This window comes from Capra hircus, chromosome 7 (genome assembly GCF_001704415.2).
Source record: "Capra hircus breed San Clemente chromosome 7, ASM170441v1, whole genome shotgun sequence".
In the NCBI taxonomy this organism is placed as follows: domain Eukaryota; kingdom Metazoa; phylum Chordata; class Mammalia; order Artiodactyla; family Bovidae; genus Capra; species Capra hircus.
This window is the reverse complement of record NC_030814.1, coordinates 95909356-96143453: the sequence shown is the minus strand read 5'-3', so window position 1 is coordinate 96143453 and position 234098 is coordinate 95909356. Positions and strand designations below refer to the sequence as shown.

The 234098-nt window shown below is 46.3% G+C and overlaps 2 protein-coding genes and 1 long non-coding RNA gene across 6 annotated transcripts; 2 read left to right on the top strand and 1 right to left on the bottom strand.

Moving 5' to 3' along the window:
- On the bottom strand, positions 7822-26359 carry LOC108636401. Its single transcript, XR_001918354.1, has 3 exons — positions 26214-26359; positions 20895-20980; positions 7822-7980 (listed from the first exon to the last, which is right to left on the bottom strand). It is a non-coding gene; the product is annotated as an uncharacterized LOC108636401 (long non-coding RNA).
- Positions 72699-221388, top strand: INSR (insulin receptor). Of its 4 annotated transcripts, none has more exons than XM_018051135.1 (22): positions 72699-73239; positions 93864-94415; positions 163790-164111; positions 169675-169823; positions 170868-171012; positions 172513-172727; positions 173727-173853; positions 174842-175092; positions 176878-177045; positions 182617-182818; positions 184762-184797; positions 191029-191303; positions 192219-192358; positions 199539-199698; positions 205361-205460; positions 206816-206883; positions 209468-209712; positions 211410-211520; positions 211615-211774; positions 212975-213104; positions 213421-213555; positions 216375-221388. In XM_018051135.1, the coding sequence occupies exons 1-22, from the start codon at positions 73140-73142 to the stop codon at positions 216727-216729; spliced, it is 4146 nt and encodes a 1381-aa protein (XP_017906624.1). In that variant the 5' UTR covers positions 72699-73139; the 3' UTR covers positions 216730-221388. The 4 variants fall into 4 exon arrangements, with proteins under 4 accessions (XP_017906624.1, XP_017906626.1, XP_017906625.1 ...); XM_018051134.1 differs by having other exon boundaries at positions 73035-73239; positions 205358-205460; XM_018051137.1 differs by lacking the exon at positions 184762-184797 and having other exon boundaries at positions 216375-216729.
- LOC102170138 (methyl-CpG-binding domain protein 3-like 2) lies at positions 229888-233192 on the top strand. The gene is made up of 2 exons (XM_005682471.3): positions 229888-229932; positions 232497-233192. The coding sequence occupies exons 1-2, from the start codon at positions 229888-229890 to the stop codon at positions 233082-233084; spliced, it is 633 nt and encodes a 210-aa protein (XP_005682528.2). The 3' UTR covers positions 233085-233192.

The following is a 234098-nucleotide window of genomic DNA, read 5'->3' as shown; positions in this document are numbered from 1 at the left end:
ATTTTTTTAAAAGGCGGGGCTTCCATGGTGGCTCAGAGGTAAAGAATCCACGTGCCAATGCAGGAGACACAGGTTCAATCCCTGATCCGGGAGGATTCCCACATGCCTCGGAGCAACTAAGCCAGTGCTCCACAACTACCGAGGCTGTGCTCTAGAGCCCTTGAGCTGCAACTAGTGAGCCAACGTGCTGCGATTACTGAAGCCTGTGCGCCCTAGAGCCCGTGCTCTGCAATGACAGGCTGCCGCCATGAGAAGCCTGTCTGCAGCTAGAGAGTAGCCCCTGTCGCCACAACTAGAGAAAACCCGTGGGCAGCAACCAAGACCCAGCATAGCTAAAAATAAATACATAACTAAATGATTCAAAACTTTAAGACATGACAGTATTGGACCCTGCACTTCGCTCACCTCACCCTATTTCCAGCCCCACACTCCATTGTACCAGAGAGTAGCTTGGAACCTGTGAGCTCCTAAATCCCTTCCAATCCCTTCCTCTGCCTCCTCAGCACGGTATTTACAAAGGGCTCCAGGGTCTGCCGCCTCCTGCTTCCAGCCTCTCTGCAGCCTCACGTTCCCACCCACCCAGGAGGCAGCTGTTAATCTCCAAGAATACATAGAGGCGGATGATGACGCCACATCCACTAAAGCACCAACCAGTTGCCTCCCCAACAGTTATTCAAGGGCCTTGTTCTTAATCCCATTGCAGCCCTACCAGGGGGTGGTGTTGTCCCACTTTCCAGATCAGGAGACTGAGGCTCAGGGAGGAGAAAGGACTGTGCAGCCTTGGGTCACACAGTTGGTAAATGGCAGAGCCAGACTCAAACTCTGTGGGTTCTGTCTGGGCCCAGGCTCTAGGCTCTTTCTTGCTCTACTTCCTCCTCTATTTCTTTTCCTGGTCTTATCTTTGCCCTCTCCTCTCGCTGTCATTCATCCTTTGTTTTTTTCTTCCCAGCCAGGGCACCTGTTTTTCCTTTCCCTGGAGAATCTCTTCTCCTAGGCCATCCAGAGGCAGTCTAGTGAACTCCTATTCATCCTTCAAAACCCACCTTGGGCATGCCCTCCAGGCTGCCTTCCTGACTCCTCCAGTCTAAATAAGGTGTCCCTCCTCTGGGCTGTCAGGGTCTGCAGGATAAGGACTATTCTTTTCCAGGCCGTTGTTGACGCTGTGGTCAGACAAGGTTTGGTGGGTGGGTGGGTGGTCCACCCCCCATGCTACAGGCAAAACCAACCCTGAGATGTGGCCTTAGGCATCTATGTGAGTTCAGGCAGTCCCTGATGGGCTGTCCTGATTGGTGGCCTAAAGGGCCCACTGAGCAGACCTGCCACCCTTGATGGTTTCTACAGGAGGCTCCCAGGATAGAATTGCCAGATAAAATACTGGATGCCCAGTGAAATTCAAATTTCAGATAAACAACTATTTTTTTTTCTAGTGTAAATAGATTACAAACATTGCAATATTTGGCATTCAATTCTAACTGGGCATCCTGTAATTTTATTTGCTCAATTTTGCAAGTCTACCTATCCATGGGCCATTTGCTGGTCGTGGCCAGTCTTTACTAGGAAAGAGGGAACAGCGAGGTCCCTACTAATGTTTGGTGAGGGGAATTTTCAGAGAAGCAGCCAACTGAAAGTGGAAAATACCTGGACTTCCCTGGTGGTCCATTGGATAAGAATCTACCTACCAATGCAGGGGACACGGGTTCAACCCCTGGTCTGAGAAGACCCCACATGGTGTGGGCCACCAAAGCCTGAGTGTCACCACTACTGAGCCCACGCACTCTAGAGCCCACACTCTGCAACAAGAGAAGCCACCGTAATGAGAAGCCCGTGCATGCAACTAGTGAATAGCCCCTGCTCGCTGCAACTAGAGAAAGCCCATGTGCAGCAATGAAGACTCAGCATAGCCCAAAACAAGCAATAAATATATAAACAGCATGTTTAAAAGAGAAAGAGGAAAATGCTTGCCAGCCGGGAGCCAGGCACTTGGTTGGCTGGGGGTCTTGGCTGGTGGGTGGCAGGTGGCAGTGTCCATACCTGTCTTGAATGAGGTTGGAAGAACTCTACAGGGTCTGGCTTTTTCTCTGACCTTCCCCACTTGGAACTCTATGGTTTTGATGCCTTATAGTAAAATATATATGGGGCTTCCCTGGCAGCTCAGTGGTAAAGAATCCACCTGCCATTGCAGGAGACTGGGGTTTGATCTCTGGGTCAGGAAGATCCCCTGGAGGAAGAAAGGCAACCCAGTCCAGCATTCTTGTCTGGGAAATCCCATGGCCAGGGAAGCCTGGCAGGTTACAGTCCATGGGGTCGCAAAGAGTCAAACACAACTTAATGACTGAACAACAGCAACAAAAATATAACAGAATTCACCACTGTAACAATTTTGTGTACAACTCTGTGGCATTAAGTACATTTACTCAATATGTAATCGTCATCACTGTCCATCTCCAGAACTTTCTTTCATCTCCCCCTAAGGAGGGTTTGTCGGAGAAGGCAATGGCACCCCACTCCAGTACTCTTGCCTGGAGAATCCCATGGATGGAGGAGCCTGGTGGGCTTCAGTCCATGGGGTCGCTAAGAGTCGGACATGACTGAGTGACTTCACTTTCCCTTTTCACTTTCATGCACTGGAGAAGGAAATGGAAACCCACTCCAGCGTTCTTGTCTGGAGAATCCCAGGGACGGGGGAGCCTGGTGGGCTGCCGTATATGGGGTTGCAGAGTCGGACATGACTGAAGCGACTTAGCAGCAGCAGCAGCAGCAAGGAGGGTTTGTACCCAGTAAACAGTAACTGCTTGCTCTTATCTCCTCCAGCTTCTAGTCACCTCGACTCTACCGTGTCTCGTTGAATTTGCCTATTCTTTGTTGTTGCTTAGTCGCTAAGTTGTGTCTGACTCTCTGTGACCCTATGGACTGCAGCATGCCAGGCTTCCCTGTCCTTCACTATCTCCCTGGGTTTGCTCAGACTCATGTCCTTTGAGTCAATGATGCCATCCAATCATCTCACCCTCTGTCGTCCCCTCCTCTTCCTGCCCTCAATCTTTCCCAGCATCAGGATTTTTCCCAATGAGTTGGCTCTTTGCATAAGGCTTTGGCCGCCTGCCTATTCTAGGCACCTTGTTTAAGTGGAACCGTACAATGTTTGTCCTCTTGTGTCTAGTTTATTTCACTTAGCTTAATGTTTTCCAGTTCATCTGTGTTCTAGCACAGGTCACAGTTTCCTTTCTTTTTAAGGAAGGATAACATTTCATTGTATGGATGGACCACACTGTATGGATATAAGCAAAACTGCATTTTGTTTATCTGTTAGGTCTTTGATGGACAATTGAGTGGCTTCCACCTGTTAGCTCTTGTGGATTCTGCTGCTGTGAATCAGTTCAGTTCAGTCGCTCAGTCGTGTCCGAGGTGTATAAATGTCTGAGTCTCCATTTTCACCTCTTTTGGGTAGATCTGTAGAAGCGGGTTGCTAGATCATACAACAATTCCCTGATGGCTTTTGGAGCCCTGGCCATATTTTCCACGGTCTCCCCTCTTGAATCTCTCCTTTGCACCCACTAATCTGTTTTCTTTCTTTTTCTTTTTGGCTGCTCTGTGTGAGATGTGGGATCTTAGCTCCCTGACCAGGGATCGAACCCACGCCCCCTGCAGTGGGAGCGTGGCATCTCAACCACTGGACCTCCAGGGAAGTTCCTGCACCCACTGCTCTGGTTCCCCCCACCTGCCTGGCTGCTCCTTCTCTGTCTGCCGCTTCCTCCCCGTGTCTTTCACACACCAGGGTACCTCTCCTCCAGTCTCTATCCAAAAAACCCACCCCTCTGGCCCAGCTGGTCCAGGTTCCCCTGATTCTCCCCTGACTTCCCCAGCCGCCTTCCTGAAGTCACTCCCATCCCATCCCTTCCCGGGTGTCTGGACAACCTCTACCAACTCCCGTCTTCCTCTGCCACAGCCCCTAAAGTTTCCTTGCATCTCTGGTTTTCATCCTCCTGTGAATATAAACACATCAGGACAGCCTCTTGGCCTGGACTGGGTCCCCCCTCCTCTGTCTCCTGCATCTGGCCTCCCTCAAAGGAGGCAGAAGTGGGAAGCTGGCCAGGTCTCTGGGTGGAAGGGGAGGGTGGACGGCTGTGGCAGGTACAGTGAGGGAGGGGAAGGGAGGGGGAGGGAGGGGGAGGGAGGGGGAGGGAGGGGGAGGGAGGGGGGAGGGAGGGGGAGGGAGGGGGAGGGAGGGGGCTTCGTCCTTTGCTGGGGAACTTGTATCTTCCCTCCAACATTTCCTGGGTGAGATAGGGAGCCAGCCCACTAGGAGCCTCCCCGGGCATCTGCCCAAACATAGGTATGCTGGCCCTGACACCCCAGAGAGCGTGCCATCAACTCAGACTCCTGCTCCCTGGACCCTGGGGAGCCCTGGGGGATGGGTGCCTCCCCGCCCCCGCAGACCCAGAAGCGAGATGCCCCAGGAATTTCCACTCTATAAAAATGGCTAGCTGCGTGCAGATTTAAATAGTACACAGATCAACGCTTTTTTTTAAATGTAAATGGCTATTTATCTCCTTGTAGTTTAGGGAAAAAATAGCACACCCGAGCAAGTTTGCGTCTCTGGTTCTGTGTCATCAATGTAAAACCGGGAACGAGTTTCAAACAAGAGAGGAAAACAGAGACAGAGGGTTTTCTGATGGCTGGAAGGGTAGAAAGGCCTCCGTCAGGGTTCGCATCCTTGATGTAGCTTTTGTTAGCTCAGTGTGACCTAAGGCAAGTTTCTAACCCTCTCTGGGCCTCAGTCTTGTCGTCTCTAAAATGGGTGCCATTTTGCCTTCTTTTGAATGTATTTTCATCTGCTCATGTAGTTATTTTTGCCTATGCTCATGCAGTTATTATTGCTGTGTGGGCTTTTCCTTAGTTGCAGCTCTGGGGCCTCTCACTGCAGTGGCTTCTCTTGCTGCAGAGCACAGGCTCTCGGGGGCTTGGACTTCAGCAGTCGCGGCTTGTGGGCTCTACAGCACAGGCTCAGTGGTTGTAGCGCACAGGCCAAGTTGCTCCGCAGCCTGTGGGATCCTCCCGGACCAGGGATCAAACCCTTGTCTCCTGCACTGGTGGGTGGATTCTTCACCATTGAGCCACCCAGGGAAGCCCTATGTTGCCTTTTTGTGGGATTGCTGGGCAGGTGAAATGAGATGATGTTTACATCTTGTAAGCCCTTGATCAGTGGAAGCAGAAATGGGGTTGGCCAAAAAGTTCATTTGGGTTTTCCTATAGCATCTTACGGAAAAACCTGAGCAAACTTTTTGGCCAAGCCCATATTATAGTGATTGTTTTTAATACTTCAGGAATCAGGGATCTTCCTCTGGGGCCCTGCCAGATGGGGCTAATTGGAGTAGACCGATGATTAAGCTCTGCAATGACAGTCAAGTATGAGTGAATGTTCTAGAAAGTAGAAAGTGGGCCAGAAAGAACAGGAAGGGACAGTTGACTCTGGAGGGACAAGAATTCTGGACTGGAGTTCTACTTAGGAAATCCCTTTTTTGTTATTATTTTTTAAAACTTTATTGTTTTAAGTTTGAAAAATTTGATTTATTCTAAGCCAGATCATACAGAAAATCCCTCGTTTAAGATGGACAAACCCCTGGGGTAATCACTGGTGTACAAAATCTACTAAGGATAACTCAATTAGGACAGGTTAGACCGTCTTTAGACAGCTTCCATAACCAAAATTAAAGCCCCCAAACTGTATTTCCAATCACATAGTGTCTATGTGACAAGCAAGTGATTTCTTGAACTGGCTATATAGGTCGATGTATATAGCCAATTGCATATACTTTAAAATAACCTATATCTTACCTGCATATATATATATACACACACATACTTTCATTAAAATGCATGTATATTTCAATGAAAAGTCCTACTAAATGTAAAAAAAGATAGGAAGGAAGGAAGAAATCAGGGAGGGCTTCCTGCAGGAAGTGACAGTGAGGGATACCCTGAGCAATGAGCAGGAGTTAACTAGGCGGAGGATCTGGGTGAGGTCATTCCAGGCATTAAGAGAACAGGATGTTCAGAAGCCTGCAGGCTTCAGAGTTCAGGATGCCTTCCTTCAAATTGGCAATATTTCCTTTTGGCTGGAGGTGTGTGTGTGTGTGTGTGTTTGTGTGTGTGTGTTGGGGTGGGGGGGATGGGGCTGGATCAGCAGGCCTGGGAGCCCAAGGAAGGATTTAATCTCTAAGTCCCCAACAGTAGTGGTAGGGAGGCTGGGGGAGAGGAGGTGGTGATTCCCCTTCAGAAATATGACGCAAGATGAAAGAGCCCAGATGGGCCTGGAGCAGCGAAGACGCCTGTGCAGATCACCTGGGTGAGCAACTATGGTGGCCTCCACCAGGGCAGTGGAAAGGCAGGGACAGACGGGGACAGAACTGAGAGCTGTACAGGTCTGATGCTCACAGGGCTTTTGGACAGAAGGGGCAGGGACATCGCCATCTGCTGCCTCCAGCTCTGGTGGCCAACGAGATGAGGACGAGGATGTGGGTGGCAGGGCTTCTTTGGAGGTGGTAGGTGCTCACCAAGCACACCCAGGGCACCCTGCTTCCCCAGATGCGTGGTCTCTCCATCACCACGCTAGCTGCCCAACTGCCTGCTGCCCACGGTCCCTATTCCAATATATGCAGAGCCCTGGAAGGCTCTAGGGCTAAGCCTGAGTCACAGTTCTCTTCATTTACTCTAGATTCTTCCAACACCGAGGCAAATTCTCTCCCTGCTTGGACCCCAGTATGCTTTTCTACAGAATAAGGGGTGGACTTCCCTGGTGGTCCAGTGGTTAAGATCTGCCTGCCAAAGCAGGGGACACAGGTTCCACTCCTGGTCCAGGGAAGATTCCACCTGCTGTGGGGAAACTAAGGCTGTGAGTCACAACTACTGAAGCCGGAGCACTCTAGGGCTCGTGTTCTGCAACAGGGAAGCAATGAGAAGTCTGTGCATCACAACTCGAGGGCAGCCCCCAGTCGCCACAACTAGAGAGAGCCCACACGCAACAATGAAAATTTAGCACCGTCTTGATCAATCAATAAATAAAATTTAAAAAACGACAAGGGCAGATACACAGAATTCCCTGTATATGGTTTGACTATAATGAAACCTCTTTCCTTAGTGTGGTGGGTGGTCCAAAATGCCGCCCAGATTCCCCCTTCGGTGAGGATGTGTTGCCCCAGATGCTGAGGGGTGGGTGGCTATCAGCAGATGGCTGTCAGCTGTCAGCCTCCTCCCAGGAAGTCATATCCCTTCCTGGGCAGTCCACAGGCCATGACTTATTGGTGTGGGGATGCAATGGCTTGGTCATCTCAGCCTAATTTGGGATGACTCTGCAGGGATGTTCTAGCTCAGAGCTCCTCGTGGGAGCTTTTCCTTCCTTCTTCATTGATCCATCTACCCACCCATGCACCCATTTAGCCACCCTTCCCCCTCCCTCTCTTCCTTTCTCCCCTCAATTCTTTCTTCTATCCACCCATTCATCTCTTCTGTCAGTCCTTCCATCCATCCCTATCCACCCATCTATCCATCTGTCCATCCATCCATCTCTTCTGTCAAAATGTCCTTCCATCCATCCATCCATCATCCACGTCTTCTGTCAATCCTTCCTTCCTTTCCTCCTTCCAGCCACCATCCCTCCACTCTACTCATCCCATGCTCCCTTTTCTTGTTCCATAAAGGATTTATTTCCTCACCTGTGGAATGGCATAATAACTACTCTGCTATGTTTTAATAATTCCCTGAAATATTGCACACAAAGTGCCTGGTAAAACGCAGGTGCTAAACAAAGTGTACTTGCTCCGCTGGAGTCAACTCCTGCCCATCTCGGCAGTCGGACACCTGCCTGCTCATCCTCCATGGCGGAGAAGTCTGGGTCCTCAGGCCTCCAGGGTCCACCGCTGCTCTTGGTGGCTGAATCTGCAACTCCAGAGTCAAAGGGCTGGACACATGGCTTGGGCTCAGAGCCTGTGGGAAAGGAGGGACAAGGTGTTAGAGCTGAGCTGTGAGGCCTGAAGAGTTGGGCCCCAATTTCTGCATCTGGGCCTGTTTTCTCATCTTTAAAATGGGGTGGCAGGGGAGGATGGTACCGATGATCTGTAAGCCAACATATATGCCACCACTCCCCATCACTCATCCTGAGCCTGGGGCAGACATTTCTGTTCAGGCACAGGGCTCTTTCCTCCTGAGCCACGCCCCCCTCAGAATTCTTCCCAGTGCATTATTTAAAATTTTTTATTTATTATTATTTTTGGTTGCACTGAGTCTTTGTTGCCGCATGTAGGCTTTCTCTAGTTGCAGTGAGCAGGGGCTTCTCTTTGTTGCAGTGCTTAGGAAGCCTAAGAGAAGCAGTAGCTTCTCTTGTTGCGGGCAACAGGCTTTAGGCATGTGGGCTTCAGCAGTTGCAGCCTGAGGGCTCACTAGTTGCGGTGTGAGGCTCTAGGGCTTATGGGCTTCAGTAGTTGCAGGACACAAGCTCAGCAGCTGTGGCTCGAGGGCCTTACAGCTCGGGCTTTAGTAGTTGTGGCACATGGGCTTAGCTACCCCACAGCGTGTGGGGTCTTCCCACACCAGGGATTGAACCCACGTCCCCTGCATTGGCAGATAGATTCTTAACCATTGGACCACCAGGGAAGTCCTGGACTGAGCCTTTCGCTGAGGGAGACACGGGCGTCCTGTCTCTCTCCCTCTGCCTCTTGCACGCTTCTAGAGCGTATCGTGCCTCCCTATTCGAATCCCCATGGAGGTGCCCCACCACCTGGAGGAAGAAGGTCGAATGTCTCAGCTCAGCCACTGATGTCCACCAGGATCCTCCTCTGTGCCTTGTCCCTGCCCCTTAGGCAGGACCCACTGCCTAAGAGCACCCTGTTCCTGTTCCAGGGACACCTGCCTGAAGACCTTATCCTACTCACTCCAGAAATGTCCATCCACCCTCCTCCCACGGTGCCTCTGTCCTGGGCATTGCCCTGCACTTCATTGCATTGTGTTATCTTGACCCCTGGACTCCTTTCACCCCTCCACGCCCCCTGCCATGACATCCCAGGTCCTGTTGAAGCTGGGGAGCTGGAAGAAGTGTGCGTGGAGGTGACAGCGGAGGAGCTGGGTGAAGGTGGAGGCAAGGAGAGACCAGTGGAGGTGGTACCTGGAGAGATGGACCAGCACGTTTGCGGTAAGAGCCAGTCAGAGCCCCGAGGGGCTGGGCTGGGGGTGGGGAGTGGGATGGCAGGGCCCTTGGGCAGTGCCAGCTAGGGCCTCCTTCACGCCTTAGCTCAGGTCCTCTGTGGCTGGGTGAGCCCATCTCCTGGCGTGCTGGGGACAGTCCTGGTTTATGCTGCTGAGTCAAGTAATGATGAACTTTCCTGGTGGTCCAGCGGCTAAGACTCCATGCTCTCAGGGCAGGGAACCTGGGTTTGATCCCTCTCTGGTCGGGAACTAGATCCCACATGCCACAATTAAAAGATTCTGTGTGCCACAACTGAGACCCGGCACAGCCAAAGAAATAAACAAACAAATAAATAAAACAAAACCTCCCACAGTACCATGGTTCTGCCCTCCAAAGGGTACCAGTGGGGTGTCCACTTTATGGCCACTCCGCCTATAACCCTGTGGCCAGCAGACGGGCAGAGATGATGCTGTCTTTTTCTATCCCAAAGTAGGATGAGCTGTCTGTATCCACTTACCTTTCTTCTCCTCCCAGCCGTGTATGTACAAACACTGCCCTACATTTTGGGGGGCATGACACTTGTATACTTTGGAGGGCTTTTTTTTTTTTTTAAGAAAAAGAGTGTGAGATTATGAATGCAAAATTACTGGGAAGTAGCAAGAACAGCAGAAAGCAGCCAAGACAAGAATAAATGCATTCCATAAATAGATGAATGAAAAGCTATTACATGGGTGTGAAAAACTTCAGGAGTTTGGAAAACATTTCGGAAGTTCTTCAAAAACTTAAGCATGGTATGACTCAGGAAGCTCAAACAGGGGCTCTGTATCAACCTAGAGGGGTGGGATGGGGAGGGAGATGGGAGGGAGGTTCAAAAGGGAGGGGATCCATGTATACCTGTGGCTGACTCATGTTGAGGTTTGATGGAAAACAGCAAAATTCTGTAAAGCAATTATCCTTCAAAAACAAAAAAAAATAAAAAATAAAAACTTAAGGACCTCCTAGGTGGTCCAGTGGTTAAGAATCTGCCTGCCAATGCAGGGGACACAGGCTTGATCCCTGGTCTGGGAAGATCCCACATGCTGCAGAGAAACTAAGCCCATGAGATGCAGAACCACTGAAGCCCTCACACCCTACAGCCTGTGATCCACAGCAACAGAGGCCACTGCAATGAGAAACCCGTGCACCTCAGCTAGAGAGAAGCCCCCACTTGCTGCAACTGGAGAAAGCCTTGGAGCAGCAACAAAAATCCAGGGTGACCAAAAAAAAATTGGTGAAAACAATCCAAATGTTCATAAACAGATGAATAGATACACAAAATGTGGTCCATCCATACAACGGAATGTTTTTCAGTCATAATAAGGAATGGGGGTAGTTCTGGGAATTCCCTGGAGGTCCAATGGTTAGAACTCAGTGCTTTAACTGCCAAGGAACTGGGTTCAGTCCCTGGTCAAGGAACTGCTGCTTCTGCTGCTGCTGCTAAGTCGCTTCAGTCGTGTCCGACTCTGTGCGACCCCGCAGACGGCAGCCCACCAGGCTCCTCTGTCCCTGGGATTCTCCAGGCAAGAATACTGGAGTGGGTTGCCAGTGGTCAGGGAACTAAGATCCCACAAACAAACAAATAAATAAAAGAAGAATAAAAAAGGGAGTGGAGTTTTGAAACCTATTATACCATGAATGAACCTTGTGACGTCGCAGAAGTCAGTTTACAAAATATCCCGTGTTAGTGGATTTCATTTATATGAAATGTCCAGAACAGGTGAATCTATAGGGGCAGAAAGTAGATTAGTGGTTGTCTAAGGCTGGGGAGAGGCTTCCCAGGTGGTGCTAGTGGTAAAGAACCCTCCTGCCAATGCAGGAGACACGGGTTTGATCCCTGGGTCAGGAAGATGCCCTGGAGAAGGGGATGGCAACCCACGCCAGCATTCTTGCCTGGGAAATCCCATGCACAGAGGAGCCTGGCGGGCTACAGTCCATGAGATTGCAGAGTCAGACACGACTGCAGCGACTTAGCATGCAAGGCTGGGGAGAAACGGGGAAATTTGGGGTGATGAATACAGGATTCAGATTTCTTTTGGGGGTGATGAAAACCTTCTAAAATTGACTGTGGTAATCGTTCACAACACTCCTATTTTTTTTTTTTTTTTGACCACACCACATGGCTTGTGGAATTGTGATTTGCCAACCAGGGAATGAACCTGGGCCCCAGCAGTGAAAGTGAAAGCAAGGTGTCCTAACCACTGGGCCGCTGGGGATTCCCATCACGGTATCTTCTAGAAACCACCACTGCTCCCCCAGCTACTCTCCCAGGTTGGTTTAGGGCCTCTGTTCAGCTGCCCTCATTCAGCCCTGCATCTCCCATGAGGCAGCTTCTATGACTCAGGGAGATGTTGGAACAAAACAAGCAGGCTGTGAAGGACGAGAAAAGCCAGATGTGGGGTGAGTCCTGGAGGCTGATGGCAGCTTGGAAAAGGAGGGAAAGACTCCCCGAGAGGCAGTTCCATCCCTTGGCCAAGATCCCAGGGGGCCTCAGGACAGGCTGCTGGGTGCCTGCTTTCCTGGATGGGGGCTTCACGGAGGCTTGAACCTCCTCCTTGCATCTGCGACCCTGCAGGGCTGGGACCCAAAGGCTGAAGGTAACAGTTGATTCTTTGGATGGATGCTTCTGACCCTGGAGGGTGTGGCTTCCCTGGTGGCTCAGATGGTAAAGAATCTGCCTGCCAGTGCAGAAGATGTAAGCGAGGTGGGTTCGATCCCTGGGGGAGGGCGCAGCAGCCCACCACAGTAACTGTTCTTGCCTGGAGAATCCCACGGACAGAGGAGCCTGGCGGGCTGTAGTTCATGGGGCCACAAAGAGTTGGACACGACTGAAGCAACGGTCACTTCACATCATTTCTGATCCAGGAACAGGCTGAGCCCGACCCTGATGACAGAGTCCATTCTGATCTCCGCGTCACATGCTGAGCCTCAGTCTTTGGGTCCCAGACTGAATCCCTGTCCCAGCGTCATCGACTGAACCTCAGTCCTGGTGTCATACGCCAAGCCCTGATTGTGGCGTCATAGACTGAGTCCCAGTACTGGACTCATGGACTGAGCTCCCATCCAAGAGCTTCGAGCTGTTCCCCAGTCCTCATCACACACTAAACATTGACCCCAGGCACACTGAGCCCGGACTCTGAAGTCACACTCTGAGCCTTGGTTCTGGTGACAGATTCTCTCAAGCTCCAGAATCTGTCTTCAGTGGCCTCCGGTCACCACTGCCTGATATTCCCACCTGCAATCCAACCTCAAGCTGTCAAGACCAAACTCCTTGTCTTCCTTTCTCCTTCGGGGTCTTTGTATCAGTGTGACTGTAGTGTCTCCCCAGTGACCCCCACCAGAAACCCGAACTCGAGCCTTGCCTCCTCCCAACCCCTCAGGACACCAAGCCTTGTCAATTCCCCCCCCCCCCAACAATGTTTCTCCACTCAGTCCTCTTTTTAAAAAAAATTTCCACTTATTTAGCTTTATTTATTCATTTGGCTGTGCCAGGTCTTAGTTGTGGCATGCAAACTCTCAGGTGCAGCGAGTAGGATCTAGTTTCCTGACCAGGGATCGAACCCAGAGCCCCTTCACTGGGAGCACAGTCCTAACCTCTAGGCCACCAGGCAGTCCCTCCATCCTTCTTTTGTTTCGCCTCTGACATGCTCTTAATATCAGCTTCCATTATGCTCTATCTGGGTTTCCCAGATGGCTCAGCATTAGAGAATCTACCTGCCAATTCAGGAGACCTGGGTTCAATCCCTGGGTCAGGAAGATCCCCTGGAGGAGGGCATGGCAACCCACTCCAGTATTCTTGCCCAGAGAATCCCATGGACAGAGGAGCCTGGTGGGCTACAGTTCACGAAGTTGCAAAGAGTCAGACACCACTGAACGACCGAGCACGCACGCACACACACACCCCTTTTCTACTTCTGGATGTACTTTAACTGGACCACTTGTTCACTTCTAGACCAGGAGTTTCACAGGCCAAGTCTGGCTCAACACCTGATTTTGTAATTAAGATTTTAGTAGCACACAGCCACACCTATTCATGCACCTTGCTGTCTATGGGTGCCATCGTGCTACGATGCCAGTGTCCAGCAGGTGCCTCAGAGGCCACATGGCCTGCAAAGCTGAAGGCATTTACTCCCTGGCCCTGTACAGAAAGGGTTTTCTGACTCCCACTCTGCAGTCCATGGGGGCAAGTTCTGTATCCAACCCACTTTTACATCCCCCAAGTCTCTTGATCAGTTCGAATATGTCTTGCTTCATGCTGAGCCTGTCACATTCTTTCCATTCTTCTATCTTAACAACAACCCTCTGAGTCCCCACATTATGGAAGGAGAAACTGAGGCTCAGAGAGGTGTACTGACTTGTCCAAGGTCATACCAGGCTGTCAAGAGGCAGAGCTGACGGGAAGCCAGGTATTTCTTACTCCAAAGCAAGGGCTCCTAGTTAGTCGCTCAGTTGTGCCCAGCTCTTTGCAACCCCATGGACTGCAGCCCACCAGGCTCCTCTGTCCATGGGATTTTCCAGGCAAGAATGCTGGAGTGGGTTGCCATTTCCTTCTCCAGGGGATCTTCCCGACCCAGGGATTGAACCCAGGTCTCCTGCACTGCAGGCAGATTCTTTACTGACTGAGCTAAATGGATAGATGGGTGGATAAATGATTAGATGGAAGGGTGGATGGATGAATTGGATGAATTGTTGGATAGATGGTTGTTGGCTAGTTGGCTAGTTGCTTGGCTGTCTGGCTGAAGGGAAAGTTGTCTGGCTATATGGTTGGATGAATGGATGTTTAGATGGGTGGATGGTTACCCACATGGATGAATGGCTGGTTAGAGGGAGGGAGGGATGTGTAGACGCATGGGTGGATGGTGACTGGATGGCTGGTTGGATGGATTAATGAGTAGATGTTTAGATGGATAACTAGTTGGATGGTTCTTTGGATGGACAGGTGGATGGATGCCTAGATACAAGGATGCATGGATAGATAGTTGGCTGTCTCTCTGGTTGAGTAGATGAATGGGTAGATGGTTAGATGGATGGATGGATGAAAACATGGATACATGGAGGCATGAATGGATAGTTGGTTACCTGACTGGTTGGATGGATAAAAAAGTGGATGGTTAGATGGATGCATGGATGGATGAATGGATGGATAGTTGGGATAAGTCGTGTGGCAGTGTCCAGCAGCAGTGATTGCTCTGCATTCTGGAGATGGTATTCCTAGGGGATGAGGGTGGGGAGAGCTCTAGATGGAAGGAGGCAGGACTGTGGCAGAGAAGCCAGGCAAGAAGGAAACCAAGTTGAGATACAGAATGTACGCATGATAAACATGCTTATCATATACTAGGGGAAGAGTGGGAAAAGTGTGGCCAAAATGAGTAACTGAGCAACCGAGGGAAAGGGCCAGCGGGACTCTGCCCTGCTGCAAATCCCAACCCCCCTTTCCTAGCCTTGTCTGGCTCCCCACATCTACTCCATTATTTTCCCAGGAGGCCCCATCTGGTGCCCAGACAGCCAGTTATAGAGCATAAGAGGAGGGCGCAGAAAGGCTAGAGATGGGAATGACATGGTTAGGGAGCCCCTTTCTGCGCCGCACCCCCAAACTTCTCTCTAAGGAGCCGCCTAGCAGCTTGGATTCAGGTTCTAGGCAGCCTCTTACACCAGCAGCCCCTGCAGCCCTGGCCATAAAAGGGTTTAAGAGTTGCCACTGGTTCCCACAGCTCACTCCCCAACCTGCCAGCCTATAAATCATAGCTTCAACCTGCCCAGGGTGGGCTGGGAGGCCAGGAGTGGCTAGACCTTCATAAGGATATGGGCATCTTTGTGATCTGTGGCTGATACCCTAATTCTTTAGCATAGCCATCCACTAGTGGATTTTAAAACTCTCTGCAAGCCCCCCCACACACTCACACTGGTAGCTTCCTTCACTGCCCAGAACACACCCCAGAGGTGGCCTTGGAACAGAACGGGTTTCAAAGCGTGGCTCTTTCAGCATATACTTGCTGTGTGACCTTGAGTTCATTACGCCTTTCTGAGTGCAGCTTCACAAGGGCTCAACAATCGGCAGCAATTTCTACCACTATGACTGTTCTCCTATTGCCTCCCAGTCCCCAGGCCACCCTCTCCCTCCCCAGCCCCAGCCTCCAGGTCCCCTGCTAGTCCTATCTCCTCCAGCAGAGTGCCTGACACACTACAGGTCCTCAACCAGAGTGTATGTCATGAAGAAGCAAATAGGTCTTATCCATGGCTCGTCTCCTGCACGGAAACTCACTCACCAACAAGTACCCGGCTTAGGCAAGGGGTAGGGGGAGTTCCTATCACACAATCCCCCTGTGCCCCGTGGCCTCGGACACTATCTGGCTATCTTCCAGGACTAAACTCCTGCTGAGATTTAAGAAGTGCCTTTTTGCAAAAGCAATTCACCCAGACCTTGGGGGGATATGACACAAGAGTCTCTCCAGCTCCCAGAGGTAAACTGAGGTCCTGGGACCCAGTGGGGGGTGCTACCAGCCAATGTGTATGTGTGTGTGTATTCCAGGGCGTGTCTGCTCGAATCTCTGGATGTCTCAGACCTTCCTCTTGCTGCCTCCCTGAGCCTCTGTCCTGCACCCACCCGGGGAACAAGTCGCATCAGGAACCCCCAGGAAGCCACCAGGCTGCCCCAGGTCTAGAGTGAATTGTCTGTCCACAAATTTACCTTCCAAGACACCCTCCTGGCAGAGCTTGGGGAGACGTCTCCTCTGAGACAAGAGGCACCCCACAAGTCTGGGATGTTCCATGGGGGCCCTGGGGAAGCAGAGATCATCTGGGGCTGGCTCAGGCAGTGTCTATACCCTAGGCTGAGAAAAGGCTTGGAGTGGGATGGTGGGCAGCAGGCTGTCCAGGGAGCCTGGGTGGCCAGTGCCCACTACTCACTGCATGCCCCCTTACCTCTCTTAAAGGCCCACCGCTTCAGCCAGAACTTGGAGAGAGCCGGCCAGGAGTGGTTGAGCGCTGAGCTGGCCATGGGGGCCGTGCGTGCGAGCGTGTGAGTGAACGGCAGGATGAAGAAGGCGCTCGGCCGGGAAGCCCTGCCAGGACAGGGCTGCCAGCAAGAGGGGCGGAGACTGTCTGCAGGGGCTGCCAGACACATCAGCTGATGGCAGCTTGGGGCTGGGGCAGGGGGCAGGGGAGGCAGGACTGCAGCCCTGGGGGAGGCCGAGTACTTAGCACTACCCCACACCTCCCTTGCCCTCTAGGCCTCTCAGCCTGGCTGTATTAATACGAGACATTCCCAGGAGGAGCAGAAGAGAGCAGCGAGGGAGTCCTCAGGACACAAGCATAGCCTGGGTCCTGAGGTGGGTGGGCCTGGGCATGCGTGGATGTCTGAGTGTTTGTGTATGAGTGTTTGTCATTGTCTCTGCTTTTGAGGGCTTCCCTCGCGGCTCAGATGTTAAAGACTCTGCCTGCCATGCAGGAGACCTGGGTTTGATCCTTGGGTCAGGAGGATCCCCTGGAGAATGGGATACCACTCCAGTATTCTTGCCTGGAGAATTCCATAGACAGAGGAGCCTGGTCGGCTACAGTCCAGGGGGTCACAAAGAGCTGGACACGACTGAATTGACTTAGCAGCCACACACTGTGCTTTCGACAGTGCATTTGTGTGTCAGCTTCCCAGGTGATGCAGTGGTGAAGAATCTGCCTGCAACGCAGGGGGTGCAGCGATCTGGGTTTGATCCCTGGGTCCAGAAGATTCCCCCGGAGGAGGATATAGCAACCCAATCTGGTATTCCTGCCTGGGAAATCCCATGAACAGAGGAGCCTAGTGTGCTGCAGTCCGTGGGATTACCAAGAGTTGGACACAACTGAGTGAGTGTGAACATAAAGTCCTTTTGTGTGTCAGCACATAGTGTGTTTTTAAATCTTGAGTGTCAACTTGTCTATGGGGGTGTGTGTATTTAGGGGAGTTTATATAAATGTTTCCCCCTAGTTTCATTGAGGTGTAATTGACTGACATCACTGTGTAAGTTTAAGGTTTGCATCATAATGACTTAATATATTGTGAAATGATTAGTGCAGTAAATTTAGTTAGCATCCACCAACTCATAAAAAGTGAAGTCGCTCAGTCGTGTCATCAACCCATATAGATACTAAGAGAAGTCATCAACCCATATAGATACCAAGAAAAGAAAAAATATGTTTTTGTTGTTGTTGTTGTTGTTCTGATGAGAACTTGTAGGATTTACTCTCCTGGTTGGTGGTTAGTTTAGTTGCTAAGTTGTGTCCATCACTTGGAACCCTGTGGACTGTAGCCCGCCAGGCTCCTCTGTCCATGGGATTTCCCAGGCAAGAATGCAGGAGTGGATAGCCATTTCCTTTTCCAGGGGGTCCTGCCAACCCAGGGATCAAAGCCACATCTCTTGCCTCTCCCGCATTGCGGGTGGATTCTTAACTGACTTAGCCACCAGGGGAGCATATACGCCATGTAGCAGTGTTAACTGTAGCCATCATGTTGTGCGTTACATCAAAGATCTACTTATCTTACAGCTGGAAGTTGGAACCTTTTGACCAACTTCATCCAGTTTCCCCACCCCACCCCCTGTCTCTGGTAACCACAAATCTGATCTTTTTTTCTATGAGATTGGCTATCACCGTTTTTTTTTTTTTTTTAAGTTCCACATATGAATGAGATCACATAGCATTTGCGTTGAGAACTTATGTATTTCATTAGCATAATGCCTTTAAAGTCTATCCATGTTGTTGTAACAGGCAAAATATCCTTTTCTTAAAATATGGCTGAATAATATTATCTATGTGGTTTTTAAAATCTCTGTGATCCTCTGTATGTGTTTGTGTGGGATGGGTTCTACATGGCTCACCTGGGACTTGGGGAGATCTGCTTCCAGTATTTGGGGGAGAGCTTGGTATTGGCCTGGGGTTTCCTTGTGTCTACAAGTCTGTGACTTTATCTGGAAGTGCATCTGTGCGGATGACAGCCAGCGCCTGTTCATACAAGTGCTGCCCCCTGGTGGTGGAATCTTCCTCACTTCAGTTCATTTCAGTTCAGACACTCAGTCGTGTCCGACTCTTTGCAACCCCATGAATAGCAGCATGCCAGGCCTCCCTGTCCATCATCAACTCCCGGAGTTCACTCAGACTCACCTCCATTGAGTTGATGATGCCATCCAGCCATCTCATCCACTGTCGTCCCCTTCTCCTCCTGCCCCCAATCCCTCCCAGCATCAGGGTCTTTTCCAATGAGTCAACTCTTCCCATCAGGTGGCCAAAGTACTAGAGTTTCAGCTTTAGCATTAGTCCTTCCAAAGAACACCCAGGACTGATCTCCTTTAGAATGGACTGGTTGGATCTCCTCGCGGTCCAAGGGACTCGCAAGAGTCTTCTCCAACACCACAGTCCAAAAGCATCAATTCTTCGGCACTCAGCTTCCTTCACAGTCCAACTCTCACATCCATACATGACCACAGGAAAAACCATAGCCTTGACTAGACAGACCTTTGTTGGCAAAGTAATGTCTCTGCTTTTGAATATGCTATCTAGGTTGGTCATAACTTTCCTTTCAAGGAGTAAGCGTCTTTTAATTTCATGGCTGCAGTCACCATCTGCAGTGATTTTGGAGCCAAAAAAAATAAAGTCTGACACTGTTCCCACTGTTTCCCCATCTATTTCCCATGAAGTGATGGGACCAGATGCCATGATCTTTGTTTTCTGAATGTTGAGCTTTAAGCCAACTTTTTCACTCTCCTCTTTCACTTTCATCAAGAGACTTTTTAGTTCCTTTTCACTTTCTGCCATAAGGGTGGTGTCATCTGCATATCTGAGGTTATTGATATTTCTCCCGGCAATCTTGATTCCAGCTCGTGCTTCATCCACCCCAGTGTTTCTCATGATGTACTCTGCATAAAAGTTAAAGAAGCAGGGTGACAATATACAGCCTTGACGTATTCCTTTTCCTATTTGGAACAAGTCTGTTGTTCCATGCCCAGTTTGAACTGTTGCTTCCTGACCTGCATATAGGTTTCTCAAGAGGCAGGTCAGGTGGTCTGGTATTCCCATCTCTTTCAGAATTTTCCCAGTGTCTTGTTATCCACACAGTCAAAGGCTTTGGCATAGTCAATAAAGCAGAAATAGATGTTTTTCTGGAACTCTCTTGCTTTTTCGATGATCCAGAGGATGTTGGCAATTTGATCTCTGGTTCCTCTGCCTTTTCTAAAACCAGCTTGAACATCTGGAAGTTCATGGTTCATGTACTGCTGAAGCCTGGATTGGAGAATTTTGAGCATTACTTTACTAGCGTGTGAGATGTGAGCAATTGTGCAGTAGTTTGAGCATTCTTTGGCATTGCCTTTCTTTGGGATTGGAACGAAAACTGACCTTTTCCAGTCCTGTGGCCACTGCTGAGTTTTCCAAATTTGCTGGCATATTGAGTGCAGCACTTTCACAGCATTGTCTTTCGGGATTTGAAATAGGTCAACTGGAATTCCATCACCTCCACTAGCTTTGTTCATAGTGATGCTTTCTAAGGCCCACTTGACTTCACATTCCAGGATGTCTGGCTCTAGGTGAGTGATCACACCATCGTGATTATCTGGGTCATGAAGCTCTTTTTTGTATAGTTCTTCTGTGTATTCTTGCCACCTCTTCTGAAAAATTCCTGGCTGTCCCTTCTCTCTTCAGTGGCCTCTCAGCCTCCACCCTCCCTTCTCAAAGGGTCATCCACACTTCTGTCTTTACCGACACACACCTACTTGACTGCACCACCCCCTGAAGTCTTGTTTCCATCCCTTTCAGTCTTCCAGCTCTCTCTGGGGCTAAATCTGTAACAGGCACTTTTCAGTCTCACACTCATGGGGCAGGTCTGACCACTGTCTTCCTGAAATCCACCCCTCACAGGCCTCTTGTTTCTCTGTCTGTTCCTTCTCAGTCTCCCTTCTTGACTTGGCTCCTCTTCCTGTTTCTGCCTGACCTTTGAACTCTGTATATGCAGGGCTCTGTCCTTGGCCTCTTCTTGCTCTGCCCTCTGGCCTTGGTGACCCTCATCTGCACCTCCCTCATCACTTCCACTATCCTATTGGGTAGGTGTCACCTGAATCTTCAACCACAAAAATACATAAACACACACTCTACAGACGTCTCACACTGGCAGCCCAGTGGTTAAGACTTTGCTTTCCAGCGTAGGGGGTGAGAGTTCGATTCCTGGCTGGGGAACTAAGATCCCACATGCCTTATAGCTAAAAAACCAAAACATACAGCAGGCAGTATCATATTGACAGCAAACTCAATAAAACCTGTATAAATCCACATTAAAAAAAAGTGAAAGATACGCCACCATACTCGATACACCACTTCCCAACACACTCTCCAGCGCTTGCAGACAATGGCAAACACACACACACAAGCAGTCAGACAGATGCTAACAGATGGCTCAGTGGTAAAGAATCCACCTGCTACTGTGGGAGGTGCAAGAGACATGAGTTTGATCCCGGGGTCGGAAAGATCATCCCCTGGAGGAGGGCATGGCAACCCACTCCAGTATTCTTGCCTGGAGAATCCCATGGACAGGGAAGCCTGGCAGGCTACAGTCCATGAGGTCGCAGAGTCAAACACAACTGAGTGACTGAGGACAGTTATACACAAGCATCGAGATGCATACACAGAAATCCAGAGGAAAGCCCAAGGAGATTTTAAAAATTACCTCTTCTGCTGTGCTCCAGGTTTTAATTCCTCATCTCCCATCACTTTCCCTGGACAGACTGCAGATGCCTCTTGGATCTTTCAGACCTTTGGGTAGAGAGCAGATATGAGAACTTCAGGGAAATCAAAGGCAGTAAGAAGTTAGGAGGGGCCTTCATCAAACTGGTGGCAACAAAGGCAGGAGCTCAGAAACAGAGAAACATGGTGAGTCGAGCAGAATTAGAAATGGAGGATTGATAAAAATCTTATGTTAAAAATAAAACAGGAAGGACTTCCTTGGTGGGTTAGTGGTTAAGAATCCGCCTGCCAATGCAAGAGACACAGGTTCGATCCCTGGTCTACGAAGATCCCACCTGTCATGGAGCAGCTAAGCCTGTGAACCACAACCACTGAACCTGTGCTCTGGAGCCCAGGAGCCACAAGTACTGAGGCCTGCATGCTCTGCAGTGAGAGAAGCTGCTGCGGTGAGAAGCCCGTGTACCACAACAAAGAGTAGCCCCCGCTAGCTGCAACTAGAGAAAAGCTTGCATGCAGCAGCAAAGACCCAGCACAGCCAAAAACAAATGAATACATAATTTAAAATACTTAGAAAAAATACAACAGGGATAACCATTTCTAGTGATGGCAGGCTACCTTATTGCAGATTTACCCTTCCACCAGAAACAGCTTAAAAAAAAAAAAAAAGCTGGATAAAATCAGAAGGAAAAAAACACCCTCGGTTTGAAGGTGTTGTCAAACCAGGATTTGAGAGGTCAGAATCCTAGAAAGGTGAGGAGACATGATGCGGTGTTGTTGTTTTTTTTCCCCCCTCGCAAGCAAGTTGTTGATTTGAATGCAATTCTTCAGTGCAAAGCAGACCAGAGAGAGGGTCTGAATGTAGCTCCTGGCAATCTTCTGGGGCTGGAGAAATAGACCCTGGAAGTCAAGGATCACAAAGATGGAGTCATCAAAAACTTCATTCTAGGAGCAGGGAGCGACGAGAAACAGATCAACCTTCACCCAGAATAAAATCCAGCTTCAACTCAGCTTAATTTCTGATTAGACTGATGTCACCTGCCTTTGGGGGCTTCTCAGGTGGCATAGTAGTAAAGAATCCACCTGCCAGTGAAGGAGACGCAAGAGACAGAGGTTCGATCCCTGGGTCAGGAAGACACCCTGGAGGAGGAAATGGCAACCCACTCCAGTATTCTTACCTGGGAAATCCCACGGACAGAGGAGCCTGGCGGGCTACAGTCCATTGGTTGCAAAGAGTCGGATACGACTGAGCAACTGAACATGCACACAACACCCGCCTTTACTTTCACTATCTGCCAGAAGCAAAAGCAAAACCTCTCTGGAAGGAAATAGCACCATGAAGAACTCACCAATCAAAAGTTGAGGCATGTCAGAGAATAGGATCTCATGAACTACAAGTAGAAGAAAGACAATAGCAACAAACCCACAGAAGATACAGACACTGCAAAGGAAAGCAAGGTGGAATACGGCACAGGGATGGCTTGGTCTGGTGTCAAATGTCACAGGAAAGGGATATTTTCAGCAATCCCCTCCACAGACAGGATCAGGTATACCTACTTAGTAGAAAGTTATGATGTACGGCCATCCCTCTATATCTGCATGGGGTTGGTTCCAAGACAAAGGCATGAATACCGAAATCCTCCAGCGTTCAAGCCCCACAGTTGGCTCTCTGCATCTGTGGATTCAACCAACCCCAGCTCATAAACATAGCAGTCCACAGTTAAATATCACCTGTTGGGCTGATTGTGATGCTGTCAGGGAGGAGGAAAGCTGGGTTGATTTGCGTGGTGGGGGCTAGTCATTGGAGGCAGAGGTCCAATGACCTTGAATGTCTCAAGTTAAAGTTGTAAATAGCCCTTTGGCCTGCCAAAGGGTGGTCTTCTGGTTCCAGGTGTTAAAAAGATAATAGAAAGATCTGGAGGAGAGTCTGGATGGGGGTGAAGGGTATGGAGTGTGTTCCATCTTGATGGACGTAGCCGCCATATTGGTGGGGATGGCCTCCATGTTGGTGAGGGCATCTACTGTCTTGGTGAGGATCTCTGCCATCTTAGTGAGGTCTTTTACCACGTTATTGATGGTGACTGCCATCTTGTTGATGATACCCTCTCTTGACACAATGGTGCCCTGACTCCTAGAAAGGGCAGATTCCAGAGATACCTCCATAGCAGTGTATCCCATGAATCCATTAGTGAGCCCAGCAGAGATTGGCTGAAGCTGGAAGAACCAGCCAGCTGGTGTATGGTTAGGTAGGCTGATGGGCCTTGAGAGGGAGTGCCAACTAGAAGGCCATGTGTGTGGGTCATGCCAGCCCAAAGGCCAGGGATGAAGTAATAGCAACACAAGCTAACATTCAACAAGCGCTTATGTCATGCCAGCCACCACTCCAAAGGTTTTACATCAATAATTCTTTTACTGTTCACAATCATCCTATGGTGGCATGATGCTACTGATGCTTCCAGCATTCCCATTGTTCAGATGAGGAAACAAGACGCAAAGAGGGTAAGGAACAAACATCTTAAACACAGCTTCTTCCCAAGTCATATCCAACCCCTCATTAAAGCTGAAATCAGCATGTTGTCCCGGATTCCCCAGGGGCTTGAGCCACGTCTAGAGTCACCAAATGGTCCCCAAGTCCTGACCCCAGTCCTCTTCCATATGCACATGAGGGGATGCATATATCCCCTCACTCCTGAGCCTCCCTCCAGCCCCTCATCCCACCCCTCTAGGACATCACAGAGCACTGAGCTGAGCTCCCTGAGCTCTACAGCAGCTTCCCACTAGCTAGCTACTTTACGCCTGGTTCTGTATATTTGCTGGGCTTCCCTGGTGGCTCAGTGGTAAAGAATCTGCCCGCCAATGTCGATCCCTGGGTCAGGAAGATCCCGTGGAGAAGGAAATGGCAACCCACTCCACTATTCTTGCCTGGGAAATCCCATGGACAGAGGAGCCTTGGAGGCTACAGTCCATGGAGGCACAAAAGAGTTGGACACAACTTAGCAACTTAACAACAACAACTGTGTGCATGTCAATGGCACTCTCTAAATTTGTCCCAACTTTTCCTTCTCCCCCTGTGTCCACAAGTCTGCTGTCTATGTCTGTGTCTCTATTACTGTCCTACAAATGGGTTCATCAGTACCATTTTCTAGAATCCATATATATATATATATACATGCATTAATATGTTGCTGTTCAGTCAATAAGTCGTGTCTACTCTCTGAGACCCCATGGACTGCAGCACACCAGGTTCCCTGTCCTTCACCAACTCCCGGAGCTTACTCAAACCCATGTCCATTGAGTCGGTGATGCCATCCAGCCATCTCATCCTCTGTCGCCCCCTTCTCCTCCTGCCCTCAATCTTTCCCAGCATCAGGGTCTTTTCCAATGAGTCGGCTCTTTGCATCAAGTGGCTAAAGTATTGGAGCTTTAGCTTCATAATCAGTCCTTCTAGTGAATATTCAGGGTTGATTTCCTTTAGGATTGACTGGTCTGATTGCCTTAATTGGCTGCCTTAATATGTGATATTTGTTTTCCTCTTTCTGACTTACTTCACTCTGTATAACAGACTACTCCCTGCATTCTTGATGGAGATTGACACTCATGACTAGTCCCTCTTTCTAGATGTGACTCACAGAGTCTCTACAGATGCACACGTGTGGCATGGGTGGAGAGTGCTCAGGATAGCCAGGCTGTGGGACAGGGACAAAATACGAGATAATGGGCAAGGTGGACAGTGTTTCAGAGTGCGTACTGTATGCTGGGCACTGAGTCATGCCCTCACATGTAAGATCCACAGCAACCCTTCTATGGAGGAGCACAGACAAAGCCAGAGCAGTGAGGACACATGCCTACAGCCATGCAGACACAGGGGGAGTGCGGCTCTGAACCCACAACTGGCCGACATAGCCCATCCTTCCATCCACAGCAGTACTGAGCGCTGGCAGGTGTCTGGCCCTGTGTCGGGGCTTGGGAGGTGGGGTGGGGGCACTGTCCCAGACAGATATACTGATGGGTTTGTGGTTGATATTCCACTGGTGCTTCAAGGTCCAGTGAAAAGCCTACCTCTGCCAGGAAGTCCTCCCAGATGGGCTCACTCACACCAGTGGCCAGGGGGCTCAAGGTGCTTGGCAGTGGGGGAAGCGCTCCCTTGGCTACCAGTGGTTGTTAAGCTTTTCCTTAGGACCACGGGTGACCTGGCCAGTGGAACTCTCTGAGGAGCCTCCGCTCTCTGAGTACAGCATTCGAGGCCTTTTCCAATGTGCCCCTAGCCTAACCTCCTCCCTGGCTCCAGGCTTCCACTCTAAATCCACCCCACTCCTGGTTGCTTCTGGGCCACCTTCCCAGACCCTGATGGCCGTGTTGGCCCTGGGGCCGGGAGGAAGCAGCAGGCCTGGGTGTGCCCTTTCAGAAACCACATCCTTTCTACCCAACCTCACCCCACCCCAGGCAGCTGGGCGTGAAGGCTCCTGGTGGAGGCCAAGGTGGGACTCGGGGCGCCTCTCCAAGTGGAGGGCTCCAACCAGGAGGACTGCCTGGGTGGTGGGACCTCCTTTGATGACCTTGGAAGACTAGGATAAGGATGTCCTCAGCACTGGCGCTCGGACATCAGTCATCAGTGGGAGTTTGTTCTGAAAGTCAGACACCCCCAATGCCAGTCTCTGGATTATGTTTCAGGGAGGTCTGAGACCTCTCGGGGGCTTCCAGGGTGGCTCAGTGGTAAAGCAATCCATCTGTCAATGCAGGAGGTATGGATTTGATCCCTGGGTCAGGAAGATCTTCTGGAGGAGGAAACGGCAACCCACTCCACTATTCTTGACTGGAGAATCCTATGGACAGAGGAGCCTGGCGGGCTGCAGTCCGTGGGGTTGCAAAGAGTCGGATATGACTGAGAGACTAAGCAGAGCACACACGTACCTCTCTTCTCACCCCGCATCCCTAGTTTAAGAACAGAAGCATCTCTGACTGACTTTGCCTCAGGGAGCCTAATCCCATCTCCCAATTTATCCCCTGTTCCTTGTCCCCTGAGCAGACTTTGGCTACAAGGGGGCCATCCTTCTGTCTTGCTCTATTACTGCTCATGGGCCCCAGCTCACTGAGTTGACTTCTTAAAATCACAGACATTTGCAGAGCAAAGACTCAAGTCAAACAGCCTCCTCAACCCACTCAGGAAGCAGGCTGACTAGAAGGTGGAGAGAAACTGTAGATGGGCTGTCTGCTGCCCCTGAGGCCCCCCTCCCACCACTGGCCACATGGCTGCTCTGTCCCTGTTCATCCATCTGTCCCGCACTCCCCAGGGATGGTCACTCACCAGGTGGAGCCTCGTCCTTGCTGCTGTGGGTGCCCCAGCTCTGCGTACTAGCTCCCGCAGCCCCCACGACCCTTGGCTAGGGCTCTGAGCTGGCCCCGGGGGAGCATCTGCGGGCCAGAGCCCGGGGTAAGCCACAGGGTGACCCAACTTTGCCCTAACTTCCTCTTCCTCAATCGCCTGCCTGCCTGGCTGGCGCCTCCACCACCCCCCGTCACGGGCTGAGGCACCGATGTGAGTGCAGCGCGGGACAGGGGTTTAGAAGAGGGGGCTCTCCCCCCTCTGCTCAGCAACACCCCGCCCCGTGCATGCAGCCATCCTGAGAGGGGGGGAGTAGACTAGCGATGTGGAGGGGGGCCTCAGCGCTCTCCCCACCCCTCACTTCCTGTGGAACCCGCTGCCAGAGATATAGAGGGCTGGGGCCTCACCCCAGCACGTGGGACACGCCAGTCATGTGCATCCACAGAGACACAGGCACTCACGCACACGCACGGCAACATGAGCATGCACACGGTTACCTGGGGCATACGGAGGCGCCTGCGCCCCCAGGGTGCACTGGTAGAGGGTTAGCAACCGTCTCTTTTGACCACACACACACACAGACACACACACTCAAAGCTGTGATGCACAGCGTTTGTTGATTTTGTAGGGGCTTCCCTGGTAGCTCAGTGGAAAAGAATCCGCCTGTCAACTCAGGAGACAAGGGTTCAATCCCTGGGTTGGAAAGATACTCTGAAGGAGGGCATGACAACCCACTCCAGTATTCTTGCTTGGGAAATCCCATGGACAGAGGAGCCTAGTGGGCTACAGTCCATGGGATCACAGAGTCGGACATGACTGAGCGACGGGCATGCATGCATGCGTGTGGTGTAAATACTCCCATCATGACTGATTTCAACTGCCAACCTGATGTCATTCCGTGTGGGGTGAGGAAGAGATGCTCAGGCTTGCCTCCAGCGTGCCACTAGAGTGGATACCCGGGCACTTGGATTCTTACAGAGAGACACGTGCCCCCAGGTTTGCAGGTGTGTAGGTATCTGCGGGTCCCCAAGATGTGGGAGTGTGTGGACAGAGCAGTCTGCCCACAGACACACCTGGGTGCACGCGAGGTACACGTGGGCTCCTTGGTGCTCAGAGACAGGTGCTGTGTAGACACAGACAACGTACTCGTGGAGACTCAGGAAAACTCAAGCGTGGGACCGGCACCTGGAGGCCAAGGTTAGCAGGAGCCCATAGCAGCACAGAGACAGGCAGAGCCAGCTGCCCTGGCTCACAGAAGCCCATTCTTCTTAAAACACATTAAAAAGTCATTATTTATTTATTTATATTTGGCTATACTGGGTCTTTCGGAGAAGGCAATGGCACCCCACTCCAGTACTCTTGCCTGGAAAATCTCATGGACGGAGGAGCCTGGTAGGCTGTAGTCCATGGGGTCGCAAAGAGTCGGACACGACTGAGCGACTTCACTTTCACATTTCACTTTCATGCACTGGAGAAGGAAATGGCAACCCACTCCGGTGTTCTTGCCTGGAGAATCCCAGGGACAGGGGAGCCTGGTGGGCAGCTGTCTCTGGGGTCGCACAGAGTCAGACACGACTGAAGCGACTTAGCAGCATACTGGGTCTTTGCTGCGGCGCTTGGACTTTCTCTAGCTGATGCTTGGGCTTCTCACTGTGGGGGCTTTTCTTATTGCGGAGCACAGGCTCTAGGGCGGGCTTCAGTAGTTGCAACACATGGGCTCAGTGGTCGTGGCACGCAGACTTAGTTGCCCAGTGGCATGTGGGATATTTCCAGACCAGGGATGGAACGCATGTCCCCTCCGTTGGCAGGCAGATTCTTAACCACGGGACCACCAGGGGAGCCTCATATTCTAAAACGTGTAGGAATTTCGTGAGCCGGTTGTTAAATGCAGCTATCATAAAAATTTGATGATATGAATTGACGAAAGTAATAACCACTTAAATCTGTCATCATGTACTTAATGCTCCTCAACTGCATGCTTAAAAATGGTTTAAGTGGTACACTTTGTGTCACGATGTTTTACCGTAATAAAACAGAAAAGAAACTCATCACTTCCTAATTATTTTGCTTCATTTTTCTCTTACTCATGCTTTTGAGGTTATTTATGGCTACTGAAACTGCTCGATGGGAACAGTGTATAAAGGCATCATATACTAGTCCCTATCTATGTATCTGCATGGAGCTATCTCTCTATTAAGGTATATATTTGTATACTGGACTACCTATTTGTAATTCTGTGTTTGGTGACATCACATTGGTACTTTGAAACTGAGGGTATTTATACCATGCAAATGGGCAAATCAACACTTTCCACCCAAGAGCTGGCTGTTAACTATTTGCCAGCGCACCACTGCACAGGGTGTGCACATCTGCCCGTGTGACATGGCATACATGAGTGCAGGAGCCTACAGGGGCACACGCAGCACAGCAGAGACACACACAGGCATGACAGGCTCCTGGACGCCTGGAAACAGGAGCCTGCAGAGACGCACTCAGAGAGGGGCGTGCAAGGAGACACTAATACAGACCCCGGCGTTCATGCACACAGGGCCACACTTGAGCAAGTGCCATTATGATGGGATACGATGGACACACACACAGTGAACACCCCGGACATACAGGGGGCCATGCTGCACTTAGCTGCTCAGTGGTGTCCGATTCTCTGTAACCCCATGGATTGTAGCCCTCCAGGCTCCTCTGTCCATGGGGATTCTCCAGGCAGGAATACTGGAGTGGGTTGCCATGCCCTCCTCCAGGGGCTCTTCCGAACCCAGGGATTGAACCCAGGTTTCCCACGTTACAGGCAGATTCTTCACCATCTGAGCCACCAGGGAAGCCCGAGAAGTGGGTAGCCTATCCCTTCTCCATGGGGATCTTCCCGACCCAGGAATTGAACTGGGGTCTCCTGCAGTGCAGGCCGACTCTTTACCAGCTGCACACACACGTGCACGCACACACACAAGAGGTAGGTGCTGGGCACCCATGAGAACACACAGGGAGACACAGACACTCCGGTTATCCTGTGACATCTTCCCCAAAGCCACAAACACACAGGCCCAGGGGCCCCTCAACACAAACCCTCACTGACTCAGAACTTCACTCCTGTCCTCAGGGACACACGTGGGGCCGTCCACAGAAGACTACAACCACAAGAAATGCCCGGGACACGAGCAGACAGGGAAGCACACAGATCCACGTGCACCACCCATTCATTCTGTAACCGGTCGATTATTCGTTTAATGCAACACACATTGATCGAGCGCCTACTGTATGCCGGGCACTTTTGTGGGTGTGCGGTTACCGTAAATAATGCAGACACAGTTCCCTGTTGGGGTGGGGGGAGGCCCACGGTTCAGTGGGGAAGGCAAACTGTGAATCAGGAAACAGACCCGCGAGGTAACTTCAGATGGTGTTCATTGCTGTGACAGGAAGTAAACCTTGTTATGTGACAGAGACTGGGTGGGGTGATGGCCGCTTCAGTTGAGAGTGGGATGGGGGAGGGGAGGTCAGGGAAGGCTCTCGGAGCTGAGACCTGATTGCCCAGTGCCCAGGCATGGAAATGAAGAGCTGTGGGGAAAGGGCATTCCCGGTGGCGGGAACTGCAGGGACAAAGGCTCGGAGGCAGGTCTGAGCTTTGGCTTCTTTGAGCAGTAGGAGGAGGCCCATGTGACTGGGGGGAGGCTGGCGGTGACAGAGGCTGTGAGGCTGCTGGAGTTTGGGAGAGCCTTGGGGTGCCAGGTTGTAGGTGCGATTACTAGGCACCATGATGGGAGTTCAAGCAGGGGATAAATTGGAAGGGGTGGGGACAAGGTGACTCAGGATGAAGAAGCCCAGAGAGTCCCAGAGACGGTTACAGTGTGGCACTGGGAGGGAAAGTGGGTTCAGGATCCTACAGCAGGGAGGGAGCGCTGCTCTCTGCCTCTGTCCTTCTTTCTCTCATTTCATCTTTATCACAGTCTTTCCTCCTCTCTTCCTCTCCGTGCTTCTCTGTTCTTGGGCTTCCCAGGTGGCGCTAGTGGTAAAGAACCTGCCTGCCAATGCAGGAGATGTAAGAGATACAGGTTCGATCCCTGGGTTGGGAAGATCCCCTGGAGGAGGGCATGGCAACCCACTCCAGTATTCTTGCCTGGAGAATCCAATGGACAGAGAAGCCTGGCAGGCTACGGTACATGGGGTCACAAAGAATCAGACCAAAGCAACTTAGCACACCACAGATTCTTTCTTTTTAGTCTTCCCTTTCCGGGCTCTCCCTCCCCTAGAATTTAAACTCTCTCAAGCTTCTCCGCTGACTCCACTGCCACCCCCCACCCGCCACTGCCAGGTCCTGCTCTTCCCTCTTATGGCCAAAATGTGTGAGAGTGCTATTGAGACTCTTAATCTGGGCTTCCTCACCAGATGCACCCTGGTCTCCACCCCCACAGACCCATCGCCTCCCTGCCGAAGTCCCCACCTACTCCTGGAGGCTCAGCCAGGTGCGCCTGGCTCCTCTCTCCACACCTGAAACGCTGGCTCACCTCCACAAGGCTCCCCCCGGCCCCTGCCTGCACTACCCTTTCCCACTTTCCTTGTTGGTGAAATATACATGATGTAAAATTCACCATTCTAACCACTTTTAAGTGCACAGCTCAGTGGTATCAAGTTCCTTCCCACTGTTGCTTAACCATCCCCACCATCCATCATCAGAACTTTGTCATCTCCCCAAACTGAAACTCTGTCTCCAGGAAACACTGACTCCCCATCCCCTCCTCCTGCCCTTGGCCCCACCGTCTACTTCCTGTCTCTGTGGATCTGACTCCTCCAGGGACCTCCTGAGGGTGGGCTCACACAGGATTTTGTGGCTTATACTTTTGTGCCGTGTTTATTTTGCTGAGCGTCACGTCCTCAAGTTTCATCTTGTTGCGGCACATGCTGGCATTTCCTTCCTTTTAAGTCTGAATAATATTCCACCACGTGGATGGATCACGTTTTGTTTGTCCATTTATCTGCCGATGGACACTTGAATTGTTTCTACCTTCTGGTTATTGTGATGATGCTTCTGTGAACACAGGTGTACAAATATCAGTTTGACTTCTAATTTTCAATCCTTTATCTTCTGCTGGTGAGTTTTAAACCCAGACATGGGAAAGGATCCTGCTTTTAGCTTTGCTGTTTTTGTTTAGTTGCAAAGTTGTGTCCTACTCCTTTGCGACCCCTGGACGCATCAGGCTCATCAGGCTCCTTCAGTCCATGGGATTTCCCCAGGCAAGAATGCTGGAGTGGGTTTCCATTTCCTTCTCCAGGGGAATCTTCCCGACCCAGGGATCGAACCTGCATCTCCTGCATTGGTAGGCCTGTTCTTTACCACTAAGCCACCTGGGAAGCTTTTATCAATGGCTTTCTGTTCAGTTCGGTTGCTCAGTCATGTCCCATTCTTAGTGACCCCATGGACTGCAGCACGCCAGGCCCCTCTGTCCACCACCAACTTCCGGAACCTGCTCAAACTCACGTCCATTGAGTTGATGATGCCATCCAACTGTCTCATCCTCTGTTGTCCCCTTCTTCTCCCTCCTTCAATCTTTTCCAGCATCAGGGTCTTTTCCAATGAGTCAGCCCTTTGTATCAGGTGGCCAAAGTATTGGAGTTTCAGCTTTAGCATCAGTCCTTCCAGTGAATATTCAGGACTGATTTCCTTTAGGATTGACTGGTTGGATCTCTTTGCAGTCCACGGGACTCTCAAGAGTCTTCTCCAACACCACAGTTCAAAAGCATCAGTTCTTCAGCGCTCAGCCTTCTTCACAGTCCAACTCTCACATCCATACATGACTACTGGAAAAACCATAGCCGTGACTAGACGGACCTTTGTTGGTAATGTCTCTGCTTTTTAATATGCTATCTAGGGTTGGTCATAGCTTTTCTTCCAAGGAGTGTCTTTGAATTTCATGGCTGCAGTCATCATCTGCAGTGATTTTGGAGCCCCCCAAAATAAAGCCTCTTGCTGTTTCCACTGTTTCCTCATCTATTTGCCATGAAGTGATGGGACCAGATGCCATGATCTTATTTTTCTGAATTATGAGTTTTAAGCAAACTTTTTCACATTCCTCTTTCACCTTCATCAAGAGCTTCTTTAGTTTTTCTTCACTTTCTGCCATACGGGTAGTGTCATCTGTGTATCTGAGGTTATTGATATTTCTCCCAGCAATCTTGATTCCAGCTTGTGCTTCATCCAGCCAGGTATTTTGCATGATATATTCTGCATATAAGTTAAATAAGCAGAGTGACAATATACAGCCTTGATGTACTCCTTTCCCAATTTGGAACCAGTCTGTTGTTTCATGCCCAGTTCTAACTGTTGCTTCCTGACCTGCATACAGATTTCTCAGGAGGCAGGTCAGGTGGTCTGGTATTCCCATCTCTATTAGAATTTTCCACAGTGTGTTGTGATCCACACAGTCAAAGGCTTCGGGGTGGCCGAAGTAGACATTTTTCTGGAACTCTCTTGATTTTATGATGATCCAGCAGATGTTGGCAATTTGATCTCTGGTTCCTCCGCCTTTTCTAAATCCAGCTTGAACATCTGGAAGTTCACAGTTCACGTATTGCTGAAGCCTGGCTTGGAGAATTTTGAGCATTACTTTACTAGCGTGTGAGATGAGTGCAATTGTGCGGTAGTTTGAACATTCTTTGGCATTGCCCTTCTTTGGGATTGGAATGAAAACTGACCTTTTCCAGTCCTGTGGCCACTGCTGAGTTTTCCAAATTTGTAAGCATATTGAATGCAGCACTTTCAGAGCATCATCTTTTAGGATTTGAAATAGCTCCACTGGAATTCCATCACCTCCACTAGCTTTGTTTGTAGTGATGCACATCAGACGTGGCTTTTCCAGGATGTGGCCTCTCCTGAGATGAAATGGGAGCAGCTCAGCAGTCCTCCAAAGAGACAGCAGCTCTTGTTCCTAGCCTTGACGTGGGGCAGGCACAGAGGAGCCAAGCCTTAGCACCTTCTTGTTTGGAGGATGCCCTTGTGAGCCCCACCAAATACCCCAGTCCCAGGTCATCCTGAGAGGAGCCTGCTAGCCCCCTTGCTCTTTGCTGCCTGTCCCCAGATCCCTGGCACTCCCTCCACGTGGGCCCACTGGCTATCCCTGATCATACCCTCTGCATGTGGGGGGGATCCTCAGCCATCAGCACCCAGCCCAGATGCCTGCCTCTTCTTCCCAAAGCTGTTCTGGCCCCCACCCTGACCCGGACTTACCAGGTCAGCCGAGCTGGCACCCATGGTCGAGACTCCGGCTCTGCCTCCTGGGGCCTGGGGCCCTGGGCGGGCCTGTGGGTCAGGCACTGGTGGAAGTGCGTGCACACGCATACTCGTCCTCGTGGAGCTGAGCATGGTGCAGGCGCAGCTGTCTGCTGAGGTGGATGCTGCCCCAGGCCAAGGGACGGGGTCCTTGTGCGGAGCCCTCTGTTTCCCTGGGCAGGTCCCCGTTCCCACCTGTGTCCTCACTCACGGGTCAAACAGGCAAAGCAGCTTCATTCAGTGATGCCAGTGACCCTTTGCAGCTGCAGAGCACAGTCCAAGCTGCTTCCGGGTGCCAGAGGCTCTAGTGGGAACAAGGTGAGGCGGCGGCTGGGATCTGGTACCCAAGGTGGAAGGCAAGTGCCTTTCCTGGCCATTGGAGAAAGGAGAGGGATCTGGCAGGTATGGGCTGTGAGGCTGGCTTGCTCCCAGCAAAGAGGTTGCCCGGGCACGGGACACAAGGAGCCAGCAAACAGCTTTATCTCCAGGCTGTAGGTGCTATTACTGAATTAGCCACTAGAGGGCAGTCCTTTCCTGGGGCTTCTCTGGCTAAATTAAGACCACAGTGAGATTAAAAAAAGGGAAAGCCAGGTCAGGGATAGGACGCCCAAGGCGGAAGGGTTAAGGCCCTGGCTTGAGTTAGAGAGGAAGGTAGGTATGTAGGGCTTCCCAGGTGGCGCTAGTGGTAAAGAACTTCCCGCCGGTGCAGGAGACAACAGAGAGACGAGTCTGATCCCTGGGTCGGGAAGATGCTCTGGTGGAGGGCATGGCAACCCACTCCAGTGTTCTTGCCTGGAGAATCCCATGGACAGAGAAGCCTGGCGGGCTGCAGTCCATAGGGTCTCAAAGAGTCGGACACGACTGAAGTGACTTAGCATGTACGGGTGTGGAACACAGGTGGACATTATGTTCACCTTTCTTTCTCCCACTGTTCATAGAGATGAGAGGGGGCGAAATATTTCTGTGTTACAGGAAAACAAAAAATCCAGAAGAGTGAAAGATAAAATGTAAAAACAAAACAAGAGCTCCCACCCCCAACTCAACATATGTGGTAGAATGAATTTCAAGGCTACTTTTACAACTTAGGCTTAAAAACCTGTTTTTGTTCTTGTTGCTGCTGTTTTGGTTTTTAAAACTAAGACAGTAAACTTGGAAGGCATAAATGACAGAAATATAAGATTATATATAAACCTACAAAATCTTAGGGAAGTAATATTATAAATAAAAGCAACAAGTTAAAAATCAATGAGTAGGTACTTCGCCGGTGGTCCCGTGCTTAACAATCGTCCCGACAACGGTGTGATCCCTGGTGGTGGTCCGGAGAAGTTCCCACATGCCTTGGGACAACCAAACCTGTGAGCCACAACTACTGCAGCCTGAGTGCCTTCAAGCCTGCGTGCTGCACCAAGAGCAGCCCCCGCCTGCCACAACTAGAGAAAGCTGGTGCACAGCAACGGAAACCCTTGTGGCCAAAAATAAATACATTTAAAAATCAATTAGTCTGACAAGTTAGTACCTTCATACATAAAGAGTTTCTACATGTTGATAAGAAAAAGACAAAGAACATAAACAGGAAATTTAGAAAGGATATGAGCAGACACTTCTCAGACCCTAAAGCCAAAGAACATGTTAAAATACAGCCCCCAGGAGCCCAGAGAGTGCAAATTTCAGGAATAATGAGCTATCACTTCACACCCAAGCAAGTGGCAAAAACAACAGTCAAAAAGAGGGAAAGCATGTATTTAATGTTCCCCTGGAGAAGGGAAAGGCTACACACTCCAGCCTTCTGGCCTGGAGAATTCCATGGACTATATAGTCCACGGGGTCGAAAAGAGTTGGGCACGACCAAGTGACTTTCATTTTCACTTTCATTTATTGTAGTTAAATTGTAGCAGAAATCATAAAGGTTGTGAAATCCTACATGTTTAACTTGTCCATCATATTGGAAATCTGATATTTTCTAAAACTGAGCAAGGATCTTTCAAGCAATTATCATAAATTTAAAAATTTATTTTTAAATGGAGGGCAATTGCTTTACAATGTTGTTCCGGCTTCCGCTGCACAACAATGTGAATTAACCGTACGTATACACATATGCCCTCCCTCTTGAGTCTGCCTCTCAACCCTCTGTATCCCACCACTCTAGGTCATCCCAGAGCACTGAGCTGAAATAAAATATTTTAAAAAGTTAGGAAAAAACATTAAAAATTGGCAACACCTGGTGCTGACAGGGATGATGAGAAAGTGGCACTGGCTCAGCTTATCATATATCAATATTTAGTTATTCTTCCTCTAACGTGTGTAGACCAGAAACAGTCACAGGTGAGGCTATCTGTGTGAAAATTAATAAACAGAAGGCTCATTAAAAATGGAGTAAGATAGAGAACAGACATATGGTTGCCAAGGGGATGGTTGCCAAGGGGGTAGAGAGGTGGGGGAGGAATGGATTGGGAGTTTGGCAGGCATCTTTTTTCCCTAACCCTGAAAATCACTGATATCTTCTCTGTCTTTACGGTTTTGTCTTTTCCAGAATATTATATAAATGGAATTATTCAGCTTTTTTTTGTTGTTGTTAAAAAAAAGGCAAAACAAAACGCGTTTATTTATTTAGTTTGTTTCTTTGGCTGCGCCAGGGTCTCAGCTGCAGCGTGCAGGATCTTTAGTGGCAGCATGTGGGATCTAGTTCCCTGACCAGGGACTGAACCCGGGCCCCCTGCACTGGGAGCACAGAGTCTCAGCCACTGGACCACCAGGGAAGTCTCGGAATCATTCAGTGTTTTAGCCTCGAGTCTGACCTTTTCTGCTTGTGCATTCAAGATTCATCTCTGTGGCTGTGTGTATTGATGATCCCTTTCTGTCTCTCAGTAGTACTCCATTGTATGATATCTACGGCTGCTCGCTTACCCATTCACCCATTGAAGGTCATTTAAAGTGTATCTCGGGACTTTCCTGGTGGTCCAGTGGTTAAGAATCTGCCTGCCAATGCAGGGGACACTAGTTTGATCCCTGGTCTGTGAAGATTCCACGTGCCATGGGGCAGCTAAGCCCATGCGCTGCGACTGCTGAGGCCTCACACCTGGAGCCCATGATACGCAATGAAAGAAGGCGCTGCAGTGAGCCCCACGCTGCCACTGGAGAGTGGTCCCTGCTCGCCGTTTGCAGCAATGAAGACCTAGCACAGTCAGTAATAAGTAAATAAATATTTTAAACAACTGTATCCAGTGGTTGGTGATTATGAATAATGCCACTATAAACATTTGTGCTGAAGGTTCTGTGTGACACAAGCTTTCATTTCTCTTGGGACAGTATCTAGGGATGGCATTGCTGGCTCATATCTGTAAATGTGTATTTACCTTGATAAGAAAAATGTAAACTGTTTTACAAAGTAGTGTTGCTGCTGCTAAGTCGCGTCAGTCGTGTCCGACTCAATGCGATCCCTTAGACGACAGCCCACCAGGCTCCCCCGTCTCTGGGATTCTCCAGGTAAGAACACTGGAGTGGGTTGCCATTTCCTTCTCCAATGCATCAAAGTGAAAAGTGAAAGTGAAGTCGCTCAGTTGTGTCCGACTCTTAGCGACCCCATGGACTGCAGCCCACCAGGCTCCTCCATCCATGGGATTTTCCAGGCAAGAGTACTGGAGTGGGGTGCCATCACCTTCTCTGACAAAGTAGTGTTAATAACGCACAATTTTGCACCCCCGTCAGCAACATTTGAGAGTTCTAGCTGCTCCAAACCCTTGGCAACACTTAGTGTTATTGTTTACTAATTTTAGCCGTTCCAAACAGTGTGTCGTGGTCTCTCATTGTGTTAGCGTCCCTTTATAACATCAGAAAAAAATTTTTTTAAGTAGTTACATTATTATCAAAGCCGATTTCCTTCTTTTTAAATTGAAGTATAGTTGATTCACAGTATGATATTAGTTTCAGGTGTACAACATAATGATTCGCTATTTTTGTAAATTATATTCCGCTTAAAGTTACTATTAAATATTGGCTATATTTCCTGTGCTGTACAATATACCCCTGTAGATTACTTGTTTTAAATTTTATTTTATCTATTAAAATGCTTTTATTTTAAATTTAAAAATATTTAATCCATTAACTTAAAATTTTTAAAGACTTTTTAAGAAGTCTTTATTAAATTTGTTAGAATACTCTTTCTATGTTTTGGGTTTTTGGCCCAGAGGAATGTGTGATCTTAGCTTCCTGACCAAGGATGGAGCCCACATCCCCTGCATTGGAAGGCGAAGTCTTAACCACTGGGCCACCAGAGAAGTCCCGATTATTTATTTTATACATAGTAGCCTGGCAACCCACTCCAGTGTTCTTGCCTGGAGAATCCCAGGGACGGCGGAGCCTGGTGGGCTGCCGTCTATGGGGTCGCACAGAGTCAGACACGACTGAAGCGACCTAGCAGCAGCAGCAGCTTTGTGCCTCTAAATCCCTTACCCCTCTCTTACCCCTCCTCTCATTCCTTCCCTCCCTCTGACTAGTAACCACTAGTTTGTTCTCTATATTTGTAACATCAGACAATTTGAATGATTACTCTTGGGTCTTTTAATATCCCTGGATGGAGAGTGAAGGTAATAGAGTCTGCAGGGGCTGAGTGTGGAACCTGGGTTCAACTTCCGACCCTGCCAATGACTTGCTGAGTGGGCAAGTGCCTATATCTGTCTGTCCCACAGTACCTGCCCCCCCCACACACACACCATAACAGAGGTTTTGATGAGGTGATGCAGGTAAAGCGCTCAGAACAGGATATGGTTCACCGTAGGTATCAGGTGGGTTTCCTCTCCATTGCTGCCAACAGCCTTCTAACCTCAGGGTCTCTGCACCTGCAGATCCCTCTGTTGGACTAGTTCTCCTCTGGTGTCCTTTCAACTACATAGTTCTGTGTGTGTGTGTGTGTGTGTGTGTGTGTGCACGTGCACACGCACATGCAGGCACATGTGCTCACAGGCAAAGAGCTCAGATGATTTCATCAACATCTTTAATCCATTTGTATTTTTAAAACAAGGCAGCACCTGCCCTCATTATAAAAATAGACCTGCCTATATGCAGGACATATTATTTATTCATACAGGAGAGGAGGGTCCTTTGCACAACTGTAGACTCAGGGCTTCCCTGGTGGCTCAGATGGTATAGAATCCCCCTGAAATGCAGAAGACCTGGGTTCAATCCCTGGGTTGGGAAGATCCTCTGGAGAAGGGAATGGCTACCCACTCCAGTATTCTGGCCTGGGAAATCCCATGGACAGAGGGACCTGGCGGGCTACAGTCCATGGGAACACAAAGAGTTGGACATGACTGAGCGACTAACATTTTCACTTTGCACTTCTAGACTCAGGCTTGCTAGATAAAATAGAAGTTGCTAGATTCTGTCTCTCTCTTTCTCCACATATATGCTAAGTTGCATGCTAAGTTGCTAAGTCGTGTCTGACTCTTTATGACCCTATGGACTGTAGCCTGCCAGGTTCCTATGTCCATGCCATTTTCCAGGCAAGAATACTGTAGTGGGTTGCTGTGCCCTCCTCCAGGGGATCTTCCCGACACTGGGGTTGAACCTGCATCTTTTACACCTCCTGCATTGGCAGGCAGGTTCTTTACCACTACTGCCACCTGTGTCTATACATATATAGGCTGTATCGCATGGCATGTGGGATCTTAGCTCCCCAACCAGGGATCACACCTGCGCCCCCTACATTGGAAGCATGGAGTCTTTTTTTTTTTTTTTTTTACATTTCCCTGACTTTATTTACATTTTCTATTAAACACAATTCATTTTTTTCTAGATCATGCAGAACTGTTGTATCAGTGATTACAGGCACCCCCAGTAATCACCCCTGCTTATTTGGAGAAGCAAGGAGTCCTAAGCGCTGGAACAGCAGGGAAGTCCCCAGACATCTGATAGTTTTATATGCCAGCCCTGCTCTGGGAACATTTTGGGGTGACTCCCCACTCCCCGGGGGGCTGGATTCCAAGTTCAGACAGCAACACAAGGTGGGAGGCTGGCTGGGCCCCTTCTGTGCCTGCTCCTTACCGAGAACCCATTCCTTCCCTTGTTGTTGAACCCCCAGAGAAACCACAGAGGACGCGAGAGGCTCCAACAGGAAAACCACATCTTAATATAACCCAAGAACCCAATGTTCTCATAATGAGATGCCCACAGAAGCACAGCATGGTTTCTTTACATACTTCCAGTTGTAAGATGAGCCCTGAAGTAGCTGGCCCTGCCTGTCTCTGCTAGTAACCTGGACTCAAGAGTCCTGCAGCTTCTTTCAGCCCGAGCTCCCTCTCGAGGCGTGTGTACCGTCATGACGGGGGCAGGGTCATCCTCCACTGCTGAGGGGGCACACAGAGGCTGGAGAAAGATGGTTCCAAAACCTGCCTTCACACAACCGAGGTTGTCCATGGTGAGAGGCAGTGAGCCTCCCAACTCCAGGGCTAATCAAGGTCATCCATGGTGAGAGGCAGTGAGCACCTCCCACACCAGGATTAATCAAGTCCCCTTCTAGGCAAAGTTAGGCTTTGAACTTTCAGATGCTGATTCTTCCCTTAAAAACTTCCTTTTTAAGAACGTTTTTCTTTTTTGGCCCATGAAGCTCATCTTGGCTAAGAGAGCAGAGCAAGGGATCACCTACGTCCACCCTCTGTGTGAACCATGAAGAATAACTTGTAAGTGCCTGGTAACCACCTAGCCCCATCAATCACGGAACAGTGGTTAGAACAGCAGCCAACTGTCCCCTGCCAGGCACAGTCAGCTTGAAACCCACCTCCCCGTACAGTATATCTTGTGTTATCTATTAAGCACCTATTTTGAAGCAGACACCATGCCAGGTGTGGGAGACCCCCGCAGAACTCAAGTCTGCTAAGGACACAGAGATACAGGTAAGAACGGAGCAATACGGACTGAGCGCTAGCGGGAGCCGGGTGAACTTGGACTTGGGAGTCCAGGAAGGTGTCTTCAAGGAGCCATGCTCAGCAGACTCGTAAAGAATGGGGGAGACTGGGGGCTGCTGGGACAAGCTGCAGAGGAATCCAAAGTGAATTCACCTGCCTGCCGCCAGCAGAACCACGACGGGGAGAGACCGTGATGCTGGATGCTAGAGACAGAGGCCACAGTGGGCTGGGCTGGAGGAGGTGGGGTTTTAAAAGTTTAGGTTTGGCACTAAGGGCAATGGGGAGCCATAGAAAACTTTATCCAGGGGGCAGGGGGCAAGGTCTGGGGCTTGTTTTAGGTAGAAATCCCTCTAGCTGGGTGGGGGCAGGATGGTTAGAGGCTGCCACCAGCAAAGTGGAAAACAGGTTGGGGGAGGGCTATTATCCAGGGGAGAGAGGGTGTTTACTTAGCAGGGATGCAGGAGGGAGAGAAGTGGGTGGTTTTGAGGGGCATTCAGGTGGCAGAATGAGCTGGTTTTGGTGTAGGTATGGAGCCGGGTAGGGAAAGAGGGTGCTTCCTGGCTCTCAGCCTGGTTCCCTAGCAGACAGGCCCTGAGAGAGGCTCAGGCAGGGAGCGGGGTCGGGGTCAGAGTGCACTACCTCCGCGCTTGGATGCAGGGCTTCAGTTCCCGCCAGTCTACGGGTGTAACGTCCCTGCCTGCTTCCCCCATCTGCCCGTTTGTATTTCCCGTGCTTGGAATTTTCCAGCAACCCCTCTGGTCACCCTGGAAGGGAGGGGGCTGGGAAGAAGTTCCCCCACCCCAGCGGCTGGCCCACTCCACAAGGCAGAGGCTGCCCTGGGCTGACGTTCTTCCTTTTCCTTCCAGGGGGGAGCCCGTGGCAGGGTGTCTGGGAACCCTGGAGGAAGGGCAGGGCGTCTCAGCCATGGGGCCCTCTCTTCCCATGCACTCATGGACTCAGGGGTCAAGGCAGCCGGGTCCGCGGTGGGGGCTGGGAGCTGGTCATCTGGCCACGTGCGCGCCAGTGCATATTACCCTGGGGGAGGGGTTCTTACCTGCCCATCACAGCTGGAACTGCAATATAGCACCAACCTGAGTTTTCTTTTCTTTATTTTTTTTTTTTGGTGAGAAATTGAGCTTTATTTTGTCTTAAATGAAATCTTTTTTTTTTTTTTTAAACAATGAAGACAGCAGATATTTGGCCTTAAAATCTAACCTTTGTCATTATTGTGAAAGTAGCACAGGGACAATTTTTTTCCAAATTTTTGCAACGTTCTGTTGGTTTCTGCCATACAGCAATGTGAATCAGCCGTAATTATACATATATCCCCTCCCTTCTGAGGCCCCCTTCTCTCCTCCATCCCACCCCTCTAGGTCGCCATAGAGTGCCAGGCCGGGCTCTGTGTGCTATACGGCAGCTTCTCACCAGCTATCCATTTTATACGTGATAGTGTATATGTTGATGTTACTTTCTCCACTAGTCCCACTTTCTCCCTCCTCCCCTGTGTCCAAAGTCTCTTCCCTACATCTGTATCTCAATTCCCTTCCTGCAAATAGGTTCATCGAAACCATTTTTCTAGATTCCATATGTACGCGTTAATATATGATACTTGTTTTCCTCTTTCTGACTTACTTCTGTCTGTGTAGCAGGCTCCAGTTCATTCACCTCGCCAGAACGGACTCAAATACGTTCTTGTTATGGCTGAGTAATATTCCACCATATGTATGTACCATGTCTTCTTTGACCATTCTTATATCGATGGCCATCTAGGTTTCTTCCATGTCCTGGCTACTGTACATTGTACCAGCCTGACTTAAGGATGGATTCCCAGCTTTCAGCTACTCTGTCTCTTCCCAGCTCCCTCTCCAAACTCTCTTCCTGTTTTATTTTCTCTGCTGTCTGCATTTTCTTGCCACTGTCTGAAATCATGTATTTCTCTCTTTACATCTGATTGACATTTATTTTTTTAATTTTAAAATTAAAAATTTTTAATTGAATTATAGTTGATTTACAGTGTCCTGTTAGTTTCAGTACAGCAAAGTGAATCAGTTATACTTATACAGATATCCATTCTTTTTTTCTTAAGATGTTTTTCTCATACAGCTCATTACAGAGTATTGCACAAAAGTCCCTGTGCTATACAGCAGGTTCTTATTAGTTATCCATTATATATATAAATACATACATTTAAAATGTTTTATTAGAGTGCAGTTGGTTTACAATGTTCTGTTAGTTTCTGCTGTATCTGAAATCATCCCTTGCTCTGCACACGTTAACCTGCCTTCTGCATTTATGTGCAAGCTTTTTTGGGGAGCAGGGGCTTTATGCCTATTTCCTTTGCCTGCTAGGCATGCCGGAGAAGGCAATGGCACCCCACTCCAGTACTCTTGCCTGGAAAATCCCATGGACGGAGGAGCTTGGTAGGCTGCAGTCCATGGGGTCGCGAAGAATCGGACACGACTGAGCGACTTCACTTCCGCTTTTCACTTTCCTGCATTGGAGAAGGAAATGGCAACCCACTCCAGTGCTCTTGCCTGGAGAATCCCAGGGACGGGGGAGCCTGGTGGGCTGCTGTCTGTGGGGTCGCACAGAGTCGGACACGAGTGACGCAACTCAGCAGCAGCAGCAGCTAGGCATGCATTATGTGCTCAGTAAACATTTGGTAAAAGAAAGGAGGGCTTCCCTTGTGGCCCAGCGGTTAGCACACCTGCCTGCCAAGGATGAGGGTTTGAGCCCTGGTCAGCGAAAATCCCACATGCCATGGGGCAACTAAGGCCACTCACCACAACTACTGAAGCCCATGTGCCCTACAGCCCCTGCTCTGCAATGAGAGATGCCACCACAACGAGAAGCTCAAGCACCAGAGAAAGACCCAGAGCAGCAACTAAGACCCAGTGCAGAAAAAAATAAAAGAAAAAGATAAACAAATAAAAAGAAAAGAGAAACCTTTTGTCCCCAAGGGAGTAAGAGATAGGTAATAGATAGGTTAACAACAGAAACAATATTGTTTAATATGTACTCAGCTTGAACATCAACAAAAGATCATTATGGAACATCTACTGTAGGCTGGCACCATTTAGAACTGAGACACCATCAGAGCACGAAGCCCACAGATATGGTAAGGTCTGGAGTGACCTTTCAGGTAGTAGGGGAGAGAGAACAGAAATGAAAACTGAAGGAAGTTAAGGGAATGAGTCAAAATATCTGAGAGAAGAGCGGTCTGGACAGAGCACAGCCTGTGCAAATGTCCTGGGCAAGGACCTGGCCTGCTGTGCTGGCAGAACAGCCAGAAGCCCCATGCAGCTGGAGCAGAGTAAGCAAGGGGAGAGAGGGAGGAGGAAAGGGAGGGAGGGGATCGACCAGGTTGTGCAAGGCTTTGTGGGCTGCGGGAGCATTTGGGTTTTTGCTCTCCGTTAGATGCGAGCCCTGGAGGGCTGTGGGCAGAGGAGGAGGCGGGGCCTGACTCAGGTGCTCACGGGCGCCCTCCGGTGGTTGCTTCAGGGAGGACAGACTGTGAGAGCTAGGGCGGGAGCCGGGGACCAGTACTGCGAAGAGGACTGCCTTGGTCCAGATGAGCGATGCTGGGGCCTGACCAGGTGAGGGAGCGTGGGAAAAGGAAGTGGTTGGATTCTGGGTATATTTTGAAGTCTGAGCAGGTGTTAAGATTTGAAATCGGGTACAATTCAAGATTGAGGACAGACTGTTGGGGGGTGGGGTGTGCAAAAGTTTGTGCAAAAGTTTTTCCTGTCTGTGTTGGCAGGTGGCTGGCTGGATCTGATCTTTGGGTTCGTCTCTGGTCTCTACACTCCTGCAGGGCAAGGCCCCCTTGTTTTTTGTTTTTCTGTTTTTTTTTTTTTAAATTGAAGTATATATAGTTGATTTACAGTGTTGTGTGAGTTTCAGGTGCATAACAAAGTGATTCATATATACTGCACCCCACTCCAGTATTCTTGCCAGGGTAATCCCGTGGACAGAGGAGACCCTACAGTTTGCATGGGTGTATTGGAGTGTATTCTTTTTAAAAAACTTTTTATTTACTTTTGCCTGTGCTGGGTCTTCTTTGCTTTGCTCAGGGTTTCTCTAGTTGCAGCAAGCAGGAGATAGACTCTTCATTGCGGTTCTTGGGCTTCTCGATGAGGTGACTTCCCTTGTTGCGGAGCATGGGCTCTAGAGCGAGGGCTCAGTAGCGTGGCGCATGCGCTTAGTGGTCCCTCGGTGCGCGGGATCTCCTCGGACCAGGGGTCGAACCCAGGTCTCCTCTATTGGCAGGCGGATTCTTGTTTACTGTGCCACCAGGGACATCCTTGGAGCATCTTCTTGCCTGTGTGCTTATTAACACACAGATGTGAGCTTAAGCATGTCTGCACATGTGCCCACATGAACACACACGTGTCCCCAGAATATCTGCTTGTGTACCCAGGTCTAAGGATGTCCATGTGTGATGCCCATGAGCCTTCAAAGTTGGCCTATCCTGAGCCAAGGGATCTCCTGAACCTCCCCCGACCCCAGTACTGACTCATTTCAGACCCAGAGAAGAGCTTGACTTCCTCTCTCCCCCAGCCTTGACCCTGAGACACGCTGGCCATCCCCCAAGACAAATTCGCCTTCAAAGAACCAGGACGCAGTGGAAGAAATTCCTCCAGCAGCTGCCAGGCCTTCCAGTGGTTCCCACGGAAGGATCCAGAGCTGTCGGGAGTGGGAACCATCTTCCTGGACGGGGCCCCTGGCTCCCTGGGGGCAGGAGCTGGGACCACAAATTCTGGGATGTTCCAGATCTGATTTCCCTGGCAGGATCCAGTTCCATGCATGTGTGGGTGCGTCCACATGTGGAACTGAGTGATAGTCAACAAGACAGAGGTGACGTGTTGTACCTGGATGCTGCACCTGGGGGGCTGTGGTGCCAAATCCTCAGCATCCCCTGAGAGGCGTCATCAGTGGTGTCCAAAGTTCAGAGCTAGGGAGACCCAGAGGGACTGAAGCCAAGCTTGGGCCACTCTGGGGCTTTTCAGGTGGTTCAGCGGTAAAGAATCCACCCAGCAAGACAGGGGATGCAGGAAATCTTCCTTCCCTCCTTTCTCCTTCTCCTTCCTCTCCCTCCTCCTCCCCTTCCCATATCTCTTCCTTCTCTTTCCCTTCCTCCTCTTCTCCGTATTCCTGCAACTCATTCTCTCCTCCCGCCTCCGTTTCTTCTTCTTCTTTCTCCATTTTCTTGAATTTGTTATTTTCCTGAATTTTGTTGTTGTGTAGTTGCTAAGTCATGTCCGACTCTTCTTGACCCCGTGGAGTGCAGCACCCCAGGCTCCCCTGTCCTTCACCATCTCCCTGAATTTGCTCAAACTCATGTTCATTGGGTTGATGATGCTATCCAACCATCTCATCCTCTGTCGTCCCCTTCTCCTCCTGCCCTCAACCTTTCCCAGCATCAGGGTTTTTTCCAATGAGTCGGTTGTTCAGTGGCCTAACTATCGGAGCTTCAGCTTCAGCATTAGCGCTTCCAGTGAATATTCAGGACTGATTTCCTTTAGGATTGACTGGTTTGGTTTCCTTGCTGTCCAAGGGACTCTTAAGAGTTCTCCAACACCGCAATTCAAAAGCATCAATTCTTCAGCACTCAGCCTTCTTACGGTCCAGCTCTCACATCCGTACATGACTACTGGGAAAACTGTAGCTTTGACTAGACGGACCTTTGCCAGCAAAGAGCTGTCTCCTCTTTTTAACATGTTGTCTAAGTTTGTCGTAGCTTTTCTTCCAAGGAGCAAACGTCTTTTAATTTCCTGGCTGCAGTCACAGTCCGCAGTGATTTTGGAGCCCAAGAAAATAAAGTCTGTCACTGTTTCCATTTTTTCCCCATCTATTTGCCATGAAGTGATGGGGCCAGACGCCATGATCTGCGTTTTACTATTATGTAAAAAAAAAAAAAAAAAAAGTCACCGACCTCTGAAAAAAGTGTCTTGGGCGAGTGGGAAGGTGGTGCTGACTCCACCCCTGTTCCCGGCAGGAGGGTGTGGGCAGTGTTTGAGGACTTGCGGAAGGATGGATGATGCACCAGCTGGTCAGCCTTTCCCAGGCAGGGTCTTCCTGAGCCAGATCCTGGAGAGGTTCCCACGGCCCACTCCTGCACCTTGGCCACACCTAAAGGCCGGGAACTTCCTGACGTTCAGCCCCTGGGGGCAGCAAATGCAGCTCTCAGCCCTTTGAAGCAGTTATAACAATCGTATTTATTGAGTGAGGGCTGTGTGCCAGGCCCAGGGCTGGGATCTTATGCGCTCAGTCACTCTAGTGTCCGACTCTTTGTGACCTGTGGACTGTAGCCCGCCCAGCTCCTCTGTCCATGGAATTTTCCAGGCAAGAATACTGGAGTGGGTTGCCATTACCTTGGGGATCTTCCCAACCGAGGGATCCAACTCATGTCTCTTTCATCTCCTGCCTTGCAGGCAGATTCTGCTGCGAAGCCATCAGGAAAGCTCTGAGATGCTATAAACTCTGTTTTATATTTTCCTCCCAACAAATTGGACCCCTCTCCTGCTCACAGTCCTCCAGCCACACCGGCTGCCTTTTTGCCCTTCGGACAGACCTCTCTCCAGCCTCAGAGCCTTTGCAGTCACTGTTGTTTTTTTTTCTCCTCCTTGGTATCCTTTTCCTTCCCAGACCTTCATGGCTGGTCTCTTCTCATTCTCTGGGTCTTAGGTCAAGTGTTACACGCCCCCCTTCCTAAGTGGAAACACTTCTACGCCATCACTCACTATCACATCACTTGACTTTATTTCCTTTATTACATTTATGACACTTTGAGATTCTTTATTGTTTCTGATCTTTTTTTTTTTTTTCTCTCTGCAGTTAGAATGAAAGCTTGGTATGATCAGGGTCCTGCCTGGTCTATTTCCAACTGAGTCTCAAACTTATCATCCATGCAGGTAATCACTTTAACATCTCTGCGCCCTCCTTTTTCTGGTCTGTAAAATGCCTATGATAGTATTTCTTTTTTAAAAACAATTTTTTTTTAGTGTTTAGCCCTGCTGTGTGTGGCATGCAGGATCTTAATTCCCCCATCAAGGGTGGAAACTTCACCCCTGCCGTGGAATCTCAGAGTCTTCACCACTGGACCACCAGGGAAGTCCCTTGACAATATTTCTTACTTCAGAGTAAACCCATGGGAAATGCTTAGAATATGGTGTCTTGGTGCAAATGAGCTCAAAAGTTATCCGTTATTTTATCAAGTCCTCAAAAAAAAAAAAAAAAAAACCTTACTAGAAGGAAGATTCCCTGGTTATATAGCTCCATTAATGCAAAGATTCATTCATCAACAAATGTTACTTGCAAACCTGCTATGATCAACTGCAAAAGAGGCATGGACCAGTAAGTTCACACTGTAGAGGCTAAAGTTAAAAACAGTAGTAATCATGATACTGGGGTTCCTGGTGGCTCAAATGGTAGAGAATCTGCCTGCAATGCAGGAGACCTGGCTTCGATCCCTGGTTTGGGAAGATCCTCTAGAGAAGGGAATGGCTAGCCACTCCAGTATTCTTGCCTGGAGAATTCCATGGACAGAGGAGCCTGGCGGGCTACAGTCCATGGGGTCGCCAAGAATTAGATACGACTGAGCAACTTTCACTTTGCAATCACAATACCAGTGAGAATTTGTTGGGCATGTACTATATGCCAGTCTCGTCCAGTTTTCATTCCCTCCTTGGGAGGTATGTTCATTTTCCCAGTGAGGCCACCAAGTCTCAGAGAAGGTAGTTATCTCTCCCCATCTTACATCTGTTTAGTCGCTAAGTTGTGTCCGACTCCTTTGCAACCCCATGGACTATACCCTGCCAGGCTTCTCTGTCCATGGGATTTCCCAGGCAAGATTACTCGAGAGGGTTGCCATTTCCTTCATCAGGGGATCTTCTGGACCCAGGGATGGAACCCTTGTCTCCCACACTGGCAGGCATATTCTTTGCCACTGAGCCACCGGGGAAGCCCTCCCTCCCATGTGTATTGCAGCACTATCCACAGTAGCCAAGATACGGAAACAACTTAAACGCCCATCAGTGGACGAGTGGATAAAAAAGATGTGACCTGCATAACCTCACTGGACTTCTCTGGCTTCTTAGCACAAAAAAAATAGCCTAGACTCACCTGTTTGTTTCTAGGTCTTTTCAAGTCGTAGACCAGACGATTGATGTTTTAAAGAGAAATATGTATGTAGTCTACTGTTTCAAATTCATCTTTAGTATTTCATACTGCATTTGAATATTCTTTACGCTTGATAAAAATATGCTTCTTTTTTTCTTGAAATAGTTGATTTACAGTGTTGTGCTAGTTTCAAGCATATAGCAAAGTGATTCAATTATACACACATGTGAGTGAAATGAAAGTCACTCAGTCGTGTCCGACTACGTGACCCCATCCATGGAATTCTCCAGGCCACCATACTGGAGTGAGTAACCTTCCCCTTCTCCAGGGGATCTTCCCAACCCAGGGATCGAATCCAAGTCTCCCCACTTTGCAGGCGAATTCTTTACCAGCTGAGCCACCAGGGAAACCCCTATACACACATATGCATGTATTAATGAATCTTGGTTCTTAACAACAAAAAAGGTGTGACATAAAAACACATTATTTATCCATGAGGAAAAAAAGCCATCTTGTCATTTACCACAGCATGGATGGACCTTGAACACATTATGCTAAGGCAGACAAATCAGGGAAAGCCAAGTACTATATGGTATCGCTTATATGTGGAATATAAAAAAGGCAAACCTGTAAAAACAGGGAGTAAAATGTCAGTTACCAGGTGAGGGGAGTGGAGTGGGAACATAGGACACTGTTGTTAAAGGGTAAAATCATGCAACAAGCAATAAGCAAAAGTCCTAGGGAGCGTGGGGCTTTCTTCCCAGGTGGCTCAGTGGTAAAGAATCTGCCTACCAATGCAGGAGATGTGGGTTTGATCCCTGGGCTGGGAAGATCCCCTGGAGAAGGAAATGGCAACCCACTCCAGTATTCTTGCTTGGGAAACACCATGGACAGAGGAGCCTGGCGGGCTGCAGTCCATGAGTTTGCAAAGAGTTGGAAACATCTGCAGCTTAACAATGACAAGAACAACCTAGGAACCTAATGCATGGTGTAGTGAATATAGACAACCCTATTATAGCCTTGCAGGAAAGAGCCAGTTCTGACTCCCTGTTTAGATCTGTTTCTTTTACTTTAATCTTTGCTTCTCGTTGCTTTTGTTCACTGAAAGGATATTGTTTGTACATAATGGCCCGCCTCGGGGATCCCTGCCCCCTTTCTAAATATTAAACCAGAGTGCCTCTGTGCAGGACCCTGTCCACCTGTGGATGGCTACAGGAAGGAAGCTACACATCCTCTCTCTGAGACTTCCCATTCTAAGAGATGTTTGCAAGATTAATGGGTTTTTTACTTCTCTTCCCCACCTCCCATCTCTCTTCTATAAAAGAACCTGGCATTCAGACCATGATAAGATGGTTACTTGGAGACAATAGTCTGACATCTCCGTAAGCCGCCAAATAAAGTCGTGTTCCTGGCTTCCATACCTCTCTCCTGGATTTATTGACCTGTTGTGCGGCAAGCAAAGCAAGCTTGGACTTGGTGACAATGGTGTTAGTCGCTCAGTTGAGTCCGACTCTTTGCGACCCCATGGCTTGTAGCCCTCCAGCCTCCTCTGTCTGTGGGATTCTCCAGGCAAGAATACTGGAGTGGGTTGCCATTTCTTCTCCAGGGGATCTTCCCAACCCAGGTATTAAGCCCAAGTCTCCTGCATTAGCTGGTCGGTTCTTCACCACTGAGCCACCGGGGATGCTCGGAATGTTTGTGATTACGTGCGAAAGATTATGTGATGTTAAGATGGCACTGTCCTCTGCTAGAAGCCTCCCTCTCTCTCTCCCTTGATGATTCTGAAGAAGCAAGCTGCCAAATTGTGAGCTGCCTTTGGACTATATAGTATAAAACTGAAAGTGTGCCCTGCCCAACAATCAGCAAGAAATGGAGTCAATTATTCAAAAAATCTGAACAGACTTTAGGGGCTTGGAGCTGACAGTCCATGGAGATGGTGAAGGCAGAGGAGAAGAAAGACTATTGAAAAACTGTGCTGCCTTGATCTTTAAGGAAATTACTGTTTATTCACAGCTTAAGAATACAATTCTGACACCATGGGCTTTGATTCACTTGTCTCACAAAATTGATGGCTTGGTACAGAAAACATACCATCCATCACTTTGGGGTTTTTTTTTTGTGTGTGTGTGTGTGTGTGTGTGTGAAGACAACATCTCTCCAAAGGTTGACTCTGTCTCTGACACATAGTAGATGCTTTATGACTAAAACACTCATAAGGTGAGCTTCCGAGACCAAGCCTTCATGCAAGGTCATACTGGCTTCTTGTTTGTTTTTTATAACCCTGTAAAGAACTTATAGTGCGTATTTATTGTGAAAAAATAAAAGTGCCAATGGAAGGGATAACATAAAAGCCAGCTGGGATTTTATGGGAGGATTGTGGCATTCGCATCCAAAGTTCTTATCTATGTCTGTACAGTAAATGTTAAAATGGTCTTTAAAAACTCATTTTGTAAATAATTTTGGATTTGCAGAAAAGTAGTAAAAAAGCAGTACAGAGAGTTTCCATACATCTTATGTCCAGCTGTCCCTAAAGTTACCGTCCTATGTACAACCAGGGGATTTTTGTCAAAACTAAGAAATTGGCATTGGCGCACTTGTTTAGTCACTCGGTTGTGTCTGACTCTGCGACCTCATGAACTGTATGTAGCCTGCTGAGCTCCTCTGTCCATGGGATTTCCTGGGTGAGCATACTGGAATGGGTTGCCACTTCCTTCTCCAAGGGATCTTCTCAACACAAGGATCGAACCTGCATCTGCTTCACTGGCAGGTGGATTCTTCACCTCTGAGCCACCAGGGAAGCCGTAGGTTATTCTAAATGATGCATTTTTTTATGTGTTATGTATTATGCTATGACAACCATCCCTATACTCAATTCTTTGCATATGTTCTTCCTTAAGATGATTTTTTAAAAATTAGGTTTATTGATGTGTCATTTACATACAGTAAGATTCTCCCAGTTCAGTCTACCATTTTATAGGTTTTAACAAACACCTGCAGAATATTCTGTTGTTTGCCTGCGTTCCTGCAGGTTTTTCGTGTGTTCAATTTCTTCCCTTCACTCTTGTCCTTGGAAACCACTGCTCTGATGTCCGTAATGACAGTTTTGCTTTCTGCAGAATGTCACGCAAATGGATGCAATATTCAGCCTTTGGAGCCTGGTGTCTTTCACTCAGAAGACATTTGAGATTCGTCCCTGTAGTTGTGTGCATTTGGCACTTGTTCTTTAAAAAAATTTTTTTATTTTATTTTATTTTTTTTGGCCACACGGTGTGACTTGTGAAATCTCAATTCCCTGACCAGGGATCAAACCTATACTCCCTGCATTGGAAGCTTGGAGTCTTAACCACTCGACCACCAGGGAAGTCCTGTCATTGGTTCCCTTTTGTTGTTGAGAAGAATTCTAGTGTGTGGATTATGCCACGGTCTTTTTATTCCCTGAAAGGACATTTGGGTTGTTTCTAGTTTCTGGGAACTATAAATAAAGCTACTATACACAAAGAGGTTTTTGGTGAATATTGTTTTCATTTCTTTTGAATGAATATCTACTGTTGGGTCACAGAGATGAGTGTTTGGAAGACTTCAGGGTTGAATGGTGTTTATATTTTTTACCTAAAGTGAAATTGATCTCAGAAAAACGGAGCAAACTTATTCTCTCATGTTCTGTATATGAGCTGGTTTCCCCACATCCTCACCAGCTGTGGGTATTATTATGTTTTACCAAATGGAAAGGCAAATACTGCATCTTATTTTAATCTATAAAAAACTTTGACATCTAATGAAGTTCAGCATTTTTTATATGTCTCTTGCCCATGATCTTTTCTTTTCCTTGTTGATCTCTTACATATAAAATAATCCACTGGCGAATACATTTCAAATAGCCTTTTCTAGTGTTCCCGTCCTTTTTTAACTTTTTGAAATTGGTTTTGGCCCCCAGAGTAAAAAAAAAATTATCTAGTCAATTTTCTCAGTCTTTTCTTTTATTATTGATACCTTTGGTAAATATTCATCTTGCATTTTCTTCTAATGTGTGTGTTACCACATTAAAAAAAAAAATCTTACTTTTCTATCCATCTGGAATTTATTTGGTTGTGAGGGTTGAAATGAAGGTCAAATGTAACTTTTTTTCCAAACATTTAGTCAGTTGTCCCAGATCCATTATATTGAATAAGTAGTTATTTGCCTTCTGATTTGGAGTTCCTTGTTTGGAAATACCAAATAGTTATCTGTATTTGGGTCTCTTTAAGGATCTTCTGGTTTCTCATTTTTTCCTATAAATCTTTTTTTTTTCCTGTATCTTAGTAGTTCATAATATTCTTCCCTTTCAGGAACATATTATTCTTCTGCTTTTTCCCGTATAAATCTGTCTCTTTTTGTTTTCTGTACCTCAGTAATTCATAATATTCTTCCCTTTCAGGAATATTTGTTTGTTTCATTTTTAAATATTCCTTACAATTTTAATGATTTCATTCACATTAACCCTATCCAATTATGATCAAATGTATCTCTAGGTTATATATGTTTTGGGTTGCTATTGTGAAGAGTCATTTCCCTTTTATATCTTTTGGCAAATGCTGGTCTTTAGGAAAGCGATTGGGCTTCCCCGTTGGCTCAGCAGGTAAAGAATCTGTCTGCCAGTGCAAGAGACACAGGAGACTCAGGTTTGATCCCTGGCTCAGAAAGATCCCGTGGAGAAGGAAATGACAACCTCTCTAGTATTTTTGCCTGGGAAATTCCATGGACAGAGGAGCCTGGTGGGCTACAGTCCGTGGGGTTGCTAAGAGTCCGACACGACGGAGCAATGGCAATAACAGCAATAACAAAGTGATTAGTGTTTGTGTATTTTCTGGGTATACTATTGCCTTCCTGACTTCCTGTTAACTTGAACAGTTTTTCAGCTAGATTTTCTAAGGCAAATATGGTTATTACCTGTAAATAAAGATTACTTGATCTCCTTTTCTCTTGATAATTCTTTTTTCTTATTTTACTAGGTGATTAGAACATCCAAGAATTAACGAATAATGGCAATGTATTCTTTCCTTAATTGTAACTAGAAAGCTTGTGTTTCTCTGTTAAACATAATAGACTGGTTGAGTTAAAATAATTAGTTTTTTAGGAAAGTGTTATCTTTTTTTCATATTTAACAATTAATTGAGAGTGAAGTAAGCCAGAAAGAAAACCACCAATACAGTATACTAATGCATATATATGGAATTTAGAAAGATGGTAACGATAACCCTGTATGCAAGACAGCAAAAGAGACACAGATGTATAGCACAATCTTTTGGACTCTGTGGGAGAAGGCGAGGGTGGGATGATCTGAGAGAATAGGATTGAAACATGTCTGTTACCATATGAGAAACCGTTCGCCAGTCCAGGTTCGATGCATGAGACAGGGTGCTCAGGGCTGAAGCACTGGGATGACCCAGAGGGATGGGATGGGGAGGGAGGTGGGAGGGGGGTTCAGGATGGGGAATACATGTACACCCATGGCTGATTCATGTCAATGTATGGCAAAAACCACTACAATATTGTACAGTAATTAGCCTCCAATTAAAATAAGTAAATTTAAAAAAACCCAATTAACTGTTTATGGTTCCCAAAGGGGAAAGGTGAAGGGGGGAGGATAAGTTAAGAGGTTAGGGTTAACATACACACATTACTATATATAAATTAGATAATCAACAAAGCCACAGGGAACAATACTCAATACTCCGTCATAACCTAAATGGGAAAAAAAATTTGAAAAAGAGTAGCTATATGTATATGCATCGCTGAATCACTCTGCTGTACACCTAAAGCTCACACAACATTGTAGATGAAAACTACACACATGTGTGTGTGTGCTCAGTCGCTTAGTTGTGTCCTGCTTTTTGGGACCCTGTGGACTGCAGCCCGCCAGGCTCCTCAGTTCATGGGATTCTCCAGGCAAGAGTACTGGAGTGGTTGCCATTTCCTCCTCCAGGGGGTCTTGCCAACTCAGGGATTGAACCTGCATCTCCTGCATTGGCAGGCAGATTCTTTACCAATGAGCCACCTGGGCAGCCCATACTCTAATATAAAATAAAAGTTAAAAAATTTTTTTTCACCAAAAAACACAGTAACAATAACTACCATTGACGAGGTTCTTACTATTGCCGATCACTTTTCTACATGTTTTGCAGGATTGTTTCATTTAATTCTTTTCAACAGTCCTCAGAGGTAGGTGCTATTGCTATTCCCATTTCACAGGAGGAAACTTAGGTTCAGAGAACCCAAGAAAAAAAACCAGTCAATGGAAGCATCAGGGTTTAAAAACAGGGAATAGGGACCTCCCTGGTGGTCCAGTGGCTACAATTTCACACTCCCAATACAGGGGTCCTGGGTTCCATCCCTGATCGGGAAACTAGATCCTGCATCCTACAACTAAGACCCAGACCAGTCAAATAGACAAATAAGTAAAATAATTTTTTTCTTTAAAAAAAAAAAACAGGGACTAGAATTTCTGAGCCCGTGTGTTTAACAATGCTATAATACCTTCCTGGATCATGAAAATGTCTTTGCATCACTAAATTTTTATATTGTAATGGATCAAGATTTTACCAAATGACTTTCTGACTTCTCTGGAGCCGAACAGCTACTGTTTTTTTCCTTTCACTTACTGATAGTGAATTTTATTTAAAACTTTTCAATGTTCAGTAGAGTGCTGGTAGACAGAGGGAGGGAGGGGAAGGTTCAGAAGAATTTGCCAATTGCTGTGGTGTAAATACTCTTCCTGAGGTGGTGCTAGTGGTAAAGAATCTGCCTGCCAATTCAGGAGATACAAGAGACTCGAGTTCGATCCCTGCGTCAGGAAGAGCCCCTGGAGAAGGGCATGGCAACCCACTCCAGTATTCTTGCCTGGAAACTTTCGTGGACAGAGGATCCTGGTGAGCTGTAGTCCATGAAGTCAAAGAGTTGGACACGACTGAGGACGCACACAGATACTCTCCCCATGGATGGTTTCAGGCGATATCACTGAGTAAAGAGATGGAGAAATGAACTCTGTTGCTTCCCATGACCCAACCACCAACATAGATTCGTCCTTGCATTCCTGGCATAGGTCTCTAAGGTCACAGCAAATTGCTATTTTTTGCACATGCGCACACAACACACACGCACACACAAAATATCTGTATTGTCACTGTGGGTTGCTGGAGAACTTGTAATCAAACATTAATATTTCAGCAGCAAAGGTGCATGAATTTATTCACATTCTGGGTCATAAATATTATAAGGAAGCTCATATCACTGTGGGTCACATTGGCTATCAAATTAGATTTTCTGTCTTTCTAAACATTTTTTAAATCATGAAAGTATGATAGCACTTTTACGGGAGGCTTGGAAAATACAGAACAAAGTTACATGTAGTTCCATATATTACAATTATTTTTTGAGTAGAAAAAGTAAGATTTTTAGTTGGAGTTTCAGTATCACGCTCTCAAAAATTAATAGAATGAATATACAGAAACGCAGAAAGATACAGCAGACCTGAAAAGCACCGTGAACGAATTCAGCATAATGAGGATTTACACAACTTTCACAAAACAGTAGGATATACGTTTTTTTCAAGTTCCCAGAGTCTATAAAAACTAGGAGACACTGGAACATATCCAGGGACATAAAACCAGGTGCAAAAATTTCGTGGTCTAAAGGTATAGGTATCAAAATCATAGAGTCCATTCTCTTACCACTGTGGGATTATGTGAGAAATCAACACCAAAAGGTATTTGGAAATAACCCACATATTTTCAAGCGCAATGTGACATTTGCCAAGAGAGTATCAACTTCGTTTTGATGCCAAACTTACCAAAAATAATTCCACTTTGCAGAACTTTTTGGTGTTTTTTTTTTTTTTTTCAGAATTACGGACAAGAGTCTGTGAACCTGGGCTTTGTTTAGTACTTCTGTTTTTTTTTTTTTGGATGAGCTTAGTCTTTGAACATTTTTTTTTCCCCAGGTTGCCAGGTTTTGTATCAGAGTTGGGCTGTTTACAGAATGATTAGGAAATTTTCCATCTAACTTAGAAAACTTTACCTCTTTCTTGACCTTTTGAAGACTGAGCTGAAGGTTGAATGGCGAAATCGTTTGAGATTGACTTTGTTGACAATGTCTTTAGGTTTGTTTTCCATCGTTATTTATTCATTCAGCTCTTCTGTGCCTTCTTGAGCTAATGTTGGTAATGTATATGTTTGTAGAAAGCTCAGTTTCGCTGAGATCTTCAAACTTTTCAGCTTAGAGTTGCATGTCATACTCTTCTATTGAAAGAGCCTCTCTATATCTGGTTTTAGATAATTGCATTTGTTTTTTTCTGTTTCTTGAATTAGCTGCCTAGAAATATGGCTCTTCTGGTCCAGAATTCCTTTTTTTTTTTTTTTTTAATTCTAACGTTTCTATGTGTTCTCCCTGATGAACTGCTACTCTCTCACTCATTACAAATTCCTTCATAAGCTTGCTTTTTCTTTCTGACTTATTGAATTAAATGCCGTGGCAGTTCCTTCATTTCCACACTAGCACGGTAGAGGGAGGTGTTAGCTCATAAGGCACAGGAGAGAGGAGAGACAGAGAAAGTAGACTTTAAGTTAGGCTCTGAAGGATGAACAGGAGTTTTTTAGATGGAGAAGAAGTTCTTTCCAGTTGAGACACGAGCCACAGAGGGAAGAAAGACCTACGGTGTTTTAGAATTGATCACTAGCATGGTGCAGTTGAATGGACAAATAAATGACATTTGCAGTAATTTACCATGTTTGTGATATAACATACCATAATTAATATGTTTATAATATACTATATTAACATAGCTGTGTAATTTTAAAAAATTTTAATTTTATATTGGAATAAAGCCAGTTAACAATGTTGTGATACTTCCAGGTGGACAGAAAAGGCACTTGGCCATATGGATACACATATCCATTCTCCCCCATACTCTTCTTCAACCCAGGCTGCCGCATAACATTGAGCAGATTTCCCTGCGCTATACAGTAGGACTCTGTTGGTTATCCATTCTATTTTTAATAGTTTGCCTCCACTAATGCCAAACTCCCAGCCTATCTCTCCCTGCCCCCTGCCTTGGTCACCAGAAGTCTGTACTCTACGTCTGGGAGTCAGTTTCTGTTTCATAGATAAGTTCACTTGTGCCATAGTTTAGATTCCACATATAAGTAATATATGGTGTCTGTCTTTCTCTTGCTGACTTGCTTCACTTCTTAGTATGATCACTTCTAGTTCCATCCACTTTGTGCAAATGACACCGGTTCTTTCTTTCCCGTGGCTGAGTAGTATTCCATTGTATGTACACGTCTGTTTTCTGTTGGAGAGGCTTGGGGTGACCCTTTGCACTGTGTACAATAATCATTTCGTTCTGATTCATCACTTGCAGCTATGTGTGTATATGTATATACTTATGTGTGTGTGTGTGTGTGTGTGTGTGTGTGTGTGTGCATGTACTCACTCATGTACGACTCTTTGCAACCCCATGGACTGTAGCCCATTAGGCTTTTCTGTCCATGGGAGTTTTCAGGCAAGAATACTGGTGTGGGTTGCCATTTTCTACTCCAGGGATCTTCCCAACCCAGGGATTGGGTCTGCATCTCTTATGTCTCCTGTGTTAGCAGGTGAGTTCTTTCCCACTGCCCCACCCGAGAGGCCTATATATATGGTTATATGATATGTGTATCATATAACCATATATATACATATACTTATGTAGTCTTCTTTATCTCCCCTGTGCTCCTGCCAAGACTCACACCTGCGGCTTTCAGCACCTCCTTGCTCTTTGGAGTGGTCTCGCAGAGGTGAGCCAGAGTGTCTGCAGCCTCCCTACCTCCTCATCTGTCATGCCCCATAGCAGATGTCTAGAGAGTCGAAGCCAAGCACCCTTCAGGAGACAGAACAAACTCCAAGACACCGTCACACTCAGGGCTCTCGCAGCATCAGGCTAAGGCCAGGCTGGGACTTAACAGGGGTTCATTCATTTACACAGCTTTCCCCTGCTCTATCCTGCTTCCCGCCCTCCCTTCCTGGTGACTTCTCTGTAATAAATCCTTGCATCCAAATCCTTGATTTGGATGGAGGAGAGCCCACTCTTCGGAACCCCTGACTGCCTGGAGTTCAGCTAAGGCTGGGTATGCAGCAGGTACTTCATGAATGCAGGTGTGTGCAGCGCTGCTATGTCAGGGGTCAGCTTCTCACTCCACACACCTTCCCAGGGTCTTCCCATCCTCTCCCACAGCGGAGGAATGACTCTGGCTCCATGTCTTGCTCTGAGCTCTAGCTGACTCCTGACGCACTGCCCCCAGACATCCCCACCTAGCACATCCCAAAACTGAACTCAGCATCTTTGTTCACTCAACATGCTGCAGACAGAAGGGTGACACGTGGAAAGAATCTGGGTTTTGATTCTGCTGTTGTTAGGAGTCCTGGAGCCACTCAACATCAGGACTTCTTGTTCTATGAGATAATACATTCCCTTAAATAGTCTCTTTAAATGAAACACAGTTGTGTAAGTTTAAGATGCGCTCTGCTGATCTGACACATTTATGTGTTGCAACACGAACACCACCATAGCCTTAGCTAACACCCTTATCTCATTACATAATTATAATGTGTGTGTGTGTGTCTGTGTGTGTGTGGTGGGACCGCTTAAGATCTGGTCTCTTAAAGACTCTGAAGTTTATAAGACAGTATCGTTGACTCATGATTATGCTGTGCATTGAATCTCTAGATTTATTTATCTACTATAAATAAGTTGCAAGTTTGAGGACTTCCCTGGTGATCCAGTGGCTAAGACTCCACCCTCCCAATGCAGGGGGCCTGATTTGATCCTTGATCAGGGAACTAGATCCTGCTTGTCGCAACTAAGAGTTAGCGTGTGTGTGTGTGTGTGTGTGTGTGCGCACACACACGTTCAGTTGTGTCTGACTGTTTGCAACCCCGTGGATTATATCCACCAGGCTCCTCTGTCCATAGAATTCTCCAGGTAAGAATACTGGAAAGAAAGAAAGAAAAGGAAGTCGCTCAGTCGTGTCTGACTCTTTGCGACCCCCTGGACTGTAGCCCACCAGGCTCCTCAGTCCAAGGGATTCTCCAGGCAAGACTACTGGAGTGGGTTGCCATTTCCTCCTCCAGGGGATCTTCCCGACCCAGGGATCGAACCTGCGTCTCTTGCGTGTCCTGCAATGGCAGGCGGATTCTTCTGCAAAGATGGTCTCCTGCGGTATGCCACAGGGCTCTTCCTTAACTCAGCAGCATGTGTGCTTTTATGATCTCTTGTCAGATTTCGCTGCTTTATTTTGTTCTCAGCTCTCATTGCTATTCTGCCATCTTTATTATCGCCTCCCCTTCTCCGTGTTGATGGCTTGTTTTCCACTTCTAGACTATCAGCTCTACAAACAAGGGCAGAGATCTTGTTTGTTCTTACTTAAGGCCACATCCACCACGTAGTGGGTAGAGTAATGGCCCCTCTAAAGATGTCCACTCCCTAAGTCAGCCTGTGAATATGTTAGATTATATGGCAAAGGGGAATGAAGGTTGTTAATCAGCTGACCTTGAGATGGGAGATGATTCTGCCTTATCTGGCGAAGCCCAGTGTAATTAATCATAAGGGTCCTTAAATATGGAAGAGAGAGGCTGGAGAGAGAGAACCACAGAGGGCAACGTGAGGAGGACTTGGCCTGGTGTTGCCGGCTTTCAAGACAGAGGAGTGATCTATGGACCGAAGAATGCAGGTGGCCTCCAAAAGCTGGAAAAGACAAAGAAATGGACTTTCTAGAACTTTTGAAAGAATACAACTCTGCGGACATCTTTAAAATAGGTTTTAAATGAAAACATAGCTTTCCAAGTGGCTCAGTTGTAAAGGATCTGCCTGACAATGTAGGAGACACAGGAGACATGGGGAAGATCCCCTGGAGGAGGGCATGGCAACCCACTCCAGTGTTCTTGCCTAGAGAACCCCATGGACAGAGGAGCCTGGCAGGCTGCGGTCCGTAGGGTCGCAAAGTCAGACACGACTGAGTGACTAAGCACGCGTGCATAGTCAGTTTACAATGATGGGTTAATTTCTGCCATACAGCAAAGTGACTCAGTTATGCACTATACGCATTCTTTTTTATATTCTTTTTCATTATGCCTGCTGACATCTTGATTTTTGCTTATTGAGACGATTTTGGACGTCTTAACTCCAGAACTGTGAGAAGATAAATGTGCTGTTTTAAGTTGTTGAGTTTGTGGCAGTTTGTTACAGGAGCCCTAGGAAATAGACACAGTCAACCTGGCACCTAGTAAATTCTCAGGAAATGTTTGTAAGATGGTTGATGGGAGGAGGAGTGGTCTCCAGACTCAGACAGGGAGGAGATACAGCAAAGCTTAAGCTCAAGTGTCTGAAAGGAAGCCAGGAGAGGGCTGGGGGTCCTGGATGCCTGGGTCAGTTCAGATCCTTTCTACTGGGTGTCAAGGGGTGTTCCCGCAGGGCCCCTCATGGAAGCAGTTCAGAAACAGAAAAGGCTTTAAGATTTTAAAATTCTTTTTAGATTCTTTTCTATTATAGTTTATAATAAGATACTATTCTGTTCAGTAGGTCCATTTTGGTTATCTATTTTATCCATAGTAGCGTGTATATGTTAATTCCCAGCTCCTAATTTATGCCCCCTTTTGGTAACTAGACATTTATTTTCTGTGTCTGTGAGTCTGTTTCTGTTTTGTATATATGTTCATTTGTATAATCTTTTTAGATTCCACGTAGGGTCAATATCATATATTTGTCTTTCTCTTTCTGAATTACTTCAATTAGTAAGGTAATTTCTAGGTCCATCCATATTGCTGAAGATGGCAGTATTCTGTTCTTTTTTCATCCTTTTATTATTTTTTTATCACTGATATTTACCTATTTTATTTTTATAAAATACATAATATTTTCTATATAGGTATCATGTCTTCTTCATCCCTTCCTCTGTTGATGGAAATTTAGTTTGTTTCTATGTCTTGGCTATTGTCAACAGTGCCTCTATGAACACCGGACATATGGACATGAGTTTGAGCAACTCTGGCAGATAGTGAAGGACAGGGAAGCCTGGCATGCTGCAGTCCATGGGGTTGCAAAGAGTCAGACATGACAGAGCAACTCAATAACAACAACAACAATGAATACCGGGGTGCACGTATCTTTTCAAATTAGAGTTTTTGTCTTTTTCTGGATATATGCCCAGGAATGGGATTGCTGGATGATATGGTCCCATCACTTCATGGCAAATAGATGTGGAAACAATGTCAAACTTTATGTTTTTGGACTCCAAAATCACTGCAGATGGTGACTGCAGCCATGAAATTAAAAGATGCTTACTCCTTGGAAGGAAAGTTATGACCAACCTATATAGCATATTAAAAAACAGAGATATTACTTTGCCAACAAAGGTCCGTCTAGTCAAGGCTATGGTTTTTCCAGTGGTCATGTATGGATGTGAGAGTTGGACTATAGGGAAAGCTGAGTGCCGAAGAATTGATGCTTTTGGACTGTGGTGTTGGAGAAGACTCTTGAGAGTCTCTTGGACTGCAAGGACATCCAACCAGTCCATTCTAAAGGAGATCAGTCCTGGGTGTTCTTTGGAAGGCCTGATGCTGAAGCTGAAACTCCACTACTTTGGACACCTCATGTGAAGAGTTGACTCATTGGAAAAGACCCTGATGCTGGGAGGGATTGGGGGCAGGAGGAGAAGGGGACGACAGAGGATGAGTTGGCTGTATGGTATCACCGACTCGATGGATGTGAGTTTGAGTGAACTCCGGGAGTTGGTGATGGACAGGGAGGCCTGGCGTGCTGCGATTCATGGAGTCGCAAAGAGTCGGACAGGACTGAGCAACTGAACTGAACTGAACTGACGGTAACTCTATTTTTAGTTTTTTAAAAAATTTCCATACCGTTTTCCCTAGTAGCTGTACCAACTTACATTCCCACCCACAAGGTAGGAGGATTCCAGGAGAGGGCTTCTTAATCCCCCACCCCCACCCTTACCCCAGCCGCTGTTTTCACTGCATCTCACTGATGCCTCACTGGGCGTCCAAGAGAGGTGTTCTTCTGTTTCCACTTTAAATATATTTTAAAAGTTTAAATACTTTTATTCTAAAAAATGTTTTCATAGAGTAGCTTTATAGAAAAATTGAGCAAAAAATAGTGTGCAGATACCTTCTTTCCCCCACCTGCCTCAGTTTCCCTTATTACTAGCATCTTGTACTAGTGGGTTCTGTTGGCTACAACAGATGAGCCAGCATTGAAGTCAAGGTGGTCGTTCGCCCAAGAGTTCACTCCTGGTGTCGCATCTTCTTTGGTTTTGACACAAATCCATCATTCTATTATATAGAATAGTTTCACAGCCCTAAGAAGCCCGCTGTGCTCCACCTCTTCATCCCTCCCTCCTTCTCGCTCAGCCCGACTCCTGAGCCCCTAGCAACCACTGATCTTCTCTTCTATCTTCATAATTTTGCCTTTTCCAAAATGAAGTTCACATAGTTGGAATCATACGTAGCCTTTTCAGACTGACTTCTTTTACTCAGGGCTATACTTTTTTTTTTATTGTTCTTTAAAAAAAAACATAGAAAAAAAAATATAGCGTGAAATTTACCATCTTGAATTTTTTGGAAGGTTTTTAAAATTCTTTTTTGTTTTTTAATATTAACAATGTTGTGTTGGTTTCTGCCATACACTAAATAGTGTTCTCAATATCATGCAACCGTCACCACCGTCCAGCTGCAGAGTATCTGTTTTCCAGCTTATTGAGGTGCAGAGGACGGATAAGATGGTATACATTTTAAGTGTGCAATGTGATGATTTGACAGCTCAGATGGTAAAGAATCTACCTGCCATGCAAGAGAACTGGGTTCAATCCCTGGGTTGGGAAGATTCCCCGGAGGAGGGAATGGCAACCCACTCTAGTATTCTTGCCTGGGGAAATCCCGTGGACATAGGAGGCTTGTGGGCTACAGTCCATGGGGTCACAAAGAGTCGGACACAGCTGAGCACACACACACACAGTAATCTCTGGGTCTTCTTTTGTTCTATTTTTTAGGCTGCTCAGAACAGCAAGGGGGATCTTAGTCCCCCAACCAGGGATTGAAGCAGTGCCTCCATGGACTCCCCAGAAGGTCCCTTGTGTCCTAATTTTAAACTGGTGAATTTCACAGGTGACTGATGGCACCCACCTAAGTTGTTTTCACTCACGCCGTTTCTCTGCTTAGGAGTAAACCTGAACCCTTGACTTCTTGGCAGTTTTATATTCTGAGAACTGTCCCTTCACACCATTTGCTTATTCTCTAATAGGATGTCTTTCTCTCTCCTTTATTAATTTGCAAACACCCTTTCTGTAAGGCAGATATGAACCTCTTTTGTGTCATGCTTGTTAAATATATTTTCTCTCTTGGTTACTTGTGTTTTCATTTTGCCATTTCTTTTTTTTAAATATGTCGACCTTTTCATTTTCGTGGAGTGAAATCCTGAACTTGTTATTGTCATGTTTTTGGTGACTTAGCAAGGGCTTAGCAAGGGCTCTCTCCAAAAAGATGGATACATACCCAATTCTACATTCTTCTAGTTTGTTCCAAAAGAATAGAACAATTCAAAATTCTCCATTTAGTAAATTACATTTAAACTTAAAAACACTTGTTAAGTTTTTAACTCCATTCATTAAAGACTATAGATTATCCTCCTCAAATTACTAAACAATTATCCTGGCCACTTTTACTGAATGACGATGTTGAAGATTTTTCTCTTTTCAGCTGACTGGGAGTGACCTTTAAAAATAAATGATTGTAAATCAACTATACTTCAATAAAAATTCTTTAAAGTGGTTAAAAACGGGAGCACCTTTCCTAGGTTACTCCTGATATAAAACTACACTTGGGTCTATTCAAACTTACTTTAACTTTGTTGTTGTTCAGTCAGTAACTCATGTCTGACTCTTTGGGACCCCATGGCGTGCTGGAGGCAAGCACGCCAGGCCTCCCTGTCCCTCACTATCTCCCAGAGTTTGCCCAAGTTCATTTCCTTTTTAGCTTTATAATATTTTAATATTTTGATGTGTGAGTGTTACTGCTTTCCTGATTACTCAGTAAAAGAGCTTTTCCAGATCTTTCTTCTCATTGCTAGTCCCCCCGCCCCAGCTGGGTCTTCACTGCAATGCACAGGCTTCTCTCTAGTTGTGGTGCTCAGGTTCAGTGGTTGCAGTGGGCGATGTGTGGGCTTCATTGCTCCGGGGCATGTGGAATCTGAATTCCCTGGTCCGGGATGGAACCTGCAACCTCTGCTTTGAAAGGTGGATTCTCAACCACTGGACCACCAGGGAAGTCCCCTGATGCTGATTTAATTATTCTTTCAGACCAGTGGTTCTCAGTCAGTATTTTGCACCCCAGAGAACACTTGGCCGTGTCTGGAGACAATTTTGGTTGTTACAGATGAGGCGATATAATGGCACAGAGACCAAGGATGCTGCTAAATATCCTATAATGCATAATACAGCCCTTGCAACAAAGAATGACCTGGCCCTAAATGTCCATAAATCCTGAGATTGAGAAACCCCTTTCTAGATGAACATCAGAATAATTTTCCTATATTCTTTTAGGTACAGATTTTGATTTAAATTGGATTTAGAAATTCTTTTTTTTTTTTGGGGGAGGGGGGAGGGATAGTCCTTAGACTAACCTTATTTTCTTATCCAGAAATAAGCCCCCCCTTTTTTTGGCCATGCCATGTGGCATGTGATATATATACATATATCTGAATCCCTGTGCTATACAGCAGAAATACACACACACATGTGCATGTATATACATACACATCCTTTTTTCATGTTCTTTTCCATTATGGTTTATCACAGGATATTGAATATAGCTCCTTGTGCTATACAGTAGGACCGAGCTATTTATCCATCCTATATGTAATAGTTTGCAGTTGCTAATCCCAAACTCCTACTCCACCCATCCTCCTTGGCAACTACTTATCTGTTTTCTACATCTGTGAGTCTGGAAAACAGTTGTTTTTTTTTTATATTATAATTTTTATGTAATTTTTTCCACCTAGATTCAGGTAACTGTCACTCTCAGCCAATAGGAAAGAGTCCTGGACCTTGCAACAGTGAAAGGAAATGTTTCTGAGAAAGAAAAATATTTTATATGTGTTCCCTCACGTCTTTCCTCTTTCTTGAAAATTATGCTGGGAGGAAGGAAGGAGGCGAGAGACACGAACATCACAGTGGTAAGACGTTCATATTAGCTGGCGGTACTCTCTTAATATTTTTTGTCTTATTCAGGACGAACAAACATCTCTTTAGCATTTTATTTGTTACGTTCAGCCACAATCTAAATTCTCTGACGCTGGTTAAGATGAATCCTCAATTTGGACAATGCATCAGAAACAAGGAGAAACCCATTACTCAAAGATTCCCAGGAGCTGGGACTTCCCTGGTGGTCTAGTGGCTAAGAGTCTGCATCCCCAGTGGAGGGGCTCTGATTCAATCCCTGGTCATGAAGCTAGATCCCACGTGAAACTAAGAGTTTGCTTGCCACAACTAAGACCCAGCACAGCCAAATAAATAAGTAAATATTTAAAATTCCCATGGGTTGCAGTTTTGGAAAATGTGGATTCAAGTGTGGGTGCAAAATGGGAATATGGAAGGGCCTGATGATTCAAAATCCATATCCACATCTATTGATAATGGAATGTCATTCAGCCATAAAAAAAATGAAGAACTGATCCTTTGGACTGTGAGATCAAACCAGTCGATCCTAAAGGAAATCAACCCTGAATATCCATTGGAAGGACTGATGATGAAGCTAAAACTCCAATACCTTGGCCACTTGATGTGAAGAGCCAACTCATTGGAAAAGACCCTGATGCTGGGAAAGATTGAGGGCAAAAGGAGAAGGGGGTAACAGAGGATGAGATGTTTAGATAGCATCGCCTACTCAACAGGCATGAATTTGAGCAAATTCCAGGGGAGAGTGAAGCACAGGGAAGCCTGGTGCCTGTGGTCCACGGGGTCGCAAAGGGTAGGACCCGACTTAGTGACTGAATGACTAATCTGTGCTACAATATGGATGAGCCTTGAAAACATCATGGTGAGTAGTGGAAGTCACAGAGTCACATAACGTATGATCCTATTTATAGGAAATGTGCAGGATAGACAAATCCATGGAGGCAGAAAGTAGATTAGCAGTTGCCAGGGGCAGAGGGGAGGGAGAACGGAGAGCGGTTGCTTAATGGGTACGGCACTTCCGTCTGGGAAGATGAACAAAAATTTGGAACAAGATAATGATAAAAGTTGCACAGCATCATACTGAATGTCACTGAATTGTACACTTTAAGATGGTTTCAATGGGGAATTCTATATTATATATATTTTACCACGATAAAAATGAAACAGAAACAATAGCCGAGTGTATTTGACTAAGGGTCAGACATGGAGATTTTACGAATAACAGTGCTTTGTGGAAGTGTTGAAATAACACCCCATCAGAACAGGATGGGCAGACATCAAGCTGTGTAAGTATAAGATGTCTGTTTTTATATCAATTTCACACCCTGCCTTTATAGTCTCAAAGGAAAAATAAAACCCAGGAAAAAGTAGGAAGATACTGGAAGTTACTATAACTTGTCAGTGTAAATCATGTGTGAGTGGAGTCAGAGAAGAAAGAAAAGAGAAAGGACAAGGAAATTTTGAAACATTTGAAGTGATGAGGCATTTTGAGGAGAATGTAAGTCTCCCTGTTTCTTGGGGGAAAAGTTAGATTGCTTTCAGGATTTGTTGCAATGACTATCTTTGAGAATACTTCTTTTTACACCCGTGGAGAATATTTGTGCAGTGTTTAATTTCCTAGAAGTGAGACCAGTGGGAAAAAAGCATCAATGCAATTTATATGCTGAAAGTCATTGCCAAATCTACCCCCCTCAGCTGAACTCATTCATACCAGTGTGTGGTTTTTTTTTAAAAAACAACACTTAATGTCATTTAAAAAATAATTATTTGGTTGCATCGGGTTTTAGTTGAGGCATAAGAATTTAGTTGCAGCATGTGGGATTGAGTTCCCTGACCAGGGATTGAACTTGGGCTTTCTGCATTGGAGGAATGGAGTCTTAGCCACTGGACAACCAGTGTTTACGTGCGCATTCTCCCAAATCTTCACACTGTGTTACCGTTTTCCTGACTATTGGCAAACTCATTTGAAAATGACATGGGCATATCTCTAACTATGAAGAAAGCTGAACATCCTTTTCTATATTTCAATATTTTTTGTGTTCCATCTTTTTTTTCTTTTCTTTTCAGGGGTCTGTCTTTGTGCCTATTCATGTCCTTTGCCATTTTTATTTTGGCAAATAAAAGTTTGGACTTTTTTTTCCTCGCTGAAAGTATTATGTATTACACATTATGTAACATGCCATAATGCATGCCTTTTATCTGTCACTTAAGTTGCATATGTTTTTCTCACTTTTAAAAATCTGACGTTCTGTTTTATGCAGGATTTTATTTCACTATTCATATAACTCAGTGTTTACATAGCCAGATTTGTTATTTTTAGATTTTCGATTTGCATCTTGCTTGAAGAGATGTTCCCTACTTTGCAATTATAAAACAAAATTTCCATATTGCAGAGTCTTATGCTTTCTTTTTTGAGCGGCTATGGAATTCATCAAATGCATCTCAAAGTACTTATTTATTGGTTTGACTGCAGCAGGCCTTCAGTGCAGCTCTCTGGATCTTGGATCTTTGTTGCAGCATGCAGGATCTTTAGCTGTGCCATGTGGCATCTAGTTCCCTGAACAGGGATTGAACCTGGGCTCCCTACATTGGGAGCGTGGAGTCTTAGCTACTGAACCACCAGCGAAGTTCCATAAAATACAGTTTTAGTAGCATAGAGATGCTCACGTACCCCGAATCAATGAAGACGGTGATCTTGATGACTAGACTTCCTAGTGCTGAGCCATCTTCACCCTTCTGGCCCAAGTTCCACTTGATCCTGGTGTGGGTGTCATGTTCGTGCAAGCTTCCGCCTAGTTCTGTTAGTAAATTCTCACTGCTGGGTTCTTGCACTGTTACCCGCAAGGCAGATCCATCTGTAGTTTCCCCCTCTACTCCTAAATGTACTCTATTAAAGCAGGTTTCCATGACAACACAGGAGTCAGGATTTACACTGGGCTTCCTGCTTTAACATAACGGAAAACTTTAACATAACATAACGCAAGACTGAGGGAGATTGTCCCAAAGAGACTTGCTAAAGGAAGACCCCAGCAAGGTGGTGGTGGTGTCTCTCCAAGCCCTCCTCGATGCATAACAAAAGTACAGTATTTGGTGTTTATACTCATGAACCGTGAAATGATCTCTCTCTTTCCATCATGTCTTCAAGTATGGTATGTGTTCAAATGTCAGACCAAAGCCAACCTAAGAAAAACAAAGCCAAACGAAAGTCCCAAGTGGTTTTTCAAAACTATTAAAGCTTTTATCAATAATTTTGACATGATGTCAGACTTCCTATGGGGTCGCACAGAGTCGGACACGACTGAAGTGACTTAGCAGCAGCAGCAGCAGACTTCCTCAGTGGTAAAGAATCTGCCTGACAATGCAGGAGACTTAGGAGACGTGGGTTAAATCCCTGGGTTGGGAAGATCCCCTGGAGGAGGGAATGGCAACCCACTCCAGTATTCTTGCCTGGAAAATCCAATGGACAGAGGAGCCTGGTGGGCTACAGTCCATGAGGTCACAAAGAGTCAGATACGACTGAGCAACTGAGTACACACCTGCACAGACGTCCAGAAAAGTTGCACAAATAGTGCAATTAATCCTTATATGCACAGTTTATCAGATTTACCAATTTCATCACACTTTTAAAAATCACACCTGCTTTGTTCTTTCTCTGTCTCTTTCTTTTTTTTTCTGAACCATTTGAGAATAAATTGCAGATATTATGTTCCTTAACCCCTACACACTTCATCTGATGTTTATTACCTAAAGCCAAGGACATTCTGTTACATCACTTCAGTAAAAGGATCAAAATTAATATTGATAGAATATCACTGTGGAACTGATAGACTCTTTTCAATCTTCCCCACTGTCCCAATAATTTATTTTATTGCAAAAGAAAATCCAGGAGTAACTTTGATCATTTTGTTAAGCCAGATTTTTCTTCCACGAAGCTACCATTTTTCTTTTTTTGGACAAACATGCTGCGAAGAGATACTTGCAGACCATGGAAATACCCCATTACTTTCCAAGCTTCCAACCATCACTTTTAACGTTCATTGATGGCTCTTGCCAGAATCAATTATTTTGGAGATTAGCAAATGGTGATTTTCTACTTTCATTCCAATGCTTTTAAGAAGAGGCAGAGGTTGACTTTCATTTTTTTATATCCTGGTATTTTTTTGAGGGGGTGGGGGGAGGTAGCTTACAGAAGAAATAATGAGTTTTTTTCTTCTGGAAGTGGAGGTGTCTTCATTTTCTCCCAGTAAGTCACAACTACAATGATTCTTCTGACTTTATACCCAACTTTATGTGGAGGTCTTGCCTCCTGAAGGATTTCCAGAGGGCAGTATGTCCCTTGGAATTTTAGCAAATGCCACCTGCCTGAAATTGTTGGTGGCTTTTCAGTCAGTTCAGTTCAGTCGCTCAGTTGTGTCTGACTCTTTGCAATCCCATGGACTGTAGCATGCCAGGCTCCTCTGTCCATGGGATTTTCCAGGCAAGAATACTGGAGTGGGTAGCCATTCCCTTCTGCAGGGGATCTTCCAGACCCAGGATCCAACCTGGGTCTCCTGCATTGCAGGCAGATTCTTTATTGTCTGAGCCACCAGGGAAGCCCAACCCTTTGGTATAAACCCTTTAATGCATCCTTGTTGCTTTTAGGATAAAGGGTGTGTTGAAGACAACCCATACATGGTATATCCCTTTTAGTCTCGCCTACCAGCCCAGCCTCCCTGTTTTCTTTCTTTGCTTTCTTTTCTCCAGCTACAGTGCCTGGCTCAGTTGTGAGAACACTGGCCTGTCCTCTGGGCCTTTGCACATGCCGTTCCCTCCACCTGGAACATTTTCTTGATGCTTCCCTGGGCTGGCTCTTCCTCCTCAGATTTCAGTTCGAAATCACCTCTTCGGAGAATCCTTCTGCCTCTCCCCACCTCACCTTATAAAACATCTGATGTGTAACTTAATGGCTTTCTCCTTACACTGGGTTGTGAGGTCTACAAGGAAATGAATGGTGTTTATTTGGCTCCCTGCGAATCCCCACTGCTTACTGCATGTTGATTTTTCCACTCAACAAATATTTATTAAGCAATGGATATGTCAGTCACTGGGTGTAAAATACTGAACATGATGGACAAGATTTCTGCCTTCCTGGGGAGGGATGAATACACACAATAAGTCAGAATTTCAGGTAGAGACACCAGTGTGCTGTCTGGAACAGGAACAAACGGAGGAGGGGACAGGGAGTGTTTGCAAAGTTGGTCAGGGAAGGCTCACTGGAACAGACAAGCGGAGCCAGACACCAGAAGGACAGGGAGGCAGGAACAGACTTGAGCTAGAAGAACAGTGGGCCCATCTACTGGCAAACTAATATTTGTTTAATAGATGAAAGGAAGAATGAATGCCCTCAGCCAACAGTTGTTCTGGGTGCTTTGTCATGCTTTATTTCCCCTGGGAGACTGTGTGTGTGCATGCGTGTGCGTGCTCCGTTGTGTGTGTGTGTGTGTGTGTGTGTGTGTGTGCACACGAGCTCAGTCATGTCGAACTCTTTGCAACTCCATGGACTGTAGCCTGCCTCTACCCATGGGATTTTCCAGGCAAGAATACTGGAGTGGCTTACCATTTCCTCCTCCAGGGGATCTTCCTGACCCAGGAATCTAACCTGCGTCTCCTGCATTGGTGGGCAAATTCTTTACCACTGAGTAACCTGGGAAGCCCTTGCTGCTGCTGCTGCTGCTGCTGCTAAGTCGCTTCAGTCGTGTCTGACTCTGTGCTACCCCATAGACGGCAGCCCACCAGGCTCCCCCGTCCCTGGGACTCTCCAGGCAAGAACACTGGAGTGGGTTGCCATTTCCTTCTCCAATCCATGAAAGTAAAAAGTGAAAGTGAAGTCACTCAGTCGTGTCCGAGTCTTAGGGACCCCATGGACTGCAGCCTACCAGGCTCCTCCGTCCAGGGGGTTTTTCAGGCAAGAGTACTGGAGTGGGGTGCCATCGCCTTCTCAGGGGAAGCCCTTACAACTCACCAAATCTGACCTGAAGGTGTCCTTACATGCATCATACAGATGAGGCCCATCGAGAGAGAGAAAAATTACTCATTCAAGCAGATTCTCACTCGGTTCTGGCTTTTCTGTGCTTAAGGCCCCTCTTCAGCAGGCGGGGTGGCCACTGTCACGTGACTGACGTTCAAACACACAAGGACTCTGGGTCTGCGCATTGAAACCTGGGTGTGTCCACCTGTGTTCTACCGAAGATCTCCAGCGCCTGGTTCGCACTTTTTTTTTTTTTTTTTTGCGAGTTTCTACACTTTCTCCTAAGGGTCATTTCTCCACCTTGAACCACACATCGTGCGGAGGGGCCAGGCTACCCAATACTTGAGCGCACGCGGCACGCTCGTGCACGTGGCTGTCCCCAGGGGCCTGGCTCTGGGCGGGGGCGCACTCTGGGGTAGGACATCCGGGGCGCTCGAGGGCCATACTCACTGGCCAGACTGTGACGAGGGGAAGGTGAACGCAACATTTAAGGGAGTACCAAAAAGCCGAGTAACCACGATAAACAATATTTTAATGCAATATTAAAAAAAAATGAATTTTCTAAAGTCCCACGAAGAACAAACTAGCAAAATGTTTTAAACACGCGATCCGACTTGCTGAGTTGGTCAATCTGGGGCGCTCCCGGGCTCTGAGACAGGAGTCCTGGGGCTGTACGGGGCGCTGGGGCTGGGCAGGCATCTAGAGCGCCCCCTCGGCTACGGCGCGACGGGGGCCTCCAGCGCGGGGCCCAGGATAGGGAGACCGGCGGGCGGGCGGGGCGGCGCCTCCCCCCTGCCCGTCCTCCTTCCACCCCTCTCGGGCCTCTGCCGGGCGCCGAGTCCCTTCCGAGCCCAGATCCGCGCCGCCTTTTCCCGCGGCCCGAACGGGGCCCAGCTGACGGGCCGCGTTGTTTACGGGCCGAGCAGCCCTGGCTCCCGCCGCCTGCCCGCCACCCGCCAGCCCAGGTGCCCGCCCGCCTGTCCGCACGTCCGTTTGTCCGCGCGTCCGAAGATCGGAGCTCCGGAGCGCTCGGGGCCAAGAGCCTAGAGTCAGGGGGGCGCAGCGCGGGGCTCCGGGCCCTAAGATCGTCGGGACGGGGGCGCGGGCCGCGGGGGCCCGGAGTCGGGACCGTCTCCACCCGGCCGCGCTGCCGGATTCGTAGCAGCGGAGGCCGCGCGCCCCTCCCGGGGCCGTATCTAGAGTCCTCCCGGGCGCAGGCTGCGGGACCTTGGGCTGCCCGCGTGGAAGAGAAGGACGCGCGACCCCCAGCGCCTCTGGGGCGGCCGCTTCGGAGTATGCACCCCGCCAGCCAGCGCCTCGCGCTCTGATCCTTCGGCACCCCGCACTCCCGCAGCCATGGGCGCCGGGGGCGGGAGGGGGGCGGCAGCCGTGCTGCTGATGGTGGTCGTCGCCGCGCTGCTGGTGGGCGCCGCGGGCCACCTGTACCCTGGAGAAGGTGAGTCTGGGGGGTCCCGGAGTGGGCGGGAAGCCGCGCGGGTGGGGAGGGGACCCTTTGCCAAAATGGAACCACCCCCCGTTGTGGACGGAGTGCCGTCCTCCGTCGGAGGGCTGGTGGCTTGGACGGTTTCTCCGGCCTCGCGGGGGGCGGGAAGCCGCTGACCTTGGCCTTTGCCCGCCTGGGCTAGCGGTTCCACGACCCGCATGCGGCCCGGGGCTGGAGGAACCTTGCCCTAGTGCCCGCCCCTCCGCGGGCGCCTCTCCCGAGGGCGCTCCTCGAACCCCCGTGTCTGGGCCTCTCTGAGCCCACCACCTGGCTCCAGAGATGGGACACACGTCCTCTCTGGGTCGCCTCCGAGAAGTAGGGTCATCGGACACTCTCACACAGCCAAATGCCCCGGGCACAGACGGTTTGGAGTGAGAATCGAGGGTGACTGACTGAAGGCAGGGTGGTCCCTTGAGATCCCAGCAGCTTGGTGACGCTCCCCCAGGGGCCGAAGAAGTGTAGAACCCGCCCCTTTCTTTCTGGTATCTAGACCCACGGCTACCCCTGACTTCAGGTCCATGTTTATACTCTGGAATTCTGTTTCCAGATGTCGGAGGCAAGCTCTAGCCCTTGGCAACAGCGCAGCTGTAGTAGCAGTAGTGTTGGCTTTTATGATTATTATAGCTGGTGTCACCAGATGCCTCGGGCTGGCCGGTCTTATCTGTCCGGATCTCTGCGGCAGCCCGTGGAGGCTGATACTGTTGTTGGTCCATTTCGTAGAGGAGTAAACTGAGGCTCAGGAAGGACACAGAATTCACTTACCCCAGAATCTAGCTAGAGAGAAGACAAACCTCTCTGGCTCTGCCCAGGGCTCTGCCCAGCTGCCCACGCCCCAGGAACCCCTGGTAACCTCCCTCCTCTACCTTTTTACCTGTCGGCTGGGCAGGTCTCTAACCTGTGGTCAGCCCAGCACCTTGCCCCCTCTCCCTTCCAATTCTCCCTCATGAGTGTCCCTGGGCTAGCAGCTCCCTGGTATGGGGAGAGGGGTAAGTCCCAGCATTTTCCTTGGGCTTGACAGCAGGTCTTTCTGGCTGCAGGTCAAGGATGGAAAATCCTTGAAGAGAATATAACTGGGGTTTCCCACCATGATGGCGGAGGCCCTGCTTTCAAAATATGTGTTGGGTTACTTCTTCAGATTTCTCCATAAAAGGAAATCAGTCCCGATGAGGAAGGGGTCAGGCAGGGAAGGAACAGAAGTTCCTGAGTTGCCTGTCGGTGAGTGGGGATGCACGAGAAAGCACGTGGGGGCTCTGGAGTTGACAAACCGGGTTTGTGGAGCACCTTTGTCGATTAGGCAACGTCTCCAAGCACCCGAGTGCCTGGTATACAGTGAGTGCTCCTCCAAGGAAGGGTAGCAGTGGATTTAGGCTCTTGTTAAAAAAAAAAAAAAAAAAACACAAAAACCCAGACCAGCTGTTAGATCTGTATCTGGCTTTGCGTGTCCATGCCCATGCGTGTCTGTGTGTGGGTGCACACCTGTATATGCACGCAGTTCCTTGCTCCTCTGTTCCTGGTAGCTTTAGTAATTAATGGTGGATTTGTGCCTGGGCCGGCTTTCCTGGTGGCTCAGATGGTAAAGAATCTGCCTGTAGGAACCTGGGTTTGATCCCTGGATCGGGAAGATCCCCTGGAGAGGGGAATGGCTATCCACTCCAGTATTCTTGCCCGGAGAATCTCATGGACAGAGGAGCCTGGTGGGCTACAGTCCATGGGGTCCCAAAGAGTCCGATACGACTGATCGACTTTCACTTTCAGGGGTCAGTGGATGGATTTACCACTTCTTGCATGTTTATATCTTCCACGAGGGAGAGGCTTATGTTTCTCTGTTCACTGCCACAGTTCCAGAGTCTAGAGCAGCCCCTGACACCTAGGAGATGCTTGATACATTTATTTATTTTGACTGTGCTGGGTCTTCATTGCTGTGCTGGGCTTTTCTCTAGGTGTGAGGATCGAGGCTACTCTCTAGTTGCTGTGCATGGGATGGGCTTCTCATTCCAGTGGCTTCTCTTGTTGTGGAGACCGGGCTCCAGGGCACGTGGCTTCAGTAGTTGTGGCTCGTGTGCTCAATAGTTGTGGCTCCCTGGCCCCAGAGCGCAGGCTCAGCAGCTGTGGCACTCGGGCTTAGCTGCTCTGCAGCACATGTGGTCTTCCCATACCAGAGGTCGAACCCCTGTCCTCAGCACTGGCAGGAGGATTTGTCGCCCTTGGACCACCAGGGAAGTCCTAAATATTTGTTCTAGATCCAACTCCTGTCCTCCTGTTCTTCCCAGGAGTCCAAGTCATGGCTCCTTTATTCTCCAGATAAAACCTAACTGACACAAATACAAGCAAATTCTACACTCGGCATTGATAATCTCGATTAATCCTCACCACAGCCCTCGGAGGTAAGGTTTATCATCCATTTCGAAGGTGAGGAACTTGGATGAGGTGGCAGTGCTGAGATGAGAACTCCGGTTTGTTCATAAAAGGTTTCTTAACAGAAGGTTCTTCTTGAGACTCTGAGCCTCCCCGCCCTAACCCCTGTGGTATAAAGGTTAACAAAATACTCTCGAATAAATGACATGTGATGCCCTTCGGAGATTTGGGGAGGGGCAAGGAACTTTCCGGATCGTTGGTTAATCTCCAGCAGCAAGCAGTGTGGCATTCTGTCTGGGGTGGGGGTGGGGTCGATGGAGATCAGTGGGATTTTGAAGGACTGAGGACTCTCTCCTCGATGTCACATGGGATGTGCCAGCCCATTTCATCCCCCCTGTGGAGTCTCTGTGGCTTGGCTGAACTGGGCAGTGGTTTTCCCTCCCATGTCTCCTTGGGTTGACCCACTCTGGCCCGAGATGACCCAGGAGCACTGCAAAGTCAGAGAATGAAGGCAAAGTGGGATTAATTATAGTGGAAACTGAATCTTGGCAGGGGCAGTGAATTGATGAGTTGAGGTGCTAGATGTTGCTTTTGGATCCCCTTACATCTCGAGGTGGAATCTAGTGTTTCTCTTGTGGGTTCTCTGGTGCACTCTGGGACCCTCAGATCAGAACTTCTGCTCTCTGGGTCAGTTCTCTGAGGTTCTTCCTAGTCTTTGCTTCCCTCCTGGTGACCTGCCTCTCGACCCTGCCCTGCTCATTCATAGAGGTCACTGGGGGTGAGCCTCACCCCATGGGCCCCCACCTCACTCCACTTCCTCATTGACATCCTTTATTTTTTGGCTAGAATAGACCTTCTCAATTTCCGTGCTCTCGATCTATGAGGTTGGATAGTTCTTGGTTGCAGGGGGCTGTCTTGTGTATCTTAAGATGTTGCTCACTGTCTGCGGTCTCTGACCAGTAGCAACGCCCCTCTCCAAGTCATGACCACTAAAAAGTGTCTGCAGACACCACCAACTGTCCTCTGATTGAGAACCACTGCTTTTGGTGCTAGTGGTAAAGAACCTACCTGCCAATGCAGGGGACACATGAGGTGTGGGTTCAATCCCTGGATCAGGAAGCTCCCCTGGAGGAAGGCATGGCAACCTGCTCCAGTATGCTTGCCTGGGAAATCTCATGGACAGAAGACCCTGCCAAGCTGCAGTCGATGGGGTCATAAAGAGTCAGACACAACTGAAGTGACTTAGTATGCAGGACACTTATCCACTTAGGTCCCCTCTTCTCTCCCCTCTGTTCAGGGATCTCCATCCACCCAGAAGCCTTTTTCTTTTCAGCCTATAAACACTCAATACTCCCCAGGACCCGGGTACCCATCACCCACCTTCTGCCTTCCTCTGTCAAGCCTCCCCCAACCGCTGATGGGCACTCATCACCCTTGCTCTCTCACCTTTCACGCACTGCTCTGCCCACAGCATCTGGCTTGCGTCTCCATTGCTTTGCCCATGGTGCTAACCAAAGTCGTTCCTCACCTACCAATGGCAGCCTCACCCCAGCTGACTTCTCTGGGTTTTGCTTCCCCTCTCCTGGTGAGTTTTCCCCTGTCCCTGGCTCCTCCCATTCTCTCTCTTCTTTTCCTCTGCTCCTTTTCCGGGCTTATTATCTTGGCCTTCATCGACGGCCATTCCCTACTCTGACTCTCTCTCTCACGCTCACTTGTTAATTTATATGTGGTCAAAGTCTTTAGAACAGGGGTCGAACCCTGCCCGCCCACGCCTGTTTTTGTAAATAAAGTTTTATTGGCACGCCGCCATGCCCGTTGGTTCACGCATCCTCTATCGCTGCTTTCGTGCTCTAAGGGCAGAGTTGAACGGTTGTGATCGCGTGGCTCCCAACAATATTTACACTTGGGCCGTTTCCAGAGAAAGTTTGCCGACTCTGGATTTAGAACAAACTCCTCGAGGATCGTTATGACATGCCTCATAGCTTGTGTGGTCCCTGGTTCGACTTTGAATGAATCAAGTTAAATGAAATGCCCAGGAAAAACACTGTGTTTTTCCCTTTACGGATCAAGCCTTATTAAAGAAACTGATACCATTTGCTGTGCTGAATGTATGGGTTCTGATGGTGAGAAAATAACAGTGATGTTCCTTCTTTGGGTGTGTGTGTCTGAGAGATCTTTGAGTTTATTTGTTTAAACCGTCTTCTTGGCATTGAATGAGGACTCTGTGCTATCAGCCCTGTCTCTAGTGCCAAGAGAAAGTGTTATCTGCCGGGAGATACCACTTGCGGGGCCTCTTGAGAACCCCTTATGTAAATTTCTATGAAGAACACAGTGGGAGTGACTTGCTTTATGTTTTGCAATTGGATCATATTTATGGTTTTCAAATTAAAATAATAACTGCATTCTCATTGCAAAAAAAAAAATTGCACAAGTTTACGGGGGGGAGGGGGGAGGAATAAAAGTTCCCTTTTGTCCCTAAAACCACTGTGTTTCTGTCTTGGGAGATGACTGTGCTATGTTTGGACTTCCCAGGTGGCCCAGTGGTAAAAAATTCACCTGCCAATGCAGGAGACACAGGTTTGATCCCTGGGTCGGGAAAATGCCCTGGAGAAGGACATGGCAACCTACTCCAGTATTCTAGCCTAGATAATCCCATGGACAGAGGAGCCTGGGAGGTTCAGTCCCCTGGGGTCCCAAAGAATCAGACATGACTCAGCTAATACATGTGCACACGCACACACACAGACACACACAGGTGCGTGTCCTAATCTGGTGTGTATCTTTTTGTTTTGTTTTAAGTATTTATTTATTTGGCTGCTTCAGGTCTTAGTTGTGGTGCATGGGCTTCTCTCTAGTGGTGGCATCTGGGCTCTAGAGCTGGGGGTTTCAGTAGTTGTAGCACACGGGCTTAGCTGCCCAGCAGCATGTGGGATCTTAGTTCTCCCAACCAGGGATCAAACCTGTATCCCCTGCATTGGAAGGCAGATTCTTAACCAGTGGACCTCCAGGGACACCCTGTTTGGTGTGGATCTTTAAATATTTTTATTATAAAAATGGTGGTACAGTAAATCTGACTTCGTTTTGGTGTGTACAGATTTTGCATTTTAATCCCTGCATAGAACTGTGTAGCTGTCCCCACAGTTAGGACACGGAAGTGTCCCATCTACCGCCACCCAATCTCCTTCTGCTGCTGCTGCTTCAGTCGTGTCCGACTCTGTGCGACCCCATAGATGGAGGCCCACTGTCCCTGGGATCCTCCAGGCAGGAACACGGGAGTGGGTTGCCATTTCCTTCTCCAATGCATGAAAGTGAAAAGCGAAAGTGAAGTCACTCAATCGTGCTCACTCTTAGCGACCCCATGGACTGCAGCCTACCAGGCTCCTCTGTCCATGGGATTTTCTAGCCACCCCTTGATCGTGATGCCATCCCTACCTCAAACCCCTGGCAGCATTTTGCATCCCTATAGTTTTCTCTAGATTTTTAAAAGTGTCTTAATTCCTGCGACTTCCCTGGTGGTCCAGTGGCTAAGACTCCATATTCCCAATGCAAGGGGCCTGGGTTTGATCCCTGGTCAGGGACTTAAGATCCCACATGCTGTAACCAAACATCCCACAAGCCACAGTTAAGACCCAGGGCAGCCAAATAAATGAATAAATATTTTTAATGAGTATCTTATAATTGGATCAATAGTCTTAAGCTTGAAAACTTCATTACTCATAAAGTGAAGTGAAAGTGAAGTCGCTCAGTCGTGTCCGACTCTTTGCGACCCCGTGGACTGTAGCCCACCAGGCTCCTCTGTCCATGGGATTCTCCAGGCAAGAATACTGGAGTGGGTTGCCATTTCCTTCTCCAGGGGATCTTCCCGACCAAGATTCTCATTTTTTCTGGATTCCATATTTGTGAATTCACCTATTTGTGAAATTTATTTGGCTTCTCTGGTGGCTCAGATGGTAAAGAATCCCCCCTGCAATGTGGGAGACCTGGGTTCGATCCCTGAATTGGGAACATCCCCTGGAGGAGGGAATGACAACCCACTCCAGAATTCTTGTCTGGAGAATCTCCATGGATAGAGGAGCCTGGCAGGCTGCAGTCCATGGGGTCGCAAAGAGTCAGACACGACTGAGTGACTAAGCACAGTAAAGCACATTTGTAATTCCAAAATAAATACTCAGAGCTTTAATGGTTATTCCTGGACATGCACCAGGAGGCACAAGTGCAAAAAATTGGGATCATCTGACAGGCATGTTCCAGCTCAGATCAAACAAGGTGACATCTTGCATCTCGTTCCATCTCTCCTGTTGTGGATTCATGAATCCCCAAGGATTAAGACAGACATCCTTAAAATTTTTTTTAATTGAAGTATACTTGGTTCACAATGTTGTGTTAGTTTCTGGCGTACAGCAAAGTAATTCAGTTCTATATATGTGCACATTTGTTGGTCAGTCACTCCATCGTGTCCAGCTCTTTACAACACCATGGACTGTAGCCCGCTAGGCTCCTCTGTCCATGGGATTTCCCATGCAAGAATACTGAAGTGGGTTGCCATTTCCTCCTCCAGGGGATCTTCCTGACCCAGGGATCAAACCCACATTTCCTGCATTGGCAGGTGGATTCCTTACCACTGAGCCACCTGGGAAGCCCTTGAGAGATGAGAGATGGCCAAGAGCCCCTAGCTGTGTTTCAAGGAGCAGGGAGGTCCTCCTGTGTTCTGCTGACCCTGGTGCTGAGCCATTCCCCAGTGGCTGTTGGAGCTTCTAGAAACCTATTTTGTTTCCAGCGGAGTAAGATTCGTTCTGTGTTGCCCAGTGCAGACTGGATATGAGTTCCAGGTGGAGTTCGAGGCAGACTGATGAGGATTAAAATTTGATGTCAAATCGGAGCCTTACTTTCGATTCGTTCAGGGGATGGTGTCCTATCAGGTTGAGAGGGTACCTTCTGTTTCGTGTTCAGGAAGAGCAGGCTATTACCAGGAAGTGCTCGCTTCTCTCCCATGCCTTTGTGAGAAGGTGGAAAACATAGGTACTTTCGAAAAACTGTGTTTATTCGGAGTGTGGGAAAAGGTAGTGGTTGGACACAAAGGGATAAAGAAAGCAGGGCTCTCCCTGTTTTCTGATGGCCTTTCTGTAACTTCTTGTTGCTAATCTGTTTTCAACCATGGATCTGGTTTCCTTGCAGGAGATTAGAAAAGGGATAAATTCTCACCGAGAGGTTTCTTCCTAATTATATCCAGTTACATGGTATTGAAGACATCTGCTACTTTTTGTTGTTGTTGTTGTTCTTACAAGACTTCTCTTGGTTTTCTTTTTTAAAACTTTGTTGTTTATTTTTGACTTCACTGGGTCTTCATTGTTGCAGGTGGGCTGCTCTCTAGTTGCGGTGCGCTGGCTTCTCATTGAAGCGGCTTCTCTAGTTGCGGAGCACAGACTCTAGGGTGTGCAAGTTTCTGCAGCTGCAACACCCAGGTTCAGTAGTTGCTCCACAGCACGTGGGATCATCCCCGGACCAGGGATCAAACCTGTGTCCCATGCATTGGCAGGCTGATTCCAAGAAAAGTCCCAAGACTTCTCTTGGTATTTTTTTCCGGTGTCTTTTGTGGCATGATCTGTATACATGAGGAGGTAGGACTCTTGAAATGGCATGGAAGGCCCTTTTAACCTCGTGATTTGATGGGTGATGTCCTTGGGGTGGTCTATACAGAAGTATGGAATTGACTGGAGGGATTAGCCTAGCTGTTCCAGAGCTTTCAGAGAAGCTCGTGGAAGATATAGGTGTCAGGGTGACTGTGGGTCTTTGGTCCTCTCTCTGGTTCCCTGGTCTTAAATACTGTGCTCTCCAGACCTCCCATACCCCTTCCATCCTTTTATCCTCTTGGTTTTAGCACATACTGTCATCCCTTCTGCCTGCAACCACCCCTCTCCCCAAGCTCCGGGTCTACATCTTCCCAGCACCCACTGGATCCACATTGCAGAGCATCCCAAAGGCCCCCACAGGCTCATTGTACCCCAGTCTGAGCCTGTTGTCTTGCCACTGGTTCTATCTGGCCCTTTCCATGTTCATCAACAACGGTGCCTCAGCCCCCGCCCCCACCCCACCTCCCTGGGGACCGAGTCCACATTGAGGCTGGTTTCTTAGATGACTCTGTGGTCTTGTCTGTTTCCTTTCGCACCCACCCCATGACAGGCCCCCTAGGCCAAGCCATAGAGGTGGTTCCAGAGTGCTCTGTCTAGTACCTTCTCTTCCCTACCACCAGAGAGATTTTTCTACTTGCTGCTTCGGTCCATCTACAGCTGCCAGCTCAATCAGCCCATCCTCCTGGCAATTGAGACTGGCCTTAGCTGGGCAGCGTGCGGTCTCAATTCCCTGACTTCATAACTGCACTTCCTTGGGGTTCTTTCTTCTTTATGTGCTTGCGTTTGCTTCCTGTGCCCCAAGGACCTTTCTTCCTTCTTTTCACCCATGGATTCCTACTTTTTCCTCAAGGAACTGGGTCAGAGGCCTCCTTCCTCCCTTCTCTGGCTTCATCACCCAGCCCATTCTCCTTCCCTTTCAGCACAGACTGGGTGTATCTGTCTGGGTCCCCATAGACATTGGTCTGCCCAGTGGAGGTGCATTCTAGTGAAACGCTGACTACACGGTAAATGAAACCGTACTCTAAGTGTGGGTTGGAGAAGGACTTGATACATGTTTGTCTAAAGTAGGAAGCAGTCTATCCTGGAGTGGGCAGGTCCTGGAAAGGAGGGGAAAAGAACTGTTGTGGTCTGAATTGCTACCTCCCTGCTCCCCATTCATTGGTTGAGACCTTAACTCCTCAACGTGGCTGTATTTGGAGAGGGAGCTTTTAGGAGGTAATTAAAGTTAAATGAGGTCACGAGAGGGCAGTCCTAAACCAATAGGACTGGTGGCCTCACAACAAGGAGGGACTTCCCTGGTGGTCCAGTAGTTAAGACTCTGACCTCCCAAAGCAGGGGTCCCATGTTCGATCCTTGGTCAGGGAACTAGATTCCACATGCCACAGCTAAAGATCACATGTGCTGCGACTAAGACCGGGTGGAGCCAAGCAAATTAAAAAACAAAACAACAATCAACAACCCCAAAGAAGGCAACTAATGGTATTGATCCTGGAACAGAATGCTCAGAGGAACAGGTGGGGCTGGAGAGGTGACGCAGGTTGGGTAGACTGTATGTTTGTCTTACGTGAGTCCCTGTCATATCCTTGGGGACCTCATTTAAAATGCAGATTCGAGGGCTGGGCTCCCAGTTCAGTTCAGTCGCTCAGTCGTGTCCGACTCTTTGCGACCCCATGAATCGCAGCACACTAGGCCTCCCTGTCCATCATCAACTCCCGGAGTTCACTCAGACTCACGTCCATCGAGACAGTGATGCCATCCAGCCATCTCATCCTCTGTCGTCCCCTTCTCCTCCTGCCCCCAATCCCTCCCAGCATCAGAGTCTTTTCCAATGAGTCAACTCCTTGCATGAGGTGGCCAAAGTACTGGAGTTTCAGCTTCAGCATCATTCCCTCCAAAGAAATCCCAGGACTGATCTCCTTCAGAATGGACTGGTTGGATCTCCTTGCAGCCCAAGGGACTCTCAAGAGTCTTCTCCAACACCACAGTTCAAAAGCATCAGTTCTTCGGCGCTCAGCTTTCTTCACAGTCCAACTCTCACATCCATACATGACCACAGGAAAAACCATAGCCTTGACTAGGTGGACCTTTGTTGGCCAAGTTATGTCTCTGCTTTTCAATATGCTATCTAGGTTGATCATAACTTTTCTTCCAAGGGGTAAGCGTCTTTTAATTTCATGGCTGCAGTCACCATTGGCAGTGCTTTTGGAGCCCCCCAAAATAAAGTCTGACACTATTTCCACTGTTTCCCCATCTATTTCCCATGAAGTGATGGGACCAGATGCCATGATCTTCGTTTTCTGAATGTTGAGCTTTAAGCCAACTTTTTCACTCTCCTCTTTCACTTTCATCAACAGACTTTTTAGTTCCTCTTCACTTTCTGCCATAACGGTGGTGTCATCTTCATATCTGAGGTTATTGATATTTCTCCCGGCAATCTTGATTCCAGCTTGTGCTTCTTCCAGCCCAGCGTTTCTCATGATGTACTCTGCATAGAAGTTAAATAAGCAGGGTGACAATATACAGCCTCGACGTACTCCTTTTCCTATTTGGAACCAGTCTGTTGTTCCATGTCCAGTTCTAACTGTTGCTTCCTGACCTGCTTATAGGTTTCTCAAGAGGCAGGTCAGGTAGTCTTGTATTCCCATCTCTTTCAGAATTTTCCACAGTTTCTTGTTATCCACACAGTCAAAGGCTTTGGCATAGTCAATAAAGCAGAAATAGATGTTTTTCTGGAACTCTATTGCTTTTTCGATGATTCAACGGATGTTGGCAATTTGATCTCTGGTTCCTCTGCCTTTTCTAAATCCAGCTTGAACATCTGGAAGTTCATGGTTCACGTATTGCTGAAGCCTGGCTTGGAGAATTTTGAGCATTACTTTACTAGCATGTGAGATGAGTGCAACTGTGCAGTAGTTTGAGCATTCTTTGGCATTGCTTTTCTTTGGGATTGGAATGAAAACTGACCTTTTCCAGTCCTCTGGCCACTGCTGAGTTTTCTGAATTTGCTGGCATATTGAGTATAGTACTTTCACAGCATCATCTTTCAGGATTTGAAATAGCTCAACTGGAATTCCATCACCTCCACTAGCTTTGTTCGTAGTGATGCTTTCTAAGGCCCACTTGACTTCACATTCCAGGATGTCTGGCTCTAGGTGAGTGATCACACCATTGTGCTTATCTTGGTTATGAAGATCTTTTTTGTATAGTTCTTCTGTGTATTCTTGCCACCTCCTCTTAATATCTTCTGCTTCTGTTAGGTCCATACCATTTCTGTCCTTTATCGAGCCCATCTTTGCATGAAATGTTCCCTTGGTGCCTCTAATTTTCTTGAAGAGATCTCTAGTCTTTCCCATTCTGTTCTTTTCCTCTATTTCTTTGCGTTGATCGCTGAGGAAGGCTTTCTTATCTCTTCTTGCTATTCTTTGGAACTCTGCATTCAGATGCTCCCAGAGACATTAATTCATTTGGTCCAGAGCTGGGCCTAAGAACCTGCATTTTAACATACACCGCTCCCCCCGCCAACACTCCAGGTGATTCTGATGGTCCACAGAAAATTTTTATTAAAGGAGGCGATACTCTATTTTTAAAAAAATATTTATCCATTTATTTATGGCTGTGCTGGGTCTCCGTTGCTGCGTAGGCTTTTTCCGCTCGTTTTGATAAACAGGCGTTACTCTCCAGGCGCGGTGCGCAGACTCCTGATTACAGTGGCTTCTCTTGTTGCAAAGCATGGACTCTAGGGTGCTTGGGCTTTCGCTGTTGTGGCTCGTGGGCTCCGTAGTTGTGACTTCCGGGATCTGGAGCACAGGGTCAGTAGTTGTGACACACGGGCTTAGTTGCTCTGAAGCATGTGGGATCTTCCCAGATCAGGGATCGAACCCGTGCCTTCTGCATTGACAGGCAGATTCTTTACCACTGAGTCACCAGGGAAGCCCTCCACTGAATATTTTGGGAAATGCTGTGTGATGACTAAGGACACAGGTGTGGGAATCCTAAGGACCTAAGTGTGATGGACTGAATTTTGTTCCTCCCTGCAAACTCCCATGCTGAAGTCCCAACCCTCTAACATCTCAGAATGTGACTGTCTTTGGGGATTGGGTCTTTAAAGAGGCAGTCAAGGTGAAATGAGATAACCAGCGTGGCCTCTAAGCTAATCAGTCATGTGCTCAGTCATGTCCTTCTCTTTGCGGCCCCATGGAGTGCAGCCAGCCAGGCTCCTCTGTCCATGGGATTTCCCAGGCAAGAACACTGGAGTGGGTTGCTGGTTCCTCCTGCAGGGGATCTTCCTGACCCAGGGACTGAATTCACATCTCCTGCACTGCAGGCAGGTTCTTTAGCGGTGAGCCACCTGGGAAGCCCATTTGCTGCTAAGACTGATGTCTTTATAAGAGATTAGGATGCAGACGCACCCAGAGGGAAGAGCATGTGGGCCGTCTACAAGCCAAGCAGAGAGGCTTCAGAAAGAATCAATTCTGCTGACGCCTTAATCTTGGACTTCTGGCCTCCAGAATTGGGAGAAAATAAATTCCTCTTGTTTAAGCCACCTGGTCTGTGGTTGTTTGTTAGGGATGGCGCAGTAGACTAATATACTGGGTTTAAATCCCAGCTCTGTCTCCTTCTGGCCTCGTGACCTTGAGGAGGACATGTTTCTTTCTGAGCCTCAGTTTCTTTCCTCTTTGAGGAAATCTGTCTTGGTGACAGTTTGCCTGTTGCCCAGACCCCAATCTTGTGCATCTCACACCTCAGGGTATTTACTACCCTTCTGTGTCCAGCCATTTCCAGCAGAATCCATCTCACACACTTTCGTTGCTATTGTTCAGTTGCCAAGTCATGTTCAATTCTTTGAGACCCCGCGGACTGTAGCACACCAGGCTTCCCTGTCCCTCACCATCTCCTGAAGTTCGCCCAAGTTCATGTCCATTGAATCGGTGATGACATCCAACCATCTCATCTCTGTCGTCCCCTTTTCCTCCTGCCCTCGATCTTTCCCGGCATCAGGGTCTTTTCCAATGAGTCACCTCTGTGCAAGAGGTGGACAAAGTATTGGAGCTTCAGCTTTAGCATCGGTGCTTCCAGTGTATATTCAGGGTGGACTTCCTTTAGGATTGACTGGTTGGATCTCCTTGCAGTCCAAGAGACTCTCAAGAGTCTTCTCCAGCACCACAATTCAAAAGCATCAATTCTTTGGCACTCAGCCTTCTTTATGGTCCAACTCTCATATCTGTACATGACTACTGGAAAAACCATAGCGTTGACAATATAGACCTTTGTCAGCAAAGGGATGTCTCTGCTTTTTAATATGCTATCTAGGTTCTGGCTGAAGTCAGTTTTAAAAGCCAGTCTTAAAAGCAGGCAGGTGGAGACTCATAAGGGTATCTGGCACCTCGGTGTGCCCAAGTTCTAATTTCTGAAGGGAATAAATCTGGGAATTGGTTCCAAGTAGCTTGGAGTAAAGAACTGATAACATGTACGTGGCTGGACGCTGGTTCTCCTCTATTCTTCCTACCCTTCATCACGTGGTTATCATCATTTATAGATGAGGGAACTGAGGCACACAGACATTAAATATATGACTCAGGATTATACTGTTGGCAGGTGCCCGTGCTGGAGTGGGAAGCCAGATCTGTTGGGTTTCTCTCTCTCTCTCTCTTTAAAAAAAATTATCTATTTATTTTTGGCTGCACCAGCTCTTAGCTGTGCCACACAGGATCTTCCATCTTTGTTGAGGCGCTCAGGATCTTTACTTGCGGCATGTGAACTCTCAGTTGCGTGTGTGGGATCTAGTTCCCTGATCGGGGATGGAACCCAGGCCCCCTGGATTGGGAGTGTGGAGTCTTGGCCACTGGACCGCTAGGGAAGTTCCCAGATCTGTTGGATTTCTAGTGTGCCCTGAAACTGTTGTGGGTGGTGGCCTGACACCTGAACCCAAGACTTGTTGGCCAGGACTCATGAATTTTGGAAGAAGCAGTGTTAAGACCGGAAAGAATGCAGACAGTAACACGTGGCCCCGGAAGAGGCCACCAGGGAGCATTTGAAGAATGTTTGAAGAATGTACAGGCTTGAAAGCAAAATGTATAACTCTTAGCGTTGCAAAGAAGTTTCAGAATCTTCTAGACCTCTCCCTCCCAGATCCTCAGTACTTATTTGCTGTTTTCATGGTGAAGAGAAAACCAGGGAAGAGGGGACACTTTCCAAGATGGCTCTCATATCCGTCTTCTCTCCAGCTGCAAAATTCATAGATTCTTCTGGCCAAGAGGGGAACTTCAAGACTAGCACTGTCTGCTTTGATGGAAATAGTCTATAGTTGCACTATCCAATATGGTGGCCCTTATCCACATGGTGCTCTTGAAATTGTGGCCAGGCCAAATAGACTTTTACTTTAATAGTCTGTATAGTCAAAGCTATGGTTTTTCCGGTAGTGATGTGTAGATGTGAGAGCTGGACCATGACGAGGGCTGAGTGCTGAAGAATGGATGCTTTTGAATTGTGGTGCTGGAGAAGACTCTTTAGAGTCCCTTAGACTGCAAGGAGATCAAACCAGTCAATCCTAAAGGAAATCAATCCTGAACATTCATTGGAAGGACTGATGCTGAAGCTCTAGTACTTTGGCCACCTGATGCGAAGAGCCAACTCATTGGAAAAGACCCTGATGCTAGAAAATATTGAAGGCAAAAGAAGGGGGCGACAGAGGAAGAGATGGTTGGATGGCATCACTGACTCAATAGACATGAGTCTGAGAAAATTCAGAGAGATAGTGGAGGACAGGGAAGCCTATTGTGCTGCAGTCCATGGGGTCAAAAAGAGTCGGATGTGACTTAGACTGAACCGCAACAAACTTTAATTCATTGAAACGTAAATGTGAAAAAAGGAAACATAAAGTCTTATTTAACTTTAGTTGATTGAAATGTCAGAAAATCAACACTTGATTCTGTTATTGAACAACTGTTTTGGGGAGGGATACAAAGAACCCTACATTTTCAATGATTCATTTTGTGGAATATGCATTTCCTGATTGAGTATTTCTGATCAAAATTTAGCATCCAAATTGAGATATGTTGGAAGTGTATAATACACATGGCATTTGGGAGGCATAATGCGAAAAAAAAATCTTGCAGTTCTTTTTTTTTTTAGTATTGCTTACATGCAAAAGTGAAATTTTTGGATACATTGGATTAAGTATGTTTAATTTCAGTGTTTCTTTTTTAGTTTTTTAGAGAAAATTTAAAATTCTATCGTGTTTCTATCAGATAAGGCTATTCTAGACCCTATACACCCTGGCGACCTACAGCGATGAGCTGTAGCTTGCTGTCACTCTTGACCTTCCAATGACATAGGCAGAACAGAATAATTCCTATTGCTGTTTGTATAGGTTTTAGTCCTGGTGTCACCTCCTCTGGGAAGCCCTCCTCGACTGTCCCAGGCTTAGTCAAGTAGCTTGTCTTTTTATGATTTCTTCTACCTTTGACACTGTCCTTCATGAACTGAGATGTCTTCCTCAGTTATCTCTTCAGTTGATTTGAATAGTTAATAGCAACTAGAGTCTCTGAGACCCAGGGCAGCCTGTATCCTATTCTTTTAAGCACTTCCAGTCCCTGGAACAGTGGAAACAGGTTTTCAGCAGACAGGTGCTGCAGGAGTGAATGAAGAAAACCGTCTTTAGCAAGCTTCCTCTCTGTTGTCCTTGCACAGACATTGTTTCATTGTTTCCTTATTTAAGTCACATTCACCTGCTTCTTCATTAGGTATGTTTTTGAAAAAAACAGAGGTGGAGAGACTGTAGCATAGTTACAACATAAACTTTGCCTTTAATTGCTGGATTGAAACCTCAGTTACCCCTTACAACTCATTCCGCCTGAATCTTGACTTGCTCATCACAAAAATGGGCATGGACCATTTTGTTTATCTACTTCCTCTGGGATTAGTTCTAGAATTCATCAAGAGAGGACTTCCCTGGTAGTATAGTAGATAAGAATCCGCCTGCCAGTGCAGGGAATACGGGTTCGATCCCTGGTTTGGGAAGATTCCACATGCCCCAGGGCAACGAAGCTCGAGTGCCACAGTTACAGAGCCCCAGCTTTAGAGCCTCAGAGCCTCAACTACTGAGCCCATGCGCCTAAGTCTGCGTCTGCAGCAACAGAAGCCGCCGCGATGAGGAACCTGAGCATTGCAACTAGAGAGGAGCCCCTGCTCACCACAACCAGAAAAAGCCCGTGCCTAGCAACGAAGACGGAACGCAACCAAAACTTGAATAAATAATTTAAAAAAGAGAGAGAGAACGTGTCTGCCAGAACGTGACCAAGTGCCTCACATAGTGATTGTGTTAGCTGTCACCAGGACTGCCCTCCTCCCCTGATCCCCCTGGTCCTTCCCTATCTGTGTGTAGAGTGATGGTTGACCAGGTGCCACTTACTGAGGACCTGAAGCATCCTTCAGTTTCCCACCCAGAGGTCTTAAAAACCAGTGCAAGGTCCTACATATATTACTGGCACCACTTCTAACATCCCCTCGGTATTTTCTGTCCCCGCAGTAAATTGCTCTATTGTCTTATACGAATAGGGACACATACGGCTTTAATGAGGAGAAGGAAATGGCAACCCTCTCCAGTATCCTTGCCTGGGAAATCTCATGGACAGAGGAGCCTGGTGGGCTGCAGTCCATGGGGTAGCAAAGAGCTGGACACGACTGAGCAGCAAACCACCACCACCACCGCTATGCCTTAATGACTTTGACTCAAGTCACTGGAGTCACTGGAGGTTAAAAAATAAAGCAATTCTTTGTTGTCCCGGGTGGTTATAGTCATTTAATTTTTAAACAACAACTTTATTGAGAGCTAATTAAATACCATACAATTCACCTGTTTAAAGTTTACTATTTAGAGGTTCTTCAAGGCAATGGCACCCCACTCCAGTACTCTTGCCTGGAAAATCCCATGGATGGAGGAGCCTGGTGGGCTGCAGTCCATGGGGTCGCTAAGAGTTGGATACAACTGAGCGACTTCACTTTCACTTTTTTACTTTCATGCATTGGAGAAGGAAATGGCAACCCACTCCAGTGTTCTTGCCCAGAAAATCTCATGGACGGAGGAGCCTGGTAGGCTGCGGTCCATGAGGTCACTAAGAGTTGGACACGACTGAGCGACTTCACTTTCACTTTTCTCTTTCATCCATTGGAGAAGGAAATGGCAACCCACTCCAGTGTTCTTGCCTGGAGAATCCCAGGGACAGGGGAGCCTGGTGGGCTGCCGTCTGTGGGGTCGCACAGAGTCGGGCACGACTGAAGTGACTTAGCAGCAGTAGCATACATTAGCACATTCACAGAATTGGGCAACCACCACTATGATCAATTTAGAACATTTTCATCAGTCCTCCCGAAGAAATCCCATACTCTTTATCTGTCGCTCCGCAGTTCCCTCTCTCGAACCCCTGGACACCACTACTCTACTTCCTATGGATCTGCCTCTTCTGGATATTTCGTGTAAAGGGAATCATTCCACGTGTGGTCTTTCGTGACTGGCTTCTTTCGCTGAGCATCCTGTTCTCAGGGTTCATCCCTTTTGTAGCTGGTGTCAGGGTTTCCTCCTCTGTTCTTGTTGAATAAGCTTCCTCTGTATGGACATGCTACATTTCAGGGACATGTAATGTTGGCTTGTTTCTCCCTTGTTGGTTATCATAAATAATGATGCTATGGACATTTGTATACACATTTCTGGTTGGACCTATGTTTTCATTTTACCTAGGAATGAAGTTTCTGGTTATATGGTAACTCTTTGCTTAATCTTTTGAGGGGCTACAAGACTATTTTCCACAACAGCAGCTGAGCCATTTTCCATTCCCACCAGTAATGTACAGGGTTTTAATTTCTCCACTTCTGTGTCAACTATTGTTATTGTCTGTCTTTTTGATTTTAGCCATCCTGGTGGGAGTGAAGTGGTATCTCACTGTGGTTTGGATTTACATTGCCCTCATCTTCAACAGCTGGTTAATCTTTGAATGCATGTTCATATCTGATTTTTCCCACATCTTGGGAAGGATGGTGTTCTTTTCTCTGCACCAATTTCACAAGTGTATGTGTATGTGTGTGCAGGTAACATAGAGTTATGAGGCTCAGGCTTGAGAAGCCCAGACCTGTGACCAAGTCTAAGCTGTACACTGCCAGATATAGTATAGGACACCAAGTTAAATTTGAATTTTATATAAACATTGAGTAAGTTTTAGGGATAAGTATGTCCCAAACATTGCATGAGACAGACTTACCTAAAAAAGTACTCCTTGCTTATCTGAAATTCAAATTTAACTGGGCGTTCTGTACTTTTTCCTAAATTTTTCATCAACTAACTTATGACTGTGCTGGGCCTTCATGACTGCTCGGGTTTTCCTCCAGCTGCGGTGAGTAGGGGCTGCTCGCTGGTTGCAGTTCAAGGGCTTCTCACTGCACTGGCTTCTCTTGTGGCGGAGCACAGGCCCTGGGGCGCTCAGGCTTCAGTAGTTGCAGTTCCTGGGCTCTAGAGCACAGGCTTAATAGTTGTGGCGCATGGGGGCTTCGCTGCCCCAAGGCGTGTGGGATCTTCCTGTACCAGGGATGGAACCCGTGTCTCCTGCATTAGATGGCGGACTCTTTCCCGCTGAGCCACCAGGGAAGCCCTGTCCTTCCTTTTTATTTGCTAAATCTGGCAACGTTGAATGTTACTGGTGGGTCGTATGTCCTTGGCTGACTGGCTTTGCCTCTCAGAGTTTTCTCATCTGTGGGGTGCAGATGGAGCCTGTTGGGAGGGATCAAGCTGCAGTACCTGTCTAGACAGACCTCTGTACGTAGATGCTGTTGATGTGACTGAAGCTGGGAGCCTTAGACGAGGCTTGGGTGGCATGAGTGTGTGGTGTTGGAACTGATATCCTAGTCCTCTCGAAGGTGTCTCCCAACCTCTGACTGAGTGAGTGTGTGTGTTTTGGCAAGGAGAGGCTGTCTAAGGGATTCACATCTGATGAATGTTAACTCCAGTATAAGGAACAGAGGAGGAGGGGAAGATCTAAATAAGTATATGGAGGAAAGGAAATCAGAGAAGCCTTCCTGGAGGAGGTGGCCTCTGAACTAGATCTTGAAGGATGATGAGCTGGATTTCACAGTAGGGAGCTAAGGTGTAAAGAACTTTGACAGCCAAGGGACTCAAGCTACTGTATTCAGAACAGTGGCCACTTGGTGCACATGTCTATTTCCGTGCATACTAACTAAAGTGAAATCAAATACTCAGCTCCTCAGTCTTACATAAACCACATTTCAAGTGCTTGACAACCACGAATGGCCGGTGGCTTCCATATGACCAGCACGTATGTAGAACCTCTCTATTGTTGCAGAAGTGCTGTTGGACTTTGTCAGAGTAAGGCAGGGGTCACCAGACTACCACCTCAAGGGAAAACACCAGCTCACAGCCTGCTTTTATAATAAAGGTTTATTGGAACACAGCCATAACCACTCCTGGTCTCTGGGCTGCTTTTGAGCTGTAACGACGGAGTGGAATAGTCTAAACAGAGACTGACCGCAAAGCAGAATGTATTTACTATTTGAGCCTTTACAGAAAATATTTGCCCACCCTGGTCTAGAGGGATGAAAGCGCAGAGCCTAGAGGTGACACCGTGATGCACTGGGGAGAAATAAACAACAACAAAATGGCTGACATTAATTGAGCACCTACTGTGTGCCAGCCACTGCTTGGGTGTCTGCATTATTTCATTCCCTTCTCTTAATAGGTCATGTTATGGGAGGGCGGAGGTTTGGAAGACCCTCTTGTAATTGGAGAGTAGTGGACAGGCCTGTTTTACATGGTGCCAGGGATGGAGGGGCAGAACCTTGAGAGCTGTGAGAGGGAAAGTACAGGGTGCTGGGGAGCCATAGCGGGTGTCAGAGCAAGGGAGAGACCGACTGCAAAATAGGTGTCAGGGTGTTTGTACTGGGGAGATCAGACTCTCTGGGAAGCCCTTGACACACCTGGGTAAAAGGTAATTAGACTGTGGCTGCCTGCCAGGAGGGCAGGTTGGGAAGGAGAGTCAGGAAAATGAGAGAATTGACAAAACACAGCCAGGTCTCCTTGCCTCATTTCTGATGTGGGCACCTTTATCCCCATAAATCCCTTTCCTGGAGATGTTTCACATTGACTCACTGGGGGAGGCTCCCCTTTCCCCTTCTGCACCTGCTGCATTACTCAACCCCCTGTAATCCCAGTGTTTCCTTTGCATCATATTTGATGTGACGGTTTTAAGGTTTCCAAACAGGTATCGCCAAAGGAATTATTATTATTCAGATTTTTTGTCTTTTGAGAGTAATTACTTAGGCATGGACACTTACGGAGAAAACCACTGATGGGGGTTGGCTATAGAAGTTGCGGGGTTTAGTGCAGAATGAAATCTTGGGACCCCCTCACTCAAGAATGATTAAGGATTTCAAGATGGGTGAAAGAACATTAAGCCCAGGGCAAGGCCCTTCTGAGCAGGCATGGGACCCAGGTCACATGGCCATGTGGCTGCCCTGACACTCATTCTTATAAACCATCCATGGGATGTTTGCTTACCTGTCCTGCTCTCTGCTTGTTTGCACTTCCAGTGTGCCCCGGTATGGATATCCGGAATAATCTCACCCGGCTGCATGAGCTGGCCAACTGCTCGGTCATTGAAGGACATTTGCAGATTCTGTTGATGTTCAAAACGAGACCTGAGGACTTCCGAGACCTCAGTTTCCCCAAACTCATCATGATCACTGATTACTTGCTGCTCTTCCGGGTCTATGGGCTGGAGAGCCTGAAGGACTTGTTCCCCAACCTCACGGTCATCCGAGGCTCGCGCCTCTTCTTTAATTATGCACTGGTCATCTTTGAGATGGTTCACCTGAAGGAGCTTGGCCTCTACAGCCTGATGAACATCACCCGGGGGTCTGTCCGCATCGAGAAGAACAATGAACTCTGCTACCTGGCCACCATCGACTGGTCTCGCATCCTGGATTCCGTGGAGGATAATTACATCGTGCTAAACAAAGACGACAATGAGGAGTGTGGGGACATTTGTCCAGGCACCGCCAAGGGCAAGACCAACTGCCCTGCCACTGTCATCAACGGGCAGTTTGTGGAGCGGTGCTGGACACACAGCCACTGCCAGAAAGGTATGTCAGAGCTCTCTGGATTCTATACCATTTCTTGTGACTTGATTCATTAAAAAGATGCTGGAAGTGTTCACTAGCTCAGGTGGTGACAAACCTTGTTTTGCAAAGGCTCAGACAATAAATAAACTTTAAACTTTGCAGCCTATACAGTCTCTATTGCAACTACTCAACCCTGCTATTGGACTGAGGAAGCAGCCACCTGACAACAATGGGCAATGAATATATGGGCATGGCTGCGTTTCAATAAAACTTTATTTACAAAACCAAGCGGTGGGCCGGATTTTGCCAACACCTGAGCTTGCTGGTTGAATGTTCCTCTTGCTTGAGAGAGCAGATGAGTATGGATTTTGCTGTCGAAGAAAGGAAATCTATTTCTTGTCTGATTTAAGATTGCTCATGGTAGGCACCTGGAGAAAGAAATGTGTAGAGGATAAAAACAAGGCAGCCATCCTTATTCCGCAATTACTGGGGCTATTTCCCGCTAGTGGCTCTGTTGTGTCTGGATTTACTTAACTTTCCCTGTCATTGGATATTTAAATTATTTCTAGTTTTCACAAAGAGGGTTGAACATTTTGGTGTGGAAGCTTTATTGAGCATTTTTCCCCCTTCAGGTTTTGGTTTTCCAGAAGTGAAATTTCTGGGTCAAAGTTTCTTGATATTGATTGCCAAATGGCTTTCCGGAAATGTACCAACAGGCACTCCTCCTAGCACTGGCTGAGAGGGAACACCTTGGCTAGCTTGGAGTGTTGTTTGAAAACTCTTTCATAATTTACTGGAGGGAGGAGCTGGTGTGTTGTCATTGTTTCTATTTGCATTTCTTTGATTGCTATCAGGGTTGAACCTTTTAAAACATGTTTATTTATCATTTAGGTTTTTTCTTCCTGTTCATATCCTTTGTCCATTTATCTTTCAGTGCCTTAGTGGTTTTTGAAATATTAATCTGCGTGTGGTTTTCATAGCAAAGACTGTTAACTTTTTGCCAATTACATTTTCAGATGTTTTTGTTCGGTGATGAAAATACTCTGGCTGTCCGTTGCCAGAGAAGCTTAAAATGTTTGCGGAGTTCAGACCTGCATTTTTGCATGCATCTCATGTTATTTTATGCTTAGAAAGTCCCTTTCTAAGCATAAAATGAAAGTTTTTCTTCCTTCAAGTTTTCTATCTTAACTTTAATTATTATCATTAAAAAATTTGTCAAGGGTATCCATTTCCCCATAAATAATTAGCTGGGGGCTCAAGGCCATTTATTGCAGAAATTTACCCCTTCATCATTGATTTGGGGGTCTGTTTCTGAGTTTCTGTAAATATGTCTGCCTTTCCACGTGCTGGAGTTATTGCCATTCTAACCCATGTAGTTTTATAATGTTTTGATATCCAAGCAGGCTAGTTCCCAACACAAACTTGTTGGTTGTTTATTGTTTTATTGACTCTTTCACATGCTGGGAAATTCCCTGGGAAGAATTAGCAAAGGTGAGATGGAGACAGGAGAAAGTGAGTGGGTGGCTTAACGGTTGTATCACAGAAGATAAGGGAAGGGAGAAAGGAGGGTTTTCTCACCTGAGCGCAAAGCTATGGAGAAGCCACACAGCTATGGAGAAGTCAGTCCTTAGTAGAATCCGTAGACTCGGCAGGGAGGGCTCCTTCAAGTTCCAGGAAGGAGTCATCATGCATGGAGATGTTGAATGGGACAAAACAGGAGGTGAGAGAGCGGATGCCTCTTTTTTGAGAGTTTGGCCAGTGAGGGGAGGGAGAATCTGGTGGTTTGTGGACGGAGGAGGGAACAATGGTTATTACATTGTGGAAGAATCTTGAGAACGTCGGTGGGTCAGGGACACAGAGAAGCCAAGCTGTGATCAAGAAGAAAGATCAAAACTGGGGCAAAGTCTTGGCAAAAGTAGAGGACCACCCATGGGTTTGGAATTTCACAAAACAGGGAGATTTCTGAGGTGGCAGTGGGGGTGAATATCCTGACGAATTTGGAGGTAAAGGGGTTACCTTCTTTGATGGTGAGGGGAGGAGAGGCTGTGTAGGCCCTACCACGTTACAAAGACACACAGCTGCAACGGGAATTCTGTTATCCTTGTTTTAGAGACCAGAGAGGTTTTTAACCTGCCTAAGGCCACACAGCTAATAAAAGATGGCTGGAGTTTGCACCACATCTGAGATACAAAAATAGCATCTCTGTGTGTGTTTTGTGGGGGCAGGGGTGCCTGCTCTGTTTAGAGGTGGGGAGCTTACTAGTAACTGGGACATTGGGGGGAAACAGTGAACACTTTTATCCCAATGCTCCGTTCTCCAAAATCAGTTTCTTATTTTTGCTCCATACTCACACATCTTGAGACATAATTTAAGACATTCCTCTGTGGATTTATTTCTGTACCCATTTTAGTCAAAATATCCGGGATGGTATTATCTGCAAAAATGTCCGTGATGTTTTGAGTTGGTTTTGTTTTTAATCTTGTGCTTTGGAGAACAAGGCTTGTTTTCCTACACTGGGGGTTTCATCACCAGAGAAGGCGTGGCTTTGCATATAAGGTTGCAGCTGAGAAGTTGAGACCTGTGTCAGGTACTGGTTCCTGGCATATGAAATCAGTATTTGGTCCCGGTTCGTAATCCTGTGGTGGGGTCCTCTGTTAGTCACTAAGTTGTGTCTGACTCTTTGCAGCCTCATGAGCTGCAGTATGCCAGCCATCCCCGTCCTCCACTATCTCCCAGAGTTTGCTCAAATTCAGTCAGTGATGCCATCCAGCCATCTCATCCTCTGTCACCCGCTTTTTCTTGCCCTCAATCTTTCCCAGCATCAGGGTCTTTTCCAATGAGTCGGCTCTTCACATAAGGTAGCCAAAGTATTGGAGCTTCGGCTTTAGCGTCAGTACTTCTAATGAATATTCAGGGTTGATTTCCATTAGGATTGACTGGTTTGATCTCCTTGCTGTCCAAGGGACTCTGAAGAGTCTTCTCCAGCACTACAGTCTGAAAGCATCAATTCTTTTGGCGCCAAGGAAGGCTTTGTCCTGTCCTGGTCACAGATGATAAGAAATGATTGGCTATTTGAAGCTACACTCTTGCCTATCCAGTACAACTCAGCTCTGGCTTTTTGCCCCTTCAGTTTCTTTGATTGTGGTAAGAATGGTAACGTTTACCATCTTAACTGTTTAAAATGCACAGCTTGGTGACACTAAGGACAGTCAATTGATGTGCAACCATCCCCACCATCCATCTCCAGAAGTTTTGCATCTTGCCAAACTGGAACTCTGTCCTCATTAAACACTCACTCCCCCTCCCCTTCCCCAGCGCCCTGCCCCTACCATCTACTCTCTGTCTCTGTGGATTTGACTTCTCTAGGGATCTCATATAAGTGGAATCATATAGTATTTGTCTTTTTTTTTTCCACTTTTATTTTTATGTCTGGCTTACTTCACTGAGTATAATGTTCTTGAGGTCATCCATGTTGTAGCAGGTGTCAGAATTTCTTTATTTTTAAGGGCTGAATAATATGCCGTTGTATGAATGGACCACATTTTGTTTATCCATTCATGAGTGGACATTTGGGTCATTTCCACCTTTTGGCTATTGTGAACAATGCTGCTATGAACATGGGCATACTTCTCTGGCTTTTAAAATGCTTATGTTACTTTGTTGCTGTGGCTTTAGAAGGCTTACCCAACACTGTGTGGGATTTCCCAAGGTAAAACAGACTGAAAGGAATCTGTAGAAGATACTCCTCCCACCCTGTCTTAGGCAACAGATACAAACCTGTGAAAAGTAACATCAAGTCCTCAATTTCTTCTCCAACACCTCCTTGAGCCTTTTTCTTGCATGATTGCCAGGTTCTGGAAATCTCCAAGGTCTGTCAGCAGACTAGAAATCTAGAGAAAAGGACAGATTGCATCTTTTTCAGAGAGTCCTCCATAAAGATCATTACTCCAGATCAGATGTGTAATTCAAAAACAAAGAGTTTAAGGTTTAGTTTTCTACTAAGGATCTGGAGTGTAGATATTCTGTGTTGCAATAATGACCCACCCATGTGCGTGGACAATCAATTAAGCAGAGTGAATCATTATTTGTTCTTCTTTTTAACATTAATTCACATCCATAATTATTAGAAAACAGAATATTAAGAGTGTTAGGATAATTGCATCTGTGAAAGCTAGAAAGAACCAGAAACTTTCAGGGATAGGAAAAAAAGTATACTTTTGGGTAGCAAATTAACCTATCTCAAAATAAGACGTAAAGAGGGGGAAATTTTTTAATAGAGTTTTGAAATATCATAGGTACCACACTGATAAAAAGAAAATCCCTGGAAAATCAGATTTGCACTTTATGAAGCATGGATAGCTAATTTCATAGTGATTTTATGTATATATTCAAGTAGAACTAGAAAAAAAAAAAAAACAAGAATTTGTAAAATACATTTTTAACCCTAAAGAAAAAAGACAGACCATCCCAGACACTGGGATGAAGGTGCTGGGTTGTCCTCTGGACCCAGTTTAAACTTTCTCTACAATAGCTCCTTTTCCACCTGATCCCCAAACAATGATGGTTTGGGCAAAGAGAGAAAAGAAGGTTCTCAATGGTTAAAGTAAATTAAAAGGATAATCACTCTGGCGTGTGTCTTGAGCTGCTTCCTCTCCATCACTCTGTCTACATATTTGGGGTGGAGATGCACACGGAGGTCAAATACAAGGAACTCTGAATGAGCGGAGTGGATAGGGGTCTATGTAAGCTGGGTCACAAGCTGTGTGTATTGAGAACCTACTGTGTGCCAGGTCGTGCGGTCCTTGGGGACACAGAAGTGACCAGCTCCTGTCTCCTTAGAGAGGACCTTCTGGTAGCAAATGCAGACACTGAACATGTGAGTGAATGCAGCTGTGGGATGAGTGACAAGAGGGAGGATCTGTGGGTGAAAGCATGGGGTGAAGCTCTAGTCTTCCAGGTCAGAAAATCACTCCCTGCCCCCTACATGGATGGGTCATTAAGATCCCGAAAGTCAGACTTCCCTGGTGATCTAGTGGTCAAGAATCTGCCTGCCAATGCAGGAGACCACGGGTTCGATCCCTGGTCTGGGAAGATCCCGCATGGCGAGGAGCAGCTAAGCCTGTGCGCCGCAACTGCTGAGTCCTCGCTCTATAGAGCCTGTGCTCTGCAAGGAAAGAAGCCGCTGCAGCAATAAGCCCGTGAGGCATAGCTAGGGAACAGCCCCCGCTTGCTTCAACTAGAGAAAGCCTGGACACAGCAGTGAAGACCCAGTGCAGCTAAAAATAAATAAATAAAATTATTTTAAAAAAGAAAATGGTTACCACCTAGAAGATGAATAAAAAGGGTTTTAAAATAAGACCTCAAAGATTGGCCTTGCTGGACCCATTTTCAAACAGTTACAGGAATTGTTCAGAGTCCTGTCCTGCTGTCCATGGTACATGGGGAAGCTGTGCTTCCCCATCTGAAGAGTTTGAATAATTGTGGTACCTGCTTGTCAGGGTTGCAGTTTGGGGGGTTAAATGAAATGATACCTAGGGGTACACTTATCCCAGCACCTGGCACTTAGTGAATGTTCTGGAAGCTTCTCCTAGGTGCCATGAGTTCACAGCCTCTCTGGGCAGACCAGCCCCTGGGTGAGTGTCTGCCAAGGCTTGGCTCCATTTCTGATTTTGGTCTTGAGGCAGGCAGATGAAAACCCACCGTGAGAACTGGGTGCTTGGACCTACAGCCCCAGAGGGAAAATAATCTACTTGGTGCCTCAGCTTTGGGCTTTTGGGGAGACTAGAAACCATAGGACTTGCTTGACCAGCTGCTCTAGCCAAACCCACTGGTATTTTTTTTCCCCCTTGGAGGCCACACCAGCTACCTGCTGCCAGTCAGAGGAGAGGATGAGTCTGGGGCATGCTGGGTACCAGGAAACTGGCTGGCAGCATAGAGACATCGGTAAGAAAGCAGGAAGGGGCAGGAGGCAGAGGGAGGTGAGTCTCTCAGAGTCTGCATTTCCATCTGTGTTTCAGAGGGCTTCCCAGGTGGCGCTCGTGGTAAAGAACCCGTGTGCTGATGCAGGAGGTGCAGGTTCCATCCCTGGGTCGGGAAGATCCCTTGGAGGAGGGCGTGGCAACCCACTCCAGTATTCTTGCCTGGAGAATCCCATGGACAGAGGAGCCTGGCGGGCTACAGTTCCAGGGGTCGCACAGAGCTGTACACCACTGAAGTGACATAGTTGATGCTGAAGCTGAAACTCCAGTACTTTGGCCACCTCATGCAAAGAGTTGACTCATTGGAAAAGACTTTGATGCTGGGAGGGATTGAGGGCAGGAGGAGAAGGGGACGACGGAGGATGAGATGGCGGGATGGCATCACGGACTCGATGGACGTGGGTTTGAGTGAACCCGGGAGTTGGTGATGGACAGGGAGGCCTGTTGTGCTGCGATTCATGGGGTCGCAAAGAGTCGGACACGACTGAGCGACTGAACTGAACTGAACTGAAGTGACATAGTGCGCATGCTGTGTTTCAGATTCTCTGAAGGTTAAGGTGCTCTGTTGATATTAAACCCTACGTTTTAAAATGCACACACTGTCACTCTTGAGGGGTTCGCTTTGAGGCAGGTGTCTGGACTTCAGGTTGAAACTTTCCCCACTTCTTCCATTGTTTAACTTTGCCTCTGGCACTGTAATAATCAGAGTCTTCTTAGTGAGTTACTTTCTGCCAGACACTAAGTTGCTTTGCTTACGATATGGCAGCAAGCTCTTCGAATGATTTCTCCTTGCAGATGAGGTCCTGGGAGCGCCAGCAGGTGAAGCCACTTGTCCAGGGTCACATCACTCGTAAGCAGTAGAGATGGGCTTTGATCCCCAAACCTAGGTATTCTGGCTCCAAATCTGAGCTCTTACCTGGGCTTACCTGTGCTCATTGTGGAAAGTTGGGGGAACTGCAGAGAACAAAGAAATCTGGGGTGGGGAGACACCCTAGAATTGGCCCTGCCAACATTCTGGCTGCCTTTTCCTATCACCCTTCCCATCTCATCATTTTTTCAAATTAATTTTTAATGGAGCATCGTTGATCGACAATGTTGTGTTGGTTTCTGCGGTATAACAGAGTGCATCAGTTATACATATATTCATTCTTCTGTAGGTTCGAGTCCCCTGTAGGTCATTACAGAGTATTGATTAGAGGTCCTTGTGCTATACAATAGGTCCTTTTTGGTTATCTATGTTTTATATAATAATGTGTACATGTGTACACGTTAATCCCAGTCTCCCAATTTATCCCTTCCCTGCTTTCCCCTTTGGTAATCATCAGTTTGTTTTCTCTATCTGTAACTGTCTGTTTTGCAAATAGATTCATTTGTACCATTTTTTTTTAAGATTTCACATATAAGCAATATCATATAATATTTGTCTGACCTTTCACTCAGCATGAAGATCTCTAGGTCCATCCATGTTGCTGGAAATGGTATTATTACATTCTTTTTTATGGCTGAGTAATATTCCATTGTAGATAAGTCGCCACATTATTTACCCACTTCTTGTTGATTAACATTTAGATTGCTTCCATGTCTTGGCTATTGTAAGCAGTGCTGCTATAAACATTTGGGGACATGCCTCTTTTTGAATTATGATTTTTTCTGAATATATGCCCAGGAGTGGAATTGCTAGATCATATGGTAGCTCTATTTTTAGTATTTAAAGAAATCTCCATACTATTCTCCATTGTGTGGGCTCATGCTCAGTTGCTTCAGTCATGTTCGACTCTTTGTGATCCTATGAACTGTAGCATGCCAGGCTCCTCTGTCTATGGCATTCTCCAAGCAATAATACTGGAAGGGGAAGCTATTCCCTTCTCCGGGGGATCTTCCCAACCCAGGGATTGAACCTGGGTCTCTAGCATTGCAGATTCTTTACCATCTGAGCCACACAGGGCCTGTAGTGGCTGCCAATTTACATTCCCACCAACCGTTTAGGAAGATTCCCTTTTCTCCATGCCCTCCTTGGCATTTACTGGTTTGTAGAGTTTTTGAAAGTGAAAGTGAAGTCGTGTCCGACTCTTTGCGAGCCCATGGACTGTGGCCCACCAGGCTCCTCCGTCTGTGGGATTCTCCAGGCAAGAGTACTGAAGTGGGTTGCCATTTCCTTCTCCAGAAGATCTTCCCAACCCAGGGATCGAACCCAGGTCTCCCGCATTGCAGGCAGATACTTTACCATCTGAGCCACCAGGGAAGCTCACGCTAGTAAAGTAATGCTCAAAATTCTCCAAGCCAGGCTTCAGCAATACGTGAACTGTGAACTTCCAGATGTTCAAGCTGGATTTAGAAAAGGCAGAGGAACCAGAGATCAAATTGCCAACATCTGCTGGATCATCGAAAAAGCAAGAGAGTTCCAGAAAAACATCTAATTATGCTTTATTGACTATGCCAAAGCCTTTGACTGTGTGGATAACAATAAACTGGAAAATTCTGAAAGAGATGGGAATACCAGACCACCTGACCTGCCTCTTGAGAAACCTATATGCAGGTCAGGAAGCAACAGTTAGAACTGGACATAGAACAACAGACTGGTTTCAAATAGGAAAAGGAGTACATCAAGGCTGTATATTGTCACCCTGCTTATTTAACTTCTATGCAGAGTACATCGTGAGAAATGCTGGGCTGGAAGAAACACAAGCTGGAATCAAGATTGCCGGGAGAAATGTCAATAGCCTCAGATATGCAGATGACACCACCGTTATGGCAGAAAGTGAAGAGGAACTAAAAAGTCTGTTGATGAAAGTGAAAGAGGAGAGTGAAAAAGTTGGCTTAAAGCTCAACATTCAGAAAACGAAGATCATGGCATCTGGTCCCATCACTTCATGGGAAATAGATGGGGAAACAGTGGAAACAGTGTCAGACTTTATTTTTGGGGGCTCCAAAAGCGCTGCAGATGGTGACTGCAGCCATGAAATTAAAAGACGCTTACCCCTTGGAAGAAAAGTTATGACCAACCTAGATAGCATATTCAAAAGCAGAGACGTTACTTTGCCAACAAAGGTCCGTCTAGTCAAGGCTATGGTTTTTCCTGTGGTCATGTATGGATGCGAGAGTTGAACTGTGAAGGAAGCTGAGCACCGAAGAATTGATGCTTTTGAACTGTGGTGTTGGAGAAGACTCTTGAGGGTCCCTTGGACTGCAAGGAGATCCAACCAGTCCATTCTGAAGGAGATCAGTCCTGGGTGTTCATTGGAAGGACTGATGCTAAAGCTGAAACTCAAGTAATTTGGCCACCTCATGCGAAGAGTTGACTCATTGGAAAAGACTCTGATGCTGGGAGGGATTGGGGGCAAGAGGAGAAGGGGACAACAGAGGATGAGATGGCTGGATGGCATCACTGACTCGATGGACGTGAGTTTGAGTGAACTCTGGGAGTTGATGATGGACAGGGAGGCCTGGTGTGCTGCGATTCATGGGGTCGCAAAGAGTCAGACATGACTGAGCGACTGAACTGAACTGACCTGAACAGAGGGTTTTTGATGATGGCCATTCTGACTGATGTGAGGCAGTACCTCATTGTAGTTTTGATTTACATTTCTGTTGAGCATCTTTTCATGTGCCTCTTGGCCATTTGTATGTCTCTTTTCATCCCAAATTAGCTGTCTCCTCCATCAGACTGAGTTCTCCTGAGTACAGGGACCGTGGCATTTATAGTTGTGTCCTCAGGACCAGTCATGTAGATAAACAATGACATCTTTGACCATTTATTACTAGCTAAGGCTTATTGAGCTCTTACAATGCACTAAGCTCTGTGCTAAGAATTTGACAGGCTGTGACTCATGGAATCTTTATGGTAGCCTATGAGAAGATGTTATTCCCATTTTGCAGAAAGGGACACCCAGGCTTGGATAGTAATTAAGAAACTTATTCTAGAAGACTTTGCTGGGAAATGGTTTGATCTCAGACTTGTCTGGTCTAAAACCATTGACCGGTCAGCAAACTATAACCCATGAGCCAAATTCAGTTCTCCAGCATTTTTGTGTGGCCCATGAGCTAAGAATGTTTTTTTCTACTTTAAAAACATTGAAGATACAGACATAGAAAACAGACTCATGGTTGCCAAGGCTGGGTGAGGGAGTGATCGATTGGGAGTTTGGGGTTAGCAGATGCAAACTCATATATAGGATGGATAAACAACAGGGTCCTATTGTACAGCACAGGGAACCATATTCAGTATCCTGTGATAAACCATAAAGGAAAAGAGTGTAAAAAAGAATGCATATGTAAACAGTCAGTTTACGGTATAGCAGAAAGTAACACAGCATTGTAAATCAACTCTACTTCAATAAAAATACAAAGATTGAGGGGGAAATCTAAAGAGCAGTAGTTTGTGAGAGGTGAAAATTATCTGCAATTAACATTTTAGTGTCCCTAAATCAAGTTTCACTGGAATACAGTCATGCTTGGTCATTTATTCATTTATGTCTTGCCTGTGGCTCCTGTATGGACCCAAACTGTATGACTCTTTAAAGAAAAAAAAAAAAAAAGTACCATCATCTGTTCTTGGCTGTGCCCCTTCTGCAAATGAGGAGGACCTTTGCAGGTAGATGCTGTTTTCAGTGGAAGTTGGGACATCTTAGCATTAGGCCAAAGCAGTCCCTCTGTTCCTTGCCAGCACTGATGCGAGGGGGCTGGAAAGAATGGAATATCATCCTTGCCCCTCAGGAGCTCTCGGTGTGGCTGGGGAGTTAAAAGGCAGGAGCCAGTTAACCATTAAAGGTAGCCCAGTGAGCAGGAGATGTCACAAGGCAAGAGAGACTCCCCCCTTCCCCCCACGGAGTGAGTCATCAGACCAGTGATTCTAGACATGTTTGGTGCTGGGGCACCTGAAATCGTGATGTTCTCTAGATAACACTTCAGAATGTTGATAAATTAAATTCCTTTGTGGCTATGCCATTCCAGTCCATGCAGAAAACAGAAAACTCTAATATGTCCAAGATCTTGATAATAGTAATTAGAAAAAAGGCAACAGATCACGTAGTACTGAGGCCCATTTGAGTGTTTCGTTTGTTTTTATTCTGTTTTAAAATCTAGGAGAGAATTCAAAGCCCTATACTGAAAGCACTATACTGAAAGAGTTTTGTGGTCTTTGTAATTCCTTTATCACTGAGATGATCAGAATTTTTTAAGTAAACTCTTAGTTTTGGAAATGATTGGGTTTTTGTATAACAGGAGAGAACAAGCGTCCTAGGGAATATGGACTTCCTTGGTGGTCCAGTGGTTAAGAATCCACCTGCCAATGCAGGGGGACATGGGTGTGATTCCTGGTCCAGGAAGATTCCACATGCAACTAAGCCCGAGTGCCACAACTACGGAAGCCCCCATACCCTAGAGGCCATGCTCTGCAACAAGAAAAGCCATTTCAGTGAGAGGTCTGCGCACCACAGTGAAGAGTAGCCCCCACTCACCGCAACTAGAGAAAGCCCATATGCAGCAACTAAGACCCAGTGAAGCCAAAGATAAAATACATAAGTAAATAACATTGCATTTATATATGTATATAAAGAGTTCTAGAGAGTTTGTTTTTGAGCCTCCCCTTCCTTCCCCAGTACTGATGATGATTTGCCACGGCATCCATAGAAGGAGAGAGATTATCCCAGGTTGGAATGGTTGAAAAGGTGTAATTTGGTTTGTGTGGCAAATGATGCTTGGAGGGTAAGAGGGAAGGGTGTTCTAGATGGATGGAAAGGCAATGACGAAAGCACAGAGGTCTTCAGGGCGAGAGTAAGGAGGCTGCTTATACTGCGAAGAGAGGCTTGTGCAATCGTGTGCTCTGAGTGCTAGAAGTTTTCCTGCAGGTATGGTGGAGAGATCACAGAGGTTACACTTGGGGCTATAATCAGGATGGGTTGTTTATCACTGATATTGAGTAGACAGCTGTGCTGAGCTAGGCTTGCTACTGGGCCCCCACCGTCCTTGCTGAGTCTGGGAGAAAGTCACAGAAATAACAAGAAGGAGATAAGATAGGTAGGCAGAAAGTGTTTCGGTAGGCTTGAAGCACTGGAGGAAGGTAGACCAGTTGACCGCATAGTCACCTGGCATCTTGGGGTCAGTCTGGTCTGACAATTTATTAATGAAGATATAGGCCCACAGTTCTCACAAGTTCTTGCCTTCCTGGACGGGGGGCTTAGGGATACTCATTCAACTACCTTTTCACTTAAGAAATAAATTGACCCAGTCCTTTAGAAAAAGGTAGGGAGCAGCAGCAGCAGCAGAGTTAAGTAAATAACTATGGAAAGATGGCTGACTGGTAACGTGGTAACTTGTCTGACGAGTTTTTCTTTTTCTCCCACCTCCTTGATGAAATTTGTTGACCAGTTATTTCCCATCCTGTCCCCATACCCTTCTTCAGAATTAAAATCTCTTCTTTGTAGCTGAACACCTGAAACGCCCCACGGCTGTCCTGGGGACCTCAGCTCTGGTCAGGCTGGGAGCCCAGGTACTCCCTGTGGTCGGTACTTCTCTCTCTACACACTTGTGCCTCATAGAATGTTCCCTTTCCCAGTAAAAGAGAGCTGATGTGGGTGGTGGGGTTTCAAAATTGTGTCCTTTATCTCCTCCTCCTTCTTCCTCTCTCTCCTCTGCCTCTCCTCCCCATTCTCCCTCTCAACCTCAGCTCTCCCGTCTCTTCATCTACCCCCGACCCAATCCCTCACCTCCCCTTCTCCCTCTTCCTCTCTTAGTCTTGGGCTTAGAGTCTTTGCTTGGAGTAGGAAATGGTAACCCACTCCAGTATTCTTGCCTGGATAATCTCATGGATAGAGGAGTCTGGCGGGCTACAGTCCACAGGGTCACAAAGGGTTGGACATGACTGAAGGACTGAGCATAGAGTCTTTTGCTAGCTCAGACTAAATGCCTGCCCACACTAGAGATTAAAGTCAAGAGTAGGAAACAAATGGGGCTTCCCAGCTGCCTCAGTGGTAAGGAATCTAGGAATCTGCCTACCAATGCAGGAGGAGATGCAGGTTTGACCCCTGGGCCAGGAAAATCCCTTGGAGAAGGAAATGGCAGCCCACTCCAGTGTTCTCGCCTGGGAAATCTCATGGACAGAGGAGCCTGGCGTGATGCAGTTCGTGGGGTTGCAAAGAGTCGGACATAACTCAGCAACTAAACAACAGCAAGGAAACAAATGAAAAAAGACTCGCTTTCCTTGGGCTCCTGTTGTCCATCATGGGTGGGATCATATGAGTAGCAGTAGACTGGGCTACTTTCCTTGGACTCCAGGTTTGGGAAATGGACTGAGATCTCCCAGCCCAAACTCAAGCCACAAGACACAGAAGCACAGGGTAAAGTGTGTTCATCGACTAGGCACTGTGGGGCACCTGGTAGATAAAGCCCGTATTTGTTAAGTGCCTGGAAGGTTTGGGGTAGAGGATCATTTGATCTTTGTATTATGGAAGCTTTTTTAAACTGTATGTATTTATTTATTTGGCTGTGCTGGGTCTTGGTTGCAGCATTCGGGATCTTCCATTTTCACTGTGGCCTGTGGAATATTTAGTGGCAGCATGTGAGATCTTTCAGTTGTGGTATGCAGGTGGCTCAGTGGTAAAGAATCCTTTTCCCAATGCAAGAGACTCAAGAGATGTAGGTTTGATTCCTGAGTTGGGAAGATCCCCTGGAGTAGGAAATGGCAACTTGTTCTAGTATTCTTGCCTGGAAAATCCCATGGACAGAGGAGCCTGGTGGGCCGCAGTCCATGGGGTCTCAAAGAGTCAGCCATGACTGAGTGGCAGAGCGTACACATAAGCAGCCTTATAATCCCCCCACCCTGGTTGAGCAGTAGTACTTTGCCAGCCACCCTGCCTCTGGAAGTCCTTCCGTGGTCCCCACTCTAGACACAGTCCCCCTTCTCCCTCCAGCCCCCAAATGGTCACTATCCTGTCTTTTCTACTAGCTTTTCTTTCTGTTTGATCACTTGAATGTGAATCTCTAGACAATATAGTTTAGTCTCAACCATTAAAAAAAAAAAAAAGGATCTGTCTATTTGGGTCCATAGCAGTGATTCTCAACTGTGGGTGATTTTGACCTCTAGAGGAATTCTTCAATGCCTAGAGACATTTTTGGGTGTTGAAAATTGTAGGGGGTGATAATACTGACATCGAGTAGGTGGAGGTCATGGATGCCATTCAGTACCCTATGACGCAGTTATTATTGTTGTTGTCTGGTTGCTCAGTCACGTCTGACTCTTTGAGACCCCATGGACTGCAGTATGCCAGGCTTTTTCATCCTTCACCATCTTCTGGAATTTGCTCAAACTCATGTCCATTGAGTCAATGATGCTATCTAACTATCCCATACTCTGCCACCCCGCTTCTTGACTGAACTTCATCTCCAGACCCCTCCCCTGTCTGGAGGCCAGGCTGGAAATCCCACCCCTCTAATTATGCACTTGGTCTTCCAGTGACCAGCCCCCATCTTGAATTGTCTTTGTTGTTGTTGTTCAGTTGCTAAGTCATGTCTGACTCTTTGCAACCCCATGGACTGAAGCATGCAAGGCTTGTCCTTTGCTGTCTCCTGGAGTTTGCTCAAACCCATGTCCATTGAGTCAGTGATGCCATCTGAACATCTCATCCTCTACTGCCCTCTTCTCCTCCTGCCCTCAATCTTTTCCAGCAAATGATCTTTTCCACTGAGTCAGTTCTTTGCATCAGGTGGCCAAAAGATTGGAGCTTCAGCTTCAGCAGCAGTCTTTCAAGTGAACATTCAGGGTTGATTTCCTTTAGGATTGACTGATTTGATCTCCTTGCAGTTCCAGGGACTCTCAAGAGTCTTCAGCACCACAATTTGAAAACAACAATTCTTCAGCACTCAGCCTTCTTTATGTTCCAACTCTCACATCTATGCATGACTACTGGAAAAACCATAGCTCTGACTACACAGACCTTTGTCAGCAAAGTGAGGTCTCTGCTTTTTAGTATGCTGTCTAGGATTGTCATAGTTTTTCTTCCAAGGAGCAAGCGTCTTTTAATTTCATAGCTGCAGTCACCATCTGCAGTGATTGCCGCCCTTCAATGCAGACAGAGCCCTTACCTTCTAGAATGATCGGGCGCCAAATGCGAGTAGCATTGAGTGTAAAAATCCTCATCTATAGCATTCCCCTCCATCCCTTTCTTTTCCTTCCACTCTCCCTGCTGCTCCACCTGGGGGCATGTCCCCCCATCTGAGTGTTGCTGACTGCTCTCTCACGGCACAGTTCAGCTTGGCTTTCTTTCCTCTGGACCCAGAGTCAGGGTCAGACTCAGATTCTAGTCCCTCAGTGGACTTTATTTAACATCTGCCCCACCCCCCAGCTCCACCCTAGGACTATTTGCAACAGACCATTTTGAGAGGCAATCATTCTGTCCGCTCCTTCTCTGGAGCACGGGTATGGGTGGTGGTGAGCTCTTCAAGAATTATTTTTTTTTCTTTTTAAAAAACCTGAAAATTTTGTTATGCAGTCAAAGAGTACTCAGTGGCCTCCCATTTTTAGTTTATGATAAACAAGGCACAGGCTGAACTTTGTAACAAAACTCTATGTTCTTTAACCAAGGCAAGTTTTGCTCAGAAAATTATTTTTATAAGCGAGGGAGGTATGAAGGTTATTTGCAAAGGAATTTTACAAGGGCAAGAGGAAAAAAAAAAAAGCAAGAAGTTGATCTTAGGATTTGTGGTTGTACAGAAGACAACTTAGTCAGAAGACCTTGAGACATGACGTGTCGGAAGTAAAACAGTAGATGAATCCAAGAAAGGAGAGATGTCCCATGTGGGCATGAGTTTGATGAAGAAAAAGCTGGAGAATTGTCTTAAAGAGGCCCATGTGGTTCAGATGAGGGCATAATTCTTCACGATTTTCACAGTTTTGAAAGGATGTCTTTGAGACCCACAAGCTTGGTGCACTGCCTGACTTTATTTGAGGAGTCCTGGCCATTGGGAGTGTAATATTTATTGGGGATTGCAGATAACAGCAATGGGCATTTGGTAGGATGAAAAATAGGACTGATGGGATAGAAAGTGAAGGACACCTTGGCATATTGACCCTGAGATCTTGGGAGGAGGGATGAAGGAAGCTAACAGACTCAGGGCATAAGAATTACAAATTCAGAATAAAAGAAGTCACAAGATGGCATTGATTCTTTCCCTACTTGATGTAAAGGGCAGCTATTGCCTACACAGAGTTTTTTTTCCTCTAAGTTTTCCCTAACTCTGTCGGAGCTCTAGAAAGGGGTCTAGCCAACAGGAGTGGGCAATGGGAATCCATTGTTCAGAATCTGTTCTTGCTAGCTGAATAAGCATAGCATGGCATCAGTTTATAAACACATAGCGTAGGGGGGTCCTAGAAAAAGAGAACCAAGGGTAGCTTACTGGACATAAAAGAACCTATTTTTGCCTAATCCATTTTGTGGTCTAAGCCTGGCTGCAATGCGTGCCCTTGTATAGGTCTCAGTAATTAAGCTTTTTTTTTTTTTTCCTGGCCACGCAGTTTGTAGGATCTCAGTTCCTCAACGAGAGATCGAACCTGGGCCACAGCAGTGAAAGCCTGGAGTCCTAACCACTAGGCAACCAGGGAGCTCCCAGTACTTAGTGATGTTCCAGGAGGGAATGAAGAAACAAGGGAGGCAGTCAAGAATCCACAGTGCAGCCTTGGGGCAGGGTCCTGGTTCTTCATAATATACATACCTATTATTACCTGGAGAATCCTATGGACAGAGGAGCCTGCTGGGCTACAGTACATGGGGTCACAAAGAATTGAACATGACTGAAGTGACTTAGCATGCACACATGAATTATATTGTATACATAATAATATACCTTTGAGTTCTGCAGGAACTAAAGCCCCCATCCAGGTGGAGGATAGAAGGATGATGTTGGATCCTGCTTAGCACCCCCACCACTTCAATCAACTAACGATCTGTCTACCTTTGTCCCAATATTGCACTGAATTCTCCTCTCTTCAAGCCCCCTCATGAATATGCATGTTGTTGTTTAGTTTCTAAGTCATGTCCAACTGTTTGCTACCCCATGGACTATAGCCCACCAGGCTTCTCTGTCCATGGAATTTCCCAGGCAAGAATACTGGAGGGGGTTGCCTTTTCCTTCTCCAGGGGATCTTCCCCACCCAGGGATCAAACCCATGTCTCCTGCGTTGGTGGGGGGATTCTTTACCACTGAGCCACCAGGGAAAACTGAAAACTTGCCCAATTTTGCTGTTAGGGGAGACAGTGCTTTGGGAGGGATCCCTGGTGTTCTCCTTACTTGGAGCAAGTAATAAATCCTTTCTTATGATCTTTGGCTTTGTTGGCTCAACACCCACCAAAATGTGAACTCAGTTTTTGGGTAACAGGTGGTCTGTTTGTTTTATTTTAGAGGACATTAACATATTTATAGAGTACTTTACTAGGTTTGGTTGTAACAGCCCTCATGCTCTTTTCCCCTTAAGGTCTTATCATCTTTCAATTGCCACTTCTCCTGGTTGTGTGGGTGGGATTCAGGGAGCATAAGGATGTTGAGGGTCCCCCCTTTGATAGTGGTGTGGAACCAACTTGATGGTATTCTAGAGCTGTGCTGTCTAGTATGTGGCTAAGTTAAAATGAATCACAGTGAAATAAAAATGAAGCATTTCTCCCTTGATTGCACTCACTATGTTTGGGCAGCACAAATGTAGGACTTTTCCATCACTGTCATAAGTTCTGTTGGGTAGCACTGTTCTGGAGCATTTCACTTCATAATTAAAGTTAGCCTGCCAGCCTCCTCTATCCATGGGATTCTCCAGGCAAGAATACTGGAGTGGGTTGCCATTCCCTTCTCCAGGGGATCTTCCTGACCCAGGGATGGAACCCGGGTCTCCTGCATTGCAGGCAGATTCTTTACCATCTGAGCCACCAGGGAAGCCCAAAGTTAGTTCTGAAGACAGGCAAATCTAGTCTTGAATTTTGAGTCTCTTGTATGACCTTGGACTAGCTCTTCTCAGCCTCTGTTTCCTCGTGTAGAATGAGGAAATGCTAAGGAGCCCAGACTTAAAGTTTTTTTCTTTAACTTTTAACTGATATCTCTTCTTTTGACAAAAATGAAAAAAAAAAATCCTATTCCTTTTCTTTGAGTTTGATTTTTTTCCCCTTTAAAGGTAAGATATAACAACGAATAGTTCCCTGCCGCCGCCCCCCACCGCCCCCACCCACCCAAGCTTTGTAAGCCCTGGAGCAGAGGAAGGAGTAGCTTGGGAAAGTTGAGCATAACAAAGAGGCCATTATAGGGACATCTAATCGAGAAGAGGAACAAGGAAGGGGCAGGTGTGTCGACCAGGGCTGAGAGTGTCATCATGTCCATGGGTGACTGAGAGTGAGGAATGCGTCAGCTCCTTCCTGACTTCTCCTCTTTCTCTGGGGAACAGAGTGCTTTCAAGGTAACAGGGTAGAGAGGACAAACTCAGCCTGAGTTTGTCTTCCTGGCTCAGCATTGAGTGTCAGAGTCAACTCATAATTGCTGGTGATGCGAATCTACTCAGACTAACTTAAACCACAAGGGGCAGTTTATTGGGATGCTGCTGCTGCTGCTAAGTCGCTTCAGTCATGTCCAACTCTGTGGGACCCCATAGACGGCAGCCCACCATGTTACCCCGTCCCTGGGATTCTCCAGGCAAGAACACTGGAGTGGGTTGCCATTCCCTTCTCCAATGAGTGAAAAGTGAAAGTGAAGTCGCTCAGTCATGTCGGACTCTTTGTGACCCCATGGACTGTAGCCTACCAGGCTCCTCCGTCTTTGGGATTTTCCAGGCAAAAGTACTGGAGTGGGGTGCCATTGCTTTCTCCATTATTGGGATGACATGGGATCTTCTCTTGGAACTTATATCAGCTAGCTTTTGCTGCATAACAGACCTTCTCTGAAACATACTGACTTTGCACAACTGTCATTTTTTTAAACCTTTTTATTTTGTATTGGAGCATAGTTGATATCACAACTGGAGGGCTACAGCTCATGGGGTTGCAAAGAGAAGGACATGCCTGAACATGCACACACTAAATTCAATCAAAAACAAGGATCTGCCTCAGAGATATCAGCTCTGTTTTATTCATCTGTGTCTCTTCAGTACCATGCTGGCTCAATTGTTATAGATCTAGAGTATGTTTTATTGATGGTAGACTCAGTTTTTTCCTATTACACTTTTTTAAAGTGTTTATTCTTCTCAAACTTAAGAATTCAGAACTTTACCTCCTCCCATACGCATGAAATCTGTTAGGTAGGTAGAACAGGGAAAAGGAGTCCGAAATGGTGGTGGCTAAAAAAACAAGGAAGGTCCGAGGACCAGAGTGAAGACTTCAGCTGGAACAATCAGCAGTGCTGGCTGAGCCCAGTTTGCACAGGGCAGGCCCAGGGGGAGGAAAAAACATAAAAGGAGGAGCCAGAGCGCCCGCTCTCTCTCTCCCTCTCCTGCATGCGTGCGCGCTCTCTCTCTCCCTCCCTCTCTTTCTCCCCTTCTCCCACGCGCTCCTCCACTCTCTTCCCTTCAAATCTTTGGGTTGGCATGCCCTCACGCTTCGAGGATAGATTCTCCTGCTATCTTCTAAACAAAACAGAACTATAACACTAATTTGCCTAAGAGGTATAACACGGTTCGTCCAAGACCTGAGAGCTGTGACGCGCCGAGGACTTTAATGTCTGTTGCTCCACATCTTTGTTGTGATGAGACAAAGAACCGAGGAGCGTACACTCACGTGACAAAATCCATTGAAATTTTGATGAAAAATTATATTGATCTGTAAATCTGTATATTAACTTGAGGAATCAATACCTTAATACTTTTCCTTTCCATGAGGGTATGTGATCAGGTTCTCCATTTTTACAAATCTTTTCATGTTATGCTTTTAAAAATATCCCGTATATTTTTTGCTGTGATGATTTTTAGTTCCTGTAGCACAGAGTTTTTGTTGGTGGTAGTACTGTAAATAAGTATATTTATCCTGAATTCAAATCATTTAGTGAAATTGATTAGTAAATTTTAAATATTTTTATTCATTGTGTGCAATTTTATGGTCTACAAATTAAAAAATCATGTCTAAATGTTGTACCTTTCATTTAAAATCTTATTCTATTGACCAAGACTCATATTAAATATTTAACAATGGTATTATCTGACAATCATGTTTAATAGATTTCCTAGCATAAAATCAGCCTTGCTTTCCTGTGTGGTAAACCCTACCTGGTTGTGATGAATTATCCTTTCAGTATAGTGTTGAAGTCGATTTACTTTGTTTTTATGGATCTTTGCCACCTGTGTTCAAGAGTGAAACTTTGTTATGTTTTTGGTCTGTTTTACTTTGAAATCTCTTCATCAGGTTTTGTTATCTGATATCCTAGTCACCTAAAATGAACTAGGCAAGTTCTCATTTTAAATGTTTTAGAATTATGGTATCAGAACTAACACTTCCTTGAAAATGATTATTTGTGGAGAAATCCCATGGCGCAATAATTGTTGAGGAAGCAATTCTTTAATATCTTAAAAAAATTTATACTAGTTTGTTATAGAATGCAGTCTAGAATTTTTTTTAACCTCTGATGAGATTTTTTGAGTCAACTTCTGTGATTTGTATTTTATTAGGGATCGTTTCTTTGAAACGATCAGATTTAATAGTGTGCCATTAAATAAATATCTTGGCATATTCTCCTTTCCTCCTATTTAGATTTGCCACTTTTTTTTTTAACAAAGTAAATCTTGGACTTATGTGTTAATTTTCTTCCCCCACGATTCATTAGTTACTGTTATAATATGAATCCTTTTCATTTTTAGATTATTCGAGGCATGGATTTTGCTTCTTTTTCTCCTTTTGGTGTGAAATGTTTAGATGACTCACCAGTGCCTAAGTCTTTGAATAAATTGGGGAATGAATGAGTGAATAATTTAATAATACACTTTCAATAAAATTAAAGCTTTTAAGGCCATGAATGCACCCCTGAGCAGGGCTTTGGCTGCCCTCACAGATTTTGACTATATAACATTCTTGTTTCCTAAAGGGTTTCTGAAGATACTTTTGACTTGTTATTTTAAAAATATTTATTTATTGATTTGGCTGCATCAGGTCTTCGGTGCATCATGTGGAATCTGTCGTTGTGGTGCGCAGGCTCTTTAGTTGTGGCCCATGGGCTCAGGAGTCACAGCAAATGGGCGTAGTTGCTACAAGGCATGTGGGATCTTAATTCCCCGACCAGGGATTGAACTTGTGTCCCCTGCATTGCAAAGCAAATTCTTAACCACTGGACCACCAGGGAAGTCCCTGATTTGTTATTTATGATAATTATTTTCCTGAGAGCTGTTTACTATCTTTTAATCACTTTATATAAATTATCTCATTCTGTCTTCATAGCCACCCTAATAATTATCCTTGTTTTACAGCCTGGCTTAACAACTCCAGAAACGGTAAAGTGACTTGCCCAAGGTCACACAGATAATGGGGTTGAGGTAGGGTAGGACTGGAATTTAGTTCATGGTCTTTTTTTTTTTTTTTTCTAAATCATGTGCCTTTTGGACTATGCTACACTGCCTCTCCAGTTGAGTGAGCTTTAATCACTAGTAGTTAGGGTTTAAAAAAAAAATTAACTGTTCATTTTAGTGAGTTGTTTCAATCTCTAGTTGGTGGGGTTTAAAAAAATTTTTTAACTTGTTGTGACCTGTAGAGTTTCTGTATTTTATATTTGCTTGTGGTTTCCCGGTAGCTGAGTGACTGTTTAATCCGGCATCTGTAAATATCATATGCAAGCTGGAAACACCAGTGAATTTAGAATCAGAGCTCAGAATCTACAGTTCTGCAGGGAAATGTTCTCCTGGGTCCACCTCCATGTGCAATGTGAAAGTAAAGGCTTAACTCCGCTGGGAAAATATCTGCACTGCGAGAGTTAGGGCTTGTTTCTGGGGAGTTCTTATTCCACTTGCCCTCTGTTATCCTAGCTGACTTACCTCTCATGACAGCTGGAACTAGTTTTTTTTTTTTTTTCCAAAAACGCTTTGTTTCTCCCTGCCTCCTCTTGCACTTATGGTTCTGTGATGCTGGCTTGAAAGAGTGAGGGCTGGGCCAGGCCTGAAGCTGACCTGTGGACTGACCTGCTGCTTGGCCCTTGTTTCTATTTCTGGGTCCTGCTCTCAGCGTGAGGATGTTGAAAGGCAGTGTGACTTAGTGTGACGTAATTCAGTCAAACCTTTCGTTTAAAATGGTCTTGTGATTCATATTTCTTTTTGTGGGACTGTATCACGTTCGAAGTATTACAGTAGGAGTTTTCATTTGAAATCTAATAGAGGCTTTAATCTGCCATCTGGAATCTGTATTCCTTACATGCTTTTATTGTTCACGACTAAGAGTGGTGTTGAGGAGGGTGGGATTGGCCATAGACTTAACATCCACCCAGAGGATCACGTCTGTTACTCAGAACCTCATTTTCTCTGTCTTGGCTGCAGCCAGAGACTCGGGGTGGGTTGCTGATCGTAAAGGAATCCTCCTTTGTATTTTCCTTTTTCTTTTTAGACTAAAACCTTTTTATTACCTATTTAACCTATTATTTAAAAAATGTTTTTTGAAGTATAGTTTATTTACAGTGTTGTGTTCATTTCTGCTGTATAGCAAAGTGATTCAGATAGATATACTGCTGCTGCTAAGTTGCTTCAGTCGTGTCCGACTCTGTGCGACCCATAGATGGCGGCCCACCAGGCTCCTCCGTCCCTGGGATTCTTCAGGCAAGAGCACCGGAGTGGGTTGCCATTTCCTTCTCCAGTGCATGAAAGTGAAAAGTGAAAGTGAAGTCGCTCAGTCGTGTCCAACTGTTTGCGACACCATGGACTGCAGCCCACCAGGCTCCTCCATCCATGGGATTTTCCAGGCAAGAGCACTAGAGTCGGGTGCCATTGCCTTCTCTGGATAGATACACACACACATATATATATATGTTCTTTTTCATATCCTTTTCCATCATGGCTTATCACAGGATATTGAATATGGTTCCCTCTGCTCTACAGTAGAACCTTGTTTTTTATCCCTCCTATATATACTAGTTTGCATCTGCTAACCCCAGACTCCTAATCCATCCTGTCCCACCCCCTTCTCCTTGGCAACCGCAAGTCTGTTTTCTATGTCTGCTGCTGCTGCTGCTGCTAAGTCGCTTCAGTCGTGTCCGACTCTGTGCGACCCCATAGACGGCAGCCCACCAGGGTCCCCCATCCCTGGGATTCTCCAGGCAAGAACACTGGAGTGGGTTGCCATTTCTTCTCTATGTCTAGAGGTCTGCAAAACCTTTTTTTTTTTTTTAAATAGCCCCTAAGGTGTACAACATAAAGAAGGCTCAACACCGAAGAATTGATGCTTTTGGTCTGTGGTGCTGAAGAAGACTCTTGAGAGTCCCTTGGACAGCAAGGAGATCAAACCAGTCCATCCTAAACAAAATCAATCCTGAATATTCACTGGAAGGACTGATGCTGCAGCTGAAGCTGCAGTCCTTTAGCCACCTGATTCAAAGAGCCGACTCACTGGAAAAGACCCTGATGCTGGGAAAGATTGAAGGTGGGAGGAGAAGGGGACTTCAGAGGATGAGATGGTTGGATGGCATCACTGCCTCGATGGACATGAATTTCAGCAAACTCTGGGAGATAGTGGATGACAGGGGAGCCTGGTGTGCTGAGTCCAGTGGAGTCACAGAGACCTGGACACGACAGAGCTACTGAACAACAGTAACAAAGACATGCAACATGCAGTGTTCAGTGTCGACTTTACATCATAAATCTTGTCTTATTTAATGTAGAATTATAGACAGGTTTAAACTTAAAAACTATTAAATATTGAACACAGATGTAGTAAATAAAAGTCACCATTTTGCCCCCACACCTTTCCCCCAGATCAACAAGGTCAGACTTTCTAGCTACGAACAAGGGTCATAGTGGAGGATGTGGGAAGCATATATCATGGCTTTGACACGCATTTTCTCTCTTTTTTTTAAAAATTAATTTTTAATGGTGTAGAGTTGATTTACAATGTTGTGTTAGTTTCAAGCGTACAGTAAAGTGAATCAGTTATGCATATACATGTATCTACTCTTTTCAAGATTCTTTTCTCATATAGGTCATTACAGAGTATTGGGCAGAGTTCCCTGTGCTATACAATAGGTTTTTATTAATTATCTATTTTATACATAGTAGTGTGTGTATGTTGGAGAAGGCAATGGCACCCCACTCCAGTACTCTTGCCTGGAAAATCCCATGGATGGAGGAGCCTGGTAGGCTGTAGTCCACGGGGTCGCTAAGAGTTGGACACGACTGAGTGACTTCCCCTTTACTTTTCACTTTCATGCATTGGAGAGGGAAATGGCAACCCACTCCAGAGTCCTTGCCTGGAGAATCCCAGGGACGGGGGAGCCTGGTGGGCTTCCGTCTATGGGGGCACACAGAGTCGGACACAACTGAAACAACTTAGCAGTAGCAGTGTGTAGGTCAGTCTCAGCCTCCCAATTGATTCCTCCTCCCAAAGGCTGTATTTTTAAAGCTGTTCAGAAGTTTCTATCAACATGGTTGTGTCCACAAACATCAAATTGTCAAATTTATAGATTATTTATGTCTGTCTCCCGTGCTACCCTGCACATGGGGTATAAAGAACAGATTTTTGGACTCAGTGGGAGGAATGAGGGGATGACTAGAGAGAGGGGTATTGAAACACATACATTGCCGTATGTAAAATAGATAGCCTGTGTGGGATTTGATGTATGAAGCAGGGCATCCTAAGCCAGTGCTAAGGGACAACTTGGAGGGATGGGGTGGGGAGGGGGGTGGTGGAGGGGATACGTGGATACAACGGCCGATTCAAATTGATGTATGGCAAAAACATCACAGTTTTGCAAAATGCATTTTTTTTTTAAAGATACTTTGTTTCAGATAAAACAACACAACAGTCTAGTTCAAGGAAACGCTCTGTTGTCAGGATGAAGTTGTTGTCCAGTCGCTCAGTCGTGTCTGACTCTCTGCAACCCCGTGGACTGCAGCATGCCAGGCTTCCTTTTCCTTCACTACCTCCCTGAGTTTGCTCAAACTCATGTCTGTTGAGTCGGTGATGCCATCCAACCATCTCATCCTTTGTCGTTCCCTTCTCCTCCAGCTCTCACTCTATCCCAGCATCAAGGTCTTTTCTAATAGGCTGGCTTCATGATGAAGGGGTGAGTTTAAATTTCAGCTCATTGTTAACGGAGCAACAGTGTTTATCCTTTTAGAGTCTCTGCTTTCCTAACTGTAAAAGATAACATACAGTCCAAGCTTCCTTGTGGAGTTGAGAATAATGCTCATAAAATATTTAGGATGTAGTAAGCAGTCATTTACAATGTTGAAGTTCAGATGAAGGCATGTGAAAGAGAAAGCAGTTGTATATCAACTGTACTTAAAAAAAATAGTTGTCTAGGGAATTTCCTGGTGATCCAGTGTTCTCCACTTCTCCTGCTGGGGGGCTTCCCTGGTAGCTCAGTTGGTAAAGAATCTGCCTGAAATGCAGGAGATCCTGGTTCGAATCCTGGGTTGGGAGGATCCTCTGGAGAAGGGATAGGCTACCCACTCCTGTATTCTTGGGCTTCCCTGGTGGCTCAGCTGGTAAAGAATCCACCTGCAACTTGGGAGACCTGGGTTCGATCCCTGGGTTGGGAAGATCCCCTAGAGAAGGGAAAAGCTACCCACTCCAGTATTCTGGCTTGGAGAAGTCCATGGACTATACAGTCCAAAGAGTCGCAAAGAGTCAGACACGACTGTAAATGTTGTGCATATCTCCTGCTGGGCCATGGGTTCAGTTCCTCACTGGAGAACTAGGATCCTGCATGCTGCATGGACAAAGAAAAATAGTAGTCTGTATTTGTTGTGTTAAAAGCAAAACATGACATACACACATATGGACATGTATGTTCTATGGTTTTGGATTACTTAAGAACTTTGTTAAGAGTCAGAATAAATAGATTTTTTAAATAGCTGCAAGAAAATCAATAAAAGATAGCTTTCCTGAGCTGCTCAAAGTACTAGACAGTCTTGGGATGAAGGTATTCAATATGCAAGATGGTAGGGAAGTTCAGTGGGCTGTGTATGTGTGTGTGTGTGTGTGAGTGTGTGTGTGTGTGAGTGTGATAGAGTTTCTGTCTTTGTTGGTTAGATTCTGTCATTGGAAGTGCTCAGAGCACCTGGCTTCAGGGCTTTAGTGAAGCCCTGGCTCCAGTGCGGACATTTCTTGAAACCTGTAGTCATGTTTTACTTTTTTAATCCTCCCACCTAGCACACAGCAGGGCACACAGGGAACTATTATGTCTTTTAACATGGTGCTGGTACCTACTAGTTGTGGGACCCCAGGCATGTTCCCAGAATTCTCTGGGACACCTCAGTTTCCTCATCTGTAAAATGGGAAAATACTAGTCTCATTATCTGCGGTTTCATGGTCAGTCCACTGTTTTAAAATATTATATATATATATGTATATATATATATATGTATGTATACTTATTTATTTATTTTTGGCTGTGGTGGGTTTTTGTTGTGGCACCTGGGCTCTCTAATTGTGGCCCAGGGTCTAGTTGCCCTGAGGGAAGTGGGATCTTAGTTCCCCAGCCAGGGACTGAATCTGCATCCCCTGCATCGCAAGGTGGATTCTTAACCATGGGACCAGCCGGGAAGTCCTCACAGTTTTGGTTATCTGCGGTCAACTGAGGTCCAAAAATATTAAATGGAAAATTCCAGAAATAAGCAAGTCACAGGTTTAAATTGCAGGCAGTGTCGAGTTTCGGGATGAAGTCTTGCCTTGTCCCACTCTGTCCCCGCCCAGGACGTAAATCATCCCTTTGTCCAGCACATCCATGCTGTACGTACCTCCTGCCCATGAGTCACCTAGTGGCCATCTCAGTTATTAGACTGACTGTTGTAGTACCACAATACTGTGTTTAGTAGCCCTTATTTTACTCAATGGGCTTCCATGGTGGCTCAGACGGTAAAAAATCTGTCTGTAATGCAGGAAACCCGGGTTCGATCCCTAGGTCAGGAAGATTACTTAATAATGGCTCCAACACAGGAGAGTAGTGATGCAGGTAATTCTCTTTGGAGCTTAACTGATGACTTAAACATTATATTGTTATGTATGTATAGGAAAAATATAGTATGTACAGGGTTTGGTACTCTCCTTGTATCCACTGGAGGCCTTGGAGAGTATCCTCTGTTAATATGTGGGGAGACTATTCTAGAAAAAATCACAAGTTGTGTCAAATGCAAGAATGGTAGACATTATAGCTACATTGTTGTTGTTGTAGTATATTGTAACTATAAATTATAGTTACATTGTTGCTATCATTGTATTTATATTGTAATTATCCATCATAGTCATATTATTGCTATTGTGTAATTCCTTGCAGTTAATTTTAACAACTGAGACATTTGACGTATAATAAAAGGCACAGAGCTTAAATTCAGTGAATTTTAACAGGTATAACCACCTTGGGGAAGCAAGATGCCACCACCCCAGGAGTTGATCTCTCGAACCCTTTCCAATGAATTCCTTGTCACTCAGACTTCTCATACCTTTCATGCAAAAAGTGCTCGGCCACGCCTGAGACCCAGCCTAAGAAAAGTTTCACTGGACCAATTTGAGAGACACTGGCAGGTTGTGGTCAATGAGATTCACTGCCATGAGCCATCAGGATTCGAAAACCAAGAATTTGTTGGAGGGGGAAAGGATTGCTGCGTGGTAGATATACACCCAGACTTTGAACTTTATCAAGACAACGGGAAATATTTGCATCAGAACAGTATTGGCAGAAGCAAGTTCAGGATCAGGAACTTTTTTCCTTTCTTTGCTGAACAGTCAGAATGTTCCTTGGAGATTTTTCAGTTTCCTCATCGCAGGCTGTGCAGATTAAGTGGGCAATTCTGAGTTTCTGCAATTCAGCAGGCTCATGCGGCTCGTGGCTCCTGGCTCTCGCTCCCGAGGCCGCCCAAGGTCTTGGACCAGCCAAGGGAGTGAGTGCCCCAAGCCAGGCGTGGAAGCTGGAGGCTTTTAAAGGCCATAGCTCCGGCTGTAGACACGTGTTCCTTTGGCGTTCGCTTTGTTGAAAACACATTCCCTAGATAGTTTCTCTTCTGCACAGACCTCTGGGGTTCTCGGGCATGCTGGAGTGTGGGCATGTGTGAAGATCAGCCTGATTTCATCTCTCCTAGGAGAGGCTATGAGCCAATGTGGATGGAAGGCAGTGTGCTGTAAGACGGACCCTTTGCTTGAATTGTCTGACCAGCTTTTTGGTGACCCAATAAGGTGGACACCATTAGCATTCCCATTTTATACAGGAAGAAACTGAGGCTTCGAGAAAAATCAGGACCGCACTTAAGGAGACCCAGCTGCTACCAAGCTGGGTAACTTGATGATTCTCTTTCCCCTCCCCCATTCACAGTCTGACCTGGGCCTGGAGCAGAAAATCCTTCTCTCCCTTATCCTTTGACCTGATCAATCGTCAAAGCCTGTCTCTCTCTCTTTTTAAAAAAGTTTTTATTTATTTATTGGGCTGCACCAGGTCTTAGTTGTGGCAGGCAAGATCTTTAACCTTCTTTGCAGCCTGAGGGATTTTCAGTTGCAGCACTCCCTCTGAATTGTAGCATGTGGGATCTAGTTCCCTGACATTGAACCCGGGCCCCCTGCTCTGGGAGCATGGCGTCTTAGCCACTGGACCACCAGGAACATGCCTGGGCCCTTTTCATCTTTTGTGTCTCTAGTATTCACTTGGTGGCTGCAACCTGGCAATCAACAGTGACATTCAGTGGATGAAGGAGTGAGGAATTTGGGTCTGTTGGGGGGAGAGAAGTAGGTACTGTTAAGTGTGTCAGGACAAGGGGGAACTGGAAAATGGAGGAAAGAGAGGAGGGTTCTTGTTCATTGCTGGTAGGCTTGCTGTGGTCTGCAGGTGGCGAGTGCCACATCGTGGGACCCCACCCACCACTGTGGCCCCAAAGGGCTCCCCTCTGGGTTGGATCATGTGTCTCCCAAAAAGATATGCCTCCAGGAGCTCAGAATGTGACCTTATTTGGAAATAGATTCTTTAGAGAGGCAATCAAATCAAAATGAAGTCATTAGGGTGGGTCTCAATCCAGGAACACTAGTGTCTTTATAAGAAAAGAAAACTTTGACACAGATAAACATGTCCAGGAAGATTATATGATGAGAGATAGAGAGAAGTCAGTTATCTCTAAACGAAGGACAGAAGCCTACAGAAGATCCTGTCTTCATGGCCCCTCAATAGAAACCAACTCTGCTGACACTTCGATTTTAGACTTCTGGTCTCTGGAGGTATGAGCAGGTCAGTGTCTAATGTTTTACTCTTTAGAGTCCTTCGGACTGCAAGGAGATCAAACCAGTCAATCCTAAAGGAAATCAGTCCTGAATATTCATTGGAAGGACTGATGCTGAAGCTGAAACTCTAATACTTTGGCCACCTGATGTGAAGAACTGACTCACTGGAAAGGACCCTGGTGCTGGGAAAGATTGAAGGCAGGAGGAGACGGGGACGACAGAGGATGAGATGGTTGGATGGTATCACTCACTCGATGGACGTGAGTTTGAGCTAGCTCTGGGAGTTGGTGATGGACAGGGGAGCCTGGCATGCTACAGTCCATGGGGTTGCAAACAGTCGGACACAACTGAGTGACTGAACTGAACTGAATGTGTTTTACCCATTTCATCTGTGGTACTTTGTTACAGCACCCTTAGAAAATGGATGCTGGCTCCATCTCTGAAAAGAAGTGGGTTGGAAACCTCAATAGGATTCATGTGATCAGAGTCTGGAGTTTATACTCCTATCTCTTTTTTGTGTGGTGTGTTTTTTTTTTTTTAATATTGAAGTATATTTGGTTTACAATTTTGTGTTAGTTTCTGCTGCGCATGCGTGCTAAGTCACTTTAGTTGTGTCCGACTGTTTGCAACTGAATGGACTGTAGCCCCGCTTTTCTGTCCAAGGGATTCTCCAGGCAAGAACGCTGGTGGGTTGCCATGTCCTCCTCCAGGAGATCCTCCTGACCCAGGGATTGAACTTGCGTCTCTTATGTCTCCTGTATGGGCAGTCGGGTTTCTCACCACTGGTGCCACCAGGGAAGGCCAAGTTCTGCTGTACAGCAAAATCAATCAACTCTGCATATACATGTATCCATGCTTTTTATTTTCAAATTCCTTTTTATGTGTTTATTTTTCTTTTTGGCCATGCAGCATGGCATGTGGGATCTTAGTTCCCCAACCAGGGATTGAACCCTTACCCTCTGCATTGGAGTCTTAACCACGGGACCACCAGAGAAGTCCCTATTCACTCTTTTTTAGGTTCTTTTCTTATATGGGTCATTACAGAGTATTGAGTAGAGTTCCCCGTGCTATACCGTAGGTCCTTGTTAGTTATCTATTTTATATATTAGTGTGTGTATGTCAATCCCAATTTCCTAATTTACCCTCCCCTCACCCTGTAGCCATACATTTGTTTTCTTCATCTGTGACTCTATTTCTGTTCTGTAAATAAGTTCATTTGTACCATTTTTTAAAAAAAATCCACATATAAGCAATATCATACTATATTTCTCTGACAACAGTATGCTCATCTCTAGGTCCATCCAAGCTGCTGCAAATGGTATTATTTTGTTCTTTGTTATGGCTGAGTAGTATTCCATTGTACTCTTATCTATTATCTATTTATCTATCTAATGTGAGAGTTTTTTTTTTTTAAAAAAGCATTCAATGAAACAATGCCATTTGCAGCAACATCGACGGACTGGCATGGCTTAGCATACTAAATAGAGTCAGACAGACGAAGGCAACCATCATTTGCCACTTATACGTGAAATCTAAAAAAATTATACAAATAAACTTATTTACAAAGCAGAAACAGACTCACAGACATAAAAACAATCTTACGGTTACCAAAGGGGATGGGAGTGGAGGGATAAATTTTAGGAGCTTGGAATCAACATATATACACTGCTCCATATAAAATAGTTAAACAACAAGATCCTACTGTATAGCATAGGGAACTATATTCAGTATCTTGGAATAACCTATAACAGAAAAGAATTTGAAAGCTAACAGTGCCTAACTGAATCACTTAGCTGTAGATTGAAACTAACACAATAGTATAAATCAACTTTGCTAAAAAAAAAAAAAAAAAATCAGTTTGCAATCCAAAAAAAAAAAAAATTCAAAGTGGTAATTTTTCAGAACATGGGTCAGAGATTGTGTTTTCTCATTTCACCACTACTTTATTAAGTGCTTACTAATTTTAAAAGCCGTGCGCTTGGTTCTCTTCAATTTTCCAACTCTACAATCATAGCACCTGAAGATAATGGTGATTTGCTGTCCTTTACCAGTAATTACATCGGTTATGGCTGTTCACCCCGTTAGGGCAGGGACTTCCAAAGCCATGTTAAATGACAGATGTGAGTGTGGTCAGCCTAGGCTGGCTTCTAATTGGAGTGGAATGCTTCAATTGTTTTACTGCAGAGGATAATTATATAATTGTTAAGACGCTTGACCTTCCTGTTTTGAGCCTCGCTCAGTAAATGGGAGGCAATCAGGAACTCTTGACCACCTCATATATCCGGGAGATTCAGATGGCATTTGTCCATTCATGAGGATGGTGGAGCCGATGTGCTAAGCTGTTAAAATAGCCTTTAAACCCCCACCCCGGTATTTCAAGCAGAATGGAGACTTGGTTTGTCGCCTCCTGCCAAGTGGCCACATCCATTCTAGGGCAGCTTTCCATGGAGGGTGGGGTCTCCTGGGCTCCAGACTCTTGAGACTCCCCTGAGTAGGTTTCAGAGCTGCCTTGCACAATGGTGCCTCAGAGGAAAACTGCCTTTGTGAGCAGCACCTATGGGGTTCCTTCATGGCTGTTCCTTGTGCCCAGAGAGAGGCTCCGGGTTTGGGACAGTCCGGTCAAGGTTGGCCAGCAGGTTTTCTAGGCGATGGCACTCTAATTCCCGTGTTGAAACAGGATCTTTGTGTGAAGGTACAAGTGTCAAGACTACCTTGTTCCTTCTGGGAGGAGGAAATGGCAACCCATTCCGGTATTCTTGCCTGGAAACTTCCATGGACAGCAGAGCCTGGCGGGCTAACAGTCCATGGGGTTGCGAACAAGTCAGACATGACTGAGTGACTAAATGGCAATAACGACAAGCATGTATCATGTTGTTGAATACTTAGCCATCTTTGGTTCAATGATTTTTTTCTGTTGTTTACCTTTCCATTTAATGTCATTGTTTTACATTTTAAATGTTTCACACTCAAAAAAAAACAAAAAACAAAAAAACAAAAAAAAAGACTACCTTGTCCCAGGCATATTAAGAAACAGAAAAGTACCTTTCGGAATCTTGTGTTAAATAGTTGACAATACAAGACAATTTTCAGGAAACACACACAACAAAACTGAAACTGCTGCTGTGGTTATCACAGAGATGGGCTGCCTTTCTAATCCTGAACCCTGTGTGTATCTCGATGGAGAAATTGTTGTGTAACTTACAAGACAGTGTGTAAGAACTGCCGTCCTCTGGGTGAAAGGGGAGACTGATGTCAGGAACCAAGCCATCTAGAAATGATATGAAAGTCAAAGAGCTTTGGGAAAACTCGAGCTATCCTTAGGCAGGAAAGCAAGTTTTCCCTAGATTTTGAAGTGGTTATTTAACACACTTCCTGGTGGCTCAGACGGTAAAGAATCCCCCTGCAATTCAGGAGATCCAGATTCGATCCCTGAGTCAGAAAGATTCGCCCTGGGAAGGGAACAGCTACCCACTCCAGTATTCTTGCCTGGAGAATCCCCATGGACAGAGGAACCTGGCAGGCTACAGTCCATGGGATCCCAAAGAGTTAGACATGACTGAGTGACTAACAATACATTCAACACAGAGCTCGCTTTGTCCCAGTTGGGCTGTCTAGCAGCCCATTCACTGTCAACAGTGAATGTGTTAATTTTCTAATCTTCTCCATTGCTTATTTCCTGGTCATCTAATCTTTCACACCAAAGCCTCCTATTTAAAAAAAATTTTTTTTTTCTTTTTTTCTTTATTTGACTGCCCTGGGTCTTAGTTGAATGTGGGATCTTTAGTTGCAGGGTGTGGGATCTAGTTCCCCAACCTGGGGATTGACCCCAGGCCCCCTGCATTGGAAACACAGATCCTTAGCCACTGGACCACCAGGGAAGTCCTATGGCCTCTTGAAAATTGTTCTTGAAACATACATATTTACCATCTCAAGGGCAAAAGTCACAGAAAGTCTGATGCTTAGCATTGCGAGGAAAGACTCCTGCAAGGGCCCCATGGTTGGCTTGCCTTGTTTCATGCATTTCCAAGGTAAGATTTGAACTGTTTACTAAAGGAAATTAGCGTAATAAGTCTCCTCTGGCATATATTTCCAGTGTCCAAGTGGAATTGCTGAGAAGTTGCTTAAGAGTAACAGAAGGGAGGGTGGGGTGTGTCCTGTCAGCTTAAGGGATTTTTTTTTTTTTTTCAAATCAATGTTTTTGCAATTTGAAAACCTGTTTGCAATGGGGGTCAAATTGGGCTAGTTTCAGGCATTAAAAAAAAAAAAAAAGTATTGCAGCCAACCATTTGAAAGACAAAGCTTTTCCCCCTAAGCTTGTTTCAGAATTGGAAACATTGAGATCTTAGCTTTGATGCCACTGAGAGGGGATCGGCTCTCTCTGGGATAGGATTTCTCTGTCTCGGCACTCACAACATTCAAGGCAGGCTAATTCTCTGTGGTGGAGACTCTCCTGTTAGGTAGCATCTCTGGTCTCTACTCTCTCGATACCAAGAACATCCCTCCCTCCAGTTGTGACAACCACAGATGTCTCCAGACATCACCAGTGTCCCTTTGTGGGGGGCAGACTCACTCCCATTTGAGGACCACTGGAGAAGGATGATGGAATTGGCAGGGGCGGGGGGCACCCTGCAGCTGTCTTCTGCTCCTTTTCACGGTAAAATGGAGACCGGGGGCCAGTTGTCCACGGTGTGTGTGTGGAATCAGTGCTCTGGCATCACAGTGATGCCAGCTGACAAAAACCACATCTCCACCCTTGAGGGACCATGAAATCTATGGAAATGTGATTATAATCCGACACGGGTAGGTTTATGGATTTCTCAGGTGCTGTGGCAGGAGGCAAGAAAGACACAGCAGTGGGGAGCAAGAAAAGCAGGTGCCCGCGCCCTTGGAAACCATCCGTTAAACACCTGGTCAGTGACACCGAAGACTAGCAAAGCCCTGGACGTGAGTCAGGTTGATTTGGTTCAGGGCGGGTGCTGGGAGCTGGAGAAGCCCTTAGCTGATCTGAAGGAAGAGACAGGCAGAGGGACTCCCAGCATTCTCCCGCGAGCGCACCACACACAGTAGGGCAGAATAAAAAGAAGTCATCTCATATTCGCGATGGCAGCTGGCTCTTGGCAGCACTGGATTGTCTGACTGTGGCTTCGCCACTCATTAGCTGTGTGAGCATGGGCAGTGGCTTAACCTCTCTGCCTCTCTTCTCATCTGTTAAATGGGGACTACGGTAGTGCCTATGGTTGTTGGGAGGAATGGATGGTTAACCATCAGAGCCGTGCTTGGCACGCAGGAAACACTGTCAGAGTGCGAGGCAGTGCACGGGCGCAGGCTCTTATTTCCCGTGATGCCCTTAGTGGGTGGTCACCTCTTCCTTCACGGTCCTCTTTTCTCTCCTCTGTACACTTTGTGACCTTCCCACCTCCCTCTCCCCTGCCCCCTAACCTTGCTGCTTCTCCTTCTCTCTCACCTTCTCTGGTGCAGTTTGGCCGAAGACCTTTCACAGCCAGGCAACGTAGAGATAAGCATAACCTGGATATTTCATGGACTTTAGAATCTTCTGCACAGTCCCCAGTCTTTGTAAAAAAATAACCCTGATTTATTTGTGCAGAAGCCCACCCGCAATCCGTTATCCCAGACGGTCTCCACATTCAAGTATGAGCTTTACCAAAACAGCCCCGGCAGTATTTAATCAGAGCCTGTTTCCTTGGGACTGCCTGTCTTTCTGTGGCTTCGCCCCTTGCCGGCTGCTAAGACCTCCATCTCCTGGCAGTGTGTTGCTTTGTGCATTCTGTTCTTCTGGTCCAGACGTGGCTTGGTCGCCTGGAGCGGGGCAGTCTCCTCAGCCTCACGGAGCCTCCTTGTCCCCATCCCTGAAGACTCGGCTGTGCTCTTGGGCTGCTTGACACCTTTGAGCTGACCATGAATGGATTTTCAGAGCTTCTCTTGTTTACTTCGCTGCACGCCTCTCTGTGGGCTCTTGTGAAATCGTCGGGAGAGGAGAAGCCAAGTGAAAAACAACCCTGCTTGGTGTCAGGGCTTGAGGATGATGGGGAAAGACTGGATTTGCATTAACTGGTTTGCGCAAGTTACAAGATTTTATCTTTCCTCACTTTTCTTTTTTTTAAAAAGTGTGTGCTTGTCTGTTTTGGTGGTTCAGAGAGGGGAACCTGGGGAACTTCGGGTCTAAAGGAGGATAAGGACAGGTAACAGATACGGCAGATTAAGGCCTCTGAAGCACCATCTACCAGGCACATGGGCTTCCCTACTGGCTCAGTGGTAAAAAATCCAGCTGCAGTGCAGCAGACACAGGTTCAATCCCTGGGTGGGAAAGATCCCCTGGAGAAGGAAATGGCAACCCACTTCAGTATTCTTGCCTGGAAAATCCTGTGAACAGAGGAGCCTAGCAGTTTACAGTTCATGGGGTCTCAAAAGACTTAGTGACTAAACAACAACAATAACAACCAGGTACATGGTCCTCATAACAACTTTTTCATGGACCTAGGATTTGAAGTTAGAGTCTGGCTTCAGAACCTCAGCTTTTTCCTGCTACACTGTGCCTTATACAGGAAGGGTCCTTTTGCATTGGGTTTTGAAGGGTGAATAGGAGTTCTATGAAGAGGACCCACCTCCTGTACTGACTTTAGCCTCCTGCTCTTCCTAAAGCTGGCCAGGGGCCAATACCTAAAAGCCAGAATTAAGTCACTAGGGTGACTAACTTGCCCTGGTTTCCCTAGGACTTTCTTAGTTTTAGTACTAACAGCCCTCTTTCTTGGGAAACCCATCAGTCCCAGGCAAACCAGAACATTTGGTTATCCTAGGTTTCACCCAGCAGTGGATTCCTACGCCAGAGGCTAGAGATCTGTTGGATTCTGACTCATTCCCAACAATGCTCATCTCCCCAAATGCCCCCTCATATCTTCACGCTGGGCTTCTTTCTCAGAACAGTTCCATTTACTGATCTGGGTGAGAATTAAGTGAGATAATTAATTCTTTCGATAAGCTAAGCAAAGCATCTAGCACATGGTAACCCCTGGGGTTCTAGTCCATGTTGGACGTTGACCTCCTCTTTGCCTGAAGTGGGAGCTGGCACCCCTGTCCCTTGGAGTGAGCAGGCTTCCTTGTAGCCTAATTCCTCCAGCCTGGCTCTCCCCAAGGACAGAGCTGCGTCCCCACAAGAGTGAGGGCTGAGCATAATCACCATCCGCCAGGGAAGCCGTCTGTGTCAAGTGTCAGAGTAAATAGGAAACAGGTTCAGGGCTAGGATTCAGGGCCAAGACAGCTCAAGGTCATCGGAGGCCAGGGAGCTGAGAGCGGGCTGCAACCCAGAGGGTCAAGCAGAGTCAGATGTTGGTTAAGAGTCACTTCTCCTTCCTTGTGCTGCTGCCGCGTCTTTTCCCTCCCCACTGCTGTTCAGACAGCCAGGCACTCTGCCGGTTTATTGGGGATGTGGCTCACTGTGGCCTCCATCCTTCAGTCCACCTGGGTTCTGGTACAATATCTGGACCAAATGGTGTCGTGCAGAATGACCATTTCTCAGGTGCTCACTGTGTTGGGCACAGGGCTATGCTTTTTTCTTCACCACTTCCCCCTCAAACAATGCTCATTTTCCTCCCTATTCCCAACAGAGCTGTGCCTCATGTTGTGAGCATGTCATTGGAGGTAAGGGGAAGGAAGCAGAAAGGGGAGACGTCCTGAGGATAGGAGGCTCAGTATTTTCTGGGGCTCACTGACCGTTCACACAAAGCATCACACTTTGAGTCTTTTCTCTGTCTTTTGAGAGGTGATGATGTGGAGTGGGCTCCCTTACATTCCAGTTGGAAACTTTCGACACTCTGGGAAAGAAGCTTGAGGCTGACCGAGCTGATGGGCGATGACATTAACATATGTGAACAGGAGCTGTAGTCCCAGGTTTGAATCCAGGTTAGACCATGTCTTTGCTGTGTGACCTTGGGACTTACTTAACATCTCTGTTTCTGCTTCTATAAAATTAGGAGAAGTAATCCTTTTCCTCTGCGAGTTCTTCAGCAGCCTATGCACCCGGCTAAGGACTGCTGTTGTCGTTGTCTACGTGTTTGGTTGTGTCTGACTTTTTCGACCTCATGAATTGCAGCACGCCAGTCTTTCCTGTCCTTCACTATCTCCCAGGGTTTGCTCACACTCATGTCCATTGAGTCTGTGATGCTATCCAACCATCTCATCCTCTGTTGCTCCGTTCTCTTGTCCTCAATCTTTCCCAACATCAGGGTTTTTTTTCCAATGAGTCGGCTCTTCACATCAGGTGGCCAAAGTGTTGGAACTTCAGCTTCAGCATCAGTCCTTCCCATGAATATTCAGGGTTGATCTGACCCTAAATGTGGGCCAATTATCTGCAACTTGTGCTTCTGAAATCATCCTCTCTGAGGCACTCTTTATTTGCTTGGGGTATTTTTTTAAATTGTGGCTCATAATATAAAACCTATTTCACGATGGCTCAGGGGATAAAGAACCGCCTGCCAACGCAAGAGACACAAGAGAACTGGATTCAATCCCTGTACCAGGAAGATCCCCTGGAGGAGGAAATGGCAACCCACTCCAGGATTCTTGCCTGGGAAATCCCATGGGCAGAGGAGCCTGGAGGGCTACAGTCCAAGGGGCCACAAAGAGTCAGACACGACTGAGCACACACTCACCCGTGTAACCGTATTTAACTGTGCAGCGCAGTGGCGTTAAACACACTCACCTTGTGCAATCCTCACCATCATCCATCTCCTGAATTTTGCACCTTCCTAAACTGAAATTCTGTCCCCATTAAACTCTAAGTCCCCACCCCTCTTGCCCTGGCCCTGGCATCTACCCATTGAGACAGTCTTTGTCTTGATGTATTAAAAATCACACCCGCCACGTATGGTTATCGAATGGATTTCACAAGACAGTATTTGAAAATTCCCTAATGCAGTGCCCGGCATGGAGCTGGCCTCTTGTTACGGTATCCTGGGCTCTAGCTATGGTGGGTTTAAAACCTCCGAAATCTGCCTACCTACAGTGAAGATCATTGTCTAATCTGGGTATAAGCCCAGAGGAGAGGAGCAAGGACCTCAGGCTAGGATAGAGACCCGGCTCCATGACCTTGAGGAGGTTTTTCACTTTTAACTTGAGTGTTTACAACTGGCTCCCTCTGGTCAGGTGGCTGACGCCCCAGGTCTTGAGGTTTCTGTTGCCTCCAACCCATTGGTGTGTTTGTTCAGTAAACGTGTGTGGAAGGTGGGCACAGGAGGAAATCTGATCCAGGCCTTGCTTTCTCAGGCCCTGCAGTGGATGTAAATGATGAGTCTTGGGAGGAGTGAGTTGGGGTAGGGGGAAGGGAGAGATTTGTTTCTCTCTTATGTGGTTCACTTCTTAGACTGAACTCCCCTCTTTGCATGAACACATTGTTTAATTACCATGAGAAAACACTTTCACCAGGTTGCTATTCTTGAAAGGAGCTGATACATAGAATGTTTGGTGAGGATGTTAAACAGTTGACCAGCCTGGGTCCTAGATAGCTCATTTGGTAAAGAATCCGCCTGCAATGCGGAAGACCTGGGTTCGATCCCTGGATTGGGAAGATCCCCTGGAGAAGGGAAAGGCTTCTCCAGTATTCTGGCCTAGAGAATTCCATGGACTATAGTCCATGGGGTCGCATAGGGTCGGACACGACTAAGTGACTTTCACTTTCACTGGGTCTTAGGAAGTCCAAGTACCTCTGTCCTATGTATTAGCCACACAGGCATGAGTGCTAAGCCCCCTCAGTCGTATCTGACTCTTCACTGCTGTAGCCTACCAGCCTCCACTGTCCATGGGATTCTCCAAGCAACAATACTGGAGTGGGTTGCCAAGCCCTCTTCTAGGGCATCTTCCCGACCCAGGGCTTGAACCTGTGCTTTCTTTCATCTTCTGAGTTGGCAGGAGGGTTCTTCACCCCGAGCGCCACCAGGAAAGCACTGTGCTAGCCATGGTTTCCTTTAAAAACCCACATTCACGCGTACCTCCTTCAGGATGCCTTCTCAAATGTAGAGAATTCTGTTTCTTTACTCTGGGTCCTGTTTGAGCTCATAGGTTTTTCCTGTTGACTCTAGGTAGGATTGTTAGAGATTGTTTTTGTTTTTCTTAGATATTTAAAAAGTTAGTTTTATTTATTTGGCTGCGGTGGGTCTTTGTTGCTACTCACGGGCTTTCTCTGTTTGAGGTGCACAGGCTTCTCATTGTGGTGGTTTGCCTAGTTTCAGATCACAGGCTCTAGGGCACAGGGGCTTCAGGAGTTGTGGCACATGGCATCTAGATCGTGGATTCAGTAGCTGTTGGCACACGGGCTTATTAATTGCTCCACAGCATGTGGGATCTTCCCCAACCAGGGATCAAACCCATGTCCCCTGCATTTGCAGGCAGATTCTTAACCACTGACCCACCAGGGAAGTCTGTTAGAGATTTTAAACTTTGTAATATAATATAAATCAGTAGCATCTTCTGTTGATCTAGGGTTTCTGATTTTTCTAGGACCTGGGCTAGTTGCTTTCCATGGTTATGAGTGTTTAATTTGCTAATCAGTTGCTATGGAGGGAGGGTTAGTCATTACCCCTGTTTTACAGGTGGAGAAACTGGGGCACGAGAATTTGCAGGACCTCACAGAAGGGCAGGTGGAGTTGTTTATTGAACCCAGATCTGCCTGACCTCAGAGTCTGAGCTCTGAGCCCTATCTGGTGGCAGTTCTGTCCTCCCCCCCACTGGACTGGGGGCCCCCTTTCCCCCTGTATGTCATCAGGGCTCAGCTCAAGGCCAGTTGAACTAAAGAAGAAGTGTGTGAGGTCTGGCCGGGGTCCTCTGGTTGTCACAGTTCCCATGTGTTGTTGAGAAGGTCACAGGCCGAAAGGCAACCATCGGGGATTCATTCGAGGAAATGCAAGGAATTTACTGGAAGGCAGCTTCCCAGGAAGCTCAGTGGTAAAGAATTCACCTGCCAACGCAGGAAATGCAAGAGACGCATCCCTAGGTCAGAAGATCCCTTGGAGAAGAGCATGGCAACCCACTCCGGTATTCTTGCCTGAAGAATCCCACAGACAGAGGAGCCAGGCAGGCAACAGTCCGTGGGTTCGCAAAGAGTCGGACGCGACTGAGGACACTGGGGACTGGTGGATGTGAAGAATCAGGAAGCCTGAGTTTGAAGACTCTACAATTAAAAATTCCAACTCCGGAGCCAGACTGCCTGGGTTCAACTCCTGGCTCCATCCACTATGACCTTGATGTGAGGATAATTTTAGACCTGATGTGGTGAATGAGAGGATGCAGATTCTCCTGTTACAATGCCTGGCATTCGGCTGCCTACCATCATTGCTCCCTGAGTTAGTTTTTTTTTAATGGTAGTAAAATATATATGATGAGAATTATATCATTTTAACGATTTTAAGTGTCCATTTCAGTGACATTAGCTCCATTTACACAGTTGTGCAAGCATCCATCTCTAGAACCTTTTCATCTTCTCCAAACTGAATCTCTGCCCCCATTAATAAACTTCTCACCCCTGCCCCAGCTCCTGGCCCCCATCATCCAAGCTTATGTCTCTGTGGCTCTGACTCCTCGTTTTGCGTCTGTCTTCTTTCACTGAGCATCATGTCCTCAAGGTTCACCCAGGGTGCAGCAGGTGTCAGAACCTCCTTCCTTTTTAAGGCTGAATAATATTCCTTGGCATGAATGGGCCACACTGGGTTTACTTGGTCGTCTGTTGATGGTGCTCCTCGGATTTTATTTATTTACTGTTTTTATGTGGACCATTTAAAAAGTCTTTGTTGTAATTTATTACAATATTGCTTCTGGTTTTTAAGTTACTCATTTATTGATTTTTGGCCATGCTGGGTCTTCGGCACTTTACGTGGGCTTTCTCTCTTTGTGGAGAGTCGGTGGAGGAGATACTTTTCATTGCAGTGCTCCGGCTTCTCATCATGGTGGCTTTTCTAGTTGTGGAGCGTGGGCTCTAGGGCTCACGGGCATCAGTAGTTGCTGCACGCGGGCTCAGTAGCTATGGCTCCCGGGCTCTAGGGCATGTGGGCTTCAGTGGTTATGGTGCACAAGCTTAGTTGCCTCGCAGCATGTGGGATCTTCCCGTACCATGGATGAAACATGTGACTCCTCCATTGGCAGGCCGATTCTTTACTATGGAGCCACCAGGGAAGCCCCGATAATAATTCTTTGCCTACTTCCTCAACAGTGGGTTCTTGCAGTGCCCTGTAGTGGTTTGAGGAATTCTCAATGTTCATTCCAAGCCTCACGTTTTAAATGCAGAAACTTCTCTCTGACTCTGCATGCTTGTCTGCTAGGCTGGAAGCATCATGGGGGCAGCAGCCACGGGACATCGTGGCCTGGCACACGGGCAGCTCCAAATCCCGACAAGTGAATGGCGCTTCACAAGTATGTGCAAGTTGGGAGCTGAGCTGGAGTTGCAAGATGCGGGGTGGGCGGACAACCAGAAACTGGGGTGTGACCCCAGGGAGGCTTGGGGGAAGGATGTCTCTGAAACTGTAAGTCAGGGGTGGACAAGCACAGCCATTTCAGCCGCATCTGCTGTTCTGAATTTCCTCTGCCTTTACTTCTGGTGGGGTTTCCCAGATAGCACTAGTGGTAAAGAACCCACCTGCCGATGCAGGAGATGTAAGAGACTCGGGTTCAGTCCCTGCAGGAGGGCATGGCAACCCACTCCAGTATTCTTGCTTGGAGAATCCCCATGGACTGAGGAGCCTGGCGGGCTACAGTCCATGGGGTTAGACATGACTGAAGCAACTTAGCACGCATGCACACCTCTGGTTAGGCTCTAAGGCTGGGGGCACAGACTGTGGTTCTGGTTCTCACCGGAGGATGATCATGGAAATAAATGTCTGGGGATATTTGTGGTTGTGACAACTGGGGGTGACGAGGTGCTCTTGGCATTTGGTGGAGGGGATCAGGGATGTTGCTCCACATCCTGCAATGCCCACCTCCACCTCCAATCCCAGAGAATGGCCTGGCCCCACATGTCAACCCAAGTTAAGAAACCGCACTCTAAGACCATAGCGATGGCATCAGCAGTCTGAGAGACTGGTCCAAGTCTGTGACTTGGGAAAGTTACCAGGTGTGAAACTGGCAAGAACAAAGGGAGGGGGTGTTAGCAGGGGTCCTGTCCCTCCTCAATGGTCCAGTATCCCCTCCGGAGCCCTGTTTGCTGCCTCTTGCCCATGGCTACTCCCTGGATAAGCAGACTGGTCCAGCTCACATCCGTGGGGACAGCTTCCGGCTGCATGACCATCCGCTTTGTAGCTCGCCCTCCGTGGGAGAGGAGACAGCTGTTCCCTGCTTGGGCCTCTTGTGTACATGTGTTTGTACATGTTTTGGTTCCGAGGGTCAGTGGGTTGTGTGCTTTGCTTTGTCCTCAGTTAACTTAATTTGTTGCTAATAATAAAATCTGGAGCTTACCTGGCCCTGAAGCCCCGGGTCATTCATTGAGGAAGCTTGGCACACACATCCTTCTCAAAGGCTGCCTGTGAAAAAGGTAGAGGATGGAGTGAAATTCTCGGGGACAGAAGGGTTGTCAGGATCAGCTCCTGAAAGTGGAATTCAGCATATTTCTAAACAAAGAAACAACTTGATCCCAAAAGGGTCAGTTATTCTAGAATTACCTGGTTGTTTCAAGGGCAGTCTGATGAAAGTTTCCGGATGGGGGACCTGGGGGCACAAAATATAAGGCAGCATCAGAGGGGGGAAAAACCACCTCAGTACTTTAATATAGTATTTTTTCTTTCTTTTTAAAAAATTTTGCTGATGTGTAGTTGATTATAATACTATGTTAAGTTATTGGTGTGCTAGGAAAGATTGAGGGCAGGAGGAGAAGGGGACGACAGAGGATGAGATGGTCGAATAGCATCACTGACTGAATGGACATGAGTTTGAGCAAGCTCTGGGAGATGGTGTAGGACAGGGAAGCCTGGTGTGCTGCAGTTTGTGGGGTTCCAAAGAGTCAGACATGACTGAGCAACTGAATGACAACAAATGGTGTACAGTATCATAATTCACAATTTTTAAAAGTTATACTTCATTTAGAGTTATTGTAAAATATTAGCTATATTTCCCATGATATATATGTGTGAGTGTTAGTCATGTCCAACTCAGTCATGTCCAACTCTTTGTAAACCCATGGACTGTAGCCTGCCAGGCTCCTCTGTCCATGGGATTCTCCAGGCAAGAATATTGGAGTGGATTGCCATGCCCTTCTCCAGGGGATCTTCCTGACCGAGGGATCGAACCCGGTCTCCTGCATTGCAGCCATATTCTTTACCGTTTCAGCTACCAGGGAAGCCTTGATACATAAGATATCTTTGTATCTTAATTTAAAGGTTTTTTTTTTTTTTTTGCCTCAGTACTTGGCCTTCAGGATCTTAGTTTCTCAACTAGGATTCAAACTGGGGCCCAAGCAGTGAAAGCGTGGAGTCCTTACTACTGGACTGCCAGAGAATTCTCCTTGTATCTTATTTTATACACAATACTTTGTACCTCTTAATCCCCTTTCCTTGTGTTGTCCCTTCTCTTTCCCCCCATGCAACCTGTTTTTAATATTTATTTATATTTGGCTGCATCAGGTCTTAGTTATGTGAGATCTTCGATGCAGTGTGCGGGCTTCTGTCTAGTTGCAGACTCTCTAGTTGCAGAGTGCGTGGGCTCTGTAGTTTGTGGCACACGTGTGAGCTAAGTAACTGCAGTCATGTCTGACTCTTTGAGACCCTATTGACTGTAGCCCACCATAATCCGTTGTCCATGGGATACTCTAGGCAAGAATACTGGAGTGGGTTGCCATGCCTTCCTCCAGGGGATCTTCCCAACCCAGGGATCAAACTTGCATCTCTTAAGTCTCTTGCATTGGGAGGTGGGTTCTTTATCACTAGCACTTTCCTGGGAAGCCCATAGTTTGTGACAGGCAGGCTTAACTGCCCCGAGGTATGTAGGATCTTAGTTCTTCAACCTGGGATTGAATCCATGCCCTCTGCATTGGAAGGTGGATTCTTACCCACTGGGCCACCAGAGAAGTCCCCGTTCAACCTATTTTTTTAAAAAGAGTATCATATATACAATTGTTAAGACCATTTTAAAGAGATTTACAAGGAGAAGTAAGGCCTTTCCATGTCCACTCTCTCCCCAGAGGCAACCACCAGTCTGAGTTTCTTGTTCGCCCCAGAAAGGAATTGGATGTGTACACGTGTGTGAACATCACACACACCTGCCTGCCCATCTTTGACACAAAGACACTTTCTCTGTTGCTCTGTGCCTTGGCTTTCTCCCTTAATAACATTTCCTGAAAAGTCATCTGACTCTTTTTCTTACGTGCCCACGGTCATTGGTAACGTACTTATCAACCTCACAATCAGTGGACATTTCCAGATCTTTGTTATTATCAATGGTGAAGCTGCTGAGTGTCCTAATCCCTGAAAGGCACAGGATTTTAAAAAAATTTTAAATTAAAGTGCAGTTGATTTACAATATGGTGTCAAACTCTTCTGTATAATGCAGTGACTCAGTTATATACAGATATTCCTTTTTTAAAAAGGTATTCTTTTCCATGATGGTTTATCACAGGATATTGAATATAGTTCCCTGCGCTGTGCAGTAGGGCCTTGTCCATCAGTTTCTGTCTGCTCATCCCACACTTCCAGTCCTTCCCTCCCCCGCTTGCCTCCCCCATGGCAACCACAAGCCTGTTCTCGGTGTCTGTGAGTCTGCTTCTGTTTTGTAGATAGGTTTGTCTACATATGTGCCATATGTGCCATATTTTGGATTCCACATATATATGATATAATACAGTATTTGTCTTTCTCTGACTTACTTCACTTGGTATGGTCATCTCTAGGTCCATCGCTGTTGCGGCAAATGGCATTCCTTTTTCATGGCTGAGTACTATTCCATTGTCTGGATGGACATTTACGTTATTTTCGTGAGCTGGCTATTGTAAGGAGTGCTGCAGTGAACACTGGGGCGTGTGTATCTTTTTGAATTACAGTTTTGTCCAGGTACACGTGAGAGGTGTCGGGTTTTGTCTGGGACTGCTCACAGCATCCCGAGCCCTTGCTTTTGGACTGGAGGAGTGCAAGCAAGGGAAGCTGTATTCACAGCAGAGGGTTAGGACTTTCGGTATCTTAACCTGGAGTTATTCATTTTTATTTTCAAACCCACATGGCTCTTTCATGGCGTCAAATATACGACTTCTGCAGAGTCAACGTTTGCATGCATTTAAGAGTGGAATCCAGAGATGCCGAATGCACGCCCAGCCTCTGCACACATCTCGGGTGAGGTGTGTTGCACATTCATTGCTGTCCGCAAGGTGTGCTTGGAGAATTAAGCCTTAACTATGAAGACGATCGGAAAAGGCGATGGCACCCCACTCCAGTACTCTTGCCTGGAAAATCCCATGGACAGAGGAGCCTGGTAGGCTGCAGTCCATGGGGTTGCTAAGAGTCGGACACGAGTGAACGACTTCACTTTCACTTTCATGCATTGGAGAAGGAAATGGCACCCCACTCCAGTGTTCTTGCCTGGAGAATCCCAGGGATGGGGGAGCCTGGTGGGCTGCCACCTATGGGGTCGCAGAGTCGGATACAACTGAAGCGACTTAGCAGCAGCAGCAGCAACACAATTGAAGGGACCGAATTGAGCACACTGCAGATTTTTTTAAATTCTATTTTTGTTTGTTTATTTATTTTGGTTGTGTGGGTCTTCACTGGTGTGTGTGATCTACTCTGTACTTGCGGTGCACGGGCTTCTCATTGCAGTGGTTTTTCTTGTTGTGGAGCACAGGCTGTAGGGCACTCGGGTTTCAGCAGTTGCGGCACGTGGGCTCAGTAGCTGTGGCTCCCAGATGCTAAAGCACAGGCTCAGTAGTTGTGCTACACAGGCTTAGCTGCTCTGAGGCATGTGGGATCTTCCTGAATCAAGGATAGAACCTGTGACTCCTGCACTGGCAGGTGGATTCAACCCCTGGACCACCAGGGAGGTCCACACTGCAGGTTTTGAGTTTGCTTCTGTGCCATCTTGTCTCCAAGAAACACTCAAGGAGCTGGACTCTGAAAACTGCATCCAGCTGACACAAAACGTGAGCACGCACCTCAGACATCTACCAGCTCCCTTGTTGCCCTTCTTGGGTTATGAGCCACCACTGTCCGCATCTGCGGTTCTGACTTGAAATCCAATTTCAGACTACCCTCCGTCTTGTCACCATCACTCACTGGCCGCCTGATGTGAAGAGCTGACTCACTGGAAAAGACCCTGATAATGGGAAAGATTGAAGGCAGGAGGAGAAAGGGGCGACAGAGGATGAGATGGTTGGATGGCATCACTGACTCAGTAGACATGAGTTTGAGCAAACTCTGGGAGATGGTGAAGGACAGGGAAGCCTGGTGTGCTGCAGCCCATGGGGTCACAAAGAGTCGGACACAACTTAGCAACTGAATAACAACCCAGGCTACAAACCTCCAACACCCACTTCTGCACAAGTAAACTTCAGGCCCTTTCAAAGTGAAGTGTCTTATATCTTGCTTGGGTTGTGTATTTCTTTGCTTTTTTAGAAAAGATGTATCGATTTACTTTTAGCTCTGCTGGGTCTTCAATGCTGTGTGAAGATCGTGGGCTCCAGGGCACGCACAGGCTTCAGTAGTTGTAGTTCACGGGCTCTACAGAGGGGCTCAGTAATTGTGGTGCCTGGGCTTGGTTGTTCCCCTGCATGTGGGATCTTCCCGGACCAGGGATCAGACTCATGTCCCGTGCATTGGTAGATGGATTCTTAAGCACTAGACCACCAGGGAAGCCTGGCTGTGTATTTCTTAACATGTGTAAAACTGTTACTCTTCTTAAAAAAAATTAGGTTCCTGTTTTATTATCTGCCACTGAGGATGTCCTTGCCCACTGTGGTCCTAACCTCATTTTCCCCATAAGTGTGGTGATTTTCAGGAATGCTTGTGTTGCTCTGGCACAGAAAGGGCTATCCTTCCCTTCTCAGATAGTAGTAACAACGAGTCACAATGTGGCATTGCCCCACGGCCCAGCCCATGGCCGGGGAGACCTCACTTTTGTCACCTCCAGGTTTGTGACTGTGGGCTGGCAGAACATTAGCCCACATGGGGACATCATTAGGAGCAGCAGCTACTCTTTGTGCAGTTCTTCATCTGAGCAGGGCTCTGGGGTCTGGCAGTGAATTCAGAAACGCAAGGTGCCTGCTCTCCTACAGCCCACACTCCCGTGGGCCTGGTGGTAGTAAACACATCCACAGAGAGATGGACACGGTATTATAATTTCAGGTGGCAGTCAGTCCTGGAAGGAATTATGTTGGGGTGACAAGATGGGGTGAGCTGAGAGGGTCTCCTTTAGAATAAAGAGGTTGGGGAAACGGAACCTCTTTATTCTTTGGAATAAAGGGGTCTGAGGCTAAGATTTGAGCTTTAGACCAGGAAGAGGAAGGGGAAGCTGTCATGGGAGCCCTGGGGAGCAGAGTGAATTCTAGGTGCTCAGAACAGCACGTGCAAAGGCCCTGAGGTTGCCTGGGGATTTTGAAGGAATATATTTTCTTTTTTCTTTTTTTTGTCTGTGCTGGGCAGCTTGTAGGATCTTAGTTCCCTGACCAGGGATTGAACTCGGACCCTTGGTGGTGAAAAGTTCAGAGTTCCAACCATTGGACCAACCAGGGAATTCCTTGGAACAGGTTTTAATTGCTTGGTTTTTCTGTGCCATGACTGAGGCACAGAATAGACCTCATAGCATCTCTATAAAGTGAGTGCCTAAGGATCTTCCATTTTATCAGTGCGAAAGGGGAAACCAAAGCTTGGAGACGCTGAGACACTTACCCAGGAGCTTGGAGCGTGGGAGCCACAGAACCTACCTTGGATCTTACTCGATGGCCTAGTTTCTAACCACTGGCATGCCCTGGCCTAAATATTGATAGAATCCCAAGTGGGATGTAAGGACCATTTGCCTCCCATCCCTCTGTTAGACCACCCTCCCTCAGCTTGGCAGCTGCCTCCTTGCCTTGCTCTTGGAGGGCTGGCTGCTTCTGGCACCAGTGGGCCAGCATATATCTTGCCCTCTACCCCCCACCATTTCCATGGCTCTGACCTTTGGTTTTTCATACATGTGAGACTTGTCTTCCAAACCTGGTCGAGGTTATGATGTTTGTGAATATGCATACGTGTGTGGGTGTGAGACCCCCTAATTTGAATACAAAGTTTCTATTTGGATATCTGCTGTTTAATTTTCCAAGGTCCGCCCCCCCCCAAAAGGAAAAGTGCGTTACGTTTTATCTTTGTATCCTGTGGAACCCTGTGAATAATGGGCAACTAGGGATGAGGATTGCCAAGGAAACAGCTAGGAAGGAAATTCAGGGTGTTTTTTGGGGGGGATGTCTATTTGAGCCCAAAGGTGCACTTTTGATCTTCAGATTTCAAAGTGGGAACGTCAAGGTGAGGTGGGAGCAGGGGTGAGGAGCAAACCCAAGAACGTCCAGAGCACAGTTCTTCCCGGCAGCTACATTAGCTTCACGTGGCCCAGGATCAGCAAAGTCTCAGAGGTGCGGTGTGTTGTCTTCTCCTTAGATCAGTCCCAAGAAGCAAAAGTTTGCGAGCCAAACACGGTGAGGTTTTCTAGGGAGTGTAAGGGCAGGAAGAGGGTGGAGGCAGGTCTTCATCATAAATCCCTTTCCACGTTCAAGACCCAACTCCTTGCCACGCTCTTTTCCTTAGCAGAGGGTGAGGACCCATAACTGGTAGACCTGTGCTTTAGTTCAGCTTTGATCCTCTGCGTGAGAATTTCTTTCTTTCCAAGCTCCAAGCCCCCCATCCAGATTTCTTTTGGTATCCATGTTTGTACGTGAAGGGTCTAAGCTATACCTCTTGTGTTGGGTCCGATTTGTCTTAGTTTGAGCCCGAAGTTGCTCGTGGCCCAAATTCTCAACCTTTCCCGGCGTTCCATAATCACAGGCCTTGGGGAGGAATGCATCCCATTGCCCTCCAATTATGGTTTCCTTAGGAGGCTATTAAAGTTTGATTTCTGAGAGGAAAATTGGGCATCCCATGTTTTCCCTTTCAAGCCCTAGTGTTCTGCTACTGTGGGTGAGCCCTTCTAGAAACTTCCAAGTGGTTTCAGAAGCCATCAAGATATCCCTGGGAAGTGCAGTTATTTTACGATGGAGCTGGGCTTTAGAAAGAGCATAGGAAGTGTTGGTTTTTTTTTAAATTTTTATTGGAGTGTAGTTGCCTTACAACGTTGTGCTAGCTTCTGTTGTACAGCACAGTGAATCGGTTATACATTTCCATATATCCCCTCTTTTTTAAAAAATTTCCTTCCCAGGTAGTTCACCCAGAGCAATGAGTAGAGATCCTCGTGCTATACAGTAGGTTCTCATTAGTGATCTATTTTACACCTGGTATCTGCAACACCAATACGCTGGCCACCTGAAGAGCTGACTCATTGGAAAAGACCCTGATGCTGGGGAAGATTGAAGGCAAAAGGAGAAAGGGGCGGCAGAGGATGAGATGGTTAAATAGCATCACCAACTCAGTGAACCTGAATTTGAGCGAACTCTGGCAGATAGTGGAGAACAGAGGAGCCTGGCATGCTGCTGTCCATGGGGTCCCAAAAAGTCAGATGTGAGTTAGGGATTGAATAATAACAACATAATAACAACAACATAGTATCAATAATGTATATATGTCAGTCCCAATTTTCCAATTCATTCCACTCTCCCCTTCCCCACTTGACGCTCATATGTTTGTTCTCTACCTCTGTGTCTCTATTTCTGCTTCGCAAATAGATTCTCTGCACCATTTTTCTAGATTCCACATATATGTGTTAATATACAGTATTTGTTTTTCTCCTAATGACTTACTTCATTCTGTATGACAGTCTCTAGGTCCATCCATGTCTCTGCAAATGGCACAATTTCTTTTTTTTCTTTTTTTGGTGGCTGAGTAATATTTTATTCAGAGCCCTGGACAATTCTTTTAGGCTATTTCCTTTGGAGAAAGAGGTCAGTGTGGGGTTGATGGTTATCTGCAGAGATTGTGGGTTTGGATCCGGATGGACATGTAGAGGTGTTCAGCTGGGACCTTTCTGAGTTCGCCTGTGGGGCTCCTGGAGGGCAGGGACAGCCCGTTCCTTGCTGCCTCCCATGCCTGGCCTGGGGCTGCCTCAAGAGCAGGTATGTATGCACTGCATTTGTTAAATTGGATGGAGCACAGTGACCAGCTGGATTTGCAGGGTCAACCATCAGTCAAGATCAACAGTGATACTAAGTCCCAATCTGTCCCTCCCCCCTTACCTGGCAGATTTGAAGAGCAACATGCAAAGGTGAGGATGAACACAATTTCCCCAAGAACACCTCAACGGGGAGGAAACAAATGTTCTGGGGGCTTTAAATTTGATCACTTATGGGACCTCCCTGGTGGGCCAGTGACTAAGACTCTGGGCTCTCAATGCAGGGGGCCCAGGTTCGAGCCCACACCCCATAACTCAGAGTTTCAGTGCCAAAACTAAAGATCCCTTGTGACACAACTAAGACCCAATCACATAAATAAATAAACAATAAAAAATTTGGTTACTTAATCCATCCAGTGCCCCTCCCCCACCCCATGTCGGAGATTGTTATAGCTATTTTACGAAGCAGACTGAGTGATCAGATACCTGAAATTGTTGCTGAATTGTGGCTAGTGCTGAGGACACCTTTGAAAACCCTCCAAGGGTCCAGGTGCTGTGCCAAGCACACTTCATATATTATCTTGTCTGATGCCCAAGAGAGCCCAAGGTACCAAGACTGTCCCTGTGTATGCATGGTGGAACCAAAGCACAGAAAATAGAGTCATGTGACCAGGAAGGGGCTGCTTCCACTCCAAACCCAGGTCTGCCTGACTCCATGATTCGTTGTGTTCCGCATGCAGGGTGATGTGAAGCTGTAGATCCCAGGTCTGATGGGAGAGCCTTGACAGACCAGATTGAGACAATCTGAGCACATCACACCTTCCCCATCCCAGGCCTGGAGGTTGAGGGACCAGGGTTCTTGGTGGACGGTCCGTCTCTCTATCAGCTTGATCACACGACAAAGATGGAGAAGGGAGAACTGGGAGGACTAAGGCAGGGCAGAAGGCTCAGCCAGAAGGTGGAATTTGGCTCTCTGGCTGTTCAGTGCAAGAAAGAAAACACTTTTGCTTTTGCAGAATAATCTGAGGAAATTAACAGGTTAGGCGTGTTCCAGCCCTGCTGTGAATCTGCTTAGAGTATCAGCACAGTTTGTTACAAAATGTTCTTGATTTGTAACTAAACGTTCTTGTGCTGGTGCACTGATTTCTGTCTGTCTCCCCAGGAGGCGGTGGAACTGTGTGTGTTCTATTCACAGTCTTGTGTTCAGAGCTCTGATGCTGCCTGCCACTCTGTAGGAGCTCAGAGCTGTTGATCCAGGGACCTAGAAGGAAGATGGTGATAGGTTTGGCAACACGGTGGGTGTTGCTGCCTAGTCAACTTTTTAATTAAGAAACTAAGAATTCGTAGTCAGAGAGCCTGTCTGTAAAGGTCAAAGGGTTTTCTAGGACATCTCCATGGTGCGGAAAACAATCTACCTGTGAGTAAATACTGGCTGGAGAGCGAGGGTGTGGCTGCTGTTGATCCTGGTGGGGAAAGAAAATTCCTCCATGGTCCTGTATGCATGTAAAAGAGACTTCTTATCAATGAGCTTTCTCCCCAAAAGGGGACTTCGTTTGAGAGTGGAAATGCTACTCATCTTTCTTCGAATGTTCTTAGAAGTACCTTGCATCCAGTTGGATGGACAAGCATTTTGCTGTTGTTGTTCAGTTGCTCAGTCGTGTCCAACTCTTTGTGACCCCATGGACTGCAGCATGCCAGGCTTCCCTGTCCATCACCATCTCCCGGAGTTTGCTCAAACTCCTGTCCACTGAGTCGGACAAGCATTTACACAGCTTTAATTTCCTTCATGCATTTCTCCCAGGTGTGTGCTGGGGCTTGGCAGCATAAACAGAAGCAGAGTCAGGAAGTTCCAGGTGTACAAGGTGTTTACTCAGGTAGACGGAGGGCTGCAAAGTGATCCAAAGAGCCAGTAAAGTCTGAGGGTCCAGTGGCAAAGGGACAAACACATTCTTTTCATAAGTCAAAATAAACATGGGCAGGAAATGGGTGCCCCCCCCCATCCGCATTGAAGAACTCCATCTTTTTCTAATAGAAGAGCCGTGTCTGAAGTGTACACACGGGGGTGTCCCAGGAATACCTGCTGGGCTCCTGGAATGGGGCACGCCACATGGAGCTTCTAGATGGAAAAAATAAAGCAGCCAGGCTGGCTTCAAGAACCAACTCAATAAGGAAATGAGTCGAGTGTTGTGTCTCTTTGGTCACGATGGAATTTAAAATAGGTGTTTTTTTATTCTGACGAATGATTCCATTTCTTGGTGTCTCCACAGAAAGGCAGCACGTTCTCCTGTTTACTCTTGTCCCTTAGGAGTTGAGGACATTTTCTCTCTTCCCTGTCACTCTGCTTAGACTCTGCCAGCCCGTGGGTGTAGCAGCTCCCGGGAAACTGGCTTCTGGTGACCTGTACATTATTCAAGACCACCATGTTCTTGTTACTGGGAAGCCATCAGTCATATGAATGGACCTTTTTATGGTTGAGATTGTCCCCGGGGAAACCCTCCTTGCAATTCAGACCTTCCACAGTGACAGATTTCAGACTGTGACATTTCTCATTCCCACTCAGTTGTTCCCATGGATGCTATGCTTCTCTCTCTCACTTTTCCCCACTAGAAAATGGTTATACAAGATCCCAATGCTGGGAAAGATTAAGGGCAAGAGGAGAAGGGGGCGACAGAGCATGAGATGGCTGGATGGCATCACTGCCTCAATGGACATGAGTTTGAGCAAACTCGGGGAGAGAGTGAAGGACAGGGAAGCCTGGCATGCTGCAGTCCATGGGGTCAAAAAGAGTCGGACATGACTTACGACTGAACAACAGCAACAATTAACACAACATTGTAAATTAATTCTACTTGATTTTTTTAAAAAAGAAAGAAAATGGTTATACCGAATCCCCGAAACAACACAGAAAACGTAAATATGTGGGCAAATATCAACGAGAAAGATATGCATGGAATTCAAGGTAGCAGGCATTATCAAGGAGAGAAGGAGAGAGGTTTTGCATTAAGTGAAGGGACCATCTTTAAATGAGGGTCAGGTATGCATAGAACCAACTTCAGAGAACAAACTGCAGGAAAGAAGAGAATTAAGAAACCTCAGGGGAGATACAAACAGAGCCTTGATCATGTAGATAAACTTCAATTAAGCAACAAGGAGTTTGAATAATATGGTTAATAAGATCATGGTAACAGATATGGGCTGGACTTTGTATTCTGCAAACAATACACATTTTAAAGTGCTCTTGGAATATTTAGAAAATCTAATCATCTGTTAAATCTCAAGGGGAAAAAAAAAAAAACCACACACAAAAACCCAATACTTTCCAAAAAGCAGACACTGAACTGCCTAGTCTCTGGCCGTAAGTAAATGTAACTGGAAATTAATTTTTAAAAGCTTAACCAAACAAACATTCAAGACTAACTCCTACCATGTGATAATTAAAAACAAAACATAACTCTTAACTTTGGTCAAAGGCAGAACTCAACACTGCAAGGATAGATGTTTTAGAAGACAGGCGAGATGTGAGCACAGACTTAAATGATTAAGTAGAGAAATCAGAGAAATGAGACAATGAATAACGAAGCAAATCTACCCAGGAAGAAGGAAATAATAAATTAGTGGGGACTCACTGATTAGAAAACAAACAGAACTGACAATTTCAAAACTGGACCTTTTAGAGCTGCAATATGCCGTAGGGTGCCATTAGCTACAGCAAAATCAGTGTTTCTCAGTCACATCAGTTGGTTTCCAGCACTGGGTGGCCACACATGACTAGTAGTGGTACTGTTAGTTGCTTAGTCGTGTCTGACTCTTTGTGACCCCATGGACTGTAGCTGGCCAGGCTCCTCTGTCCACGGAATTCTCTAGGCAAGAATACTGGAGTGGACTGCCATTCCCTTCTCCAGGGGATCTTCCTGACCCAGGGATCAAACCTGTGGCTCCTGCATTGCAGGCCGATTCTTTACCATCTCGGGCACCAGGGAAGCCCCTGCTGCTGCTGCTAAGTCACTTCAGTTGTGTCCGACTCTGTGCGACCCCGTAGATGGCAGCCCACCAGGCTCCCTCATCCCTAGGATTCTCCAGGCAAGAACACTGGAGTCAGTTGCCATTTCCTTCACCAATGCAGGAAAGTGAACAGTGAAAGTGAAGTCGCTCAGTCGTGTCCGACACTTAGCGACCCCAGGGACTGCAGCCTACCAGGCTCCTCCGTCCATGGATCTTCCAGGCAAGAGTACTGGAGTCGGGTGCCATTGCCTTCCCTAGTGACTACCAAATTCCACAGTACAGATCTTTTCTGTCAATGCAGACTATTTATTGGGCAGTGCTATCTTAGCAGGAAGACTATAGTGTAACTAAGGGAAAAAATATGTGGAAAGAATAAGTATACATTAATAAAATAAAGACAGAACATCGAAATGTAACAAAACCCATGAAAAGATTATAAAGCCAGCTCTGGTAATAAATAACTTGCAAAATATTATTAAAATAACCATTACTGGTTTAAGTGCTCATCTTATTTATGTTAAGTTTTTAGTTTAGTTGATAATTTGTGTCTGACTCTTTTGTGACCCCATGGGATTTCCCAGGCAAGAATACTGGAGTGGGTTGCCATTTCCTTCTCCAGGGGATCTTCCCAATGCAGGGATCGAACCCGTGTATCCTGCATGGCAGACAAATTCTTTACCACTGAGCCACTAGGAATTTAAGTTAGTCATTTCCTTTCATAAGAAATGGAAGTTCTGAATTTGCCCCTAAGAACAGCTATGCCTGAATCTCATAAGTTGTGCTCTTTTGTTGTTAATTTCTAAATAGCCTGTAAAAGTTACATTGACTCAAGAAGCAGTAGGCTAAAACTCAGTAACTTTTAGCAGTCATTGCTACAGTTAATTGCCTAAAATGTATATGGATTACATATATACATGAGGGAAATTTTCCAAAATATCCATAACAAACAAGGCACTTTAACAAGAGTAGTTTTAAAGAGCAGGTGGGTGGGGTGGGGGGAGGTTGGTTTGAGGTGCGACTTAGCTAGCAGTGGGAGACACAGTCAGTCACGTGCAGAAGCCCTGACATCCTGGACTCACACCGCAGATTCAGATGGTCCAAGTCTGAGTACCTACCTAGCTTCTTTTCTTAGTTCTTCTTGTGAGTCTTGTGCACCTGCCCAAGGTGGAGACTTGGGAGTCATCCATGTTGATAAGCCTGATAATCCCACCTCCCCTGATGGCTTCAGAAGTCAGCCTCTTTCTCCCTATTCCTTCTTGTCTTCTTTATCCAGCTACCAGAGAGCCAGAATATTAACCCTGAATGTGGATCTGAAAGTGAAAGTCACTCAACCCCACAGACTGTAGTCCTCCAAGCTCCGCTGTCCATGGGATTCTCCAGGCAAGAACACTGGAGTGGGTAGCCATTCCCTTCTCCAGGGAATCTTCCTGACCCAGAGATCGAACCCAGGTCTCCTGCATTGGCAGGCAGATTCTTCTTTACCATCTGAGCCACCCGGGAAGCCCGAGTGTGCATCTGGTGGTACCTTTTTCTGGCTGAAGCCCTTCTTTGGCTCCTCCTGCGATGCAAAGTCCAAGCCCCTCGGCTCCCTAACCGTCATGTCTGGCCCGGTGTCCCACACCTTTTCCTCTGTACTTTGCCCTTCATCAGCTCTGAACTCTTTATACTTAAATGCAGCCCTGATGATTCACACATTTGCATGTATTGTCCCTCTCCTGCTGGAATAAAACCAGTCACCTGATTGCCTCCACTTTTTTTTTTCTCCCCTGTGTTTTACTGTGCCCCTGCTGTGTGTGCATGGCACTGGGAGGCAGTAATTCGACAGATGCAGTAATAAACCTGCCCTTCTCAGGACTTTCTTGGTGTCTTAGAAGGTAAAGAGTCTGCCTGCAGTGCAGGAAGCCCAGGTTTGATCCCTGGGTTGGGAAGATCCCCTGGAGAAGGGAATGGCAACCACTCCAGTATTCTTGCCTGGAGAATCCCATGGACAGGGGCGGCTGGTGGGCTACAGTCCACAGAGTCCCAAAGACTGACTAACACTTTCACTTTTTTCACTTTCTCCTAGCTTGCCTGTCTCTTTTGTGCATCCTAGGAGAGAAGAGATAATGTCTCCATCCCTTTCTGCAACCCAGTGCCAGGAAGGGCCCAAGTCCAGGTGGGCCAGAGTAAGAAACACCATGAATTAAACCCGCAGTGTCGCACCCTGGTCCTAGTCTCCCTGAGACCTGGGTTCCAACTGGCCCTGCCGCTTGCTAGCTGAACTGGCATTTAGCACGGCAGCCCATAGGTGCTTCAGTGTCTCCATCTATAATGGTGGTGGTTGTTCAAATAATAGTGTTAATAAGAGCTTATTAACTGATATAGGTTGCATGTTGTATTCAGCAAAAGGAATATACATCTTCAAGTGTATTCACGTGGAAAGGGGTGGGGGTGGGGCGACGTTAGAGAATGGCCATTCACTGCTGGGTCTACAGGAATTGCAAGCAAAGGTGTGCTGCGTGCTTAGTTGCTCAGGCATGTCTGACCCTTTGCGACCCCATGGGCTGCAGCCTGCCAGCCTTCCATTCCTGTCCATGGAATTCTCGACAAGAATACTCCAGTGGGTTGCCATGCCCTCCTCCAGGGCATCTTCCCAACCCAGGGATCGAACCCAAGCCTCCCGCGTTGCAGGAAGATTCTGAGCCACCGGGGAAGCCCAGGCAAGCATAGGTGGGCATCTTCAAATGTGGGAGCGAGAGGGAACATTGGTTGGAGGGCACTCCGAAAACAAACCTTGTAAGTCTTCTTAGGAATGTAATTTATGAGCATGGTGTTCGGTATTCTGGGCGAGTGGAGGGTAGAAATCTCGAGGGTAGGGTCCGAGAAGAGTGCGGGCTCTCCTTGCCACACCCCCAGCCCCCAATTTGGCAGATTTTGCTGTTGGACCCTGGCGAGCCGATGCCCCTCTCTGGGCCCCTCCCGAGTGAGGCCTGGGGCCAGGGCCCCCCTCGGCCATCCCGGGCGCTGCCTGCCACGCGGTGACCCGATCTCCTCCCGGGCACACGCCCAGTTCCGCGCGCAGCACAAGCCACCCGGCGGCCGCTCGAGGCGGTCCGCACACTCGATTTCTCCTTTTCTTTAATTTTTTCCAAACTTCCATCCTCTGCGGGCCTGCCCTGCAAGGTTTGAACCCTCGAAAGGGGCCCCCTCCTGGGGCCCCCGGCGCGGACCGCCCGGCGGCGGTCACAGCCAGAGCGCCAGTCGGGCGAGCCGAGCCCCGCGCGCCCGAGGGGCGGGGCCAGAGCCCCAGCAGCACGCCCGCCCATTGGCTGAGCGCGAGGGCGGCGCTGCGGCTGCTGCCACCGCCCGGCCCGGATTCCACGGAGCGGAGCGCACCTCGGGCTTTGTGCTTCTCTGCCACAGCCAGCTTGCGGGGGGCGGGGCTTCTCCCACCGTGGGTCCGCCCCTCATGAACACACACACACACACACACACACACACACACATAGATGTTTGGAACCAGCCAATCTTGAGGCTGCCGTAGCGGGGAGCCACCCCCCCCCCCACTCCCGCCTGCCCCATGAGGCTCCGCCTTCTTCTTCAAGCGCCGTATTTCTGCGAAGAGCTGCACCACTCGATTCCAAACGCATCTGGGAAGATATTCGCGCGGGCGGGGGCGGCATCGTTCGAGGAGGAAAATGGAGGGGGGAGCTTCTTTGCTTCAAGAACGCGAGCTCCTGCGGTCGCGGCTTCTCAAGGAGCGCAGACCCGAAAGGACGTCTGGACAGTTGACCACCTACCTGTCAAAGTCACTCAGTCCCCCTATCCCACCGTTAAATCAACTGGATTCCAAGGGAGGAATTTACCGAGAAGGTGCTGCCCGCCCCCGGGGGCTTCGGGGACTCGAACCTCCGCTGTCAGAGTCTGGGGCGGACTCGAGGGAGAAAGTCATAGGATGGACTTTAAGGAGTTTATAAAATTCACACTTTCAGGGAGGGCCACGGGGCCCTGTGGTTAATGTGTCCGCCGGTCTATGACGCCACTGTTCCGTTTGGAAATTTCTGGAAAGCAGTAATTTTTGGAATAATAAATCGAGTTTTTTTTTTTTTTTAACTAGAGGCTTTGGGAAGGAGGGCAATGTAGCAAAATGCTGTTAACATACGTTGTGATGTGGAAAAATTTAATAGTTTTTTTTTAAAGTTTTGTTTTTCCCATATAACGCCTTAATTGAGAAAAACCAAATTGATTTGAACTTAGAAAGGCAAAAACACCAAAAGTGGGTGTATTTTTATAAGTAAGTCATTTACCTCTCGGTCTTTGTCCCACTATTCCAGCTTTTAACCTTGCTTGGATATAAATTGGTAACTTTTAATTTTGATGTAGTTTGCAAGTTGACAGAAAAGCCTCAAGAACTGTACCAAATTCACTAGTTTTACCTCTTTGATTTTATTATCTGTCTCGTGGATTTATGTATACACATTATATATATATGTATGTATATGTAAAGAGAGAGATTTCCCCTCCCTGAATCAGAGAGTCAGAGGCAGGCGGGTGTATTGTTCCTTTGCCTTTAATTCCTTGGGGGTTATATTCTAAGAACAAGAAAATGCTCTTACACAACCGTGGTACGATGTTTAAAGTCGGGACATTAACACTGATGCAATACTTGAACCCACAATCTATTAAATAAATTTCATCCGTTGTCCCAGTGTTGCTTGTCCTCAATAATATTGCTTCCTGTTCCTAGTCCAGATTCCAATCTCAGAAAACACTTGGTAGTCAGTTACTTTGATTGTTGATTTTGTACTAAGGCAAAAAAAAAAAAAAAAGATCGTAAGAGAAAACTTTGTAAAGCTCTTTCAGCTGTCTGTCGGCTATTCTGACAGTCACTAGAGGAATATGTGTGAGTAGAATGATATAATGGATCAAAAACCTTTCTTAATCACCTAGCAGAGTTTTTTTAATGTACTACTATTTTTAAGTTTTTATTGAAGTGTCTTTAATTTACAGTGTTGTGTTAGTTTCAAGTGTCCAGCAAAGTGATTCAGTTATACTAAAAATGTGTTTTTAAATAGATGTCAATTTCAGAAGGGTGTGCCCGTACATAGGGAAAATGAAAAATCAACTTGTGCTTGTATGTGAGTATGCCCCTACGCACCCTCTACTTCAGCCACATTTTCTTTTCCACAAGAAGTCATGGGGCACATTTCCTGTGTCCCTTCCAGGGGGACATATGTCCCATTCATCCTTTTCTTTCCCTCTCATTTGAAAATGCAGTTTACATGCAGCAGAATTCATGTGTTTCAGTGTAATGTTCTGTGGGATCCTTGTTCCCTGATGAGGGATCAAACCCGTGCCCCCTGCATTGGAAGTCCCCCTCCAGGGAAGTCTCGTTTTGACTGATTATTGGGCTTCCCTGGTGGCTCAGATGGTAGAGTCTGCCTGCACTGCAGGAGACCCGGATTCAGTCCCTGTGTCAGGAAGATCCCCTAGAGAAGGGAATGGCAACCCACTCCAGTATTCCATGGACGGAGGAGCCTGGTGAGCTACAGTCCAGGGAGTGGCAAAGAGTCGGACACAACTGAGCGACTAACGCTTTTTTCTTTATGGTCATGTAACCACCACTACAGTCAAGATATGGGATGGTCTGGTCACCACCCCTCCCCCCACCCCCCGCCTCCAAATTTCATTCTGTTGCTTGCAGTCAGCCTTCCCCAGTTCCAGCCCCTGGTTACCACTAATGTGTCCATTGTCCCTATAGTTTTGCTTTTCCCAGGATGTCACATAAAGAGAATCATAGAATGTGTATCTTTGGAGACTAGCTTTTTACACTCAAAATGATGTGTTTGAAATTCATCTCCATGTTGTGGTAATCAGCAGTTAAATTAAAAAAAATTTTTTTTTGGAGTAAAGTTGCTTTACAATGTTGTGTTCGTGTTTGCTGTACAACAAAGTGAATCAGCTATATGAATACGTGTGTGTGTGTGTGTGTGTGCTCAGTCATGTGCCTTGCAACTCCATGGACTATAGCCTGCCAAGCTCCTCTGTCCATGGAATACTGGAGTGGGTTGCCATTGCGAGAGTACCAAAGTGGGTTTCCTACTCTAGGGATCTTCCTGACCCGGGGATTGAAACTGTGTTTCTTACATCTCCTGAATTGACAGGCAAGTTCTTTACCACTAGTGCCACCTGGGAAGCCCCATGTATGCATATATTTCCCCTTCTTTTTGGCTTTCCTTCCCATTTAGGTCGCCACAGAGCACTGAGTAGAGTTCTCTGTAGTATACAGTAGATTCTCATTAGTTGGCTTCCCTGGTGGCTTAGAGGTTAAAGCGTCTGCCTCTAATGCGGGAAACCTGGGTTCGATCCCTGGGTCAGGAAGATCCCCTGGAGAAGGAAATGGCAACCCACTCCAGGATTCTTGCCTGGAGAATCCCATGGACGGAGGAGCCTGGTGGGCTACAGTCCATGGGGTTGCAAAGAGTGGGACATGACTGAGCAACTTCACTTCACTTCACTTCACTTCTCATTAGTTACCTATTTTATACTAAGGTGATGGCACCCCCCTCCAGTACTCTTGCCTGGAAAATCCCATGAGCGGAGGAGCCTGGTGGGTTGCAGTCCATGAGGTCGCTAGGAGTCGGACACAACTGAGCGACTTCACTTTCACTTTTCACTTTCCTGCATTGGAGAAGGAAATGGCAACCCACTCCAGAGTTCTTGCCTGGAGAATCCCAGGGACGGGGGAGCCTGGTGGGCTGCCATCTATGGGGTCGCACAGAGTCGGACACAACTGAAGAGACTTAGCAGCAGCAGCAGTATATATATGTCAATCCCAAAGAAAAAAACAAATGTCAGATATTAACGCATATATGTGGAATCCAGAAAAATGGTACAGATGAACGTATTTGCAAAGCAGAAACAGAAAACAAATGTATAAACACCAGGGGGGAAAGGGGTGGTGATGGTGGGAGATTGGGACTTAATTCTTTTTTGACTGCTCTCTAGAGTTCATTGTATGGAGATACAATGTTTATCCATTCCCCAGTTGAGGGATATTTAGTTTGGTTTCCAGTTTTACAACCAACCTAGACAGCATATTAAAAAGCAGAGATGTTACTTTGCCGACAATGATCCGTCTAGTCAAGGCTATGGTTTTTCCAGTGGTTATGTATGGATGTGAGAGTTGGACTATAAAGAAAGCTGAGCGCTGAAGAATTGATGCTTTTGGAGTGGAGCAGTGGTGTTGGAGAAGACTCTTCAGAGTCCCTTGGACTGCAAGGAGAGCCAACCAGTCCATTCTAAAGGAGATCAGTCCTGGGTGTTCATTGGTAGGACTGATGTTGAAGTTGAAACTCCAATACTTTGGCCACCTGATGTGAAGAGCTGACTCATTTGAAAAGACCCTGATGCTGGAAAAGATTGAGGGCAGGAGAGGACAACAGAGGACGAGATGATTGGATGGCATCACCGACTCGATGGATATGGGTTTGGGTGGACTCTGGGGGTTGGTGATGGATAGGGAGGCCTGGTGTGCTGCGGTTCATGGGGTCTCAAAGAGTCTGACACGACTGAGCGACTGAACTGAACTGAGCTTGCGGTGATGATGAACGTAGCCACCGTAAACATTCCCATACGGGTCTTTGTGTGAACCTAAATCTTCTGCTTTGTTCTTCACCTCACCTGGCTAACCCGCTAGGTTCTGTGGTAAGGATCAGAAGTATATGTTTCACTTTACAAGAAATGACCAAACTGTTTCCCAAACTAGCTGTCCATTTCAGAGTCCCACAATGTATGTCTCTTTCCTTTTCCCACTAACAAGCTATATTCTTTAGATACTTTTTCCCCCTTAATGCTTTCTTGGAAGTGATTCCAGCATTAAAATACATCGAGCTGCCTCCACTTTCACAACTGTGTACTATTCCATCCCTTTGATCCACGTTAATTTATCTACACAGTCTCCTGTCTTGGACCTTTATGTTGTTTACAGGCTTCTGCTGTTGTAAACCCCAAGGGCTAATGTCCTATAGGGTACAGAATATCCTTGTCTAGGCATCTCGGTGCACATATGCTCTCTTGTCTGCAGGATAATTCCTAGCGGTGGATATACTGGGGTCAAATTGCACCTGCTTCTTTTGCTTCATACCACCCCTTCCTCTCTCTCTCTCTCTCTCTTTTTCTTTTTTGGCTTCTCTGGGTCTTTGTTGTGTCGTGGGGGCTCTTCTCCAGTTGCGGGCTGTAGCTGTGGCCCATGTGGGCTTTAAGCGCAAGGCTCAGTAGTTGTGGCACGAGGGCTTAGTTGCCCCCATCGCATGTGGGATCTTAGTTCCCCGCCCAGGGTTTGAACCTGCATCCCCCGCATTGGAAGGCAGATTCTTAACCACTGGACCACCAGGGAAGTCACCCATATCACCTGTCTTAGCCCAACTGGCATTTCTGTAGATTTCTCTCTGGAGAAAGAGTCATTTGGTCAGGAGCCTTCCACTTTACTTCGGGAAGTTCAACCAGAGGATGCCCTTTTGCGGTTTGTTTAGAATTCACTTTTTAATCTCAGTGGGGTGGGGTGAAAAAGCCACTTGAGGTGAAAGTTTCAGGAAGGTAGTGGCTGCTTCTGCTCTAGTGAAGTTGGAGGCCAGGAGCTTTTGGAAACTTCAGGGAGAATGGGGAGGATATTGGGGCCAGCAGCCCAAGGCAGCTAGGATGGGAGGGTGGGGGACGGGAGATGGGTGAGCAAGGAAATGTGTGTTTGGAAGGGGGAGGTCTGGGTGGATTTTCCATTACACACGAGTCATGAATCTGTCCTGGGAAGGTCCATAGCTCCTGGGCTTCTTGGCATTTTCTTGAAAAGACTGCCATCCTCTCTGGAAGGAGCAGCTTGGAGGGGAGGGCATGACATTTTGAGCCAGGGCTGCTGTGTGTTGAGTGTGCTGTGTGTTGGGGACTCATTTGGTGTCTATGAACGGGGGCAGGGCAAGGGGAACAGGGAGGGGAGAGTCAGACCCCTCCTCCATTCTCATCTTGCCAAATGCCTGGTTTTCATAATTCAACCTGGGATGAGGGGTGGGTAGGGGGGAACCACCAGTGGCATTTCTGTTAAATAAGATAAAGTACTTGGAAACAGAATGGAAGACACCCAGAGCTGCCTTATTGTTATCAGAGTATAGTCTTCAAAAGTTAAAAAACACAACTCTTATGCAAAAAAACAAACAAACAAACAAATCCCCCAACCAACCAGTCAAACCAAAAAGAGCACCAGGCAGCACTTTTAACCCTTTAGCAAGGGCACTAGCCGGGATGGTAAACCCAAAGCATCTGTCATCACTAAATGGGTTAAAGCCTCTTCCTGCAATGCGGGAGACCTGGGTTCAATCCCCGGGTCAGGAAGATCCCCTGGAGAAGAAAATGGCAATTCACTCAGTATTCTTGCCTGGAGAATCCTATGGACGGAGGAGCCTGGTGGGCTAGTGTCCACGGGGTCGCAAAGAGTCGGACACGACTGAGCGACTTAAAACAAACAAACAAACCAGGATCACAAAGTTAGATATGAGGACGTTACTGTCCCGGGGGCAATAAACCTGTCATCATTGCAGAGTATTTCTTCTCTGGGATAAAAATGATTTACAATATATCCATCTCTATGTTAGCATCTGGCTTTCTGGAGTTGAGGCCCTAACAGAAACAGTAAATCAATCACAGGTAAGTTTCACGGGGGAAGGGGTTGACAAATGATCCAGCCCGTTGCCTGCTTGTGTAAATAAAGTTTTATTGGACACGATGTGTTTGTACCCATAGGTCTTCTCTGAGGCTGTCTTCACACAGAGTGCCCTTGTTGTGGCACGGAACATATGGCCCGAACATTTGCTTTGTGACCTTCTGTGGGAAAATCTCGCCCGCTCTTTTGCTGGAGAATGAAATTGTTCTCAGCCCTAAGAAGGCAGGGCTCCGGAAGAAGACTGAATGGCCCTGTGGGCAGCCTCTGGCCTTGTGTGTGAGCTTCGGGTCATTTTTTCTTAGCATTGTCTAGGCAGGAAGGTTTATGTGTCTGGGAAGTTTTTGGTAGGTCTTTGCCAGCAGCTCTTTTGAACCGAAGTGCTGACCCTCAGAGGCAGCCCCAGCCCAGGAAACAGACTCCTTCCTGCTCACACGTATGTTTTTCCAGAGGGTGGAGTCTTCATGGATCCTAGATAATTGTTTGTCTTCTGGATTGCTTCCTGCCATTGAGTTCCTTTGGTTCCTGTGGACAGATTATTACTTATGATGAGAATACTATTGCCCACAATAACTGCCATCAAACCTACACTTGCCTATCAAATAATCCAGTGCCTTGCCCACATCCCTTCTTTTAGGTGTGAGAAGGAGTTAAGAGGTTGTTATCATCCCCATTTGACAGACGAGAAAACTGAGGCCGTCATGGGTTCTTTACAGAAACCTTTGTGGCATGCCTGTGGGTGGAGAACTATATGGGGGTCACTCCTCCTGACTGGGTGGACCCTGTGGATGCCTGTTTCATTGTTTAAACCTAGGAGTATCATGTTCAGAGCCAAAAGATCGAAGTTATGGCTTTGGCCCTGCTGGGTAGCTGAGTAAAAAGTCTTCTCTGTGAGATGGAGATAATGTTAATTTGCTGGAGTTTTTATTATGATTAAGTGAGACTCTAATACTCCAACACTTTGGCCACCTGATGCAAAGAGCCAGCTCATTGGAAAAGACCCTGATGCTGGGAAAGACTGAGGGCAGCAGAAGGGGGTGACAGAAGATGAAATGGTTGGATGGCATCATCAACTCAAAAAACACGAGCGTGAGCAAACTCAGGGAGATAGTGAAGGACAGAGAAGCCTGACGTGCTGTAGTCCATGGCGTCCCTAAGAGTTGGACACGACTGAGCAACTGAACAATAATAAAGAATCTAATGGGGGGCATGGAAATCCTAAAGAACCTCCACAGACATTGGTGGGTTAACTCCATCCTGTTCCTGTTAGAGTTTCTTAGTTCTTTCTGGATCCACACAGAAAAATCAGATGATGCACTTGGGTACAGATGCTCCAAATTTTCCATGTAATTTTTAAAAAAATAGTATTTATTTATTTATGTTTGGCTGTGCCAGCTCTCCACTGCTTCATGAGCTTTCTCTAGTTGCAGGGAGTAGGGGGTGATCTGTAGCTCCAGAGCACAAGCTTCTCATTGCCATGGCTTCTCTGGGGTGCATGGGCTTTAGCAGTGATGAAACACTGGCTTGGTTGCCTCGAGGCATGTGGGATCTTCCCCGATCAGGGATCAACCCTGTGTCCCCTGCATTGGCAGGTGGATTCTTAACCACTAGACCACCAGGGAAGTCCCTTCACATCTCTTATTCAATGGCTTCCCCCCGCCCCCACACACACCTTTGGATTGTGACAATCTTGAGAATTAAAATTCCGGAAAAATTTGCCCAAGAACCCCTTGCAAAGCTTGGATTTTCCCCCTTCTTGACCTATAGGATTGATTTTCATCGTATAAATTTCAGCAGCTACAGTCATTCAAGCTCATCGTATTGTGTATAGACATTTTCCTCCTTTTTAAGTTGTAGTCAAGCACCCATTTGGTGAAGGGCATGGCAACCCACTCCCACTCCTAGAGAATCCCATGGACAGAAGAGCCTGGTGGGCTACAGTCCATAGGATCACAAAGAGTTGCACATGACTGAAGTGACTTAGCACACACACACGCAAGCACCTATTGGTGATGCTGTCAATGGGAATTCTGCCTCTGTTAAAAAGGGGGTTCTGACACCTGCTACAACATGGATCAACTTTGAGGGTGTGCTGTGGTTTAGCCGCTAAGACATGTCTGATTCTTTGCAACCCTGTGAGCTGAAGCCCCACCAGGCTCCTTTGTCCATGGGATTTCCCAGGCAGGAATACTGGAGTGGGTTGCCATTTCCTTCTCCAGGGGATCTTCCCAACCCAGGGATCGAACCTGCATCTCCTGCATAGGCAGGTGGATTCTTTACCACTGAGCCACCAGGGAAGCCCTTAGGACGTGATGCTCAGTGAAATATGCCAGACACAAAAGAACACACACTGTCTGATTCTGCTCATTGGAGGTCCCGAGAGGAGTCAGATCTGTAGAGACAGGAAGTAGATGGTGAGGGTCAGGGGCTGGTGGAGGGGATGGAGGAGTCAGTGTTTCTTGGAGACAGAGTTTCAGCTTGGGAAGGAGAGAAAGTTCTGGGGATAGTTGTACAACAATGTGAATGTACTTAATGTTACTGAGCTGTGCACTTACAGTTGGTTAAGATGGTCAGTTTTATGCATATTTTTCCACAATTAAAAAAAAATTGTTCCTCATTGCACTAACCACACTCAGCAGCCACAGGGAAGTGGCTACTGTGTTGGACAGCGCAGATCAAGACGATTTCCGTCAACGCAGAAAGTTCCACCCGACACCGATCTTCATGTGGAATGTAGCTTCAGAGGCCTTTTAAGTTCCCTGGGTCTGGTCGGTGGTGTCCACGTGGGCCGTAAGTTCACTGCAGCTCTCAAGGGGCCTGGGGATTTGGGGTTGAAGAACATGTCCCAGCTTCCAAACCGTGTTTTGCGCTATGCGGGAAGTGAGCAAAGAAGGCATCCTTGGGGAAGAGGCTCTGCTTGTGGCCTCAGAGGAACCATCAGTCCAGGAACAAATTTGCTGGCAGCCTGGGAGGGGAAGGCTGGTCGTGGAGGTCCAGGCCAGATACTGAGGGACCAAAATCAGGGGCAATCAGGAAGTCATGAATGGTGAGATGCCAGGAGAAAGAGTGTGTTACAAGCTGCTGGAGAACGCCAGAGTGGAGTCCAGCCTTGAGTGGACAAGTTCAGTTGCATCAAATAAGAAACTCGAGGCATAGAAATCCAAGCACAGTCTCTGCCCCGTTCATCACCTTCTGCAGGTCACAGCAGAAATACCACCTCCACTTATCTTCGGCACAGTGCTTGCTGTGTGTGCAGTTACACTTCTTTTTTTAATTTAAGAATTGTTATTATTATTTGGGGCCTATGCTAAATCTTCAGTGTGGACTGCAGGCTTTCTCTAGTTGCAGTGCACAGGCTTAGTTGCCTTATCACGTGCGGGATCTTAATTCCCCAACCAGGGATCAAACCTACATCCCTGGCATTGGAGGGTGGATTCTTAACCACTAGACAACAGGAAAGTCCCTGCAGTTATGCTTTTAAAAAATGAATATGCCTCCTCCATTAGACTCGTGGGCCTAAAGGCAAACTCTGTGGCCATTGTGTTCCCACAGAGGTTGTAAACATCTGGAACAGAGTAAGCAAATGTGCGTTGAAGCACAAATAAACCTTTGGGACATTTGCTTAACCTCCTCTCACCTCAGTTTCCTCATTGTAAAATGGAGAAAATGTAGATCAGGATATATCTGTTTATACCAGTATGGCAGCTACGTGCAGGAGCAGACTTGCTCGAGGCAATTGTGTAATTTTCAGGAAACGTGCAGACTGCTTCTTAAACAAGCTGGTAATTCTGTTTGTTTGTTTCTAGTCTTTTCTTTTTTTTTTAACTTTACTGGAGTATAGTTGCTTTAGAGTGTCCTGTTAGTTTCTCCTGTATGGCAAGGTAAAGCAGCTATACATACACATATATCCCCTCTTTCATGGATTTCTTTCCCCATTTAGGTCACCACGGAGTCCTGAGTAGGGTTCTTTGTGCTGCGAAGTAGGGTCTCCTTAGTTATCTATTTTATACACAATATCAATCATGTGGAAGTGAAAGTGTTAGTCACTCAGTCGTGTCCAACTCTTTGAGACCCCATGAACTGTAGCCTGCCAGGCTCCTCTGTCCATGTAATTCTCCAGGCAAGAATACTGGAATGGGTTGCCACTTCCTTCTCTAGGTTATCTTCCCGACCCAGTGATTGAACCTGGGTCTCCCACATTGCAGGCAGATTCTTTACCATCTGAGCCACCAGAGAAGCCCAGAAATTTGTCAATCCCAATCTCCCAGCAAGCTGGTATTAAAATTTAAATAACATCAACTTATAATTAAAGAAATTAAGTTAAAAAGCAAAGAAAATAAATACTTTGTACTTACCACTTCCTAATCATCCCAGTACCTTTTTCTATGATTGTGCTTTTGAGGTGGCTTGCCACCACTGTTTCTGTGTGATTGGATGTATTATTTAATGCTATGCTACTGTAGATCTCTCGCTGGCTTCGCATTTAGTAACTTTAGGTGGGGTGGCTTGAAAAGGACCCTGGTGGGAATATTTACACCATGGAAATTGGCCAGTGCTCTAAAGCGAGAGGTTCTCTACCCCGCTCAATGAAGAAGTTGTTAAACGTTTAAGAGCACATCACTGGCTTGGGGGCTGAAACGAGTTAATAGTTATGCCTGGGAGCTGGGACAACAGAAACTGGCATTTTTTAAAATACATATTTATTTAGTTTTGGCTGTGCTGGGTCTTTGTTGCTGTGGGGGCTTTTTCTCCAGTTGTGACAAGCGGGGGCTACTCCAGCTGCTCTGCGTCGGCTTCTCATTGTGGTGGCTTCTCTTGCAGAGTGTGGGCTCTAGGGTGCCCTGGATTCAGTAGTTGTTGCAAGTGGGCTCAGTAGTTGCAGCTCCCGGGCTCTAGAGCACTAGCTCAGTAGTTGTGGAGCACAGACTTAGTTGCTCCTTGACACGTGGGGTCTTCCTGGGCCAGGGATGGAAACTGAGTCCCCTGCGTTGGCAGGTGGATTTTTTTTTTACCACTGAGCCTCCAGGGAAGTCCAGAAATTTGTATTTCTAACCAGCAGGAAACGTGTGCTGTAGAAGCGAGCCGTTGCTGACATGATTTTGTTTGGCTTGCACTTCCTCCTCTTGAGTTGCTGTCACGGCATTGGGTAAAGCCGTTGACCAGCTGTTTTCTTTCTCTCCCCAGTGTGTCCGACTATCTGTAAGTCACATGGCTGCACCTCTGAGGGTCTCTGCTGCCACAGCGAGTGCTTGGGCAACTGCTCAGAGCCCAACGACCCCACCAAGTGCGTGGCCTGTCGCAACTTCTACCTGGACGGCAGGTGCGTGGAGACCTGCCCGCCCCCTTACTACCACTTCCAAGACTGGCGCTGCGTGAACTTCAGCTTCTGCCAGGACCTGCACAACAAATGCAAGAACTCTCGGAGGCAAGGCTGCCACCAGTATGTCATTCACAACAACAAGTGCGTCCCCGAGTGCCCCTCTGGCTACACGATGAATTCTAGCAAGTGAGTCCTGGGTGTGGGTTCCCAGGGGGCGGAGGGCAGGTTGTCAAGAGGGAAAGGAACATGGGGCTGTTGCTGGTAGCACCACCTGTTAAAACTGTGTGAGAAGCTAGGGTGGATTGGCTATGAGCGAGGACGCTGCTGCTGCTGAGTGACACAGTTAGGTCTCTCAGATGCCATTCTGGCCTCCTGGTTTCGGGCACTGGCCTTTGGAGAAGGAGTCAGTGACCTTTCTCTCACAAAGGGCCAGATAGTAAATATGTTTGGCATCTTGCATACCAAAAATTGAAAGCTTTCTGGGCTTATCATTGGAAACAGAAGTCTCTAGTTTCATATACAGTCCTTTATATGGCCTGACTGCTCCCACTGATGGAACTGTCTATCACAAACCAGGTCAGAGCTCAGATTTTTTAAGTGTTTTCTCCGAACTGGGTCTAGATCGTGTCCTGAGGTTAGCCTGGAGTGCAAGGAAGAAGGACTCAATTCTAGATTATTCTCAAGGCTTTGTTGTTTTTTGAAGGACAATACCATCAAACCATTTCCTACTATTTGGGTGAGAAAAAGCAGGGTTTTCTCTCCCCAGGGGTGAGTCAGATTTCCTCCGCACACCTCAGACTTTTTGTTCACGCTGTTAGCTTCTCAGATGAGCTATTTTGGGGGCTTGGGGCTGGAACAGAGTTTAAAAAAAAATCCATTTCCTGGTTTTTGTGTTGAGGGTCTGAGGAAAAAAAAATGCCACAAAACAACACAAAAACAAATCAGAGATAGACGCACATCAAGGGGCCTTGAGCTGACCTGCTTACATAAAACATCTTCCCTCTTCAGACTTGGAAATGAGCCAAGTCAGAGTGTTCTGGTGGGAAATTTTATTTCCCTGGGTGGGGAGGGTGGGAAGGAAAACAACCTTTATTCTGGCTCCTAGGAGCTGCTCTCTGAGTGTTTGTGAAACCTGCAAGTACAGTATGTTTTGTTTCGCTCGTTTTTGATAAAACCTATCACGTGGCTTTGTGGACCAAAAATAGGCTCCTATAAATCACCTTTGCATTCCAGACAGAGCTATTTTTTTTTTCTTTTTGGGGGCCAGTTTATCAGTAAGATTGGGAAAATGACCATATTCCTCTTGATTTATTTATTGTTTTCATGTTTGAAATAAAGCAAGGCTATTAACATCTTCCACTAAAAGACACTGGCTTTAAATAGAAGAAGGTTGGTTTTTTTTTTTTTCTGATCATAACAAAGATATGAAAAATAGAGCAACTTCCTTTGATGTTTTCCTGATGGCAGTGGCCCCAGGATTGAAGCCCCAGGAAATTAACGTCTTGTCCCATGATGCTTGGGACCTCTACTGAATGAAAGAGGGGAAAGAAAGGGATGTTAATTATGACCCATTCTGGCAGTAGTTGAGGGCTTCCCAGGTGTTGCTAGTGGTAAAGAACCCGTCTGCCAGTGCAGGAGACGTAAGAGACTTGGGTTCGATCCTTGGGTCGGGAAAATCCCTTGGAAGAAGTCATGGCAACCCACTCTAGTATTCTTGCCTGGAAAATCCCATGGACAGAGGAGCCTGGCGGACTACAGTCGCATGGAGTCACAAAGAGTTGGACGCCACTGAAGCAACCCAGCACGAGACATGGCAGTATGTTACTTTTTCAGTTAAAAAAAACACTTTTTTTCCTTCTGAAGCTTTTATTTTGTGGAAGACTTCGGTGTGGTCATGTTTTCTTATGTGGTCTGATATCAAATGGGGCCAGATATGTTTTCTTTCTTTCTGGTGGCTTTATCTGGGAAGGAGTTCTTGATGTTTTTATAGCAGAGGACTGTGGACCCATGTGGGTTCACTATAGTCCACCCATGGTCACTCCGAGATACCTGGTAGGGTGCTCTTCAGTGAGATGAGGAGTATTAGATATTTGGGGTGCATGTTAAGTGTGTGATGGGTATGGGGCATCCCTGTCCTTCCCCCTCCCACCCCCTACCCACCTCTAGAATTCTTTGCCTCTTGATCTTCGCATGGCTAGGTTTCTCCTGGTCACTCAGGGCATCACAACTTAAAATTCAATTCCTTTGAGACTTCTTTCCTGTGTGACCACCCCGCCCAAATTAACCATCTGGCTACTCTTTGGCACACCTCTCCACTTTAACTCTTTTGGTGCTCTTTACCACTAGCTGATATTTTCATTGTCCGTTTGTGAATTTTTGCCAATGAGACCCTGCGCTTCAGAAATGTATCAGCTAGCTCTTGCTGTGTAACAAACCTTCTCGGTACTTTGTAACTTATAGCAACACTCATTTACGGTTTCTATTGATTTTGTGGGTTGACCGGAGGTTTATGTGGCTCGGCATGGGTCAGCTCTGATGGGGTGGTGCAGCCTAGCCTCTCATACCCTGCATGGGCAGCTGGGGCCTCTCTCCATGTGTAGCCAGGAACCGCAGGCTTTAAACAGTGTAAGTACTTCTCAAGCCACTGCTGTCTCACATGTGCTAATGGCTCATCAGCCAAAGCAATTCCGAGGGCCACGCCCAGATTCCAGGGGTGAGGGAGCAGACTCCACTTCTTGGCTGGAAGAGGACATGTGGGTTTCCCACAGGGAGAGTTGGTTGGTTGTTCACTTGTGTGTGCCTGAGGTTTACAACTGGCATTGGCAAAGGGCCAGATAGTAAATATTTTCCGCTCTGAGGGCCATATGGTTGTGGGTACTCTACTCTAGCCTTATAAAGTGATAATGGTCATAGATGGTACTCAACCCAGTGGGTGTGTTCTGATACAGTGCTAGTTACAACAACAGGTGGCCAGCTGGAGTTAACCCATGGGCTTATCCCTGGCCCGGAGGATCATCTGTCGCATGATAAGTGCTCAGTGAGTATTTGTAGAACCAACAAAAGAACCCAAACATTGGGTCATTATTCTGTTCCCACCGCAGCTGCTCTGACACCAGCTGGGTGTACTACAATAGATGTCAACATCAACCACCTGAAGTTGGCTTCGGACCCACAAGTTAAAGGCTTGGTCCTCCACCGGACTGGCTTTACTTCACATGCCAGCCACACTTTGGGGGTCCCCAGGGCAGCCACGTGGGCACTAGTGGTAAAGAACCCACCTGCCAATGCAGGAGACATAAGAAATGCCGAGTTGATTCTTGGGTTGGGAAGATCCCCTGGAGGAGGGCATGGCAGGTCACTTCAGTATTCTTGCCTGGAGAATCCCATGGACAGAAGAGCATGGTGGGCTACAGTCCGTGGGATCACAAAGAGTCAGACACGACTGAAGCGACTTAGCACACGCACATGCAAGAGCACCCACACTGCTGATTGGTTGGCTATAAATTTTGAGGCTCCCACAAACCCACTGGGTTCAATAATTTGCTGGGACAACTCACAGAGCTAAAAGAAAAAGGCTGTTGGTCCAAGCCTATGGATGGTAGCACCCTGGGTTAGGGTGCCTACAGAGCTCACCTAAGCATACATCGCCTATAGCTAGCTCTGCAGACACTGCCCCCCCGGGGGGGGGGCCAGCCTATTTATGGCTGGGCCAGCTCTTGCTGCGCTTCAGCAAGAAACCATCAGGGAACTTTAAGGAACAAGGTTTGTTATTCACAGGTCCTGGAGGCTCACACAGTGAGGCCATGGGAAGGGGGAAGGAAGAAGGGAGAGAGGGAGAGAGCCACACACAGAGGAGAAGAGAGAGGGGGGAAAGAGAGAGACAGAGAGAGTCAGAGGGAGAGAGGAAAAGAGAGGGAGAGAGGAAGGGAAAGAGAGGAAGTGGCCCTTGGGAGGTCTGCTTTTTTTAGGGTCTGAGGACGGAGTTCTGGGGTTTGATGGCTTCACTCTGTGGTGGATTTAAAGCTCAAGAGCAGGAACTGGGGCACAGGAAGAGAGAGGCCGGGTCCATCAAGTGGTCAGTTATCTAGGTTCCTCAGGGCTTTCTGAAAGAGGGACCTTCAGGGGTGGGGGCAGCCTTGTTCCTTATCTAGTTGTTTTCGTTACATTTTACTCAAGACAGATGTCTTTTGAAATAGATGCCTCAGCAGTCAAAAAGCTTCATGTCAGGCACTTATGATTACAGCTTTATTATTAAGGAGGCACAGAGGATGAGGGCTGGGAGAGTTCCAGACACAGGGCTCCCATCCCCTCGTGGAATCAGAAACATCAGTCCTTACAGCACAGCTGTGTGCTCACCAACCAGAAAAATGGACTGAGTTGGTGTCCAGAGTTTTTCTTGGGGTTTTGTTATATAGCTGTGATCGATTGAATCCCTGGCCATGGATTTGAGCTCCTCCTCTCTCTGGAGGTCAAAGCGATGAGGCAACCCTCCAAATCACACATTTGACCTTTCTTGTGACCAGCCCTCATCCTGAAGCAACTAGGGGGTCACTGCTTCATTAGCACAACAAAGATGTTTCTATCACTCAGGAAATTCCAAGGCTTTTGAAGCTCTGTGCCAGGAGCTGGGCACCAGATGTGTTCTTTATTATACCACCATGACAAAGCTCCTCCTGCAAAACTGAATAGGCAGAGGTGTAGAAATAACAAGGGTACCAATGATACCACTAGTAAAAAATGATATCATAGCAAAGGACGAATGATTTTTGTTTTCTCTGTGCCAGGTACTTTAGATGGCATATATCATTCAGTCATTCAGTCCTCATCACCACCTGCCCTGTGAAGCAGATACTCTTATCTCTCTATTTCACAGCGTGTGTGCCTGCTAAGTCACTTCAGTCGTGTCCGATTCTTTGCAATCCACTGGACAGTAACCTACCACTCCTCTGTCTATGGAATTCTCCAGGCAAGAGTACTGGAGCGGGTTACCATGACCTCCTCCAGGAGATCCTCCCAACCCAGGGATCGAACCCAGGTCTCCTGCACTGCAGGCAGTCTCCTTCACTGCAGATGGATTCTTTACCAGCTGAGCCACCAGGGAAGCCCAGTTGAGCCACAGGGAAGGTCAGACCGCACAGAGAACAGCAGACATCCCATCACCTTGCAGTGGCAGCCTGAGTACCACTAGTTGGGGGCAAAATCATTAGCTCTGCACAACTGGTCACTATGGTTACGTCAGGAGTCCCATCAATTCCTTGTAATAGTGTGAGTTCTGTCTCCAGGGTAGTACATGATTCTCCATGGGGTACAGTGGGAAGCCCCTCTCTTTGGGGTAAGGCAGAAGACCCATCATTTGGGCATGAGTACCCTGACCTTGGGATAATGCTGTAGAACCTGTCACCTTGGAGAAAAGCCCTAAGCCTATCCCTTTAGACAGTGGTTCTTATCTGGAGGGGGCTTTTTGTGCCTCTTTCCCCAGGGGACAATGTTTGGAGACATTTTTGGCTGTCATGCCTTGGATGGGAGGTGGTGTTAGCATAGTATGGGAGCGCGGGGCTGCTGCTTAACACCCCTCATGTGCAGGACAGCCCCCAACAGTGAAGAATTCTCCCACCTCAATGTCAGCAGTGCTGTGGCTGAAGCACGCTGCCTTATGGTCGCTTGGGACCCCGTGCAGCACGCTCTCCGCTCTGTGTGTGTGTGTGTGTGTGCGTGTGCGTCCTGATCTTTCTCCCCACTCTTTCTGCAGCTTGATGTGTACCCCTTGCCTGGGCCCCTGTCCCAAGGTATGCCACCTCCTGGAAGGTGAGAAGACCATCGATTCAGTAACATCTGCCCAGGAGCTCCGAGGCTGCACCATCATCAACGGAAGCTTAATCATCAACATTCGAGGGGGCAGTGAGTGCTCTGGGGGGAGGGGTTGCTGCCTCCTGGGATCCACTCTCCCTCTGAGCACACCAGGACAATAACCCAGAGACCCATCAGTGGAGTCATGCAAGGAATAATGTGCTTCCAAACTTGGGGTTCACAGCTCAGTCCTGGACCCATCACAATATTGTAAAGTAATTAGCTTCCAATTAAAATAAATACATTTTTTAAAAAATGGGAATGCCTGATGTCCCAATTCTCAGCTTGGAAAATAAGAATCTTGGGGTGGGGACGGGGAGGGGGGCAAGGAGGAGCAGGGAAATGGGGCCAGGACTGAGCTGGGACATCAGGCATTTCCATTAAAAAAAATCAATTTATTTAACTGGAGGCTAACTATTTTACAATTTTGTGATGGTTTTTGCCATACATTGACATGAATCAGCCACAAATGTACATGTGTCCCCCATCCCAAACCCCCCTCCCACCTTCTTCCCCATCCCATCCCAAGCAGATAGTATGACCTCTTTTGCAGGTCTGGGGACTGTGTTTCCAGAAATTCTGTCACAGTCAAAAAGTATTCCTTTGTTTATTTATTCAACAAACGTTTATTGAATACTCACAGTGAATAAGGCCAAGTCCATGCATGGTGGATCTTGCAAATAAACAAATGAATGTATAATATAAACCCAGGCAGCGGTTCCTGCATTGAGGGCAACAAAGCAGGGGGATGGAGGGAGCAGGGGTCGGCTGCATAGTAAACACATTCAGCTTTGCAAGCAGGACAATCTCTGTCATAACCACACTGCCTTATAAATGTGCTTGGAGCTGGGCTCGCAAAAATCATTTTCAGCCTGGAAGTTAACTCTTCACCATGGGGAATTCTGGAAAGGTTAAAATGTTTTGGTAGAAACCCACTGGATATTCATTCTCTCCTTTCCTTAGACAACCTGGCAGCTGAGCTAGAGGCCAAAATCATTTTCAGCCTGGAAGTTAACTCTTCACCATGGGGAATTCTGGAAAGGTTAAAATGTTTTGGTAGAAACCCACTGGATATTCATTCTCTCCTTTCCTTAGACAACCTGGCAGCTGAGCTAGAGGCCAACCTTGGACTCATTGAGGAAATTTCAGGATATCTGAAAATCCGCCGGTCCTATGCCCTGGTGTCACTTTCCTTCTTCCGGAAGTTACGTCTGATTCGAGGGGAGACCTTGGAAATTGGGTATGTGGGCCTGATGCTGTATCTGTGGCCTCACCAGGAAGTTTGTGAGTTAGAAAATCTTAGGTTTTTTTCTGTCAAGACATGGAAACAACCTAAGTATCCACTGATGGATGGACAGGTAAAGAAAGCATGATGTGTATGTGTGTGTGTGTGTGTGTGTGTGTGTGTGTGTGTGTGTATACTAAGTATCCACTGATGGATGGATATGTGTGTGTGTGTGTGTGTGTGTGTGTGTGTGTAATGGAATATTATATAACCGTAAAACTACCTTTTTTGCCAAAGGTCACACCTTTCATTTGGATTATTCCAATGACCTCCTTGCTGGTTCTAGAACTATTAGGCCCATTCCACAGAAATATAATGCAAGTCACAAGTATACTAAGTATCCACTGATGGATGGATGTGTAAAGAAAGCATGGTGTGTGTGTGTGTGTGTGTGTGTATACTAAGTATCCACTGATGGATGGATGGGTAAAGAAAGCATGGTGTGTGTGTGTGTGTGTGTGTGTGTGTGTGTATGTAATGGAATATTATATAACCATAAAACTACCTTTCTTGCCAAAGGTCACACCTTTCATTTGGATTATTCCAATGACCTCCTTGCTGGTTCTAGAACTGTTAGGCCCATTCCACAGAAATATAATGCAAGTCACATATAAGACTTTAAATATTCTAGTAGCTACATTTTAAAACTTTAGAAAAAATAGGTGGAATGAATTTTAATAATGCATTTTACTAAACCCCTTAAATCTGAAATGTTATTTTGACATGGACTCAGTATCAAAAAATGATAAGCAAGATATTTTACATCTTTTTTTTTCATGCTAAGTATTTGAAATCTGTGGGGGGTTTTGCTGTTTTTTTGTTTTTACTTCTGATACAGTTCAGAAGGGCCACATTTCAGGGGCTCAGTTGGCAAATGTGGCTGGTGGTTTCTGTGCTGGGTAACACAGGTCAAGCTGCTGTCCATTTCCCATTCACTGTATCCTGGTGGCCCACTCATAATTCTAAGGTGTAGGTCTCCCTGAGTTACTGAGTTGTTATAAAACCTTCAGTGGCCCCCCTCTGTCTACCGAGGAAGCACGTGTGTTCTTGGTCTTGGTCTAGCATGCAGTATACTAGAGGGTTTGGCCCATGGTATCTCTTCAGTATTGCCTTTCACCTATTGTTCAGAACAAGCTAGTCTGCTCTGCCCTGAGCCCAGCTCAGGTACCTCTGTGTCTTCAGTCTTGCCCTTTGGCAAAACCCATATCTCAATCCGTCACACTCTTGCCCTCCTCCCCTACAAGACTGAGCTCAAGTATCTTCCTGGCCTTGAAGACCTCCTCAGCTTCCCCTATGCCTGTCACCCTCTATTCAACACGTCATGAGTATGTGTCAGGCAAGTGGTTAGAACTGGGGGTGGAGCATCGAATGAGATCAGTTCCAGCCGTGGCCCCACCGTTTTGGAGGTGGAGATGACAAGCTGATGAATGATTGGGCCTGTGTGTGTTTCCATAGGAACTACTCTTTCTACGCCTTGGACAACCAGAACCTAAGGCAGCTATGGGACTGGGGCAAACACAACCTCACCATCACTCAGGGGAAACTCTTCTTCCACTATAACCCCAAACTGTGCCTGTCGGAAATTCACAAGATGGAGGAAGTTTCAGGAACGAAGGGGCGCCAGGAGAGAAATGACATTGCTTTAAAGACCAATGGGGACCAGGCATCCTGTAAGTGGCAATGCTCTCGTCCTTTCATGGACCAGACAGTGTGACTTCCCCTACCTCCCCCACCACACTGGTACCCAGGGTGGGTGTCACTTACCCGCAGTGAGCTAAACCAACTAAGTGTGCGTTAGACTTTCTGAAACACTGAGGACAAGTGTTGTACACGTTAATCTCTTTGCCAAATACCAAATGCAATGCCTGATGCTGGAAGATGCCGCATAAGCACTGAATGAATGAGTGAATGAATGCCATCCCCTTATATATATGGCCTTGGCTCAAATGCTACAGTAAAGTTCTGCAATTGCTACAATTGGAGGCTGAGAGCTGACCACCCTGCTGTGATGAGTTTTTCTCTTGAAGAAATAGCTGAGCATTGAGGTCCAAGGCTTCCGTGATACCCTCATGTGAAGCTGTTTTGTTATGAGACAGTTTGGTCCAAACTCTGATAATTCAGGGGAGGGAGAGAGCAAGGTTGGGGTGGAGCTTAAGGGAGGGTTTATATTCCAGGGAGAGGGAATTACTGTCTCCAAGGCATTGTCTTTCCAAAGAGTGGTCACTCCAGATATAATGATCTGCACTCTCTTAGAGAGAGTGGGCTTAGAGCCCAGTCAGCTTGTATCCATTTGCACTGGAGTTACTTTTTCTGACATGAGGATCCACATGTAAGACAAATTGTGTTAGGACAAATGTTATTCTTGAAAGTGTCCTTTTCCCAGCACCAACTGGCCACTTGTCCTTCCCTGTTGGCGGCAACCACAGTTCTTTAGATGAGCGTCTGGCCAATAATTGACTTGCAGTTGGGGCCAACCTATATGATCTGTTCTTGCCTCTGAGCAAGGGAAAGGCACGTGGAAATGAGACCTCACTAGAAAACAGCAGATTGCCATCTTCCTTCTTGTGGATTCTCTTGGAAGTATGGGATCACCTGCTTTGGGCTGAAACAAATTATTTAAAATTCTGATACTGAGTGTTTTGGTTTGTTTTTTTAAAAAACCTTTCTAGGTGAAAATGAATTACTTAAATTTTCTTACATTCGGACATCTTATGACAAGATCTTGCTGAAATGGGAGCCGTATTGGCCTCCTGACTTCCGAGACCTCCTGGGGTTCATGTTGTTCTACAAAGAGGCGTAAGTAGAAAGATAAAGAGGTGTGTGTGTTACATTTGTGCTCAGAGGTTCCCCCACTGAGGTTCCTTTCTATCTCCTTCTTATGCGTGGAATAAATATCATACATCCCTTGGTGGGATCTCACCAGGTGATGGTGTATCAATAACATTTCTTATTGTCAAAAGCCAGAAATTGAAGCAGGCAGGCTTCTTTTGGAGGTCTAGATTGAGCTATCTCCTATAGAAATATTCCGTTTTGCCCCTTGTTGTACATCTCACCAGACATTCTCAACAAAAAGTCACGAGTCTACTTAGGAGGTGTTTTTTTTTTTTTAAGTCTGCTTAGTATGTGTCTTAGTAGGTATTTCTATTTAGTAGGTATCTACTTAGTAGGTGTCTTTTTTAAAAAGAGTTTATTTTTAAATCTATTTTAGATTTTTTCCAACGCAAATAATTATGGTAAAACAAACATGAAATTGATCATCTTAGTGATGTTTAAATGTACAGCTCAGGGGCATTAAGTACATTCGTGATGCTCTGTGACCATCATCACTGCCCCACCCCACAATTTATTCATCATCTTACACTGAAACACTGTCGTCATCCGGTGACACCTAGTCATCTTGAGTATATGACTGTGCTGGAGTTTTAAAAGGAGACAGTGGAAGTGGTGATCATATTAACATGGATAATCATTCCATCCCTTATGATTTACTATGTGTCAGGCTGTGTGTGGAGGAGTCAGCCCACATCCTCTCATGTGATCTTATCACTAACTCAGATAGTATCATCATCATGATCACTATTATTAATATTACTGGGAAACTGAGACATAGGGAAAGCAATCCCTTTCTCTTTGGCTGCTTCTGTGTCCTTCCTCCTTGTGGCAGAAGATTGTTGGTGAACAGGGTGCAAGCCTGTAAGAGGTAACTTCCCCCAGCCACATCTCTCTGGTTTTTAGAACTATAGTCAAGGAATGATAACCCTCTTTACCTGTTTGGTCTTGAAAGCCCTTACCAGAATGTGACAGAATTCGATGGGCAGGATGCGTGCGGCTCCAACAGCTGGACAGTGGTGGATATTGACCCACCTACGAGGTCCAACGACCCCAAGTCACAGAACCATCCTGGGTGGCTGATGCGTGGTCTCAAGCCCTGGACCCAGTATGCCATCTTTGTCAAGACCCTGGTCACCTTTTCTGATGAACGCCGTACATACGGAGCCAAGAGTGACATCATCTATGTCCAGACAGATGCCACTAGTAAGCATTTCTTGTCAATGTGAACTTATGCATGAGCTCAGACATCTTGTCTTTCATATGAAATGCTTTTTTTTTCTGCATGGTCGTTGGCTTCTGAAAGAGCTGGGCACTGAGATTTACAATTTTAGAAGATGAGGCAGTAGCAACAAGACATTAGAAAGGAACATATATTTCTTCTTACCGTTATGGAAATTTTTCAAATATTTACAAAAGTAGGAAAAAATAGCCCTTCTCCCTATGTAATCATCTCTTAGCTTCAATAATTATCACTATTTTGCCAGTTTTTGTTTCATCTCTGCTTCTCTCCTCTTCTCCATTTTTTTGAAACTAAAATTTTTAATTGATTTATTTTTAATTGAAGGAAAATTGTTTTACAATGTTGGTTTCTGCCATACATCAAATGAATCAGCAATAGGTGTACCTATGTGCCCTCCCTCTTGGTCTTCCCTCCCACCTCCCACCCCATTCCATCCCCTAGGCTGTCACAGAGCACCAGTTTGAGCTCCTGGAATCTTACAGCCAATCCCCAGTGGCTGTCTGTTTTGCATATGGTAATGTATATATTTCATGCTACTCTCGTGAATCATCCTCCCCTCCCCGTCTCTCCCTGGGTCCACAAGTCTGTTCCCTATGTCTGCATCTCCATTGCTGCCCTGCAAATAGGTCCATCGGTTCCATCTTTCTAGATTCCATATATATGCATTAATTATGATATTTGTCTTCTCTTTCTGACTTACTTCACTTGGTGTAATAGGCTCTAGGTTGTTGTTGTTGTTTTTTAATGTGGACCATATTTAAAGTCTTTATTGAATTTGTTAGAATATTGCTTTGGCTTTATGTTTTGGTTTTTTGGCCACAAGGCATGTGGCATCTAAGCTCCCTGACCAGGGATCGAAGTGCACCTCCTGCCTTGCAAGACAAAGTTCTAACCACGGGACCACCAAGGAAATCTCTCTCACATCTCCATTTTTGGGGGGAGTAGGCCACTGGAGTATTTTCTAGAGTGTGGGACCACGGACTCTGCTCAGTATACAACAATGCGCAGTACAGTACCCACAGCAGAGAATTATCCAGCCTCCCAAAATCAGCAGAGAGAAATCCCGTCCTATAGGGTAGAGCCCAAGCTTTATGAAGCAGCTCTTGTGACTACTGTCCTCTTGCCCTGTATCCTCCAGCAAAACCAAAGGACTTAGAGTTCCGGAAACTTGCAGCTTCCAGGCTTTTGTACACACTGTGTCTTCTGTCTGGAGACTCCTACCCCTACCCCTTGCTGACTCTCAGCCACCTCCATTCTCCAGGGGAAGCTTTTGTGGAGCCCAAAGTTGATGCCTTTGAAGGGATGTGAAATGGACTGCCAGCTCAGTGATAGGTTTGAACGGCATCCCACTGCTGAAATTTGCCCCATGACTGGGTTCAGTTTGGGGCTAATCAACCGGAACATGTGACTTTACCTATTCCTACCACCCTCCTTTTCCCCACCACCTTTCCAGCGCCTGGAACAAAGCAAGCTTGCCTTTCCTTAGAGCTCTGTAAATGTTTGTTACAAAAATGGTGGAACATGGAAATCTATGTAGTCTGTGGTTCTGCATGGATTGAAATTTTGTAACCCATGCTCGTATTAGGCAAGTGTTCCATATGTCCAGGTGTCTCCAGTTTCCTCTGATGCTAAGTAACACTGCAGAGAACATCCTCAGGATTTCTTTAACTTGGCTGTTCCCTCTCATGCCCACCTGACTGCTTGTACCCTCCCCCTCACAGTGGATCTGTCTCCTTTCTCCTTTGCAGATCCTTCCGTCCCCCTGGATCCCATCTCAGTTTCTAATTCCTCGTCCCAGATTATTCTGAAGTGGAAGCCTCCCTCCGACCCCAACGGCAATATCACACACTACTTGGTGTTCTGGGAGAGGCAGGCGGAAGACAGTGAGCTGTATGAACTGGATTATTGCCTCAAAGGTGAGTGCAGACTGGGGTCAGGGAGGGGCTGGTTTCACACACCGGATCCACCATCTGGGACACGTCTGGGACACGTCTCTCCCCGCCCATTTCCAGCGTGTGCTTGTGGGAGCACACACTCCATTCTATCTCAGATAAAAACACACACAGGGGCATTCTTCAGAGATACCGAGGGTTCAGTTCCAGACTCCCGAAATGAGGCAAATATTGCAATAAATGAAGTCACATGAAGTTTTTGGTTTCCAGTGCCTATAAAAGTTATATTCACATTACACTATAGTCTATTAAGTGTGCAATAGCATTATGTTTAAGAAAAAATATGCTTAAAATATACATGTGCGTGCGTGCTAAGTCACTTCAGTTGTGTCTGACTCTTTGCTACCCCAAATAGATAATCAACAAGGACCTACTGTATAGTACAGGGAACTCTACTCAGTATCTTATAATCTCTAATGGAAAATAATCTGAAAAAGGATATATGTATATATGACGGTTACTTTGCTGTACACCTGAAACTAACACAACATTATAAATCAATTCTGTTTCAATAAAAATTTTAACAAGAAGAAATCGAGACTAAAAAAAACCCGTGCACATAACCTTAATTAAAGAATATTTTATTGCTTTAAAAACATGCCCAAACAATTACAACAGTAACATCTAAGATCACTGGTCACAGATCATCATAGCAAGCAGAATAAAAATGAAGAAGTTTGATACATTGGGAAAATTACTGAAGCATGACATAGAGATACAAAGTGATCAAATACTGCTGGGAAAATGGTGCTAATAGTTTTGCTGGACTTGGGGTTCGCACAAACCTTCGATTTGTAAAAAACACAGTAAGGGGAGGTCTGTCTGCCCGTTCACATTTCTAAACATCACAGGGTGCAGACAAGCTCTGAAGACTCATGTTGAAACCAGACACTCCCCATGTCTTGGCATCATTGCGTTCTGGAATCTTCTCCTCTTCCCCTTCCTCGTCCACCTCCCCCTGGTGGGGATGTAGCTGTGTTAACCCATGCAAGACTTCTCTGCTAAGCTAGAAACACAACTAATGCGTGGAGTGGTGATTGACAAAGTTAGGGAAGAATTTTGGTCCCTTATTTTTTAAATTTTTTATTGGCATAGTTTATTTACAAGGTTTTATTAGTTTCAGGTGTACAGCAAAGTGAATCAGTTATACATATATCGACTTTTTTGGTCTCTAATTTTATTTTTATTTTTTACTTTTAATTTTTTTGGACACATGGCATTTGGGATCTTAACTCCCTGACCAGGGATCAAATCCACCCTACCCTGCATTGGAAAGGTCCTAACTGCTGGACCCCCAGGGAAGACCTGGCCCCTAAGTTTAGACCCTTAAGTTTTAAGGATTGGAGACAGCAAAGAGTCTCGAATCTCTTCCTCCCTAGGCTTTTCATTAAAAATGTATATGAATGACACATATTTTCCAGCCTTTAGTCTCGTTTACTTAATGGGCTTGCATCCATCTACAGAAAAAGGAAAAAATATTTGAAGCCTCAAACTGGTGTGTATAAATTAGTCTTACATTATTTTAAAACTGGGTTGTAAAAAAGTCCATCAAACTGAAGAAACAGAAGTCTTTTTCCCCCTTTTAGTTGTTTTGTTTGAGTCTATATAAAAGATTCCCCTGCCAATCCCTAGACTCTTGTTTATTATTTATTTAAAAAAAATTATTGGAGTATGGTGGTGCTAGTGCTAAAGAATCTGCCTGCCAAAGCAGGAGACACAAGAGACGGGGACTTGATCCCTGGGTTGGGAAGATCCTCTGGAGTAAGAAATGGCAACCCGCTTCAGTGTTCTTGCCTGGAAAGATCCCATGGACGGAGGAAACTGGCGGGCTTCAGTCCATGGAGTCGCAAAGAGTCAGACATGACTGAGTGTTAAAAAAATAGTTGACTTACAATTTAGTATTAGTTTTGGGTGTACAGCAAAGTGGTTCAATTATACACGTGCACAGATTCATTCTTTTCAAAAAATATTTATTTACTCGACTGCGCCGGGTCTTCATTGCAGCATGTGGGATCTAGTTTCTTGACCAGCACTCAACCCCAGGCCTCCTGCACTGTGAGCTCAGAGTCTTAGCCACTGGACCACCAGGGAATTCCCTAGATTCATTCTTTCTCAGATTAATTTCTCACATATGTCATTACAGAATATTGAGTAGGCAGTAGGTGCTGGTTGGTTATCTGTCTTACGTATGATCGTGTGTGTGTGTTCATCCCAAGCTCCTGATTTATCCTCTACTTGCTGTGTTGTTGCTTGTTGCTTTGTTGTTGTTCAGTAGCTAAGTCATGTCCGATTCTTTGCGACCCCACGGACTGCAGCATGCCAGGCTTCCCTGTCCTTCACTCTCTCCCCGAGTTTGCTCAGATTCATGTCCATTGAGTCGGTGGTGCCATCCAGCCATCTCATCCTCTGACACCCCTTTCTCCTCCTGCCCTCAATCTTTTCCAGCATCAGGGTCTTTTCCAATGAGTTGTCTCTTCACATCAGGTGGTGAAAGTATTGGAGCATCAGCTTCAGCATCAGTCCTTCCAGTGAACATTCAGGGTTGATTTCCTTAAGAATTAACTGGTTTGAGCTCCTTGCTGTCCAAGGGGCCCTCGAGAGTTTTCTCCAGCACCACAATGCGAAAGCGTCAATTCTTCGGTGCTCAGCCTTCTTTATAGTCCAATTCTCACATCCATACATGACTACTGGAAAAACCATAGCTTTGACTAGACAGACCTTTGTCGTCAAAGTGATGTCTCTGCTTTCTGCTCTGACTTTAGTTTCCTTTAGAGGTTGTGAGTTACTGGTATCCTCCTACCTTGGGGCAGCTGATGACATGTGACTGAGGTCGGGAGACTAAGGTTTTCTGTACCCTGATGTAGGGCTTTGGGCAAGTCACCCGGCTTGTCACCGGCTGCCTCCTTTTGGGGAAAAGGGGCAGGAGGCCAGATGATCTCCGGGAGCTGGCCCAGCTCTAAGATCATGTGCTATATGTATGCCTGTGACCTCATCCCCCGCCTGAGCAGAGGGTTGCAAACGTGATTTATCTCCTCGGATGCTTTATATAACTCGAGAGCAAGCAAAGTCATGGGCTCAGCTGTGCACTCTTGGCCCTGCATTCGAGTAACCGAAACCACCAACTAGAACTGCCACCATCATCGGGGCAGGCAGTGTTTTCTTTCTTTCTTTTTTTTTTTTTAAGAGCAACAACTTTTATTCTGGAAGTCAGTCTGTCATTAGAAGGTGATGATTTGACATGATTTTATTTGTCATTTTGCCCAAAGTTTATAGAATTAAAAAAAATAAACTTACTAAGGAAGATATTATCTGATTCCACTTACAGGAGGTCCCTGGAGGAGTCAGATCTATAGAGACAGGAAGCAGATGGTGGGGGCCAAGGGTGGAGGAGAGGATGGAGAGTCAGAGTTTCATGGGCACAGAGTTTCAGTTTGGGAAGATGAGAAAGTTCTTGAGATGGATGGTGGGGATGGTTGCACAATAATGTAAATATACTTAATGACACTGAATCACGATGCTTACAAATGAGTAAGACGGTAAATTTTGTGTTATGTGTATTTTGCCACAAAGAAAAAACCCAAGTACACACACAAATAAATAAACTTGATAACACACACAATAAATAATTTGCTAGCTGTGATCCATACTAGTTTCCTTTAGAATCAGAAGTGGTTTATTTTTTTTCAGTTTTATTGAGAGATAATTGACAAGGAAAACTGTGTGTAAATTGTGATGACTTTTTGGGCATACACATTGGAAAAGAATTCCTCCCACATAGTTAATACATCTATCACTTCACATATATATATATATTTTTTTTTTTGAAGAAATCTTTATTTACTTGGTTTTGGCTGTGCTGGGTCTTCATTGCTAGTCAAAGGCTTCCCTCTAGTTGCGGCAAACGGAGGCTACTCTTCTTTGCGGTGCACAGGCTTCTCATTGCGGTGGTTTCTCTTGTTGCAGAGCACCAGCTCCAGAGTGCAGGCTCAGTAGTTGCGGTGCACGGGCTTAGCTGCCCCGTGGCATGTGGAATCTTGCTAGGCCAGAGATCAAACCTGCGTGTACTGCCTTGACAGGCAGATTCTTTACCACTGAGCCACCAGAGAAGTCCCCTCCTTTTTCAAATGAGAACTTTTAGCTTCTACTCTGATATTGAATTGTATATTTCAATTATACAGTACAGTCTCATCAACTATATGGTTTTTTTAATTGTAAAACTTTCATAACGTAAAGTTGACCATTTGAACCACTTTTAAGTGCACAGCTCAGCGGCATTAAGCACATTCACACTGTCGTGCAACCATCGTCACCATCATCTCCAGAACTTTCTCATCTCCCCAAACTGAAACTCTGTCCCTGTGAAACACTGGCTCCCCCACTCCCCACCTTTCCACTTTGTCCCTGTGGATTTGACTAGATGTGTTACTGTACCTTACAGTCACAGAAACCCACGGGGCACCAAGTGGCATGCGGAAAGGGTGACAGGGGTCAGGAGCCCTGTCTGTGTCTGATCAAAAGTCCCTTCCTCCCCAGAAAAAAATCAGGAGCCTGCCCCCGCCCCCACCCTTTACTAAGGAAATCCTAAGTTTATTTTCCATCTATAATGCCATCAATAACCCCTCTAACAGCTAAAACCTACACAGGCTATTCTGTGTCTATTAATAAACGTTAAGAAGTATGTTTAAGGATTTCCAAAGCTTCCGAGTGGGTACTCAGCATTCACAGGAAGATGCTTAGAGCTCATTGTCTCCCGGAGCCACTAAAAGGGAGAGGAAGAGATGGAATTTCCCTTGCTCAATAGACACAAATAGGCACCTGGCATCAAGGGCATGGTTTTAAGCCTTTAAAGAGTAGCCTGCCTCTTCTATGGGCTTCCCAGCTGGCTCAGCAGTAAAGAACCCGCCTGCCAATGCTGGAGATGGAAGATCCCCTGAAGGAGGCAATGGTGACCCACTTCAGTGTTCTTGCCTGGGAGATCCTGTGGGTAGAGGAGCCAGTCGGGCTACAGTCCACGGCATCACAAAGAGTCGGGCAAGACTGAGTGACTGAGCATACACATACAAGACGTGCGCATGGATCATTTTACTCACTTGGGGACGGCTTAGCATCACTTTCTCTGAGACACTCGCCCTGGAGACCCCCTGTCCTTTTCCCCTGCCATCTGACACGCAGCATGTGCATTTCTTGGTTCACTGTATATTCCTCCCACTCCCGTGCACCTCAGCCACTGGAATGTTAAGCTCCCCAAGGGCAGGGACATGCACAGTTACCTTTGGCCTCCAGCCTTGTGAGGTTGTTGTGTCCGACAGTGTCTTGCTGCATGCTGACAGGCACCTTCTCTGTTGTCAGGACCCTCCCATGAAGGATCTTATTCTTCCCAGGAGAGCTTGAACCCAGATCTCTGCTGAGCTCTGTCCATGTGCCCAGCCACTTTGAGAAGGTCCCCCTTGCTCTGCATGTGTGTATATATGTGTGTGTAGGTGGTGGGGGGCGGGAGTGGGATGGGGACTTGAGCCCTGCTCTGCCTTTCCCTAGGGTTGAAGCTGCCCTCCCGGACCTGGTCTCCACCATTCGAGTCGGAGGGGTCTCAGAAGCACAACCAGAGTGAGTATGAGGAGTCTGCTGGCGAATGCTGCTCCTGCCCGAAGACCGACTCTCAGATCCTCAAGGAGCTGGAGGAGTCCTCGTTCAGGAAAACATTTGAAGATTACCTGCACAACGTGGTTTTCATCCCCAGGTCGGGATTTGTTATTGGCTTGGGGTCTCAGGTCTTTAGGGAACAAGACAAAATGCGGGCAGACGCAGAGGATAGGCTGAGTCCATGCTGAGCCACTTCCCTGGATGCAGGAACAGATTTTGAGATTATAACAAGTGCCTTACCAGGAAGAGGAACTGCCCCCCATCCCCACTCAAAAGGAGGAGTGTTTAAAAAGTTCAGCCTTTGCTCTCTGATGTCTCATGAACCCAACCTCTGGTCTCAGTCTGAGTTCTGATGAATTCCATTAGATTATCGATGATTGATTATTACCTAAGTGATTGATTATAGATAATAAATTCAATTATTAGATTAGATGACAGAGAGCTGCATGCCCAGCCCAATGCTTGATTTATGGCTGAGTCTCAAGCTCAGTGCATTCCCTTTTTTTAATCTAAGGAAACTTCTCATCCTTCCAGAACTTTCCATGGCCTCGTCAAAACCCCAGAGACCTCACTATTTAAATATGTTTCCTTTAGTGAGTGAAGGGGAAGTAAACAGAGGGTCTGCAGTGAAAAAACTCTTGGTTTTTTCATACCTCTTTATCCTTCCTGCAAGCTGAGACACTTGGGTAGAAGGCAAGTTTCTGTGGGTCACAGGTTGTTCTACCTCTCTTGGTGCCTCAGTTTATCCATCTGAGGAATGGAGAGAAAAATGGTTCATATATTTTATGGCTGTGAGATTACATGAGTCTCACAGGGATTCTCAGCCTTGGTGCTGCTGACATTTGGAGCCAGCTCATTCTCTGGGGTGGGACCATCCTGTGCAGGGTAGGATGTTGAGCTGCATCCCAGGCCTCCACCCACTAGATGGCCGTAGCACTGTCTGCATCTCAATAAGTTCTTGAGTTCTTCTGGTAACCCACTGAAGTACTTGCCAACTCCCTTTTATGGGTCCAAAGCCTTCCCCCCGCCCCACCCCCCTGCCCCCGCCCCAACTCTGCCCAGGTTTACAAAGCAAATGTGCTGGGAGCTTTCAGTTGCCCCCACCCTCTCCACTCTTGACCCTTCCCGCTAACAGACTTCACCAGATGGCTGCCCAGAAGTGTCCGATACAACTGGTCATTTCCAAAGTGGATCAACCTTCCGCCCCCAGAGGTTGCAGTGAGATAAAACAAGGTTTGAAAGTGGGTCTCTTCAGAGGCTTAGCATTGCTCCTGCTAGAGGCTTCATTAGAACTGTCCGTATATAACGTTTCTTCTCTCTTTCTTACATTCTTATCTGACCCTGAGTCCAAAAGGGCACTAAATGGCACAGGCCAGGTGTGGAGGCAGTGATTGTTTCACCCATTAAAACTCCACCAGACCTGAGGATAGTGGCCCAGTCAGTCATAAGGTTTAAAACTAGCCTGGGCTTCCCTGGTGGCCCAGTGATTAAGACTCTTCGCTCCCAATACAGGGAACACGAGTTCAGTCCCTGGTCAGGGAAGATCCCACATGCCGCATGCTTGTGTGCGGTCACTTCAGTCGTGTCCGACCCTTTGCGACCCCGTGGACTGTAGCCCAGCAGGCTCTTCTGTCCAGGGGATTCTCCAGGCTAGAGTACTGGAGTGGGTTGCCGTGCCCTCCTCCAGGGGATCTTCCTCACCCAGGGATCGAACCTGCATCTCCTGCATTGTAGATGGATTCTTTAGCACTGAGCCACAGGGGAAGCCATGGCATGACCCCAAAGAAAAAAGTAGTGTTACGTTTGACATCTCATGGGAACCCCAGATGACCAGGTCTCGGGGATGTTTCCTTGACTCCCTCCTCCCAACTGCTAGCTCTGTCCTACACACCTGCTGGGGAAGATGTGGTTCAAGTGATGGGAACAAGTGGCCCATGGTCTGGGGCAAGCGCCCTTGGGCTGCTGGCACAGTGTCAGAAGCAAGAGGTCTGTCTGAAGAAATTCTGTCTGTCCTCAAAGCGGCTGGTTTTGTTTTCACAGAAAATCATCTTCAGGCCCTGTTGCCGAGGACGCTAGGTACGACTCACCTGTGGGACGTCCGCGTGGCCCCTGGTGGCTGCACAGTGCAGGGCCAGTGGGCCCGCGGGGCAGGAAGCATGTTGAGCCCCTTTGAGATCCCCGGGGGCCTTCTGTGGTTTGATGCATGAATCGCGCTGTTCTGCCGAAAGGGGGCGCTTCACAAATTCACACTTTAAACGCCTTCACCCTGAAATGGAACCTGGGCATGATTGTGGGGAAGTAGAAATATCTTAACTAACACACTCTTACTAAAACATAGACTCGAGGGTGTACTTCCTAGGGCGCTTCCAAGATGCTGCCCATTTTTCCTCCATGCCGTGACACATTTATTTATCAAGCCTACCGTTTGTGCAGAACTGCGCTGGGCACTCAGCCAGTCGAAACCACTTAGCAGCAGGTAGTGGAGAAAGCTGATCCGGGAGTGGAACGTTTTTATCTGGGGTGACTAGTGCGGGATGGCGGCAGGCCTGAGCACAGGTGTGCTGCGTCCCTGCATCCGCCAAAGACAGTCAGGGATGCTCCCCTTTGACGTGTGTCTTAGAGAGTCAACTATGCTTCATTGAGAGGAAACCCTGGTGGCTCAGATGGTAAAGAATCCGCCTGCAATGCAGAAGATCCCGGGTTCGATTACTGGGTCGGGAAGATTCCGCTGGAGAAGGGATAGGCTACCCACTCCAGGATTTATGGGCTTCCCTGGTAGCTCCGACGGTAAAGAATCTGCCCATAGTGCGGGAGACCTGGGCTCGATCCCTGAGATAGGAAGATCCCCTGGAAAAGGGAATGGCTACCCACTCCAGTATTCTTGCCTGGAGAATCCCATGGACCGAGGAGCCTGCTGGGCCACAGTTCAAGGAGTTGCAAAGGATCAGACACAGCTGAGTGACTACAGTACGCCTCGATTAAAAAAAAAAGAGAAGGACTGAAGGATGGGGGGGGTGTCCTGGAGGAGAGGACAGGCCGAGAGAACGTGGCGAAAGGGAAGTCGGTGGAAAAAATCCTGGACTCCTGGGAAGAACAGGAGGGGAGACTGGAAAGGCAGGGTAAGAGAGCTACGAGGAACGACTTTATTCTTCCAAGGGAGGGTTTATTTATTTTCAGGAATGTTCGGTCCCAGTCTGCCCTCTAGTGGCCATTTGGAATATAATCTGTAGTAAAGAAAGATCTGGGCTTCCCTGGTGGCTCAGATGGTAAAGAATCCGCCTGCGATGCAGGAGACTCAGGTTCGATCCCTGGGTGGGGAAGATCCCTTGGCACAAGAAATGGCAACCCACTCCAGTATTCTTGCCTGGAAAATCCCGTGGACAGAGGAGCCTGGCAGGCCACAGTTGATGGAGTTGCAAAGAGTCAGACACGACTGTAGCACAATGGCTCAGCAGCTAAAGAATCCACCCGCAATGCGGGAGACAGGAGGTGAGGGTTCCATTCCTGGGAGAGGAAGATCCCCTGCAGGAGGAAATAGCAACCCACTCTGGTATTCTTGCCTGGAAAATCCCACAGACTGGAGCCTGGAGGGCTAGAATTCCAACGGGTCTGAAGAATCAGACACGCCTGAGCGTTCAAGGCACACACCCACACACACCCACACACAAAGATCTAGAAATGTGAGACCTTGATCCAATCATGGGGATCTTCTGGAACCACGTGGTGGTCTTGTCCTATTGGATATAATCCTTTTGGTGTATGCATATTTGGCCTGTTAGAGGCCATTTATGTTTCTTTTTGATTAGATAATCAATTTTCAGTAGTTATTCGTGAGACCCTGGGGTCTCCATCGTTTCTGGAAGGCTCGTCTGTGCTTGTATAGAAATGTTTTGAATCTTGCTAGCATGGGTGTATCTTTGGCTTACTAGCTTTGGTTTCCATTCAGGAAAGTCAATGGTCTTTTCAGACAAAAGGACCACAAAGAAAATCTTAGTGAGTACCCTCAAAGTAACGTTTGTTTTTGCTGATGACAGTGCAACAAAAACTAAAGGGAAACTTCAAGAGCTCGAACAGAAAACTCTACTTCCTGGTGATTAAAAGCGGATCACTTAGACTTCTATTGGGTGGAAGTTGAAATGGAAATTTTCATTAAAATCCATGTGGAGGGACTCCCTTGGTGGTCTAGTGGTTAAGATTCCATGCTTCCAATGCAGGGAGACCTGGGTTTAATCCCTGATCTCGGAGCTAGGATCCCATGCATGCTGCATGGTGCAGCCAAAAAAAACAAAGATCCACTTGGAAAATATCAGGGACATGACCGCCACATCCCTTCACTCGTAGAAGACTGCCAAACCTGGACTTTGTTGTAAATCAGTAGACTTAAATGATTTTTTGTAAATTAAGAAAAAACTATAAAATGTAAAATATCATGTGTTAGGGAGGGAGGGAAAATTAATATCACTAAATTTGTGGTAAATTCTCTGGATAACCATGAGCTCTTCAATTTGAAACTTTCAGAGAGGTGAAAATTTTAACTTGTCTAAGCTAATTCAGGAAGCAGCAGAAAGATTAACTATCCTAATGACCTTGGGAAAAGACTGGAAAAAAAAGTGTCAGTGAATCTCTTCACAAAAAGGCCCCAGGTTTGGAGAGTTTTATGGATGCGTTCTTTCACACTCTCAAAAAGAAACTATTTTCAGAAACTTTTTCAGAGCATAGAAATATATGGAAACCTTCCCAATTCATTTTGTAAAACAACATCTCTTAGCAGAACCTGATGAAGATTCTACATTGAAAGAAAACCCCAGGACCAACTAATATGGGATTTTAGATCTAAATGTCCTAAACAAAGCACTGTGCTGGCAATACCATCAATCTCATAAGTTCAAGGATGGTTCAAGATCATGTGTCTGATAGTAGACTCTAATTCATCAAGAGATTCAATAAGGAAAGTCATAATAATCTCATTAAATAACATTTATTAGAAATTATGGGGAGGAGTTTCCCTGGGGGTCCAGTGGTTACGATCCTGTGCTTCCGCTGCAGGTGATGTGGCTTCAATCCCTGGCTGGGGAACTAAGATTCTTTAAATTACTGACCTAAAGAAGCTGGAATCAAGATTGCCGGGAGAAATACCAATAACCTCAGATATGCAGATGACACCACCCTTATGGCAGAAAGTGAGGAAGAACTAAAGAGCCTCTTGATGAAAGTGAAAGAGGAGAGTGAAAAAGTTGGCTTAAAACTCAACATTCAGAAAACGAAGATAATGGCATCTGATCCCATCACTTCATGGCAAATAGATGGGGAAACAATGGAAACAGTGAGAGACTTTATTTTTGGGGGCTCCAAAATCACTGCCAATGGTGACTGCAGTCATGAAATTAAAAGATGCTTGCTCCTTGAAAGAAAAGCTATGACCAACCTAGATAGCATATTCAAAAGCAGAGACATTACTTTGCCCACAAAGGTCCGTCTAGTCAAAGCTATGGTTTTTCCAGTAGTCATTCATGGGTGTGAGAGTTGGACTATAAAGAAAGCTTAGCACTGAAGAATTGATACCTTTGAACTGTGGTGTTGGAGAAGACTCTTGAGAGTCCCTTGGACTGCAAGGAGATCCAACCAGGCCATTCTAAAGGAAGTCAACCTTGGCTATTCATTGGAAGCACTGATGCTAAAGCTGAAGCTCCAGTACTTTGGCCACCTGTTGCAAAGAGTAGACTCATTGGATCTTTTCCCTCTGATGCTGGGAAAGATTGAGGGCAGGAGGAGAAGGGGACTACAGAGGATGAGATGGTTGGATGGTATCACTGACCATTGAGTTTGAGTAAGCTCCAGGCGTTGGTGATGGACGGGAAAGCCTGGCGTGCTGCAGTCCATGGGGTCTCAAAGAGCCAGACATGACTGAGTGACCGAACTGGACTGGACTTAAAGAAAGGCGGTTGGGGGAGAGGCCTTTTATAAAGCTAGGCCTAGAAAACTTCTGCAACAAGATAAATATTATTTAGATGAAACCAACATCCAAAGTAACATTTTTCTTAAAACTATTCCTGTTTACTTTGGAAGGAAGCTAATCTCATCATAACTAATTAACAATTCTCCGAGTATCTAGAAGGCAGTGGCAACCCACTCCAGTACTTTTGCCTGGAAAATCCCATGGGTGGAGGAGCCTGGTGGGCTGTAGTCCATGGCGTCGCTAAGAGTGGGACACGACTGAGCGACTTCACTTTCACTTTTCACTTTCCTGCATTGGAGAAGGAAACGGCAACCCACTCCAGTGTTCTTGCCTGGAGAATCCCAGGGACAGGGGAGCCTGGTGGGCCGCCGTCTATGGGGTCACAGAGTCGGACACAACTGAAGCGACTTAGCAGCAGCAGCAGCCAACGCAGTAACGCAGAAATGAGAATTGGAATCGATTGTAAGGAATGTACTGTGGGAAACAAAGTGAAAGTGAAGCCGCTCAGTCATGTCTGACTCTTTGCAACCCCGTGGACCGTAGCCCACCAGGCTCCTCCATCCATGGGATTCTCCAGGCAAGAGTACTGAGGTGGGTTGCCATTTCCTTCTCCAGTGGGAAACAAAAGCATTGACATTTTCAGGTATTCTGATTCAAGAGTAGACAGACTGCCTGTTTTTGTCAACAAGTTTTATTGGAATATAGCCACGCCCACTTGTGTACATCGTGTCTCTGGCTGTTTTCAAGCTGCCATGGCTTGAAAGCCATTGCAAGTTGAACAGCTGTGACAAAAAAACACACGTCTGGCAAAACCCAAAATATTTACTATCTAGCATTTATGTGACAAGTTTACTGACCCTTTATCGAAGAGTATTCCTTGAAAACCTGAGAAAATCAACCCCGAAACTCTTAGAATGAGAGTTTCAGAAAGTAGGTACAATATAAATAAACAAATAGGCAGCAGATATATCTGTGTGCTAAGCTGCTTCAGTCGTGTCTAACTCTTTGGGATCCTATGGACTGTAGCCTGCCAATCCCCTCTGTCCATGGGATTCTCCAGGCAAGAATACTGGGATCGGTTGCCATGCCCTCCTCTGAGGGATCTTCCTGACTCAGGGATCGAACCTGCATCTCATCTCCTGCATTGTCAGGCAGGTTTTTTTTTGTTGTTTTTTTTTTTTTTACCACTATTGCCACCTGGGAATCCCCTTTATGGGTGTGACCACAAGTCAGTTTAAAGGGTCTGGAGGGTAGCAATTTAGCCATAGGTATGAAGAGGCATAATCTAATAATTTCTTAGAACCTACTTTTAGGAACTAATGAGACACTTGGACAATGATCACAGTAATATTTATAATAGCAAAAAAATTGGGAATATGCTTATATTTTAAAAATTGGAGGATGACTAAGTAAATTATGGTTCTTACATTAAATGGAATATTCTACAGGTTTCCAAGTTTTCTGCAATGAGCATGTGGCACTTTCATAACAAGGAGGGAATATCTTCAAGTTGAAGAAGAAGAAAAAAAAAAGTAAATTCCATCCTATTTGAGACATTATGTTTTCAGGAAAATATTTGAGATTGCTTCTAATACAAGTGAGCCAAGCGGATTATAGAACTAGCTTGATTCCCCCATTATACCCATATGTTAACATTCACAGAAAAAATAATTGCCCAACGGACATAGCAGTCAGTGGAATGCTAAGGAATTCAAATTTTCTTTATACCTTTCTTTTTGGATTTAAAATTTTTTAGGCTATTAACATTTTTCTTCGTATATCTTTTAAAGGGGAGAAAATGTGCCGACCTCATAGACAATTTTGGGAGTTACCCTTAGTAACCTGAGTGTTGAGATATGTTTTTAACCAAGGATTGAAGTTTAATCACTTAGATTATGCCATTGTCCTAAAGGGTCCTAAGAATAAGAAGATGTATTTCTCCTGGTTAAACTGGTGATGGTGTCAAGTAGCTTGAATCATTTGGCAGGGCTAGACTCTTACACACTTTTGGCATCTCATTTTTGACACTGATTCTGGCTGGACTATTCATCTGCAAAATGAAAATCTGAAATTAAGCATGTTGAGGGGAATATTGGTGTGTCTACTATGGGTGGTCCCAGAGCCTCCCCACTCCTCTCTTGGGGTGGGCTTGCCTGACGTGATGCCTAGGAGAGCATCTTCTTTAAAAGCAACTCTGGGTTATAATTCCTGGAAATTTACATTGTAATCTACACGCTCCTCCCCTTGAATCTCACTGCATCTCAGTCTTTGGTTTTAAACCTTTTATTCTCCAGTAGCATTTTCTCAAAGATGGTGATTGTATGACCAGGTGTGTCCTCCTGTCATGACAGGCCTTCGAGGAAACGCAGAGCCCTTGGTGACGTGGGGAATGTGACAGCAGCCGTGCCCACTGTTCTGGGGTTCCCCAATAGCTCCTCCACCAGCACACCCACGAGCTCAGAGGAGCACAGACCCTTCGAGAAAGTGGTGAACAAGGAGTCGCTGGTCATCTCCGGCCTGCGTCACTTTACTGGGTATCGCATCGAGCTTCAGGCTTGCAACCAAGATTCCCCCGAGGAGAGGTGTAGCGTGGCTGCCTATGTCAGCGCCAGGACCATGCCTGAAGGTAGGTTGACTCATCGCACAGCCAAGGGACACAGGCTAACCAAGCAAGCTCTCCACTCTCCAGGCAGCATACGTGAGACTTTATTTGCCTTCATCATGTTTCATTTTCCCCTGAGATGCAGTGGACATAATACATTTTGTAAATTTCAGGTGTACAATGTGTTAGTTCGCTCCATTATACGTTGCAAAATCTTTATCACAATAGCATTAGCTAACATTTCCATCAGGGCACAAAATTACCACTTCTTGTTTGTGGTGAGAAAATTTCGGATCTACTCTCTTAGCAGCTTTCAAGTATAAAACACAGCGTTATTAACTTTGTGCTTCCCTGGTGGCTCAGACAGTAAAGAATCTGCTTGCAGTTCAGGAGACCTGGGTTTGATCCCTGGGTTGGGAAGATCCCCTGAAGAAGGGACTGGCAACCCACTCCAGTATTCTTGCCTGGAGAATTCCATGGACAGAGGAGCCTGGTGGGCTACAGCTCATGGGGTCGCAAAAGAGTCACCCACATACACTGTTAACTGTAATCATCTTTCTAGTTGTTGTTTAGTTGCTAAGCTGTGTCTGACTCTTTTTCTGTATGTGAGTCATAAGAAAAATAAAGTGAAATTAAGAAATACAAACATATAGTGAGTGTGTGTGTATATATATATATATATATATATATATAGTATATTAGGGTTCTCCAGAGAAACCTAACCAACAGTATGTATGATAGATCAATAGATACATAAATAGATAGATAGATGGATAGACAGAAACAAATATGTAAAGAAATCCATGAGAATGTCCAGTCTCCAATAAGGGAAATGGAACACAGTTACACAACCAATTTAAGGTCGCTCAGCTGCTCAGTGGTGGAGGTGGGGTTTGATCCAGGGCTCGAGTCCCCAGCACTAATCACTGCTCCTTACAGCCAAGGCAGATGATATTGTCGGCCCCGTGACCCATGAAATCTTCGAGAACAACGTCGTTCACTTGATGTGGCAGGAGCCCAAGGAACCCAACGGTCTGATTGTGCTGTATGAAGTGAGTTACCGACGATACGGCGAGGAGGTAAGATCCCTGATGCCTGGGGACGTGCCTTCAAGGCTGTTATTGGAACCTCCTTCCTTTTCGTGAATTCTGGCTCCTGTACTTCTCTCATTAGATACTTTGTCATGAAGGCTCAAAGCCTTGATATATGACTTTCCAGGGAGATAGATCAGGTCCAGCATCTTATTGTAGCTAAACTCTCCCCAGGACTGGCAAATGCTAAATGCATGCTAAATGCTTTGTACATGATATCTCATTTATCCAGTTTTACCACATCTAACATGTGATAAGAAGCCCTGTTATTCTCACAGACTGCTCAGAAAGAAAAAGGTGCTGCCCATTCTAACTGTAAGATGCATTCAGATTTCAGAAATGTCAAATGTAGAAATAATATGTCTCTTGGGATCAATGAAGTACAATAAATCCTCTGAAAATCCAATGAGCTTGGTACTGACTGAGGCATCCAGAATTTAAATTGCGTCCAAGGTTTATAAGAATAGAATCAGGATTTGAACCCAGGGCTATCTGATGTTGTAATCCCGGGGTTGGCAATTCTTTCTGTAAGGGTCCAGATCCAAAACATGTTTGGCTTTGTGGTCAGATGGTGTCTGCAGCTACTCAATTCTGCCTTTGCGTTGTGAAAGCCACATGTAGATAATACGTAAATGAAGAGGTATGGTTGTGTGCCATGAAAACTTTATTTGCAAAAACAGGCACCAAGCAGGCTGGCTTTGCTGGCCCCCGTTCTAAGCTAGTAACCACTGTGGGGCAAGTCTCTATCCTCTGATATGGCTTGTTGTATGGCTTGTTTTCTGCCTTGTGGCTCCGTGGTAAAGAATCTTCCTGCCGATGTAGAAGACACAGGAGATGCAGGCTTGATCCCTGGGTCTGGAAGGCTTCCCCGGAGGAGGACATGGTAGTCCACTCTGGGATTCTTGCCTGGAGAATCCCATGGACAGAGCAGTCTGGCAGGCTACAGTCCATGGGGTTGCAAAGAGCCAGACATGACTGAGCGACTGAGCACGCACACAGCCCAGAAAGGCACTGCTGAGGCCTGGATTGATTGGGGCCACTTCTCCCATTTACTGGATGACTTCAGACAGATGTCAGGTCACCTCCCTGAGCTGACCCAGAGGGTGTACCCTGCCATCAATTGAGCCCTTTGCAGTGATCCGTTTATACCTCACGGTGACCCTACAAAGTAGAGTCTGCTGGTGAGTGTCTCCCTTTACGGCTGAGAGAATGGAAATTTAGGGAGCCGAATAGACTTCGAAGCAGCCACAGAATGAAAATGAATGGGCATCGCCATTTGCCAATAAAACTTTATTTACAATATCAAGCAGTGGACCAGATTCAGCCTGTGGGCTCTAGTTTGCCAACCCCTAACAGAGGTTGTTGGCTTCCCCAGTGGCTCAGCGGTAAAGAATCTGCCTGCAATGTAGGAGCTGCAGGAGATGTGGGTTAGATCCCTGGGTCAGGGAGATCCCCTGGAGGAAGGCATGGCAACCCACTCCAGATTTCTTGCCTGGAGAATCCCATGGGTAAAGGAGCCTGGTGGGCTATAGTTCATGGGGTCGCAGAGTCAGACACAACTGACTTAGCATGCATGCAACAGAGGTTGGTGGGCACAGCTCGGTTTCCCCAAGCCAGAGATGACAAATGGACCTCCATCTGTTGATCCCTCCTGGGACCACATCTCTGGATGCTCAGATATTCAGCTTTGATGATGATTTAGAACTGAAATCAGCAAACTATGATCTATGGGCCAAACTGGCCCCTGGCCTGTTTTTATATGTCCTGCAGACAGTTGTCAAGAGAAACAGTTGTCAAGGAAAAATATGCACCAGCGTGAGCCTAGTGGCCGAGCCCAGAATCAGTGTGGGAGAGGAGCCTTCGGGGGTGTGTAAAGAGAGGCACGGTTCACAGGGAGCCACTAGTGCACAGGTGATTTAATATCTCATCCCATATACATTAATCCCATTTGTTCTAATGAAATAGTTCAGATTTGGGTTGGTAGCAAAGCTTTATGCATAAGAATTTCATCACTAACAAAAAGTACAAGCCGCTAGATGACCACCCATTGGAGAATGGATACACAGAAGATGGTGCATACATAAAACTGGTGGATATACAGCCTTTTAAAGTTTTTATGTTGGGGGTGATCATGGTCCAGTATAACGAAGAGTCTGAAATTTCCAGCTCTGGATTTTAGATTCTCTAAGCGGCTACTCTTCATCTTCCACCAGCAGCCACGAAAGTAACTTATGACAAAAAGGAAGTTTATTAGCTTCCATAACCAGCTGATGGAGTTCAGGCACAGCTGGATCCAGATTCCTTTGGATCTTTTGTGTCTCAAGGGTCCTTGCAGTGAGCCCAGTAGCTCCTGGCTGTCCTGTGATTTTAGAGGTTCCAACCCTCATATTCTCTCAGCACCAAGCCTGGAAGAAGAGAGTCTGTGTCCCATCATTTCCAGCCAGGCTGAGGTCACATGACACCCAGTCATATGACCAGGACAGTGCTGTGTGCTGATTGGCTTAGGCATAAGGGTTTTTAAATAACAGCTTAATTGAGATACCTTCACACATGGTAAAATGCAACCACTTAACACATAATAATGCGGAGAGCTGACTCATTTGAAAAGACCCTGAAGCTGGGAAAGATTGAAGGTGGGAGGAGAAGGGACGACAGGGATGAGATGGTTGGATGGCACCACCGACTCAGTGGACGTGAGTTTGAGTGAACTCTGGGAGTTGGTTATGGACAGGGAGGCCTGGTGTGCTGCAGTCCATGGGGTTGCAAAGAGTTGGACACAACTGAGCGACTGAACTGAACTGAACTGAACACGTATTAGTACAATGCAGTGATTTGTAATATAGTTACGGAGTTGTGCTACTATCACCACAATTCCAGAACATTTGCATCACTTCTCAAAGAAAGCCTACCTCCACCTCCAGCCGTTAAACCCCCAATCTTTCCTACTTCCTTTCCCTCCAGCCTTTCAGTTCAGATCAGTTCAGTTGCTCAGTCGTATCCGACTCTTCGCGACCCCATGAATCGCAGCACGCCAGGCCTCCCTGTCCATCACCAACTCCCGGAGTTCACTCAGACTCACGTCCATCAAGTCGGTGATGCCATCCAGCCATCTCATCCTTGGTCGTCCCCTTCTCCTCATGTCCCCAATCCCTCCCAGCATCATAGTCTTTTCCAATGAGTCAACTCTTCGCATGAGGTGGCCAAAGTACTGGAGTTTCAGCTTCAGCATCATTCCTTCCAAAGATCACCCAGGGCTGATCTCCTCTAGAATGGACTGGTTGGATCTCCTTGCAGTCCAAGGGACTCTCAAGAGTCTTCTCCAACACCACAGTTCAAAAGCATCAATTCTTTGGCGCTCAGCCTTCTTCACAGTCCAACTCTCACATCCATACATGACCACAGGAAAAACCATAGCCTTGACTAGACGGACCTTTGTTGGCAAAGTAATGTCTCCAGCCCTTGGCAATCACTAATCTGCTTTCTGTCTCTATGGAGACAGGTCTCTGCTACTATGGCCTCATTTGCCTGGAATTTCCCAGGTTTGAACACTAAAGTCCCGCACCCCAATATAACATGGTAAACTGGGACAGGTATTACCCTGTTGGCACTGGATCCAGCCCTTCTCCCAGCCACCGTTGCTGGCCTGCCTCTCTCATTTCTGGAACCCAAAGGTCACCAGTGGGGCTTCCCTGGTGGCTCAGTGATAAAGAATCTGCCTGCAATGTGGGACACCTGGGTTCCATCCCTGGGTTGGGAAGATTCCCTGGAGAAGAGAATGGCTACCCACTCCAGTATTGTGACCTGGAGAATTCCATGGACTCTATAGTCCATGGGGTCTCGAAGAGTTGGACACAACTGAGTGACTTTCACTTCACTTCTCAGGCTTGAACACTAAATTCTTGTATCCCAATATAACATGGGTTACCCTATTGGCACTGGATCCAAGCCTAACTTCTCCCAGCCACCGTTGCTGGCCTGCCTCTCTCATTTCTGGAACCCAAGGATCACAGTAGGAATCCCTACCACCAATCCCCACCAAAATCTCTGCCTGACCCTGATCCCAGGCAGACCAGCCCTATTTGCTCTTTAGGGGAACAGGGAGTTGGAGAGAAAGTTAGGAGTGAGAGGTTGTAATACCTTAAAAGAAAAAAAAAAAAACTCTTCATGAACAAAACTGGTCTCTTATTTCCATTTTCTTTAGTTGTCTAGCATTGCTTTGAATGTGTGTGGATGCTCAGTTGCTCAGTTGTGTCTGACTTTGCGACCCTGTGGACTGTAGCCCACCAGGCTCCTCTGTCTATGGGATTTTTCAGGCAAGAATACTGCAGTGGATTGCCATTTCCTCTTACAGGGAATCTTCCCCACCCAGGGATTGAACCCATGACTCTGGCAACTCTTGTATTGGCAGGCAGGTTCTTTACCACTGTACCACCTGGGAAACCCTTGATAAAGTAAAAAGTAAAGTTTAAAAAAAGTTTTTTACACCAGTCGTACTGTTGGGATGTAATTTTGCCAGGTTTACAAAATTCTGTCCAGCATTTGGTGGGAGGTCATCTTTTCCCCTCTTATTTGCTAGTTGAACAGCCAAAATCACCATTGTTTTTGATTCTGCCTCTTCTTGAACTTTGCATCAGTCATTTCTCCCCTCACCAATTCCCCTCCCATCCTGGGACACCCTGGACCCAGGAACCATCTCAGTGGAAAGAGCATCGATTTTCAGTTTCTGTACACTTAACATCTTTGCCTCAGCATGTTTTTGCAGTTTTGAGCCATTTTTCCCCCCTTGTTTGCACAAACCTTTCTGTAATTGGCTTCTTCACTCTTCATCAGACTTGCTTCTTGGTGTTTTTTTGCTTTTTTTGGTGTCTCTAGTTCCTTCCATCAGGCTCCCTTCTCTGTCCTCACCCCTCGAGGTACCCGACCAGCCCTGGAGGCTATATTTTCCCTTTCCCCTCGGATAGCAGCTCCCTTTGGTTTCTATATTTGCTTATTTGTCCCTTTCCACTTGGTGACTCATTCGACTTGGAAGAACCTTTGGACTAGACTTCCCCACTCCTACCACTAGCCTGATCTGTTTTCTTGCTGTTATTATCACATGATAAGCACAGGAGTTTTTATGTTTCTCTCCCTCCTCCCACTCCCTCCTGAAATTTTCCAGTCCAGTTCCCTGCATGCACTATGAACTTGGAGCTGTTTTGGAAAGTTTTAAAACTGGCCGACGCTTACAGGTTTCATGATCATATCTCCCAGTGAGCCTTATCCTTCTCCTAATAAGCCCTGGGTTTCTTTCTTTTTACATGTTTATTGCTGGGGTGTGTATACTTACTTATCTCTACCCTTCTTTCCAGACATTTAAGTAGATGCCAACTCTTTTAGATCCCCTGGAGAAGGAATTGGCAACTCACTCCAGTATTTTTGCCTGGGAAATCCCATGCAGAGACGAGCCTGACGGGCTACAGTCCATGGGGTCACAAAGAGTTGGAGATGACTGAATGTATGCATGCGCGTGCATACACACACACACACACACACACCACACACACACACAAACTCTTTTAATAAGTAAATCAAAAGGCTACATTGTGAGAAGGAGGCTGTTTTGAAATTTGTCCTTAAGACATTAAGTCCATGTATCTGTTTGGTTCTTAGGTGATTTAGGAGATCTGAGTTCCTTCTTTCCTGCCCTCCTGGAGTCCTGGTGAAAATACTCCGTGGGGGTTTCAAGGCAGCCAGACAGTTGGTGGTTTTGGAGCCAGACAGTTCTGGGTTCAAGGGCTGCCCTGCCAATGACCAGCTATGGGATCTGGGACAAGTAATTTCAACTCCCCCAGCAGCAGAAGACAAACTACTTATGCAATGCCTGTTTTTGTACAGCTCGTGAACTAAGAATCACTTTTACATCTTCAAACAGCTGAAAAATATTCAAAAGAAAAATAGTAGCTCATGTATGTGTATGTGTGTGTGTGTTAGTTGCTCATTTGTGTCAGACTCTTTGTGACCCCATAGACTGTAGCCTGCCAGGCTCCTCTGTCCATGGGTTTCTCCAGGCAAGAATACTGGAGTGGGTTGCCATTCCCTTCTCCAGGGGATCTTCCTGACCTGGGGATTGAACCTGGGTCTCCTGCATTGCAGGCAGATTCTTTACTGTTTGAGCCACCAGGGAAGCCCTAGTATCTCACGTGTGTACATTTCTGCGAGGTTCAGCTTTCAGCATCTACCGAATCTTGTGGGCACACAGCCACACCTGTTTGTCTATGGATATTAGAGATTCAGGATCTGGTTCTGACTGCTTTTGAGCTATTGAAGGTTGATATTGAATTGATCACAGTGACCACCTGGCCCCCTTGGAGCTAAAAATAATTTACTCTCTGGCCCTTTACAGTCAAAGTTCACTGACCTCTGCTCTAAGCCTCACTTTCCTTGTTTCTAACTAAGCTAAGCATGACATTGTAAGGGTTAAGTGCCATGATCTAAGCCATATGCTTGGCTATGGTTTTGGAATATTGGCTATTATCAACAACAATAACTTCTCTGAAAGTGAAAACGTGAAAGTCACTCAGTCATGTCCAACTCTTTGCAACCCCTTGGACTGTAGCCCACCAGGCTCCTCTGTCCCTGGGATTCTCCAGGCAAGAATACTGGAGTGGGTTGCCATTCCCTTCTCCAGGGGATCTTCCTGATCCAGGGGTCGAAGCTGGGTCCCTTGCATTGCAAGTGGATTCTTTACCCTCAGAGCCACCAGGGAAGCCCGATAACCTCTCTGCTGCTGCTGCTGCTAAGTCGCTGCACAGTGTCTGACTCTGTGCAGCAGACAGCAGCCCATTAGGCTCCTCTGTCCCTGGGATTCTCCAGGCAAGAATACTGGAGTGGGTTGCCATTTCCTTCTCCAATGCATGAAAGTGAAAAGTGAAAGTGAAGTCGCTCAGTCGTGCCTGACTCTTAGCCATCCCGTGGACTGCAGCCTACCAGGCTCCTCCGTCCATGGGATTTTCCAGGCAAGAGTACTGGAGCGGGTTGCCATTGCCTTCTCCCCGATAACCTCTCTGTCTATGCCTTATCCATAGAGCTACGGTTCGGGAATTCTACGAGGCTCAAAGTCGCTCACATGTTGCAGTGTTTATGCCTCACTCCCTCCATGTTATTTCTGAGTGGGATCTTTGTCTTTCAGGAGCTGCACCTCTGCGTCTCCCGCCGGCATTATGCTCTGGAGCGCGGCTGCCGGCTGCGCGGGCTGCTGCCTGGGAATTACAGTGTGCGAGTTCGGGCCACCTCCCTGGCAGGCAATGGGTCTTGGACGGAAGCCACCTACTTCTATGTGACAGACTATTGTAAGTCTGCATGGCCCCTTCGACCGGTAGAGTCTGTACTTGGTGCTGGGCCTAGCAGGGCGTTTCAGAGGATGCTTGGGGAAGCCTGGAGGCTGTGGGTACTGCCTCTGACTTGACCTCGGGGTCCACCAGCTGCTGCTGTGTGACCAGGGCAAGATGCTTGCCCTCTTTAAGCCCATGCTTTCTCATCTGACTATGGGTATAATACTAGGACCCCACTGGAGGTGAAGGGAGGCTTCAGTGACATGAATGTCAAGTGGCTGGCACGGGGCACGTGTGATAAGCACATTAGCTCCTGTTATTGGGGTCTCCATCTTTGTCTTCAGATGGGCCATGTCCTCCAAGGGAGTATGTGGGAGCTTATCTACTCAGCCTTGGGCGTGCTGGCAGGAAGGGCTGCCATTGAGCGAGCTGGACACACTGTGGATAGTAGAATAGGGAGAGATGGGGAGAGCTGAGCTGGTCAGGGAGTGCTTCCTGGAGGCGGGGACATCTTGGCTGAAACCTGGAAGAATGTGTAAGAGGGGACAGACCAGTGGGTGTAGGAACCCAGACGCTTAGAAGGAGGGGCAGTTCTAGACCAGGAGGAGTGGAAACTTGGGTGGGAGGGGGGCAGATAGAGCTTCTGCTTAGTTGGCTGGATTTTCATCTACCAGGCTTGGTGAGACTGTGGAAAGTGGAAAGGGATTCTTGCTGGGCTGGTTCTGGTCAAGTTAAAGAGCATGGTTCCCACCAAAACTACCCTCACCTCAGATGCCAGATGCAAGCTTGAGGGTTCTCCAGGCCACCTGCACTTCTGACTGGTTGGCTACAAATCTGGGGGTTATCACAACCTCCTCAGATTTAGTTACTTGCTAGAGAAGACTCTGATTTTGGGAAAGATTGAGAGCAGGAGTAGAAGGAGACAACAGAGGATGAGATGATTGGATGGCATCATCAACTCAATGGGCATGAGTTTCAGCAAACTCCAGGAGACAGTGAAGGACAAGGAAGCCTGGCAGTCCATGGGGTCGTAAAGAGTCAGACAGGACTAATGACCGAACAACAACCTAATGGCTCATAGAACTCAGGAAAATGCCGTGGGACAGTGGGCTTTGTTATAAAAGATGTAAGTCAGGACCACTCAGATAAAGAGCCACACAGGGCGGGGGCCAAGAGGGGACTGGAAGACATGGCTCCTGTGTCTTCTCTTCATGGAATCAGGACACATCACAGCACCATCCTTGCATATCAGTGTGCCCACCAGCCAGGAAACTTCTCTGAGCCTTGGTGAACAGAGTTGTTTTGGGGGTTTCATTAGATCGGTGAGATTGATCAAGTTATTAACCACGTGACTGAACTCCATCTCCAAACCCCCTCCCCTGTCTGGAGGCCAGGCTGAAAGTCCAAGCCCTCTAATCACACGCATGGTCTTCCAGTGACCAGCCCCCATCTCGAACTATCTTATCTCTTAGCATAAACTCAGGTATGTTCCAAGGGCTTCATCAATAACAAAGACATTGCTAACACAGATTTTTCAAGGATTTAGAGGGAAACCATGAACAGAATTCAAAAGAAATTATCAAAATGGGGGAAATATTTGTGACCTCATTGACAAAGAGTTCATATCTTTAATACAAAATGAGTATGTATCTATGTCTCCTATGAGTAAAAGATATATGTCCTCACACAAAAATAAGCAAGGGATATAAATAGCCAATTCTAAAAGAAATAGAAAAATAGAAAACATAAGGGAAAAAAATGACCAACTTCACTCAAAACCACACCGAAAGGGAAAAAAAAAAAAAAAGCAGATCAAAATGAAACAGAATTTTTAACTTATCAAATTGGCAAGTGTTTTGCTTGTTTCTGTTATTTAATTACACACAGTGTTGTCCAAGAGTGCAGACACATGGGTGTTATTTTTCGTGATGGGTGAGTCCTAAACCACAATCCTTTAATAACATATATCAAAAAAAAAAAAAAAGCTTTTACTGTTTCAGCCAGCGATGGTGGCTCTAGAAATTCATCCTAAGGAAATGATCAGAGATGTCACCAAAAGATAAATGATTGAGGAAATTCAGCACAGCTTACTAACAGTAGCTAACAATGGAGAATTAAATATTCAACACATTCGATTAACAACTCTTTCTTAAATAATAAGGAAGCTGGCAAGACACCCAGGGTGTAAAATTTAAAGAGGCACTCACTCTCTGGGGGTGACTCTGCTCTGGCATGGCCCAAAGCAAGAGTTCCTCTCAAATTTTGCATCCTGGCTGCCTCCCTTCCTGAATCCTAGTTCTGGTGGCCACTGGAATCTCAGGAGTGAACTGGTCTGTGGGTCTGGGAAGCAGAGGTGGGGTGGGGTGGGCATCGTGGCTCTCGGGTGTGCTGGGCGCTGGGCAATCGGGAGCCTCCACCTTTCCCCTCCTAAGAAAAAGGAGGAGGGACATGCCCACCACGGCACATGACCAGACGGTTTCCTTCTGTCATGTCCCATCCAACCCTGAGTATTCATTGGAAGGACTGATGCTGAAGCTGAATCTCCATTCCTTTGGCCACCTGATGTGAAGAGTCATTGGAAAAGACCCTGATGCTGGGACAGATTGAGGGCAAGAGGAGAAGGGGGCGACAGAGGATGAAATGGTTGGATGACATTACCAACTCAATGGACACGAATTTGAGCAAACTCCGGGAGACAGTGAAGGACAGGGAAACCCGGCGTGCTGCCGTTCATGGGGTTGCAAAAAGTCAGACATGACTGAGCAACTGAACAACAACATCCAATCATCAAATATTTAGAGAGGCTTTCTCCACGTGGAAGGAGGCAGTTTGCTGTCAATTCAGGGAGGTCCAAGAAGACAAGATGTCTCCGGATAGAGCTGACCCCTAAAGGGAGCATGGAACAGTGGTCAAGAACTTGCTCAGATGGCCTGGGTTCAAATCCCTGCTCCACCATGAATCAGCTCTTAAACCTGGGCAAGAACTCTCACCTCTCTGAGCCCCTGTGTCCCGTTCTGTTAACTGGCATTGATGTTAACACCACCCCCACCCCACCCCCGCCACTTTGGTTTATGGAATGATTAACTAAGATCTCCCAGGCAGGGCACTTCAAACAGTGCCTGGTATGTTCATAAGTGTTCTGTAAACTGTTACTATTAAAGACCCGAAGGACCAGGTCCTTTCTCTGGTTTCCCAGAACTCACTTTCTTCCTTGGCTTGGAAGGGTCTGCATACATGGGTGCATTTGTAATTACAGACAGTTCAGCCTTGCATGAGAATTAGAAAGAATTAAGGCTGCATAACATTTCTTCAGTCGGTTTAGTTCTTTGGGATGACCCCCTGGCACAGGCAGGGCACTTCTGATGGATTTTTCATCTGCCAGAGGTACTGCTGGGATTGAAATAAGCTATTTAATTGGAAGGGTTCACTGCAAACTGAAAAGATGTGGTCCCTTGTTTAAAAAGTGTCAAGATTTTCAAGACAGGAAGAGCAGAGCATTAAACAGAGAGCAGGACCTTCTGAGGGCTTCCCTGGTAGCTTCAGTTCAGTTCAGTCGCTCAGTCATGTCCGACTCTTTGCGACCCCATGGACTGCAGCACACCAGGCCTCCCTGTCCATCACCAACTCCTGGAGTCTCAAACTCATGTCCGTAATGTCGGTGGTGCCATCCAACCATCTCATCCTCTGTTGTCCCCTTCTCCTCCCGCCTTCAATCTTTCCCAGTATCAGGGTCTTTTCCAATTAGTTGGTTCTTCACATCAGGTGGCCAAAGTTTTGGAGTTTCAGCTTCAGCATCAGTCCTTCCAATGAATATTCAGGGCTGATTTCCTTTAGGATTGATTGGTGGATCTCGTTGCAGTCCAAGGGACTCTCAAGAGTCTTCTCCAACACCACAGTTCAAAAGGATCAATTCTTTGGTGCTCAGCTTTCTTTACAGTCCAACTCTCACATCCATAGATGACTACTGGAAAAACCATAGCTTTGACTAGATGGATTTTTGTTAGTAAAGCAATGTTTTTTAATATGCTGTCTAGGTTGGTCATAGATTTTCTTCCAAGGAGCAAGCGTCTTTTAATTTCATGGCTGCAGTCACCATCTGCAGTGATTTTGGAGCCCAAGACAATAAAGCCTCTCACTGTTTCCATTGTTTTCCCATCTATTTGCCATGAAGTGATGGAACCAGATGCCATGATCTTAGTTTTCTGAATGTTGGGTTTTAAGCCAACTTTTTCACTCTCCTCTTTCACTTTCATCAAGAAGCTCTTTAGTTCTTTGCTTTCTGCAATAAGGGTGGTGTCATCTGTGTATCTGAGGTTGCTGATATTTCTCCCAGCAATCTTGATTCCAGCTTGTGCTTCATCCAGCCTGGCATTTCGCATGCTGTACTCTGCATATAAGTTAAATAAGCATGGTGACAATACACAGCCTTGACGTACTCCTTTCCCGATTTGGAACCAATCTGTTTGTTGTTCCATGTTCAGTTCAAACTGTTGCTTCTTGACCTGCCTACAGATTTCTCAGGAGGCAGGTCAGGTGGTCTGGTATTCCTGTCTCTTTAAGGATTTTTTACAGTCTGTTGTGATCCACACAGTCAAAGGTTTTGGCATAGTGAATAAAGCAAAAATAGATATTTTTCTGGAACTCTCTTGCTTTTTTGATGATCCAGCAGATGTTGGCAATTTGATCTCTGGTTCCTCTGCCTTTTCTAAATCCAGCTTGAACATCTGAAAGTTCACAGTTCACGTATTACTGAAGCCTGACTTGGAGAATTTTGAGCATTACTTTGCTAGCATGTGAGATAAGTACAATTGTGCAGTAGTTTGAACATTCTTTGGCATTGCCTTTCTTTGGGATTGGAATGAAAACTGACGTTTTCCAGTCCTATGGCCGCTGCTGAGTTTTCCAAATTTGCTGACATATTGAGTGCAGCACTTTCACAGCATCATCGTTCAGGGTTTGAAATAGCTCAACTGGAATTCCATCACCTCCACTAGCTTTGTTTGTAGTGATGCTTCCTAAGGCCCACTTGACTTCGCATTCCAGGATGTCTGGCTCTAGGTGAGTGATCACACCATCGTGATTATCTGGGTCATGGAGATCTTTTTTGTATAGTTCTTCTGTGTATTCTTGCCACCTCTTCTTAATATCTTCTGCTTCTGTTAGGTTCATACCATTTCTGTCCTTTACTGTCTTTGCATGAAACGTTCCCTTGGTATCTCTTGGTATCTCTAATCTGGTAGCTTAGGGGTAAAGAATCCTCTTGCCAATGCAGGAGATCCAGGTGCAATTCCTGGGCTGGGAAGATCCCTTGGAGAAGGAAATGGCAACCTGCTTCAGTATTCTAGCCTGGGAAATCCCATGGACAGAGGAGTCTGAAGGGCTAAAGTCCAAGGGGTCTCAAAGAGTCAGACATGACTTAGTGACTGAAAACCAACAAGGATCTTCTGAGTAGGGGACCTAGCTGATGGCTTGGGTTGCGTGTCTATGAAGCTGGTGGTGAAGGGAGAAAGCTGGTGCTGGGCAGTGATCTGGAGTCACTGCAGGGGACACTGACTCAGGGGCTGGAGAAGGGGAACAAGGGTGAGTGGCCCATTACATGTGTAGATATGCTTTCTGGCGTGACCTTTGATGTGAACACATTTTGATGAGAACCCTGCATTTTCTTGTTCTATTTCAGTAGACGTGCCATCAAATATTGCAAAAATCATCATCGGTCCCCTCATCTTTGTCTTTCTCTTCAGTGTTGTGATTGGAAGTATTTGTCTATTCCTGAGAAAGAGGTGAGTGCGATAATGTGCTGGTAAGCGGTTAACAACCAGCTCTCTTGGGGAAAAGTATGCCTACATGTGTGTTAAGTCGCTCGGTTGTGTCCAACTCTTTGTAACCCCATGGACTGTAGCCTGGTAGACAGCATTGTCCATGGAGTCCTCCAGGCAAGAATACTGGAGTGGGTGGCTATTCCCTTCTCCAGGGGAACCTTCCTGACCCAGGGATCAAACCCAGGTCTCTTGCATTGTGAGCAGATTGTTTACCATCTGAGCTAACAGGGAAAGCCATATGCGTTATGATAGGATTTAATAGGATTTAATTTATCCATTTTTTAAAAAACATGGACTTGATTTCTTAGTTTTCAGTTCACAGCAAAACTGAGGCAAAAGTATAAGAATTTCCCATACACCCCTTGACCCATCCATGATCCCCTATTATCAACATCCCCCATCAGTGTTATAACTGATAAACCTACATGCATACATTGTTATCACCCAAAGTCCATAGTTTATATTATGCTTCACTCTCGGTGTTGTGATTATATGGATTTGGACAGATAATACAATAACATGTTTCTACTGGGGCTTCCCCAGCGGCTCAGTGGTAAGGAATCCACCTGTCAGTGCAGGAGCTGCAGGCTCGATCGCTGGGTGGGAAGATCCCCTGCACAAGGAAATGGCAGCCCACTCCAGTATTCTTGCCTGGGAAATCCCATGGACAGTGGAGCCTGGCGGGCTATAGACTGTGGGGTCGCAAAAGAGTCAGGCATACAGCTTAGAGACTAAATGACTACCACAATGCAGTGACTTGTGAACATAAAGTCTTTCTGCCATATGTGTGTAGCCATCTAAATAAATAAGGTAACAGAGATGGACTGAATGAAGAGTGCCCAATATAGTAAGATGCAGTGTGATAATTAGGAAGTGGTCAGTTTTGAGTATGTGTTACGTTTGCTTTGAAGAGAATATATTTAACTGTAGGCTTACGTAATTTAATTTTAAGTGGTGGTTGTATTTAACAACTGGCTTGCAAATTTCCTGAAAATTCAACAGTTGTTTCTCATAAGCTGGAATGAGATGGTTTCAGAACAGTAGCGGGTGAATAGTTTTTAGATGTTACAATGACAACCATAAATTATAGTTCATGGGTAAGCTGTTCCACGCTGATGCACTTAAGTAGCCATCTGATGGGCTTCTGCTAAAAAAAATTAGGATTCCCCCACCCTCACCGCAGACTGTATCCAGGATTATGTGGCTGCTGCTAATAAGGGTAGATGTCTGCTCTGGCGAGGTTATAGCCTCCTGCTAGAAATCCACAGAGTCCTGTGAGTTTATCAAGATGGAATGTCTCCATTCTTCTCATCCAGGCAGCCAGATGGGCCACTGGGACCATTGTATGCTTCTTCAAACCCAGAGTACCTCAGTGCCAGCGATGGTGAGTTCTATCCCTTTGCCCGTGGGTGACCAGAACCCCTGTTTGGTTTCCTTTGCCATCTCCATCAATTGACAGTCAAGGGTTGGTACCCTGAGGGGCTGAGAAGAGTCTTCTTGTTCCCTTGAGTCGGCACACCTGCCCCTTGTACAGAAACCCTGTTACCAGGAGCAATTAGACACCTGCCGTCTGGCACCTGTTTGGATGGGCTGATCGAGATGCGCTCGGGCTGGGCGGAGACACCCTGAACTTGGTGCTGCAGCTGTAGAGATACAGAGCATGGGTCCTATGCTAGAGAGCGTGCCAAGGGTCAGAGCCAGAAAGCAGTGACAAAACAGGCCATCCACGCTGGGAGGTGGGGTCAGAAGCCAAGATGGGAGACTGGAGATGAGGGATGGCAAACAGGAGGCAAGGAGCAGATGGGGCACATGGGAGCTGGGTGGGTACCACCAGCACCGCTGCTGTTGGTGGCCACTGAGTATGGGTGAGATGCTGATGCCAGTGACAGGAGCATAGGACCGAAGACCGTAGACCCTCGATTGTACCAAAGGGCAGTGAGTGACCCTTGTAGATAAAGCTTTGGCTGTTCCTTTAGACACGAAGGCAGCTATTGCATTACAACCTTCTAAGATGCTTCATGCAGCAAAAAAAAAAAAAAAGTCAAAGGGCGACTTTCAAGGCATGAACACTATTGCGTGGCAGGATGCTGCTCTGGGAGACGGGGTGGTGTTTTTAAGGATACCTGGGATTCATTTCAAAGAAGTCTGCTAAGACATGCAGGCATGGAAGTGACTGTCATGAGGAAGAAGGGTAGACTCGCGGAGCCTGGAAAAACAGGAGGCAGGGCCACTCGGGGAAGCACCAGGGTTGGTCAGGAGGCAGACAGAGTGAGAGAAACATATGGGCAAGAGGCTTTATTGTCTTTTCCATGGAGAAGGTGAGGGGCTAATTCAAGCTAAACGATTTCAGCAGCATCTGGGGCATATGAGCTGTCCCTGGTTGTCTCCTAACTGGGCCTGGGATGATCAGGGCAGGGGGATGGTGCCCCAGAGTGGGAGAGCCTGATGATGGAGGGGGTTAGTATGTGGGCTCTGTGGGATTAGCTGTTTTACATATGAAAGGTGGACTCGTGGGCACTTCATTTACTACCTATGTGAATTGGCCACCCCTGGGAAGGGCAGTCCTTCCAGCACCAGCAAGACCTCAAAGCATCAGAATAGAGAACCTAGACAAGGGAGTTATTCCAGGTGGGAATAGGCACAGAGTTCAGCAGCAAGCAGGGGTGAGTATTGATCCAGAGCCTTTCTCTCTCTGTTTGGCGAATGGCATTGTTAACCATGTCAGAGATGGGAAAGCTGAACCCCAGGGCTGCCATCAACCCCCACAGTGTTCTGCTTCTGCTCTGTTATCCTGCTCCCTTCTGGGGTTGCAGCAATGGCTGAGGGCACAGGGGTGCTCAGTGAAAGCTGGAAGTTGCAGCTCATGGGTCTTTAAGGCCAGGAAGTTCTGGGCCAAGAGATCAGAGGGAAAAGTCCAAGCTCTGGGATCTTGGGGGCTGGGAGAGGGACTCCCCAGTGAGTATGTGTAAGTTCATTTGGGTTCAGAGCTCTTGTATGATCCAATGTCCTTGCAAGAGCCATTGGTGATGGTATTGTGTTGCTTGGACTGCTGTGCTCAGACTGGGTGGCTTAGAAAACAGTTTGATTTCCTCACAGTCCCAGAGGCTGGAGCTCTGAGATCACGGTGTCAGCAGGGTCGGTTCCTCCTGAGTCCTCTCTCCTTGGCTTGTGGATGGCCGTCTTCCCCCTGTATCCTCACATGGCCTTCCCTCTGCGTGTGTCTGTGTCCTAATCTCTTCAGGGACTCCAGTCAGATTGGATCAGGGCCACTCTAATGACCTTATTTTACTTTGGTCATCTCCGTAAGACTCCACCTCTAAATACAGTCACATTCTGAAAAACTTGGGTTCGGACATCAACATATAAATGTGTGAGGGATACAATTTTAGCATGCAACAGGTGCAGAGGAGGACAGGAAGCATCATGCTTTTTCTTAGGACTGTGTATTTGTCTGCCGCTGTGTAACAAACCACTGCAAACTTAGGGGCTTAAAGCAACCACTATTGGCTCAAAATGTGGTGGGTTTGCCAGCTGGGCAGTGCGCAGCTGAGTGGTTTTTCTGGTCTCACTCACATGGCTGTAGCCCTTTTGCAGATCCACTGGCACTGAGTTGTCTTGATTGGGCTCTCTCACCTATCTGGTGGCAGGCAGGCTGGCCGTTCCCCCTTCCTTTTGGTACTCTGCAGAAACAACAGGCTCAGATGGGAAGTAGCATCCTTTGGTAAGAGGACTCTGAAATCAGACAGGATGCAGGCTCAGCTCGGCCCGCTACTGGCCAGGACCCTGGACTGATTATGGCTCCTTCCTGAGCCTCTGTCCATCCTGTTATTGGCCCTGTGCCGACTGCCCAGCACAAGGTCTGGACCCGCAGGAGCCACTTAGTGAACATTTATGAGGAGCTTGGGTGGCAGGCGGCCAGGACCCCCGAGGGATCTGCTGAGGGTGCTGTGTAGATAAGTAAGGAGTAGTGTTCCCATGCTCTGTGTATGTGCCGGACGAGTGGGAGGTGCCTCGAGAGAAGATCACGCTCCTGCGAGAACTGGGTCAAGGCTCCTTCGGCATGGTGTACGAGGGCAACGCCAGGGACATTGTCAAGGGTGAGGCGGAGACCCGCGTGGCAGTGAAGACGGTCAACGAGTCGGCCAGCCTGCGAGAGCGGATCGAGTTTCTCAACGAGGCTTCGGTCATGAAGGGCTTCACCTGCCACCATGTGGTAAGTCCCCCTGCTGGGTCCGGGAGCAGACAAAGGCTTTATTTTTTCATTTTTATTTTAGTTTTTTAAACTTTTAGTTGGAGGATAATACAATACCATGTGCAATATAGACAGCTAGTGGGAAGCTGCTATGTAACACAGGGAGCCCAGCCAGGCGCTTTGTGACAACCTAGAGCCTATATATACTTATGACTGATTTGCTTGTTGTGTGGCAGAAACCAACACAAACAGTGCAAAGGCTTCCTTAACACGCATTCTCTCATCCCATCTCCTTCATCCTTCCTCTTAATGCATAGAGCTTGAGGATGCTGGGTGTGGACCTTCTGCCCAGCCCCCACTCTGCTGAGCATCCCAGAGGTGGCCCTTCCCTTCTCTTTTCTCCAATCCCATCCTTTCCCACCGCATTTAGAGTGAGACTCTTTCGCTGTCCCATCACTTTCTAGAATCTTCTTTCTCTTCCCTCTTCCTGGCTCCTATGTAACCTTTAAACACTGTGGTCCACCCGATCCCTGCCCCCTACTCCCCAGTCAGCACAGACTCTCCCTGCCTTTCTACTCCTTTAGTTTCCCCTTGAGCCTGTGTCCTTTCATCCTTGCCCCAAGCATATTCTTGGAGCACCTGCTATATATGAGCTCCATTCTCCTCTCCGAGATGCAGCGGATGGATGTCTGTCCTCCTGGAGCTCCCAGTCCAGAGGTGGAGACAGAATCTAAACCCAGCAAGTTAATGATGTCATCCCGTGGGGAGACAATGCTATGGCAACAGGGGAGAGGAGGGCGGAGCTGGGGGTTTGGGAAGGCAGCAGTGGCAAAGGTATATTTGAGCAAAGACTCCAGGATGTAGGGACTGGGTTGAGGGACAGGTGAGGGGACAGAGCATCAGGCAGGGGGAACAGTTAATGCAAAGGTCTGGGGCTCAGAGATACAAGGGTTTGCCTTGGCATGTTGCTGTTTGGGAGCAGCCATTTATTCACTTCTTTAAGTAGTATTTGTGCAGGGCACTGCAGGAGATGTTGCAGGGACAGGTTGAATGAACCACTATGATTCTTTTGATCCTTGTGCAGCTTGCTTTTTTTTTGGCCTTGCCCCATGGCTTATGGGATCTCTTCCCAGTGCAGAGTCCTAACCACTGGACTGCCCGGGAATTCCCTGTACCATCCAGGACAGTGGAGCTTCCCTCATGGCTCAGTTGGTAAAGAATCTACCTGCAATGCAGGAGACCCCAATTCGATTCCTGGGTCGGGAAGATCCGTTGGAGAAGAGATAGGCTATCTACTCCAGTATTCTTGGGCTTCCCTTGGAGCTCAGCTGGTAAAGAATCCACCTGCAATGCAGGAAGCCTGGATTCGGTCCCTGGGTTGGGAAGATCCCCTGGAGAAGGGAAAGGCTACCCACTCCAGTATTCTGGCCTTGAGAATTCCATGGACTGTGTAGTCCATGGGGTTGCAAAGAGTCGGATACGACTGAGGAACTTTCACTTTCACTTTCATCCAGGACAGTAGCCACTCGCTCCCCCACCCCAAATCCAACAAGATGTTGACCTTGGTGTTTCTTCTGGACAGACCAGGGCTTCCTACAGGCCACTCAGGACCAGGGTGCTGGGTGTGATGTAGGTACTAGACAGAAAGACCCAGGTGGGTGGACATCTTCTCACAGGCCCTCATTCAAGAATCTCCCCCACCTCTGCTTATTCCACAGGTCCGCCTCCTGGGGGTGGTGTCCAAAGGCCAGCCAACGCTGGTGGTGATGGAGTTGATGGCTCACGGAGACCTGAAGAGTTACCTCCGTTCCCTGCGGCCTGAGGCTGAGGTGAGCTGTCTCCAGGTACCTGGCAGGGCACCCAGCACTCCCAGGCCTCAGGCACCTGTGTGGCTGAACATGCCCTCCCCTGTTTCAACTTTAGAACAACCCCGGCCGCCCTCCCCCTACCCTGCAAGAAATGATTCAGATGGCGGCAGAGATCGCCGATGGGATGGCATACCTGAACGCTAAGAAGTTCGTGCACCGGGATCTTGCAGCCCGGAACTGCATGGTTGCCCACGACTTTACCGTCAAAATTGGAGGTGCGTCTGGCTTTCTGCCTTGAAATGTGTGGCCCAGGCTTTCTGGCTTCAGTTGTCTATAGCGAGCACTTCCATCTTTCCTAGTAGTGGGAAGGGGCAGGGTTTGGGATGGGCGCTCACCCTCAAGGTGTAGTTTAATTGCATTTATTCTTTACTTCATTCATTCACTTCTGTAAGTAGTGTTTGTGCTGGTGGCTGCCGGAGGTGTTACAGGGGCAAGGTTGAGTAAGTCACCATAATTTTTCTGCCCTTGAGAAACTTGCAATTTTTGGCCTGGCCACATGGCTTCTGGGATTTTGGTTCCCAGCTCAGAGTCCTGACCGCTGGACCCATAGGGAATTCCCTGCAGCTTGCAGTTTTTATCTGCACCAAGCAGCACAGTAAAATAAAATAAATTCAGTAAAAGTAAACAAAAATAATTTAAATTCAGTAAACCAAAATTTTAAAATTCAGAAAGATAAAGTTAATTCAATAAAATAAAATAATTAAAATTCAGTGAACTGATTTAGAACTTCCCAGGTAGCACTCAGGATAAAGAACCCGCCTGCCAAGGCAGGAGTCAAAAGAGATGCGGGTTTGATCCCTGGGTTGGGAAGATCTCCTGGAGGAGGAAATGGCAGCCCAAGCCAGTATTTATGCCTGGAGAATCCCATGGACAGAGAAGCCTAGCAGGCTACAGTCTGTGGGGTCACACAGAGTCAGACACGACTGAAGCGACTTAGCACTCGCACATGAGGAGGCTGAGACTCTGTCTTGTCTGTGGGGCGTGAGGACAAGGGGTTGTGAAGGGAGGACCCAGCCTTCAGTTTCTGGCTGCGCAGCTAGGTGGGTAGTGGGGCCAGATCCAATGGGGAGCAGTAGGTTGGCTGCAGAGGGTGAAAAGTTCAGCATGGGTTGCCTATGAGGTCGTAGGTAGGAAGGAAGTTTCGCTAAGATTGAGATCCCCATGTTGCAGGTCGGAACATCACTTCTTTGCTGCTTGGTGGTTCCTCTCTTTCCTTTTAAATGGTGACCCGCCCTCCCCCTCCTTATCCCCCTGAGTACCCTCAGAATCCATTCTCACTGTATTTGGCTGTGATCCAGGTGAGCTCACACCTGGGGCAGGTGAACTCAAGAGCTCTGCCAAGGGTGGGGGAGTAAAGGTGGCAGACAGCTGGGTCGCAGCTGAAAGCTAAGAGCGTGTGAACTGTTTGTTGTCAGACTTCGGAATGACAAGAGACATCTATGAAACGGATTACTACCGGAAAGGGGGCAAAGGTCTGCTCCCCGTGCGGTGGATGGCACCTGAATCCCTCAAGGACGGAGTCTTCACCACCTCTTCGGACATGTGGTGAGTTATGTGTGGGCTGGCGGAAAGAACACTGCACTTGAATTCCAGGTTGCTCTGCTAGTATGACCAGCAAGAGGAGTCCCTTAAAAACTGACTTCTTCATGGCTTCTCCATCAAGGAAAGGAAGGGATAGCATGTCTGGGGGACCCTTGCACAACTACTGTGACATTCCAATGAAGATTAGTCTTATAGGAATTTCTGAACTGCAGCATGAACTGTTTAGAGAACTGGCCACCCAGGTTCTAGTAAGCCAAGAAAGGGTGTGTGTGTTTATTTTAATGGCTTCATTGTTACTACTTCTATCTGTCATTGGCAGGTCTTTTGGTGTGGTCCTTTGGGAAATTACCAGCTTGGCAGAACAGCCTTACCAAGGTCTATCAAATGAGCAGGTGCTGAAATTTGTCATGGATGGAGGGTACCTGGATCAACCTGACAATTGTCCAGAGAGAGTGTAAGTGTAGAAAGGCGGTATAGTGTGTGGGGTGCTTATTCAAAAGTCTGCACCTTTTGCATGGATACTCGTGTTTACATATTGTATGTCTATGTGTGTTTGTGTTTGCAAGTTTTATGTTTGAATGCACACTTGTGTTTTATATGATGTCTGTAGGTGTGTTTTTGCTTGCCTTCTGCATGCACCCTTGGATTTGCATATTGTGTCTACATATTACTACATGCTTGTGTATTATATCATTACATGTATATTGCCTTATTGCCTTATTCATATCTTTGGAAGGTTGTAGAGGAAACTTCCCAGCAGTGGTTATTTGGGGAATAAAACTGGAGAGCTGGGGTGGAGACTAACATTTAACTACATATTCTTATTATATCTCATTGAAAGTAGAAAAAAGAATTCACAAATTGTAAACACTAAAACTTCAGGGGTACATACAACATATCCCCTTCCAATATTTGTCTTAAATTTTTGTGGCAGGAGCAGATGTACAACACAAACATCAAATGCACATCAATAAACACTTGCAAAATTGTCCAGCATCGTAATAATCCAATAAATGTACAGTGAAATAAAGGAAAGTACTATCTTCCTAATTAGCAATAAAAAGAAGGGAGGGAAGGAAGGAAGAGTTATGATATTCACAGCTATCAATGGGATAGCTAGATAGTCATTCTTATCACTCCATTGTAAGAATTTTTTGTTTGTTATCATTTAGTTGCTAAGTTGTGTCCAACTGTTTCATGACCCATGGACCTCCAGGCCCCTCTGTCCATGGGATTTCCCAGACAATAATACTGGAGTGGGTAGCCATTTCCTTCTCTAGGGGATCTTCCTGACCCAGGGATCAAACCCATCTTCAGCATTGGCAGACAGATTCTTTACCACTGAGCCACCAAGGAAGCCCATTATAATAAGAGCTACTCACAGAAATTTTACTTAAAGTCTCCAAAAAAGAAAGGAAGAAATGATCTAAACATCCGACAATATGAGAACTGGCAAGTAAATTGGTAAAATAATCAATAAAGTAATTTGATAAAATAATACACTATAGTAATTGACATTTCAAATGATGCTTATGAAATATTTTGTAACTCAGTGGTCTAGCTTATGTTAAAATGTTAAGTGTAGTAAATGTGTATAAATTGCATTTCCAAATGTATCCAGACAGAAAGGATGAGATTATATTTGAAGGAGAGTTGTACGCAAGCTGTATTTTCACTGTATTGTTGGGTGTTTTCTATCTTTCTAAAATAAGCATTTACTACGCATTGCTTATTGCATGTAATATTTCTTTACCAGTGTTTCTGCAAAAAAAAAAAAAAAGAAAGAAAGTTTGCCTTCCTGAAAAAAATGCATGGAAGAAGGCCATTTTGATGCTCCATCCTTGCAAGAATAAGATATCGGTTTAGAAAACCTAATTTGAAGAAATCTCACATGTAAAAAAGTATGAAGCAGAGTTCCTTGGAAACTCTGAGCAAAATATTTCTAAACATTGCTCCATGAAGTTTCTTTCCTGGCTATGTCAGGAGGAAATTAGTGCCCCTAGGGTGGGGACCTGCCAACTTTTCCTCTAAAGGGCCATATTGTATTTTCAGCTTTGTGGGCCTGGCAGTTCTCTGCCTTGTAGTTCAAATCAGCCAGGGGCAATGCATAATTGAATGGGTGTAGCTACATGCCAATAAAACTTTATTTACAAAAACACTCGGAGGACCTGATTTGGTCCAGAGGGTGAAGTTTGTCAACTCCTGCCCTGGAAGAAGTTACAATAGTGAAAGGAAGAGGTAAAATGGAAATCCTGAGCCCCTGGATCCTATCCTAAGTAAAGTCATAGTTCCCTGCCCCCTCCTCTCCTCCCCTTCTCCAGAGAGTGTGGACTGGGCTTGCAGAGCACCTGCTCAGAGCTGGCCCTCTATGGTGGGTCCACCCAGCTGCCCTCATTCTGAGTGACAATGTGTATATAAAATGATGAACCCACAGAAATAGACCTACAGACACAGAAAACAGACTTACGGTTACCAAAGGGGAAAGGAGGGGGTAGGGATAAAATAGGAGCTTGGGATTAATGAATTCACAGTATTGAATATAAAATAGAAAAGCAAGAACCTACTGTATAACACAGGGAACTATATGCAATATTTTGTAATAACCTATAAGGGAAAAGAATCTGAAAAACAATTATATATACATGGGCTTGACCAAAGTGTTTGTTTCCATAACATCTTACAGGAAAATCTGAATGAACTTTTTGACCAACCCAATGTATCTGAGGGCTTCCCTGGTGGCTCAGTGGTAGAGAATCTGCCTGCCAATGCAGGAGATGCAGGTTTGACCCCTGGGTCTGGAAGATTCCCTGAAGGAGGCAATGGAAGCCCACTCCAGTATTCTTGCGTGGAGAAGTAGATGGACAACAGAGCCTGGGGGGATGTAGTTGTGGGGTCCTAAAGAGTTGGACATGACTTAGCAACTGAACAACAACAGCAACAAAAATGTATATCTGAATCCCTTTGCTGTACATCTGAAACTAACACAACATCATAAATCAACTGTAATTAAAAAAAAAAAAAATGGACCTAGTTGATCTTCACCAAGTGGCAATATCAGGAGAGGCCCTTGTGGATCTGGTTTGGGAAATCCTTGGCTCTCTTTTTAAAACCATCTTTCACGCCCCTAGAATGGCTGTTTCTGCTTGACTTTCCTGAGGTCAGCACTTGTCCACGTGGGTGTGTGTGCACCGCAGGAGCGGGGTGGGGGAAGGAGGGCCGCTTGGCGGGGACCTTTGGGGCCTCACCCTCCACGTGCCCCTCTCTGTTCCGCAGCACCGACCTGATGCGGATGTGCTGGCAGTTCAACCCCAAGATGCGTCCGACCTTCCTGGAGATCGTGGACCTGCTCAAGGATGACCTGCACCCCAGCTTTCCCGAAGTGTCCTTCTTCCACAGCGAGGAGAACAAGGCACCCGAGAGCGAGGAGCTGGAAATGGAGTTTGAGGACATGGAGAGCGTGCCCCTGGACCGGTCCTCGCACGCGCAGAGAGAGGAGGCCGGGGTCCGGGACGGAGGGTCGGCGCTGGGGCTAAAGCGAAACTATGACGAGCACATCCCCTACACCCACATGAACGGGGGCAAGAAAAACGGACGGATTCTGACTTTGCCCCGGTCAAATCCTTCCTAACAACCCCTGCGAGTAGGGGAGGGTTCCTGTCTACACTTCTCTCTGGTTCAAAGGCCTCCAGAAAACTCAGGATTTCCACCTAACTCTGCCACAGTGTCAAACGGAGCTCAGAGATCACGACTATCCATTTCTGTTCCTTTGTCTTCAAATGCAGTGGTTCCATTGCCTATTTGACTTGTCATCTGAGCACGTAACTGTGAGCCTGGATGGGGAGGGGGTTTCCACGGCTGCTGTCCTTTTGGGCCACCGAGGTTTCAAGCCCAGATGTTATTATTATTATTATTATTTTCCCTAGTAGTTTGAAAGAAAGCACCTATTTTTACAAAGTTTTTTTTTTTTTTGCTGGTGTCTGAGCTACAGTATAAAACATAAATCTTCTTTATGAAACAAAAGTTAGAAAGAAACAAACCCAGTTCTAGTAGAATTCCAAGCTTTACAGAGTGGGCTTCAGGAAAGTATTTTTTCATCCAGGCTGAAGGATTGTTTTTTGTTTTTTTTTTCCTTCACAAAACCAGTTCCTCAAATTGACCAATAGCTGCTGCTTTTGTACTTTGGATATGGGTCTGCAGTCCTGGTGTGTGGTTCATGTACGCAGTTGTGTGTGTGTGTGTGTGTGTGTGTGTGTGCGCACGCGCGTGCGCGCATGCGCACATGCATGCACGCACACGTGTGTGCAAATCATGTGTGCTGAGTGGACACTTTGGGGATCAGCCCATGAAGGTTCAGCTCTTCTGGAGTATGTGAGCCCCTGCTTCCCCCACCCCCGACCCCTTCTTTCTTATTTACTGGGAGACTGTGCCCTCAACAAATTTTTATGTCCCAAATGGAGCCTCAGGAGTCTTCTCTCCCTTAACTTTGGTGAAAAATGTATTCTGCGAGCCTTGGGAGTCATTTGGAGTGATAATGGATCTTTTCAAGACCAAACAAAGCCAGGACATAGAGAAGATTTAAAGAAGACGAAGAAGAAAAGAAAAACCAAGAACTGAGGTGGTGAAGAGTTTTGAGAATATATTTGTAACATATTTAATTTTTAAAAAGAATCTTCAGTATCAGCCTCATAAATTATTGACCGTTTCCTGGGGTGGGAGGTAGCGCGTGTGGGTTTGTCTGCCTGTGTGGGCCAGGAGGAGCCAGGCACCGGTGGCCTCTTTGCTTGGTCTTCAAGGCATCCATTTTTTCTGGGACTAAAGCCACGTTAGCTGCTAATCCTCTGGACATTGTGGTGAGGCCACACTGAGCGTGTGGGCGATGGGGTTTGATGGATGGTTTGGTTTCTGCTCTGAAAATCTGAGCCCTGCCTTCAAACACACTTGTGGCTCCTGGATCTTCTGGTTCCCTGTGTGTACCTCTCAAGCTTCCTCAGCGGGGTGTCCATGTCCCACAGGGATTGTGCAAATTTGGCACCATCAGATCTCAAAGTGGGACAGCATAGATGGACTTTGAAAACACTAGCAATATGAAGACGTGCCTGTCGGTCCCCTCCGCCCTCAGGGCATCCGACCGTCCTCAGAACTGAGCTCCCAGAAGCTGCTCTGCGCCCAGTGACCTCAGCTGGACCAGGTGTGGAGCCTGAGCTGAATTCTCAGGATCATGCAGTTCCTAAGAGAGTCAAGTCCAGAGGAAAAACTGCTAAGGACCTTCACACTACGGAGAACATGAGGATGGGCGTGATGCCACAGTTGCTTCCCTTCTGGGGTAAGAATGACCGCTGCTCAAATACAGAACATGATGCATTCATTGCCATGGTTCATCCAAATCATCACCCACCGGTTATCTCTCGAGTGCATTTTCTCACGAGTCTAAGACTGCTTTCCTTCTCTTCTCAAGAACTGTGGGCTTCAGAACACCTGGGATGCCACGGTGACCTCCGAACCTTCTCAGTTCTTGATGAAGAACACAGGTAGACACGCATCCCAGTTGCCTCTGGCTATCTTATTTATACGATTTCAGAAGTGACAGCATGTCAGAGTATTTCCAGGGAGCCTCAGTGATTGGGTACAAGGAGCACAGAAATTATTTTCGCCAAATTTATTTTGTACATAGACGAGGATCTGTATGTAAGTTAAAAAGGAACGAAACACGTAGATCTAGGTATTTTGTTCTTTTCGTAGTAAATTTGTAGTGCCCATATACTACGGTAGCAGCAATTTTCACATTTTTCTAATTCAGAAAGGTTTTCTTATATTAGGGGAAAATTATTTATTTTAATATATAAAAATCACTGTTAAAAAATCACTTTCATAAGAAATGGAGAGCATGTAAAAAAATTTTTTTTCAAAGAAAAATAAACAGGTGAATGTGGGGTAATGATTTTTTTTTTCCCAGCACAGTCTACCTCAGTGTATTGTTAGGATGTGGTTCAATAATGGACATCTTTGAGACTTCAGAATTCTGTCTGGATCCGATCTGAATCAGGAAAGATTCATATCAGCTGATTCCGAATGCCAGGGACCAGTAAGAATTTTGAGGGAGGGAGTGGGGCTGAAGTATGGCTTTCATGTGAGCATAGATCCTTTTCCTGGCTGATAATATTCACCTCTGAATTTAATCTTCCCTTTTTTGTTGTTGTTGTTTGATCCTCCATCTATTGACACCGTGGCCCTCAAGAATGAAGCAAGTTTCAGATCATCACAATGGATCTGATGTTTCCAGTTCTGAGCTACCCTTAGCTGATGAGGGAAGCTGCAGTGTTGAGACAGAGACAGTCTTTGATCCACCCAGCATGCTCCTTTCCCCTTAGAATCTCTGTGGTGTGGGAGCATCTAGGTGCCCACTCTTTTTAGGCTGAGATGCTTTGGGTGAGGAACATATCATTGTCTTGGGAACTTCACACACAAGCACTAAATGCAGTGTCTGTTGTTATTCTCCGAGCGGGAAGGGAGATGTTGAGAAATCTCAACCCTAAACCCACCGAGAGGCTGAACACATTTTTTTAGCAACAAAACCTTGGACCCTCTCATTTTGGTTTGGTTGACTTCAAGCTGATACTCTTTGACCTTAGGGACTTTGACAACCCATGTGTAAGCCTGGGAGGGGCCAGCAGAAATGCTGTCGTACACACCAGACCTCACTGCCCTTCCCAAACCTGTAGGCACCACCCCAGCAGAGTCACCTTTCTCCACTTGCCCTGGAGAGGTACTGTAAAGTGCTGGGCCTGCCCTTTGTGAAAGGAATTTCCCTGACTTCATTTAGCTGCCTCTGCTGCTGCAGTGAAAGAACAAGCAGGCTTGGATCACAGCCTCCTTTTGCATCAGATAATGTGGACTCTGTCACAACAGAATTCAGTCCTCGAAATGGATGTCCTGGAGGATTGTAGTGATGATTATTTAAAAAAAAAAAAAAAGAAGCAACAAAGCCAGCTTTGGTTGAATTTTTTAGTTGTTTGTTTTTAAATGTGTCTCATTATTTTAAAAACCCCTTTTTATTTGTGTGGCAAAATCAACATATAGTAGTTCCTCCCTGGATCAGTGATGTCAAATGCACGTCTGGAAATGTTTGTATTCTGGGAGCTGTCCTGGGTGCTTTTCTGTCCTTTTAAGTTAGTAAGAAGCGAGAAGTGTTGCTGGTTCTCTGGATAGATGTTGAGCACAACTGAAAGAAAATGTGGGAATTGATGCGAAGGTCTGCACAAACAACCCTGAGACCAGTGGAGACTGCCTCCGATTGCTAGGCAGATCTCCGTCTCCAACCAGAGCAGATGGTCTGCCGTGGAATGTGCTTGTTGGGTTGGGAGGTGTTTATCTGAAACAGCCATAAGACTGATCAGTGGGCAGGGTTTGGCCCATGCTGTCCATCTGGGCACATGGACCCAGATGTGCTGTAGTCCCCCAAATGACAATCTTTTTCTTCTTTGTGGTGGGTAGAGGTTGGGGTTCGAATGCCACTTGACAAACACGTGATTCAGAAATGATGATTTTGTTCGGAGTTGGGGGATGGGGTTGCGCTGATCGTATATGAATGATGCCCGTAGAATGATATCCCTTCAGAAAACCTTCCGGAATGTTCTTGAGAATATTGATCTACACCGGAATTGAGGTTGGGAATAGAAAGTACAGATGGGCATTTGTTCTTTAAAAGATGTAAAGGAATGCAATGGACGTTCTGAGACTGTACCTGGAGGTGAATGTTTCCTTAGGGGTCCCCCAGAGACAGAGGGAATCAATGGCTTCTTGAGTTCACTGTCATCTTCTCATACGAGTCAAGGTCCAGAACCAGGCTCTGGTCACATTTTTATTTGGGTTTGGGCCCCCAAAATCCTTGTTAAAACTCAAATCAGAAACCCAGGGCTCTTGGTCCCATTTAAGAAGAAAGGAAACAGTATTCCCTCCCCTGCCCCCAAAGCGCGTGTGTCCACACACATTCAGGAATGGCTTACCTACTCTCTACCTTGTGTGCCTGGCGAGGTGGGGTCAGGGGTCCGAGCCCTGCCTGTCAGCAGCAGACACCTCCTGTGCCTCGGCTTATGCGGAAATCAACTCAGAGACACAAGACCCACCGAGAGCTCAATTCTTATATTTTTCAATGTTTTCCTACAAGAGCCAAGTAGCACCATATACAGAATATGCCTTTTTTTTTTTTGAATATCAAAATTGCTCTGCATGTAAAATATGGGATAATTACCTGTTTATATGAAAATTCGGAATAAATTATCTGAGAATACTCTTGTTCCTGTGTGGTGTCCAAGCCAGGACTTGTGAACTGTGTTAAGGTGAATCCCTGGGGTGTTGTGGGTATTTGTTATGAGAGGAGGCAAATCCCTAGGTTCTTCGTAACAGTGAATCAGGAGGTTAAATATTGTTGCCATCAGGGTTAGTGATAATCCACTGATCCATACCTGTACAGTTGAATCAACCCTTTACATACTGAACTATTTCTATACTAGTTGGTAAGTACCTGCCACCTTAGGGACCCCAAACCTCCCCAGGTTCCAAACACTAACCCTAAGAATACCAGGGAACCCTACGATCTTGCTCCATTCCACCATGCTGGAGGCCTAGATGCGGAGTAGCTGGCCGGAGCAGTGTCTGCTACTGTCCTCTTGCCCCAAAGAAGTCACATAGATGAGCCCAGAGTCAGCCTCAGGGGAGGGAAGTCTGTCTGAGGGTTTTGGTTGAGGGTGTGTGTGAGTGAGAGTCAGTCCTGCAACAATCACCCACACTTCTCACTTTGCCCTTCTGTGATTGAAGATGATAGACCTTCCTTCATCTGACCATGTGTGTGACCGTGTGCGTGACCGTGTGCGTGACTGTGTGTGTGTCTGTGTGTGCGTGCTCAATCGTGTCCAACTCTTTGCAATCCCATGAACTGTAGCCTGCTAGTCTCCTCTGTCCATAGGATTTTCCAGGTAAGAATACTGGAGTGGGTTACCATTTCCTTCTCCATGGGATCTTCCCAACCCAGTGTCTCCTGCATTAGCAGGTGGATTCTTTACAACTGAGCCACTGGGAAAGCCACATGACCATAGTGAGGATGAAATAAGGTGATATTTATCCCCCATACCCCTCCAGGTTCCTCACCACTAAGAAACTGATGCCACTGCTAGGTAGTAGCCTGAATTGTGCCTCCCTGGGTTTGTGAAATTCAATAGAAGCCTCTTGGGAAAGAGAAAATGCTTTTCTCCCCAGGAAAGGATCTCAAAGATGCTTCAGTCTTGAGTGAGAAGCTGGGTGGGTGGTATCTTCTCAGAGGGGCCACTCAGACTCCTCGAACCCATGGCACAGAGATGACTGCAGCTTTGGGTCCCTGGGACCCTGGCTCCAACTCAAATGTGAGCAGCATGACAGATGAGATAGTTGTCACAAGCAAGAGGAAGCATATGGAAGCTTTGGTATCTCCAAAGTTCTTGCAGGAGGGAAGTGATGGGGCTTCCCTGGTGACTCAGTGGTAAAGAATCCACTTGCCAGTGCAAGAGAGGCAGATTTAACCCCTGATCCAGGAAGAGCTCACAGGGTGCAGAGCAGCTAAGGCCATGCACTGCAACTATTGAGCCTGTACTCTAGAGCCCAGGAGCTGCAACTGCTGATTCCACTCGCCCTAAAGCCAGGGCTCAGCCACAAAGGAAGCCACCACAATGAGAAGCACGCACAGTGCAACTAGACAGTAGCCTGCACTCCCTGCAACTAGAAGAAAGCCCGCAATAACAGCCCCAAATAAATAAATAAATTTTCGAAAAGACTATCCAGGAGACTTCCTAGAGGAGGCGGATCCCAGTGGGGTGCTGAACTGCACATTAGAAAAAAGAGGAATGTGATACTCTTAGCATGGATGACAGTGTTGGTTGTGGCCTACACTCTGTGTGACGAGATCCAGATTTTCTAGCTGTGTATCTCCAACTTCCTGGGTGCTGCTGACTCATCCCCTGGGGTATGGTCCTACCCTCCCACCCCATGAAGCTGACTGTTCTGCCTGGGATTGGGTCCTCAAGGTGACTCACCGAGAATTTTCAATCTCATGTACCTCTAGAAGCCCTTGTTATAATCAGAGACCCACAGGAGGCCACTTTGGCTGACACCAGGCTGCACCACCCAGACCACCTCTTCAGAAGCTACCAGGGAGGTTGTCTGCTGGGGGCTCACAGTGAAGTCGTTCAGTTGTGTCTGACTTTTTGCAACCCCATGGAATGCAGCCTGCCAGGCTCCTCTGTCCATGGGATTTTCTATGCAGGAGTACTGGGGCTCGCAACTGAGTCCTTTTTGCCAGAACTTTCCAAGGCTTAAGGGAGCTGCTTGGTCCAATGTTATGTCCCCTCCCTAGGAGCAGCCACATTTGATGAATGGCCAGGGATACAAATGCTTGACCCTTGTGCCTAAATACAAGTTGAGGGTTCAGTTGTGTCCCCCACTACCTAAAAGAGATTATGTCCAAGTTCTAATCTCCAGCACCTTAGAACATGAGCTTATTTGAAAATTACATTGTAGATGTAATTTGTTCAGGTTTAAGGTGAGGTCATCTTAGAGTAGGCTGGGTCCCTGATCTGATATGACGGTGGCCCTTATAAAAGGGGGAAAATTGGATAGACACACACAGGGAGAGCATCTTGTGAAGATGAGGATAAGAACTGGGGAGAAGAGTCTGCAAGCCAAAAAATGCCAAAAACCACCAGCAAACTGCCTTCAGGAGGAACCAGCTCGGCAGACACCTTGATCTTCAACTTGCAGCCTCAAAACATAAAACAGAAACGATATTGTAACAAACTCAATAAAGACTTTAAAAATGGTCCACATAAAAAAAAAATCTTTTAAAAAGGTGAGATAAAATACAAATGGCTAAAAGTTCTTTGTGGCTACAACCCTGGGGTCCTTTTAGTCTCATTCCCACAGACTTGCTGGGGCTCCTCCAAGGTCTCCTCACCTCCACTGAATCTGAACTCACTGTCAAGATAGAAAATGATTCTAGTTACTGTCCTCTGGAACATGCAGCTGGTCAGCACCCCTTGGTGTCTAGTTATGTTGTTGTTAAGTCGCTAAGTTGTATCCGACTCTTTCTGACCCCATGAACTGCAGCACACCAGGCTTCTCTGTTCTTCTCTAGTTCCTGGAGTTTGTTCAGATTCATGTCTGTTGAGTGGGTGCTGCCATCCAACCATCTCATCCTCTGCTGTCCCCTTCTCCTTTTGCCTTCCATCTTTCCCAGCATCATGGTCTTTTCCAATGAGCCGGTTCTTCACATCAAGTGGCCAAAGTATTGGAACTTCAGCATCAGTCCTTCCAGTGAATATTCATGTGTGATTTCCTTTAGGATTGACTGATTTGATCACCTTGCAGTCCAAGGGACTTTTGAGAGTCTTCTCCAGCACCATAAATCAAAGCCATCAATTCTTCAGTGCCCAGTCTTCATTATGGTCCAGCTCTCACATCCATACATGATGTTTAGAGCATAAACCAAAATTTTTTTCTGCTTGGCTTCAGTCTCACTGTCTCACTGTTTTCTCTGTGAGGTTAAGACATATTTTTGAGCTTTCTTTTTAGATGCAAAATGGAATGTGACATTTGGACAAAATGTTGGACCAAGACTTCTACCCATTGAAGCTATCCATCAGCTCATTTGAAGTCTCCTCTCCTCCCTTCCTTGGAGAAATGTATCTCCAATTGTAAACTGTATCACAATCATTTAGAGGGTTTTGAAAATTCAGATGGCTGGACCTCAACCCAAGTGATCTGGAATGGGGATGGAGAATTTTCATTTCTAAAAGGTTCCCATGTGATGTTGATGACACTATTATAGGCACCACACATTGAGAACAGGATTCTGGAACATCACCAAGCTGATGTGAGACAAAGAAAGAAAGCTGAAGGTCATTAACCAGTGTCAAATCCACACTAATTCATATAAAAAACTATTCAAACACTAAAGCTTTACTTTCTGAAACGTTTGAAATGGATCCACTAAACTATACTTATGCAAATATATCACTTTTTAAGTGATAAACTGCAATAAAAGAGCAATTTATTGGGATTCCAAACTTTCTCTCCATAACCCAATCACAAGATGTTAGTTACTATCAATGGTTTAAAATACAAACGTGATCAGTCACCTTACATTTATTTTTAAGATTTTTTTTAATGTGGACCATTTTTTAAAGTCTTTATTGGATTTGTTACAATGTTACTTCTGAACTGCGGTTTTGGAGGAGAATCTTGAGAGTCCCTTGGACTGCAAGGAGAGCCAACCAGTCAATCCTAAAGGAAGTCAACCCTGAATATTCACCAGAAGCACTGATGCTAAAGCTGAAGCTCCAATACTTTGGCCACCTGTTGCAAAGAGTTGACTCACTGGAAAAGACCCTGGTGCTGGGAAAGATTGAAGGTGGGAGAAAAAGGGGACGACAGAGGATGAGATGGTTGGATGGCATCACCGACTCAATGGACGTGAGTTTGAATAGGCTCTGGGAGTTGGTGATGGACAGGGAAGCCTGGTGTGCTGCAGTCCATGGGATCACAAAGAGTCAGACACAACTGAGGACTGAACTGAACTGATCGATGTTGCTTCTGTTTTACCTTTCGGTTTTGGGGCCACAAGGCATGTGGGATCTTAGCTCCCTGAAAGAAAGTAAAGTGAAAGTGTTAGTCGCTCAGTTGTGTCCAACTGTTTGTGACCCTATGGACTATAGCCCTCCAGGCTCCTCTGTCCTTGTGATTCTCCATGGAAGGATACTGGAGTGGGTTGCCATTCTCTTCCCCAGGGGATCTTTCCAAACCAGGTATTGAATCCAGGTTTCCTGCATGGCAGGCAGATTCTTTATCACTGAGCCATCTAGGAATCAAACACTCACCTCCTGCATTGGAAGCGTGGTTTTAACAAAAACCACTAGGGAAGTCCTTATCACCTTATTTTTAATTCTTCAGTTCTGTCTTCAGCAGATATTTATCCTGTTGCCCTATCATAATTAATACTGTACTTCCCTTTTTATTCCTCAATATGTCCCAGTTGAGAGGGAAAATTATTTGATCTCCCTTTTTATAGAACATACGTTATGTGCAAATTCTGAAGTAAAATCTGTGGTCTAGAAAATAAACAGGCTTATTGCCCCTGTTGTCATTACTTTGTTGACAAAGGTTCAACTAGACAAAGCTATGGTTTTTCCAGTAGTCATGTACAGATGTGAGAGTTGGACTATAAAGAAAGCTGAGTGCTGAAGAATTGATGCTTTTGTTGGAGAAGACTCTTGAGAGTCCCTTGGACTGCAAGGAAATCAAACCAGTCAATTCTAAAAGAAATCAGTCCTGAATATTCATTGGAAGGACTGATGCTGAAGCTGAAACTCCAATACTTTGGCCACCTGATACGAAGAATCAGCTCATTGGAAAAGACTCTGATGCTGGGGAAAATTGAAGGCAGAAGGAGAAGGGGATGACAGAGGATGAGGTGGCATCACCAACTCAATGGACATGAGTTTGAGCAAGCTCCAGGAGTTGGTGATAGACAGGGAGGCCTGGTGTGCTGCAGTCCACGGAGTCACAAAGAGTCAGACACGACTTAGCAACTGAACTGAACCAGTTGCCCATAATCTAACCGAGGGGAAAGAGTTATGAAAAGCACACGTTATGAAAAGAATTTATAATATGTTATACAGAAAGGGCAGAAGGAGAAGAGGGTGTCAGAGGATGAGATGGCTGGATGGCATCACCGATGCAATGGACATAACTTGGGCAAACTTTGGGAGATGGTGAGGGACAGGGAGGCCTGGTGTGCTGCGGTCCATGGGGTCGCAAGGAGTCAGACATGACTGGGCAACTGAACAGCAACAACGATTTAGAAAGAACTTCCATGAGAATACACAAGGTTTTCTCCAGCCAACACCAATAGAAATAGAACATGTCCTATGTAATTTTAAATTTGGTAGAACACACAGTGAGGAAAGCCAACACAAATAGAGGAAAATTTTTTTTAACTCTCTTATTTAATCAAGGAAATTTAATGTTATCATTCCAAAATGTAGCCTCATAAGAATCAAGCACGTATTGTTTTCTTCTTTCTGAAGCCTGGTAGATCAGAGGTAAAGAATCTGCCTGCAATGAAGGAGCCGCAGGAGATGTGGGTTGGATCCTTGGGTTGGGAAGATCCCCTGGAGGAGGGCATGGCAACCCACTCCAGTATTCTTGCCTGGAGAATCCCATGGACAGAGATGCCTGGCAGGATACAGTCCATAGAGTCAAAAGAGTCGGAAACAACTGAAGCAATTTAGCATACACTTAGCAAGCATGCATGCTCAGTCACTCCGTTGTGTCCAACTCTTTGCAACCCTATGGATTGTAGCCTATCAGGCTCCTCTGTTCATGGGATTTTCCAGGCAAGAATACTGAAGTGGGTTGCCATTTCTTTCTCCAGATTTTAACATTACAGCCCATCTAGTTCAAAAGTTAAATTTGATCTGTATAAAGATTTTATAAGGTTTCCAATTGTGAGAAAGATTCACATAAAGTATTTTTAAGCTTCTTTAATGGATTTTCTGTCCTAGAGTTAGACTCATCTTTCTAGTGCAGTTTTAGATTTTGTTTCATGACAGAATTTCTATGTTTACATAATGTTTTGATATACTCTATCAGCAACCCACTCCAGTAGTCTTGCCTGGGAAATTCCATGGACAGAAGAGCCTGGAGGGGTACAGTTCATGGAGTAGTAAAGAGTCGGACATGATTCAGTGACTGGGCATGATTCAGTCTGCACACACACACATCAGATATATGAAACTCAAAATTTCTTCCCACTCATATTTTCCACCCCCTCCAACTTACTGGGGAATTTTGGTGCACTTTGACTTCTAATATAGATTCATATGATGGAAGTTGCAATTTTTTATTATCTGAATTTAATTGTAGAAAAAGGAATAATTTTTCCCCCTCATTGTAAAACTGCTCTATCTTTATCTAAAAATAAAGCTACAGGGGCTTCCCAAGTGGCCCAATGGTTAAGAATTTGTCTTCTAATACAGGGGATGAGGTTTGGTCCCTGATCAGGGAACAAGGATCCCACAGGCCACAATGAAGGGGGCAAGAGTGCAACTAAGACCTGATGCAGCCAAATAATTAAATGAATGAATAAATGTAAAGAACAAATAAAAATAAAGCTATGTATTTTATTTTTGTTAGAAATGAAATTAAGCATTTAAGTGATTATGAAGGTGTTGATTCCAGCAAAAGACTGGGTTAAAACTGCAAGACATCTCAAGAGTATATATTCCAACAAAGCACAGTGTAAACAATACTAGAAAACTCCAAGACAGAGTTAAAAGAGAAGTGGGATGTGATTGAAGCAGGGAGCAGAGGGAACCTGATGAGGAATTGATATCACAGTGAAAATATACACAAAGAATATTACAAACAGGTGAAAGACATCAACCCACACAATTAATTCAAAGGTCTTTAAGCAAAGAAAATACATGGGAAACAATAATGAGTTACACTGTGGTCTAAAAATCAGAGTGAATATTAAAAGATTTTAGAGAATACAAAGATTAAATAAGCAAGAAAATGCTAACTGGGAATGTCTGAACATAAATAAGGTAGAGGTCAACAGAACACCATTTTAAAATGATCAAAAATCATATCAAGTCAGAATTCTATACCCAGTATCAGTATTGCCCCCAATAAAGATAATTTTGAAAACTTAGAGTGAAACATTTCATTGTTAGCAGTCTTGACTTAGACAGACTAGTAGAGTGAGTTACGAAGTCCAAAGGAAAATAATCTCAGATTGAAAACCAGGAATGCAGGAAGAAGTGAAGGGAAAAGGAAAGAATAATTTAGAAATAAATAAAAATGAATTTTGCCTTATAAAGCAATTCTAGAACTATCTCATGGAGATTAAAACACATGTAGAATTAAGATGCATGACAAAAGCAATGGAAAAATCAGGAATGTTGAAAAGGAACTGAAAGTGTTCTTAGGTATTAGCATTTGGGAGATGTGATAAAAGCAATTAACTGTATTGTTCTATATTAAATAAACAATTCAGAATTTGACCACTAAGTAACTGCACATGTTTTGTATAAGATTGCAAGTAATAAGTTTATAGAGGGAAAATTGAATAATCATCATCAGTGAAATAAAGAGAGTAAAGAGACTGTTTCTGTTTCAGTCAAAGGGTAAGGATATCTCAGATTTACCACTGATTAGGTGAAATGTAAATGTACAGAACATTGAGATCTTATTAATGACTCTGTAATATAGACTTCAAAGACTTGTTAGCAGATGTTTTCAACATTCTTTTATTGATAAACATTTAAACAATCTGTAGTTTTCTCTATGAAAACATAAGTTGTATGGAAATTTTAGCTTATGGAAATGTCCATAACTATTTTTATAGAAGGTATCCATAAATAAAAATTAAAATGTTGAAAGTGAAAATAACACCCCATTCACAAATCTGTTTAATTTTTCATATAGGATTTCATATTATTCAATAGAATCTAGTATTACCAATAGCCCCAAATTCTTGTATTTGGGGATAAAGACTTAAGACTCTCTCAAGTCCTTTTGATTTGAAACATAAGGTGTGTCCTCTGGATTGGATTGTCCCCTGATTGGGTTGTCCACTCTCTTACCCTATAAAAAGGAGAATCAGAGGCAGAAGTTACTGCACTTCCTAGCCAGCTACAGGCTGTCTGCATCTGTCTGCATCTCAGGAGTGGTCAGAGGAAGCTCTGGAAGATCTTGGAAGATGGGGAAAGCTGAACTGGACCGATTTCCAAGCCTTCCTATTCTGGTAAGTGTGGAATCCATATAGATGGCAAGAGGATCTATTAAGATGCTTTTTTTTCTCCTTGTGTAAAATCTAAGTTAGAAGAATTTAGTTCTTAAAACAAGATACATTCCTTATTGAAAGTTATTTCCCAAGTGTTAATGTTTCTTAAGAAATAGTCAAGATTTTATATAGTTTTGTATATGAAGATTTCTTGAGATAATGAAAAGTGTGGGGTTTTTTTAACCACAATCCTTGGGTAGTGAAAGTAGTATTTGGCCCTAGAGTAGCTAAATCTTTCTCCTCTGTGGACAATTTGCCCACAACATGTTTGGTCTTTTTTTCCTATTTCTTTTTTCTTTAAATTTCTGTTCTCTGCTTCAAATAGACCTTCCCCAATCTCTTTGTCATCCACCATTGTAGTTAATTTATTTTCCCTATTCTCCCTCCTTACTTCTCATCCTCCTTCCTCTTTCTCTCTCTGTCTCTCTGTTGGCCTATTGCCTACCATAGCACTTAATTACACTTAACACTATCATTAGACATTCCTAAGTCTATAGCCCTCTTCTCTCAACAAGACTGACATAATCTGGGGTAATAACTTGGTTAAGTCAAATTCCAAGTTGTGGGTTTTGGTGCGCAACTCGGCATATAATGGCTGCTGTATAAATAGGCAGTTCAAGTCATTTTTCTATCAAAAATTCTTTTATATCTTGACTAATGCAAGGGGTAGCATTAATAATAACAATGGGAATAAAATGAGCTTTATGGTTTCTTTTTAAAAGTCTTCAGAAGACAGAAATGTGAGATTTAAAAGGAAAGATGGGCTAATGAGATTCACAGTTTAAACAGATTAGTGTGAAGAGTCTTAATCTCAGTGACAATTTTACTCTAGCACAAAAGAGATTAATTTATTTTACAACTGTAGTCATGTGAATTTGTTAGAAAAATTTGTGAAGTGTTTTTTGGAATCGGCATAACATCTCTAAAACTAAGACATCTGAGCACCTTGAAAAGCCAAAACAATAAGTGACTATATCCATGGAACTATGAAATTTCTCATTCTTTTCTTCATTGAGTACCCAACTTAGTGAGAAAAGCAATCGAAAAGAAGTAGATAATACTATACATAAATAAATTAAAAGTTTAAAAAATTAACAGAGACAATGTGAGATAAACTTTTATATGGCATCAGGAAAGGTCATTCTGTGGAAGTGGCATTTAGTAGATTAAATGAAAGGTAACCAAGAATTCAAAAGTTGCGAATCTTCAAGTGGATTCAGGAAGGCAAATGGATGGCTAATTGGTGTAAGAGTATGGGGTGGTAGGGCATCCAGAATGCCATTCAAGGGGAGGTGAGATATTAGTACCAATTAGTGAGTTTAGGGGACATTGAGATAAGGATGGATTATTTGGGAGAAATGACTGGTTCAGCGTGGGACCTGGTCACTGTGAGCTGAGTCATGAATGTTATCACTGATGTGGGTGGGCAGATGGATATTTGAGTTTCAGGGTTGAAGCCAGATCAGTGAATCTGTGAACATTTCTAGTTCATGAAAAATATGTGAAGCCCGGGAAATGGATGAGATTGCCTGGAAGAAGGTGCAGATGTAGCACAGAAGTGACAGCAGGACCAGCTTCTAAGAGCATCGATCATTAAGTGAAATAGGGGGGAAAGGAGTAGGCGGAGGGGAGGAAGGGGGTAAGGAGGACTGTCTATGGTGGGAAAAAAGGAACTTTATGAAAAGACCCTGATGCTGGGAAAGACTGATGCATGAGGAGAAGGGGACGGCAGAGAATGAGATGGTTGGATGGCATCACCCACGCGATGGACTTGAATTTGAGCAAGCTCCAAAAGTTGGTGATGGACAGGAAAGCCTAGTGTGCTGCAGTTCATGAGGCCATGGAGTATCGGACATGACTGAGTGACTGAACTGATGAAGAGGATATGTCTTTTCTAAGTTACTTTATGAGCAAAAGAATATTTGAGTGAAGATGGGGCTTGGGTTTGAGAGCAAAGTATCTGAGGGTTGAGAGGCACTTGATCTCACTGGAGATGAGGCTCTAAAGGAAAGTAAAAACCAGGTGACTGTGTGTCATAAAGTGAAAAAGATATATCCAAAAGTTTAATGTCTTGGTAGTCAAAGAGCCCTGTGATCTCTTTGTCCAGGTGATGTTGCATTCAAGGACACCAGCATGTGTGTAATTGACTTTGACAGAGATGGGAAGAGGAAAAGATCCTCTAAGGATGAAAATCTAGAATTGGTACTGGGTGACGACCTGCAGTTTTCTGTCCTTGACTCCTATCTGCTTAATGTCCCAGGATTCAGTATGGTGTCCGTACTAGCAGCATTAGCAGCAGTTGGGAATGCTTAGAAATGCAATTTCTTGTCCCCACTCCAGACTTTCTTGCACTGACATCCAGAAATCTGAGTTCTATCAACCTTCTGTGTAAATGTGATGCCCAGAGGAATTTGAGACCCCATTTCTTCAGGGAGTTATCCATATGTGCTTGAACATTCTCTATGACTTGCAGTTGTTTCATCCTCCATTTCATTCAAAATTTACATCTCATTTTGTTTTCAAAGAGGCTCAGAAGAAATATGATGCCTGAAGAGCTGGAGAAGAAAAGACAGGAGATTTTAGTCAAAGCCAAGCAGAGGCGTCGTGACAGATGTTTACTTCCTCTGAGGCTGACCAGCTGCATTTTCCAGAAGCCAGTCACAAGGATAACCTCTCATCTTGACAATGTGGTCAGAAGACGTTGGTGCGAGGAGACCCTGGAAAAGCCCCAGCAAGCCTTTGCATTCCGGAGACTGCAGGGACTCCAGGCCTACAGCCCTGAAGGAGAACCTTTCAGTACCATGGACAGCGCAAACGTTTCCGGGATCATTGTCCAGCGTGATGCCGGTGAATCCCTGGGCCGTGCTGGTGCCTGGTCTCTGCACACTAGCCCTGAGCCCATCCTTGCCCAGTCTTCAGATGGGGCAGAGCTCAACCCAAGGTTGGGGCTCTTTCTCCCACACGCCCTCTGCAGACGACCAGTAAAAGATGCAGATATTCGCCGACAGTCTCGGAAAGTGAAGAGAGCAAGGGAGAGATTGACTATGGCCTTGAAGGCAGGCAGGCTTGCCAGGGAGGCAAAGAGAACCAGGAGCCAGGAAAAATGTTCCTGAGAACTGAAGGAAAAATAGGAGACGATTATCTTGAGAAAGCTGAGTGGTGTGGTCCCTGGGAAGTGGTTCATGGTGGGTGTGGGGGGCAACCTACTTGCCGCTTTTACTGACAACCCGTTTCTGGACTATGATGCTTTGTTACATTAACTTTGTACTCTATTAAAGTCTTGGTGGACAAAAACGAAAAGTGTAAATTTTTTTTTAATGGGAGAGATTAGGTTTCATGTGACAAGAGAAAAGATTTTTGCATATCTTTGTACACCTCAATTTCTGTATGTCAGAATTTCTTTACTGAATTCTACAGAGGTAATCTAGCCTGGAGAATTATTTAGTGTTTTTAGTTATAATATTTTCTTGTGTTAATTACACTTAAACCAGAAATAATCTATTCTAAAGAGGTTATTTTCTAATATTAAAAATTAATGCTATAAAATCTTATTAAGCTGGCTTTTACTTCTTGTTTTAACATGAGTTGCCTCCTCTTTTTGTCATCCTCATGCCAAATGTTAAATCAGACAGAAGACATTTAAATGTAAATCAATTAGTACATATGCTACATATTGCATCCTTGTCTGTTACGTAAATCTTAAGTGGGTATTTTTTAAAAGAATGTGATTTTTTAAAAAATGTTATTTTCTTTTTAGCTGTTCTGGGGCACTGGGTTTTCCGCTGCTGCCAGTCGGCTTTCTCTAGTTGTGGAGAGCAGGGGCCACTCTCTGGTTGCAGTGCATGGGTTTCTCATTCCAGTGACTTCTCTTGTTGCAGAGCATGGGCTCTAGACGCAAGATTTCTATGGTTCTGGTCCTGGGGCTTAGTTGCTCCATAGCATATGAAATCTTCCCAGACCAGGGATCGAACTCCTGTCCTCTGAATTGGCAGGTGGATTTTAACCAATGGAAATCCTAAGTGGGTATTTTGAAAAATTATTTTTGACCTTTGATTCTTAAGAAGGAATACATTCTTTGGAAACATTTTCTTCTGAAAATGACTTGCCAGCAAGCTTGTTGCCCTGAC

Bases quoted from the DNA above. Each gene is read 5' to 3' on its own strand.
- INSR (XM_018051134.1), top strand. From the start codon at position 73,140: ATGGGCGCCGGGGGCGGGAGGGGGGCGGCAGCCGTGCTGCTGATGGTG. The intron at 73,240-93,863 runs GTGAGTCTGGGG...TTGCACTTCCAG, and splicing joins CCACCTGTACCCTGGAGAAG to TGTGCCCCGGTATGGATATC. The intron at 205,461-206,815 runs GTGAGTGCGATA...CTTCTCATCCAG, and splicing joins TGTCTATTCCTGAGAAAGAG to GCAGCCAGATGGGCCACTGG.
- LOC102170138 (XM_005682471.3), top strand. From the start codon at position 229,888: ATGGGGAAAGCTGAACTGGACCGATTTCCAAGCCTTCCTATTCTG. The intron at 229,933-232,496 runs GTAAGTGTGGAA...TTGTTTTCAAAG, and splicing joins TTCCAAGCCTTCCTATTCTG to AGGCTCAGAAGAAATATGAT.